The sequence below is a fragment of the Chanodichthys erythropterus genome, chromosome 10 (assembly GCF_024489055.1).
Source record: "Chanodichthys erythropterus isolate Z2021 chromosome 10, ASM2448905v1, whole genome shotgun sequence".
NCBI classification, from domain to species: Eukaryota; Metazoa; Chordata; class Actinopteri; order Cypriniformes; family Xenocyprididae; genus Chanodichthys; species Chanodichthys erythropterus.
The window spans coordinates 52952477-53218662 of NC_090230.1; the positions used below are offsets into that span (position 1 = coordinate 52952477).

The 266186-nt window shown below is 39.4% G+C and overlaps 7 protein-coding genes and 2 long non-coding RNA genes across 9 annotated transcripts; 4 read left to right on the forward strand and 5 right to left on the reverse strand.

Annotated features, from left to right (window-relative positions):
- The first annotated feature begins 52734 nt into the window (after window positions 1-52734).
- On the forward strand, window positions 52735-54845 carry LOC137027479 (fish-egg lectin-like). Its single transcript, XM_067395644.1, has 6 exons — window positions 52735-52797; window positions 52889-52950; window positions 53096-53323; window positions 53667-53878; window positions 54390-54517; window positions 54634-54845. The coding sequence occupies exons 2-6, from the start codon at window positions 52893-52895 to the stop codon at window positions 54776-54778; spliced, it is 771 nt and encodes a 256-aa protein (XP_067251745.1). The 5' UTR covers window positions 52735-52797; window positions 52889-52892; the 3' UTR covers window positions 54779-54845.
- A 39071-nt stretch (window positions 54846-93916) lies between these two features.
- Window positions 93917-235638, reverse strand: LOC137027485 (fish-egg lectin-like). Its single transcript, XM_067395649.1, has 6 exons — window positions 235590-235638; window positions 95807-95868; window positions 95397-95624; window positions 94836-95047; window positions 94192-94319; window positions 93917-94076 (listed from the first exon to the last, which is right to left on the reverse strand). The coding sequence occupies exons 1-6, from the start codon at window positions 235598-235600 to the stop codon at window positions 93932-93934; spliced, it is 786 nt and encodes a 261-aa protein (XP_067251750.1). The 5' UTR covers window positions 235601-235638; the 3' UTR covers window positions 93917-93931.
- Window positions 102313-104442, reverse strand: LOC137029487 (fish-egg lectin-like). Its single transcript, XM_067399100.1, has 4 exons — window positions 104268-104442; window positions 103709-103920; window positions 102598-102725; window positions 102313-102482 (listed from the first exon to the last, which is right to left on the reverse strand). Exons 1-4 carry the CDS (start codon window positions 104440-104442, stop codon window positions 102338-102340), a joined length of 660 nt encoding a protein of 219 aa, XP_067255201.1. The 3' UTR covers window positions 102313-102337.
- Window positions 139232-141398, forward strand: LOC137027480 (fish-egg lectin-like). The gene is made up of 6 exons (XM_067395645.1): window positions 139232-139293; window positions 139386-139447; window positions 139630-139857; window positions 140207-140418; window positions 140937-141064; window positions 141180-141398. Exons 2-6 carry the CDS (start codon window positions 139390-139392, stop codon window positions 141322-141324), a joined length of 771 nt encoding a protein of 256 aa, XP_067251746.1. The 5' UTR covers window positions 139232-139293; window positions 139386-139389; the 3' UTR covers window positions 141325-141398.
- On the forward strand, window positions 148420-151449 carry LOC137027481 (fish-egg lectin-like). The gene is made up of 6 exons (XM_067395646.1): window positions 148420-148480; window positions 148566-148627; window positions 149992-150219; window positions 150601-150812; window positions 151014-151141; window positions 151257-151449. The coding sequence occupies exons 2-6, from the start codon at window positions 148570-148572 to the stop codon at window positions 151399-151401; spliced, it is 771 nt and encodes a 256-aa protein (XP_067251747.1). The 5' UTR covers window positions 148420-148480; window positions 148566-148569; the 3' UTR covers window positions 151402-151449.
- Window positions 154590-156776, reverse strand: LOC137027482 (uncharacterized). The gene is made up of 3 exons (XR_010896043.1): window positions 156513-156776; window positions 155636-156257; window positions 154590-155012 (listed from the first exon to the last, which is right to left on the reverse strand). It is a non-coding gene; the product is annotated as an uncharacterized lncRNA (long non-coding RNA).
- Window positions 222182-235545, reverse strand: LOC137027483 (fish-egg lectin-like). Its single transcript, XM_067395647.1, has 5 exons — window positions 235450-235545; window positions 229434-229661; window positions 222762-222973; window positions 222442-222569; window positions 222182-222326 (listed from the first exon to the last, which is right to left on the reverse strand). Exons 1-5 carry the CDS (start codon window positions 235517-235519, stop codon window positions 222182-222184), a joined length of 783 nt encoding a protein of 260 aa, XP_067251748.1. The 5' UTR covers window positions 235520-235545.
- On the reverse strand, window positions 232077-235146 carry LOC137027484 (uncharacterized). Its single transcript, XR_010896044.1, has 3 exons — window positions 235027-235146; window positions 233841-233917; window positions 232077-232381 (listed from the first exon to the last, which is right to left on the reverse strand). It is a non-coding gene; the product is annotated as an uncharacterized lncRNA (long non-coding RNA).
- A 24904-nt stretch (window positions 235639-260542) lies between the features above and the next one.
- Window positions 260543-265515, forward strand: sub1a (SUB1 regulator of transcription a). Its single transcript, XM_067395650.1, has 5 exons — window positions 260543-260668; window positions 261141-261210; window positions 262136-262261; window positions 262416-262524; window positions 264846-265515. Exons 2-5 carry the CDS (start codon window positions 261142-261144, stop codon window positions 264923-264925), a joined length of 384 nt encoding a protein of 127 aa, XP_067251751.1. The 5' UTR covers window positions 260543-260668; window position 261141; the 3' UTR covers window positions 264926-265515.
- The last annotated feature ends 671 nt before the right edge of the window (window positions 265516-266186 follow it).

Consider the following 266186-nt stretch of genomic DNA (forward strand, 5'->3'; position numbering starts at 1 on the left):
AAAACTTTACTCCATTTAATTAAATGGATATGTGAACTCGTGAAATTATGTTTTATTAACAAAATTCGGGAGGAGCAAGTTCAGATAATTAACCTAATTAGCACAGGTGGAGAGCATTCAGTTAATCAACTCAACCAATGTCAAAGGTATAAATTCAGCAGACTGACTTCTGTTCATCTGAGAGTTTATCAGCATCCCTCCTCCACCCCATCCCCTCACTTATAGTTCTATCTACTTTTACCACACCGGGGGGAGTACTCTGGGTTCGGGCCAAAATTCCGAACTCGGAGCCCTCTCCCCGGACAGCACGCCAAATACGCAAAACTTTACTCCATTTAATTATATGGATATGTGAACTTGTGAACTACATATTCTATACAACATGGGGCGTGATCCAAGATCACGATATTATCATAAAAACTGTTATGAATTTTGGACCGCAATTCTGAAGAAATTAAAAAGTAATCTATTCGAGAAAATGTCTTGAATATGTTTGAGTAGCAAGAGGCTTTAGTAATCGGTTTCAATTCTCTCCAAATATCCAACAGACTAAATTCGTTAATAAAACGAAGAATAACTGCTCTGCACTTATTATGTGATTGGTCCACTCCTCAAAACATCTGGCTCTCAGTATAGCTAATGCCCGTTCCACACTTTGTGAGGATCAGTCAAACCACTCTTTGCTATCCACTAACTAAACACTTGCTGCCGTTATCTTGATAACAATTAACACTCATCTACAACATTTTAACTATTATGACCCATATCATACATAATCATAAAGTGTATATTTGACCGTTTGATTTAACTCCCCTCAGTATCGTCCTGGATTTTCTTGATAAACTCTCGTGCTTCGGTTGGTGTATTAAAGGTAATGGTTTGTTCTTTGTGTGTTACCAACAGTCTGGCAGGGTGAATTACTCCATGTCGGATCCCCAAGGTGCGGAGTTCCGGACGGATTGAGTCGAATTGTTTCCGCTGTTGGTGAATTCCCGTGGCCAAATCAGCATAAAACCTTATTTGCTGGTTCTTGTACCGAATGTCTTTTTTAGCTTGTGCAGCTGCAATGACAGCCTGTTTATCCTTGTAGTTTAGAAACCGCATTATCAGTGTTCTCGGCGGGGCCTTGGAGTCCCTCGTTGGTCCGATTCTGTGAGCTCGTTCGATAATACATGAGGATTGCAGTCTTACAGCATCCAGTACCTCTGGAATCCACTTCTCCAAAAAGGAGCATGGATCCCGTCCCTCGGCGCCCTCCGGCAGGCCCACCAGTCTCAAGTTATTTAAGCGGGATCTGGTCTCCAAGTCCAAGAGTTTATCTTCCAGAATCTTATTTTTTGACTCCAACTTGTTTACTTTGGTTTGCAATTGAGCTATGTCGTCCGCCGCGCTTGAAAGCTGCAATTCCGCCTGCGACACTCGTTCAGTGCAGTCGTTTATCTCCTTCCTCATGCTTTCTATCGCTGCCATAATCCCATCAAATCTTGAAGAAAACTCCGTTTTCATGGAGTTTATAGCAGCCAGTATTGCATCTGCCTTCACTCCTTCGAGTGTCCCCTCTCCGCTGGCCTCATCCTCCGTGACATCTTTGTTGCCTTTCTGCGTATCACCACAAACACGGTAATCAGTTAACTTCAGCTGCTTTGTCGATTTACTACTTTCTTTACTTAATTTGCCAGACTTCGACATTGTATTCACACCAACACTTATCTACCACAATTTGTTGCAAATACAAGTGTTTTAGTAGATATTGTAATAGTTAAGGCAGGGCAACGTGAGACACGTCTTCTCAGGTGGCCGCCATAACCGGAACCCCAATTTTGGCCTTTTATCATAGAATTTTCAGTGTCCCACATTAGGGACACAATTGTCCCATATTAGGAAGCACCAGACTGTTTTAGACGACTTGCACTAAGAGCACTAATATGTCTGTAATTTCTTTTATGAATGTGTTATCTCCATTTTCTCTTTTGATTTGATTAGGAGACATCCTGGGTTTTTTAAAATGGTATTGTGTGTGAATTTAATGTTTTGGCTACAAATCGCAATATGTCACAGAAGTCTGAAATGCAAAAAATGTCCCACATTAGGGCAATTCACCCTATATACGCATATCGATTCCTCCATTAACATTAATGTATTAACTAACATGAGCTAACAATGAACAAAATATTTGTTAGTTAATGTTAGTTCACATTGTATTAACTAATGACAAACACAACTTTTGATTTTAATAATGTATTAGTAAATGTTGAAATTAACATTAATTAGATTAATAAATGCTGTATTATTCATTCATGTTAACTGAAGGAAAGTTTATTATAATGAGAATCTAGAAGGATATTAAGATATCTTGAATACTTATAGAGATACAGGCATGACAACTTTAGAAAAAGAATATTTATGACACAATTGAACTGATAAAAAAATATAAAGTTAAAGGAGTTTTTATCAGTTTTGTTCCATCATTTATACAATTAGTAAATAAATTAAATTATTAAAAATTATAAACTTGAGGCTTCTGTCTTCTTTTAAATTAAAAATGGCTTTGTGTTTTTCATTAAAATACACCTTCACTGTAAAAAAAAAGTTGACTTAACTTAAAATTTCAAGGCAACTTCGGTGCACAGCTTTTTTGAGTTTACTCAACTTTCGACCAAATTGTTCAATCAACTCAAATCACTGAGTAAAGTCACAGGTCTATTTTTTGTTCAGCGAACACAGTATTGTTAGTTAAAAAGACTTTTCCAATGTGACTCAAAAAATTATATTGTGTGAACTTTTTTCTGTGAGTTTTATGGACAATGTTTTGTTCTAGTTGGCATTTACACAGTGTTATAAAATAAAACTATAACTGCAGGCTTTATTTATGAAAGTTTTATTATCTTGAATGTTGAAAGAAATACAAACAAGGTCAAATAATAGCCATACTTCCTAACAAAACAGAAAAAAAGTCAAAATAAAAATAAATAAAATACTGGAAAATATCAATAAAAAAAGATAAATGAAGATTCACTTTTAACCTTTTAACGTGTAAAGGCTTTGAACTAAAAACAAATAGTACAAATAAAAATGAAATTCAAATGGCACAATAAAGAAACTGAAAAGATAAAAAAAATAAAATAAAAAAATGACATTGTAAGACATTATATTCACATTTCATAAACTAAGTTTAACAATCTCTTTGATTAATAAACATTTAAACATTAAGATGCTAATATTTGTTTAATTCTAAAGATGATCACCAAAATTTCAACATTCCCAGCAAGAGTTTAGTTTTCAGGTACTGTACCCTTGCAGAGCAGAAAGTGTCCTTTTCCATAAAAAAAAAAAAAAAAAAAAAACCTGAAAGTAATAATGACATGAAACAGTCATGAAATGTCTGTTTAACTTCAAAGATGCTCACACAAGATTTCAACGTTCACAGCAAGAGTTTTCAGGGACTGTAATCTTTCAGAGCAGTGAGTGCCCATTTCCACAAACACCTTCTCAATTGCCTCAAAAGTATATCTGAGTTCTTTTGGGTATTCACAATCCAAGGCGAAGATAAGGCCTAACAGGTAAGAAACAGCAGATTGTAGGTCTGAAATGTCTATCAGAACAATTGCCTCCTCCAAAAGAACAGCAAAGTTTGTAAAGGTAGGCAGTGCACTAGGGTGGACATCCTCAGTTATAGCAAGAATTCCCATTTTCATCCCTCTGGTCTGTCGGTCTGCTTTAGATGTGTCCTAATGAAACAAATACATCATTATCAGCTGAATTTTATAAAAAAAAAATTTCTAAAAAAACAACTAATTATAAACAACCAAATACATTAGTTTTAGTGTGGATGGTTTATGATTATTATTATTATTATTTTTTTTTTTTTACAATTTCAGGGTACACATTTTGCTTATCATGCATGTGGATAAGATGTGGATACAAATGCAATGTACAAACTCAACTGTCCATTTATATGTTAAAAGGATTACTGTAGTTCACTTTAAAATGAAAATTAGCCCAAGCTTTACTCACCCTCAATCAATCTTAGGTGTATATGACTTTTTTTCTGATGAACATAATATTTCTCTGATTAATAAATACCATGACGCATCTGAGCTTAATGACAGTGAACAGGGTTCATGAGTATGAGCTGAAGAAAGTGTCGCAATCCACATCCCTATTATTAACCCCCTGGAGCTGTGTGGAGCACATTTATGATGGATGTGTCACGATTTTCGAATATTCGATTAGTCAATTTAATTATAGAAAATCGAATAGGTTGTGCGATTGTCGTCTTAAAAAAATCCTCATGTTTCCAATGGTGACACGTTCATGTAACCAGAGGGAGGCGCGCGCTCTGCCAATAACGCACCTAAAAAGCTGTCAACAGCAGAACATAGACAAGCGTGGCATATAACAGAGACGTTAAAATCAGTGTTCACACGACACACGTGCCGTCATTCAGGCTGTTCACAATGATATAACGAGTTTGGGCAGCCTAAAATCAATATGGCTTGAGGTAAGCTTGCTGCGATAGTCGGTGTTGCCGGTGTTCAGGAACAACATCGGTATCATAACTTGTCACCGCTCCCGAATTGGCGCTAATTTGAAAGTGAAAGTAAAATCCCCTCAGTCATTCATGGTGCGTGTCCACAAAAAGGTGCCGGACTGGACAAAAGCGAGGCGAACGCCGCGAGCGAGCGACACTGATGGTCCACACTGGCGGAGAGCGAGCGTTTTCAGTTTGTTCCTCCTGAAGCTCAACGTAGGAATTAATTGAAAGCGCTCGCTCTGCTTCACACTGTTATGAATGGCCATGCAGATTTTACTTTCACTTATATTAACGAACATATTAATATGTTTTAGCACACTGCAATCATTATATGGCTTGAGTACAAGCATATTCTCCAATGAATTAAACAGTTTATCAATATCATACAGATTGAAAGCATGAATGGTCTCTCTCCCACTGTTTGTGTGTTGATGCGTGGGTGCGGGGGAGGGGTGCGATTTTAGAATAATAATCTAATAATTCCCAGCGATTTTCGAATATTATTTTTGCTTGAAATGCCCATCCCTAGTTAATAAAGGCCTTCTGAAGCGAAGCGATGCATTTGTGTAAGAAAAGATCCATATTTAACAAGTTATGAAGTAAAATATCTAGCTTCTACACAGGCCGCCTTCCATATTCAGCATTTTTCTAACACAAACACATCGTTTCGCTTCGTACTCATTGAACCCCATCACTGCTATTATAAAGCTCGAATGCGTCAGGATATTTATTGATTTTTCTGCGATTATGTTCATCAGAAAGAAGAAAGTCATATACACTTAGGATGGCTTGAGGGTGAGTAAAGCTTGAGCTAATTTTCATTTCAAAGTGGAATAAATGTGAAGTGAAACCTTTAATAAATGTTTTGAATTAATGAAACATACTCACCAGATATTTTCTGAAAAATGCAGAAGGATCTTCATGGAGAAACAAAGGGAGACCTTCCAGAACTGCTTGCTTTCTGTGATTCACAATATTTGAGGTCTGAAAAATAGGTACCAAATAAAAACAATTGATAAAGATAGGTCATGTAGTATCACGTTGTGTTAAAGCACAGAGCTGTATGAGTTTACATTCATGCTTCATTTGTAAAATAATAAAACACCTACTAATGAGCCAATGAATTGACTCATACTTATTTATGACTTTAATTTCAAAACCAGGCCGAACAATAAAGATACTTACTTTAAAAGATGAAGTTTGTCGTGATCTCGTGCTTCATTTTTGACTGACAATCAAAATGGCGCTATCATTCCACGTGAGCTCCAACAGTGTTTTCTGTGATGTAATAAACAATAATATTTTGAGTCAAATCTATATGACAAATCGCACATAATTTCTGATAGCTGATAAAAATAGCCAGGACTGCAAAACAAAGTTAGATTTGTTAGATTGCATGTAGCAAACAATGCTTAATGATGAAACTGATGTTTTACAAACATTTTAACAATCCAATGAATATAAGAAAATGAATAAAGATACTTACTTTAAATGATGAAGTTTGTCATGATCTCGTACTGTATGGCGCTATCATTCCATGTGAGCTCCAACGGCGTTTTCTGTGATGTGGTAAACAACACAATTATATGTTGAATTAAATCTATATGACAAATCACACATTATTTCCGATAACTGATAAATATAGCCAGGATTGCAAAACATGAAGTTAGATGTGCAAGATATAAAAACCTTGATTACAACATATTTTCTTCTTAATGAGATTTATTTTTTTAAATAAGCATGCCCAGTGACAATACATTACTTATGACTTTAGTTTCAAAACCAGGACAAACAATAAAGATACTTACTTTAAACAATGAAGTTTGTCGTGATCTCGTGCAGCACGTTTGTCTGACAATCAAAATGGTGCTATCATTCCACGTGAGCTCCAACAGTGTTTTCTGTGATGTAATAAACAATAATATTTTGAGTCAAGTCTATATGACAAATTTACATATTTCCGATAACTGATAAAAATAGCCAGGACTGCAAAACATTAAGTTAGATTTCCTAGATTGCATGTTAGATTGCATGTGGCAAACAATGCTTGATGATCAAACTGATGTTTTACAAACATTTTAACAATCTAATGAATATAATAAAATGAATAAAGATACTGATAAACAACACAATTATATGTTGAATTGAATCATGACAAATCACACATTATTTCCAATAACCATGATAAATAGCTAGAATTGCAATATTAGATAAGATTTGCTAGATTGCATGTTAGATTACATGTCGCAAACAATAAATATGATTAAATTAAAATGAATAAAGATACTTACTTTAAAAGATGACTTTTTAAAAGATGAAGTTTGTCGTGATCTCGTACTGTATGGTGCTAACTTATCTGTCCATGTGAGCTCCAACGGCGTTTTCTGTGATGTAATAGGATTATATTTTATGTCAAGTCTTTGAAAAATTGCACGTTATTTCCGATAACTGATAAATATAGCCAGGATTGCAAAACATGAAGTTAGATGTGCAAGATATAAAACCGGGATTACAACATATTTTCTTCTTGATGAGCTCGTGCAAAATTGATTTACAATAAGTATGCCCAGTGACACTACATTACTTAATCATGTCTTTAGTTTCAAAACCAGGCCAAACAGTAAAGATACTTACTTTAAAGGATGAAGTTTGTCATGATCTCGTGCTGCTTGTTTGACTAACGATCAAAAATGGCGCTATCATTCCACGTGAGCTCCAACGGCGTTTTTCTGTGATGTAATAAACAACACGATTACATTCGGAGTCACGTCTTTATGACAAATCTACACATTTCTGATAACTGATAAAAATAGCCAGGATTGCAAAACATGAAATTAGATTTGCTAGATGTTAGATTACATGTCACAAACAAGGCTTAATAGTCAAACTGATGTTTTACAAACATTTTAACAATCTAATGAATATAATAAAATTAATAAACATAACGTTACTTACTTTAAAAGATTAATTTTAAAAAGATGAAGTTTGCCGTGATCTCGGCGCTATCTGTCCATGTGAGCTCCAACGGCGTTTTCTGTGACGTAATAGGATTAACGTTATATTTTATGTCAAGTCTTTGAAAAATCGCACATTATTACCGATAACTGATAAATATAGCCAGGATTGCAAAACATGAAGTTAGATGTGCAAGATATAAAAACCTTGATTACAACATTTTCTCCTTGATGAGCTTGTGCAAAATTGATTCAAAATAAGCATGCCCAGTGACACTACATTACTTACTTATGACTTTAGTTTCAAAACCAGGCCAAACAATAAAGATACTTACTTTAAAAGATGAAGTTTGTCGTGAGCTCCTGCTGCTTGTTTGACTGATGATCAAAATGGCGCTATTATTCCACGTGAGCTCCAACGTCTGCATGTTACAGCGTGCATGCTCCAACCACCAAACCAACAAGTGTGCTTGTAAACTTGTATGTTTATGTCCAGTCAACAATTCAAATTAAGTTGGTCAGACAATTTTTGAACCAACTTATTTCCACTTGTTAAGTCAACTTTTTTTTAGTTTTTTTGTCCAGTTAACTAATAGATGATAGTTATTACAACTTTTTGCAAGTTGGATTTTTTACAGTGTTGCTTTAATATAAAGTGATTTTTTTAGTCACAAATATCAATTATTTGAACATATAACACAACAAATCTCAGGATATGTTTCATTGCTAAAAGGTCGGAAATATAAAAATATAGCTCAATTATTTTTTTCACTATGTTAGGTTAGTTCATAACTTGCTTGAATATCAGGCAAATCTTAAACTGGTTTGACAGGATCTTGACAGATCAGCTGAAGGGACTGGAGCAAACATTCAACACCAAACATTCATCACCTGGCTTTTTTTTTTTTTTTTTTGGCAGCGAAATTAGATGCTATTTATATACACCTAAAAATGAAAATTCTCTCATCATCATCATTTTTTTTTTTCTCCACATTTTTCATAATTTCCCATTCTTTTTTCCCCTTATTGCTAGTCAAGCAGTGAAGACTTACATCGCTTCTCTTGCACATTGACTGGAAATTATGTGTGAGGATGATGAAGGATTGCCAGAGGGAGAGGAGGAAGGCTTCATCATCTGGCCGCTGCTCCAAGAAAGTATCCTTTGTGAAAAGAAAGCCTGCCAAAGCATTGACTTATAATAGGTTAGGTCAGCTTACAATTATGTACAGAAGTCAGCTCAGTTAAATGTTAGTATAGTTAGAATAGTTCCTGTTAGAATGGGTGTGGGTAGTGAATTGTTACAGTAATTGTTTAAATGTAGTATTCAGAGGGTGATAAGTACAAAGTGTGGGTCTGAATAAACTTAGAGTTAGAGATAAAGGGTTTCCTACCTTTTCAGTCTGGACACAGTTCCCGCATAGGTGCAGATATGTGCACGCAATCTGCTGCTGACTTATGGCATCAAATGGAGATATAAGCCATTTGTTACCCTGGATCAATACAGTGAATGTGTCTAGATAAAAGACTGACTCCAATCTAGAACTGTAATAATGTATCTGTTAAGGACATTGGGACTCATCAGGTGGTGCAAAATGTTGTGTCAACATTCAGATTTGTGGGGGAGAGTGTAGGATGGTAAAGAATATAGTGCATAATATGAGGGTTAAACAAATGTCATGGTATGGGGGCATCAGTACAAACAGCATGGGTGACTTGCATATGTGTGAAGGTACCATTGATGTGGATGTGTGTATTTGGATTGTACAAAGACATACTGCCATCAAGATGACAACATCCCTGGGAAGCAAGACAATGCCAGGCCTCAATCAGCACGTGATACATCAGAGTGGTTTCTAGACACTCTACCATAGAAGGGATGTGCTTGGCTGTCTGCAGTCCAGATCTGTCTCTTACTGAAAATGTATGGCCTATCATGAGAAAGAGAATCAGAAAATGATGACCACAGACTGTTGAGCAGCTGTCTTCCATCAGGCGCTGGGCAAAAATTTCTCTTGCAAAACTGCAACAATTAGTATCCTCAATTTCCAAACGATTAAAAAGTGTAATTTGTAAATTTGCAACAAAAAAAAAAGAAAAGTGTAATACAGTGGTAAACACCTCTGTCCCAACTTTTTTGGAGTGTGTTGCAGCCATCAATCAAAATTTGTTTATACAAAATACAATAAAGTTGTTTAATGAAAACATTGGAAATCTTTTCTTCTTTTATGTACTTTTGTCAGTTAAGTAAAGGTTCAGGATTAATTAACAAATCACAGATTCTGCATATAACTGCATTTTACAAAATGCCCCAACTTTTCTGGAAATGGGGTTTGTACATTGACTGCTAACAGCTATCACATTGGACAAAAAATAATTAAACTTTCTTTGTGAAAGTTATAAATGAAGCTGAAACGTGTGCTTGATGCACAAAAACAGTGATCACTGGTTCTCGCACTTTAAGCCTGCATGTTTGAGCTTCCATTTACCATATTTAATGTGCATGAGTACTTTTCAAGTTGAAATAAAATTTTAAAGGGGAAAAAGTTCTGTAAAAATGTAGTCAGTTTAAAATTGTACTTGAGTAAATGACAGCTCCTCAAAAATAATACTTATGTACAGTAATCAAGTAAAATTACTCAAGTATTTTATACTCCTGGTATTAACACCCTCTGAAAATGTGTGCTTTACATTTTTTATACATTTTATGCACTCTAATCAGGCCTAGGAAATAAAACAACTTGAATGAAATTGAATTTAATTTCCTTGGTTGAGCTGCATATCACCTGATGTTTACAGTTTGCAAACCACTAAACTAAATAATTACTGATAAAATAGATGCTGTCTTAATGCTTTATTGATTCAACAGCAAACACGAGAAGAGAGAGTACAGTCACGCTTTTAGATTTCTATTTACCATACTGGTAAATAGATATTCCTGTTTAATTTGTGACGTAACTTTTAAAATGTGTGTGTAAGTATCTTCCTTATTTTTAAACATACAATTTAATTTAACTTAATGATCACTTCATCATTATCATGATCGCTTGGTAGACTGAGAGAGCAGCCTGGGAAGCTCAGTCTGCTGGACAGGAATAGGGGAGACCAGAGACACGGCAACCAGGACTAGACAAGGCAGTTAGAAACAAGGCAGATCAAGACACAACTAGAATGACAAAAGGATATAATTAACTCCTACAAAAACACTACAGACTTTAATAACAAAAGACTAGAACACAGAGGCACAAGGTTTAATGAACTGGCAAAGACAAGAGGGAAAGAGGGCACAATATAAAGGGAGCAAATAACATGAGGAACAGGTGACAACACTCAGACTAACAAAGACTCAACAAGAAAGGGAGCAGAGAAGACAAGGAACAGGTGAGCACACTCATACAAATGAGGATAGAACAAGGACTAAACAAGGGGGCGTGGTAACAGCAAACAAGGAGGTGGGAAGAGAGGAGCACATGGCAAACACAAACAGAGACAAAGCCATGTGCTGACACACAACACAAACAGAGATGCATTAAACAAAGACAAGACTGATAAGGCTGCCAGGGCAGAACCCTGACAGTACCCACCCCCCCACCCCCCCACCCCCTCCAATGGATGCCTCCAGATGTCCACACTAGGTGAAGGAGTCCAAGGAGGTACCAACTGGGAGGATGGGCGGGGAACAAAACTGGGAGATCCAAACTGGCCAGGGAACACAGAGGAAGGGATGGGGCGGGTGGGAACAGAACCGGGCAAAAAGTTTGTTGCTGACCAGGGAGGTGCTGGCTTAGGGGGACCATAGCAACTAGTAAATACAGAGGGTGGGATGGGAGGGGTGAAAATTTGACTGGAGGCACCTTTAGAATCAGGGACTGGCCTCACTGATCTGGACTTCCAACTGGGCTTGGAGAAAGTGGCAGAATCAGGGGCAATGGCTGAACTGACAGGGAAGATGAATGCCTTGGAAACAGGATTGGAAACAGACCCGGGGGTGCCCTTTGAAGTTGCAGGATCAGACCTAAAAACAAACTGAAAATTGTCCTCAGGGGCTGGAGCCAAAACTGGACAGAATACAGGGGCTGAAGCCAACACTGGACCACGCTCAGGGGCTGGAGCCGACACTGGACTGTGCTCAAGGGGCCGGAGCTGACACTGGACCTTCTCTTTCTAGAGCTAGAGCGAGCTCTGCAACTACTCACTCAGGATCTGGAATGGTCTCTGTGAATGCTGTCTCTGTGAATGCTCTCTCTGGAGCTGGAGCGAGCTTTCTGCAGCGAGCTCAAAAACAACCTAATCTGAAGCAGGCTGGGGAACTGCTCTCAACAGAGTGGGCATTGGGACTGCTCTCTCTGGAGTAGACTCTGGAATTGTACTTCCAGGAATTTCATACTTTGTGGACACAACAGGAATCTTTGCTGTGGCAGGACTGACAGGAATCTTTGCTGTGGATATGACAGGACTCTTTACAGTGGAAATAAGACTTTTAAGACATTCACAAAAGGCCTCTGCAGCAATGAGAACAGGCAGCTTGGAAATGGCCTCCTTGGCCATAACAGCAGGCATTGACTGACAAGAAGAGGCCTCTGCGAACATGACAGGACTGGCAGAAACTGTCTCTGAGGGCATGACATGACCACCAGACTTGGAGCTTGAGATTGGAAGATAGTAGACTGCTCTACATGGGCCTTTCTCTTCTCCCGCTTGCGACTGGTCGATGGTGTGTGCCTGACTGCCTCTGTAGTATCTGCAGCTAACTTGGCCACCTCAGGCGGAACAGCAGTGATCTCCGTCAACTCAGCAGTGAATGAAGATGACTCAGCAAACACTGAAGTAACAAGAACAGACTTACAGAACAGACAAATGTTCCGGATCCGGTTGACTACAGTAAACCTCGGGATAAACAGAAAGACTAATATTAGCATAGATTCCATTCTTCTTCTGATGTAACGAGTACATCTGGTGTATAGGAAGTGTTCCCGGTTCCGGCTGACCTAATTTATGCAGCCTAATAATCCTTCAGCAGATTTGAAAAGATAAACTGATAATGTGTTATGTGTATGCCAGGTTAAAAAGATGCGTTTTTTGTCTAGATTTAAACTGACAGAGTGTGTCTGCTTCCCGAACAATGCTAGTTGTTGTAGCATTGTAGCGTGACAATGCTACTCTTGTTCCAAAGTTTAGGTGCTAAATAGGAGAAGGATCTACCACCTGCGGTTGATTTTGATATTCTAGGTATTATCAGCTGGCCTGAATTCTGAGATTGCAATAGACATGAAGGACTACAATGCATTAAGAGCTCGCTCAGGTACTGGGGAGCTAACCCATTTAGTGCTTTGTAAGTAATTAGCAAGATTTTAAAATCTATACGATGTTTAACAGGAAGCCAATGCAGTGTTGACAGAACTGGGCTAATATGGTCATACTTCCTAATTCTAGTAAGAACTCTAGCTGCTGCATTTTGTACGAGCTGTAGTTTATTTATCAGGCGAGCAGAACAACCACCCAGTAGAATGTTACAGTAATCTAGCCTTGAGGTCATGAACGCATGAACTAACTGTTCTGCATTTTTCATTGAGAGCATATGTTGTAGTTTAGATATATTTTTAAGATGGAAGAATGCAGTTTTACAGATGGTAGTAACATGGCCTTGAAATGAAAGATTGGTATCAAAGAGCACACCCAGGTTCCTAACTGATGACGAAGACTTAACAGAACAGCCATCAAGTGTTAGACAGTATTCTAGGTTGTTACATGAAGAAGTTTTTGGTCCAAAAATTAGAATCTCTGTTTTTTCTGAATTTAGTAGTAGGAAATTACTAGTCATCAATATTTTTATATCAGCTATGCATTCTGTTAATTTTGTGAATTGGTAAGTTTCATCAGGGTGTGAAGAAATATAGAGCTGAGTATCATCAGCGTAACAGTGAAAACTAATGCCATGCTTCCTAATAATATCTCCCAAGGGTAGCATGTACAGAGTGAAAAGCTATGGTCCTAGTACTGAGCCTTGCGGTATGCCATATTTAACTTGTGATCGATATGACCTCTCTCGTTTACTACTACAAACTGATAACGGTCAGATAAGTATGATTTGAACCATGACAATGCAATTCCACTAATGCCAACATAATCTATTTAAAAGAATATTGTGATCAATAGTGTCAAATGCAGCACTAAGATCCAGTAACACTAATAGAGAGATACAACCACAATCTGATGATAAGAGCAAATCATTACCCAGTCAACAATTTGATCTCACAATGATGTCACTATGAGCTCACAATATTCTCATGGTGCAGTCATAATGTGAGTGTCACAGTGAACTAAAAGTGTAACCACACAGAGCTCTCACTGTGTGCTCATACTTTGTTCACAACATGAGGTCACTGCACAATCACAGTGCACTCATACTGTGGTGGAAATATGAGATCACATCACACTCACTGTGTGCTCATACTGTGATCACTGTGTGCTCATACTGTGAACACTGTGTGCTCATACTGTGATCACTGTGTGCTCATACTGTGATCACTGTGTGCTCATACTGTGATCACTGTGTGCTCATACTGTGGTCACTGTGTGCTCATACTGTGGTCACTGTGTGCTCATACTGTGATCACTGTGTGCTCATACTGTGATCACTGTGTGCTCATACTGTGGTCACTGTGTGCTCATACTGTGATCACTGTGTGCTCATACTGTGGTCACTGTGTGCTCATACTCTGGTCACTGTGTGCTCATACTCTGGTCACTGTGTGCTCATACTGTGGTCACTGTGATGTCACTGCGCACTCACTGTGTGCTCATACTGTGATCACTGTGTGCTCATACTGTGAACACTGTGTGCTCATACTGTGATCACTGTGTGCTCATACTGTGATCACTGTGTGCTCATACTGTGATCACTGTGTGCTCATACTGTGGTCACTGTGTGCTCATACTGTGGTCACTGTGTGCTCATACTGTGATCACTGTGTGCTCATACTGTGATCACTGTGTGCTCATACTGTGGTCACTGTGTGCTCATACTGTGATCACTGTGTGCTCATACTGTGGTCACTGTGTGCTCATACTCTGGTCACTGTGTGCTCATACAGTGGTCACTGTGTGCTCATACCGTGATCACTGTGTGCTCATACCGTGATCACTGTGTGCTCATACCGTGATCACTGTGTGCTCATACTGTGGTCACTGTGTGCTCATACTCTGGTCACTGTGTGCTCATACTGTGATCACTGTGTGCTCATACTGTGATCACTGTGTGCTCATACTGTGGTCACTGTGTGCTCATACTGTGATCACTGTGTGCTCATACTGTGATCACTGTGTGCTCATACTGTGGTCACTGTGTGCTCATACTGTGATCACTGTGTGCTCATACTGTGATCACTGTGTGCTCATACTGTGATCACTGTGTGCTCATACTGTGATCAATGTGTGCTCATACTCTGGTCACTGTGTGCTCATACTCTGGTCACTGTGTGCTCATACCGTGATCACTGTGTGCTCATACCGTGATCACTGTGTGCTCATACTGTGGTCACTGTGTGCTCATACTCTGGTCACTGTGTGCTCATACTCTGGTCACTGTGTGCTCATACTGTGATCACTGTGTGCTCATACTGTGGTCACTGTGTGCTCATACTGTGATCACTGTGTGCTCATACTGTGGTCACTGTGTGCTCATACTGTGATCACTGTGTGCTCATACTGTGATCACTGTGTGCTCATACTGTGATCACTGTGTGCTCATACTCTGGTCACTGTGTGCTCATACTCTGGTCACTGTGTGCTCATACTCTGGTCACTGTGTGCTCATACTGTGATCACTGTGTGCTCATACTGTGGTCACTGTGTGCTCATACTGTGATCACTGTGTGCTCATACTCTGGTCACTGTGTGCTCATACTCTGGTCACTGTGTGCTCATACCGTGATCACTGTGTGCTCATACCGTGGTCACTGTGTGCTCATACCGTGATCACTGTGTGCTCATACCGTGATCACTGTGTGCTCATACCGTGATCACTGTGTGCTCATACTGTGATCACTGTGTGCTCATACTGTGATCACTGTGTGCTCATACCGTGATCACTGTGTGCTCATACTGTGGTCACTGTGTGCTCATACCGTGATCACTGTGTGCTCATACTGTGATCACTGTGTGCTCATACTGTGGTCACTGTGTGCTCATACTGTGATCACTGTGTGCTCATACTGTGGTCACTGTGTGCTCATACTCTGGTCACTGTGTGCTCATACTCTGGTCACTGTGTGCTCATACTCTGGTCACTGTGTGCTCATACTGTGATCACTGTGTGCTCATACTGTGGTCACTGTGTGCTCATACTGTGATCACTGTGTGCTCATACTGTGATCACTGTGTGCTCATACTGTGATCACTGTGTGCTCATACTGTGATCACTGTGTGCTCATACTGTGATCACTGTGTGCTCATACTCTGGTCACTGTGTGCTCATACTCTGGTCACTGTGTGCTCATACTGTGATCACTGTGTGCTCATACTGCGATCACTGTGTGCTCATACTGTGATCACTGTGTGCTCATACTCTGGTCACTGTGTGCTCATACTCTGGTCACTGTGTGCTCATACTGTGATCACTGTGTGCTCATACTGTGGTCACTGTGTGCTCATACTCTGGTCACTGTGTGCTCATACTGTGATCACTGTGTGCTCATACTGTGGTCACTGTGTGCTCATACTGTGATCACTGTGTGCTCATACTGTGGTCACTGTGTGCTCATACTGTGATCACTGTGTGCTCATACTCTGATCACTGTGTGCTCATACTGTGATCACTGTGTGCTCATACTGTGATCACTGTGTGCTCATACTCTGGTCACTGTGTGCTCATACTGTGATCACTGTGTGCTCATACTGTGATCACTGTGTGCTCATACTGTGATCACTGTGTGCTCATACTCTGGTCACTGTGTGCTCATACTGTGGTCACTGTGTGCTCATACTCTGGTCACTGTGTGCTCATACTGTGATCACTGTGTGCTCATACTGTGATCACTGTGTGCTCATACTCTGGTCACTGTGTGCTCATACTGTGATCACTGTGTGCTCATACTGTGATCACTGTGTGCTCATACTGTGATCACTGTGTGCTCATACTCTGATCACTGTGTGCTCATACTGTGGTCACTGTGTGCTCATACTGTGATCACTGTGTGCTCATACTGTGGTCACTGTGTGCTCATACTCTGGTCACTGTGTGCTCATACTCTGGTCACTGTGTGCTCATACTCTGATCACTGTGTGCTCATACTGTAAGATCACCATATAACACCACTATGCAATAATTGTGTTAGATTACTGTTATCTAAAATGATTCAGTTAACTCAAACTTTTACACCCACATTCTTTATTTCCATCAATAAAAACAATCAAACAAAAAGTCAGCTTTTTCCTTTATTTGGTTTCCTTTTCAGCCTGGTGCTGGCGTTGGCCAAAAAAATGTATACTTGGTGAATACATTCCGCGTCTGGTGTTGTTCTGGTGGTTACTTTTAGCTTCTTCACCTCTATTTCATTTTGTTTGTGAAAAGACCTGACACATTCTAAAAACACAAAGAGCAAGGTGTTAACATTACAATTTCTATAGCAGCATCCAGATGCACAAACCAAAACTTAAACACTTACTTTTCAAACATGTCAGGAGCACAGGTGGCAACACCTTCTTCCCATCTTTCCCCGTTCTGTTATACAGACAGAGAACATTGTCTGACGCTATGCTTTTTAAAGCCTGTCTCACCATCTCACCTATATTGGAGCTGCCGTGAGTATGGATGAGATAGTGTACCTGACAAAAACATACATAATATTGTCATGATTAAAATATACCAGGCTTCAACATTTCTTTTACATGGTATCTGCTGCAAAAAAATAAAACAAATAAAAAAATAAAACTGTGGCTTTGTTGTAAAAATAAACGCTAAATTTATATAGTGGTACTAACATAAAGCTCTCGATAATTTTTGTCTTCTTCAAGCCTCTGACAGAAGGCTTCAAACGTTTCAAAGCTGGAGCACTGTTGTTGTTTAAAAAGTTCCTCATGGGCATCTTCTTCTGCCCGCTTAATGAGAACAGACTTAACTTTTGCCAAGTCATTCATGATGACAGCTTGTCTCTGTTCCAGCATTTGAATTCTCCACAAACAATTTCTCCATGGTGACTTTGCATTTTGTTTCCTTTGGTTCCTTCCCTGTTATCAAAATTACATACATAAGGTCAGTGAAATTGCATTTATGTAAATCAGTTATATTGTTTCTATATTTATTTTAAACCGTTTTTTCCCTGATTGTTTTATCCACAATGCACATGTAGGTGGTTCACTTTAATTGTGGGGACATTTGGTACAATGTAAAAAAAAACACACGCACACACACACAATAAATAATATTAAATTATAACTCACCTGAAGAAGCAGAGCTTTTGGGATGATCATCCTCATGCATTGCCACATTTCCCTGAAGAGTATCTGTGAGAGTCATTACACAAAATTCTCTTATAAGGTACCTTGTGATGTGTTTGCATGTGTTAAAGGGAATATCTATTGTCTCACCTAAGAATACTGGGTTGGGCTGGCTTGAATTTAAAAAACTGTCATCAGGGCTTTCATTGTTATCATCCAGACAGTCACCTGAACAATGTGAATTAGAATGATCAAATTAGCTTAACCAGATTCAATTTAAGAGAAAAAGTGTTTCATACTCACCAGATGTTTTGACACACAAAGCTTTCTGAATAAGTGGACTCTTGACTACTTCCAAGAAAAGACATAAGACATTCAAAATCTGCAAATAAAATTATAAAGCTGATTCTGCTAAGTTCCTTAGATAAGTTAAAACACAAGCTTACCATGGTATCTGGGAGTTTTGGCTAGCTGAACATTCTTTGTCTTCAGACCAACTCGCTTCATTGCATTTCTTGACTTCTTTAAATGCACATCATCTGTTTATCACATTAAAATTAGTATGATCACCTAATCTTTTGCCATAACAAACCTTGTATACACAATGAATAAACAATGTATACACACCTGGTATCCTGGTTTGCCCTGTAATTTCTTTATAAGTCATGTGATGTTGTTGAAGATCATGAAATTCTGAGAGGAAGATATAGAAGTAAGTGGCTTAATGTACATCAATACATGAATGCATGGGTTTTCTAACCGGGGTCACGGGACCCACAACAGGCCTCCAGAGGGTTGTAAGGGTCTTCATAAAATTCATAAAAAACATAAATATTAATATATTCAAACATTGTTACAGTCACATTTTTAAGTTCTTGATAGAGACATTTAAGTGTTTATATTTGTTTTTTATCTGTAGTATGGGATTTGTATTTCTTTGTAAAACAGAATTCTTTGTAAAGCTTCTATAAAATGAATAAATTTGAACTAAAAATGTTTATCTTCAGGTTTACATGTCCAACATTACTCCTTAGCTAAAGGTTCATCATATATGGTGGGTTTTGGCAATATAAAGTGTAAAAACCTCTGCATAGTAACACATTATACACACCATTAATACATGAATTCATCTTTTGTTTATGTGTGTATATGTTTAAATCACCTGAGACATCAGAGCTTGTGGGCTTGGGATCATCCTCATCTTTTTTCCCACTTCTCTGAAGAGTATCTTTAAAGATAGATCATGCAGAAGAAAAATATTTTTTATTAAATAAAAGTTAAGTTAAAAAGTTAAAACATTGTCACACTGAACTTTCTGAATGAGCTGAATATTGACTAATGTTCAAAAGAAGAAAAAAACAAACTAATAAAAAATGGATTGAAAAAAAATAAAAGTGCTTTAGCAAGTTCAAAGTTCTACATCAAAGTTAAAACAGGCTAACCATGGTATATAGGAGGTTTGGGCAGTGGGACATTTCTTGACTTCAGACCAGATTGCTTCACTTCATTTCCTGACTGCTTCAAGTTCATATCATCTGTTTAGTACATACAAATAAAGAATGATCACAGAGTTATGGCTAAATTGTTTTCTGCATACCAATCATTTCAATATATACAGACCTTCGCAGGAAGATGTCTCTGAATTGATGTCACTTTCATCACAGAGCTTATTTTTCCTTTTTCTCTTCTCAGGTAATTCCACAACTGCAGGGTCTGTCATTGAATAAGTAATTGAGTCCTCTGCTGCTGAGACCCCCGTTGTGTAATCTGAGATGTATTGATTTGCTTGATCATAGTCTCCTGTAAGTTGTAAATTTATGTATACTATGTGTATAATGGAAATTCAGTCAACTATTCATTCATCATAGAATACATAAATATATTATGATTAGTAAATTTATAAGACCACCTATCATAATATTGAGAAAAAAATCTTCCAGAAATGTTAAATACTTATGTAAAACTAAAATTGTGATTGTCCTATATTAAGCACAACAACTTGAATTTGTGTTCTTATACCCACATTTCAGCATCACATTCATTTTCAATTCACAATTCAATTTCAATTCAAAATGCACAATTATTGCAATTTCTTACCAATTGATGGTCCAACGATCTTCACAATGTCATAAACCTTCCAGTTAGGGTTTGGTGGAGAATTGTTTTTAATGTTTGAGAGTGATGATGTCCATCGAAAAATCCAACTGATTGGTACAACAGATGTCTGTCCATCACCGAATAAACAAATTCGATACTGAAATACGCACGCACACGCACACACATTATTCATAGTCTTTGGATCAAAATCAGGATAACATGCAATCAAAAACCCTGCCTTACTGACTTACTTGACTAACTAATCAAACTGAATGCATGAGCGCTACCGCATTGTATTCATCTTTATCAATCAATGACAAAGGTATCATGATTGCTTTATGTCTCAGTTGAGTGGTGTCAGTATGTAACATTTTAGTGTGATTCCGAAATCCTTTGAATATGCCAATTATTCTGGAGTCACATGGCTTAGTGTACAAAGGTTCCATTCTGCAAAAAACCTCACAAAAAATCAGATTTTCTTGAACTCCATGTATAAGGCAGTAGCTATCCTTGGTCATTCTGTAACATTCTTTTGTCTTTGGCATTTGATTTCCTAGAACTTGATATTGCTTGCCTCTCTGCCAATCTGTTAGCTACTTGAATCAGTGGATCACTTGAACCACGGATAAACCTCTTGATTTGACCCATATTGTTCTCAAACTTGTACGCTGAACAATAGTGTAATGATCTGTTGTAATTTGCAACATCAGTGAGATGTAGCAAGCAATGCACATTATATGAGATGAAACTCATGCTATACAGGCTGCTACCTTTTTCAACAAAATATGTTAACAGCTCATCTGCATAATCACGATGCTCCATTAGGTTTTCACTGTACAAGATGCGCATTCCAATACTAAGTGAAAGGAAGTGAATATACTTCTCCTTATCGAGAACATATTTCAAAATCACTGGTCCAGTATAAAGCAAAAATGTTCGGAATTCAGTTGCTTTCCAGTGCTTCAGTTCATCTAACCCCCTGGGTTTCCTATTGAATTCAGGAGGTATGTGATGTCGGACAGCTTGATGAAAATAAGTAATGATGCTAAGATGTCCAGCTGATAATCTATGGGCCAAAGGTCCTTCTTTCCACAGCATCAACATTCGCTAAGTCACTCCTAGATCTACACAATGCATGGGATCTATTGGGAACTGCCTGATCATATCAATGTCCAGATTCAAAAGAATGCTATCTGTTTTGTGATGTTCAGGATTTGTCTTCTGTCTAAATGACTCATTGGTTCTGAGATTTCCTTTATACAAAAAAAGCATTTTGCTCTCATGAACTCCCTTTACATCACAAAAGTCACAGCCATAGCGGCCATTAAACTGAACTATCCCTTTGATGAGGGCTTGTGCTGGTGCATCACATATGATGTTTTTGAGGACAATTCTCTTCCCTTTAAAGCCTGTTTCCATCAGTTCTTGCAGCTCCTCCATAAAATCCCTCAAAAACTCCAAATCATTTGGTTTCTTTGCTCCAGAAAACAGAGCAACAACCAAAGGACTGTTTTTCACTTCATCAATGTTGATGACAGCACACTGAAGTGGCCACATTGTGAGGTTTTTGGACTTGAAAATGGGTAGGCCATCAATATTCAAAGAAATCTCAAAGTGGTCGTATTTTGAAGTGTCTTGCTCAGACAGAGTATGCGTAAGACCTTCCTTTAATCCAAAATATGTGTATTTGCCACCTATCCAAAACAAGATTTTACAGTTCAGTGAAATTTCTGAATAATATTGCCAAATGAGTGCACGGACATTTTCAAAGTTAAAATGTACCTGATTTTTCTGTTATTCTCAAACTGCCAGAACAAGGTGTTTTCAATAGTGTTCGTCCGTCTGCTGGAACATCAATGTCATGTTCCTTCAAAATCTTAAGCAAATGAGTGAGAGAGGTCATGGAGATGTTGAATTTCATTGCCCACTCAGACAGCTTTTTCTCCAGAGACAAAGATTTGAGTTACTTTCACTGGTAACATCCATGGAATCATTTAGTCTATCAATTTCATACCATAGCACTTGATCTTGCATATTAATTATGGTATTCTGTTGTGATTTTGAATTATACTGTTCTTGCAAGTCTCCATTTAGATGCTGCTCCACAACATTCAGCATATTTCCTGAGTCGTCTGATGAGTAGTCTGATTCAAGAGCCAAAATGATCTTTTTTGATTTTCTACGAGCTTTTTGTTGCTGTCTTTTCCTTAATTTTTGTTTCCAAATCCTAACAGGCCAAAAAGAACTTCTGTATTAGTAAAACATTATATGAAACACATAAATCTTTTACAATTTTTTTTTTTTTTTTTTGAGAGGACAACCTTAGCCACTCTCACCGATTACTGTATTTGATAATTGTTTAAGAAGTCTTCTTTGGACAATTGTTGTGTATCCTAAAGAAAGTGTGTATCATAAAGTACTTTAAACTACACTTTTGTAGGTCTACACTTTACATTCTTAATGATGTAGTGTTGCATCTGATGTCTGGGTAAAGTTGCTTGTTATGTTAATAAGAGGATGAATGTCAGTCACTTTGAGTTTTGGTAAATGGGAAGTGACGTTGAAGCTTTTAACATAAAATAGCTACAGTTCCGCAGATAGAAGTTGTTGTTAAAAAACTAGTCATATAGCGTGGTGAAATAAGGCTTTTTATCTTTAATATGATTGTCTAAGAGTAGGCGTACTTCATCTTTTTATCCAAAGAGCAATGATAGTTTACGCTATTCCACCAGTGCAGCATTCTTGCTTACTGTTGTTTTACAGCGCTTGTTAATTATTGAAATATAAGTATAAATAAAAAAAAATAATATATTGAAATATAAAGTTAGTAATGTTGTAATGATCTGACATAACAGGCCTAACAATTCACAAATATGCAAACTAGCTGCAGCTAGCAATTTTAGTGTGATTACTGAAGGTAAAATGGCTGGTGCACATGTAGCATGTGTGAGCAGTACTCTGCTAAAAAAAAAAAGACCAGACCACATTGCACATCTAAAAGTATGTAAATAGGCCACTCACCATTTCTGCGGTGTAACAATACCATGCACAACTTTTTCTTCTTCTTTACATGTTTTATGGTGGTTGGAAGACCAGCTTAGATGGTGCATTTACCACCGCCAACTGGACCGGAGTGTGAAGCATTCACGTTGAGCTCACGCTTTACACACATGCTGAGGATCACAGTATGAGGATTGTGTGATGTCACTGTGATCATCGCATGATCTCACGTGTTGACTGGGTAGTAACTATAATGAGAGCAGTCTCAGTACTATGGTATGGTCTAAATCCTGACCGGAAATCCTCACAGATACTATTTCTTTCTAAAAAGGAACATAGTTGTGATGATACTGCCTTTTTTAGTATTTTTGACAGAAGAGTGAGATTTGAGATCAACCTGTAATTGACTAATTCTCTAGGATCAAGTTGTGGTTTTTTAATAAGAGGTTTAATAATAGCCAGCTTAAAAGTTTTTGGTATGTATCTTAGTGATAAAGATGATTTGACGATATTAAGAGAAGGATCTTTGACCTCTGGAAGCATCTCTTTCAATAGTTTAGTTGGTATATGATCTAACATACATGTTGTTGATTTTGATGATTTAATAAGTTTAGACAATTCTTCCTCTCCTAAAGCAGTAAATGAATTGAATTTTTTCTGATGCGATACTATAGTAGACAGTTTCATGGTTATAATTTTTTTCTCTAATATTATCAATCTTGCAAGTAAAGACGTTCATAAAGTCATTACTGCTGTGCTCTTTGGAAACATCAGAAGCTGAAGCTTTATTTCTTGTTAATTTAGCCACTGTATCAAATAAATACCTAGGGTTGTTTATTTTCTTATAAAAGATTTGAAAAATAGGCAGATCTAGCAGTTTTTAAGGCCTTTCTGTACTCAATCATTTTCTGTCTCCACGAAATGTGAAATACTTCTAGTTTTGTTTTCTTCCAGCTGCGCTCCATTTTTCTGGCTGCTACCTTAACCCTTTGAGCGGTATGGTCCCACATATGGGATTTTTATTTCTGTGCCCCAGGGTGTACGGTACCACATATGGGATTACGAACGTTCAACGACGTCACATAACTGCCAGATTCAAACTGTGCTTTCGCGCTTTTGGCAGCTCTTGTCATATATCACAGCTATGCAGTGTTTTCAGCCACATAATGTTTCTTTTAAGGTTTCAGACATTTAAATACACATTAGCACCATTAAAACAATACATTTAAAATTTATAAAATACACACTGATGTCCGACATCAGTGGAAGCAGCAATAACAGTGAATTCAAATATAATTTGCCGACATTTATTCATATCTGACACGCATAATAGGCCTAAGTAACCATAAAGTTTACTCTATTATTCTTCCAGTTCACCAGCCACTTACTTGCATATATTTCGGGAGAAACTGATGAATTCACCTGCTGTAAATCCGATTTACAGGACTCTGTGAACTGCAGTGCAAATTAAGATGGCGGCGCCCATCTCGCATTATAGATCAAGATAAAGAACATTTATAAAGGTTTTTAAATGACAAAACACACTCAATTACACATATTTCAGAATCTGAATATCATATAGTTGATGACATGGTAAACAATTTTGCGAATATTTTAAATAAAAAAGCAAAGACTAAATAATAGTGATCCATCTGTCATACAGTGTTATTGTGGATGCGTTCAGTGCTCGTGACCCGCAAGACGCGTCGCCATGGAAACATTAAAGGCAAACGTTCTAAAATAACGGTTGCCTTAAAAAAAACTCACTCTGGAGGGACAGTTAGAATATTTTAAACTCACGCTCGAAAGGGTTAAGGGCCCAAGTGTGCTCATTGTACCATGGTGTTGGATTAATTTTCTTAAAGGGCACCTATTATGCTCCTTTTTACAAGATGTAATATTGGTCTTGGGTGTCCCCAGAATGTATTTGTGAAGTTTCAGCACAAAATACCCCACAGTTAATTTATTATAACCATTTGAAAATGTCATTTTTGGGGCCTGTTTTAAAAAGAGCTGTTTTGGTGTGTACCACCTTAAATATAAATGAGCTGCATATCCCCGCCCTGCTTGTGGATGAGGGCGTAACTTGCATACCTATGGCAATAAACAGTCGGTAGAAGCAGAATGGCTGAGAGTGAGAAACCCGCTGTTTTGTATGGCATTCAGCCGTACATGTTTGAACCGGAATCAGACCCAGATGATGAAGAGACTCCGGCAGAAGAAACACAATTGAGAATGGAGCAGGACGTCTCTGAATGGTTATTTGATATATTTATGTACTTACAGAGTTTTAATCGCGTCCCCTTTGCAATTATGGATGTGCAACACACACACACACACACACACACTGTGATAACGTTCGCGCAATTTTTTGAAACTACAAACTCAAATACTGTGATAACGTTTGCTAAGTACAAACGAAATTATATTTTTGCGAGGGAACGGTTGCGTCATGTTGACATTACTTGTCGTACAGGTGCTTATGTGGCAAATGTGAGAAGATGGCTACAGAACCAGAAAATATATGCTGCAGGGAGATAGAACAGTTTAATTTATTTAATTTATTTAATTTATTTATTAATTTATTAATTTATTTACATTTGTAATTGTTGCAAAAAATAATACATGACATAAAACTGTCTGACGCTATTTGTTGTATCAAAGGTTACAAGACGGATGAAACAACTTCAAATCACTCCATCATGTATGGTAGACCATCCCGGAATGGATGAAAACATACAGAAAACATACACAGTTTTTAATACAATATCTTTAAAAATATATATATATATATATATATATATATATATACGTGTGGATACACACTATACAAACAAGGTTTAAATTATATACACAGACATTCTACGACGACGACAACAACTTTAGACGCATTTGTTATTGAATTGGCTGACATCGACTGAAATGACTATTTGCTCAAAAAACATTAAATACACTTACTTCTTCTGGAGGTGACGTTGGATCGCGAACAGTAGGCAACGATCCACACTTGAGGATTAACTTTGAAGCAAGACCTGCTTTGAATTGACCCTCGTTCTCAAAACAGTCAGTCAAAAAATTATTCGCGCAAACATAAACGTATTTTGGAGTTTTGAGTGGCGCCTTTCCTTCCTTAATAAAATCCATCCACTGCGTTTTCAGTGGCTCTGATGTCGGAAGTAAGTGAAAACTACTATGTTCATTATTACATCCCACAACAGAACACTTATGTTTCTTAGGAGACATTACCGGCTGTCTTTGAAACAATGGAGGATGGTTGACAGATCACCGAGGGCGGGGTCTATGCCAAAACCAGATTGTCAATCAAACCACGTGGGTGGGGCTTAGCGCAATTCTACGTCACAGTGAGAGCAATCTTAGAACAGGGCGTTCTGAGACAGTGCTTATGAATTCTTGAGATTGTAAAAAAAACACTGGGTGGATTTTTCTCATTCTAGGGTGGTTTTGCTCACACACTGCCAACACACATTTATGGTCAAACACCATGTAAAAGTGAATTTTGCATAATAGGTGCCCTTTAATCTTTTTTAAACGCAAAGGAACAAATGAGTCTAATGTGCTGGAAAAGACAGAGGCAATAGTTTCTGTTGCAACATCAAGGTATTCTAAGCTGTCTGGTATGCTAAGGTGATGAAACTGATCAGGAAGATTATTTACCACCTTGACTAAATGTAGAAGATAGCCACCTTGACTAAATGTAGTATACACAAGGAGAAAAAATAAGTACATTTCTATAATATACTTAAAGTGCTCTATTTTCGTGCACTAATTTTGTACTTAATATACAAAAAATTCTTCTTTAGTACTTCTTAAGATCATCTTAAGAACATCTAAGTGTACTCAACTGTGCTATTTTGAGACAGCATGAAATCGATATGAACTAAAATGTGCTTTTAATATACTATCTCTGTAAAATTTATTTAGATACTGTCAGGGATCTATGAGGGAGGACTCAAACGCAGGATTAGTTTTACAGGTTTATTGACAAGACTTGGGATGTAGAGGGTGAGGAGGTGAACAGTTCATACAGTAGGAAGGGGGTGAGGCACAAAGACAAGCACGCTGAGGGAACAGCCACTGAGAACAGCCCAGGTAGTAGCAGGCCGGTGAACATTGGCAGGTGCGTAGAATGAGGCCCAAAGATGTAGCGGGAGCCAGACAGGATCAAACAGCATAAGTTGTTAGAACCATCAGATACGATTAGGCACTGAACCAGTCCTGCTGCATGGTGGGGAGAAATAGCAGCCACAGGGATCCTCAGTCAGTAGGACAGGACAGGGGGAGACCAGAGACACTACCAGGACTAGACAAGACAGGTGGTTAGATGGTCTGGAACAAGGAAGACAACAATGGAAAAATGGATACGAGAATCTCCTACACAAAAACGCTATGAGCTTAGGTGAACAAAAGACTATAATACAGGCACAAAGCTTAACGAACTGGCAAAGACATGAGGGAAAGAGCGCACAATATAAAGGAGGCAAAGAACACGAAGAACAGGTGACAACACTTAGACTAACGAGGACTCAACAAGAAAAGGGAGCAGGGAACAGGTGAGAACACTAATAACAAACAAGGACTGAACACTAGGCTTGTTTGAGATGCACCTAGCCTCGCCTGAAGTTCAGCCGAGAGTAGGCGGCTGCAGTGAGGGGAGGAGTGAAAAAAGTGCAGGCAAGACGGACAATTCTCCGTTCTCGTAGTGCATCAGATACCTGCGAGTTCAAAGGCGGATATCGCGGGATTCACACTTGTGCGCTGTGTTGCTGATAAACTGGATGTAATTTACGTTATGTTGCTTTTATATGAAAATATACATAATGAACAATACACCCAAAGTACTTGTTATTTATTTCCATTCGAAGGATGTGTGTACCAATCATTTTTATTTTAATTACAGACATGTTTTTGTATATTTTTATAAATATGATAACAATCACATAACCCATAGAGAGATCACACTGTCAGAGACTTTTGGAATATTCACACATAATTTATACGCGTAAAAGCATGGTGTTAGTGTTTTAAAATCAAACATTTTTAAAAGAGATCAATACAACACGGTTGTTTAAACCAATAAGCTTTAAGCTGTGTCGTCAGCAAGTCGTTTCCCATCGTGCTTTTGGTCAGCGCAGTCGGTGGAGAGCAACTGCGCTCGACTGCAGAATCCGATGAGGCCGCCTCGCCCTCGTGAGAGGTTTTTGACACACGTCAGCATGACATCAGAGCAAGGCGGACCACCCTCGGACACATTTCTAACCGGCATGCATCTCGCGGTGATCACCGTTGATCGGTTCTGCGCAGAATTTGCTCATCTCAAACAAGCCTAATGACTAGACCAGAGGGCGTGGTGACAACAAACAAGGAGGAGGGAACAGAGGAGCACATGGCAAACACAAACACAGACAAAGCCATGTGCTCAGACATAACATAAACAAGGACACATTAAACAAAGACAAAACAGACAAGGCTGTCAGGGCAGAACCCTGACAGATACCACTTATAGTACATTTGAACCTGTAGGGAACACACCCTAGGAAGTAAAATTCGCTCAAATCAAATAATTTATAGGGAATTATAAGGAGTTGTTTAGTTTATGACCGAGCAACTGAGTCATCCAGCCTTCATTTGCTTGAGCCGAAATAAGCTCTTGTAGCGGATATGAATATCCAACAATCGTGAAAACACTGATTAGAGCACGGTAACTTTAAGATCGACAGTTTAAGACATTACATTTTAGAAGCACATAATACAAGACACTTTCTTTTAAAATCTACAAGACTTTATTTATTCTAACACAAACTAATCTAACACAAACGCACACACATACACATACACACATTCATTCATACATACGTGTTGCAGTAAGAAAGGAAATGATAGAGAAAGATTTAAGAGAAGGAGTGATATGATGAACAGAATTCCGAGCAAAATTATGCACTTAAGAATATCTGACCTGAACGAACCATGAATCATTAATTTAAATGCACCAGTTCAGTTTTAATTTGGAGGTACTTGCTTGCGTTGACTTTAAATGTGAATTTCCGTCGTCAGTGTGCAGAGAAGGGTTTTCCAAGTCGATGATTTGTCGCAGAATCTTAAAGATCCGTGTTGTGTTTTGTAGAACCCAATCACGTTTGAGCTTCCTGGAACAATGAAAGGAAGTCTCTTTGTCGCTGGAGTTAAAGTTGAAGTGGAAAAAGTCGTTGGTTGAACTTTGTGGCAAAACTTAGAACACAAGTCTCTCAACATAAAAGAAAAGAAAAGAAAAGTGAGTGAAAGTTGGATGGCTTGAATGAGCTGCTTGTCTGTTCTTCTTGTTACTCCATGGTTCTTGGTACTTGTCTTCGTCTTTTGTTTTGACTAGTCCACTATCTTGCAATATGACTATTTAAACTTAGTTGTTTGTCACACCTCAGAGGAGTTTTGGCCAATCAGATATTGTCCTGTTTCAAAAGGGCTTTTCTCTGCCCCCAATCATGAATAGGTGTTACTTCCCGTCTCTGCTTTAGCAAAGAGTACCATTTTAACCATAATTTCTATTAAATGGAATATGATACATTTTAAACAGATTTCATTCAAGCCAGGATTTAGGAAAGAGGAAATGAATTAACCCTCTGGCCCTCTTTGTTTAGGTGTCACACTTGCCTTCTTTACGGTCAAAAGTGACCGAAGCCTTGGAAAGTAACTTTTTTGTTCCTCAGGAAAACCAATGTAATATATTCTTGTTCAATAATATTTTTTGATTATTATATAAAATTTTGAGGGTATTTTATGACACTATGCAATATTTATAACATTTTTATTAACTATTTTTCCCCATTGAATACCAGGTGTGTTTTATAACAGCACAGTGTCTGATTTGTAGTTTGTACCAACAAAAGATTCTCTGAGTTGTTGTATTTTTTCGTATTTCACATTCATTTCCTATGTTGGTCATTTTTGACTGAAAAGAAGGTAAGTGTGACTATTTTTGTACAACCCCTTAACATGTCCGAATCATGTCCTTGATTTTTTTTGTGTGTTCATATTGCTAATGCGACAAAAGTCACCAAGTGTCATCTCATTCCAACGAAGCTACGATTTTTAACATTTCAAAATATAAATTTTTCGGTCAAAAATGACCGAAGGGCCAGAGGGTTAAATCAAGTCCAAATAAGGCATACTTTCAGTCAGTCATTCAAGAGATATCACATTTACATGAATTGTGAGTGTTCTAAAGCAAAACTGGTTACAGGTAGTATTTGTGGACACATGATCTAAAATGTATGTAGTTAAAAGATGTTTGATAAGTCAATTTAAAATTGTTTGGAACAATTTTGACGCAGTTTTAGTTGCAGAACATTCTTCATTGGGTTTTCTGTAAAGTTTTAGGTCCCTTAGAGAAACCAAAAGGGCCTGCATTGTTTCTCTTTTCTCTTTTGATCTGGTGATCAAAGACTCTTTTTCTTCTTGGATGATCATTTGGTTTGTCACTTCTCCTGCTGTCAGGAGGCATGGGGGTTATAAAAGTAATTAACGTTGGTTTTCTCTGTAGACAAGCTGGAGTCGGAACCTTGATTCTGAATTAGAATTATGTTGGAAAGAATCATCTGAATGATTCATTTGTCTGGTTCGTCCACAATTCCTACAAATGTTTCTATCTGTATATGCTGACCCTAGATAAACAGTCTGTACACAAATAGCAATCTCATTTAGCAACAGCCTAATGCCAAGGACTTTGGGAAAAGTTTTGGTTAGCTTATATTTACGTTTCACTTGGTCGGGTGATCACTTGGTCAGGGGAAATGTTGTCCACTGGTATCCTTCCGTGTGCATTGGGAGACTGGATTGCTTTCCAACAGCTGCAGAGCTGCACTGAGTGCTGGAGGTCTTTGTGTAATCCAGAGAACTGTAGGTCATATGGTGGTCAGTCCGTAGGATCTTGTGTAGGTTGGCGGTACTTGAGTTATGCAGGTCGGGAGTCAAAGTCCTCTGCAGAAGCACTTGGGCTGCTTGAAGATCCGTGCAGTGAAAGGTTTACTTGCAAGAGCCTCACCTTGGTTGTGCTGTTGTTCTTCCTTCGTCAGGTCAGAAACTCAGAACAAGGATTTGTTCACGTGAAAGCTTTTATTCTTTCCCGTTGGGGAGGGGATTACTAATACCCACCTTTCCTGCTGTGGTGATGTGACCCGTGAGACAGTAGACCTAAACCTTGGTAAGCTGAATCCATATGTGAAGCCCTATGTAAAAAATTTGGGTGTTGTTATGGATTGTGATTTTAAATTGGATAAACAGATTAATTTAGTAGTTAAATCTTGTTTTTTCCAATTGTGACAACTCACCAAGGTGAAACCTTTCTTGTCCTCTAAAGACTTTCAAAGAGTTGTGCATATATTCATTTCAAGTCGCCTTGATTATTGTAATAGCCTTTATTTAGGTATTGTAAGGACCCCCCCATCGGCCCAAAAACGGCGTTGGGCGAAGGTTAACGCGTGTATGCCTTTTCAGCGTCTCTATGAAGTTCACTTAATTTCACTCGCTTAATCTGACTCCAATTTCAAATGATTCTTACACTTAGGTTGTGTTTCCAATTAGAAATTTATCATTAGTTATGCATTAATTTAGATATTTGATGATTCTGGATATTCCATTTTTCAATTGTTCAGTCATTAAGGACCCGATGCCGCACAGAGATACTCACCCCGGGATTTTGCGGTAAACTCATGGACATAAACTCACCAGTCTGATCTTCGTCAGAGGGTGTAATAAGTTGGCTAATACCTTTAGTCGGTTGCCTACTGCTCACTCGAACAAAAGTGTATTTTAATTTAGCCACTTCCATACAACTTGCTAAATCAGCGGTAGACAGAAATCAAAAGATCTTCAGATGAAGTGCCTACTGCTCCTTCATTCATGCGCCTCTCCAGATACGCTTTATTGCTTTATTGCAGGATGACTGATCTCAGTTTTCGTTTAGCAGGAAAATCAAGCCTTACAGAATTAGTCAGGCCTCTCTCTCCAGACTGCAAATGGTCCAGAATGCGGCAGCTTGCCTATTGACGGGCACATGAAAGCGAGAACATATCACTCCCATTCTTGCATCTCTTCACTGGCTACCTGTCCATTATAGGATTCATTTTAAAATTTTGGTGCTTGTTTTTAAAACTCTTAATGGTTCAGTGCCAAGTTATTTATCGGATTTGATTAATCTGTTTGCTCCATCAAAAGCACTAAGGTCTTGTTACGTCCAAGGACGTATGTTTTTGTTTTGTTTTTTATTTTTCTTCCTGTTCTCTCTCTTTCTCTCTATCTCTCCTTCCAAAAGCAGGAAGTAATGGCTGTCACCTGGCTCCACTGATCAATAATTGGTTATCCGATGTGATTGGAGGAGGAGAGGGAGCTGTGGGGATTTAAGCAGTACCAGTGCACAGAGCTGGGTGTGTGTGTGTGGAGGCTGCATCGTGAGGCTTCTTTTTCCAACCCAGAAAGCCTTGTTAGTTGTTTTTGGTTTATATCTCGTTGATTGAATTGTTTTTCTTTCCCTTTAGTGTCATTGTGTTGACACTTTTTGTTGTACTTTGGTGCTACTAGAAAACCCTTATGTTTTGTAAGTTCTTTTCTTTTGTATATACTTTTGTTATTGTTTTCCTCTACCTAAGTTTATCTTGTTAATTATTTGGGGAGGGGTTAGTAGAGAGGTAGGTGCCATTTTCTTTATATCTTGTTTTCTCTTGTTTAAGCTAGTTAGGGAGTTAGCGTATTATTGTATTTTGGTTTCTTTTCTTTTGTAGATTAGTTAGTTTCTTCCTAAATAGTTAGAGGGTTTATGTTTGTTATTTTGGCCTTGCCCCCTCTTGAAGCTTTAACCCTCCCACACTTGTATAATAAATGAACTTGTTTTTGATATTGAGTTGCCTTTGGTCTTTGTTAAAGCCCTTGGGTTGGGAATTGCACCTTGCTGCCTCCACACATCACACCATATTTATTCTGTTACTTGTTCCCTAAACCCAAGACTAGCTGGGGACGTAACAGGTCTGCTGACCATTAGCTGTTCCAAGGGTAAAACTGAAGAGCAGGGGGGACCGAGCCTTTGCAGGGGAGGCCCTGAAGCTCTGGAACAGTCTGTCTCTCTACATCAGACAGGCTCAAACACTTGAGGTCTTTAAATCTGGCCTAAAAACTTATTTTTACAGTCTTGCGTTCGACGCTATGTGAGAGCTGCTTTCTTTTACTGTTTTATTGTGTCTTAAGTGCTTTTCTTTTATGGTGCTGACTGTTTGTATTATTGAATATGTTTTCTTTTTGTATATACATGTCACATTCCCAGTCATTCCCGGACTACATTTCCCACAATCCTCCCTGGCAATCACCTGCAATCTCTCCACCAATCACCAAATGCCACATACTGCTGCAGCACATTATCTGGACTATTTAAGCCACACACAGTTTGAGCCGTGAGAGTGCGGAAAGTGAGAGCAAATTTGGCCGCGGTTTGTTTACCTACCGCCAGTAGTTGTTCTCCGGCCTCCTTGCCTCCCAGAAGCCACTGCAGGGGAGAATGGTCCGAACAGAGAGTGAATTCCCATCCCAGGAGATAATAGCGGAGGGTGAGGACAGCCCACCTGATGGCCAAACACTCCTTCTCCATGGTGCTGTACTTGGCTTCTCTCTTAGAGAGCTTACGGCTAATGTACAGCACCGGCCGTTCCTCCCCCTATATCTCCTGGGACAGGACAGCACCCAGCACCCTGTCCGACGCATCCGTCTGCAACACTAAAGGGTGAGAGAAATCAGGAGAGTGAAGCAATGGCCCACCACATAGAGCAGCCTTCACCTGGGTAAAGGCCTGCTGGCACAGCTCCGTCCACTGGACCGTATCTGGTGCATCCTGTTTAGTTAGATCAGTCAACGAGCTGGTGAGGTCCGAATAATTAGGTACAAACCTTCTATAATATTCCGCCAGCCCGAGGAACTGTTTAACCTCCTTTTCGGTCTTGGGGCGCGGACAGGTCGCAATCGCTGCTGTTTTATCAATTTGGGGACAAACCTGTCCATGCCCCAAGTGGAAGCCCAGATACCTTACTTCCATGCGCCCAATCGCACACTTCTTCGGGTTGGCCGTGAGCCCGGCTCCTCTCAGCGATCTCAGGACGGCCCTCAAATGCTGCATATGCTGCTGCCAGTCATTACTGAATATAATAAAATCGTCCAGATAGGCAGCAGCATATGCATAATAGGGCCGCAAAATTTTATCCATGAGATGCTAAAAGGTAGCCGGTGCCCTGAACAGCCCAAACGGAAGGGTAACGAATTGCTGTAATCCAAACGGCGTCGTGAAAGCTGTCTTTTCTTTGGATAATGGCGACAAGGGGATCTGGCAATATCCCTTCGTTAAGTCCAGTGTCGAATAAAATCGAGCCGTACCAAAACCGTACCAAATAGTTTTGGGAACCAAAACTATCGGGCTCGCCCAGTTACTGCTGGATTCCTCTATTACTCTCATTTCAAGCATTGCCCCTAATTCTGCCTGAACTACCTTTTTCTTGTGTTCAGGCAACCTATACGGCCGGCTGTGAATCACCACGCCCGGCTCCGTCTCGATGTGGTGCTGAATGAGGTCTGTACGACCCGGTAGGGGAGAAAACACGTCAGCAAACTCTGTTTGTAACTTAGTCAAATCAGTGAGCTGGGAGGGCGAGAGGTAATCTCCCCCTGGGGCCAGAGTGAGGGATTGTTTTTTGACATTCGCCTCTGGTCCGAGATCATCCTCTCCGCTAATCACCGTCGCCAGCATCACTGATTCTGCCTCATTCCATTTTTTAAGGAGATTGAAGTGATAAATTTGACGTGCTCCTCTCCTATCCGATCATATTACCTCATAATCGAGATCACCAACTTGCCGTGTAACCTCAAACGGTCCTTGCCACTTTGCAAGTAATTTTGAGCTTGAAGTGGGGAGCAATACAAGCACTTTATCTCCTGGTGAAAATTTGCACAGATTAGTTCCCCTGTCATAAAACCGGCTCTGTCTGTCTTGGGCTTGCAACAAATTCTCCATAGATAGCCGCCCCAAAGTGTGGAGTTTTGTTTTCAAGTCCAGCACATACTGAATTTCATTTTTAGTTTCAGACGGTCCGTCCTCCCAAGACTCTCTTAGGGCATCCAGCACCCCGCGGGGGTGGCGTCCAAAGAGAAGCTTGAAGGGGGAAAACCCTTGCGGGACCTCTCGCACAGCGAACAGGGGTTCCAACCATTTATCCCAATTTTTGGCATCTTCCTGAATGAATTTACAAATCATGGATTTAAGCGTGCAATTAAAATGTTCGACCAGCCCTGGTCAGAACCGATTTAATGCCCAACAATTCGTAAAGTTCGCATAACGTACGTGACATAAACGCCGTGCCCTGATCAGTGAGGATTTCTTTCGAAATCCCCACTCGGGAGATTAAACTGAACAGTGCATCCGCAACACTCTTAGCGGAAATGTTGCGGAGAGCGACTGCTTCCGGATATCGTGTTGCATAATCCACAATGACTAATGCAAAGTGATGCCCTCTCGCTGATCGCTCTAATGGCCCGATGAGGTCCATACCAATTCGTTCGAAGGGGACAAATTTTTATTCCAAGAGGCATCTGAGCACAAACATCCCACTAATTTATTAAATGCGGGCCAATTCGTTCCCAAAATTATCGGATGCCGGAGGTGCGGGTTAACTGCCACCTCCACACTATGCTTTTGTCCCCTAAATGGAATAACGGCTGGCACTATAGGATATTTCACCACGTCCCCGTGCACACACCGCACCCTAACCATGTGGCTTGTATCCAATGCCACAGATGAAATCAGGCTTTGATGAATGGAGGTTTGGTTACAACCTGAGTCCACCAAAGCCAGATAGGTACCCCCCTTGATACTCACAGGTATTTGGTACCGGCCAGCTTGACCAGGGGCAGCCTGCGGGTCGTCCGGGACCCGGATCATCGTCCCCACTTCCATAATCGGACACCTGTCCCCGCAATGCCAACAGGCCGGCCCAGACCTGCCCGCCACTCTTGTGGCAGAGAGCGGGCTGAATGGTTGGCAGGGAGAGAGGGGAGAAACAGAAGCGGGGTCTGGCACGGCAGCAGCCAGTCCCACCCCCCCTGGGCGGGGCTCTGGGCCTGAAAAACTGCCCCAGGGCGGAACACGAAGCGGGCCGGGTGGACGAGACCTGGGGAGAGGGACAGGTTTAGAGAGAGAGAGAGGGGAAGAGAAGGAGAGAGAGAGAGAGGGACAGATGGTAAGGGTTCGCCGACCCCTGGGCACGCCACCATGTCATCCTCCGCCAGTTGGATGGACGAGTCCAGCGACGTGGGCCAGTGGCACTGGACCCACTTAGCGGTCTTCTTAGGTAGCAGAGTGATAAATTGTTCCAGCACCACCCAATCGATCACTTGCTCCACGCTGCTTCCGTCAGCCAACAGCCATTTGCAGCACGAGTCCCGGAGCTGTTGGACCATCACGAAGTGCCGGCCAGACTCACCCAGCTCCGGAGACCGGAAGCGCTGACAATGTTGTTCTGGGGTCCGGCGACCCGCTGCAGGATGGCCCTCTTGAGGTCGTCGAAGACCAGGAGGTTCTGTATGGGTAGCTGCTGCGCCGTCACCTGCCACTCACCCGATGGCAGCGGGACGAGTCGAATGGGCCACTGATCCCGGGGCCAACCTGACACCTCCGCTGTCTCCTTAAATAGGTCCAGGAAGGCCTCCGGGTCACCTTGCGGGCCCATTTTGTTGAGGGGCAGTTGGAATGGTGCAGCAGCCGGTCCGGTGGTCTCCACAGGAACCTCCCGGTCAGTCCAGCTCCAGAACCTCTCACGGTCCTCCTGCTGGACCCGCATGATGGCCTCAAACCGGCGCTCCTGGTCTGCATGAAGATCCAGCAGGGCTCTGAGCTGGTCTTGATACAGGACCGCAAAGGATGCGATGATGTCCGCAAACGGCGTGGCGGGGGCGGGGGCCGGGGTTGCCTGCATGGAGGCGGCTTCCGTCTTCCTTCCCGGGTTTCGGCACCAGTGTAGTAATGATCAAGTTCATCAGGGAAGGAAGAGGACAAGGGTCGGCTTTGACTGCTGACTGAGCTTTTATTTCACCAAGAAAAATAAACAAACAAAAGTCTGTGCAATGCACAATCAAACAATCCACTTCTACAGACGGGCTTTACTCCAGCATTGATCTCCTGATCAGCTCCAGCAGTCTCAGTCAGCAGTCTCTCTCTCTCACACACACTCCTGCTTCTCCTGGTGTTTTATCCTGTCTCCATGCCAATTACTGGAATGAGAAATTTCTGATTTGCATTCAACCTGCTCGTTTACCACGTGTCTCCTGACGCTCTCTGCCGTTGCAGACTTCGCTGAACCATGCCCCCCTCGCCACAACAGCACTTTGGTAAACACTTGTTGTTTTAAAAAAGTGCTTTATAAATAAAATTTGACTTTGACTGGGTCATAGCATTCAAGGTGTAAGACTTGATTTTCCTGCTCAGACAAAAACTGAGATCAAGCACCCTGCAATAAAGCAATAAAACTCACCTGTAGAGAAGATCTCAAAGAAATAGCATAGGACAACGCCTTGCCTCACAACATCTACAGTATGCAACCCTGATATCATTTTTTCCAGTAAATTATGGGAGGCTAATGCTACCGTAAATCTGTGTCCAGGGTAGAACAAACTGAAGGCGTGGGAATGAAGGAGCAGTAGGCACTTAATCTGAAGATCTTTTGATTTCTGTTTACCACTGATATAGCAAGGTGTATGGAAGTGGCTAAATTAAAATGCACCTTTATTCGAGTGAGCAGTAGGCAACCGACTAGGTATTAGCTAACTTATTACACCCTCTGACAAAGATCAGACTGGCGAGTTTTTGTCTGTGATTGATACCCAGAATAATCAAATATCTAAATAAATACATAACCAATGATCAATTTCTAATTGGAAACACAACCTAAGACCAATAATCATTTGAAATTGGAGTCAGATTAAACGAGTGAAATTAAGTGAACTTCACAGGGGCGTTCACAGACGTTAACCTTCACCCAGGCCATCAGATTCTGATTTTGGGCCAATGGGGGGTTCCCTACAAAGGTGTCCGTCCATCACATCACCTTCCTGTCCTGTGGAACTTGTTGTATTGTCCCAAAATACACAGTTAAATAAGACAGTGTCTTTAGGACCTTGAAAAATGCTTTATTTCTTTTTCAAACCTTTCTCAAAGTCCTTGTGGCAGTGTTCTGAACTTGTAGAGTCCAAACTTGATGTGAATTGGTTGAGGTATCACACTTCTGTCTTAGTGGGTGCAGTTGCATTGGCTTTTATTCCAGGTGTGGTTTCCACTGTGTGTGCACAATTTCCTGGATGAGTAAAAGGACGTATAGGACATGTTCCTTACAGTATTCCTGTCCATTTTTGGTGATTTCAAGCCAATATGTTTAGAAAATGTCTTTCTTTCTGAGCATTTCTTTGTTCTTTCTGTGCACTAGCCAGAACCAGTTTGGCAGCCCTATGAGTCCATGGCCATTTACACCTTGAGCTCAGGCATGGAGGGCTAAGGTGAACAAATGAACTTTGAACTTTGGGGGGCAGCAACCGAACTGCAGTCTGTACCCCTTTACTACTGTATGCAGGATCCATGGAGATACATTCGGAAGACATTGCCATGCCCCGATATTATCTACTAAGGGAATCAGCCTCTCGAGGCTGACCTTGGGTGTTCTTCGAGTATCGTTCACGATCCCCTGAAGTGGAATACTGTTTGAAAGCTGCAGACTGCTTTTTCGCCTCCTGAAACCTGTCAACGACAGTATTAACTGTCGCCGAACAGGCCAGAAGGCGATATCGGAGCATCTAGGAGAAAGGCCCTGTCCTTCCCCTTCATCCCTGATAGGTTTAGCCACAGATGTCTCTCCGTGGCTACCATAGCTGCCATGGAGCGGCCGATGGCACGGGCCGTCTCCTTGGTAACACGGAGAGACAAAACTGCGGCTTTACGCAACTCTGCTACTTCTTCCGGAGTTGGTCCCTTGCCCTCATCTAAATCTTTCAATATATTGGCCTGATATGCTTGCATAAGCGCCATTGTATGCAGGCATGCACCAGCACGCCCAGCCGCCATATAAGCTCTGCCCACCAATAATGATGTATCACGACAGGGTTTGGTGGGCAGTACCGGGGCATTAAGGGACGACGCAGCATAAGGGGAGAGGTATCTGGCTAAAGCCTCTTCCACCTGAGGTATCGTCTCATAACCGTACTCACGCCCTCCTATAATGTTACTATAGTCCAGTGTTTCCCAACCCTGTTCCTGGAGGCACACAGTCTATAGTCTAACACAGGAGGGTTGTGTAAGTCAAGAAAAAATGCTAAACCCCGGCATTGTGGCTGAGATCTGTGCTGTTAAGTTTGGCCACAGCACATGTTAAAACATCAACAAGCTCCTCACATGCAGGTGAATGCAGTGGCGAGCTCTCTACAATTTTACCTGCCTCGATGCTGAGCATGTCTAATTCCTCAGAATCAGACGGCTCAAGCATCGGGTTCTCCTCCCATGCAGAAGAAGCCACCAGAGGGCAGGCTTCCGCATGGCGAGCGGGAACATCGGAACTGCCAGATGAGGACTGAGAATGTGCCGCAGCAGTCTCGATCCCTCCTGCCAGTTCCATCTGTGAGCCCCATGATCTAAGCCGGCGTGCCGCCTCCGTGGATGCGGGACCTGAACCAAGGGGCTCGCGAGCCCGGCCAGCCTCATCAAACACAGCCAAGCAGGAGCACAGCACTCTGATTGGCAGAGCTTCACAGTCCGCACAAGCAGCTTCCTCGAGAGCTGCGTGAGCGTGCTGCACTCCCAAACAGAGAGCGCTTGCTGAAGAGTGAAAGCTAACTCTGTTGTGTGCCAGCATCCCTTTGTAGCTTCTGTGTATGCCGTCACATGTTACGTCATGACGCAACACCAATTAGGGTTGGAATAGTTTAATTCATACTTCAAACGAGCTACGCTGAGGGGATTTCCAAAATACCCCTTTTCCACCAAGGCAGTTTGAGTGCTGATTCGGAGCCAGAGCCTATTTCAAATCAGTTCCTTGTCTTTCGACACCCAAAGCACCAGTGTATGAGACGTGTACAGTGATGTAAAACCTTGCTCTGTGCTGGCTCTCTAGCCTGTGGAAAGGCAAATCGGTTCTTAGAAGGCTCGTCAGTTGAACCAACTCTGTGCTGGTGGAAAGGGGGGTAAAAGTGTCGTTCTGATGCAGTGTGAGTTCCCTCCAAAAGGAAACATACATCACAGTATCATTTAAGAACACTTGACTTCACAAAAGACTGAAAAATGCACAAATCATAACTAAATATGTAATGATGATTCATGAACTCACTTACCAAGAATAAATCAATAACGATCAGAAATAATCTTGATTAGGGATGCTCACATTGACCGTTTAACCGTTAACCGAAAGTAAGAATTTTAACCGATAAATACTATCAGTTAAACGTGTTTTTTTTTTTTTTTTTTGCTGTTTGCTGCATGGTTAAAGAAAAATATGCTATATATACATATATGCTTATTTGTTAACTCGCGGGGCATTTCACACGTGCCAGGCATATTTCGCTAAGCAACAAGCAAAATGAAGCGAGCGAAAAGAAGTACTGACCATTTCGATAGAAAGGGTCAGGCGCGCCGTTGGCACGGGGGACAGGGGGATCAGGACCCCCGCAGTTTTGAAAAGACAGAATTCGACCCCCGCACTTTTGATAAGGGCTGCTTCAATCAGTCACAATATATCATCTTTTAGCTTAGGATATTTTCTTTCAAATGAGACCATTTTCACGTTGTGAGCTTTCGTTCATAAATAATCAACTGTTTTGTCGCATATGTGAAGAAGAGGAAATGCGCTCTCGAACAGAGAAACACGCGATCTCCAAGCAATCGATCACAGCGTGCTAACGTTTTAGGACAGGTCGATGCTATATAAATCGTGGCCGAACGTTAGCGTTTGTCAATCAAGCAAAACCGTCCATTCAGAAACCGAGAAATTTGACACTTTAAGGTAAGAGGCTGATCTCTCAGATTCACGCGAGAGCTGCCTTGACTGAAGTTTTCGTGAGGATTTGTAGTTTATGGACTGTTTTGAGTTCGGTAATTACATCTAGAAAGTTAAAAGCATTGATGGCATCTATAAAAGAGATATCTAAAAGCGAAACGAAAATTATTGCCTCGACCGGCGACACAGTGGGGAGGACGCACGAGGAGACCTGCGCGTATAATTGGTATGTGTATAGCTACTGTACTACTGCATTTACAAAGCTTATCAGTGGCATGCACTTTGGTCCGTGTACGTTTTGATAGTTTGTTTTCCAATTTGAAATGAAATACGCAGAAACGAGAAAACGGTCGTTTCCCGTTTTTTCATTTGTTAAAAAAAAACGGAAAAACGAGATTTTGACTCGATTTACGTTTTTTTGGGTCACGGATAGAAAACGGAAACACGACTTCAAAACTCGTTTTCCACATGTGGGCGGCCATTACACACCCCTTTCAGCCGATTGGTCAATCAAATCTGAGCCAGTGACGTCATCTTCAATTGGCTTTCTTCTGTGCAACCTAACGCGTATTTCACAGAAATATTTATTTCAGAAATGTTAATCAGCACACAGATTGTAATGCTGTTTGTAGTTTAATATGCATGGTGAAACTGCACTACCCACACAGAGGAGCGGATGAAAAGCACAGATTTAAAAAAAAATAATAATAATAATAAATAAAATAAAATACAGTTTTTATTTTATTCTATTTTGAATAAATAGAATAAATCACAATAAATAGCCTAAGTAGTGTAAGCAATTTTGAAAAACGAACAATAGCTCATCTCTCTTTATTTATTTATTTTATATACATTGCCTGCTGAATATAGGCTAATGTTAATAACCCTTTGGTTATATGATTGAGGGAATATGTAAAGATCAAACATTAAAGATCAAAATTACAGCTATATAGCTATTTTAGTTATGACAAAAATAATATAAATGTTAAGCCAAAACGAATTAATTTAAAGCTGAATTGAAACAGAATCCGGCGTTATAACTACCTCTCTAATTTGACACAAATCCAAATGTTTCAATATTCACAATTTGGAGGCTAAACTATTTTTATCATTTAAACGCTTTTATTGTAGGCTACACAGACTACTTAAAATGAGCAGTATAACTTTTTATGTATTTGGTTGAATGTATGTTATTTTGACAGTTACAGGCTGTGATGTCAAATTACTAAAACTGATGTTGCGCGTGAGGCGCCGACGCGTTCACTTGAATTTTCTTATCCTAAAAGCGGAAACAGCTTAAAATACTCTATATACCATACATTTATGGTCAAATATATGTAACACCATTCGAATCTGTGAAGGGTTAAATAGGCCTATTATTTTTGTACACTCACAATAAAAACCAGGGGCGGTTTCTTCATTAGGGAAGTGAGAAAGGGACGGATTTTTCAATCACATTCAACCACAGAGTTACCCTAGCTGTCACTGCTAGGCTGTATGTTCTGGCTCTGGATCATGCTCTGGATATAGTCCAATCAGCGTCGAGTCACGCTCTGTGGAGTACCGCCTCTTTTTGGGCGATTTCAGCCTGGTCGAGATTTGCCCCGAGTGCTCCCATAGACTTCCATTCAAAGAACTTTTTTTTCGAACTGCAGGCACTGCAATGCATTCTCTATGGGTTCCGGGAGGGCTAGCACTAACGTGCTTTCGTCATCATACGTAACCTTAACTTGCGCGGCGATTGGTGCAAACTAACATACCGCCATTAATAATATTTTTTTAAGCTGAAGTGACATCCAATAATTTCCTCAGTGCATGTTTACATTTCACAGGTATATTCTCCATCTGCAAATGTTAGAAAGTCGAGAAAATATTTCCATTTTGCAGCCAGGCGTGGACGAGCCTTCAGCAAGCACAAACTTCCGTGAACGAGCGCCGCCGCGAGTATGCACGCCAAACATACGGAGTTCAATCTGAGTCAAATACATTTTGCTAAAAATATTTGTTGTTGAAAATTTGTTTTTGTTGGCGAACATAATTATGCCATATGTAGAATTTCTAAAATACAACAGTGTATTTGTACAATAGCAGTAACTGTGTAAAGTGACTGTTAATAGGGTAATCAACATAATAATAATTAGTCTGTTCATTTTTAGTTTAGTGTAATTAACTTCTGCTTTAAAAAACATTTTGTTTTTAGATTGTAAAGTTAGAATATTAGAATATAGCCTAGGCCTAATGTGATTTGACCCCTTTTTTGCACATAATATATCATATAGTACACAGTTACATTCATGTTTGGTTTTTATAGCCTTTAATATGAACATTGTTTCTAGGACAATCTTGGGCAGAATGTGAATTAAAAAAAAAAAAAAAAAAAAAAATTAAATACAGATATATATTTTTAGATCCCAGCCCTGCTTTAAATATTGAATTTTCCACTTTTTAGATAATCAATAATGATACATGATTATATCACTTGTTAAATGATTATTTAACAATTAGCCTATTCATTCCTGCATTTATATAAAAAAAAAATAAAAACAAAACATTGCTCGTAAAATAAACAAAGAAATGTTCTGCCGTCTCGGTTTCCTTTCTGTGAACTTCTCAAAAATGAACCGACACTCATATTGTCGCATTTTTTTCCCCTTTCATTTTGGTAATATGTTACTTAAGTTAAATAAATTTCGCGCATAGGCATACGCTATTAATTCCTTTTATATAATTGAATCCTTTGTTCTCCATTCAAGCGCTGCAGGTGCATGATGATGATGAATCCTCATGTTCTGTTGTTTATTCTGCTATTTGTTCATGTAGGCTAAAACTAAACCCCTGGGATTTTTTAATGATTCACAGACATTTATCAAATTTCGTTTAATTCTAATTTAATATAGGCTAATCTTACAAAATAAAATAATTACAACGATGATAAAAGATAATAAAATAATTACAAAGATAATAAAAGTTCTATGTTTAATATACGAGAGTTTTTGTTTTGCTGTTGTCCACTAAAGCAATTGACGCAGAATCGCCAATAGCCGTTAAATCGAAATTGAAAGTCGAATGTTCAGGGCCATTTATAGCTAATTCATTCAAAAGCGAAGGAAAGACAGAAAAAGTGAGGATAGCAAGTAAACTGTGACATATAATAATGTTCACTGTGTTCATAAAAGTGTTTAATTTAAGAGATAAAATCAGCATTTATAAGCTAAGAAAAACTAAAAAGCCCACCGATGGTGATACCGTTATTAGGTGTTGCCACCTAGTGGATAGCCTATTATCTAATATGACTGCATAGTCTACTGCAAGGAATGCATCTGCTAAATGTTTGAATTTAAATGTATAAAATGTAAACAAAACATTCAAATAAGAAAAAAAAAAATAAAAAAAAAAAGAATAGAAATGAGTGCAGTAGCCACTGATCTATAATAGAAAATAGTCTATCATTATGTATAGCCTATTGATTGGTGGTATACCTATATAGTATATAGTATATAGTAGCCCAAAGGATGTCACGCGCTTGGTAACAGATGTAGAGGCATTTACATTTTACATTTTAAAAACACAATGACAGCTTAAAAACAGACTTAATTAAATTTACTGTAGGTTTTTTAAACTTTTTTTATCTGTGCAAACATATTTGCAAAACTTCGCGTTAGGTTGCACAGACGAAAGCCAATTTATGACATCTACCTACTGATATAGCGGCAGAGGACTTATTTTGTTGAACGAACTGAAGATGACGCCATTGGCTGAGATTTGATAGACCAATCGGCTGAAAGGGGCGTGTAATGACCGCCCACATGTGGAAAACGAGTTTTGAAGTCGTGTTTCCGTTTTCTATCCATGACCCGAAAAAACGAAAATCGAGTCAAAATCTCGTTTTTCCGTTTTTTTTTTTTGTTTTTTTTTTTTAACAAACGAAAAAACGGGAAACGACCGTTTTCTCGTTTCTGCGTATTTCATTTCAAATTGGAAAACAAACTATCAAAACGTACACGGACCCACTTTGATCACGAAAGTGAAAGTTCCTTTGGCGGTCGCATCGCGGTGCCCCCGCCCCATTTCTCTCGATGTGAACCGTGACCTCCAGTCCATTACAATTTAGGGCCATATCATTTCCCGCATTCCGCTCAGTCTCGTGCGCGAGCCTTTCAAAGAAACTCCTTTGCCCATGAGCGCGGAAAGACGGTCCGTGTACGTTTTGATAGTTTGTTTTCCAATTTGAAATGAAATACGCAGAAACGAGAAAACGGTCGTTTCCCGTTTTTTCGTTTGTTAAAAAAAACGGAAAAACGAGATTTTGACTCGATTTTCTTTTTTTTCGGGTCACGGATAGAAAACGGAAACACGACTTCAAAACTCGTTTTCCACATGTGGGCGGTCATTACACGCCCCTTTCAGCCGATTGGTCTATCAGATCTGAGCCAATGACGTCATCTTCAGTTCGTTCAACAAAATAATAGTCCTCAGTAGATGTCATAAATCGGCTTTCTTCTGTGCAACCTAACGTGTATTTCACAGAAATATGTTTGCACAGATAAAAAAAAAGTTTAAAAAACCTACAGTAAATTTAATTAAGTCTGTTTTTAAGCTGTCATTGTGCTTTTAAAATGTAAAATGTAAATGCCTCTACATCTGTTACCAAGCGCATGACATCCTTTGGGCTACTACCACCGATCAATAGGCTATACATAATGATAGACTATTCTCTATTATAGATCAGTGGCTACTGCACTCATTTTTCTTATTTTAATGTTTTGTTTACATTTTATACATTTAAATTCAATCATTTAGCAGACGCATTCCTTGCAGTAGACTATGCAGTCATATTAGAAAATAGGCACTAGGTGGCAACACCTAATAACGTTATCACCATCGGGGGCTTTTTAGTTTTCCTTAGCTTATAAATGGCCATACCATACAGATTTTATCTCTTAAATTAAACACTTTTATGAACACAGTGAACATTATTATATGTCACGGTTTACTTGCTATCCTCACTTTTTCTGTCTTTCCTTCGCTTTTGAATGAATTAGCTATAAATGGCCCTGAACATTTTACTTTCAATTTCGATTTAACGGCTATTGGCGATTCTGCGTCAATTGCTTTAGTGGACAACAGCAAAACAAAAACTCTCGTATATTAAACATAGAACTTTTATTATCTTTGTAATTATTTTACTATCTTTTATCATCTTTGTAATTATTTTATTTTGTAAATATTCGTGGCTTAAACAGCGGGAAAATGTATGCAGTTCTGTGGATGTTTTGAAAAACTTAAACTAAACGAAAATTATTGTTGCTTTGTCAATATAATTTCTGTTTCCCCCCCTGACTTTCAACTGATGCGATCATCGTTTCATTAACCGACAAGATTATATTAAATTAAAATTAAATGAAATTTGATAAATGTCTGTGAATCATTAAAAAAATCCCAGGGGTTTAGTTTTAGCCTACATGAACAAATAGCAGAATAAACAACAGAACATGAGGATCCATCATCATCACGCACCTGCAGCGCTTCTGTGAATGGAGAACAAAGGATTCAATTATATAAAAGGAATAAATAGCCTATGTCTATGCGCGAAATTTATTTCACTTAAGTAATTAACATATTACCAAAATGAAAGGGGAAAAAATGCGACAATATGAGTGTCGGTTCATTTTTGAGAAGTTCATAGAAAGGAAACCGAGACAGCAGAACATTTCTTTGTTTATTTTACGAGCAATGTTTTTTTTTTTATTGTGAGTGTACAAAAATAATAGGCCTATTTAACCCTTCACAGATTCGAATGGTGTTACATATATTTGACCATAAATGTCTGAGTATTTTAAGTTGTTTCCGCTTTTAGGATAAGAAAATTCAAGTGAACGCGTCGGCGCCTCACGCACACACAACATCAGTTTTAGTAACTTGACATCACAGCCTGTTAACTGTCAAAATAACATACATTCAACCAAATATATAAAAAGTTATACTGCTCATTTTAAGTAGTCTGTGTAGGCTACAATAAAAGCGTTTAAATAATAAATATAGTGAATCGTGAATATTGAAACATTTGGATTTGTGTCAAATTAGAGAGGTAGTTATAACGCCGGATTCTGTTTCAATTCAGCTTTAAATTAATTCGTTTTGGCTTAACATTTATATATTATTTTTGTCATAACTAAAATAGCTATGTAGCTGTAATTTTGATCTTTAATGTTTGATCTTTACATATTCCCTCAATCTTTTAACCAAAGGGTTATTAACATTAGCCTATATTCAGCAGGCAATGTATAAAATAAATAAATAAAGAGAGATGAGCTATTGTTCGTTTTTCAAAATTGCTTACACTACTTATTTATTGTGATTTATTCTATTTATTCAAAATAGAATAAAATAAAAACTGTAGTTTTTTTCTTTTGTTTTTCTGTGAAATACATTAGGTTGCACAGAAGAAAGCCGATTTATGACATCTACTGATAAAGCGGCAGAGGACTGTTATTTTGTTGAACGAACTGAAGACGACGTCACTGGCTCAGATTTGATTGACCAATCGGCTGAAAGGGGCGTGTAATGACCGCCCACATGTGGAAAACGAGTTTTGAAGTCGTGTTTCCGTTTTCTATCCGTGACCCGAAAAAAAAGAAAATCGAGTCAAAATCTCGTTTTTCCGTTTTTTTTAACAAACGAAAAAACGGGAAACGACCGTTTTCTCGTTTCTGCGTATTTCATTTCAAATTGGAAAACAAACTATCAAAACGTACACGGACCAAAGACGCTCGGTATGCACATGTGCACCGTCCGTGGTCATAAATAACAATCCTTGAGATAGGCCTGCTATTTTTATTTGACGGAAAAAATGTCTAAAATACCGGTTGTTCAAAGCTTCAATGGATTCACCGTGTTTTTGTTTTGTCATCTTAATTTGTTAAACATTTAAGTGAAAAATATTTAGTGTAGGCCTATTATTTTATGCCTTTTATTTAAATTATTTTTTTCTGTTGTCAGAAACAATTTGATATTGTGAATCCAGGTTCTGTTGTTTATCTGTTCTATGCTGCTGTTTACATGTTAAAATAAACCCGTGGAAGACACAGACACTCGTCAATTGTATTTTTTATTTAATGTCATATATATGTCATATTATCATCATATAGGCTATACAATATTATAATCTTATCAGTTAACGGTTAATAATCGGATAACGAGCGTCGGTTGTCGGTCGAGAAATTTAACCGAAATGAGCATCCCTAATCTTGATGTATCAAGGAAATCTGTTTTATGCAGTTTTTGTCAGACGAATCAGCTCAATTTCTCATTTAATCCTTGGAGTCAATACAAACGCAATTAGAACTATTTAAACAACACGTTCTTGTTAACGATGTTTCAAACTGCATTTCAATAATTAATCTAGTATTTCTCACTTACTTTCTTGACTTTAGAACTGTGATTGACATGCATCACTGCTCAAGTGGCCATTTCACGCAGCCCACTAAGGGTGGAGCTATTCCTAATTGTTTAATTTAATTATTTTTGTCAATTTGTGACATTGACATTTTCTGCATTTCCTCAACAATATTTAATTTTTTAAACATCAAAATAAATCAATAAAATTGTTTACATGTGCATTTTCATTTTCTTTCTCTTTTTTTCCTTTTATAGGTTTGACATGGAATATAGTAACTTTGTAGTAACTATAGTAACACTACCTTTAGCTTTTTACTTCTGGCAACTGCATTTATGCTTCAAATTTCATAAAAGTTGTGTCATTCTGTCAAAATTATAGTGATGGACAAAATGTATAAGTATCATAAAGCTTTGTTGATCACAGAGCTTGTTTTTTGCGAAAATCCTATTGGGATTGTTTTACCTGCACTACTCTATAAATAAATGTGAAAAAAAAATGTAGAAATTAATGTGGAAATAAATAAATGTAGACATATATATATATATATATATATATATATATATATATATATATATATATATATATATATATATATATATATATTAATATATATATATAATAAATGTGTTACAGATCCCTTGTTTCCCTGGACTCCATTTCCCAGAATCCTCCTGTTCTCCACACCTGCACTCACTTCCCTCGTCTGCTCCTCATCGTCACTCATCACCTGCACCTGGACTCTATTGTCAGCACTCCCCATATATTGCACTCACTCCCTTCACTCCTGGTCCGTTCTCTGTTTTGTTAAGGTGTCTGTCTGTTGTTCATTGCCATTGTTTGAAGTAAAGTCTCTATTATCGTGGAAATCCGTATCTGCCTCATCTCTCTACCAGCCACCCGTAACAGAAGAACGGACCTAAACCGACCGGATTTTCCACGAAAAAAAAATGGAGACTTTCCCCAGCTCCCTGGATCCAGCTCCTCCATCGCCTCTCACCCTAACAGCCAGCGAACGCATTATCGGGCTCCTGCAGGTAGGACGTTCGCTGGAGAGGTATGTGGAGGAGTTCGTTGAGCTTGCTTACTTGTCTAACTGGCCCGACGCTCAGTTGATCTCCCTGTTTTTGGATGGATTGGATGACGACACTATCCGTTTTGATGAACCTGTTTTTTGTTTCTCCTTAAGCGAAACTATCAATTTAATTTTGTGGTTGAATGGCTCCAATTTCTTAGTAGAAGAGGTTCAGGATCAGTGTTGTCGTCCGGTCCATCCAGAAACACGGTTGGCCGGGCCAGTCAGTCAACCTCCGGCTTCCTCCGCATACCGCTCCAGCGAACTCCCTGCCTGCCCCAGGCTGGACCCATATTCCGCTACTGGGCCCAGTAAGCGGAGGAGGAGGAAGAAAGCGGCCCCAATGTCTCCAGAGCCCGCTCCAGTATCTCCAGAGCCCGCTCCAGTATCTCCAGAGCCCGCTCCAGTATCTCCAGAGCCCGCTCCAGTATCTCCAGAGCCCGCTCCAGTATCTCCAGAGCCCGCTCCAGTATCTCCAGAGCCCGCTCCAGTATCTCCAGAGCTCGCTCCAGTATCTCCAGAGCCCGCTCCAGTATCTCCAGAGCCCGCTCCAGTATCTCCAGAGCCCGCTCCAGGATCTCCAGAGCCCGCTCCAGTATCTCCAGAGCCAGCTCCAGTATCTCCAGAGCCAGCTCCAGTCCCCACAGAGCCAGCTCCAGTGCCTGTGGGGATTTTAATTGTATTTGAGGGGATGAAATGGCCCTCAACCCCAGTCTCCGCCGAGCCAAGTTCTCCAGTCTCCTCCGAGCCAAGTTCTCCAGTCTCCTCCGAGCCAAGTTCTCCAGTCTCCTCCGAGCCAAGTTCTCCAGTCTCCTCCGAGCCAAGTTCTCCAGTCTCCTCCGAGCCAAGTTCTCCAGTCTCCGCCGCCGAGCAAAGTTCTCCAGTCTCCGCCGCCGAGCAAAGTTCTCCAGTCTCCGCCTCCGAGCCAAGTTCTCCAGTCTCCGCCGCCGAGCAAAGTTCTCCAGTCTCCGCCTCCGAGCCAAGTTCTCCAGTCTCCGCCGCCGAGCCAAGTTCTCCAGTCTCCGCCGCCGAGCCAAGTTCTCCAGTCTCCGCCGCCGAGCAAAGTTCTCCAGTCTCCGCCGCCGAGCAAAGTTCTCCAGTCTCCGCCGCCGAGCAAAGTTCTCCAGTCTCCGCCGCCGAGCAAAGTTCTCCAGTCTCCGACGCCGAGCAAAATTCTCCAGTCTCCGACGCCTACGAGCCCTCAGCTCCAGCCGCCGCCGCCGAGCCCTCAGCTCCAGCCGCCGCCGCCGAGCCAGCCGCTCCAGCCGCCGCCGCCGAGCCTGCCGCTCCAGCCGCCGCCGCCGAGCCAGCCGCTCCAGCCGCCGCCGCCGAGCCTGCCGCTCCAGCCGCCGCCGCCGAGCCAGCCGCTCCAGCCGCCGCCGCCGAGCCTGCCGCTCCAGCCGCCGCCGCCGAGCCAGCCGCTCCTAGTATGGTCTCTGTGATTGAACTCTCCAGCCCAAAGACTGTTTTCCCTCCCTGCCTCCCTCTCCCGCCTCCTCCAAGTCATGTCTATACTGCACCTCCACCTCAAGCCCCCTCGCCCAGATCTCCACCTCGGACCTCTGGGCGATTACCTTCACCCCGGCTCCAACCTCCCTCTGCTCCACCGTTGCCCATCAGTCCTCCAGCTTCACCAGTCTCCATCCTGCCTCCACTCACACCTTGGTCATTCATCAGCCTGCCCTCCCCTCTGGACTTCACTCCTCCGTCTCCGCTCCGTCACTCCGTCCCTCGGATTCAGTTGGCCTCCTCACTCCCCCCGGTGTTCGTTTTGTTGGCTGTCCTTCTGCTTTCACTGCGGCCTTCTGGAGCCCCGGCTGCGCTTCGGTCGGCGGAGCCTTCGGTTCCGCCATCACCCGCCAGTCCTTCAGCGACGCCAGGGCTCAACGCCTCGAAGGCTTCGGCTCCTGACCCGCCATGGCTGCCCGCTGCACCTGACCCGCCATGGCTGCCCGCTGCACCTGACCCGCCATGTATGCCCGCTGCATGTCTGCCCGCTGCACCTGACCCGCCATGGCTGTCCGCTGCACCTGACCCGCCATGGCTGCCCACGGCTCCTGACCCGCCATGGCTGCCTTCAACCCCTGACCCGCCATGGTTGCCCACGGCTCCTGACCCCCCATGGCTGCCCACGGCTCCTGACCCGCCATGGTTTTTGGACCTGCCCTGGAGACCTCCACTCCAGTTTACTCCTTCCCCTGCTCCGGTTTGAGGTCTCCAGGGCGCCCGCCCCCCTCCCGGTTGTTACATCTACGGCGCGAGGACGCGCCTACCGGGAGGGGGAGGTACTGTTACAGATCCCTTGTTTCCCTGGACTCCATTTCCCAGAATCCTCCTGTTCTCCACACCTGCACTCACTTCCCTCGTCTGCTCCTCATCGTCACTCATCACCTGCACCTGGACTCTATTGTCAGCACTCCCCATATATTGCACTCACTCCCTTCACTCCTGGTCCGTTCTCTGTTTTGTTAAGGTGTCTGTCTGTTGTTCATTGCCATTGTTTGAAGTAAAGTCTCTATTATCGTGGAAATCCGTATCTGCCTCATCTCTCTACCAGCCACCCGTAACAAAATGTGGAAAAAAATAAAAGTGTAAAATAAATAAATGCATAAATAAATTAATGAGAAATAATGAAATGTGAAAAAAATACAATTATAAATAAATGAGAAAATAAAAGCATAAATACTAATTAATTTATCCTTTTTTACCTTTCTTAATATATTTATTTATGTATTTATCTATTTATTGTTTTTGCAGGTTTGGCCCTCCATAAGCCAGTTATGTTTATGCATTTAGCAGACGCTTTTATCCAAAGGAGAACAATAGAAACAATCAAACCAACAATAGGGCAACAATATGTAAGTAACTAGTTCCAGTCTAGTACAGTACACGTAGCAAGATTTTTGTAACAGATAGATAAGTATATATATACATACTTCACCTTCATCTGATTAGACTAGGGGAAAATATGTTTAGGGAAAATATATTACAGGAAATTATCTGTGGACACAGATAATGATCTTCTATAGACACAGGGAAATACTGGTCTCTTGTTTTTTTTTTTCACTCCAAACAATTTGAATGTTTGAATGACATTCAAATTGTGTTTCCAACCCAGGACACACATTTTGGCTATATAAATGATCCCTCAACAGCATTTGAAAACATTGGATGCAAGTTTCTGTATCTCAGATAAGGAGAATCCACACTGACTGCTGAATTCTTATCAAGACAAGGTAATCTTCATTTAATTGCTATTTTAATATTGTTATTTTAATATTGATTATGTTTTACTCACTTATATAAATGATTTCTGGTTATGAACAGAACAATGAACCTGTATCATAGCGTCCTGCTACTCTTCAGCTGCCAGTTCATTCACACTATGGGTAAGCTACTACTGTACATATACATTGAAAAATACATATATTAAAATACATTTAAAAAAATTAGCTATTTCTTTTTTAATATAAAAGTACTTCAGTCATTTTTAAAAGTGTCTATTTGTACTTATTTTGCACCATGTTTTCACAGCTTTAAACTGTGAAATGATTTGTGGCACCCTGAAGCAGATAGACGCTGGGGCAGGCTCAGTGGTTGGAGTGAACAATCAAAATGAAGTCTTCGTCCTGAATAATAACGTCTTCACAAAGGTCTTTACGTCTCTAAAGCACTTCAGTGTTGGTCCTGCCGGTCAGTTTGGGGTGGATACAGCAAACAACATCTTCAAGGTGCGGGGTGGCAGCCTTGTGCAGATTGCAGGTGAAGATGCAGTGTTTAATCTGTTATTAATGTATGTGATTTTAGTCTGGAGTCATTGTTTTAAAATCACAATACCAATCACATCAGCTTATTGTCATTCTGGTAGCACTTTATTTTACAGTCCTGTTCTGCATGTAGATACTTTGTACTTATTATACTGATTACAATAACTGACTAGGTACTGACCCTGAACCTACCCCTAAACATAACCTTAACCCATGTACTTGTATTAGTAGTACTTTCTTTGGTAAGAACACTTTAAGTACACTTATGTGTAAAATAATGTGTAACTGTTATTCTTCCAGTTAAACTCTTTCATCCAAACTGTTGCTTGTACTGTTAGGCCTTCTCAAACAGGTGGATGCTGGAGGAGATCAGATCACTGCAGGTGTCAATATGAATGATGACATATATTGTTTAAACATGGATGCTAACAACAAATTGCCATCCAGCTCTGTTCCTTGGGCTCAACTTGGTGGAAAACTGAAGTATTACAGCTGTGGCCCGTACAGCTGTTGGGGAGTGAGTTATAATAACCAAATCTGGATCATGAAGGTAATGTCACATTGTTAAATACAGGGGCTTGAGTACAAGTTCAAATACACCAGGTTTTTAAAAGTACAACAATAAAGTAAACATCATGCAAACATTTTCTGACAACATTTTTGACAACTGGTGTGGAAGCAGCAAACAATTTCTTGATATGATGATAGCACGTCCTGATATTGCTGAGTTAGGTGCGTTCCTCGGTCAACATATTTTGTTGATCCTGGAACAACATTCTAGTCTGAATATTTAGTCTTAACCCTATTCCTACTCCTAAACCTAACCCTACCCATAAGTTATCCCAAAAATCAGAGGGAAATGATAGATGAATAACACTGATGTAGAAGCACCAATTCATGAATTTAAGCCTAAACTTTAATCTGTAAACTTGTCCCTCAAATCTGATTGGTTGATTTGAATGTTGTTCCAGGATCAACAAAAATGTTGACCCAGGAACATGTTGAACTCAGCAATATCAAGTTATGGCTGACTGGTTTGTGTTTCTTTCGGTCTTGTTCAGGGTGTGTCTGGTAATGCCTGTTCCGGGTCCGGCTCCTTTGTGAATATTCCTGGACTTCTGTCCATGATTGAAGTATCAACTGATGGCAGTGTCTTTGGTGTCAATGCTCAAGGGGCCTTATTCCAAAGGTGAACTGAACAGTCATCATTTAATAAAACTTTTTTATGTACAAAGTGATGAATTTTTCAAGAATAACTTTCACATATAAATCAAATACTGCATTCAAGAAACCATAATTTTGCAGAACTGGCGTATCTCAGTCCAACCCTGCTGGCACAGACTGGTTATCGATGGTTGCCTGTCCCAATGGCCACAAGCATGTGAGCTTTGACCTGGGATTGCTGTGGGTCGTCTGTGTTGATGGCTCCATCCGTAAATGTACTTTATAGTCTGTCATGCATCACTGAAGCAACAGAGGAGCTCAATCATTAACAGAAATCTCAAAGTCATCAGATATTAACAACAGAAAACTATTAAAGCTTGATTAATCTCTTTTCTTCTTTTTTTTTTTTTTTTTTGCTGTTGAATCAATAAAGCATTATGATAGCATCTTATCAGTGTTGTGTTTTTTGTATCATTTAGTTCAGTAGTTCTCAAACTGGAGGCCCAGCATTACAGTGGAATTTACACTGTTTACATTTTAATCAAATTGTTCATGCTTTATATCTAATGTTTGATTAGAATTTTAAACAAACACTGTTCCAACTTACAGTAAAATATTTCTTGTAAATACATCTTTCCAGTTTACAATAAAGACTTCAAATTAACAGAGTATCACTTTAAAAAAAAAAATTGCTGCAAAACATTTCACAATATAATTACACTAAATTACACTATTACAGTTACACTATTAAAGCTGCAAGCAGTGATGAAAGGGCCCTCGCACCCAGGCTCACCGGCACCCGTTGGCCTTAGGAAAACAGTGAACAGTGGGTGACATGCATGTAAGCGAGTAAATACTGGAGAAGTCATTTCAAAATGCCCCACTTCCTGCTGCCAACAGGTGCCGCTTTGACTGTAACTGAATTTTGCCACGTGGATGTCTTCAGGCCAGGACTATTATCAAACATGAAGTTTAGAGCAGACTGGACATTGCATGTCTGAGTTACAACAACTTCCTATTTCGTGGCGTTATTTGCATACATTAGCACTTAGCCAAGTGTTGCATGATTTAACATGTTTCTAGTATGTTTGGTAATTCGTGGCATATTGAAATGTGTTTCTGGGAATGACTTACAGTGTAAAGTATGACATATTCTGTTGCCAGTAGATGGTGCTATGACAAACTGAATATTGTCAAGTAGATGTCTTTAGTAGTGATGACCGTCTGACACCGATGCTCCGACACAAGCTTCGAACTCGGAGCAGCATTTTTCTTGAACTACTGCTTCGGAGCTTGCTTTGGTGCGGAAAAACACACGTGACCGATGACGTCCGAAGCAGCAACTGCTTCAGTTCTCTAAGTGAATCACGTGAGTGGTTCAGACCAGTCGATACTGCTTCGCATCGCGAGAGGCTTCATGACGCGAGACTTTGCTGCGCGCACGCTTCAGCAGCTTTTTAGGTGCGTAATAGGACTATATAGACACCCAAAATGATGCACAAGATGTGGGTTTGTTGTATTAGGAGTTTGCATAGTTGTTATTATCACGGCATTGTGTGATCATCATCATGGAGCCAGCTAGGAAGAGAACCTGTTCTCCAATGTGGGAACATTTTTATCTGATCAGTCCTAATAAGGTGCTTTATTATACCTTGGTTATCCTACTGCACCTGGCTTATTTATTTTGTGGCTGGTTTATTTACATCATTCACACAAACCCTAGTTATACTTATACAGACATTATATTGCTATCTACAATTTCGCCACTAGATGTCACTGAAACGAAGCTTTGAATGAATGAACCCATTTTCAAAACAATTGATGAAGTGGTTCAATACTGATTCGTTGCTTCATTTGGACATCACTAGTCTTTAGGCCAGGTCTCTTATCACACATGTGAAGTTTGGGGCATATAGGACACTGTATGCCTGAGTTACAACCAAGGGCGTATATTTGGATTCAACATTGGGGGGGTTGAGCGTTGGTATGCTGCCTGTTTTTTTTTTTTTTTTTAATTTAAAAAAAAATCTGTTTTATGTGTAGCGTTATTGGATAATTTATTTCTTCTCTATCTATCTATCTATCTATCTATCTATCTATCTATCTATCTATCTATCTATCTATCTATCTATCTATCTATCTATCTATCTATCTATCTATCATAACTTTATGGAATTTATGTATAACCATTCATCAAATTCTAACATAACGGAGTGATTCTAAAAAGAAATACATTATGTTATATATTGAAACCGCCAGTAGGTGGCAGCGATTCGACGTTTTAATGAGTGAGCTACTTAACACTAGAAGTCCCAGAGAGCAGCCATTTGGCTTTTCTACCTATAAAACCCGCAGGACAGCCGATGGGCTGGAAGTCTTTAGGCTAATATCCTTAATCAGCTGTGAACAGTTGCTTTTGTTATGTAAACAATGTGGGGCCATGCTGAGCCACTTCAAGGAAACTTGTGTTTCACTTTGCCATCTTAGGGAGAAATCAACACACATGTTTTTTTTACTTTGTTGCTGAGATCTATTGATAAAAATAGTACACAATAAAATAAAGAAACCAACCATTTGTACACATATTTACAAATAATATTAAAAAGTGAGTGAGTACATTCCAGCAATCACTCACAATCCTGGCACTGCCTGGCAATATATTATAAATACATTCATTATATATTAATCTTATATTTGAAATACATCATAAGTCCATTTTTAAAAGTGTTTGAAAGATGGGTTCAAGTGTACTACAAGTGGTAACTAAATACATTTTTCTATACAGAGATAGTATGTTAAAAGCACATTTTAGTTCAAATTCATGGTGTCTCAAAATAGCTTAGTTGAGTACACTTAGATGTTCTTAAGATTATCTTAAGAAGTACTAAAGAAGAGCTTTTAGTATATAAGTGCATGGAAATAGAGCACTGGACATTATGGAAGTATAAAAGTGTACTAAAATAAAGTGTATTTTACGGCACTTTTTTTTCACCTGGGTAGACACTCCAACACTTTCCGTTTGCATTAAGATTATTTTTATTACCACACTGGCAGATATTGATCATTTTACTTAAGTAAAATGCACTTAATTTAGATCCCCCAGGAAACAAGACTAAATATCATATATAATTTTCTCATATAGAAAATCCATCTTGATTTAAGATTTTTTTTTTTTTTATTTACTTAAAATAGGATAAAAAAAATACTTAGTATGAAAAGCATTTTTACAGTGTGAATGAGTGAGTTAACTTTTTAAACATCACTTGCACTCCCTCATTTCAGGGTTAACATACTCAGAGTTTTCACTTAACCTCCTTTCTGAAACCGGCCCATGGTCAATCAAGTTCTCTGCTTTTAGCAGCCCTCCCTCCCCCACACATACAAACAAGCCACCAGCAACCATTCACACACACACCCCCAACCCCCCTGCAGATTGCTCAGGTAATGACCATATTTACACATGAATTGATGCTAATGATAGCCAAAAGACTAGCCAGTTAGCATCCACTTGGCTAAAGGAGGGTTACAAATCTCTGGGACTTCTAGTGTTAAATCGTTCAAAAGTCAGATTAATTAAGGAAGAAAACAAACACCGATTTGAATACTTTTGTCATTGATGGCGGGGGTGGGGGGGTGATTTGGTTGTTATGACAACGAGCGGTGCACATATGCATGCGCGTCTATCCCATGGTCTTTCCGAGCTCATGGGCAAAGGAGTCCATAAACTATAAATCCTCACGAAAACTTTAGTCAAGCCAGCTCGCGCGTCAACCTGAGAGATCAGCCTCCTTACCTTAAGCCGAGTTCAGACTGCACGATTTTCAAAGCAGTCGGGTCACTGTTCTTTTCACACTGCATGACTATCTTGGCCTGCATTCAGTCGCTGTTGTGTTCAAACTGCACGATGGATCGGCGATAGAAGGTTTCACACTGCGTGACTTTACAATAGGAAGAATCGCCGACAACTCTGTCTGGCACGCTGCAACTACGTTTCACTATGGGGGCGGATTCGTGCCATTGATTACCAACCAAAGGAAACAGTCGTGTACTTTTTACGTGTGAGAAGGGGTACGTCGCAACACAGACGCGTATGAGGGGTGACTTCAACAAAATGTGATGATTGCTAAGCATATGGCGTTCGGACGAGCTCATTAATATGACGTTGCAACTTGCACTCGTCTCACTGAACGTCTCACTGACGTCTTAATTTTTTGCTATTAAATCCATTCATTTTAAGACGCAGACGAGGCGTAGACGTCACGCAGACGTCACGTAAATCACGTGTGACAGTGAAGTGTCGAGTCAGACGTTCACGCGTGATTCACGTGTAGCAGTGAAGTTATTTATTTATTTTTTCGCTAACACGTATCAGAACACGGTCCTCACACGGCTCAGTGCAGTGTGTGAGCCAATACAGTATTTACCTGCACTTCATTCACTGCTCTCAATGGACGTGACATCTCAGTCTGAATTGTAACGTGACGTCTGCGTCTGACTTTTTTTTTATTTTTTTTGTCAGTTTTTAGTGCAACTTTTCCCCGGCAAACTCAATATACATTAATTACGTGCATATTAAATATACATATATTAATATATAACAATTTAGACTTTTTTTTTTTTTTTTACTTTTTTAAATGGTAAAAGTATAAAGATAACATAAAAAGTATAAAGCCTAAAAGCGAAGTTTGTGTTGCTCTTAGGTATTCTCATGTCGTTTAGTTTAATGAAATCCGTTTTGAAATTTTTTACATTTGGGGGTTATTGTTTTTTTTATCTTTTTACATTTTTAATATAGCCTACATGCTTGATGGCCAACCCATCGATCTCAATCAGCTGCTAGATCTGAGACTGTTGCTGTAAATAATAATAAAATACATGGAAAAATGCATTATGCCTGATTAATGTTCAGTTTTTCAAGCACCTCTCTTCTTATATTTTACATTTAAAATATAAATTAGGATTCTAATATTATTTTATCATGTTTTCTTTTCTTTTTTAAAAAGAAAATGTTAGCTTTTATTCAGCAATAATGTTAAATTGATAAGATTTCTATATTTTGAATAATAATCTGCCAGTATTCATCAATCAATCCTGTAAAAATATCACAGAAAAATATTAAGCAGCACGATTTTTTCCGACGTTGACATTGAAGGATCATGCGTCAAAGACGACTGGAGTATGATGCTGAGAACTCAGCTTTGCATCTCAGAAATAAATATAAAGTATATTAAAATAGAAAACCATTATTTTAAATTGTAACAATATTATAATGACACTATAAACCAGACCCCGCCTCTTCAATATATAAATAAATAAAACCTTATATAAATGATTCACCAATTTTATTTGTTTGTTTATTTATTTATTTGTCGTGTCCTCGATCCTTATCGTTGCGTGAAATGAAAATAGAGCTAAACAACAACGCTGGCACTCGCTCACCAATAGATGGCGTCGTTGGCCCATGTTTAATTCATTTTATCCGACAACAGAAATAAATGATTGGGTGCTCATACAAGTATGTAAATAAATAAATAGTTTCAGTAGCCACAAGAAGAAAAGAAAACAGATAAGTTAACAAAGAAGTCATGAATAGAAGTAAAAACTACTGGAAAGAATTCTAGCAGCTGCATTATGGACTAACTTTAACTTGTTTATTGAAGATGCAGGACAACCAGATATCGTTGAGAAAAGATAAGTTTTTTTAAGCTTTATGATCAGTGGATTGTGTACCAAACAAGAAAAGATTAATTGAATAGGCTATATAAAGGTGTGCGATAGAGACAAAAATGATATCTCGATATTTTCTGGGATTTTTAGCCATAACCATAATCAGACTATATTTTAGCTGAGTCTGTCTTTCTCTCTCTCTTTCCCAAACACAGCTGATGTGCAGCCATTACAATATTTCAGTTTTGTTTTTAATGGCAAGGTGGTCAATTTCTTTTCGTTTCTTTAGTTAATTTAGAAATATTTTGGGAACATTCTATGTTTGTTAAAATCAAGTTTTTTTTTTTAAGGAACAACCGAGCGGCCAGCCGCAGGAAGCGCAATGAGCATATGTTTGATCAATTTAGCCTTCTTCACAAATCAACACGACTTGCATAAAATAATATTTATGGATGAGAAAAAAGAAAAAAGAAAAAAAAAAACATGTCATGCATTTTACCATACTAATTAAAAAAAAAATTACCCTAGATAAATGTGCACTACTGATTAAAATAAATAAATAAAAACAAAAAATAATAATAAAATGTGCTCGCTTTTGTCTTTTGAGGTGTAAATGTTTTATAGTATTCTAACAGATCGCCTGTCAATCACTTTGGCGAAACTATAAATCTAAATATTACAACTCCAAAATAAAAGATTGCAAATATTGTTTATTTTAGTAAAATTAGCCCATAATATAGCAGTGTTTAAACATTCGTTCTTTTGGTGTTGGTCTAGAGACTCCTAGTGGTGAATACATGCTAGAACAACTTTTTTATGATTTCTTCAAAACATCCGTGGATATACTTCGGTAAAGTTGGTTTTATATTCGCACATTCAGACTTCTGATAAATTCAGACTTTCCAATAAATGTGCAATAAATTAATGTTTGCAAATTTTAAGCAGCGACATGATATTGACAACCAACGATTGTCAACTTACAACATTTTTTTCACAGTCGATCAAAATAGGCAAGCATTGTTTTAAAGGCATATTTACTTGTGAACGTCCACTGAATGTCCAATATAGTGTGATTAACAAGGCTATTGAATACGGATGTGCGAATGTGCGAATATAAAACCAACTTTACCGAAGTCGTGGATATGTGGAAGAAGCAATTGCATACAGAATTGTTTATATCATTTGTATAAATGTTTACTTTTTGGAATAAAAAGCTATACATAAGAAAGGTAAAAAGCACTTAATTGCTAATTAAACATAATTGAGGATAAGTGTAAACAATAATAGAGAATGAATAGGTATAATAAAGCTCTAATTAGTGTATGGAATGTGCTGGAAACCCTTGCAGCAAAGCAGACGTCACGTAGACGTCACGTCCAGGCAGTCGAACTGTAATGTGGCAGACGCATATGAGGGGTGACTTCAACAAAATGTGATGATTGCTAAGCAAACTGAGAGGAGAACTAACGTGTATACGCACGCCAGCCGTCTGGCCAAAATCCCATAGTATTCAGGCGTCAGACGTCAGATATGAGACGTTAAACGTCACGGTCACGTGTTGGAGCTGCGCTCAAAGTGCGCGGCGGCGATAGCGGCGACGTAGTTGAGAAAGTATATTTTTTACTTTGCGTCTGGATAACGTACGTGTGGATAAACGTCTGGATAACGTACGTGTGGATAAACGCCTGGATAACGTACGTTTGGACTAGCGTCTGGATAACTGTAATGTAATGTGTGGATAACATTGATAATAATATTTTAGCTTTATTCTTATTTTGTCCAAAGGAAGCTTTAATTAAGGTGTAAATGTTCATAACTGTAGGAAGCATTACAAATCTGTCTCCCTGAATGAAGCTTGGCCATTCCTCCGGCCACCTCTGTTGCGCAAGCACCGCATTTGCTGACTTTTCTCCGTTTAAAGGACACACCGGCCATTCCAGCTGAACTAAAGCTTTCACCTCTTAATATGGAAATAATAATAATAATAATAGGCTAATAATAATAATAATAATAATAAAATAACAAGCCCAAAAACGCATATAAGTGGCCATGGTAACACTGCAAGTGCGCGCTTGGCTTGAAGCAGCTAAACAAATAAAACAGCAGAGACGAACTCAACGGTCAAACAGGTTTTTGTTTTTTTTGTTTTTTAAGAGCATGTTTACTTAGAAAAATAATGTAAAAGTGCTGCAATGGCATAAAAAAACATTAAGGTTAGCACAACGAAATAAACAAATATATTGCATGGTTATACACGCTCGTTTAAGATGTGTTGTATTAATTATTATTAGTAGGCCTAGACTTATTTATTTGTTCTCATGTGCTTGCATTCGATTTGTCTAATGCAATAAATTGAATTATTATATTTAAGCTTTAGTTATATTTTAGGTGATGTTGCTGGGTAAGTGAATTAAGAACAGTGCTCAGTCATAAAAAAATAAATAATGTTGTGTGTGCGTGAGGCGCCGACGCGATCACTTACATTTTCTTATAAAAGCGGGAAAAAAATAAAATACTCAGACATTTATGGTCACATTTATGTAACATTTCGAATCTGTGAAGGGTTAAATAAGCCTATTATTTCACAAGAAAAAAAATGCCTGTAAAATAAAGAAAGCAAAAAGAATTTCCTTTCTGTGGACTTCTCAAAAATTAACCGAAACTCAAATAACTTACTTGTCGCAGTTTGTTCCTTTCATTTTGTTAATATGTTTATTATTTAGGTGAAATAAATTTCGCGCAGAGGTTATTTATTCCTTTTATAGGATTTCTCCATTCAGAAGTGCTGCTGCCCGATGATGATGATGATGAATCCTCATGTTCTGTTGTTTATTCTGCTATTTGTTCATGTAGGCTAAAACTAATTAAACCCCTGGGCTTTTATTAATGGGTCACAGACACGTATTCATTGTAATTTCGTTTAATTCTAATTTTATTTTACCTTGTCGGTTAATGAAAAGATAATGATCTCGTCGGTTGAAAGTCAGGGGAGGAAACGAAATGACAAACGCAACATTTAGTTTTCGTTTTTAGCTAGTTTTATTTTTTCTTAGTTAACTATAATAACCCTGCCTGGGAAAAACATCCACAACTGCAGTACAGTCAATTTTCCAGCTGTTTAAGCCATAAATATTTACAAATTCACGAACTATTTATTGCCGTCTGGGACACAATCTCAGGCCGGGAGTCTCAGACTCATCGAAGCCAAATACAGTTATTGATGCTCGGGAAGCTAAGCAATTTCTTAACGATCAGCATTTCATCTGAAAGAGGTTCGCCTGAAAATGTTGTCCAATAGAGGGAGCCACAGGATAAGGAATATTTTAAGCTTATTTTCCTTATTTTTAAGCTTATCTGTTTCCATACTTATACTTTTGAACTATAACCATTACATTTCTTTAACCATGTTCTGACAATATAGTTTTACTGTACATTGACATATGAGAAATGCTTATCCCAAGAATAATTATTTTTATATGCTGTCTTAACTAATAGCCTATGACAGTTTGTTCTGCATGTGCATTTCTTTTTTCCGGTATATAGCTTACAATATTATAATGTCTATTAAAATACATGATTAAAGTGTTTGATAATAGGCCATAGCTTGCACTCTGAATTAATCTTTTAATTTCGAATTTGGTCTTTTAATTTAACTGTCTTTAATGCATCATGCATTTATTTTTATTTATTTATATATATATATATATATATATATATATATATATATATATATATATATATATATATATATATATATATAAGGATTTCTATGGGGGACAAAACTCTGTAACAATATGTTTTACTTGGATAATGCTGTCATTATCTCAGCAGTAGTGTTTATGACAGGAAAAATGTGTTGATTAGTTGTCTCTGGTTGTCACTGTAGGACATTAAGCCCAGGCATTTTCAAGTTAAGCAATAGCACATCTTTTAATGTCAGTTGATTGGCTAATAGTGTACTTTAGGTCATGTTTTCGTCAACATATTTAAACAAAATTAGGAATGGAGAAATATTCAGCGATTTTGAGGTGCGTTAAATGTGTTTTCTTTTTGCTCAAAACAAAGCAAAAACACTAATTTACAGAACTTCAGACAATTTACAAAATAACAACTGGCAAAACTTACTTCAGACGTCACGGCGCAGACGTCACGTAGCTTCTCACGTAGCTTCTCACACGGTTTCTCAGGCGAGAAGAGGGGCGACGAAAGTGTCACGCTTCTTATCACACGTCATTGGTCACGGCTTCTGCTCACGGCAAGGTACGCGACGATCGACACGACTGATTGCTTAGTTAGCATCGTAAATAGAGAAACGACACCTCATAGACGCAGACGTCACGTTCGGCAGACGCAGACGTCACGTTCGGCAGACGCAGACGTGACGTTCAGTGAGACGAGTGCATGTTGCAACGTCATATTAATTATGGCGTTCGGACTATGAGGGGTGACTTCAACAAAATGTGATGATTGCTAAGCAAACTGAGAGGAGAACTAACGTGTATACGCACGCCAGCCGTCTGGCCAAAATCCCATAGTATTCAGGCGTCAGACGTCAGATATGAGACGTTAGACGTCACGGTCACGTGTTAGAGCTGCGCTCAAAGTGCGCGGCGGCGATGGCGGCGACGTAGTTGAGAAAGTATATTTTTTACTTTGCGTCTGGATAACGTACGTGTGGATAAACGTCTGGATAACGTACGTGTGGATAAACGTCTGGATAACGTACGTGTGGACTAGCGTCTGGATAATGTATGTGTGGATAACATTGATAATAATATTTTAGCTTTATTCTTATTTTGTCAAAAGGAAGCTTTAATTAAGGTGTAAATGTTCATAAATGTAGGAAGCATTATAAATCTGTCTCTCTGAATGAAGCTTGGTCATTCCTCCGGCCACCTCTGTTGCGCAAGCACCGCATTTGTTGACTTTTCTCCGTTTAAAGGACACACCGCTATTCCAGCTGAACTAAGGCTTTCACCTCTTAATATGGAAAATAATAATAATAATAATAATAATAATAATAATAATAATAGGCTAATAATAATAATAATAATAATAACAAGCCCAAAAATGCATATAAGTGGCCATGGTAACACTGCAAGTGCGCGCTTGGCTTGAAGCAGCTAAACAAATAAAACAGCAGAGACGAACTCAACGGTCAAACAGGTTTTTGTTTTTTAAGCGCATGTTTACGTAGAAAAATAATGTAAAAGTGCTGCAATGGCATAAAAAACATTAAGGTTAGCACAACGAAATAAACAAATATATTTCATGGTTATACACGCTCGTTTGAGATGTGTTGCATTAATTATTATTAGTAGGCCTAGACTTATTTATTTGTTCATGTGCTTGCATTCGATTTGTCTAATGCAATAAATTGAATTATTATATTTAAGCTTTAGTTATATTTTAGGTGATGTCGCTGGGTAAGTGAATTAAGAACAGTGCTCAGTCATAAAAAAATAAATAATGTTGTGTGTGCGTGAGGCGCCGACGCGATCACTTACATTTTCTTATAAAAGCGTGAAAAAAATAAAATACTCAGACATTTATGGTCACATTTATGTAACATTTCGAATCTGTGAAGGGTTAAATAGGCCTATTATTTCACAAGAAAAAAAAATGCCTGTAACATAAAGAAAGCAAAAAGAATTTCCTTTCTGTGGACTTCTCAAAAATGAACCGAAACTCAAATAACTTACTTGTCGCAGTTTGTTCCTTTCATTTTGTTAATATGTTTATTATTTAGGTTAAATAAACTTCGCGCAGAGGTTATTTATTCCTTTTATAGGATTTCTCCATTCAGAAGTGCTGCTGCCCGATGATGATGATGAATCCTCATGTTCTGTTGTTTATTCTGCTATTTGTTCATGTAGGCTAAAACTAATTAAACCCCTGGGATTTTATTAATGGGTCACAGACACGTATTCATTGTAATTTCGTTTAATTCTAATTTTACCTTGTCGGTTAATGAAAAGATAATGATCTCGTCGGTTGAAAGTCAGGGGAGGAAACGAAATGACAAAGGCAACATTTAGTTTTCGTTTAGTTTAAGTTTTTTTTTTACTAATATTTTTTTCTTATATTCAGGTTTATTTCGATTAGCATAAATGTTTAATAGCTAGTTTTATTTTTCTTAGTTAACTATAATAACCTTGCCTGGGAAAAACATCCACAACTGCAGTGCAGTCAATTTTCCAGCTGTTTAAGCCATTTACAAATTCACGAACTATTTATTGCCGTCTGGGACACAATCTCAGGCCGGGAGTCTCAGACTCATCGAAGCCAAATACAGTTATTGATGCTCGGGAAGCTAAGCAATTTCTTAACGATCAGCATTTCATCTGAAAGAGGTTCGCCTGAAAATGTTGTCCAATAGAGGGAGCCACAGGATAAGGAATATTTTAAGCTTATTTTCCTTATTTTTAAGCTTATCTGTTTCCATACTTATACTTTTGAACTATAACCATTAAATTTCTTTAACCATGTTCTGACAATATAGTTTTACTGTACATTGACATATGAGAAATGCTTATCCCAAGAATAATTATTTTTATATGCTGTCTTAACTAATAGCCTATGACAGTTTGTTCTGCATGTGCATTTCTTTTTTCCGGTATATAGCTTACAATATTATAATTTCTATTAAAATACATGATTAAAGTGTTTGATAATAGGCCATAGCTTGCACTCTGAATTAATCTTTTAATTTCGAATTTGGTCTTTTAATTTAACTGTCTTTAATGCATCATGCATTTTTTTTTTTGTTTGTTTGTTTGATTTGTTTTATTTTATAAAGGATTTCTAAAAAACTCTGTAACAATATGTTTTACTTGGATAATGCTGTCATTATCTTAGCAGTAGTGTTTATGACAGGAGAAATGTGTTGATTAGTTGTCTCTGGTTGTCATTTTAGGACATTAAGCCCAGGCATTTTCAAGTTAAGCAATAGCACATCTTTTAATGTCAGTTGATTGGCTAATAGTGTACGTTAGGTCATGTTTTCGTCAACATATTTAAACAAAATTAGGAATGGAGAAATATTCAGCGATTTTGAGGTGCGTTAAATGTGTTTTCTTTTTGCTCAAAACAAAGCAAAAACACTCATTTACAGAACTTCAGACAATTTACAAAATAACAACTGGCAAAACTTACTTCAGACGTCACGGCGCAGACGTCACGTAGCTTCTCACGTAGCTTCTCACACGGTTTCTCAGGCGAGAAGAGGGGCGACGAAAGTGTCACGCTTCTTATCACACGTCATTGGTCACGGCTTCTGCTCACGGCAAGGTACGCGACGATCGACACGACTGATTGCTTAGTTAGCATCGTAAATAGAGAAACGACACCTCATAGACGCAGACGTCACGTTCGGCAGACGCAGACGTCACGTTCGGCAGACGCAGACGTGACGTTCAGTGAGACGAGTGCATGTTGCAACGTCATATTAATGAGCTCGTCCGATATGAGGTGTCGTTTCTCTATTTACGATGCTAACTAAGCAATCAGTCGTGTCGATCGTCGCGTACCTTGCCGTGAGCAGAAGCCGTGACCAAAACCGTGTGAGAAGCTACGTGAGAAGCTACGTGACGTCTGCGCCGTGACGTCTGAAGTAAGTTTTGCCAGTTGTTATTTTGTAAATTGTCTGAAGTTCTGTAAATTAGTGTTTTTGCTTTGTTTTGAGCAAAAAGAAAACACATTTAACGCACCTCAAAATCGCTGAATATTTCTCCATTCCTAATTTTGTTTAAATATGTTGACGAAAACATGACCTAACGTACACTATTAGCCAATCAACTGACATTAAAAGATGTGCTATTGCTTAACTTGAAAATGCCTGGGCTTAATGTCCTACAGTGACAACCAGAGACAACTAATCAACACATTTCTCCTGTCATAAACACTACTGCTAAGATAATGACAGCATTATCCAAGTAAAACATATTGTTACAGAGTTTTGTCCCCCATAGAAATCCTTTATAAAACAAAACAAATCAAACAAAAAAAAAAAAATGCATGATGCATTAAAGACAGTTAAATTAAAAGACCAAATTCGAAATTAAAAGATTAATTCACAGTGCAAGCTATGGCCTATTATCAAACACTTTAATCATGTATTTTAATAGAAATTATAATATTGTAAGCTATATACCGGAAAAAAGAAATGCACATGCAGAACAAACTGTCATAGGCTATTAGTTAAGACAGCATATAAAAATAATTATTCTTGGGATAAGCATTTCTCATATGTCAATGTACAGTAAAACTATATTGTCAGAACATGGTTAAAGAAATTTAATGGTTATAGTTCAAAAGTATAAGTATGGAAACAGATAAGCTTAAAAATAAGGAAAATAAGCTTAAAATATTCCTTATCCTGTGGCTCCCTCTATTGGACAACATTTTCAGGCGAACCTCTTTCAGATGAAATGCTGATCGTTAAGAAATTGCTTAGCTTCCCGAGCATCAATAACTGTATTTGGCTTCGATGAGTCTGAGACTCCCGGCCTGAGATTGTGTCCCAGACGGCAATAAATAGTTCGTGAATTTGTAAATATTCATGGCTTAAACAGCTGGAAAATTGACTGTACTGCAGTTGTGGATGTTTTTCCCAGGCAGGGTTATTATAGTTAACTAAGAAAAAATAAAACTAGCTATTAAACATTTATGCTAATCGAAATAAACCTGAATATAAGAAAAAAAATATATATTAGTTAAAAAAAAAACTTAAACTAAACGAAAACTAAATGTTGCCTTTGTCATTTCGTTTCCTCCCCTGACTTTCAACCGACGAGATCATTATCTTTTCATTAACCGACAATGTAAAATTAGAATTAAACGAAATTACAATGAATACGTGTCTGTGACCCATTAATAAAATCCCAGGGGTTTAATTAGTTTTAGCCTACATGAACAAATAGCAGAATAAACAACAGAACACGAGGATTCATCATCATCATCGGGCAGCAGCACTTCTGAATGGAGAAATCCTATAAAAGGAATAAATAACCTCTGCGCGAAGTTTATTTCACCTAAATAATAAACATATTAACAAAATGAAAGGAACAAACTGCGACAAGTAAGTTATTTGAGTTTCGGTTAATTTTTGAGAAGTCCACAGAAAGGAAATTCTTTTTGCTTTCTTTATTTTACAGGCATTTTTTTTTTCTTGTGAAATAATAGGCCTATTTAACCCTTCACAGATTCAAAATGTTACATAAATGTGACCATAAATGTCTGAGTATTTTATTTTTTTCCCGCTTTTATAAGAAAATGTAAGTGATCGCGTCGGCGCCTCACGCACACACAACATTATTTATTTTTTTATGACTGAGCACTGTTCTTAATTCACTTACCCAGCGACATCACCTAAAATATAACTAAAGCTTAAATATAATAATTCAATTTATTGCATTAGACAAATCGAATGCAAGCACATGAACAAATAAATAAGTCTAGGCCTACTAATAATAATTAATGCAACACATCTCAAACGAGCGTGTATAACCATGAAATATATTTGTTTATTTCGTTGTGCTAACCTTAATGTTTTTTATGCCATTGCAGCACTTTTACATTATTTTTCTACGTAAACATGCTCTTAAAAAACAAAAAAACAAAAACCTGTTTGACCATTGAGTTCGTCTCTGCTGTTTTATTTGTTTAGCTGCTTCAAGCCAAGCGCGCACTTGCAGTGTTACCATGGCCACTTATATGCATTTTTGGGCTTGTTATTATTATTATTATTATTATTATTAGCCTATTATTATTATTATTATTATTATTATTATTATTTTCCATATTAAGAGGTGAAAGCCTTAGTTCAGCTGGAATAGCGGTGTGTTCTTTAAACGGAGAAAAGTCAACAAATGCGGTGCTTGCGCAACAGAGGTGGCCGGAGGAATGGCCAAGCTTCATTCAGAGAGACAGATTTATAATGCTTCCTACATTTATGAACATTTACACCTTAATTAAAGCTTCCTTTGGACAAAATAAGAATAAAGCAAAAATATTATTATCAATGTTATCCACACATACATTATCCAGACGCTAGTCCACACGTACGTTATCCAGACGTTTATCCACACGTACGTTATCCAGGCGTTTATCCACACGTACGTTATCCAGACGCAAAGTAAAAAATATACTTTCTCAACTACGTCGCCGCCATCGCCGCCGCGCACTTTGAGCGCAGCTCCAACACGTGACCGTGACGTCTAACGTCTCATATCTGACGTCTGACGCCTGAATACTATGGAATTTTGGCCAGACGGCTGGCGTGCGTATACACGTTAGTTCTCCTCTCAGTTTGCTTAGCAATCATCACATTTTGTTGAAGTCACCCCTCATACTCGTCCGAACGCCATAGATCAACAGCTACACGTTATTGACGTGTCTACGTGACGTGATGTTTGCGTGTACGTGGCAAAACTTACTTCAGACGTCACGGCGCAGACGTCACGTAGCTTCTCACGTAGCTTCTCACACGGTTTCTCAGGCGAGAAGAGGGGCGACGAAAGTGTCACGCTTCTTATCACACGTCATTGGTCACGGCTTCTGCTCACGGCAAGGTACGCGACGATCGACATGACTGATTGCTTAGTTAGCATCGTAAATAGAGAAACGACACCTCATATGCGTCTGGATAATGTATGTGTGGATAAGCGTCTGGATAAGTATAGATAATGTGTGGATAAACGCCTGGATAACGTACGTGTGGATAAACGCCTGGATAACGTACGTGTGGACTAGCGTCTGGATAATGTATGTGTGGATAACATTGATAATAATATTTTAGCTTTATTCTTATTTTGTCCAAAGGAAGCTTTAATTAAGGTGTAAATGTTCATAATTGTAGGAAGCATTACAAATGTCTCTCTGAATGAAGCTTGGCCATTCCTCCGGCCACCTCTGTTGCGCAAGCACCGCATTTGCTGACTTTTCTCCGTTTAAAAGACACACCGGCCATTCCAGCTGAACTAAAGCTTCCCCCTCTTAATATGGAAAATAATAATAATAATAATAATAATAATAATAATAATAATAGGCGAATAATAATAATAATAATAAAATAACAAGCCCAAAAATGCATAAGTGGCCATGGTAACACTGTAAGTGCGCGCTTGGCTTGAAGCAAACAAATAAAACAGCAGAGACGAGCTTAACGGTCAAACATGTTTTTGTTTTTTTTGTTTTTTAAGCGCATGTTTACTTAGAAAAATAATGTAAAAGTGCTGCAATGGCATAAAAAACATTAAGTTTAGCACAACGAAATAAACAAATATATTGCATGGTTATACACTCTCGTTTGAGATGTGTTGCATTAATTATTATTAGTAGGCCTAGACTTATTTATTTGTTCTCATGTGCTTGCATTCGATTTGTCTAATGCAATAAATTGAATTATTATATTTAAGCTTTATTTATATTTTAGGTGATGTTGCTGGGTAAGTGAATTAAGAACAGTGCTCAGTCATAAAAAAATAAATAATGTGTGTGCGTGAGGCGCCGACGCGTTCACTTACATTTTCTTATAAAAGCGGGAAAAAAATAAAATACTTAGACATTTATGGTCACATTTATGTAACATTTCGAATCTGTGAAGGGTTAAATAGGCCTATTATTTCACAAGAAAAAAATGCCTGTAAAATAAAGAAAGCAAAAAGAATTTCCTTTCTGTGGACTTCTCAAAAATGAACCGAAACTCATATAACTACTTGTCGCAGTTTGTTCCTTTCATTTTGTTAATATGTTTATTATTTAGGTGAAATAAATTTCACGCATAGGTTATTTATTCCTTTTATAGGATTTCTCCATTCAGAAGTGCTGCTGCCCGATGATGATGATGATGAATCCTCATGTTCTGTTGTTTAGTCTGCTATTTGTTCATGTAGGCTAAAACTAATTAAACCCCTGGGATTTTATTAATGGCTCACAGACACGCATTCATTGTAATTTCGTTTAATTCTAATTTTATTTTACCTTGTCGGTTAATGAAAAGATAATGATCTCGTCGGTTGAAAGTCAGGGGAGGAAACGAAATGGCATCGACAAGGCAACATTTAGTTTTCGTTTAGTTTAAGTTTTTCTTTTTTTTTTTTCTTATATTCAGGTTTATTTCGATTAGCATAAATGTTTAATAGCTAGTTTTATTTTTTCTTAGTTAACTAATAACCCTGCCTGGGAAAAACATCCACAACTGCAGTACAGTCAATTTTCCAGCTGTTTAAGCCATGAATATTTACAAATTCACCAACTATTTATTGCCGTCTGGGACACAATCTCAGGCCGGGAGTCTCAGACTCATCGAAGCCAAATACAGTTATTGATGCTCGGGAAGCTAAGCAATTTCTTAACGATCAGCATTTCATCTGAAAGAGGTTCGCCTGAAAATGTTGTCCAATAGAGGGAGCCACAGGATAAGGAATATTTTAAGCTTATTTTCCTTATTTTTAAGCTTATCTGTTTCCATACTTATACTTTTGAACAACCATTAAATTTCTTTAACCATGTTCTGACAATATAGTTTTACTGTACATTGACATTATGCTTATCCCAAGAATAATTATTTTTATATGCTGTCTTAACTAATATGACAGTTTGTTCTGCATGTGCATTTCTTTTTTCCGGTATAGGCTATAGCTTACAATATTATAATTTCTATTAAAATACATGATTAAAGTGTTTGATAATAGGCCATAGCTTGCACTCTGAATTAATCTTTTAATTTCGAATTTGGTCTTTTAATTTAACTGTCATTAATGCATCATGCATTTTTTGTTTTGTTTTGTTTTATAAAGGATTTCTATGGGGGACAAAACTCTGTAACAATATGTTTTACTTGGATAATGCTGTCATTATCTTAGCAGTAGTGTTTATGACAGGAGAAATGTGTTGATTAGTTGTCTTTGGTTGTCATTTTAGGACATTAAGCCCAGGCATTTTCAAGTTAAGCAATAGAACATCTTTTAATGTCAGTTGATTGGCTAATAGTGTACATTAGGTCATGTTTTTGTCAACATATTTAAACAAAATTAGGAATGAAGAAATATTCAGCGATTTTTGAGGTGCGTTAAATGTGCTTTCTTTTTGCTCAAAACAAAGCAAAAACACTAATTTACAGAACTTCAGACAATTTACAAAATAACAACTGGCAAAACTTACTTCAGACGTCACTGCGCAGACGTCACGTAGCTTCTCACACGGTTTCTCTGGCGACGAAAGTGTCACGCTTCTTATCACACGTCATTGGTCACGGCTTCTGCTCACGGCAAGGTACGCGACGATCGACACGACTGATTGCTTAGTTAGCATCGTAAATAGCGAAACGACACATCATAGACGCATGAGACCAACGCCGGAGAAGGGGCACGTCGCCACCACAATAAATTAATATCTTACCCTCATGTTTTTTCCTATGTGTTCGTATTTTCTTTATCAATCACTTTTTTTTCTTTTACTTTTCTGTGTTCTGATGACACTGGATATATCCTAGATACAAATGGTGCATTGCATACAACGTTGTATAGCCTACTGTTTAAAAACCTAATAATAATAATACAAAAAATAATTCACTTTCTCTTTGAGATTAATGACTGTACAAATTACACACCACCAAAGTCGCAATTTTATGTTATGTTCACGACTATTACCAACTTCAAATTCAAGCATGTAAAATTTATAATTATAATCTAGAAACATAATATTCTGGGATATGTCATTCTGAGCTTTTACTTTTGATAGTGGTAAGAATTTTAATTAAAAAGCTGACCATACAATGTGTGAATAAATTAGCTCACAATATCAGATTATATGCGATATTGTTTTCAGGAGATTAAGTCATTTTAATAGCCTATTATTTTCAAGAAATTAAATATAACAAAATATAGGAAATTACTATTCTGATCACCAATTTCTTAAAAGTAATGTAAATGTAAATTATGTTTTCAACAATAGCTGTAGGTTTATTGGCCTCGATGAGCATGAGACTCCCGGCCTGAGATTGTGTCCCAGACGGAATTATAATTCGCGAATCTTTGTAAATATTCGTGGCTTATACAGCGGGAAAATTTACTGTAATGCAGTTCTGTGGTTTTGCCTAGGCAGGGTTATTATAGTTAATTAATAACAAAAACTATTAAAACATTTATGCTTATCGAAATAAACCTAAAATATAAGAAAATATAAATATTAGTTGAAAAACTTAAACTGAAAGAAAATGATTGTTGCCTTGTCAGTATCATTTCTGTCCCCCCCCCCCCCCCCCTGACTTTCAACTGACTGATCATCTTTTCATTAACCGACATGATTAAATTAAATTAATTAAACAAAATTAGAATTGAAGTGTCTGTGAATCATCAAAAAAAATCCCAGGGGTTTAGTTTTAGCCTAGGCCTACATGAACAAATAGCAAAATAAACAACAAAACATGAGGATTCATTATAATCACGCATCTGCAGCACTTCTGTGAACGAATAAAAGGATTGAATTATATAAAAATATAGCCTATGTCTATGCGCATAACATAGCCTATTAACAAAATGAAAGGGGGAAAATGTGACAACTAGAGTATATGAGTCTCGGTTCATTTGAGAAGTTCACAGAAAGGAAACCGAGCAAAGTTTTTTTATTGTGAGTGTACAAAACTAATAGGCATATTTAACCCTTCACAGATTCGAATGGTGTTGCATCTATATGACCATAAATGTCTGATTATTTTAAGTTGTTTCCGCTTTTATAAGAAAATTCAAGTGAACGCGTCGGCGCCTCATGAAAAACATAACAGTTTTAGTAACTTGACATCGCAGTTGTTAATTGTCAAAATAACATACATACAACCAAACATATAAAAGGTTATGTGTGTAAAAGCGTTTAAATAGTTTAGGGTCCAAATCGACAATTGGGTTTGTGCCAAATTAGAGAGGTAGGCAGGTTTCTGTTTCAGTTTAGATTTAAATGAATTCGTTTTGGCTTAGGGCCTAACGTTTTATATATATATATATATATATATATATATATATATATATATATATATATATATATATATATATATATATATATATATATATTCATAACTACAATAGCTATGTAGTGGTTAATGAAATAATACAAGAACCGTAAATGGTTCTGCCACAAACTCAACTGTTGAACTGGGCTGCGTTTCCCAAAAGCATCGTAAGCCTAAGTTGATCGTACGATCAACTTAGGCCAACGATGCTTTTGGGAAACGCTACCCGAACAGTCCCAGAGGGGACATTCTAAAACGCTTAACGTGAAAAAGGCTTAACGTGGCTTAATGTACTAAGACAGTGATTTTAACAGACCAAACTTACTAAATATCATTATAATAAAAGTATACTATGTGCAAAAAATCAGATGAGCCCAAAATATGATCTTAACACGTTTTATAACACGTTAAGCTTTTTTTCTCCCATAGAAAACCGTTATAAGAAAAGGCTTAACGTGGCTTAATGTACTAAGACAGTGATTTTAACAGACCAAACTCACTAAATATCATGCTAATGAAGTATACTATATGCAAAACGTGTTAAGATCATATTTTGGGCTCATATGATTTTTTTGCACATAGTATACTTTATTATAATGATATTTAGTAAGTTTGGTCTGTTAAAATCACTGTCTTAGTACATTAAGCCACGTTAATCCTTTTTCACATTAAGCGTTTTAGAATGTCCCTGCAGGGGGTTAAGGGATAGAGTATGTTGTCCCCTTTCTTTTACTGTCTATGGTTGTCCCAAACACGTATTTCTTTTTCTTTCTTTTCTGGAAAATAAAAATTAAAAGTAGACTTATGGAAGACTTTTCTATGTTCCTCAAAAATATGATTATGGTAACAGTTCTATTTAGAGCTGCATCGCTCTCATGAATAACCCCTTTATATTCCTTTTCTTTATTCCTGCTTTTTTGTTTTTCAAAGCTGTAATCGTCATAGCCACCCCATTAATGGTTTTCTGGAGCTCAACCATCAAACTACAGTTTTATAATTTAAAGATACGCTATCTCACGACCAATTCGTACTTATTCTACGAGGTGGCTATTTCGTATAAATTCATACGACATCACTCGTGCGAATTCGTACGATTTGTCTAAACCCCAGTGACGGTTAGGTTTAGGGGCGGGGTTTGGGGTAGGTCGTTCGTATGAATTCATACGAATTTGTCAACTCGTAAAATACATACGATTTAGCAAAAAAACGTATGAATTAGTAGGCTACGAGTGAGGTCGTATGAATTCATACGATTTAGCCACTTCGTAAAATACGTACGAATTGCCGTGAGATCGGGATAATAATATACTAATCGTACTGAAAATAAACTATTATTAAACACTATTTACAACACCAGCGTCCTTTATAGCACTTTCAAAGGATAAAAAATTAGAAGTTTATTTCTTTATGGATCCTTGGATCTATTTAGCACCAAAACGGGTTCTGCTATTGCCACAAGCTGAAGAACCATAATTTGGTACCGTTTAAAACCATTTTTCTTTAGAGTGAAGGGAGGAATGCATTTTCTTCAAGTGATGGACTTGATTTTGTTATTTTCAAAGCAATAGCCTACTTGCTACTACTAATATTTATTGAAATCACCGCCTGTTAAATAAAACTTTACTAAATTAATAATATTAGAATATATATTTTTCCACCATGAAATAGGCTATTACTGTTTCACATTTCACAAACTTACATGTAAATGAAATATACTGTGAATACACAAGTTACACAAATTATTTAGATAAATAAATGCATTTATTTCTATTCAAATGGATAGAAAACAAATTAATAATATAAGTCTAAAATGATTCCTTATCTTATAGTTCCATCTAGTGGACAAGGTTAATATCCAAGCCTTTGGGCTGCAGATGAAATTGCTGATGATTTAGAGCAGTGGTTATAATACCAAAAATAAAATTATAATAGTTCAGGGTGAGAACAGCAAATTCTAAACCAGGAGTTCTCAACTGAATAGGGTTGGAGCTAAACTCTGCAGTAAAATGGACCATAGCTGACAACCCCTGGTTTAGAATTTGCTGTTCTCCTGAGCATCAGAAATTCATACATCTATTATAACTGCTCCTCCTTTTGGTCAGAAGTTACCATGTTAGTATTCTTTCGTTGTAACAAATGTAATAATATTAATAATAATATAATAAGAAGAATCCTTTCTACCATCATCTTTTTACTGTTTATACTTTTTGTAACTTCTTATTTTCCCAAATAGACAAACTATATACATGAAACCAAGAATGTTTTCTAGGATAACTTGTTCTCTACCTCATGTTGAAGAAAATGTTACATGACAAAGAAAATTCAGGCAAGATCACGAAAGAACAAAAAGAGATATAGAAAAATTGAGCATAAGGTTTTAGGGCTATGTCATCCAAGTTAAGATAATGCCTTTACATTTTCAAAACATGTTTAATTTGTTCACTTCAACACTAACGTAACAGCCAATACACACAAAGACACACACACACACTCATAATACATTAAATAAATTTAGAATTCTTATGCACTGTTGCCACTAGTTCGTTAACTAATTATTGTAAAATCAATAGTCTATAACAAATGGCCTACTAATGGAAATTTTTAAATGCGTTTAAAGGCGTCATATGATGCGAAGTATGATGATCAGGCGTCATATGATGCGACGTATGATGATCAGGCGTCTATGGAATATGGAAAGCCGTTTTAACATTTAAAAGTTAAGTTCGACTATCCGGAATTAACGTTGAAGATATCACCGATGTCTTTCTGACTAGTCGTAATTACATTTTGGATAGTTGGAATTGTCATTTGAGATATCTGTAACGTAATTGTGACTAGTCGAAACGATAGATAGAGATATCTGTAATGCAGTTCTGACTAGGCAAAACTGAATTACGGATATTTGCAATGACGTCATTGAAAACGACATTCAACTTGTCACACAACTTAAATGACGATTGCAGATATCCGTAATTCAGTTTTGCCTAGGCAGAATGAAGGTTAAAGATATCTCAAACGTCATTATGACTAGTGATTATGGCATGGTGCCAATCAGTGCTAATTGCGAGTTAACAGGCGCGATTTGAATGATTAGAACAACAACACGCTCTGCTCCCGCCTAAAAGTGCCGGCCTGATTTGCATAAAGATATCTGCAACGTCATTTCGCCTAGTCAAAACTCTAATTCAAGATATCTGCAATTACATTTTGACTAGGAGGAATGAAAGTTACAGATATCTCAAATTTCAGATATCTCTAATCAAAATTAACTTCAAGATATCCATGTAACAGACACGTCAGGTTCCACCTCACTTCCTCACCCACGCACTCAATCACCGGAGTACTGATCACCGCCACCTGCCACTCATCAGCACCGTAATCAACACCAGTATAAAGACTCTTCACTCACACACACTCACCGTCCGGTCTCGTTTGCTATACTTCACATGTATGCTTACCTTAAGGACTCCCAACGCCATATCTACCTGCTTCAGACGTCTCCTCCAGCTCCCCTGTCTCCTGCTCCTCGTGTATACCTACCTGCTTGTGTGTGTGAGTGTCTCCGCCAGCTCCTTCCACCATCTGCATCTACAAGACATATTCAGGACAGTATTAGTTTCTCTTCACCTCTCAACTTCCAATTATCTGCTCAACTTCACCCCAGTGCTTTGCTGTTATCAATAAACTTGCCTGGATCGATCTTATCTCTGCCTCCGTGTCTCTGTACCATAACAATCCATAACTTGATCATAGATATGTACAATTAAATTATGACTATCCCTAACTCCAGTTTGAGATATCTACAACGTCATTTCGCCTAGTCAAAACTTAATTTGAGATATCTGAAAAGGAACATGTAGATATCTTGAATTGAGTTGAATTAAAGATATCCTGAACTGGAGTTGTGACTAGTCAGAATCAAATTGTAGATATCTCAAAATGGAATTACAGATATCCACAATCCAGTTACAGATATCCGTAATTCACATAGTGGATATCTGCAACTGAATTGTAGATCTCTGTAATGATAAACCCCATACAAATGAATGGCAAAAGTGATGTCATTTGTCCTAGGAAGAATGTCTTTGTGGATATCTGAAATGACAATTACGGATAGGAAGAATGCAGTTGCGGATATCCGAAATGTTCTTTTTGACGAGGCAAAACCGAAATGCAGATATCCGCAACACATATCCAGTCTACCTGTTAAATGTTAAAACGGCTTGCCATAGCCCTCCCTATCAATCCCATTCAAAATTTGACACGGTCTGATGGCCACGTAAGGGTAGACTGCGCCTTATCCTTCGCTTGCTTAGCCTAGAAGTGGCACGAATCCGCCCCCATAGTATACTGGCAGTATCAAGGCTTTCCACCTTCCGTTGTTTAATTAAAGGAGACTCGCTTGGAGTTTGGGGAATAGGAGGAAATATTACCTCAGCAGACTCAAGGTAATCATGCAAATTTTCACTCAGAAGTTTGTTCGGGCCTTGTTGCGTCACTGAAGTAGCTTTATTAGTCGGGTTAGCCTTAACCTGATACACGTTCTTGTTTTTACTCTTCTCAGATTTTCCCTTTCTCATCTAAATGTTACTACAATCACATATACACCAAAATATAACTGAATGGTCTTGCACTACAATTAAAATATCAGTTTGAATTTGCGGAGCTCTCTAATGCACGTCTTATCAGAGCGCCATCTTGGGGCCTTCCCTCTCGTGGTACTTTAAAGCCACACGTCACAGTCACATGACGTCAGCGCTGTCTGAAGTCGTACAACATTTCTTACCGGCATGCACTGCTTTAAGTCAGCTGCCGATCGGTCTTTGCGGCGCTGCATCAAGTCGAACAAGCCTATTGGTACGTTTTGTGTGTGATGTCAGCCTTATGTCATGATTTGTCATGCCCTTTTAAGTTGTCCTGCGTTCTTTCTCCGATATAAAATTGTAATAGAGGATTTTCTGAGGATCAACAGTTAATAAATGCAGTGGTTCACTTTATTTTATCACCCTGCACTGTGAATGATTTATAAATGGCTATTAATCATAAATGTGTGTTTGTCTGTAATTGTAGGCTAATTTAAATTGAGCTCACACCACATTTTATGAATTATCAATGCAGATTTTCAAGAGGTGGTTTCCTGGACAGGGTTTAAATTATGCCAAGAGTAGGCCTTAATGAATAGTTAATCGTGGGTTAAACAAATTGCTGTCTGGAACAAAGATTAAGCACAGATTACTAACACCTGGACTATGAGTCCTGAACTAAAATAAACAGGATTCATTTACAGTTTTATCTAATTGCGTACACAGAATTTCTGAAAATATGGCTCCATTTCTAATTTTACGGTTGAACTGAAATCAACTGAACTGAATCAACACTGAAGTCACTTGAGCTGAATATTGACACTATATTGGCTTGTTAGAGCCGCTTTGCAGCAGAATTTGTTTTGAATTTGTTACTGAAGCTACTATGAAACAATATATATATTGTAGCTTGTATGCATATTCTTTATCAAACCTGAGTTTTGATTTCTAAGTGATCAATTTATATAAGTGTTTTCACATATGATCATTGGCTGTATAGGTCATCAGTAAATGGCAATGCACCACCCCGACAAAAAAGTTTTGTTAGTTTTGAATGACATATCTAATGTAGTGAACTGTGTTTAGAGTTTTGCAAAAAGTTTTTTTTTTTTCAATTGCAAACTGTGTGTAAAGCATATAATGTGCTTGTAGTTTTGCAGACTTGGTCTTAAGATTCTGTACATCAGTGAATGGTTTCAGTGAGTGAGCCTCAAGTCACACTTTTAATGTCTAAGCAATTTGAAAAAACTGTAAAACAAACTGTGACAGAGGTCGCCTATATGGAATGAACCAAGAAAATCTTAAAATTGCATGGGACCGAGAAGCATAAATGGCAAAAGACAATTATTTTAATGCAAAAAAAAAAAAAATCTGTACTTAATCTGTGTTTCAGAAAGCCATTTTATTTTTAAAAACACGATTAAGCAGATTAAGGCCTACTCCTGTCTTAATTTAAACCCTGTCTGGGAAACTGCCCCCAAACGTTTCACAAAGTTATTCTTGTCTCTATAACTTATGGATTCCTAAAGACATGTTTATGGGTAAATAAAATATTAATAATACAAAAAAAATGAATATCAAAACATATTTTAAATATAATGAAGTCATTTTATTATAGAACTCATCAGCCTGCAGCAGCCAATATGATGTTCCTGGAAACAAAACAGAGACGAAAAGTATAAACAAACCATACAACCAGCTAAACACCAAATTACAAAAACATTATTAGGCTATGTGAAAGTGAAAAAAGTTCACTTTGTTCATTTTGTGTGTGTGTTCAGTTATAAATATGTGCTGTGTAAATTAGCCTTCATACACTTAGAAATTATATATAGCCTAACTTTAAAAAAGAAACAATAACCCATGAAGATAAATTATAATAATTGTATAATGTTGAGAATTTAGCCTACTTAATATACATTGTAACATAAGGCTACTTTACACTAGCACAGTAGTCAGTTAAGCAATTAATTAATATTTTATATTAATATGTATGTAGCCTAGGCTACATCTAAAGGTAAGTCTGCTTTAAAAAAAAAAAAATAAAAAAATAAATAAATAAATAACTGTGTACTATTTAAATATATTTGACAAAGTAATTTATTCCTGTGATGCAAAGCTGAATTTTCAGCATCGTTACTCCAGTCTTCAGTGTCACATGATCCTTCAGAAATCATTCTAATATGCTGATTTGCTGCTCAATAAACATGTATGATTATTTTCATTGTTGAAAACAGTTGTGTACTTTTTTTTTCAGGATTCCTTGATGAATAGAAATTTCAAAAGAACAGCATTTATCTGAAATACAAAGCTTCTGTAGCATTATACACTACCGTTCAAAAGTTTGGGGTCAGTAAGAATTTTTATTTTTATTTTTTTGAAAAGAAATTAAAAAAAATTAATATTCAGCAAGGATGCATTAAATCAATCAAAAGTGGCAGTAAAGACATTTATAATGTTACAAAAGATTAGATTTCAGATAAACACTGTTCTTTTGAACTTTCTATTCATCGAATAATCCTGAAAAAAAATATTGTACACAAATATTTTGTACAATTGTACACATTAAATGTTTCTTGAGCAGCAGATCAGCATATTAGAATGATTTCTGAAGGATCATGTAACACTGAAGACTGGAGTAATGATGCTGAAAATTCAGCTTTGCCATCACAGGAATAAATTACTTTGTGAAATATATTCAAATAGAAAACAGTTATTTTTAATTAAATAAATGTAGCCTTGGTGAGCAGACAAAACTTCTTTTAAAAACATAAAAAAAATCTTAGTGGTTTGGGGATAGTTAAACCTAAATGATAATTCTGTCATCATTGACTTACACTGTAGTTGTTCCAAACCTATATGAGTTTCTTTCTTCTGTTGAACTAAAAAGGATGATATTTTGAAGAATGTCAGTAACCAGACAGTTGATGGTAGCCAGTGACTTCCATTATTTTTTTTCCTACTATGAAAGTCACTCACTACAGTCAGCTGTTTTACTGACATTCAAAATATATTTTTAGTTCAGCAGAAGAAAGAAACTCATACAGGGCTGCGTTTCCCAAAAGCATCGTAAGCCTAAGTTGATCGTAAAAACGATCGTACGAGTGATCTTAATATTAAGGTCTGTTTCCCAAAAGCATCGTAACTTAAGTTGCACTTGAAAATGATCGTAGATCTACGAGTGCTCAGGAGTAATCGTTAAGCCCTAAGTGCAACGTAAGAAGACATATATATATATAATATATATATATATATATATATATAAACTATAATTAATTTAAGCTAAATATAGACACTATAGTTAATTTATGTAAGTGAGAATGACAAAATAAAGTAAACTGTGACATATTATGCCCAAAAATTCTTCATACAGTGGACTACCAGTAAAATTGATACAAATTTGGAACCAAAAATTATTCAGACACTTTGACCTGACCATGTTTTGCTAAAGTGTTATTTGAGATCTTGTCATATTTTACTACCATTAAAAAAAAAAAAAAAAAAAAAAAAAACTATAGTGAATAATCTGTAATAATGAATGAAATGTTCAAGGTGTCTGAATAAATTGTGGTTTGACTGTGTGTGTATATATATGAAAACTTCAGATGCAAAAGCCTCTAAGTGCCATCTGAAATTTTCTTATAAAATTAACAGTTTTATCAAGCTTGTAGGCCTATGTTTATGTTCAGTTATTTCACATTAATGGAAAAGAAAATGACCTATTAATTGCCATTAAAGTGAAATTACTGAACCTAAACATACAAGCTTGATAAAAATGCTAATTTTAGAAGAACATTTCAGACGGCACTTATAGGCTTTTGCATCTGAAGTCTTCACATATATATATATATATATATATATATATATATATATATATATATATATATATATATTAATGCTGGGCAACGATTAAATATTTTAATCGCGATTAATCGCATGATTTTTCTGCGATTAATCGCGATTAATCGCAGCATGCACAAAATTCAATAATGAAATCAAAAGTAGTGTATTGCGTAATTTTATTCTTTCAAATGGTGCGTTCAAGTCATGTCGGATATTTAAGAGCAGAACCGACATGAACGCCACCACAATGTCGTAAATACCAGTGGGAAGCTCATAATTTTCTTTAAGCTCCGATCTGTACGAGTTGGGGGCGTGTCAGTCAGAAACATGGCGAAATACCACAATACAGTGACATTGTCAGGCTTTTCTATTTACAACGAAGTAAGCTGATTCCCAGCAAAAAAATACGACAGCATTACAATATAAAAATGAAATATGTAACAATATTTTTTTTACAATGGCTTCATAAATTAATTAAAAACATAAAAAAGCAACATGCAACTAATGCACATTATTTGCTCTCCATTTTCTAGAAGCAGAAGTGTTGTTATTTTGTGTAATTAATTTAGAGAAGGCACACCGCCATCATACTCCGACGAAAGTGACTTGAACACACCTACCGTCGTATACACGACTTCCCACCTCGTAAATACGAACTTCCCAGGAGGACTTGAACGCACCATTACTGCTGTATGAAAAAAAAGTGCAATAGAGAATACGAACCGACGTCACACCTCGTTGCATGCCTGGGCGGCGCCGCCATTTTGACAGGGTCGCCCTGTATTACTCGTACTGAAATTAATACGGATTCTTGCTTACCTTTTGTTTTGTTTCTCCCATTAAGTGGAACGTTAACATTTTTAATGGTATCGTTTGCAGGGAATAGAAGCTATTTTATCGCATCGCATGATCATTTTATTTATTTTTTTCACTGAAGTTTTGTAGAATTTCGTTTACAGTGTTGATCTGTTTACCGTGTCGCATGCTTTACGCTCACTGCTGCTTCAGCCATCGTATGAATATCATCGTATGAATATCCAAATAAATCTATGTAATTAACACACTGAGAAAAGTCGATTCATTTATTTGTTGGAAACGTTTAAATGATGCTTAAACGAGCATGAGTAGGCCTACAACTGTTGTCATTGTAATTCCCCTTTTCCATGATCACAGATGAGGAGAATCAAGAGATTATGGGTCAAATTTAGCGGACAGATGGACACGAACACACTGTATTTTTATATTTAGCCTATTTTAACAAATGACAACCACAATAAGCTACCTTTATAAAACCGTTATGAAGAAAATGTATAAAATGATTACATTTTAAGTGATACTGAAAGTTTATATTTTGGTGTCATCCGTTTTTCTGCATGTGCTTTATTTGTAAACAGAATTTGGTATCTTTAATATCAGTCTAAGTGCATTAAGCGTTTTCTTGAGATGACATGAGAGGAAACCGTTTAAGATATAAACGTGTTGCATTTATATTTTGGGCTCATTTGCGTATCTCCACACAGTATGCTTTAATAATCATGTACAGAATTGTTGGTCACATGAAGCGTTTTGTTAAGCATTTGAATGTCCCCGTCAAGTTCTGCTCATTCACGAGTGCAGTGAGAGTCAGACTCGCAAAAGTAATGTTAATTATTAAACCAAACGAAATCAAAACGTTCAAAAACACTTAGCAATGTGATTCTTTTATTGAGTGATAAGCAGTGGGTACCTTTTTCCATTTTTCTGTCCGCACCAGATATTTTCTTTTTCGCGCTGTAGCTCTCTTAGGCACACAACAAATGCTTTCATTGGTTGAGACGCGTGATGACGCTCATCCCAAGCAGCCAGTAGCCTACTGATAAACATCCCGCCCCTCCTGTGACCCATGGTTTGTGTTCGGTTGTAGTCTATCTATGTGTATTCAAACCAAACGCAGTGAACAACGGACTTTCAAAATAAAAAGTACGTTAACGCGCGATAAACTAATTGTCGGCGTTAATTAATTAATGCGTTAACGCGATAAAAACGCGTTAACTTGCCCAGCCCTAATATATATATATATAATATATATTATATAAATATATAATATATATATATATATATATATATATATATATATCTTATATATATCGTCTGAAAATTACATCTTTGTTTAGCTCTACCTCCTCCAGAAGAACATTAATTTAATCTTTTTGAAAGGTATCTTTATTTATTTATTTATTTATTTTAAACCACATCAGGTGACGATTATTAGGTTAAACGTTAAAGGATACGATTTTATAAGGTAATATTCAGCACTTGAGAAACGGACAGCGACTCTTAAGTAGCACGTAGAGCGCGTTCTCGCGCGTTCATGTTAAGGGCATTTTTGGGAAACGCACGTGGAATTGCAGCGAGCGTTCGTAACCTCGCACTTAGAAAGCGCTCTTAAGAGCTAAGATACATCGTTATTGGGAAACCCAGCCCAGGTTCGGAACAACTAGAAATTTATAAAACTTTGCGTAGATTTCATCCTAAAAGTGCACGTACGCGCAAAAGCTAGATTCTGCGTACGCACAAAAAAAAAATCTGATTTATAAAACCATGCGTACGCCAGATCCTGCGCACAAATCCCTTTATAAATCCCAGTCAGCGGAAGATTGTGTGTACGTACATCTCCACCCCGTCTCCTCCCCGACATCACCATATATGGAGCTTACGACGCCTAGTTTTACTATGCATATTTAAAATGAAAAACTTCTAAATTATCCTATTACATCACCCAATAAATCAAATTGCATCAACCTGAATTATCATTATCAGCATGTGCAAATACTTTGAATTTACCTTTTTTTTTTTTTTTTTTTTTTTTTTTTTTGTAATGAATGGGCTATAAAAAGGTATGTGTGTATAACATCTCATCATAATGGATGCTCCCCCTCAGTGGAGACAAAAGTTATATGAATTGAGATAGTAGATGTGCTACTTTCGATCACTTTTCCAGTGACATGCTGTTTTAATGGCAGCGAGGAGCGCTGGAAGCACAATAATTCCTCTTTAAACTAAACTGCAGATGTTATGACAAAATATGTTTTCGAGAATGACGATCAGTGATGCACACTTAACTTAGATATTATGGAAGACACTGCTGCATTCGGTGGTCGAACGGTCCGTTGTCCAGTTTGAATAGGTCCAATAATATCTTACTGTACAACCACAGCTGCAGGAGGTGTTCGTGTGAAGGATCTTCAAACAATTACCATTTGAAGGATATCATTTGAGGAAAACGGTAAGATTTGCATGTTTTCTTTTTAAAATACTTTGTCAGTGACGCGCCGTTTCAGACAATTGTATTTACACTGCAAATAAATAAGTGCCTATAAATAATAGCCAATAAACTTTCTAAAAGATATGTTCACCTTATCAGCAAAACTGCATAAATTTGCATAAATACTATCTGGCCAGTGGAAATGAATGAATCATCTCTATTCTAAAACCTTTTCCTGAAGTATTTTATACAATTTTGTTTTATGGATATTTTGATATATTTATTCTAAAACAAAGAGGATATTGGATTATCTTTATCAACATAATGTGTGGCACAAATTGCATTTATAGTCCATATCTAATATTTTCCAATGTCTTGTACCTTTGACGGTGTTAACCGTGGATGTCACGTGGTTGGGAACGTGTATGGAAATGATATGCAGATGAGGTTATGCATAGTAAAACTAGGCGTCATAAGCTCCATATATGGTGATGTCGGGGAGGAGACAGGGTGGAGATATATGTACACACAATCTTCCGCTGACTGGGATTTATAAAGGGATTTGTGCGCAGGATGGTCTTATAAATCAGATTTTTTTTGTGCGTACGCAGAATCTATCTTTTGCGCGTACGTACACTTTTAGGATGAAATCTACGCAAAGTTTTATAAATGAGGCCCCTGATTATTTACAGTTTACATCTTAACAACAGTTTACAGAACACTGATGGGAATATTGCTTCAGAATAAATTACATTTACAACACAAAAATGATAAACTTTACTAGATGTAGTTAGTTATTGCACCATCACAGTATTTGAAAAGAAACGTGAGGAGAATTAATGCTGTGTGAGGAAAGTGAGTTGCAGGCTGCGGAAAGTGAGTCTCCGGCTGCGGAAAGTGAGTCACAGTCTGCGTGAGGAAAGTGAGTCGCCGGCTGCGGAAAGTGAGTCTCCGGCTGCGGAAAGTGAGTCTCCAGCTGCGGAAAGTGAGTCAACGGCTGCGTGAGGAAAGTGAGTCGCCGGCTGAGGAGAGTCAGTGGTCAGCTGCGTAAGGAAAGTGAGTCGCTGGCTGCGGAAAGTGAGTCACCGGCTGCGTGTGGAAAGTGAGTCGCCGGCTGCGTGAGGAAAATGAGTCGCCGGCTGCGTGAAGAAAGTGAGTCGCCAGCTGCGTGAGGAAAGTGATTCGTCCGCTGCAGAAAGTGAGTCACCGGCTGCGTGAGGAAAGTGATTCGTCCGCTGCAGAAAGTGAGTCGCCGGCTGCGTGAGGAAAGTGAGTCACCGGCTGCGTGAGGAAAGTGAGTCGCCGGCTGCGTGAAGAAAGTGAGTCGCCGGCTGCGTGAGGAAAGTGAGTCACCGGCTGCGTGAGGAAAGTGAGTTGCCGGCTGCAGAAAGTGAGTCGCCGGCTGCATGAGGAAAGTGAGTCGCCGGCTGCGTGAGGAAAGTGAGTCGCCGGCTGCATGAGGAAAATGAGTCGCCGGCTGCGTGAGGAAAGTGAGTCGCCGGCTGAGGAGAGTCAGTGGTCAGCTGCGTAAGGAAAGTGAGTCGCTGGCTGCGGAAAGTGAGTCGCCGGCTGCGTGAGGAAAGTGAGTTGCCGGCTGCGGAAAGTGAGTCACCGGCTGCGTGAGGAAAGTGAGTCGCCGGCTGCGTGAGGAAAGTGATTCGTCCGCTGCAGAAAGTGAGTCGTTGGCTGCGTGAAGAAAGTGAGTCGCCAGCTGCGGAAAGTGAGTCACCGGCTGCGTGAGGAAAGTGAGTCGCCGGCTGCGGAAAGTGAGTCACCGGCTTCGTGAGGAAAGTGAGTTGCCGGCTGCAGAAAGTGAGTCACCGGCTGCGTGAGGAAAGTGAGTCGCCAGCTGCGGAAAGTGAGTCACCGGCTGCGTGAGGAAAGTGAGTCGCCGGCTGCGGAATGTGAGTCACCGGCTGTGTGAGGAAAGTGAGTTGCTGGCTGCAGAAAGTGAGTCACCGGCTGCGTGAGGAAAGTGAGTCGCCGGCTGCGTGAGGAAAGTGAGTCGCCGGCTGCGTGAGGAAAGTGAGTCACCGGCTGCGTGAGGAAAGTGAGTCGCCGGGTGCGGAAAGTGAGTCACCGGCTGCGTGAGGAAAGTGAGTCGCCGGCTGCGTGAGGAAAGTGATTCGTCCGCTGTGGAAAGTGAGTCGCCGGCTGCGTGAGGAAAGTGATTCGTCCGCTGCGGAAAGTGAGTCGTCTGCTGCGTGAGGAAAGTGAGTCGCCGGCTGAGGAGAGTCAGTGGTCAGCTGCGTGAGGAAAGTGAGTCGTTCGCTGCGTGAGGAGAGTGTGTATACAGATGCACCGCCGGCCTATGAGTGGTAAACTCAGTGGCTACTGGCAACTGTATAGTGAATTCCCGCAACAAGTTGGTAGCCATATTTTTGGACCTTCCGGCCCGCCATACCTATTGAAGATTCGAATCGTCGACTATTCAGGGTCACCCCTAATTTATTTATTTATGCATTTATTTATTTCCACATTAATTTCTACATTTATTTATAGAGTGGTGCAGGTATGACATTACTTTGTAGGCCAACCGGCATCACACTGGTTCCCTCGACAAAATCCCAATAGGATTTTTCCATAGGTTTTGGATTTCCATAGGTTTTTGGGACCCACCCACTTTTTAAGACCAATGATATTGGACCCACCCACTCACTTTTACCGTCTCCCAGCATTTGTCTAATCCCCCTCAGGTGATGCTACTCCACAAACCACCAACAGAGCATAAAAAATACCAAAAATAAAAATATTTTTTTAAAACATCGCCAAGTAAAACGCTGCGTTTATATAGAACTCTTTACGACAAGAAACGGGACACTTTTCAGACGCGCATTCCGACTTTGCCTCAGCGCTAGGCGCAACTTAGTCAAACGAGCGCGGAAAAGGTAGCTTCAGTTGAACATCAGTGAACTGCGGTCAGATGAGAAGTTGTCAGGCTGTCAGTAAAACTCCAATCAGCCATTAGGCTATACCCAGCTAACACACGACGTAACAGTTACGTAATGTATTCGTACTTTTTGGTAATTTCATGACTTACTAACTGACAACGTAACTACGACGTTGCATGCCAGTAATTTCATTACCTTCAGATTACCATCTCACAACGTCGTCAGTATAAGAAATGAATGAATCAGCTCTATTCTAAAACCTTTATCTTAAGTATTTTATACAATTTTGTTTTTATGGATATTTTGATATATTTATTCTAAAACATAAAGAGGATATTGGATGATCTTTATCAATATGTGTGGCATAAATGGCATTTATAGTCCATTACTAATATTTTCCATTGTCTTCTACCTTTGATGGCGTTAACCATGGTGTCACGTGAATGGGAATATGTATGGAAATAATATGCAGTTATGCATAGTAAAACGAGGCATGTAAGCTCCATATATGGTGATTTCGGGGAGGAGACAGGGTTGAGATGCATATGCACAATCTTCCGCTGACTGGGATTTATAAAAGGATTTGTGCGCAGGATCTGGCGTGCACATGGTTTTATAAATCTGATTTTTTTTTTTTGTGCGTACGCAGAATTTAGCTTTTGCGCGTACGTACACTTTTAGGATGAAATCTACGCAAAGTTTTATAAATGAGGCCCCTGGTGATCAAAATAAAAGCTCAAGTGTGATTATGAAATCACAATGGCTGCAATTATTTTTTAATACGCAGCTTGTCAATGAAGTATGGCTCCAAATGCTACTCCATCTGAAAGCACGTGTGAGTTTGAGTCGCTTATAATCTACATTTGAAAAAGCAACATGCGTCAAACATCTTTCCAGACATGAGAAACATTTATTAACATCTTGTCCAACAAAAGACAACATTTAAAGGGGTTGTTCACTGTTTTTTTTCTAGGCTTGTTTGTGTTTATTTGGTGCAGTTTAACATGTCTAATGCTTCATTTTTAAAAACAACGCTGTATTTTTCATATATTTTATCCTACACCGCTGTCTTCATTGTCATTTGAACGGCTGGGTTTGACTTCCTGATTCTGATACCACTCCCTCTGAAATACGCAATGTGCTCAGCTGTATTGTGATTCGCTGAAGCATCCGGGAACGCCACGCCCCTTACCATTAGTTGTTGCATGTGCTTCAGTGGTAATGTAAATAATTGAGCCTGAATCAGACCCAGATAGCAGTAATGATGAAGAGGGTCAAGCAGAACCTCTGCAATCGCAGCTTTTAAAGGACGTTTATGAATGGTATTTCATTTTGTACTTGTGTCAAAGTGTTTAGATATGCTGTCACTAAATGTTGCTGCTGTTTATAGCTTTCAGTATACTGTTTTATCCTGATTAAAGCTTAACTATAGCTGAATACATGACTTAGTAGCATTTTTGTAAAGGTATCGTTAAAATTATAGCATGAACAACTGTTTGTCTATGAACATATAAGTTTCTTGCCGTTTGTTGGACAAGTATGCAAAAGAATTTAGCTAACTGACTAGCAAAGCCAAACCATGTTGGTCTTTGTTTACGTCCTTAATGCAACCAAAAATAGCAACAGAACTATACATTTAAAAGACATGTACAAAACATACTTACAGGTTCTGGCCCATAAACAGCAGCTTCTGCTTTTAAAGTGGGAACTGCTTCATCTTTCAGTAATAGCCTTTGTGTAAATCCAGCATTGATTGAACTCGTGTAGGTTCTGGAAGCTGTCTTCCACGCAGCATCCAGTGTAGAAAATATCACAGATTATAATGAGTTCTATTATCTTTTTGACGCGTCGCGCCGCGTGCATCTAGTGTGTTCCTCTTCCATGGCCTCACCCACTTTGTTGCGTGTTCCTGGGGGCAGTGTTTATGTTAATTGCAGGGATTATGATGTCACCAACCCAGGAAGAAGTTCGTTGTAGTCCAAACCAGTCATTTTTGTAGGTATTAAACTGCCATATAACTTTAAAAGACATATCCGTGTAAGGGTGGAACTCCTACAGCGGTTTAGACTGTAAGGTTTGCCGAGCGACTAAAGAAACTTTATCAGTAAGATGTTAGAAAACTGTAAATTTCTTGTCTATTACCACCCACTGCAACTTATACCAATGACAGAAATAAGCGCAGTTACAATAGCAAAATATGTGGGAGAGTGTTGCTATAGTGTGACAATATTGTATTGCAATAGGGAGCACATTAATGTTACTAAATCAAAACTAGTTAGCACATCATTTGTAATTGAAAGGGTTTAATGACAATATCTGATTATGGTTACACTTAAAATAATTACAAAATAGATGTATGAGATGATAAAATCATATACCATTAATCGTACCCAGCATGTATGTAAAAAGTTACCTGAGAGAGAAAGAGAGAGAGAGGGCCAGAGAGTGCCCAAGAAAAGCCAAGAATCAAAGAAAGAGCAGAGCATAAAAGACCCCCGAGCAACAGTTCCAATCTTCTTTTATCCCTTCCTTGACCATGTGACTGAAACCTAGATGTGAGACATTCAAACTGACCAATCAGAAGATTAAAACTTCCCCCACTGTACTAAAGGTGTGACCATTTGTAGACCCCCAATGTACATACATTTTGGCCTATAGGGCTTGATCGCTATCAGCACCTTTGTGCCTTCCAAATGGCCCTTGTAGGAAGAGAGAGGGGGTTGAAACATATTAAAATATCTTTAGATATTTTCAATTCTTACATCCGTTTGCATTGAACTTTCAGTGCTGTAACTTGCTCAAACAGCAACATTACACAATAACTAAAGAGTTTTTCGCTGAAAGGCGTGTCCGTGGCAGCCTGACAAAGTTCGATGTTTTGCCATGAAACAGGCAGTTGTTGTAACTTGGGTATACAGTGTCTGATCTGCCCCATACTTCACATGTATTATTAGAGTCCTGGCCTGAAGACATTTACATGCCAATATTCAGTTACAGTCATAGCGCCACCTGTGGGCAACAGGAAATGTCATGTTTTACACTGTGATTAACTCCTTAAAGAGATTTAACCAGAACTACATCATATTTGGGACAGTCTAAACTTTAGGCCTTAGCGATGTTAAATTTCAAAGATCTTGAATTTTCGTTGTGTCCGTGGAGACTGACAAAGTCTGATGTTTTGCCATGAAAGAGGAAGCTGTTGTAACTCAGGCATACAGTGTCCTATCTGCCCCAAACTTCACATGTGTGATAAGAGACCTGGCTTAAAGGCATCTACTTGACAATATTCAGTTTGTCATAGCACCATCTGCTGGCAACAGAATATGTCATACTTTACACTGTAATTCATTCCCAGAAACACATTTCAATATGCCACGAATTACCAAACATACTAGAAACATGTTAAATCATGCAACACTTGGCTAAGTGCTAATGTATGCAAATAACGCCACGAAATAGGAAGTTGTTGTAACTCAGACATGCAATGTCCAGTCTGCTCTAAACTTCATGTTTGATAATAGTCCTGGCCTGAAGACATCCACATGGCAAAATTCAGTTACAGTCAAAGCGGCACCTGTTGGCAGCAGGAAGTGGGGCATTTTGAAATGACTTCTCCTGTATTTACTAGCTTACATGCATGTCACCCACTGTTCACTGTTTTCCTAAGGCCAACAGGTGCCGGTGAGCCTGGGTGCGAGGGCCCTTTCATCACTGCTTGCAGCTTTAATAGTGTAATTGTAATAGTGTAATTTAGTGTAATTGTATTGTGAAATGTTTTGCAGCAATTTTTTTTTTTTTTTTTTTTTTTTTTAAGTGATACTCTGTTAATTTGAAGTCTTTATTGTAAACTGGAAAGATGTATTTAAAAGAAATATTTTACTGTAAGTTGGAACAGTGTTTGTTTAAAATTCTAATCAAACATTAGATATAAAGCATGAACAATTTGATTAAAATGTAAACAGTGTAAATTCCACTGTAATGCTGGGCCTCCAGTTTGAGAACTACTGAACTAAATGATACAAAAAACACAACACTGATAAGATGCTATCATAATGCTTTATTGATTCAACAGCAAAAAAAAAAAAAAAAAAAAGAAGAAAAGAGATTAATCAAGCTTTTATAGTTTTCTGTTAATAATATCTAATGACTTTGAGATTTCTGTTAATGATTGAGCTCCTCTGTTGCTTCAGTGATGCATGACAGACTATAAAGTACATTTACGGACGGAGCCATCAACACAGACGACCCACAGCAATCCCAGGTCAAAGCTCACATGCTTGTGGCCATTGGGACAGGCAACCATCGATAACCAGTCTGTGCCAGCGGGGTTGGACTGAGATACGCCAGTTCTGCAAAATTATGGTTTCTTGAATGCAGTATTTGATTTATATGTGAAAGTTATTCTTGAATAATTCATCACTTTGTACATAAAAAGTTTTATTAAATGATGACTGTTCATTTCACCTTTGGTATAAGACCCCTTGAGCATTGACACCAAAGACACTGCCATCAGTTGATACTTCAATCATGGACAGAAGTCCAGGAATATTCACAAAGGAGCCGGACCCGGAACAGGCATTACCAGACACACCCTGAACAAGACCGAAAGAAACACAAACCAGTCAGCCATAACCTGATATTGCTGAGTTCAACATGTTCCTGGGTCAACATTTTTGTTGATCCTGGAACAACATTCAAATCAACCAATCAGATTTGAGGGACAAGTTTACAGATTGTAAAGTTTAGGCTTAAAATCATGAATTGGTGCTTCTACATCAGTGTTATTCGTCTATCATTTCCCTCGGATTTTTGGGATAACTTATGGGTAGGGTTAGGTTTAGGGGTAGGAAATAGGGTTAAGACTAAATTTTCAGACTGGAATGTTGTTCCAGGATCAACAAAATATGTTGACCAAGGAACGCACCTAACTCAGCAATATCAGGACGTGCTATCATCATATCAAGAAATTGTTTGCTGCTTCCACACCAGTTGTCAGAAATGTTATGTCAGAAAATGCTTGCATGATGTTTACTTTATTGTTGTACTTTTAAAAACCTGGTGTATTTGAACTTGTACTCAAGCCCCTGTATTTAACACTTTGACATTACCTTCATGATCCAGATTAGTTTATCACTGCTCACTCCCCAACAGCTGTACGGGCCACAACTGTAATACTTCAGTTTTCCACCAAGTTGAGCCCAAGGAACAGAGCTGGATGGCAATTTGTTGTTAGCATCCATGTTTAAACAATATATGTCATCATTCATATTGACACCTGCAGTGATCTGATCTCCTCCAGCATCCACCTGTTTGAGAAGGCCTAAAAGTACAAGCAACAGTTTGGATGAAAGAGTTTAACTGGAAGAATAACAGTTACACATTATTTTACACATAAGTGTACTTACAGTGTACTTACCAAAAGAAAGTACTGGTAATACAAGGTAAGTACATGGGTTAAGGTTATGTTTAGGGGTAGCTTCAGGGTCAGTAGCTAATCATTTATTGTAATCAGTATAATAAGTACAAAGTATCTACATGCAGAACAGGACTGTAAAATAAAGTGCTACCAGAATGACAATAAGCTGATGTGATTGGTATTGTGATTTTAAAACAATGACTCCAAACTAAAATCACATACATTAATAACAGATTAAACACTGCATCTTCACCTGCAATCTGCACAAGGCTGCCACCCCGCACCTTGAAGATGTTGTTTGCTGTATCCACCCCAAACTGACCAGCAGGACCAACACTGAAGTGCTTTAGAGACGTAAAGACCTTTGTGAAGACGTTATTATTCAGGACGAAGACTTCATTTTGATCGTTCACTCCAACCACTGAGCCTGCCCCAGCGTCTATCTGCTTCAGGGTGCCACAAATCATTTCACAGTTTAAAGCTGTGAAAACATGGTGCAAAATAAGTACAAATAGACACTTTTAAAAATGAATTAAGTACTTTTATATTAAAAAAGAAATAGCTAATTTTTTTAAATGTATTTTAATTGTATTCTTTTATTTTATTATTTATTTCAATTTTATTTTATGTATTTTTCAATGTATATGTACAGTAGTAGCTTACCCATAGTGTGAATGAACTGGCAGCTGAAGAGTAGCAGGATGCTATGATACAGCTTCATTGTTCTGTTCATAACCAGAAATCATTTATATAAGTGAGTAAAACATAATCAATATTAAAATAACAATATTAAAATAGCAATTAAATGAAGATTACCTTGTCTTGATAAGAATTCAGCAGTTAGTGTGGATTCTCCTCTTCTGAGATACAGAAACTTGCATCCAATGTTTTCAAATGCTGTTGAGTGATCATTTATATAGCCAAAATGTGTTTCCTGGGGTGGGGGGGGGGGGGGGGGGGTGATGTATTTCCCTGTGTCTATAGAAGATCATTATCTGTGTCCACAGATAATTTCCTGTAGTATATTTTCCCTAAACATATTTTCCCCTACTCTAATCAGATGAAGGTGAAGTATGTATATATACTTATCTATCTGTTACAAAAACCTTGCTACGTGTACTGTGCTAGACTGGAACTAGTTATAGCACTTACATATTGTTGCCCTGTTGTTGGTTTGATTGTTTCTATTGTTCTCCTTTGGATAAAAGCGTCTGCTAAATGATTAAACATAACTCCTGGCTTATGAAGGGCCAAACCTGCGAAAACAATAAATAGATAAATACATAAATATATATATTAAGAAATGTAAAAAAGGATAAATAAATTAGTATTTATGCTTTTATTTTCTCATTTATTTATAATTGTATTTTTTCCATATTTCATTATTTCTCATTTATTTATTTATGCATTTATTAATTTATTTCCACTTTTATTTTTATTTTCCACATTTTTATATATATATATGTGTGTGTGTGTGTGTGTGTGTGTGTGTGTGTGTGTGTGTGTATTTATGTCTACATTTATTTATTTCCACATTAATTTCTACTTTTTTTTTTCAAATTTATTTATAGAGTAGTGCAGGTAAAAAAAATCCCTTATACATTTTGTCCATCACTATAATTTTGACAGAATGACAGACAACTTTTATGAAATTTGAAGCTTAAATGCAGTTGCCAGAAGTAAAAAGCTAAAGGTAGTGTTACTATAGTTACTACAAAGTTACTATATCCCCTGTCAAACCTATAAAAGGAAAAAAAGAGAAAGAAAATTAAAATGCACATGTAAACAATTTTATTGATTTATTTTAATATTAAAAATATATATATATTGTTGAAGAAATGCAAAAAATGTCAATGTCACAAATTGAAAAAAATAATTAAATTAAACAATTAGGAATAGCTCCAATAGCTTACAATATGTAAGTGCTATAACTAGTTCCAGTCTAGTACAGTACACGTAGCAAGGTTTTTGTAACAGATAGATAAGTATATATACATACTTCACCTTCATCTGATTAGAGTAGGGGAAAATATGTTTAGGGAAAATATACTACAGGAAATTATCTGTGGACACAGATAATGATCTTCTATAGACACAGGGAAATACTGGTCTCTTGTGTTGATGTCGTGTGAAGGATCTTCAAACAATTAGCCTACCACTGTATATGAAGGACATAATTTGAGGAAAACTGTAAGATTTGCATGTTTCTTTTAAAAATACTTTATCAGTGATGCGCCGAGACAGACGACTGCAATAAATAAGTATGCCTGTCTGTTTCCACTAAAAATAGCCTATAAACTAAAAGATATGTTCACCTTATCAGCAAAGCTGCATAAATTTGATTCGAATTGTTTAAAACAATTAAAATAGTATTTGGCCACTGGAAATGAATGAATCAGCTCTAATCTAAAACCTTTATCTTAAGTATTTTATACAATTTTGTTTTTATGGTTATTTTGATATATTTATTCTAAAACATAAAGAGGATATTGGATGATCTTTATCAATATGTGTGGCATAAATGGCATTTATAGTCCATTACTAATATTTTCCATTGTCTTCTACCTTTGATGGCGTTAACCATGGTGTCACGTGAATGGGAATATGTATGGAAATAATATGCAGTTATGCATAGTAAAACGAGGCATCGTAAGCTCCATATATGGTGATTTCGGGGAGGAGACAGGGTTGAGATGCATATGCACAATCTTCCACTGACTGGGATTTATAAAAGGATTTGTGCGCAGGATCTGGCGTGCACATGGTTTTATAAATCTGATTTTTTTTTTGTGCGTACGCAGAATTTAGCTTTTGCGCGTACGTACACTTTTAGGATGAAATCTACGCAAAGTTTTATAAATGAAGCCCCTGGTGATCAAAATAAAAGCTCAAGTGTGATTATGAAATCACAATGGCTGCAATTATTTTTTTAATACGCAGCTTGTCAATGAAGTATGGCTCCAAATGCTACTCCATCTGAAAGCACGTGTGAGTTTGAGTCGCTTATAATCTACATTTGAAAAAGCAACATGCGTCAAACATCTTTCCAGACATGAGAGACATTTATTAACATCTTGTCCAACAAAAGACAACATTTAAAGGGGTTGTTCACTGTTTTTTTCTAGGCTTGTTTGTGTTTATTTGGTGCAGTTTAACATGTCTAATGCTTCATTTTTTAAAACAACGCTGTATTTTTCATATATTTTATTCTACACCGCTGTCTTCATTGTCATTTGAACGGCTGGGTTTGACTTCCTGATTCTGATACCACTCCCTCTGAAATACGCAATGTGCTCAGCTGTATTGTGATTCGCTGAAGCGTCCGGGAACGCCACGCCCCTTACCATTAGTTGTTGCATGTGCTTCAGTGGAAATGTAAATAATTGAGCCTGAATCAGACCCAGATAGCAGTAATGATGAAGAGGGTCAAGCAGAACCTCTGCAATCGCAGCTTTTAAAGGACGTTTATGAATGGTATTTCATTTTGTACTTGTGTCAAAGTGTTTAGATATGCTGTCACTAAATGTTGCTGCTGTTTATAGCTTTCAGTTTACTGTTTTATCCTGATTAAAGCTTAACTATAGCTGAATACATGACTTAGTAGCATTTTTGTAAAGGTTTCGTTAAAATTATAGCATGAACTAGCCTCGTAATACCAGACTCTGCTACTTCACTTTGCTTCGTAGACAGAGTCTGGAATGGCATAATAGAGAAGTGTTTACTCTCTCGCTAGGGGGCGATTGTCTGAAGTTTAAAATCATTGGTTACCCGTAAGCCAATCAGATACGTTTAGTTATGACATATGGTATGCGCCTTTACAGCCTCATCGAAGCACAGGCATCATGCATCGAGCTCAAATCTATGATTGAACTTCCATTGTAAACCTGTTGTAAACACATGATGATGCGAGCGAAATACCAGAGTGAACATGGCTGTAAACGACTTTTGCAGATTATGCGAAGTTAATCTACGCATACACGGTACAATCACGGGCTCTAAACTTATTTTTGACAGAGTGAAACAAGAAAATATTTGTAGCCAACTCTCAAACTTAGGATTAGATCTTTTAAACACAGCTGGCTTCAGTTTGAGTTGAATGTTCTCCATAACCGAGCGAACTGCATCCCGTGTCTCAGCCATTTCCGCGTTCGGTTTTCGATTTCTCTAACCTACAATGTAAGACTCTGCGCTTAACATCTACGTCACGGCTCTCAGCCCGCCCTCTGTTCGTTGATTGGCCCGGCTGTTTCCAGACCGGTGGTAAACAGAAAGCTCTGACGCTGTCTCAGACTGAGTACAGAAGCGAAATGAAATTGAGCGGAAGTAGGAAGTCTGACGTAGTCAGGCTAAGCATGAACAACTGTTTGTCTATGAACATATAAGTTTCTTGCCGTTTGTTGGACAAGTATGCAAAAGAATTTAGCTAACTGACTAGCAAAGCCAAACCATGTTGGTCTTTGTTTACGTCCTTAATGCAACCAAAAATAGCAACAGAACTATACATTTAAAAGACATGTACAAAACATACTTATAGGTTCGGGCCCATAAACAGCAGCTTCTGCTTTTAAAGTGGGAACTGCTTCATCTTTCAGTAATAGCCTTTGTGTAAATCCAGCATTGATTGAACTCGTGTAGGTTCTGGAAGCTGTCTTCCACGCAGCATCCAGTGTAGAAAATATCACAGATTATAATGGGTTTGTGGCGACCAGGGCGGGCGAGAGCCGTGAGGGAACGGCGCAAGGCCGGTGGCGCGAGTTTTAATGAGCTTCACCTGGGAGGCGCACCGGCCTTGAGTCCCTCACGGAGGAGCTCCGGGAGCTATAATGTGACAATATTGTATTGCAATAGGGAGCACATTAATGTTACTAAATCAAAACTAGTTAGCACATCATTTGTAATTGAAAGGGTTTAATGACAATATCTGATTATGGTTAAACTTAAAATCAGTGGCGTAACTTTGTTTTAAAAAGTGGGTGGGACAGAAATGTGTATGTGTGTGTGTGTGGGGGGGGGGGGTATTGTAATTGTATTATTACAATAATAATGATATGATATTAAAACTAATATGATAGTTTCTTCCTTACATCTGCTATAATACAATATGTCTCGAGAGTATGTACATTAGTTAATAAATACGTGGATCCGCTGCTGAAAATAGATTGTCCTGATGGACTGGAGGCATTATTTTCGTTTAGCATGCAAGAGATTCTGGGTTCGAATCCAACCATGTATGATTTTTTATTTTTTATTTTTCTCATTAAAACCAAAGATGTTCGTCAGTGATTGTATATCAAGAGCAGGGACACGTTTATGTGTATTTTGTTTTGTGATTCAACGTAACGAATAGAGAGTCTCTGCAACAGTTACACATTAGATTGAAGCGCAGTGTGCACGAGCGCCAAGAGAACACTGTTGCGCCTCTGATAACAGCGACAACGAGCACTCAACATGATTTCAAAAACAACACATCCCAGCGCCAGATCGCCTATTAATAACACAAATTGATAATCAACTAGAGGTGTTTCTTTTGTATTAGATATCCGCGAGATGCCGCGATATGTTTCAAAAAGTGGTGGGGACAATATCGACCATTTCAAAAAGTGGTGGGGACATGTCCCACCCGTCCCACCCGCAAATTACGCCTATGCTTAAAATAATTACAAAATAGATGTATGAGATGATAAAATCATATACCATTAATAGTACCCAGCATGTATGTAAAAAGTTACCTGAGAGAGAAAGAGAGAGAGAGGGCCAGAGAGGGCCCAAGAAAAGCCAAGAATCAAAGAAAGAGCAGAGCATAAAAGACCCCCGAGCAACAGTTCCAATCTTCTTTTATGACTGAAACCTAGATGTGAGACATTCAAACTGACCAATCAGAAGATTAAAACTTCCCCCACTGTACTAAAGGTGTGACCATTTGTAGACCCCCAATGTACATACATTTTGGCCTATAGGGCTTGATCACTATCAGCACCTTTGTGCCTTCCAAATGGCCCTTGTAGGAAGAGAGAGGGGGTTGAAACAGTAAAGCAAATGTCTTTGTTCATTTTAAAATATCTTTAGATATTTTCAATTCTTACATCCGTTTGCATTGAACTTTCAGTGCTGTAACTTGCTCAAACAGCAACATTACACAATAACTAAAGAGTTTTTCGCTGAAAGGCGTGTCCGTGGCAGCCTGACAAAGTTCGATGTTTTGCCATGAAACAGGCAGTTGTTGTAACTTGGGTATACAGTGTCTGATCTGCCCCATACTTCACATGTATTATTAGAGTCCTGGCCTGAAGACATTTACATGCCAATATTCAGTTACAGTCATAGCGCCACCTGTGGGCAACAGGAAATGTCATGTTTTACACTGTGATTAACTCCTTAAAGAGATTTAACCAGAACTACATCATATTTGGGACAGTCTAAACTTTAGGCCTTAGCGATGTTAAATTTCAAAGATCTTGAATTTTCGTTGTGTCCGTGGAGACTGACAAAGTCTGATGTTTTGCCATGAAAGAGGAAGCTGTTGTAACTCAGGCATACAGTGTCCTATCTGCCCCAAACTTCACATGTGTGATAAGAGACCTGGCCTAAAGACATCTACTTGACAATATTCAGTTTGTCATAGCACCATCTGCTGGCAACAGAATATGTCATACTTTACACTGTAATTCATTCCCAGAAACACATTTCAATATGCCACGAATTACCAAACATACTAGAAACATGTTAAATCATGCAACACTTGGCTAAGTGCTAATGTATGCAAATAACGCCACGAAATAGGAAGTTGTTGTAACTCAGACATGCAATGTCCAGTCTGCTCTAAACTTCATGTTTGATAATAGTCCTGGCCAGAAGACATCCACATGGCAAAATTCAGTTACAGTCAAAGCGGCACCTGTTGGCAGCAGGAAGTGGGGCATTTTGAAATGACTTCTCCTGTATTTACTAGCTTACATGCATGTCACCCACTGTTCACTGTTTTCCTAAGGCCAACAGGTGCCGGTGAGCCTGGGTGCGAGGGCCCTTTCATCACTGCTTGCAGCTTTAATAGTGTAATTGAAATAGTGTAATTTAGTGTAATTGTATTGTGAAATGTTTTGCAGCAATTTATAGTTTTCTGTTAATAATATCTGATGACTTTGAGATTTCTGTTAATGATTGAGCTCCTCTGTTGCTTCAGTGATGCATGACAGACTATAAAGTACATTTACGGATGGAGCCATCAACACAGACGACCCACAGCAATCCCAAGTCAAAGTTCACATGCTTGTGGCCATTGGGACAGGCAACCATCGATAACCAGTCTGTGCCAGCGGGGTTGGAATGAGAGACGCCAGTTCTGCAAAGTTATGGTTTCTTGAATGCAGTATTTGATTTATAAGTGAAAGTTATTCTTGAAAAATTCTTCACTTTGTACATAAAAAGTTTTATTAAATGATGACTGTTCAGTTCACCTTTGGAATAAGGCCCCTTGAGCATTGACACCAAAGACACTGCCATCAGTTGATACTTCAATCATGGACAGAAGTCCAGGAATATTCACAAAGGAGCCGGACCCGGAACAGGCATTACCAGACACACCCTGAACAAGACCGAAAGAAACACAAACCAGTCAGCCATAACCTGATATTGCTGAGTTCAACATGTTCCTGGGTCAACATTTTTGTTGATCCTGGAACAACATTCAAATCAACCAATCAGATTTGAGGGACAAGTTTACAGATTATGTAAAGTTTAGGCTTAAAATCATGAATTGGTGCTTCTACATCAGTGTTATTCATCTATCATTTCCCTCAGATTTTTGGGATAACTTATGGGTAGGGTTAGGTTTAGGGGTAGGAAATAGGGTTAAGACTAAATTTTCAGACTGGAATGTTGTTCCAGGATCAACAAAATATGTTGACCAAGGAATGCACCTAACTCAGCAATATCAGGACGTGCTATCATCACATCAAGAAATTGTTTGCTGCTTCCACACCAGTTGTCAGAAATGTTATGTCAGAAAATGCTTGCGTTATGTTTACTTTATTGTTGTACTTTTAAAAACCTGGTGTATTTGAACTTGTACTCAAGCCCCTGTATTTAACACTGTGACTGTCATGATCACCGTCTGTTCCTGTCACTGTTCCTGGACTACATCTCCCATCATCCTCTCTGTCACTCACCTGCACACACTTCACACTAATCACTGATCACCACACCCAGCTGCAGCTCATTACCTGGACTATAAAGGACTTCCACACACACCACCTCACCGCGAAGTATTGTTAACTGTTGTTGCAATTTCTGAGCGTTTATTCCCTGTTTGCCTGTCTGTTCTCGACCTTGTTTGTTCCTGTTTTTGATCCGTTGCTGCCTGTCCTGATCCTTGCCTTGTATACTGTTCTGTGAGTGATATCTGCCTGCCTTTTTGACCTACCGCCTGTACCCTGACTACGACCCTGCCTGTCCTTTGCTACTCCTGTTTGTTCCTGATTGACCCTGCCTGTACGACCATTCTAACTTCAATAAAGACGCTGCACTTGGAGCTCCTGCCTGAGTCTCCATTCACAACAGTGACATTACCTTCATGATCCAGATTAGTTTATCACTGCTCACTCCCCAACAGCTGTACTGGCCACAACTGTAATACTTCAGCTTTCCACCAAGTTGAGCCCAAGGAACAGAGCTGGATGGCAATTTATTGTTAGCATCCATGTTTAAACAATATATGTCATCATTCATAGTGACACCTGCAGTGATCTGATCTCCTCCAGCATCCACCTGTTTGAGAAGGCCTAAAAGTACAAGCAACAGTTTGGATGAAAGAGTTTAACTGGAAGAATAACAGTTACACATTATTTTACACATAAGTGTACTTACAGTGCACTTACCAAAGAAAGTACTGTAATACAAGGTAAGTACATGGGTTAAGGTTATGTTTAGGGGTAGGTTCAGGGTCAGTACCTAGTCAGTTATTGTAATCAGTATAATAAGTACAAAGTGTGTACATGCAGAACAGGACTGTAAAATAAAGTGCTACCAGAATGACAATAAGCTGATGTGATTGGTATTGTGATTTTAAAACAATGACTCCAAACTAAAATCACATACATTAATAACAGATTAAACACTGCATCTTCACCTGCAATCTGCACAAGGCTGCCACCCCGCACCTTGAAGATGTTGTTTGCTGTATCCACCCCAAACTGACCAGCAGGACCAACACTGAAGTGCTTTAGAAACGTAAAGACCTTTGTGAAGACGTTATTATTCAGGACGAAGACTTCATTTTGATCGTTCACTTCAACCACTCTCATTCAAACATTCAACTTGTTTGGAGTGAAAAAGAGACAAGAGACCAGTATTTCCCTGTGTCTATAGAAGATCATTATCTGTGTCCACAGATAATTTCCTGTAGTATATTTTCCCTAAACATATTTTCCCCTACTCTAATCAGATGAAGGTGAAGTATGTATATATACTTGTCTATCTGTTACAAAAACCTTGCTACGTGTACTGTACTAGACTCGAACTAGTTATAGCACTTACATACTGTTGCCCTATTGTTGGTGAGATTGTTTCTATTGTTCTCCTTTGGATAAAAGCGTCTGCTAAATGATTAAACATAACTCCTGGATTATGGAGGGCCAAACCTGCAAAAACAATAAATCGATAAATACATAAATAGGCTTGTTTGAGATGGCCTAGCCTCGCCTGTCGTGTATCACGTGTGATGCGTGTGATGTCATGACGTTGTGAATGGGTATGAGTAAAGACAACAAGTTGAGTTCCCTTTCGATACTTCACTCGTACTGCGTATGGGGAAAGGTCTCCCTTTTTCCCCGCTGCTGAAGCCTTTTTCAATAACGCAGTGTAACTGCATCGTCATTGGTTCACTCATAGACAAGTTGTTAAACCAATGACGACGCGGCATAGCTGCGCGGCCTTTGGCGACAAAGCGCGCAAATATTCCCGCCGAAATGGGCCGGGTTACGGGCTATATAAGCAGTCGTTTCGCCATAGGATTTCAGTGTTTTCTCCTTCAGCGACGACCTCTACATCTCTTCGCTGATCTCCGCCTGAAGCCGAAGAAGCTCGCCGCTTTCTTGACAGCTCTCGCCACCGTCTGAAGAGGCTCCCGCAGCAGACTCGCCTGGACTCGCCGGTTGAGGACAGCGCCGGCGCCCTCACTGACTGCAGCTTCGGCGCCGTCGTTGAGCCGCCGCCTCCGGCTTCCCGCTCCCGGCCGCTTCCCGTCCCCTGCCGCCATCCGGCGCGCCACCTGAGAGCTTCAACCGCGGCTTTAACGCCGCTCTAAAAGAGCGATTTCAGCAGTTTTCACCGCTTCTCAAAGAGTGAAAGATTCGCATACGAGGGGGTGGCGTACCAATATACGGTCCTGCCCTTCGCGCTGTCTCTGGCTCCTCGCACTTTCACCAAGTGCATGGACGCGGCGCTTTCCCCTCTGAGGCAGATGGGAATCCGGGTCCTGAATTATCTCGACGACTGGCTCATCCTAGCCCGTTCGCGAGTTGAGCTGGAACACCACAGATCCGTGCTCCTCAGCCATTTACAATGTCTGGGTCTCAGGGTCAACCTAGCCAAGAGCTCGCTGTACCCCACCCAGCGAATTTCGTTTCTGGGGGCAGTTTTCGACTCAGTCCGTATGTCGGCAGTAGTCTCGCCGGAGCGTGCTCTAGCGATTCAGCAGCTCGCGACCTCAATCAAGAACAAAGCCTGTCTCCCTCTGAAGTTTTTCCAGAGGCTACTAGGGCTGATGGCTTCCGCCTCCCCGGTGCTGCAGCTCGGCCTTCTTCGGATGCGGCCTCTTCAGTACTGGTTGAAGTTCCGGGTTCCTCCCAGCGCCTGGCGGCACGGCCGCTTATGTCTCAAGGTCAATCAGGCCTGTCTTCTAGCCCTGAAACCTTGGATGGACCCCACGTGGTTCAAGTGCGGAGTGCCCTTACAGGCGGTCTCACGAAGGACGGTGCTCTCAACGGACGCTTCCAACTCGGGTTGGGGCGTTGTGTGCGAGGGCAGACTGGCCTTCGGCTCGTGGAGTCGCAAGGAAAGCCATCTTCAAATCAACTGCCTAGAGATGCTAGCAGTGATGAAGGCCCTTCAGTCTTTTCAGACTCACTTGACAGGACGTCATGTTCTAGTCCGGTCGGACAGTATGATGGTGGTGTCATACTTAAACCACCAGGGCGGTCTCTCGTCCAGCCGCTTATGCGCTCTGGCGAAACGTCTCCTGGAATGGGCTCTTCCGAGGCTTCAGTCGCTCAGAGCGACTCATGTTCCTGGCAGGAACAATCTGGGCGCATACATGTTGTCACGGAGCAACGTCCCCTCTGACGAGTGGATGCTCCACCCCCAAGTAGTCCTTGAGATTTGGGAGTTCTTCGGGAGGGCAGAGATAGACCTCTTCGCCTCAGAAGACAACTCTCATTGCCCAATATTCTTCTCGAAGGAAGTCGATGCTCTGGCCCATACATGGCCCAGCACACTCTTTTACGCCTTTCCTCCGATCGCACTGATCCCTCAGGTTATCAGGCGCATCAGAGAAGACCAACACAGAGTCCTTCTGGTAGCCTCGCTCTGGAGGAACCAGGTTTGGTCCTCGGAGCTGTTCAAGCTCTCCCTGAGAGCCCGTGGCCTATTCCCCTGAGACGGGACCTCCTCTCTCAGGCAAACAGAACGATCTGGCACCCACAGCCGGCTCTGCACCTTTGGTCCCTCGATGGGAGTCGTCCAGCCTCCCCGGGGACGTTCTAAATACCATTTCTCAGGCTAGAGCTCCGTCCACGAGACGCCTCTACGACCAGAAATGGGCGGTCTTTGTTGATTGGTGTTCCTCACGCAACATAGACCCCGTGGAGAGTTACGTATCCTCCATACTGTCCTTCCTCCAAGAACGCTTGGAAATGGAGCGCACCCCTTCTACTCTTAAGGTTTACGTAGCAGCCATTGCGGCTTTCCATGCTCCCATTGCTGGCCAATCAGTGGGACGTAACGGCCTTGTGATCCGTTTCCTGAGGGGCGCTAGGCGATTGAATCCTCCTCGCCCCCTCACCGTTCCCACTTGGGACCTCTCACTGGTCCTCAGAGCCTTAAAGGGACCCCCCTTTGAGCCAATGGGTTCAGCCGATCTCAGACCCTTAACGCTGAAGACCGCTCTGCTGTTAGCACTAGCATCGGTTAAGCGCGTTGGCGATTTGCAGGCCCTCTCTGTGAGCCCTCATGCCTTGAATTTGGGCCAGGAGACTCGAAGGTTGTTCTCAAACCTAAGCATGGCTATGTTCTTAAGGTGCTCTCAACCCCGTTTAGAGCTCAGGTCATCTCGCTTTCTGCTCTTCCTCCCTCGGTGGACGAACGAGAGCTGGAGCTACTCTGCCCAGTTAGGGCATTGAGGACCTATGTGCAGCGATCGCAGCCTTTCAGGCAGTTGGATCAGCTCTTTGTTTGTTTTGGTGGCCGCACCAAGGGGTCTCCGGTCTCAAAACAGCACCTCTCCCGTTGGATAGTGGACGCTATTAACCTGTGCTACTCCTCACTAGGTGCAGACTGCCCCATGGGAGTCAGGGCCCACTCCACTAGAGGAATGGCTTCCTCGTGGGCTTGGTCCAACCGAGTTACCATTCAAGACATCTGTGAGGCGGCCGGCTGGTCTTCGCCGTCCACTTTTGTCAGATTCTATCATCTTGATGTCCCGACCTGGCAAGCTCGGGTTCTTTCAGTGTGATTTAGCGGCCTTTAGTGAGTTCCACCTCACGCAACCCCAGGAATTATTTCCTTAGTGTAACCAAAGGGTTCGATTAAGGCTTTGCCTTCTCGCTTGTTTTCTTGGACCCCCTTCCATGTGTCCAAATTCAGGCTGTATCGTTCCCAGCTGTGGCATGGCGTGGTTGAATTCGTTCCCCATACGCAGTACGAGTGAAGTATCGAAAGGGAACGTACTCGGTTACTAACGTAACCTCGGTTCCCTGAGATACGGAACGAGTACTGCGTCACTTGCCGTGCCACGAGGCTGCGGCTTCAGGGTCGTCGCCTCAGTCGATTACACTGAAATCCTATGGCGAAACGCCTGCTTATATAGCCCGTAACCCCGCCCATTTCGGCGGGAATATTCGCGCGCTTTGTCGCCATAGGCCGCGCAGCTATGCCGCGTCGTCATTGGTTCAACAACTTGTCTATGAGTGAACCAATGACGATGCAGTTACACTGCATTATTGAAAAAGGCTTCAGCAGCGGGGAAAAAGGGAGACCTTTCCCCATACGCAGTACTCGTTCCGTATCTCAGGGAACCGAGGTTACGTTAGTAACCGAGTACGTTCACCATCGATCTGTCTCCATTTTTATTTAATTCGATGTCTTTAGCTGGTATGAGCAAAGATATAACAATGGCGACGAAGACAGAAAGTAGATGGCTACCAAGTTATATCTGATTGCGAGTTAATTTAAACCAGAAAATGGATTCTGCCGCATCTGTGCCGAAGTTCGATTGCTACAGTGAACCCGCGACACTGGGACCACGCTGGAAGAGTTGGCTGTCGGCATTTGAACTGTTTGCGGACGGAAAAGGATTGCTGTCAGGAGAAGACGCAAATGACGCGACAAAACAACAGAGAAGGGCACTGTTACTTCATCACGCAGGCACAGATTTGCAAGATATATTTTCAACATTGGAGGACACGGGAACCGCGACAGATTATGACGCTGCTGTGGCCGCGTACTTTGTGCCCCGAGTAAACACGGCATTGGCGAGACAGTCCTTCTATCAGATCACGCAAAAACAAGGTGAGACTGTGGAACAGTTCGTCACGAGACTCAGACAAGCTGCAAAAGACTGTGATTTTGGTGTAGACAGAGATAATCAGCTGCGCGATGCAGTTTTGAGCAAATGCAGTTCGGATTACATCCGGAGAAAACTGTTAGAAGAAGGGACGGAACTAACATTAATGCTTACACTCGAAATTGCACTGCGATGTGAACGTGTGGAGTTACAAATGTCTGCCATGCATGTCAGTCAGCCAGAAGGTGAAAAAGAATCAATACATCGGATTGTGAAAAAAGTGGGAAAATACCAAAAGAGAATTCCAAAACAAGGGGCAGAAAACAGAGATAGACAGTGTTATAGATGCGGTAGACTGGATCATTTTGCCAAAGACCCAATCTGTCCGGCAAGGGGCCAAGAATGCAGAAAATGCAAAGGCGTCAATCACTTTGCTAAAATGTGCAAAACCAAAAATGCAACTAAACAGACAGCAAAATATGTCAGTGGAGAAACTAACAAAATGGCTGATAACCAATATGCATTTGTGGTGAAAGACTGTGATTCAAACAGACATACATTTGCTGTGGGTGGAGTTGAGTTGGACATGTTGATTGATTCCAGGGCAACCAGCAATATCATAGATGAAGCTACATGGGAGGTGTTGAAAAACAGAAGAATTGAGTGCAACTCATACAAGTCTGATAAAAAGCTATATGCTTATGCGTCCTAAGACCCCCTACCCATAAAAGGAGCTTTCACATGTGAAATAAAATGTGGAAAACGGAGCACCAAGGCTGAATTCACAGTAATTGAAGGAAAGGGAGAGCCACTACTGGGTAAAGAGACCGTTACTAAACTAGGAGTACTGAAAATCGGGGTCAACGTAGCTACAATCAGTGATGTGGCAAGCCGAATTCGAGAACAGTATCCAGCTCTGTTTAAGGGAGTTGGAAAACTTAACACCAAACAGATAAGCTTACACATCGATAACACCGTGACACCAATAGCTCAACCATTACGCCGAACTCCATTTCACTTGAGAGAAGCAGTGGAACGTAAGATTCAGCAGCTTCTAGAGATGGACATTATTGAACCAGTTTCTGACGCCACCCCATGGGTAAATCCGGTGGTGATTGTACCTAAACCTGACAAAGACATTAGGCTATGCTTGGATATGAGGCAGGCAAATAAAGCCATAATTCGAGGCCGATACTCGATTCCAACCGTGGATGAGCTTCTTCAGAGTATGAACGGCTCCTCCATTTTTAGTAAGCTTGACCTCAAATGGGGTTACCACCAACTAGAGCTTACGCCACAGTCCAGAGGTATTAGCACGTTTGCCATTCATAATGGCACATATCGATACAAGAGACTTTTCTTCGGAGTGTCATCAGCCAGTGAGCAATATCAGCATGAAGTTGCATCAGCTCTCGCCGGTATAGAGGGAATGGAGAATATCTCTGACGACATTATTGTACATGCTCCAACCCAGCAGACACATGATCAGAGACTACATGCTGTCTTACAGAGGCATGTGAATTGTGGACTGACACTCAATGAGGAAAAGTGTCAGTACAATATGAATAAGCTTGTGTTCATGGGAATGCTTCTTTCGGAAAAAGGGATTGGCCCAACAGCTGAGAGGGTTCGTGCCGTGGTCGAGGCCAGAGAACCAGAGAATGCATCAGAAGTACGAAGCTTCTTAGGATTGGTGGGATATAGTAGTCGTTTCATCCCACAATTTGCATCCATCACTGAACCACTAAGGAGATTAACAAAAAAGGATACTCCATTCAAGTTTGGTGCTGAACAAAAACGGGCGTTTCAAGTCTTTAAGCAGAGGCTAGCTGAGGCCGGAACCCTGGCTTACTTCGATAAGAAAGCACCGACCAAGGTCTTTGCAGATGCCAGTCCGGTAGGCATTGGGGCGGTGTTGATTCAAGAACAAAACGGAGTAAGTGTCCCCATATGTTATGTCAGTCGCAGCTTAACTGAATGTGAACAAAGATACTCACAGACGGAACGTGAAGCGTTGTCCTTAGTATGAGCGTGTGAGAGACTCCATCCATACATATATGGGCAAACATTTGACCTGGTCACTGACCATAAGCCACTTGAAACTATCTATGGACTGCGGTCAAAACCATGTGCTCGCATCGAGAGATGGGTGTTAAGACTACAACCATATGACTTTCGTGTAGTCCACATCCCCGGCAAGCAAAACATAGCAGATTCACTTACGCGTTTGGTCTGTAGAAAAATAGGAAAACAGGCACATATGCATGGAGCTGAGGAGTATGTGCGATTCGTGGCCGTAAATGCTACTCCAAGTGCACTCACGACACAAACTGTGGAAAAAACATCAGGAGTTGATGAAGAGTTAAGAAAGGTCAGACATGCCATACGAACTGGTTGTTTTGATGAATGCAAATTGTATGCCCACATTGCCCATGAGTTAAGTGTGATTGGACAATTGGTTTTAAGAGGTACACGAATTGTACTACCACAGTCGCTCAGAGCAAGAGCTTTAAACTTAGCTCACGAAGGACATTTGGGTATAGTAGGCACCAAACAGAACCTTCGAAGCAAATTATGGTGGCCTGCCATGGATAAAGATGCAGAAAGGCATGTTAGGTCATGCCATGCATGCCAACTTGTGATGAGACCTGTTAATCCAGAGCCTCTGAGAATGACCTGTCTACCTGAAGGCCCTTGGCAGGACCTAGCCACAGACATATTAGGTCCTCTGCCAACAGGAGAGTCCATACTAGTGACAGTGGATTACTATAGCCGCTATTATGAGTATGCAATACTCAAGTCTACCACAGCTGATAAAATCATTGACTGTTTGGAGTAGGTGTTTAGCCGTCACGGTCTGCCGTGCACCCTCAGATCAGATTGTGGTCCACAATTTATGTCTAATCAATTTCAACAATTCTGTGAGACAAATGGCATTCAGCATGTGAAGACAACACCAAGGTGGGCACAAGCAAATGGTGAGGTGGAGAGACAGAATGCGTCTATTCTGAAACGCATACGGATTGCTCAGGCGGAAGGCCTAGACTGGAAAAAGGAGCTCCGCAGATATGTGGCCACCTACAGAGCTATTGAACATAACACTATGGGGAAGAGTCCTGCTGAATTGCTTTTCAAGAGGAAAATCAGGGGGAAACTTCCTGATTTTACCATGCCGCGAAATGATCAGGAAGTAAGGTATCATGATGCTGAGCAAAAAGGTAAAGCTAAACTTTATGCAGACCACCGCCGCGGGGCAAAGCACTCACAGCTGGATGTGGGAGATCATGTTCTGTTGAGACAAGAAAAGATAGACAAACTGACAACTGCATTCAGCCAAGTTCCTTACACCATCGCGTCCAGAAAGGGAAATTCCGTGACCATTGAAGATTCAAAGGGAGCACAATACAAAAGGAACACAACGTTCGTAAAAAACAATTCTTCAGCGAGAATGCAAAAGACAGTCCTGTTGAAATGGAAAACCAAGCAGAGTCAGAACCAAAAGTCAAATTAAGCCGAGTTCAGACTGCACGATTTTCAAAGTAGTCGGGTCACTGTTCTTTTCACACTGCATGACTATCTTGGCCAGCATTCAGTCGCTGATGCGTTCATACTGCACGATGGATCGGCGACAGAAGGTTTCACACTGCATGACTTTACAATAGGAAGAATCGCCGACAACTCTGTCTGGCACACAAACTACGTTTCACAACCAAACACACGCGAGACCTGACAAGGAAACAACGCGCGCAAGACCAGAGTTCTCACGTGAGACTGGCCCTGCGTCTCAATCAGCTCCCTAGCTCCCTAGGTAGTGAATCAGTACATAATGAAAGTGAATGTGGCTGATACCCTGATCAGTGCCCTGACTACTGAACTAGGAAGCTGATTGAGACACACGGTGGGATTATTATTAAAAATAGTAGCCCGCATGAAGCTTGAAATACGAATTGCCTGTGCGCTGATTTGCAGCGAAAACAATACAAAGAAAAGAAGAATATGGAGGAAATGTTTGGGGAGACGCAAAGTACAAGGATTGTGTGTTCTGCAATGACAGTTGGAGCTAAATACATAACTTTTCAATGTGCTGCTGTTGCGGATGGTCAAGCAAATGTTTGTGCTTTGTTTCTGTTTGATAGAATTGTAATGTTTATGTGAATGAAGCCATGCTTGCTGATATTGTGGTCTATAACTCCCCGCTGCTCTGTATGTTGCTCTCTCATTGGCTGTCGGTCATCGCCGATGTAGTTTTCAGTCAGAACACTTTTCACACTGCAGGATTTTGAATCGCCAACAGGTCCAGATATTTAGCATGCCAAATATCTCACGGGTGTCGGCAACTCGTCGGCAAGCCAAAATCGGGCCTAAAATCGTGCAGTCTGAACTCGGCTTAAGAGACAGAGAAAACTGGGCAAATGACTTCTAACAAAATGCATACCCAGAGTACGCCACTAGGTGGTGTAGTGACTCCTCGTGAGAGACCACAGAGTCTAATCAAACTGCCAGAGAAATTTAAAGACATTATTATTGAGTGATCCTGTTGAGGAAATAACACATACTCATTTGTAATGCATATATATTTCTTTCAGTTGTGTTCACGTTAGGTACATTAAGGGTACATTTAAAACATGTTTGAAATCAATATGTCCTCGGTTAAAAGAGAGATGTAAGAGGAAGTTTACCATTGAAAAAGAAGAGATTTATGTTTTAAGCTTGGCATTTTGATATGTCATATTGTTTATGACAGTTGAATAAGTTTACAATGTTTTCTATGTAATCTCCAAGGATATGTTTAATTCCAAGCAAAGGGGAGATGTCGTGTATCACGTGTGATGCGTGTGATGTCATGACGTTGTGAATGGGTATGAGTAAAGACAACAAGTTGAGTTCACCATCGATCTGTCTCCATTTTGATTTAATTCGATGTGTTTAGCTGGTATGAGCAAAGATATAACATCGCCTGAAGTTCAGCCGAGAGTAGGCGGCTGCAGTGAGGGGAGGAGTAAAAAAGTGCAGGCAAGACGGACAATTCTCTGTTCTCGTAGTGGATCAGAACCTACGAGATCAAAGGCGGATATCGCGGGATTCACACTCTTGCGCTGTGTTGCTGATAAACTGGATGTAATTTAAGTTCTGTTGCTTTTATATGAAAATAAATATAATGAACAATACACCCAAAGTACTTGTTATTTATTTCCATTCGAAAGATGTGTGTATCAATCATTTTTACTTTAATTATAGACATGTTTTTATAAATTTTTTTATAAATGACAACGTTCGCATAACCCATAGAGAGATCACTGTTTCAGAGAGCTTGGGAATATTCACACATTATTTTTACACATAAAAACGAGTTTTAAAATCAAACATTTTAAATCAGATCAATACATCACGGTTGTTTAAACCAATACGTTTTAAGCTGTGTCGTCAGCAAGTCGTTTCCCATCGTGCTTTTGGTCAGCGCAGTCGGTGGAGAGCAACTGCGTTGATTTTGCTCATCTCAAACAAGCCTAGTATATATATTAAGAAATGTAAAAAAGGATAAATAAATTAGTATTTATGCTTTTATTTTCTCATTTATTTATCATTGTATTTTTTCCACATTTCATTATTTCTCATTTATTTATTTATGCATTTATTTATTTATTTATTTTCCACTTTTTTTTTTACGCATTTATTTATATAAATATATATATAAATATATATATATATATATATATATATATATATATATATATATGTGTGTATTTATGTCTACATTTATTTATTTCCACATTAATTTCTACATTTTTTTTTACATTTATTTATAGAGTAGTGCAGGTAAAAAAAATCCCAATAGGATTTTTCCATAGGCTTTTGCATTATCGCAAAAAACAAGCTCTGTGATCGACAAAGGTTTATGATACTCGAGAGGCTGATTCCCTTAGTAGATTATATCGGGGCATGGCAATGTCTTCCGAATGTATCTCCATGGGTCCTGCGTACAGTATTAAAGGGGTACAGACTGCAGTTCGGTTGCTGCCCCCGAAAGTTCAAAGTTCATTTGTTCACCTCAACCCTCCATGCCTGAGCTCAAGGTGTAAATGGCCATTGACTCCTAGGGCTGCCAAACTGGTTCTGGCTAGTGCACAGCAAGAACAAAGAAATGCTCAGAAAGAAAGACATTTTCTAAACATATTGGCTTGAAATCACCAAAAATGGACAGGAATACTGTAAGGAACATGTCCTATATGTCCTTTTACTCATCCAGGAAATTGTGCACACACAGTGGAAACCACACCTGGAATAAAAGCCAATGCAACTGCACCCACTGAGACAGAAGTGTGATACCTCAACCAATTCACATCAAGTTTGGACTCTACACATTCAGAACACTGCCACAAGGACTTTGAGAAAGGTTTGAAAAAGAAATAAAGCATTTTTCAAGGTCCTAAAGACACTGTCTTATTTAACTGTGTATTTTGGGACAATACAAGTTCCACAGGACAGGAAGGTGATGTGATGGACGGACACCTTTGTAGGGAACCCCCCATTGGCCCAAAAACAGAATCCGATTGCCTGGGCGAAGGTTAACGCCTGTATGTCTTTTCAGCGCCCCTGTGAAGTTCACTTAATTTCACTCGTTTAATCTGACTCCAATTTCAAGTGATTATTAGTCTTAGGTTGTGTTTCCAATTAGAAATTGATCATTGGTTATGTATTAATTTAGAGATTTGATTATTCTGGGTATCCCAATGCCGCACAGAGATACACGCCCCAGGTTTGCGGTAAACTCACAGACAAAAACTCGCCAGTCTGATCTTTGTCAGAGGGTGTAATAAGTTAGCTAATACCTTTAGTCGGTTGCTTACTGCTCACTCGAATAAAGGTGCATTTTAATTTAGCCACTTCCATACACCTTGCTATATCAGTGGTAAACAGAAATCAAAAGGTCTTCAGATTAAGTGCCTACTGCTCCTTCATTCCCACGCCTTCAGTTTGTTCTACCCTGGACACAGATTTACGGTAGCATTAGCCTCCCATAATTTACTGGAAAAAATGATATCAGGGTTGCATACTGTAGATGTTGTGAGGCAAGGCGTTGTGCTATGCTATTTCTTTGAGATCTTCTCTCCAGGTGAGTTTTATTGCTTTATTGCAGGGTGCTTGATCTCAGTTTTTGTCTGAGCTTGAAAATCAAGTCTTACACCTTGAATGCTATGACCCAATCAAAGTCAAAGTCAAAGTTTATTTATAAAGCACTTTTTTAAAACAACAAGTGTTTACCAAAGTGCTGTTGTGGTGAGGGGGGCATGGTTCAGCGAAGTCTGCAATGGCAGAGAGCGTCAGGAGACGCAACCCCCACCCCCGCCACGCCGTTTGCGGACATCATCGCATCCCTCGCAGTCCTGTATCAAGACCAGCTCAGAGCCCTGCTGGATCTTCGTGCAGACCAGGAGCACCGGTTCGAGGCCATCATGCGGGTCCAGCAGGAGGACCATGAGAGGTTCTGGAGCTGGACTGACCGGGAGGTTCCTGTGGAGACCACTGGACCGGCTGCTGCGCCATTCCAACTGCCCCTCAACAAAATGGGCCCGCAAGATGACCCGGAGGCCTTCCTGGACCTATTTGAGAAGACAGCGGAGGTGTCAGGTTGGCCCCGGGATCAGTGGCCCATGCGACTCGTCCCGCTGCTATCGGGTGAGTCGCAGGTGGCGGCGCAGCAGCTACCCATACAGAACCTCCTGGTCTTCGACGACCTCAAGAGGGCCATCCTGCAGCGGGTTGGCCAGACCCCAGAGCAACATCGTCAGCGCTTCCGGTCTCTGGAGCTGGGTGAGTCTGGCCGGCACTTCGTGATGGCCCAACAGCTCCGCAAATGGCTGTTGGCCGACGGAAGCGGCGTGGAGCAAGTGATCGATCGGGTGGTGCTGGAGCAATTTATCACTCGGCTACCTAAGAAGACCGCCGAGTGGGTCCAGTGCCACCGGCCCACGTCGCTGGACTCGGCCATCCAACTGGCGGAGGATCACATGGTGGCGTGCCCAGGGGTTGGCGAACCCTTACCATCTGTCTCTCTCTTTCCTTCTCTTCCCCTCTCTCTCTAAACCTGTCCCTCTCCCCAGGTCTCGTCCACCTGGCCCGCTTCGTGTTCCGCCCCGGGGCAGTTTTTCGGGCCAGACCCTGCTCCTGTTTCTCCCCTCTCTCCACGCCAACCATTCAGCCCACTCTCTGCCAAAAGAGCGGCGGGCAGGTCTGGGCCGGCCTGATGGTGTTGCAGGGACCCGGACCATTTTGTGGACAGGTGTCCGGTTATGGAAGTGGGGATGATGATCAGGGTCCCGGACGACCCGCAGGCTGCCCCTGGTCAAGCTGGCCGGTACCAAATACCTGTGAGTATCAAGGGGGGTACCTATCAGGCTTTGGTGGACTCAGGTTGTAACCAAACCTCCATTCATCAAAGCCTGATTTAATCCGGGGCATTGGATACAAGCCGCATGGTTAGGGTGCGGTGTGTGCACGGGGACGTGGTAAAATATCCTATAGTGCCAGCCGTTATTCAATTTAGGGGACAAAAGCATAGTGTGGAGGTGGCAGTTAACCCGCACCTCCGGCATCCGATAATTTTGGGAACGAATTGGCCCGCATTTAATAAATTATTGGGATGTTTGTGCTCGGATGCCTCTTGGAATAAAAATTCGCTGGGTAAGGATGTGCGAGTGCAGGTGGGAGAGACTGACCAGGGACCAGTGAGTACTGCCTCAGGGGAACAGAGCGGAATCGGGAGACTGATTCTCTCGGACCGTGATGACTTTCCCCTGGAGCAGTCTCACGACGAGACGCTAAAACATGCTTTTGAAAAGGTCAGCACGATCGACGGTCAGCCTCTCCAGCCTGGACGACCATTGACTTATCCATATTTTGCGATTATAAAAGATAGGTTGTATCGAGTGACCCAAGACACTCAGTCAAAGGAGGATACAACCCAGTTATTAGTACCAAAGAGCCGCAGGGAAATGCTTTTTCATGCGGCTCATTCTAATCCAATGGCTGGACACTTAGGACAAACAGCAACACTAAATCGCCTCATGACCCGATTCTTCTGGCCGGGCATTCACGAGAACGTGCGCAGGTGGTGCGCGTCTTGTCGCGAATGTCAGTTGGTAAATCCACCGACCACTCCAAAAGCGCCTTTGCGCCCCCTTCCATTAATGCAGGTCCCCTTCGGACGAATTGGTATGGACCTCATCGGGCCATTAGAGCGATCAGCGAGAGGGCATTGCTTTGCATTAGTCGTTGTGGTTTATGCAACGCAATATCCAGAAGCAGTGGTTCTCCGCAACATTTCCGCTAAGAGTGTTATACTCATGGATGGAGTCTACTTGGCGTCCTCTGCTGCTGCGACAACACCGCTCCCACTCCAGTGGTCGAGGCGTCCACTTCAACGATGAACTGTTTCTCGGGATCTGGATGGACGAGTAAGGGAGCGGTGGTGAAGGCTTCTTTCAGACGTTGAAGGCGTTGGTGGCTGCTGGGTTCCAGGACAGAGACTTGGGCTTATTACGGAGCAGGCTGGTGAGTGGATGGGCAATGGAACTGTAACCTTTAATGAACCATCTGTAGAAATCGGAGAATCCGAGAAAGCGCTGTAATTCCTTGATGGTGGTGGGTTCTGGCCAGTTGGTGATGGACTCCACCTTCCTCACGTCCATCCGGATGCCACTGTGGTCAATGTTGTAAGTCAGGAACGAGACGGAAGGTTGATGGAAGGAGCCCTTCTCTGCCTTGAGGAACAGGTTGTACTGACGAAGACGGGTGAGGACCTCCGCAACGTGTTGGCGATGTTCGGCCTGGCTCCGGGAGTAGATGAGTATGTACACCAGGACGAAGCGATGGAGAAACTCCCGGAGCACCTCATGGATGAAATCCTGGAATACGGAGGGGGCGTTGACCAGACCATACGGCATTACAAGATATTCATAGTGGCCAGTAGGGGTGATGAAGGCGGTCTTCCACTCGTCCCCCTCAGGAATCCGGATGAGGTTGTACGTGCTGCGGAGGTCCAGCTTCGTAAACACAGTGGCACCACGGAGATGTTCCAGGGCGAGAGGAAGGGGATACCAGAAGAAGACATCGCTGAAGGGGGCGTAATACTTGGGGATGTCGATGGAGCGTTGTTCAACTGGACTTTCGATGGACGTGGCATAGAGAGAGAGGTCAGGCGAAGGAGATGGTGGAACCGGAAGTTCAGCCAGACAGCGAGAGAAGCATGTGTCGCCCCACTTCAGGATTTCGCCCGTTTTCCAGGAGATGGTTGGATTGTGCTGCTCCAACCAGGGGCGCCCTAGAACCACATCAGCGGTGGAATCCTACAGAACAAGCAGATGTATGTCCTCTTGATGCAGTAGACCAACTCGGAGTGTTACTGGGCCAGCCACGGTGCGGACGCGCTTACGACTCAGGGGTTTGCCGGTTATTGAGTTGATCTTGTAGATGGTCGGAGACGGAGAGGTCTTGAGACGTAGCTGCCGACAGATGGCGCCAGAGACGAAGTTGCCGGCTGACCCTGAGTCGAGGAGCGCGACCACTGAAAGGGAGACAGTATCGTGCACATTAAATATTTAAATTTTATACTCCTGGTATTAACACCCTCTAAAAATGTGTGCTTTACATTTTTTATACATTTTATGTATAAACATAAACACCAAGTGACGAGTGAGCTGCGTGAACAAGTGGAGTGTGTCGTGTCCAGGTGATGTACTGGAGACCTTGGGGACAACCCAGCGGAGCGTAGGGGGAGGCATTGGAGGAGGGTAAAGTTTCTTCTGACCACTGGACCACCTCATGAATGAAATCCTGGAATACGTAGGGGGCGTTGACCAGACCATAGGGCATGACCAGATATTCGTAATGGCCGGTGGGCGTGACGAAGGCGGTCTTCCACTCGTCCCCCTCGCGTAACCGGATGAGGTTGTATGCACTGCGGAGGTCCAGCTTCGTGAACACAGTGGCACCACGGAGATGTTCCGGGGCCGCTGGGACGAGGGGAAGTGGGTACCGGAACTTGACAGTTATCTTGTTTAGAGAGCGATAATCGATGCAGGGCCGCAAGCCTCCATCCTTTTTAGCCACGAAGAAGAAACTTGAAGCAGCAGGGGAAGTAGACGGGCGGATGTATCCTTGGTTAAGGGCCTCATCGATATATTCCTCCATGGCCTTCTCTTCCGGCACTGACAGGGGGTAAATCCTTCCCCTAGGCACTGGCTCACCGGGTAACAGATCGATGGCACAGTCCCATGGCCGGTGTGGAAGTAGCTTGGAGGCTTGTTGCGGGCAGAAGACGTCACTGAAGGGGGCGTAAGAGGATGGGATGTCCACGGAGCGTTTCTCTATGGGGCTTTCAATGGAGGTAGTGCAGATGGAGATCTTCTTGGAACATGGAGATTTAAGAATTGGAGACTCGGAGAAACAATTTGAGAAACATTGTTCGCCCCACTTCAGGATCTCACCCATGCGCCAGGAGATGGTGGTGCTGTGCTGTTCGAGCCACGGGTGCCCTAGAACCACGTCAGCGGTGGAATCCTCCAGAACCAGCAGATGGATGTCCTCGACGTGTAGAATACCCACATGGAGCTGAAGGGGTCCCACAAAGCGGCTGATCCTTTTACGGCTCAGGGGTTTGCCCGTGATGGAGTGGACTTGATAGATGGTCGGAGAGGGCGAGGTTTTGAGTTTGAGTTGTCGACAGAGGGAGCCTGAGATGAAGTTTCCTGCAGACCCTGAATCGAGGAGCGCCACCACTGGAACAGATACATTTACAGCAGTAAGGTTTACAACAGTAGTGAGTGGTTTCATCTTCTTAATGGAGGGAATGATGGCACTCACCATTGGTCGAGGGGGACGGATTGGGCATGCGGAGATTACATGCCCAGGAGAACCACAATATAGGCACAGATTCAGGGTCAGCCTTCTTCGACGTATGGAAGGTGAGAGACGTGAATTATCCACTTGCATGGGCTCGCTGGCTGGTTCTGGGGAGCTGACGGGTTCGGACCGACAGAGGAGGATGCTGGAAATTGGCTGGCCCTGGTGCTCTTCGAGACATGACTGCATACGAGTGCCTACGTGGATGGCGAGTTGGATGAAGCGTTCGAGGCCGATGGAATCCTCATATGCAGCGAGATGCAACCGCTCTCTGGGTTCCAACCCCTGACGAAACAAGGTGATGAGGGCTTGTTCATTCCATCCACTGCTAGCGGCTAGCTTTCGGAACTGCAAGGCATAGTCAGTCACAGATTTAGATCCTTGTTTTAAATTATAGAGTTTCTCACCGATGGATGAATCAGCTAGGGGTTTTCCAAAGACCTCACGGAAATGGGTGACGAAGGAGGAATCTGCCCAGTGAAGAGACTTTCCTTGCATTTGGGAAATGATAAACGCTATTTTAGCAGTATCAGAGGGGTAGAAATACAGTTGCATCTCCAGGACCAACTCCGCTGCAATCCTCCGCCAATCCTGAGTAGGGTGCTGGCTTGGCCATAGGACTGGCATGAATGGCAGGTGGAGGAGTGGAAGAAGTGGATGCGGAAGCGGCAGCAGGTGAGAGTGACGGTGACGGTATTTGTGGGGTGAGTGCTCAGCGCAAAGCATCCACAAGCTCTTGGAATGGGTCCACTTGACTCATGCTGATATCCTGTTGTTAAGATCCGGTCTTCTGTTACAGCAGAGACGGCGTGGAGGCAGATGTAAAAGCAAGTAATGTATCTTTATTGATATCAGCAGAGAAATGGGTGAGTATATGGCAATTACTGAAGTAGAAGAGATGATAGAATGGTAATACTATCCTTTTGTTGATTGTAGGAAGAATCAGGATGAACGCGCTGGAGACTGGAGACAGGGAACACTCACACACAGTTGGAGAAGCACACGAGGAATACTTGGAGACACTGGGGACAATGGAAGCAGGTCAGCAGCAAGTTTGGAGTCCTTGAGGTAAGTACACATGAAGCTGTGGTACTTATGAGACCGGACAGTGACTGTGTGTGAGTGTGGGATTTTTGAGGAGGTGGTGATTGCGGTGCTGACGAGGTGCAGGTGGCGATGATTAATAGTCTGGTGATTGAGTGCGTGGGTATTGGAGGGAGGTGGAACCTGACGTGTCTGTGACACATACATTAATTCTAATCAGGCCTAAGAAATAAAACAACTTGAATGAAATTTAATTTAATTTCCTTGGTTGAGCTACATATCACCTGATGTTTACAGTTTGCAAACCACTAAACCAAATAATTACTGATAAAATAGATGCTGTTTTAATGCTTTATTGATTCAACAGCAAACACGAGAAGAGAGAGTACAGTCACGCTTTTAGATTTCTATTTACCATACTAAATAAATAGTTAAGTTCCTCTGTTGCTGCAGTGACTCGTGGCAGACTATAAAGTACATTTACGTATAGAGCCATCAACACAGATGACCCATAGCATTCCCAGGTCGAGGTTACATGCTTGTGGCTATTGGGACAGACAATCAAATCCAGTCTGTTCATACAAAGCTTTGTTGCAGCTTTGTTGGCTTAAACAATGACTCAAAATTAGAATCATGTGCATTAACCCTCTATGGCACGACTTTATTTTTTAGGGAGCTTGGGGATCCCTGATAATATATCCATCATAAAATTTGTCAAAAGATCAAACCCCATTTTGCTGTCTTTTTTCACAGAGTTTGCCATCTTGTAAACGTGCATGCAAAGCTTACCTCATTCGTGAGCAGCAATGGATGACACAAGGCTTTTATTTATTTATTTTTTGTGTTTACATGCAAATGTTGTACACCTCCCCATGTTAACAAACCTTCAAGACTATCAAGTTTATAAATTACCAACTTATAAAAATAAATGTATAGTTGTTTTTGTAAAGAAATGCTCACTTTATATGCAGCTTGAAACAGCTGCTGTGACGTTGTAGAAACACTTCCAGTGCGAATATTCACATACAGTTAGACGTACAATTTCAGATAATTTAATGATCACTTCATTGATCATTAAGTTATCTGAATCATGATCGCTTGGTAGACCGAGAGAGCAGCCAGGGAAGTTCAGCCTGCTGGACAGGACTAGGGGAGACCAGAGACACAGCAACCAGGACTAGACAAGGCAGTTAGGAACAAGGCAGATCAAGACACAACTAGAATGACAAAAGGATTTAAGTAACTCCTACAAAAACACTACAGACTTTAGTAACAAAAGACTAGAACACAGAGGCACAAGGTTTAATGAAATGGCAAAGACAAGAGGGAAAGAGGGCACAATATAAAGGGAGCAAATAACATGAGGAACAGGTGACAACACTCAGACTAACAAAGACTCAACAAGAAAGGGAGCAGAGAAGACAAGGAACAGGTGAGCACACTCATACAAGCGAGGATAGAACAAGGACTAAACAAGGGGGCGTGGTAACAGCAAACAAGGAGGTGGGAAGAGAGGAGCACATGGCAAACACAAACAAAGACAAAGCCATATGCTGACACACAACACAAACAGAGATGCATTAAACAAAGACAAGACTGATAAGGCTGCCAGGGCAGAACCCTGACAGTACCCCCCTCCAATGGATGCCTCCAGATGTCCACACTAGGTGAAGGAGTCCAAGGAGGTACCAACTGGGAGGATGGGCGGGGAACAAAACTGGGAGATCCAAACTGGCCAGGGAACACAGAGGAAGGGATGGGGCAGGTGGGAACAGAACCGGGCAAAAAGTTTGTTGCTGACCAGGGAGGTGCTGGCTTAGGGGGACCATAGCAACTAGTAAATACAGAGGGTGGGATGGGAGGGGTGAAAATTTGACTGGAGGCACCTTTAGAATCAGGGACTGGCCTCACTGATCTGGACTTCCAACTGGGCTTGGAGAAAGTGGCAGAATCAGGGGCAATGGCTGAACTGACAGGGAAGATGAATTCCTTGGAAACAGGGCTGGAGACAGACCCGGGGGTGCCCTTTGAAGTTGCAGGATCAGACCTAAAAACAAACTGAAAATTGTCCTCAGGGGCTGGAGCCAAAACTGGACAGAATACAGGGGCTGGAGCCAACACTGGACCACGCTCAGGGGCTGGAGCCGACACTGGACTGTGCTCAAGGGGCCAGAGCTGACACTGGACCTTCTCTTTCTAGAGCTAGAGTGAGCTCTGCAACTACTCGCTCAGGAGCTGGAATGATCTCTGTGAATGCTGTCTCTGTGAATGCTCTCTCTGGAGCAGGCTCTGTGAACGCTCTCTCTGGAGCTGGAGTGGGCTCTGTGAATGCTCTCTCTGGAGCTGGAGCGAGCTTTCTGCAGCGAGCTCAGGAACAACCTCATCTGAAGCAGGCTGGGGAACTGCCCCAATAGAGTGGGCCTTGGGACTGCTCTCTCTGGAGTAGACTCTGGAATTGTACTTCCAGGAATTTCATACTTTGTGGACACAACAGGAATCTTTACTGTGGACATGACAGGACTGACAGGAATCTTTGCTGTGGATATGACAGGACTCTTTACAGTGGAAATAAGACTTTTAAGACATTCAGAAAAGGCTTCTGCAGCAATGAGAACAGGCAGCTTGGAAATGGCCTCCTTGGCCATAACAGTAGGCATTGACTGACAAGAAGAGGCCTCTGTGAACATGACAGGACTGGCAGAAACTGTCTCTGAGGGCATGACATGACCACCAGACTTGGAGCTTGAGATTGGAGGATAGTAGACTGCTCTACATGGGCCTTTCTCTTCTCCCGCTTGCGACTGGTCGATGGTGTGTGCCTGACTGCCTCTGTAGTATCTGCAGCTAACTTGGCCACCTCAGGCAGAACAGCAGTGATCTCCGTCAACTCAGCAGTGAATGAAGATGACTCAGCAAACACTAAAGTAACAAGAACAGACTTACAGAACAGACAAATGTTCCGGATCCGGTTGACTACGGTATACCTCGGGATAAACAGAAAGACTAATATTAGCATAGATTCCATTCTTCTTCTGATGTAACGAGTACATCTGGTGTATAGGAAGTGTTCCTGGTTCCGGCTGACCTAATTTATGCAGCCTAATAATCCTTCAACAGATTTGAAAAGATAAATTGATAATGTGTTACGGGTATGCCAGGTTAAAAGGATGCGTTTTTTGTCTAGATTTAAACTGACAGAGTGTGTCTGCTTCCCGAACAATGCTAGTTGTTGTAGCATTGTAGCGTGACAATGCTACTCTTGTTCCAGAGTTTAGGTGCTAAATAGGCGAAGGATCTACCACCTGCGGTTGATTTTGATATTCTAGGTATTATCAGCTGGCTTGAATTCTGAGATTGCAATAGACGTGAAGGACTATAATGCATTAAGAGCTTGCTCAGGTACTGGGGAGCTAAACCATTTAGTGCTTTGTAAGTAATTAGCAAGATTTTAAAATCTATACGATGTTTAACAGGAAGCCAATGCAGTGTTGACAGAACTGGGCTAATATGGTCATACTTCCTAATTCTAGTAAGAACTCTAGCTGCTGCATTTTGTACGAGCTGTAGTTTATTTATCAGGCGAGCAGAACAACCACCCAGTAGAATGTTATAGTAATCTAGCCTTGAGGTCATGAATGCATGAACTAACTGTTCTGCATTTTTCATTGAGAGCATATGTCGTAGTTTAGATATATTTTTAAGATGGAAGAATGCGGTTTTACAGATGCTAGTAACATGGCCTTGAAATGAAAGATTTTTGGTCTAAAAATTAGAATCTCTGTTTTTTCTGAATTTAGTAGTAGGAAATTACTGGTCATCAATATTTTTATATCAGCTATGCATTCCGTTAATTTTGTGAATTGGTAAGTTTCATCAGGGCGTGAAGAAATATAGAGCTGAGTATCATCAGCGTAACAGTGAAAACTAATGCCATGCTTCCTAATGATATCTCCCAAGGGTAGCATGTATAGAGTGAAAAGCTATGGTCCTAGTACTGAGCCTTGCGGTATGCCATATTCAACTTGTGATCGATATGACCTCTCTCGTTTACTACTACAAACTGATAACGGTCAGATAAGTATGATTTGAACCATGACAATGCAATTCCACTAATGCCAACATAATTTTCGTGTCTATTTAAAAGAATATTGTGATCAATAGTGTCAATTGCAGCACTAACATCCAGTAACACTAATAGAGAGATACAACCACAATCTGATGATAAGAGAAAATCATTAGTAACTATAATGAGAGCAGTCTCAGTACTATGGTATGGTCTAAATCCTGACTGGAAATCCTCACAGATACTATTTCTTTCTAAAAAGGAACATAGTTGTGATGATACTGCCTTTTTTAGTATTTTTGACAGAAAAGTGAGATTTGAGATCGACCTGTAATTGACTAATTCTCTAGGATCAAGTTGTGGTTTTTTAATAAGAGGTTTAATAATAGCCAGCTCAAAAGTTTTTGGTATGTATCTTAGTGATAAAGATGATTTGACGATATTAAGAGGAGGATCTATGACCTCTGGAAGCATCTCTTTCAATAGTTTAGTTGGTATATGGTCTAACATACATGTTGTTGATTTTGATTATTTAACAAGTTTAGACAATTCTTCCTCTCCTAAAGCAGTAAATGAATTGAATTTTTTTCTCAGGGACACTACAATGCACTGTCTGACACGATACTGTAGTAGACAGTTTCATGGTTATAATTTTTTCTCTAATATTATCAATCTTACAAGTAAAGACGTTCATAAAGTCATTACTGCTGTGCTCTTTGGAAACATCAGAAGCTGAAGCTTTAGTTCTTGTTAATTTAGCCACTGTATCAAATAAATACCTAGGGTTGTTTATTTTCTTATAAAAGTTTTAAAAGATCTAGCAGTTTTTAAGGCCTTTCTGTACTCAATCATTCTCTCTCTCCACGAAATGTGAAATAATTCTAGTTTTGTTTTCTTCCAGCTGCGCTCCATTTTTCTGGCTGCTACCTTAACCCTTTGAGCGGTACGGTCCCACATATGGGATTTTTATTTCTGTGCCCCAGGGCGTACGGTACCACATATGGGATTACGAACGTTCAACGACGTCACATAACTGCCAGATTCAAACTGTGCTTTCGCGCTTTGGCTGCGAGACGGACACGCGCAGCTCTTGTCATATATCACAGCTATGCAGTGTTTTCAGCCACATAATGTTTCTTTTAAGGTTTCAGACATTTAAATATGCATTAGCACCATTAAAACAATACATTTAAAATGTATAAAATACACACTGATGTCCGACATCAGTGGAAGCAGCAATAACAGTGAATTCAAATATAATTTGCCGACATTTATTCATATCTGACACGCATAATAGGCCTAAGTAACCATAAAGTTTACTCTATTATTCTTCCAGTTCACCAGCCACTTACTTGCATATATTTCGGGAGAAACTGATGAATTCACCTGCTGTAAATCCGACTGACAGGGGGCAAACTAAGATGGCGGCGCCCATCTCGCATTATAGATCAAGATGAAGAACATTTATAAAGGTTTTCAAACGACAAAACACATGCAATTACACATATTTGAGAATAGGAATATCATATAGTTGATGACATGGTAAGCAATTTTGCGAATATTTTAAATAAAAAAGGAAAGACTAAATAATAGCAATCCATCTGTTATACAGTGTTATTGTGGATGCGTTCAGTGCTCGTGACATGCAAGACGCGTCGCCATGGAAACATTAAAGGCAAACGTTCTAAAATAACGGTTGCCTTAAAAAAACTCACTCTGGGGGGACAGTTAGAATATTTTAAACTCACGCTCGAAAGGGTTAAGGGCCCAAGTGTGCTCATTGTACCATGGTGTTGGATTAATTTTCTTAATCTTTTTTAAATGCAAAGGAGCAACTGAGTCTAATGTGCTGGAAAAGAGAGAGGCAAAAGTTTCTGTTGCAACATCAAGGTCTTCTAAGCTGTCTGGTATGCTAAGGTGATGAAACTGATCAGGAAGATTATTTACCACCTTGACTAAATGTAGAAGATAGCCACCTTGACTAAATGTAGTATACACAAGGTGAAAAAAAAAGTACATTTCTATAATATACTTAAAATTCTCTATTTTCGTGCACTAATTTTGTACTTAATATACTAAAAATTCTTCTTTAGTACTTCTTAAGATCATCTTAAGAACATGTAAGTGTACTCAACTGTGCTATTTTGAGACAGCATGAAATCGATATGAACTAAAATGTGCTTTTAATATACTATCTCTGTATTTAAAAATGTATTTAGATACCACTTATAGTACATTTGAACCTGTAGGGAACACACCCTAGGAAGTCAAATTAGCTCAAATGAAATAATTTATAGGTAATTATAAAGAGTTGTTTAGTTTATGACCGAGCAACTGAGTCATCCAGCCTTCATTTGCTCGAGCCGTAATAAGCTCTTGTAGTGGATATGAATATCCAACAATCGTGAAAACACTGATTAGAGCATGGTAACTTTAAGATCGACAGTTTAAGACATTAAATTTTAGAAGCACATTGTCACGATCATCGCCTGCTCCTGTCAGTTCCAGGACTACACTTCCCACAATCCTCCCTGTCTGTCACATGTTCACATCACACCAATCACCTGTTGACACATCCACCCTAGCACACCACACTAATCACCACACCCAGCTGCAGCTCATAACCAGGACTATAAAGGACTGTCACACACACCACTTCACCGCGAAGTCTTGATTATTGCCCCGGCTGTCATTTCTGAGCGTTTATACCCTGTTTGTTTTCCCGTTGCTATTCCTGTCTGTTTAACGTTTCCTGACCCTTTGCTGCCTGCCCATCGACCCTGTGCCTGCTCTCTGGACTGTGAATCTTGCTTGTTGCCCTGATCCTCTGCCTGTCTCTGACCACGTTTCTGCCTGCTCTACATTGTTGTGTTTGCTGATGCTGACCCCTGCCTGTACTACTACGATTACTTTTAATAAAGCTTGCAAAATGGATCCCATGTCGAGTGTTGAACCGTTACACACATAATACAAGACACTTTCTTTTAAAATCTACAAGACTTTATTTATTCTAATACAAATTAATCTAACACAAAACACACACACATACACACATTCATTCATACATACGTGTTGCAGTAAGAAAGGAAATGAGAGAAAAATATTTAAGAGAAGGAGTGATATGATGAACAGAATTCCAAGCAAAATTATGCACTTAAGAAGATCTGACCTGAACAAACCATGAATCATTAATTTAAATGCACCAGTTCAGTTTTAATTTGGAGGTACTTGCTTGCGTCGACTTTAAATGTGAATTTCCGTCGACAAGTCGATGATTTGTCGCAGAATCTTAAAGATCCGTGTTGTGTTTGGTAGAACCCAATCACGTTTGAGCTTGCTGGAACAATGAAAGGAAGTCTCTTTGTCGCTGGAGTTAAAGTTGAAGCAGAAAAGGTCGTTGCTGAACTTTGTGGCAAAACTTAGAACACGAGACTCTCAACATAAAAGAAAAGAAAAGTGAGTGAAAGTTGGATGGCTTGAATGAGCTGCTTGTCTGTTCTTCTTGTTAATCCATGGTTCTTGGTACTTGTCTTCGTCTTTTGTTTTGACTAGTCCACTATCTTGCAATATGACTATTTAAACTTAGTTGTTTGTCACACCTCAGAGGAGTTTTGGCCAATCAGATATCGTCCTGTTTCAAAAGGGCTTTTCTCTGCCCCCAATCATGAATAGGTGTTACTTCCCGTCTCTGCTTTAGCAAAGAGTACCATTTTAACCACAATTTCTATTAAATGGAATATGATACATTTTAAACAGATTTCATTCAAGCCAGGATTTAGGAAAGAGGAAAAGAATTAACCCACTGTTAGTGTGTGTTTGAGTGGGTGTTTCTATTTTGTACTCTTGGTGTTTTAAGGGGCTCACACACCGGACGCGAAGCTCAGCGCCGCGCAGCGCCACGACACGTTTTTAAAATTCGAACACATTATTTTCTATGAGTGTACGCATACCGGTGGCGATATTCGGCACCTGTCCACGGAGCCCAGAAAACAATAGAAAACAATGTTAAGACATGTCACGGCGTTGCGCGGCGCTGAGCTTCGCGTCCGGTGTGCGAGCCCCTTTAGAGTGTAACCTCTTTCTTGCAGTTCATTTTTTACTGCTTTGTGGCTGAATTTTTGTTTTATTTCACACATTTGAATAAACTTGCTCTGTCTTATAGTCGTGATTGTTCATATATATGTGTGTGGGGGGTAGGGGGTTGGGTGTGTCTATTTTGCACTCTTGACATTTTAGTGTGTCCCCCCTTTCAGTGCTGTGCACTTTTTTCTGCACAGTGTCTGATTTGTAGTTTGTACCAACAAAAGATTCTCTGAGTTGTTGTATTTTTTCGTATTTCACATTAAATTCCTATGTTGGTCAATTTTGACTGAAAAGAAGGTAAGTGTGACTATTTTTTTACAACCCCTTAACATGTCCGAATCATGTCCTTGATTATTTTGTGTGTTCATATTGCTAATGCGACAAAAGTCACCAAGTGTCATCTCATTCCAACGAAGCTACGATTTTTAACATTTCAAAATATAAAATATAAAAGGGCCAGAGGGTTAAATCAAGTCCAAATAAGGCATACTTTCAGTCAGTCATTCAAGAGTTATCACATTTACATGAATTGTGAGTGTTCTAAAGCAAAACTGGTTACAGGTAATATTTGTGGATACATGATGTAAAATGTATGTAGTTAAAAGATGTTTGATAAGTCAATTTAAAATTGTTTGGAACAATTTTGATGCAGTTTTAGTTGCAGAACATTCTTCATTGGGTTTTCTGTAAAGTTTTAGGTCCCTAAATCAAAAGAAACCAAAAGGGTCTGCATTGTTTCACTTTTCTCTTTTGATCTGGTGATCAAAGACTCTTTATCTTCTTGGATGACCATTTGGTTTGTCACTTCTCCTGCTGTCAGGAGGCATGGGGGTTATAAAAGTAATTAACGTTGGTTTTCTCTGTAGACAAGCTGGAGTCGGAACCTTGATTCTGAATTAGAATTATGTTGGAAAGAATCATCTGAATGATTCATTTGTCTGGTTCGTCCACGGTTCCTACAAATGTGTCTATCTGTATATGCTGACCCTAGATAAACAGTCTCTACACAAATAGCAATCTCATTTAGCAACAACCTAATGCCAAGACCTTTGGGAAAAGTTTTGGTTAGCTTATATTTACGTTTCACTTGGTCAGGTGATCACTTGGTCGGGGAAATGTTGTCCACTGGTATCCTTCCGTGTGCATTGGGAAACTGGATTGCTTTCCAACAGCTGCAGAGCTGCACTGACTGCTGAAGGTCTTTGTGTAGTCCAGAGAACTGTAGGTCAGATGGTGGTCAGTCCGTAGGATCTTGCGTAGGTTGGAGGTACTTGAGTTATGTAGGTCGGGAGTCAAAGTCCTCTGCAGAAGCACTTGGGCTGCTTGAAGATCCGTGTGGTGAAAGGTTTACTCGCAAGAGCCTCACCTTGGTCGTGCTTTTGTTCTTCCTTCGTCAGGTCAGAAACTCAGAACAAGGATTTGTTCACTAGGGAAAGCTTTTATTCCTTCCCGTTGGGGAGGGGATTACTAATCCCCACCTTTCCTGCTGTGGTGATGTGACCCGTGAGGCAGCAGACCTAAACCTTGGTGAGCTGAATCCATATGTGAAGCCCTATGTTAAAAATTTGGGTGTTGTTATGGATTGTGATTTTAAATTGGATAAACAGATTAATTTAGTAGTTAAATCTTGTTTTTTCCAATTGTGACAACTCACCAAGGTAAAACCTTTCTTGTCCTCTAAAGACTTTCAAAGAGTTGTGCATATATTCATTTCAAGTCGCCTTGATTATTGTAATAGCCTTTATTTAGGTATTAGTCAGGCTTCTCTCTCCAGACTGCAAATGGTCCAGAATGCGGCAGCTCACCTATTGACGGGCACACGAAAGCGGGAACATATCACTCCCATTCTCGCATCTCTTCACTGGCTACCTGTCCATTATAGGATTCATTTTAAAATTTTGGTGCTTGTTTTTAAATCTCTTAATGGTTCAGTGCCAAGTTATTTATCGGATTTGATTAATCTGTATGCTCCATCAAAAGCACTAAGGTCTGCTGACCATTTGCTTTTAGCTGTTCCAATGAGCTCATCTCCAATGAGCAGGGGGGACCGAGGCTTTGCAGGGGCGGCCCTGAAGCTCTGGAAGAGTCTGCCTCTCTACATCAGACAGGCTCAAACACTTGAGGTCTTTAAATCTGGCCTAAAAACTTATTTTTACAGTCTGGCGTTCAATGCTATGTGAGAGCTGCTTTCTTTTACTGTTTTATTGTGTCTTAAGTGCTTTTCTTTTATGGTGCTGACTGTTTGTATTATTGAATATGTTTTCTTTTTGTATATACATGTCACGTTCCCAGTCATTCCCGGACTACATTTTCCACAATCCTCACTGGCAATCACCTGCAATCTCTACACCAATCACCAAATGCCACATACTGCTGCGGAACATTATCTGGACTATTTATGCCACACACACAGTTTGAGCAGCGAGAGTGCGGAAAGTGAGAGCAAAATTGATTACCTTGTCGCAGCGCCAGTAATTGTTCTCGGCCTCCTTGCCTCCAAGAAGACTTCGCCAGACCCCGACCCAGCGGCTATCTACTGGCTATCCACCGAGGTCTCTACCCAAGTGAGTATTCTGGCTACTCATCAACAGCAGCCCACTCAGCTAACGTCCATCACTGAGGAGCTGGTGAAGACTGCAGAGTTTGCGGGTCCGCCTGCACCCACACCTACAATTAATGCTGCACCGGTAATGGTGACTGCCAGCCCGCGGCTTGCATTCCCAGAAAAATATGACAGCTCACCCACAAAATGTAAGGGTTTCTTGCTGCAATGCTCAATATTTGTCTCTCAGCAACCCTCGCTATACCCCACGGAGGAGAGTCGTATTTCATTCGTTTGTTCTCTGCTGACGGGAAAAGCTTTAGAATGGGCTACGGTGGTATGGAGTGATGGACGGCCAACGTTTGCTACATTCAGTGACTTTCTACAAAGATTCCGGGAGATTTTCAAACATGCTGAGGGAGGCAAGGAGGCCGGAGAACAACTACTGGCGCTGCGCCAAGGTAAACAAACCACAGCCGAGTTTGCTCTCACTTTCCGCACTCTCACGGCTCATACTGTGTGTGTGGCTTAAATAGTCCAGATAACGTGCTGCAGCAGTATGTGGCATTTGGTGATTGGTGGAGAGAGTGCAGGTGATTGCCAGGGAGGATTGTGGGAAATGTAGTCCGGGAATGACTGGGAACGTGACAATACAGCTGTAGTAATGATCAAGTTCGTCAGGGGAGGAAGAGGACAAGGAGTTTTTATTTCACCAAGAAAAATAAACAAACAAAAGTCAAAATCAGACAATCCACATTTACAGACGGGCTTCACTCCAGCATTGATCTCCTGATCAGCTCCAGCAGTCTCAGTCAGCAGTCTCAGTCAGCAGTCTCAGTCAGCAGTCTCTCTCTCTCACACACTCCTGCTTCTCCTGGTGTTTTATCCTGTCTCCATGCCAATTACTGGAATGAGACACATGTGTTCGTGATTTGCATTCAACCTGCTCGTTTACCACGTGTGTCATGACACTCTCTGCCATTGCACACTTTGCTGAACCATGCCCCCCTCACCACAACAGCACTTTGGTAAACACTTGTTGTTTTAAAAAAGTGCTTTATAAATAAACTTTGACTTTGACTTTGATTGGGTCATAGCATTCAAGGTGTAAGACTTGATTTTCCTGCTCAGACAAAAACTAAGATCAAGCACCCTGCAATAAAGCAATAAAACTCACCTGGAGAGAAGATCTCAAAGAAATAGCATAGCACAATGCCTTGCCTCACAACATCTACAGTATGCAACCCTGATATCATTTTTAACAGTAAATTATGGGAGGCTAATGCTACCGTAAATCTGTGTCCAGGGTAGAACAAACTGAAGGCGTGGGAATGAAGGAGCAGTAGGCACTTAATCTGAAGACCTTTTGATTTCTGTTTACCACTGATATAGCAAGGTGTATGGAAGTGGCTAAATTAAAATGCACCTTTATTCGAGTGAGCAGTAGGCAACCGACTAAAGGTATTAGCTAACTTATTACACCCTCTGACAAAGATCAGACTGGCGAGTTTTTGTCTGTGAGTTTACCGCAAACCCGGGGCGAGTATCTCTGTGCGGCATTGGGTTCCTGATCAATGAATAATTGAAAATATGGGATACCCAGAATAATCAAATATCTAAATTAATACATAACCCATGATCAATTTCTAATTGGAAATACAACCTAAGACTAATAATCACTTGAAATTGGAGTCAGATTAAACGAGTGAAATTAAGTGAACTTCACAGGGGCGCTGAAAAGACATACAGGCGTTAACCTTCGCCCAGGCAATCGGATTCTGTTTTTGGGCCAATGGGGGGTTCCCTACAAAGGTGTCCGTCCATCACATCACATCACCTTCCTGTCCTGTGGAACTTGTTGTATTGGCCCAAAATACACAGTTAAATAAGACAGTGTCTTTAGGACCTTGAAAAATGCTTTATTTCTTTTTCAAACCTTTCTCAAAGTCCTTGTGGCAGTGTTCTGAACTTGTAGAGTCCAAACTTGATGTGAATTGGTTGAGGTATCACACTTCTGTCTCAGGGTGCTTTCACATTAGCACTTTTGGTGCGCACCCGGGTTCGATTGACGTCAGAGTTCGGTACGTTTGGATGATGTGAACACGGTCTTCTGAACTCGGGTGCGCACCCGCGAACTGTACCCGAGTCCACTTAAAAAGGGTGGTCTGGGGTGCGGTTCAAGTGAACTCCGGTACGGTTCGCTTGTGATATGAATGCAAACGTACCAAATTGCGGAAGTGAACCACTATTAATGCCGTATTATTTGATAAAAATGTGAGTTTGTGTGTGTTTCACTCACTTTCCCGATGAGCGTGAGTCACGTGCTGCAAACAGAGAGCTGTAGTGTAGCCTTTCTTATTTCTGCTCGCCTTCCGTAGTACAGTCGCGGCAGGTAGAGGCAAGTGTCATTATGAACAAAACCAACGGTTCAAAAACAAAAATATGAAAGTGAGGAGAGCAACGTTAAGCATTTTGCCGCCTTCTCCTGCGCCGTCGTTACTAAGCAACGGAGTAAACAGCTGCTGGTTTGATGACGCAAACGAACCGCGGGTCGGACCCAAATAATATAATGTGAACACAGTCCAGTGGGGGCAGGGGGAGGGGGGAGCAATCGAACTCGGGTTCGGTCCAGGCAATCGAACCAAGTGTGAAAGCACCCTCAGTAGGTGCAGTTGCATTGGCTTTTATTCCAGGTGTGGTTTCCACTGTGTGTGCACAATTTCCTGGATGAGTAAAAGGACATATAGGACATGTTCCTTACAGTATTCCTGTCCATTTTTGGTGATTACAAGCCAATATGTTTAGAAAATGTCTTTCTTTCTGAGCATTTCTTTGTTCTTGCTGTGCACTGGCCAGAACCAGTTTGGCAGCCCTAGGAGTCCATGGCCATTTACACCTTGAGCTCAGGCATGGAGGGCTGAGGTGAACAAATGAACTTTGAACTTTGGGGGGCAGCAACCGAACTGCAGTCTGTACCCCTTTAAAGGATTACTCCACTTTTAAATAAACTTTTGCTGATAATTTATTCACCCCTAGTTCATCCAAGATGTCCATGTCTTTCTTTCTTCAGTCGAAAAGAAATTAAGGTTTTTGATGAAAACATTCTAGGTTTTTTCTCCATATCATTCATTTTAATGGGCACCAAACGGTTGAAGGTCCAAATGGCAGTTTCAGTGCAGCTTCAAAGGGCTTTAAACGACACCAGACGATACCAGGCGATGAATAAGGGTCTTATCTAGGGAAACGATTGGTCATTTTTAAAAAACAAAAAAAAGTTTAGGTTTTATAAGCACAAATGCTGGCCTTGCTCTTTTCTCCGATGCGCGTTCTTGACGTCACGTAATACGCAATTACGTTGAAAAGCTCACGGTTGACGTAGGCGGAAGTATCAAGTCAGTGTTTACATTACAAATGTGCGGAAGGAGGATCGTATACACATATTCAAATGTCTTTGTGTCAGTTTATTGTTTAATCCATTGAGCGGTACGTTCCCACATATGGGATGTTTATTTCTGTGCCCCTGGGCGTACGGTTCCACATATGGGATTTCGAATGTTCAGCGACATCACATAACTGCTAGATTCAAACTGTGCTTTCGCGCTCTGGCTGCGAGACGGACGCGTGCTCTCTTGTCATCACAGCTATGCAGTGTTTTCAGCCACATAATGTTTCTTTTAAGGTTTCAGACATTTAAATACGCATAAGCACCAATAAACAATACATTTGGAGTTTATAAAATACACACAGATGTCAGACGTCAGTGGAAGCATCAATAAACAGTGAATTCAAATATAATTTGCCGACATTTATTCATATCAGACAGACATAATGGGTCTAAGTAACTATAAAGTTTACTCTCTTATTCTTCCAGTTCACCAGCCACTTACTTGCATATATTTCAGGAGAAACTGATGTATTTACCTGCTGTAAATCAGACTGACAGAACTCTGTGAACTGCAGTGCAAACTAAGATGGCGGCGCCCATCTCGCATTATAGATCAAGATAAAGATAATTTATAAAGGTTTTTAAACGACAAAACACACTCACTCACACATATTTGAGAATCGGAATATCATATAATTGAAGACATGTAAGCAAGTTTGTGAATATTTTAAATAAAAAAGGAAAAACAAAATAATAGTGATCCATCTCTCACAGTGTTATTGTGGCTACGTTCAGCGCTCCTGACACGCACAAGTCGCCATGGAAACAATAAGGGCAAACGTTCTAAAATAAGGGTCGCCTTAAAAAAAAAAATCAGGCGGTCAGTTAGAATATTTTAAACTATCCTGGGTGTTTTAATATTAGAAAGCCTAAAAGAAAATTTTTGTCAGGACAGAAATTTGTGAATTTTCAGTGATTTCCTATACACATTCCTGAGCAAATGAAACTGTGGTTGCTACGCCTACGTCAACCGTGACCTTTTCAACGTAATTGCGTATTTGCGTAATCAGCATTTGTGCTTATGAAACTTAAACTTTTTTTATTTATTTTTTTAAATGACCGATCGTTTCGCTAGATAAGACCCTTATTCGTCGTCTGGTGTCGTTTAAAGCCCTTTGAAGCTGCACTGAAGCTGCCATTTGGACCTTCAACCGTTTGGTGCCCATTGAAATGAATGATGTGGAGAAAAAACCTTGAATGTTTACATCAAAAACCTTAATTTCTTTTCGACTGAAGAAAGAAAGACATGGACATCTTTGATGACATGGGGGTGAGTAAATTATCAGCAAACGTTTATTAAAAAGTGAACTAATCCTTTAATACTGTACGCAGGACCTATGGAGATACATTCGGAAGACATTGCCATGCCCCGATATAATCTACTAAGGGAATCAGCCTCTCGAGGCTGACCTTGGGTGTTCTTCGAGTATCGTTCACGATCCCCTGAAGTGGAATACCGGCAGGAAAAGATCGAAAACGATTTTCTGTGTGCTGACACTGTCGCTGCCAGGTCGCAAGCCTTTGGGGCGGACACTGCAGCATGCGTTCGCCAGAAACTGATGTGGCCCGAAGCATACTGGACGGCGGGAATCCAACATCGATTTCCTGAGGGCGGGCTTCTGGCGAGAGCGTCACCTTTGTTGCCAAGATCCCTGAGGAGGGGCTCTAGAAGTGACACTCTCTTTTTGTACCTGCCGGTACGAGGAGCTTGAGGATGGCTGGGGCTGCACACTCGGAGCAGCCTTTGTAGATTTAGAACCGCGAGGGAGATACTGGTTGAAAGCCGCAGACTGCTTTTCCGCCTCCTGAAACCTGTCGACGACAGTATTAACTGCGTCGCCGAACAGGCCAGAAGGCGAAATGTCCTTTGACATTGACATTTTCTGCATTTCTTTAACAATATATATTTTTTTAACATTAAAATAAATCAATAAAATTGTTTACGTACATGTGCATTTTAATTTTCTTTCTCTTTTTTTCCTTTTATAGGTTTGACAGGGGATATAGTAACTTTGTAGTAACTATAGTAACACTACCTTTAGCTTTTTACTTCTGGCAACTGCATTTATGCTTCAAATTTCATAAAAGTTGTTGTCACTGGCACACAAGAACAAGATGTTGAGATCCAGTTGCAGCATAAGTATTTATTGGGGAATCCAGAAACGTAATCCAAAGGCAGGCAAGGGTCAAAATCCAAAATATCCAGTCCACATAACACAAAGCCAGAGAAACAAAACGGTGCACATAACAATACAATAAACCACAACCAAGGACAGAAACAACTCAGTATAAATAGACAGACACTAATAACATAATACAAAACAGGTGTGTGTAATGAAGTGATCATGAGACAATGAGTCCGGCAGTGCGTTATGGGTAATGTAGTGAATGCAATGGGTGGAAATGAGAGTCCGGAATGGAGTGCCCTCTAGTGGCTGATAGGGCACTCTCACTGGTGATCGTGACAGTTGTGTCATTCTGTCAAAATTATATTGATGGACAAAATGTATAAGTATCATAAACCTTTGTTGATCACAGAGCTTGTTTTTGCGATAATCCAAAAGCCTATGGAAAAATCCTATTGGGATTTATTTACCTGCACTACTCTATAAATAAATGTTAAAAAAATGTAGAAATTAATGTGGAAATAAATAAATGTAGACATAAATACATATATATAAATAAATGCGGAAAAAAATAAAAGTGGAAAATAAATAAATAAATGCATAAATAAATAAATGAGAAATAATGAAATGTGGAAAAAATACAATTATAAATAAATGAGAAAATAAAAGCATAAATACTAATTTATTTATCCTTTTTTACATTTCTTAATATATATATTTATGTATTTATCTATTTATTGTTTTTGCAGGTTTGGCCCTCCATAAGCCGGGAGTTATGTTTAATAATTTAGCAGACGCTTTTATCCAAAGGAGAACAATAGAAACAATCAAACCAACAACAGGGCAACAATATGTAAGTGCTATAACTAGTTCCAGTCTAGCACAGTACACGTAGCAAGGTTTTTGTAACAGATAGATAAGTATATATACATACTTCACCTTCATCTGATTAGAGTAGGGGAAAATATGTTTAGGGAAAATATACAGGAAATTATCTGTGGACACAGATAATGATCTTCTATAGACACAGGGAAATACACCCCCCCCCCCCCCAGAAACACATTTTGGCTATATAAATGATCACTCAACAGCATTTGCAAACACTGGATGCAAGTTTCTGTATCTCAGATAAGGAGAATCCACACTGACTGCTGAATTCTTATCAAGACAAGGTAATCTTCATTTAATTGCTATTTTAATATTGTTATTTTAATATTGATTATGTTTTACTCACTTGATACAAATGATTTCTGGTTATGAACAGAACAATGAAGCTGTATCATAGCATCCTGCTACTCTTCAGCTGCCAGTTCATTCACACTATGGGTAAGCTACTACTGTACATATACAATGAAAAATATATAAAATAAAATTGAAATAAATAATAAAATAAAAGAATACAATTAAAATACATTTAAAAAAATTAGCTATTTCTTTTTTAATATAAAAGTACTTAATTCATTTTTAAAAGTGTCTATTTGTACTTATTTTGCACCATGTTTTCACAGCTTTAAACTGTGAAATGATTTGTGGCACCCTGAAGCAGATAGACGCTGGGGCAGGCTCAGTGGTTGGAGTGAACGATCAAAATGAAGTCTTCGTCCTGAATAATAACGTCTTCACAAAGGTCTTTACGTCTCTAAAGCACTTCAGTGTTGGTCCTGCCGGTCAGTTTGGGGTGGATACAGCAAACAACATCTTCAAGGTGCGGGGTGGCAGCCTTGTGCAGATTGCAGGTGAAGATGCAGTGTTTAATCTGTTATTAATGTATGTGATTTTAGTTTGGAGTCATTGTTTTAAAATCACAATACCAATCACATCAGCTTATTGTCATTCTGGTAGCACTTTATTTTACAGTCCTGTTCTGCATGTAGATACTTTGTACTTATTATACTGATTACAATAAATGATTAGCTACTGACCCTGAAGCTACCCCTAAACATAACCTTAACCCATGTACTTACCTTGTATTACCAGTACTTTCTTTTGGTAAGTACACTGTAAGTACACTTATGTGTAAAATAATGTGTAACTGTTATTCTTCCAGTTAAACTCTTTCATCCAAACTGTTGCTTGTACTGTTAGGCCTTCTCAAACAGGTGGATGCTGGAGGAGATCAGATCACTGCAGGTGTCAATATGAATGATGACATATATTGTTTAAACATGGATGCTAACAACAAATTGCCATCCAGCACTGTTCCTTGGGCTCAACTTGGTGGAAAGCTGAAGTATTACAGTTGTGGCCCGTACAGCTGTTGGGGAGTGAACAGTGATAAACTAATCTGGATCATGAAGGTAATGTCAAAGTGTTAAATACAGGGGCTTGAGTACAAGTTCAAATACACCAGGTTTTTAAAAGTACAACAATAAAGTAAACATCATGCAAGCATTTTCTGACATAACATTTCTGACAACTGGTGTGGAAGCAGCAAACAAATTCTTGATATGATGATAGCACGTCCTGATATTGCTGAGTTAGGTGCGTTCCTTGGTCAACATATTTTGTTGATCCTGGAACAACATTCCAGTCTGAAAATTTAGTCTTAACCCTATTTCCTACCCCTAAACCTAACCCTACCCATAAGTTATCCCAAAAATCTGAGGGAAATGATAGACGAATAACACTAATGTAGAAGCACCAATTCATGATTTTAAGCCTAAACTTTACATAATCTGTAAACTTGTCCCTCAAATCTGATTGGTTGATTTGAATGTTGTTCCAGGATCAACAAAAATGTTGACCCAGGAACATGTTGAACTCAGCAATATCAGGTTATGGCTGACTGGTTTGTGTTTCTTTCGGTCTTGTTCAGGGTGTGTCTGGTAATGCCTGTTCCGGGTCCGGCTCCTTTGTGAATATTCCTGGACTTCTGTCCATGATTGAAGTATCAACTGATGGCAGTGTCTTTGGTGTCAATGCTCAAGGGGTCTTATACCAAAGGTGAAATGAACAGTCATCATTTAATAAAACTTTTTATGTACAAAGTGATGAATTATTCAAGAATAACTTTCACATATAAATCAAATACTGCATTCAAGAAACCATAATTTTGCAGAACTGGCGTATCTCAGTCCAACCCCGCTGGCACAGACTGGTTATCGATGGTTGCCTGTCCCAATGGCCACAAGCATGTGAGCTTTGACCTGGGATTGCTGTGGGTCGTCTGTGTTGATGGCTCCGTCCGTAAATGTACTTTATAGTCTGTCATGCATCACTGAAGCAACAGAGGAGCTCAATCATTAACAGAAATCTCAAAATCATTAGATATTATTAACAGAAACCTATAAAAGCTTGATTAATCTTTTTTTTTTTTTTTTTGCTGTTGAATCAATAAAGCATTATGATAGCATCTTATCAGTGTTGTGTTTTTTGTATCATTTAGTTCAGTAGTTCTCAAACTGGAGGCCCAGCATTACAGTGGAATTTACACTGTTTACATTTTAATCAAATTGTTCATGCTTTATATCTAATGTTTGATTAGAATTTTAAACAAACACTGTTCCAACTTACAGTAAAATATTTCTTGTAAATACATCTTTCCAGTTTACAATAAAGACTTCAAATTAACAGAGTATCACTTTAAAAAAAAAAAAAAATTGCTGCAAAACATTTCACAATACAATTACACTAAATTACACTATTTCAATTACACTATTAAAGCTGCAAGCAGTGATGAAAGGGCCTTCGCACCCAGGCTCACCGGCATCCATTGGCCTTAGGAAAACAGTGAACAGTGGGTGACATGCATGTAAGCGAGTAAATACAGGAGAAGTCATTTCAAAATGCCCCACTTCCTGCTGCCAACAGGTGCCGCTTTGACTGTAACTGAATTTTGCCATGTGGATGTCTTCAGGCCAGGACTATTATCAAACATGAAGTTTAGAGCAGACTGGACATTGCATGTCTGAGTTACAACAACTTCCTATTTCGTGGTGTTATTTGAATACATTAGCACTTAGCCAAGTGTTGCATGATTTAACATGTTTCTAGTATGTTTGGTAATTCGTGGCATATTGAAATGTGTTTCTGGGAATGAATTACAGTGTAAAGTATGACATATTCTGTTGCCAGCAGATGGTGCTATGACAAACTGAATATTGTCAAGTAGATGTCTGCTACACTGTATGCCTGAGTTACAACAGCTTCCTCTTTCATGGCAAAACATCAGACTTTGTCAGACTCCACGGACACAACGAAAATTCAAGATCTTTGAAATTTAACATCGCTAAGGCCTAAAGTTTAGACTGTCCCAAATATGATGTAGATCTGGTTAAATCTCTTTAAGGAGTTAATCACAGTGTAAAACATGACATTTCCTGTTGCCCACAGGTGGCGCTATGACTGTAACTGAATATTGGCATGTAAATGTCTTCAGGCCAGGACTCTAATAATACATGTGAAGTATGGGGCAGATCAGACACTGTATACCCAAGTTACAACAACTGCCTGTTTCATGGCAAAACATCGAACTTTGTCAGGCTGCCACGGACACGCCCTTCAGCGAAAAACTCTTTAGTTATTGTGTAATGTTGCTGTTTGAGCAAGTTACAGCACTGAAAGTTCAATGCAAACGGATGTAAGAATTGAAAATATCTAAAGATATTTTAAAATGAACAAAGACATTTGCTTTACTGTTTCAACCCCCTCTCTCTTCCTACAAGGGCCATTTGGAAGGCACAAAGGTGCTGATAGTGATCAAGCCCTATAGGCCAAAATGTTTGTACATTGGGGGTCTACAAATGGTCACACCTTTAGTACAGTGGGGGAAGTTTTAATCTTCTGATTGGTCAGTTTGAATGTCTCACATCTAGGTTTCAGTCACATGGTCAAGGAAGGGATAAAAGAAGATTGGAACTGTTGCTCGGGGGTCTTTTATGCTCTGCTCTTTCTTTGATTCTTGGCTTTTCTTGGGCACTCTCTGGCCCTCTCTCTCTCTTTCTCTCTCAGGTAACTTTTTACATACATGCTGTGTATGATTAATGGTATATGATTTTATCATCTCATACATCTATTTTGTAATTATTTTAAGTGTAACCATAATCAGATATTGTCATTAAACCTGTTCAATTACAAATGATGTGCTAACTAGTTTTGATTTAGTAACATTAATGTGCTCCCTATTGCAATACAATATTGTCACACTATAGCAACACTCTCCAACATATTTTGCTATTGTAACTGCGCTTATTTCTGTCATTGGTATAAGTTGCAGTGGGTGGTAATAGACAAGAAATTTACAGTTTTCTAACATCTTACTGATAAAGTTTCTTTAGTCGCTCGGCAAACCTTACAGTCTGAACCGCTGTAGGAGTTCCACCCTTACACGGATATGTCTTTTAAAGTTATATGGCAGTTTAATACCTACAAAAATGACTGGTTTGGACTACAACGAACTTCTTCCTGGGTTGGTGACATCATAATCCCTGCAATTAACATAAACACTGCCCCCAGGAACACGCAACAAAGTGGGTGAGGCCATGGAAGAGGAACACACTAGATACACGCGGCGCGACGCGTCAAAAAGATAATAGAACCCTGTAACACGGTTCGTAAATGTGGGAAGAAGGAGGCGGGAACCGGCGAACTTTCAACAAAACTTTATTCTCAAAATAAACAAACAAAACGAAAGTAATGCCACACAAACATAATAAACAATAAAATAAAGTCCAGGCCTGGTCCTCTCTCGTCCTTCACTTTAGTCGCTCCTCCTTTTATGCTCCCGGAGCTCCTCCGTGAGGGACTCAAGGCCGGTGCGCCTCCCAGGTGAAGCTCATTAACACTCGCGCCACCGGCCTTGCGCCGTTCCCTCACGGCTCTCGCCCGCCCTGGTCACCACAAACCCATTATAATCTGTGATATTTTCTACACTGGATGCTGCGTGGAAGACAGCTTCCAGAACCTACACGAGTTCAATCAATGCTGGATTTACACAAAGGCTATTACTGAAAGATGAAGCAGTTCCCACTTTAAAAGCAGAAGCTGCTGTTTATGGACCAGAACCTGTAAGTATGTTTTGTACATGTCTTTTAAATGTATAGTTCTGTTGCTATTTTTGGTTGCATTAAGGACGTAAACAAAGACCAACATGGTTTGGCTTTGCTAGTCAGTTAGCTAAATTCTTTTGCATACTTGTCCAACAAACGGCAACAAACGTATATGTTCATAGACAAACAGTTGTTCATGCTATAATTTTAACGATACCTTTACAAAAATGCTGAATGTTGTTTTATGAGGTTATTGCCCTTGACTTCCTCTAATTTTTGCTGAAATTAAGCTGATAATGGGTTTTATTGTGCTATTTATATTTGTGTATTGAAGGAAATGTGGTTATGTGATCTTTAGTACTTTCCATGTAAAATTATAGTTGAGAAATTGTTGTACCCATGTGTATAAATTCTCACACAATGAAGTGGTCCAAGAGTCTAGGATTGATATTTAGTGAGGGCAGTAGCTACTGTGGAGTACTTTGATTGTAGTAGTGTTATACCTGACTAAAGGGATTTTTTTTCCTTTTTTTTTCTTTTTTCCCCTTTTTGGGAAATTTGTTTTTGTTTGTTTTTGCATCTGTGAGCACTCTGCACTTTACTGGCTTGGGAATGTCCCCAAATATAAAGGGAAAAACTGGCATTTACCGTCCTCCAGTCATTCATTGAAGAACGTCTGATGGTATCCTAAGTTGATACTTTGACAATATCTAAACACTTTGACACAAGTACAAAATGAAATCCCATTCATAAACGTCCTTTAAAAGCTGCGATTGCAGAGGTTCTGCTTGACCCTCTTCATCATTACTGCTATCTGGGTCTGATTCAGGCTCAATTATTTACATTTCCACTGAAGCACATGCAACAACTGGTTGGTAAGGGGTAAGGGGTAATGGTAAGGGGCGTGGTGTTCCCGGATGCTTCAGCGAATCACAATACAGCTGAGCACATTGCGTATTTCAGAGGGAGTGGTATCAGAATCAGGAAGTCAAACCCAGCCGTTCAAATGACAATGAAGACAGCGGTGTAGAATAAAATATATGAAAAATACAACGTTGTTTTTAAAAATGAAGCATTAGACATGTTAAACTGCACCAAATAAACACAATCAAGCCTAGAAAAAAAACAGTGAACAACCCCTTTAAATGTTGTCGTTTGTTGGACAAGATGTTAATAAATGTTTCTCATGTCTGGAAAGATGTTTGACGCATGTTGCTTTTTCAAATGTACATTATAAGCGACTCAAACTCACACGTGCTTTCAGATGGAGTAGCATTTGGAGCCATACTTCATTGACAAGCTGCGTATTAAAAAATAATCGCAGCCATTGCGATTTCATAATCACACTTGAGCTTTTATTTTGATCACCAGGGGCCTCATTTATAAAACTTTGCGTAGATTTCATCCTAAAAGTGTAAATCCATAGTCGAGGACACCCCTAAAATAAATAATGACATGTAGAAGAAATACAATTATAAATTAATGAGAAATAAAAGTTGTCACAGTTCCCATCGTTTCTGGACTCCATCTCCCATCATCCTCCCTGGCCCTCATCTGCACTCATGCCGCGTTCTAGGCAACCCGTAACCCGTGTTTTTCCAACCTTCTACCCGTGAAAGTGCACTGGAACAACAGTCAAAGCCGTGACTTCCCACCCGTGAACTCGTACTAGATCGATGTACTCCCAGTTATGGGTTCTGACGTCACATAGCCCGTGAAACAACAATGACAGCCTGATGCCGTGTTTATGCAAGTACACGGTAAAATAAAAGGTATAACAGCTTCTCTTGCCTTATGCGCCGTTTTCCTCCTCTGTTTCCCTCAAATAAGCAAGGAGTAAGCACCTTTGGCGACAGAAATAATTAATGAGCATAAGCCCCGTACGGTCCGCCATGTTGGTTTGTTAACACTTTTGTGCAGTTTGGCGTGACTTTCCTGGAATGCTACAAAGTCGTGAGTCGTGATTTGAAATCGTGACTTACGGGCTCAAAAACCTGCCTGGAACGCAGCATCACTCCACCATCAGTTAAGCACACACACCTGTTCCCCCTCAGCACCTCATCACCCTGGACTATTTATGCACACCACTCACCTCCCAGTTGTCTGGTCTTGTTTATATAAAGAGGACTGTTCCCTGATGTTTCCAAGGACCAAGGACTATTATTCCACTCCAGTGTGTTTCCCCAATCTCTGTGTGTTATCTTCTGTGAGTTCACCTACAGTCTCCGTGTGTCCCTCCAGCCTACCAACCTTCAACCATCCATGACCCACGTACCTGTTATTCTTGTGTTTACCCTGCTGCTGGTCAATAAACATCCATCTACTTCCATTCTGTCACAAACTGCACAGGGGCACAAAGGCTGAGGATCTAAATGCAGGATTTATTAGGATGGGCATAGTCGTACAGGCAGAGGTCAAACACCAGCAAACAGATACAAGAGGGCAAGGCAAAAGAATAATCCAATAAACAGGCAGGGAATCAGGAAAACCAAGGAACAAGGAACAAGGAACAAGGATTAAGGAACAAGGAACAAGGAACAAGGAAACGCTCAGGAGTGCAGTAGTAACACTAGACAAAACTATGCACCAAATGAGAGAAACACAGGGACTATATATACACAGGCAAAAACAAGCTTAAAAAAGGGGCGTGGTCCAATGAGTGTCCATAGTAACAAACAAGGGGTGCAGCAGGGAAACATGAGGTGCACAAACAGAGGACATACTGGGAACACAGACAAGGAACATGACACATACCTGTTGTCTCCTACCCTTCTGTCCATAACAAAAGTATAAATACTCATTTATTTATCATTTTTCACATTTCCTTGTATATTTATTTATGTATTTATTTGTGTATTTGTTTTTTTTTTTTTTTTTTTTTTTACATTTCTTCATCTATTTATTGATTATTTATCTATTTATTGTTTTTGCAGGTTTGGCCCTCCATAGGCCAGGAGTTACATTTACATTTTATCCAAAGGAGAACAATAGAAGCAATCAAACCACAATAGGGCAACAATTAAGTGCTGTGACTAGTCCCAGATAGTCTATAGCATAGTACATGTAGCAAGGTTTTTGTAACAGATAGATAAATATATATACATACTTCACCTTGATCTGATTAGAATAGGGAAAAATATACTACAGGAAATTATCTGTGGACACAGATAATGAACTTCGGTAACCTTTTAGAATACTGATCCTTCATTAATGAATAACTACACAGGAACAAATGAATAATGCATTATTAACACTCTGGTAACTACTATTAACTAACAAACTCTGATTAATGAATAGTAAGTAATAGTGCTCAGTTGGGTAGTTCACTATTAACTAATCAGTAACTATTTTTTCATACCGCCCAGAGAACTACTAAGAACTACTATATACAGGTTCATAATTAACATGAATGATGCATAATGTATAATTAATTCTAAAGTAAAGGTCATGGTAACCCACTAGTAGTGACTGAAATATTACCAAGTACTTAAGAAGGAATTACTAATTATTTGGATCAGTATTCTAAAGTGAAAAGCATGATAACTCTCTAGTAACTACTTAAGTCATTGTAAACTTTTTAGGTTTTTGTATGTTTTTGTACAGTAATTGCTTATATATTTGGTAACACTTAAGTTACCAAAGGGGTTACTATGATCTTCACTTTAGAAAACTGATCCAAATAATTAGTAGTTCCTTTAGAAGGATGTAACACTTAAGTAATTACTAGTGGGTTACCATGATCTTCACTTTAGAATACTGATCAAAATAAGAAGTAGTTACTTTAGAGTTATATAGTAACTCTTGAGTTATTACTATCCAATACTTTACAAAAACCTCAAAAGTTTACAATGACTTCAGTAGTTACTAGAGAGTTATCATGTTATTCACTTTAGAATACTGGTCCAAATAATTAGTAATTCCTTCTGAAGTATTTGGTAATATTTCAGTCATTACATTGAGCACTAAGTATACTTACTAATTCATTCATTAGAGTTACTTGTTAGTTAATAGTAGTAACTAGAGTGTTAGTAATGCATTACTCATTTGTTCCTGTGTATTTATTCATTAATGAAGGATCAGTATTCCAAAGTGTTACCTGAACTTCGGGGAAATACAGGTTATCTTCTTTACTGGTGTAAAATGTCTCCATTTACTTTCCTCTTGTCTTTATTTCACGCCAAACAATGTTTGATAGAGAATATTACAGTGATAGTCTGTGTGCCGCCGCCCCCCCCCCCCCCCCCCACACACACACACACACAAACACACTTTTTGGGTATATAAATGATCCCTCAAACATTGGATGCAAGTTTCTGTATCTCAGAAGAGGAGAATCCACACTGACTGCCGAATTCTTATCTATCAAGACAAGGTAATCTTCATTTAATTACTGTTATTTTAATAGGCTACTGATTATGTTTTACTCACTTATATAAATGATTTCTGGTTATGAACAGAGCAATGAAGCTGTATCATAGCATCCTGCTACTCTTCAGCTGCCAGTTCATCCACACCCTGGGTAAGCTATACTGTACATAATATACATGGAAATATACTAGGGTTGTAACGATATACCGGTATGACTGTATATCACGATATGAACACGTACGATTATCATATAGTGTACATTTGCTTATTTACGGTATTGAAAAAATAAGACGCAGAATCTCACTTGCGCATATACAGCGACTTTCCACTTCACTACACTCTAAACTTGCTCCGACCCACACACATACAGTAGAGACAATGTCAGAGACAGAAGTTGCTATCTCTAATCTCTATCCCTCGTTGAAAAATAATTTACAATTTGTAGTATGGGAATACTTTCGATATGGAAAAATAAACGTGTAGTGTAGATATCCAGTTTGCAAAAAAAAAAAAAAAAAATGCGGACGCAAGTAGTCTACATGCAAAAGGAGGAAACACATCGAACATGTTCACCTACATTCGAGAACACCATCCGTGCAGATGCAGGTATCTTCCGTTTATAAATTTAGTCGTATGATGTGCGTGATGGAGAGCTCCCGGAATCCAGTCATGGAAATGGAATGCACAGTGCGCAACAATGTCACTTAAAACGCGCGATTTGATGGACTGGTGAATAAAATGAAAGCAGAGCTGTACAATAAATCAAATCGCGACATGCTCTAGCCGGTGTCTGTGAATAAAGCGCAAAAAGACTGCTGTATAAATATATCTGTTGTTTTGCGTGTCTAATACACTGAAACTCAAAGCTCTTCACTACATCCCGTCAAAATAAAAGACCGAGTTTTAACTCGAAGAAATTGACAGAAATATATTATGATTGTAAAGTAGAATGTACTTCTCAAAATAATAATAATAATAATAATGCAATTTATTTAAATATTATTTAAGGAATATAATTTTTGTCCATACTTTAATTTAGTAAATCTCTGTTGTGCAGCACTTTGCCAAAACTTAAAGGATAAAAAGTTAATTTATTAACATAATTTTTGATAATGTATTTGTATTAAATAATAAAAGCCAGAACTAAATCAAGCTAGAATTTCTGAATTTTTAAATAAAAGTTGTTAATCTAATCCATAATCATTTATTAAATTTACTTGATTGTTTTTGATTATTGAAATCTGAATAGACAAAACAAACACTTTCATTAATTTATTGGTCATTTTAACTGATGATAAAAATAATAATTGATTGTTTAATACCGTATACCATGATATTTGCTGAGACGATTATCATACCTTGGAAATCTTACCTTGGAAAGTTACAACCCTAAAATCTACATATATTAAAATACATTTAAAAAAATGTTGCTATTTTTTTGTTTTTTTAATATAAAAGTACTTAATTCATTTTAAAAGTGTCTATTTGTACTTATTTTGCACCATGTTTTCACAGCTTTAAACTGTGAAATGATTTGTGGCACCCTGAAGCAGATAGACGCTGGGGCAGGCTCAGTGGTTGGAGTGAATGATCAAAATGAAGTCTTCGTCCTGGATAATAACGTCTTCACAAAGGTCTTTACGTCTCTAAAGCACTTCAGTGTTGGTCCTGCTGGTCAGTTTGGGGTGGATACAGCAAACAACATCTTCAAGGTGCGGGGTGGCAGCCTTGTGCAGATTTCAGGTGAAGAGTTACAGAAATCATAAGATATGTTTAATCTGTTATTAATGTACATGATTTTAGTTTGGAGTCATTGTTTTAAAATCACAGTACCAATGACATCAGCTTATTGTCATTCTGGTAGTGTTTTATTTTACAGTCCTGTTCTGTATGTACATACTTTGTACTTATTATACTGTAGAAATTACAATAACTGGGTTATAACTAGTTATAACCCTGAACCTACTCCTAAACATAACCTTAACCCATGTACTTACCTTGTATTACCAGCACTTTCTTTGGTAAGTACACTGTAAGTACACTTATGTGTAAAATAATGTGTAACTGTTATTCTTCCAGTTAAACTGACTAATCTTTCATCCAAACTGTTGCTTGTACTGTTAGGCCTTCTCAAACAGGTGGATGCTGGAGGAGATCAGAATGTTGCAGGTGTCAATATGTATGATGACATATATTGTTTAAATATGGATGCTAACAACAAATTGCCATCCAGCTCTGTTCCTTGGGTTCAACTTGGTGGAAAGCTGAAGTATTACAGCTGTGGCCCGTACAGCTGTTGGGGAGTGAACAGCAATGACCACATCTTCATCATGAAGGTAATGTCACAGTGTTAAATACAGGGGCTTGGGTACAAGTTCAAATACACCAGGTTTTTAAAAGTACAACAATAAAGTAAACATCATGCAAACATTTTATGACATAACTAAAGAAATAAAGAAACTGGTGTGGAAGCAGCAAACAATTTCTTGATGTGACGATACAGCTGACTGGTTTGTGTTTCTTTCGGTCTTGTTCAGGGTGTGTCTGGTAATGCCTGTTCCGGGTCCGGCTCCTTTGTGAATATTCCTGGACTTCTGTCCATGATTGAAGTATCAACTGATGGCAGTGTCTTTGGTGTCAATGCTCAAGGGGCCTTATTCCAAAGGTGAACTGAACAGTCATCATTTAATAAAACTTTTTATGTACAAAGTGAAGAATTTTTCAAGAATAACTTTCACTTATAAATCAAATACTGCATTCAAGAAACCATAATTTTGCAGAACTGGCGTATCTCAGTCCAACCCCGCTGGCACAGACTGGTTATCGATGGTTGCCTGTCCCAATGGCCACAAGCATGTGAGCTTTGACCTGGGATTGCTGTGGGTCGTCTGTGTTGATGGCTCCGTCCGCAGGTGTACTTTATAGTCTGTCATGCATCACTGAAGCAACAGAGGAGCTCAATCATTAACAGAAATCTCAAAGTAATCAGATATTATTAACAGAAAATTATTTAAAAAAACTAATCTATAACTTGATTAATCTTAATCTTTCTTTTCTTCTCTTTTTCTTGCTGTTGAATCAATAAAGCAATATGATAGCATCTTATCAGCGTTGTGTTTCTTGTATCATTTAGTTCAGTAATTCTCAAACTGGAGGCCCAGCATTACAGTGGAATTTACATTTTAATCAAATTGTTCATGCTTTATATCTAATGTCTGATTAGAATTTTAATACAAGTGGTTGAAAAAACACTATTCCAACTTACAGTAAAATATTTCTTGTAAATACATCTTTCCAGTTTACAATAAAGTCTTAACAGAGTATCACTTTAAAAAAAAAAAAAAACTTTTTGCTGCAAAACATTTCACAACACAATTACACTAAATTACACTATTAAAATTACACTATTAAAGTTGCAAGCAGTGATGAAAGGGTATGGAAGTAAATTAATTACTTGTTAAATTGCACTAATTGAAAAAAAAATTGCATTACATTAGCTGTGTTTGCATTTAGATGCATTGTATTTTTAAGGCTTGCATTTTTATGGGCTGAAATTCAACATGGTCGTATATTTAAACTGTGAATATTTCAATTTAAAATATTTCACACACATTTTAATTATAAAAAATTAAATCATTTATATACACCTTTCAGATTTCACTTCCAAAATATTAATTCTAATATTAATATTAATAAAAATACAACATATAAAATTCGACTAGCAATTTTCAGTCCATTTTATTTCGCTTTACAAATTCGCTTCCACAAATTCAGTGGTTCAAATTCGGCAGAAAATTCAACATTTAACATACAGGAAACTGCAGGAAAAACAGTAGAGTGCCAATGCATGATCTCCATCTGCTGTTAGTCTTCCTCACCAGCAGGTGCCGCTAGCGGCTGTTTAAGACCAGAGCAACGCTAAGTCATCATTTATAAAAACAGATTTGGGTCATTCTACAGAAACGTCCACTTTTGGTATGACAAAATGTCTTAAAATGTATTTATTTTTCTAACATTTAAACTTAGACCACATTATTATATTACACTTTGACTTTATGAATACACATAAATGACAGCTTAATGATTTTTTAATTTTTTTGTACATTTATTTAAAGACTGCATGTCCCCTTTTTTGTCACTGGTGTTACCTTACTTCTCTGGCATTTTTAAACAATTTTATGAAATATTATTTCTCATTTTTTTTCAGCACATGCAGTCAGAGTTACAGAATAATAATGATAATGCAAAAAATAAGGAGATTATGTGTTTTTTATTTTAATCAGGTTAGTTTAAAGTGTGATTGAATGATAATAATTCAATTTCGCAACCATGTATTTGCTATAACAATGAAAATTTTGGAAAAACAGTTATGAAAAGTAATGATGCAATCCTTTAAATCTTAATTCTTGAGTGTAGCAGAATTCAATGGATGTAAAATTATTATCATGTCACATATGACACATTTTATTTAATGTGACAGACAAAAAACAGTAACACCAGTGACAAAATGAATCTCCAGTGACGTATACGTAGGACCAAAGATCCTTAATTTTTCAACTATAATTAAGTAGATTGGACTAAATTTTTACATTTGGTGTACAATAAAAGACTTATCTTTGACACTTAGTGAAAACAGTCAGAAAAAGATCATAAACAACATTTTAAAACTGTCTGTAAAATACACTGTCTGTAAAGTCGCTGCACTGAATTTAGCCAAATACCCTTAATTTAGCCATATCTGCCCAAAGGAGAATTAACAATGAGAAAGAAGAGTTATAATCATGTAATCTTAGTGCTATTTTATGCAAAAGAACTAAATGAATAGCTTTAAATAAAGTTTATCTATAAATGGGTAACACCAGTGACGGTAACACCAGTGACATTTTCATAAAAAGGTAACACCAGTGACAGTAACACCAGTGACAATTTTCATGAAAAATGCATTTTACAAAATGGCTGCTGCAAGGTGTCAACCCACATGTTGTCAATCATGATATATTCACTAAATCAAGTAGTTTAATCCATTTGTATTCTAGTTTTTTATAATTCCCTAGCAATAAAGTAGGTCACACCAGTGACTTCAACTAAAAGCTTCGTATGAAATTATGATTTTCTAATTAAAATTTCTGATAATTGAAAAGAGATAGTGGACTTTTCATTTGCCTTTCTTCATTGATCTTCAGGAAACAGGAAGAAGGAAGTCGAGTGATGCCATCAGTGTGACTTTTTCTTTCAAAATAAGAGATTTTTGTTAAAGGTAACACCAGTGACACAACACCAGGGGACAACTACATTCATTATATATTTTATAATATTTATTTGGCATTTGTTTTTTTTATGTTATTTACATTATATATTTGATAGTTATGGATACATTATTGAAATTAAAATGGTAGAAAAACCTGTTTCTGCGCTCAAAATAAAGCACTTTCCCTCTGTACATGACTGTGGGGACAAGCACTTCTGTGGTGCTTGGAATTTTTAGAATTAATTAAAAAACAAAAATTTGGCACATTGATGGCTCAAGAAGGTTTAATTGTTCAAATAACATATTGTTTCATATTAAAATATAAAAAAATTGTAATCCTAAAGTGTTTTTCAAGTGTAATATTTCTGTAAAGTCTAGGGACAGAAAAGTGGACGTTTCTGTAGAATGACCCATTTACAGAAATGGAGCAAACGTAAGTGAATGTGTGATGATGATCAGAGCCAATATGAATGCAGAACTACTTTCCCTGCGTAGGCTACAGCTTTCTCTACAGTGAACGAGATTATAACGTTATCGGTCTTTGTCAGACACGTGATTTTGTTGTGTGTGACGTCACCGCGGCGCATATTTGTGGTATCCCTGCTGACTGTGAGAATGAAAGAGATTACACGAGTTGAGATAACAAGCAAATAACTCGCAAATATGAAGAAGCACAAGAACAAAGTTAAAATTTCATATCGCGATAAACTCACCAAAGATGCCAGGGACCGTTATTTGGAGAAATTTTCATCCATTCATAACATAGATCTGTACGAAGATCAGTACGACTGCAGTAAGTTGGAGTGCTACTGACCCCGCATTGCTACCTAAATCATCATACTTAAATATTGTTAACTGTCTTGTTTATGGCATAAACGCATAGTGAACAATTTAAAAACTATAAATCCCTCGAAGCTCACAGATATTTCACTAATGGGTGCAGGATTTATTTATGTTCTGAAGGAAGGACTGCGATAACACAGTATAGTAACGATAATGATGTCGTGTTAACTATTTAACAAGTGCATGATTAAGGATGGTTTAGTATTATCAGGAAGAATTTTGAACTAATACTACCCTTTTTTTCATTATTGCATTAAGTACATAAACCAATGTATAACACAATAAACATTGTTCCAATAAACAAGGCATCATCAGAGATGTATGTAGAATTTAATAGTGTATTTTATTACAGTACATTCTGATATAGTATACCTTTTAGACCTACCTCTGTGTTGTCTGGGTCAATGACATTATGAGTCTTTTTTTGTCTTTTTTGTCCAAAGGCCTTAATAATAATAAAAAACAAAGATATGTCATGCAAGTTAAATATCTGATTTACAGATTGTGTATATTATTAATTATCCTGTTAATACTATAAGTGCATATAACATAAATCTACAAATCACCCTGAAAAATTTAATTATACATGCTTTATTGTTCATGCAAGACTGGATAAAGCATCAGCACATTTTTACACTACAATTCTACAAAAGATTCAAACATGCGCTGATTGGATGGTTTCTCTGTGAAAATCTCAAAACAGTCAATAATCTCTGCTACTCTGTATTTAAACAAAGGAGACATATTTCTGTGCAAATCATCTCTGTCTGCCCATACAGCTGAAAGCTTCAGGTTTGCATAGATATGACACAGTTTCATTGAATGTTCTGTATACCGTCTCAGGGGAAACATTAGAAGTGTTGTGCAGGCAGATCAAATCTGAGGTATATTAAGGTTCACAGAAGCATTTGAAATTTGTATTTGTTGCGTCTGGAATCAGAGGCACAAAAAAAAAAAAAAAATTTTAATAACGCCATAAAGGTTCCCAGGTTTGGCAGACCCGTATAGTACATTAACATCATCTCCAAAACAAACATCAGACATCCTGTACATATCAAGTCGGTTTACTTCTGCACATGCAGATCACCATCTCCTCCAGCCTCCTGCATCTTCTCAGTGTGAAGATGATCACTCTCTCCAGCCTGATGGACCATAGTGTTAGCTGACTGACTTGGGTAAAGTTGGTTTTATATTCGCACATCCGTATTCAATAGCCTTGTTAATCACACTACATTGGACATTCAGTGGACATTCACAAGTAAATATGCCATTAAACAATACTTGCCTATTTTGATCGACTGTGAAAAATGTTATAAGTTGACAATCGTTGGTCGTCAATATCATGTCGCTGCTTAAAATTCGCAAACATTAATTTATTGCATATTTATTGGAAAGTCTGAATTTATCAGAAGTCTGAATGTGCAAATATAAAACCAACTTTACCCAAGTAGATGACTGGATTGTTTTTCCTTACTTAGTGTCTGTGTGTGCATCTCAATCAGCTCTGAGCTCTTGAATCAGTATATTGTGTATACAAATTTTGTGACTGAGACCGTCCTGATCAGTGCCCTAACTAATGAACTAGGGAGCTGATTGAGACACAGCCTGTGTTTAATGCTGATGTGGCCTTAATGTAGGGAGGGATGGTGTCCAGTTGGGGTCAGTCTCCATAATCTTTAAGCAGGCTGATCTGCAATGAAATGAAAAGGTCCACAGACCACAGCTGTAAAAAGTAGTCAGAAAATTAGAATCAGTATATGGATACAGAGCAAAAATGTCGTACCTTAAGTATAAAAATGCTGTAGCAAAATTAAGAAAAATAAAATGTAGACATATTCAAGTAAAGGGATTCAGTTTAAATTGACTTGTTTCATAGCACATACAATCCAAAACAATGCGTTGCTATAACGTTTTCTACTTTAGAAAACAGAAACCTCTAACTTACCTTTGTGAAATGTAGAAAGCAAACATACTTGAATGGAGATATCTTGACGAAAGTGATGTTTTGCGTCTCACCGCGGCAACCCGTGCGATCCGGCGCCTCTGTTATTGCCTCTAACGTTACATACTCTCCGTACAGCCTTTTTTCAAGTAGGAAACCGACTAAATCTAATCTCGTAGTAAAGTTTTTGACATTTTCTATCGTGGGACATATTATTGCAGCTTTTCACACAACAAAAGTGTGCCATTTTACAATGAAAAGTAGCCAAAGAAGAAACAACTCTGCACTGATACAGAGATTGTTTGGATACCTCAGAAATGGCGACGACACCCATAATGCACTTCGGTTTTCACGAGTGTGACGTCACCTGACAAAGACCGATTGCCCGAAGCTGATGTACAGATCAAACGTTAAATCTGAGGAGACATATATTTCTCTCTGCTGTTTAGTTTCCTGAACTTTATGTCACAGCTGTGTCGTAATAGGGTTTCCCTGATCCGTCATAGGATTAATGGATATGGCGGGCCAGAAGGTCCAAAAATATGGCTACCGACTTGTCGCGGGAATTCACTATTCAATTGCCAGTAGCCACTGAATTTACCACTGATAGGCCGGCGGTGCATCTGTATACACACACTCCTCCTCACGCAGCGAACGACTCACTTTCCTCACGCAGCTGACCACTGACTCTCCTCAGCTGGCGACTCACTTTCCTCACGCAGCCGGCGACTCACTTTCCGCAGCCGGCGACTCACTTTCCTCACGCAGCAATTGACTCTCCTCACGTTTCTTTTCAAATGTGATGGTGCAATAATAACTAACTACATCAAAGTTTATCATTTTTTGTGTTGTAATTGTAATTTATTCTGAAGCAATTCCCATCAGTGTTCTGTAAACTGTGGGTTAAGATGTAAACTGTTAATCATCAGGGGCCAGATTCACAAAACATCTTAAGGCTAAAAGTAGCTCTTAACTTGCCGATTTAGGAGAAACTCTTAAAAATAATGGGCGCGTCAGTCCTAATTTTAGGAGTCCTAAATTTTTGCTCTAAGAGTATTTCACAAAGCATTTTAGTGCTAAAAGTAGCTCCTAAATCTGTGAAATGTTAGGAGTAGTCAAGAGGACTCCTAAATCACTAAGAGGAAATCACAAACAGTCCTAATCCACCCAAAGACACCCAAAGGCGATAGAGCCTTAGGTGCTGAACCTTTTCTTCATAAATGCAATACATTTTAATTTATAGATTTGAATCTACGATGAGACGCCAAAAAAAATCTTTAACAAATAAATAAAGATTGTCTGATTACCTGGGGCCATATTCACAAAACATCTTAAGGCTAAAAGTAGCTCCTAACTTGCCGATTTAGGAGAAACTCTTAAAAAAATGGGAGTGTCAGTCCTAATTTTAGGAGTCCTACATTTTTGCTCTAAGAGTATTTCACAAAGCATTTTAACGCTAAAAGTAGCTCCTAAATCTGTGAAACATTAGGAGTAGTCTATGGCAAGAGGACTCCTAAGTCACTAAGACCAAATCACAAACAGTCCTAATCCACCCAAAGACACTGTACACCATTGAGGCAATAGCGATAGAGCCTTAGTTGCTGAACTTTTTCTTCATAAATGCAATACATATATATAATAAGCGTATTTGGTGTGCTATCCAAGGGGATTGAGGGCTCTGAGCTTGGAATTTAGCCCAAACCCAAAGTTATCTCCATATCCCCAGCCAAGAGTGAGGAGCGGGGTGGCAGAGGGATGCAGAAAACTGTCAAAGTAACTATAGGTGAGTCGGCTTTCGTCTGTGTATATATTCCTCCTCTCGAGCTGATTAGAAAAACTGTTCGAATGTGTTTCTCCCAGACTTTGTTTATAAAACATAATTTGTAGCTTGAATTCTACAATCTCTTAAGATGCAGACATCCAAGAGGTGGACAATTAAGTGTATATACTAGTTTAATTAGTGACACTAACCTATTTTAAAACCTTTATGGCAACAATATGGCAACATTTTATTTTGACTATGGCAACATTTTTATTAAAAAATATTTATTTGAATAGGGCAACATTTGTATTTTAAAACCTTTATTTTAATATGGAAACATGACACCTCATTCTACAATATTTCTACACTGTAAAACCTAACTGTGGAATTCACTAAACGAAATAAGTTCATTTTACTTAAAACTTTAAAAAAGTTAATTCAACTTAATAAATTTTGTGATGTGAACTCAAAAACGTATCATATTAAGTAGAACTCAAACTAAATAAGTAACTATGTTATTTTAACTTTAATGATTTAAGTTACAGAAATTAATTTAATCTAGTATCTTACGTCGTCTATAAATAAATAACTAAAAGCTATCAAATAAACACACAAACAATAATAAATACATTGATCTGTTTAATACTAAGCCTACACACCTACATTAAGCCTTTTTAAAGTAATTACATTTATCCATGTCAAAGTATTATCCAAGTGCGTTTCTAGGCAACAAAAATCGCGCCGGCGCCATTTTCCCTCCTTCAGTCGCAGCACGGGCTGACGCAACGGTCAAGAAAAATAACAGGTAAGCATTTCTAACTACTTTATTCATATTTGTGGTACTTTTGAACGTTTTCGGTTTTATTATCATACCTATTTAACTGAAGATTACCAGCTCAGTAATACTAATTTGTTTAACGTTTGCTAGCAAACAGTCGAGGCGCCAGGCCGCCAGCCAACACACTATCCAAGTTATCGACGGCAGGTGAAATGCTGTGTTTTTGTACCCCACAGGTTGTCTGTGGTAAATTAAGAAATATTTTTTTATTATTTTTATTATTTTGTGCTTTCTCACAGTCGGACTCAGATAACGCGACTTTTATATTTTGAGACGGTTGGCAGACCTTCTTCCACATCCCTCGCGCGCGCGGCGCCACAGAAACTACAGAAGCAACAGGTAATGTAAACCCACCCATTCCATATATTACAACCTTTAAACTTATTGTTAATATTTATTTATGACCCGCTTCGTAAGTTTCATATAATATATCCTTGTAATGCTAATTCAGTTTACTAAAGCAAGCCGAAGCCCCGGTGAACAGAGGCTCGAGGGTCGTTTATGATGGCTGTTTTGCTAACGTTAGTTTACATTTAAAACTGTTATTTGCTCTTCACGTTCCCTTTCGATACTTCACTCGTACTGCGTATGGGGAAAGGTCTCCCTTTTTCCCCGCTGCTGAAGCCTTTTTCAATAACGCAGTGTAACTGCACCGTCATTGGTTCACTCATAGACAAGTTGTTGAACCAATGACGGCGCGGCATAGCTGCGCGGCCTATGGCGACAAAGCGCGCGAATATTCCCGCCGAAATGGGCGGGGTTAAGGGCTATATAAGCAGGCGTTTCGCCATAGGATTTCAGTGTTTTCTCCTTCAGCGACGACCTCATCATCTCCTCGCTGATCTCCGCCTGAAGCCGAGAAGCTCGCCGCCTTCCTGACTGCTCTCGCCGCCGTCTGAAGAGGCTCCCGCAGCGGACTCGCCTGGACTCGCCGGACTGAGGACAGCGCCGGCGCCCTCTCCGACTGCAGCGTCAGCGCCGTCGCCGAGTCGCCGCCTCCCGCTTCCCGCTCCCGGCCGCTTCCTGTGTGTCCCCTGCCGCCATCCGGCGCGCCGTCTTGAGAGCTTCACCGCGGCTTAACGCCGCTCGAAAAGAGCGTATTTCAGCGGTTTTCACCGCTTCTAGAGCTTCCGCGGCCCTCGCCGCTCTAAAAGAGCCACCCAAGTGCCGTTTTCACGGCAACGGCGTCTTCTCAGATGCCCCGCCACTCGTGTGGCACGTGCAGGGCCCCCCTGCACGACGGTGATGGTCACAGCGAGTGCGTCGCTTGCCTGGGCAAGCCCCATGCAGACGGCGCGCTCGCTGGGGACTCATGCCCGCACTGCGAGTGCATGAGTCTCAGTTCCCTGCGCTCGCGGGTCGCCTTCTTCACAGAGGGTGATCTCGCCGCTCGCGCCCTCCCGTCTCCTTCCTACCGCGAGCCGGCTAGGAAGAGACAGCGGGGCAGAGCGACCCTGCGCCAGGAGATAGGCGAGCTCACGCCGGCCCAGTTCCCGCGTGCCTCGCCCTCTCCCCCGAGGGAACCCTCTCCCGTCCTGTTCTCTCGGCCTGAGCAGCGTCCCTCTGCGGAAGCGAGTGACCTTGTCTCATTCGGTGGAACAGACGACGAGCAAGACGACTCCATGTCTCTTGCGGCTTCCGAAGCAGAAGTGTGGGCTGGCGAATCGGACGATCCCGCCCCCCCGCCTCCCTTGGAGCCCATTGAACATGGCCAGGGCATGGATGCCGAGCTCCTCCGCATCCTATCCAGAGCCGTAGAAGAGCTGGACCTCGACTGGGCCCCACCTGAGGAGCCGTCGCGCAGTCGCCTTGACGAGTGGTTCCTGCCTGGCCGCCGCCAAGCCCCTCGCCAGCGAGCAGCGCCCTTTTTTCCCGAGGTCCACGAGGAGCTGACGAAGTCGTGGCGCGCTCCGTACTCCGCCCGCCTTCATACCACGCACCGCTCCGCCCTCACTGCCGTCGACGGCGCCGAGGAAAAGGGATACGAGCACCTGCCACCCCTTGACGAAGCAGTGGCTGCTCACCTCTGCCCTCCCGCGGCTGTGGGATGGAAAGCTAAGAGGTCACTCCCTTCCAAGCCCTGCCGGACTACTTCCACCTTAGCTGGTCGAGCTTACACTTCGGCAGGACAGGCCGCTTCTGCGCTACACTCCATGGCCATATTCCAAGTCTTCCAGGCCAAACTCCTCCGCTCTCTGGACGAGTCTGGGATTGACGCGCCGGCTTTCAAGGACCTTCGCAGCGCTACTGACCTTGCCCTGCGAGCCACGAAGGCTACGGCTCAGGCCATCGGCCGTTCCATGGCCAGCCTGGTAGTGTTGGAGCGCCACCTGTGGCTTAACTTGACGGAGATCAAGGACAATGACAAGACGGCCTTCTTAGACGCCCCGGTCTCTCCCTCTGGTCTCTTCGGCCCTGCAGTGGATGGCTTCACTGAACGCTTCACAGCGGCACAGAAATCGTCTCAGGCCATGAGACATTTCCTGCCCAAGCGCTCCAGCTCTGCTTCCAGCCGCCCCAGGACTGCGTCGGCTCAGCAGCACAAGCCCGCTCCACCTGCAGCACCGCAGTCAGCGCCACCTAAGGAGCAACGCCAGCGCTCGCGCTCTGCCAAGCGCCATCCCTTCCCGAGACGCCAGGGACCCCGGCCCAAGATTGTGCTGGACCCGGTGCCTCCGAAGTCATCCTGATCTGCCAGGAAGGAAGAGGATGGGGAATCGTCCCGTCACGACTGGACCACCCCAAAAGCTCCCACGAAAACTTTCCCCTCCGCCTCGTTTAAATCCGGGCGTGGGAAACATGTTTCAAGTGACAACTGGGCCCACAACTGTTGCGCCCACTCCAAACGCCGTTTTCACGGCGAACAAATTTTTATATCATCTAAAAGAGAGCAAATTTCCTCTTCCGCTACTCTCGGTGTACAACCCCCTCAGCGGCGGTCTGTCACACGATATCATTCAACCCCTTGCCACTCGGGCCGAGGCTTGGCAGGCCATCCCCGATGTGTCAGATTGGGTCATGGGGATCGTAACTCAGGGTTACTCGCTCCAGTTTGCACGCCGGCCCCCTCGCTTCGGCGGGGTGCTTCAAACTTTGGTCAATCCGGACGACGCCCATGTCCTCCGAGCCGAAGTCATGACGTTGCAAAGAAAAGGAGCTGTGGAAATAGTTCCCCCCGCGGAAAGCGAGTCAGGCTTCTACAGCCGCTATTTTCTGGTCCCCAAGAAAGATGGTGGTCTCAGACCCATCCTGGATCTCAGACTTTTGAATCATTCCCTCATGAGACGGAAGTTCAAAATGCTGACACTGAAACAGATCCTCGCGCACATCTGCCCCGAGGACTGGTTCTGCTCGCTGGACCTGAAGGATGCGTATTTTCACATCCAGATAGCCCCTCGTCACAGACGATTCTTGAGATTCGCATACGAGGGAGTGACATACCAATATACGGTCCTGCCCTTCGGGCTGTCTCTGGCTCCTCGCACTTTCACCAAGTGCATGGACGCGGCACTTTCCCCTCTCAGACAGGCGGGAATCCGAGTCCTGAATTATCTCGACGACTGGCTCATTCTAGCCCGTTCGCGAGTCGAGCTGGAACACCACAGATCCGTGCTCCTCAGCCATTTACAATGCCTGGGTCTCAGGGTCAACGCAACCAAGAGCTTGCTGTGCCCCACTCAACGAATATCGTTTCTGGGAGCAGTTTTCGACTCAGTCCATATGACGGCAGTAGTCTCGCCAGAGCGCGCTCTGACGATTCAGCAGCTCACAGCCTCAGTCAAGAACAGAGCCTGCCTCCCTCTGAAGTTTTTTCAGAGGCTGCTAGGGCTAATGGCTTCCGCCTCTCCGGTACTACAGCTCGGCCTTCTTCGGATGCGGCCTCTTCAGTACTGGTTGAAGTTCCGGGTTCCTCCCAGCGCTTGGCGGCACGGCCGCCTTCGCCTCAAGGTCAATCAGGCCTGTCTTCTAGCCCTGAAACCTTGGACGAACCCTGTATGGTTCAAGCGCGGAGTGCCCTTACAGGCGGTCTCACGAAGGACGGTGCTAGCAACAGACGCCTCCAACTCGGGTTGGGGCGCTGTGTGCGACGGCAGACCGGCCTTCGGCTCATGGAGCCAAGAGGAAAGCCTTCTGCACATCAACTGTCTAGAGATGCTAGCAGTGATGAAGGCCCTTCAGTTCTTTCAGGCTCATTTGACAGGGCGTCACGTTCTAGTCCAATCGGACAGTATGACAGTGGTGTCATATTTAAACCACCAGGGCGGTCTCTCGTCCAGCCGCTTATGCGCTCTGGCGAAACGTCTACTGGAATGGGCTCTTCCGAGGCTTCAGTCGCTCAGAGCGACTCATGTTCCTGGCAGGAACAATCTGGGTGCAGATATGCTGTCACGGAGCAACGTCCCCTCCGACGAGTGGACGCTCCATCCCCAGGTTGTCCTCAGGATTTGGGAGCTCTTCGGGAAGGCAAAGATAGACCTCTTCGCCTCAGAAGACAACTCTCATTGCCCAACATTTTTCTCGAAGGAGGTCGACGCTCTGGCCCATTCATGGCCCAGCACGCTCCTTTACGCTTTTCCTCCGATCGCCCTGATCCCTCAGGTCATCAGGCGCATCAGAGAAGACCAACACAGAGTCCTTCTAGTGGCCCCGCTCTGGAGGAACCAGATTTGGTCCTCGGAGCTGTTCAAGCTCTCTCTGAGAGCCCCGTGGCCGATCCCCCTGAGACGGGACCTCCTCTCTCAGGCGAACAGGGCAATCTGGCACCCACAGCCGGAGCTCTGGGCTCTGCACCTCTGGTCCCTCGATGGGAGCCTACTAACCTCCCCAGGGACGTCCTAAATACCATTTCTCAGGCTAGAGCGCCGTCCACGAGACGCCTCTACGACCAGAAATGGTCGGTCTTTGCTGACTGGTGTTCGTCACGCAACATAGACCCAATGGAGAGTGACGTATCTTCTATACTGTCTTTCCTCCAAGAACGCTTGGAAATGGGGCGCACCCCTTCCACGCTCAAGGTTTACGTAGCAGCCATTGCAGCGTTCCATGCTCCTATTGCTGGCCAATCAGTGGGACGAAACGGACTTGTCATCCGTTTCCTGAGGGGCGCTAGGCGATTGAATCCCCCTCGCCCCCTCACCGTTCCCTCCTGGGACCTGTCTTTGGTCCTCAGGGCCTTAAAAGGAGCCCCATTTGAACCAATGGGCTCAGTCGACCTCAGGCCATTGACGCTAAAAACCGCCTTGCTGTTAGCACTGGCCTCGGTTAAGCGTGTTGGCGATTTGCAGGCCCTCTCTGTGAGCCCTGCATGCCTCGAATTCGGGCCTGGAGACTCTAAGGTCGTTCTGAAACCCAGGCATGGCTACGTCCCTAAGGTGCTCTCAACGCCGTTTAGAGCTCAGGTCATCTCGCTCTCTGCTCTGCCCCCTTCGACGGAAGAGCAAGGGCTGGAGTTACTCTGCCCTGTCAGGGCATTGAGGACCTACATAGAGCGATCGCAGTCTTTCAGACAGTCAGATCAGCTCTTTGTCTGTTTTGGAGGCCGCACCAAAGGATCTCCGGTCTCAAAACAGCGCATTTCTCGTTGGATAGTGGACGCTATTACGCTGTGCTACTCCTCACTGGGAGCCAAATGCCCCATAGGAGTCAGAGCCCACTCCACTAGAGGGATGGCCTCCTCATGGGCTTGGTCCAACGGAGTTTCCATCCAAGACATCTGTGTGGCGGCCGGCTGGTCTTCGCCGTCCACCTTTGTCAGGTTTTACCATCTCGATGTCCCGACCTTACAGGCTCGAGTCCTTTCAGTGTGATTAGCGGCCTCAGATGAGCTCCGCCTCACGCTATCATGGAAATAAATTTCCTCTAAGTGTAACGCAAGGGTTCGGTAAGGGCTTGCCCTCTCGCTTGTCTCTTGGGCCCCCTCTCAGGTGTCCAAGCTTCAAGCTATATCGTTCCCAGCCGTGGCACGGCGTGGTTGAATTCGTTCCCCATACGCAGTACGAGTGAAGTATCGAAAGGGAACGTACTCGGTTACTAACGTAACCTCGGTTCCCTGAGATACGGAACGAGTACTGCGATACTTGCCGTGCCACGAGGCTGCGGCTCAGGGTCGTCGCTTCAGTCGAATGACACTGAAATCCTATGGCGAAACGCCTGCTTATATAGCCCTTAACCCCGCCCATTTCGGCGGGAATATTCGCGCGCTTTGTCGCCATAGGCCGCGCAGCTATGCCGCGCCGTCATTGGTTCAACAACTTGTCTATGAGTGAACCAATGACGGTGCAGTTACACTGCGTTATTGAAAAAGGCTTCAGCAGCGGGGAAAAAGGGAGACCTTTCCCCATACGCAGTACTCGTTCCGTATCTCAGGGAACCGAGGTTACGTTAGTAACCGAGTACGTTTTCTAATGTGAAACTCATAATAACAATTTGTTGTCATGCTTTTGAAATTAATCTTTTCAGAGCAAAGACGTTGAAAGGTGGTGTGATATCAACATGGCTACAATAATATGAGTAAGTATAATTCACATTGAACAAATCGATGGGCTTTAGTATGGTACGAAATGCAAATTGTCACCTTATGAACATGTTAAATACACCTTTCTTCAATTTAAATTTTTAAATTTCCATTTTTGCAAATGTATGTAATGATGACCAGAAATTTATTGCAGCACAAACGGTAAGTATACTGAAGCAATACAATATTTGTTTTTGCAACTTATTATAATGAAATTTAAATCTAAACATATTGATCAATGCATACACAGCCCACACAAAAAATAATACAAACCTCAACTAACATCAAGCTATATTGGTTCTTGCACACCACATGAATGGCATCATGACCTCCAAGGACCAATGATGTTTGATAATGTATTGTCACCATTTTCTGTATTGGCAGAGTGAATAACAACTTAAATTTCAGTCTGTCTTGTCATGTTGTATTGCTTCAGAAGGATACGGATTATGACTTAAGTTCTGGTTATAGCTGACTTTATTAATATGGATAGAAAAATTATCTTTTGTGTTATTTTCCACTGGCACTTATCCTGAAGTTGACTTGGGTTTGTATAAAGGTGTCAATTGCTAACCCTAGGTTGCAGTGATTGAAAATTGTCTTATCATGAATCATAAAAATAAACTGACCATAAATGTTGTTTAATTGTGAGTTAAACTAATTTTTTGTTTTGTTTTCAAGGGCTGCATTTTTTGGCTTTGATGTCATTCGAACTACGATCTGGCGGGTCTTACTATCTGTAAAGAAGAGTCTGCCGATGTTTTTAAGACACAAGGTAGGTCAAAACAACATTTATTTAGCAACATTTTAAGCTTTTTGCTGACATAAATGCATGGTGTGGGTAACTGTGTTTTTATGTTCCTCTTGAAGCTGAACTATCCTTTTAAAGGGTTAGTTCACCCAAAAATGAAAATTCTATCATTAATTACTCTCCCTCATGTTGTTCCACACCCGTAAGACCTTCATTCATCTTCAGAACACAAATTAAGATGTTTTTGATGAAATCAGATGTTAGTAAGGCCTGCATCGCCAGCAAGATATTGAACACTTTTAATGCCCAGAGAGCTACTAAAAACATTTAAAACAGTTCATGTGACTACAGTGGTTCAACCTTAATATTATAAAGTGGCTAGAATACTTTGTGCACCAAAAAAACTAAATAACGACTTTTCAACAATATCTAATGATTGCCGATTTCAAAACACTGCTTCATGAATCTTCAAAGTTTTACGAATCTTTTGTTTCGAATCAGTGGTTCAGAGCGCCGAAGTCACTGATTTCAGTAAACGAGGCTTTGTTACATCAAGTGTTTTGAATGTCAATGGTTCATGTGACTTTGGCAGTTTGATAGCCGCTCCAAACCACTGATACGAAACAAGATTCGTAAAGCTTCATTAAGCAGTGTTTTGAAATCGACCATCAATAGATATTGTTGAATAAAGTCATTTTGTTTTTTGGCTTACAAAAAGTATTCTCATCGCTTTATAATATTAAGGTTGAACCACTGTAGTCATGAACTGTTTTAAATATGTTTTTAGTAGCTTTTTAGACATCTGAAAGTGTTCAATATCTTGCTGGCGATGCAGGCCTCACTGAGCCATCAGATTTTATGAAAAATACCTTAATTCTGAAGATGGAAGAAGGTCTTACTGGTGTGGAATGGCATGAGGGTGAGTAATAAATGACAGAATTTTCATTTTTGGGTGAACTAACCCTTTAAGCACCACTTTTCTTTAGTTAGTGTAATAAATTAATAACTTTAGGTTGATGCCAAATTAAATTTTTATTAATAAAAATGAACATTCAAACAACTCTGGAAGACATGTTGTGAAAATTAAAGTACTACAGGGTTTTAAATAAGCACACCCTATTGAGTAAACAATACTCCAAAACCTTCACAATGTTATTTTCATTTATGAAAATTTAAATATGGTGTCTGCTCTGACAAGGGTTGTTTTTTATGTGTGGTGACATACACTAACACAATTTTTTTTTTTTTTTTTCTTTTTAGAAAAAGGAGCTTGACCAGGTGCAGAAGGCAACACTCTCCATCATTGCTGTTGAGGAGGAAGAGGGAACTTTTTACCTTTTAACCCATTGGATATTTTGATTGTCTTTGAAGATGAGGTGATGTCTGCCAAGTCAGTGCACTGCCTTTGGAGTACACTTAGTTCGTACAGAAAGTACTGTTGAATTACCTTTCTTACATAAAAATTATCTATTCTGTTTCTGGTGGTGTTAGAACATAGTTATTTTATATTATTATTTTAATTTTACAAACTTTTACAATTTTAAAATAAATTTTTTTAAACAAACATATTTCCTTGTTTGTGCGGTCTTATACTTGGAGGGAAAAAAATCTAAGATTTTTTTAAAGTTATATTTTTGACTTGACAGCCCAATTATTTTATGCTTGAACATTTTGTGAAGTAACTGTTGTTTTTCAATAAATACTTAAGAATACCCTCTTGTTCTGTCATAATTTTGTGCCAATGTTAAGTTTTGCTTAGTCTTACGTAACTTTATTACTTTGAGTTGGATTAACTTAAACCATTTGACGCAATCTGTTTCCTAAAACCATTTAAGTAACGATATAGTCGTTAAGACTTTGTTAGATTTGTTACCTGAACTCAAACTGAATGAGTGGAATAAACTTAAAATCTTTAAGTTGACTTTACTCTTATGATTGACTAAACCAACTCTAAAATTTAAGTAAACTTAACTCAATGCATATGAGTTTAGAGTACTTATACATATTAGTTTTAAAACTTAAATGGTTTGAAGCAATTAGTTTCCTCAAATGGTTTGAGTTACCGCAACTTATCGGGTTTTGCAGTGTATGATTAAATCGCTGACTCCTCCCCATCAGCCAATCACTGTGTGTTTACTCCATAGCAACGAGGTCAACCACGCCCTTACTCTTAGCTTAAAGGAACACTCCACTTTTTTTGAAAATAGGCTAATTTTCCAACTCCCCTAGAGTTAAACAGTTGAGTTTTACCGTTTTAGAATCCATTCAGCCGATCTCCGGTTCTGGCGGTACCACTTTTAGCATAGCTTAGCATAGTTCATTGAATCTGATTAGACCGTTAGCATCGCGCTAACTCTAGGGGAATTGGAAAATGAGCCTATTTTCAAAAAAAGTGGAGTGTTCCTTTAAGACTTCTATCTATTCCTTAGTAAAAGTTTGTCTCAGCAGCTTTGTGAATAGGTTTTAAGAGAAAACTCTTAGCTAAGAACTTTTACTGCTATTTAGGAGAACTCTTAGTGGTAAGATAAAATGTTTTGTGAATACGGCCCCAGATATGTATATGCTCCCTTAAAGGGATAGGTCAATCAAAAATAAAAATTCTGTCATCCTTGACTTACCTTCTAGTTGTTCCTAACCTGTATGAGTTGCTTTCTTCTGCTGAAATAAAAATATATTTTGAATGTCAGTAAACAGACAGCTGACTGTCGTCAACGGTCTTCAAAATATCATCCTTTTTAGTTCAACAGAACAAAAAAAACTCATGGGTTTGGAACAACTAGAGTGTAAATCAATGATGACAGAATTATCATTTAGGTTTAACTATCCCTTGAAATTAATTGTCGTGGCATTTATTTATTTATTTTTTTCCTTTATAAAAAAGGTAATTTCCCCTAACCTTGGCTATCAATCTCATGTTAATTAGAATAACTCACTGTAGGGCTTTTACCATTATTTTCAACGCTATCTCACGACCAATTCGTACTTATTCTACGAGGTGGCTATGTTATTTTTAGATACAAGATACATTTTTGATTTGCAGTTGCAGATTTTTTCACAATTGCATTGTGCATCCTTATTTTTGTAACACATCAGTTTAATGTATCTTTAGTTAAAGTTATATATTTTATCAACATTTGAACTTTGCAAAAAGGGAAATGTCACTTTTTCAGAATATTGTATATTAAAGATAATTTGTAAAATCCACAAAAGCTTTTTAGATCTTTATTGTAAAATTGTTAAACAGTTGTTATTCATGCTTGTTTTGCACATTCATATTCAATTTTATACATGCATCTAAATGCCACTTCTGATGCATATTTCCTCTGCCGTGGAAAAAATAATGGTAAAAGCCCTACAGTGAGTTATTCTAATTAGCCTAACATGAAATTGATAGCCAAGGTTAGGGGAAAATTACCTTTTTTATAGAGGTAAAAAAAAAAAAAAAAAATGAAATGACAATCAATTTCAAGGGATAGTTAAACCTATAATTCTGTCATCATTGACTTAACTCTAGTTGTTCCAAACCTATATGAGTTTCTTTCTTCTGTTGAACTAAAAATGATAATATTTTGAAGAATGTCAGTAACCAGACAGTTGATGTTAACCAGTGACTTAGTATTTTTTTTTTCCTACTATGAAAGTCACTCGCTACAGTCAGCTGTCTGTTTACTGACATTCAAAATATATTTTTAGCTGAACAGAAAAAAGAAACTCATACAGGTTCGGAACAACTAGACTAGACTTTTTATTTTTGATTGACCTTCCCTTTAAGGGAGCGTATACAAATCTGATGATTTACAGTTTACATCTTAACAGTAGCCTAACAGTTTACAGAACACTGATGGGAATATTACTTCAGAATAAATTACAATTACAACACAAAAAATGATAAACTACTAGATGTAGTTAGTTATTATTGCACCATCACAGTATTTGAAAAGAAACGTGAGGAGAGTCAATTGCTGCGTGAGGAGTCGCCGGCTGCGGAAAGTGAGTCGTTCACTGCGTGAGGAAAGTGATCGTTCACTGCGTGAGGAAAACGAGTCGTTCACTGCGTGAGGAAAGTGAGTCGCCAGCTGAGGAGAGTCAGTGGCTGCATCCGAAACCGCATACTTCTCTACTATATAGTAGGGGAAAAGCAGTAGGCGAGCGAAAAAGTATGTCCGAATCCGAAGTATTCATAAAAGAGTAGGCGAGAACTACCTGGGTGATGTCTAATTCTCGCGAGATTCGGACGTGCGTCTACTTAAAGTGCGTCCGAATATGCCTACTTATCTACTATATAGTAGGGGGAAAACAGTACGTGAAAGGAGTAGTATGTCCGAAATCTTCATTAATCATAAATGAGTAGTCGAGAAGTTCCCGGATGGCCTACTCCTCCCGCCCAGATTCTGAAGTGTTCATCCGATGGAAACTCTTCTATCCCAGGAGGCCACGGGAGAGGATACGTCACACTCGAACACGGAGGAGAAAAGCGGCATGGATGTTTTCAAATGTGAGTATTAAAAACCAAAAACTTGGTTACTTGTGTTAAAATCGCATTTGTTGAACTACTGTAGAGGTGTAAAGACGCTAGTCAGTGTAGTATAGTTGTGATTTTGCAGTAAAAACACGTTTTATTGTGTACAGCTAAGAGGGGAGCTTCAATAAACACACGTTCGTCTCCAAAGTGGATTTACATTAATTCCAAACCATATACATCATAAAGTTGATTACTAAATGTTTATTTAACATCTGACAGGAAAATATTCAATAAGTAGCCTATTGCAGGTAATGAGTACATCACAATATGAAATATACATCTTGAGTGATGTGTGCTATTATGTAGAATTCACTGTCTGTTCCCAACACTTTACATGAATGGAAGTAAATGTACAGGAATGAATGTAAATAAACAAATGTACAAGTAACTAGATCTAAGTTATCTATTTTATTTGTCCGTTAGTACTGTTGGTAAATTATATACAGTTGGATAAGAAGTGAGTTAACACATCATAAACATGTAAATGTAGCACATAAATCTCAGAGGAAACATGAATCTTGTCTGGATGTTACAGGGACAGATGATCACACGTGTGTTTATCCAGTGGAGAGAGGCTGATGAAGGAATGATGGCGTCAATGGCTTTGAGTGAGTACACTACAGAAATTAATACAAATCTATTTAAATATTAACTTGTAGTTTATTTTAATTACTGCAATTTCAAACAGAGTTACTACAGCACTTCTGATTCTTGATGTCGGTATGTTTGCCTGCAAGGCAAGGTGATGGCAGCATTTGTGGGGGAAAGAAACCTGAATAATGACTGAATTTATATGTTTGGGTGAACTAACCCTTTAAGCCCCCAAATAGAAACTGTACGTATGCATTTATATTATGGTAGTACCTTGAAAAAGTAAACTTTAAGAAATAATCAGCTTTATTGAGTGTTTGTGCCCAAGACACTAACAAAAAAGGATTTACAAAAATCACATTTACATTTATTTACATGTTTGCTTTTGGCAGATGCTTTTATCAAAAGTGACATACAGTGCTCTTATTACAGGGATGATCCCCATGGAGTAACCTGGAGTAAAGTGTCTTGATTAAGGATGGTGACAGCTGCGGAGATCGAACCCGGAGATTTAGCCCACTACACCACTAAAATAATAAAGCTGAAACAAAAAAATAGCACGTAATTGTAAAAATATTGAATGAAATATGTCAGGAAACAGAATTCTGACATAAATTATTAAACGTTTCAATCAGTTTAAATGTTTTACATGTAGTCTTGTTCATGGAGAGCACATGAATGTTTGGAGCAGACACAGCAGCAGTCAGATTGTCCCACACATCTTCTCCCACTCCTGCTTCAAGGTTGTGGGGTTCAGGGGTCCATCATCATCTTCCTCATCCTCCGGATCAAAGATGTCCCCATTGAGAGGAGCAGCAGTGAGGGACATTATAGATGGCAAAGACAGGTGAAGGTGCAGAATTGGCACAGCTGTGTGAGATGGCAGATATGCTGAAATATGCGATTGTAAGAACAAGTTTGAATAAAGCTTTGATTCATGTGTTGTTGACTTGTATATGTATTTATTTATTGTGATGATTACTTTTATTCATTCTATAACTAATTTATGTTTCCTATTGTCCGTAAATAAAATATATTTATTTTATTCATGCATTAATTCATTGCTTGACTGTAAATTGAGATGTGTTCACCTTGGTTGTATTTGTCTAGTGTTTATTCATGCATAGCTATGTCATATGACAAAACATTACAATTTGCTTGTTTTAATAATACATTATTTTCTGTAAAAAATTAATATGATTAAGTATTGGTCAGCATTTATTATTAAGTGTTAGGGTGGTCTAGCAATTCTGTTCATTCTGGGGTAATCTTTAGTAGTAATACATTGGTCTTCTCCAAAGGTGAGATCTTCAAGCAGCTGTCCGACATCTCCTTTGTGCAGATATTGCAAATGCTGATGAAAACCGTACAAGGTATCATTGTCAAGTTACTGGTGCTGTGAGGTGTTAGTGCACCTGTCACTCATATCTTTTTTATTATATTATTATTGCAGAACTAACAATGAGCAATCATAATGACAAAAAAAAAAAATAGATTATATACACAGAAAAAAACACAATGACAAGGTTAAATATCAGAATAATTCAACATAAGGCTTCAATATATATATATGTATATATATATATATATATATATATATATATATATATATTATAAGCCTAAGGGATGAAACGACAGTTAAATTCAATGAGAAAAAGGAAAACAGGAGATTTAAGCCACTTTTGCTTGTGGATAAAATTGTATGCATATAAAATAAAGAAATTAACAACATATTCAAGAGATCGCGATTTTGGGTTTTCATCATATATATATATAGCCTATCTTTAAGGATAAAACTGTGGGTCAGATTAGTAGGGTTAAAAAATTCAAGATATTTACAGATATGAATTAAACCTGTTGTAAAGTTGTTGCGCTTGTGATAACGTCGTAGGTCACATGATAACGTCAACATGGCGGATTATATCCGGATCACATTCATACTCAACGAGATAATGGGGCCAAGATGGCGACTGAGTAACATGCATGTGCTGAAGCTCTGCATTCAACTTTAGTTAACAGAAGATTTAATATGTAAAAGGACACAAAATAACTTCTTTATTGGTTTGAGCAAGTCGTTTTTCATTTTTTCGTTTTTCTATCTTTTCAACGAGCGTGATGGATGTAGATAAACCTACTCGTGGTGCAATGCACTCGTACGCCAAGAAATCTCTGGATGCTGCGTTCAAAGTCAACGACGCTTCAAATGCCTCGGGGCTTAAAGTTCCCTTGCCTGAAACTCCTAAACCGCCTCCCAAAAAATCAAAAATGAGTGACAGAGCGGCATCGGATAATCAGACGGTTTCCAATTCGCATTTGATGGAAGTTTTGCAGAGAGTTGAAAATATGCAAACGGAAACTCTGAATCGTATGCAAACTCTGGAAGCAACAGTTAAAGACAATACAAGTTCGCTAAACAGCGTGACTGAGGCGCTTGAGTTTATGAGCAATCAAGTTGAAGAGGTATCAAGCAAGGTGAATGCATTACAGAACAGGGTGGAAACACTAGAAAAGGAGAATTGTGTGCTGCGTGACAAAAGCGAGGAACTAGACGCTTACAAAAGGAGGTGGAATCTGCGAGTGGCCGGTATTCCGGAGCAGAGAGGAGAAGATGTCCGGAAAATCCTACTCGACTTATTCGGCAAAGTGTCTCCAGAGATTACAGACCAGCTTGTTTACACTCTTGATGTCGCCCACAGACTGGGCCCACGTTCTGAAGGAGCGCACTCGAGCCGTCGCATCATCGTTCAGTTTCTGTCACGCAACGTCCGAGATAAAATCTGGAGGGATGCCAGAACCGCGGCCATTCTCAAAGAAAGGAAGATACGAGTTTTTGAAGACTTAACCCAAAGCACCAAAGACGCCAGGAACAAACTTTGGCCACTTGTCGAACGCGCACGAAAGGAAGGGAAGAGAGCAGGCTTCAGAGGCCCCTTCGCATATCGACGGTAAAAGGATCTCTGCAAGTGATCAGAAAGGCTGATTAAAGCTGTGGCATCTTCATTGAGATATCGTCGCACCAGTTGACTTTTGGCACTCACGGGTAGGCACGAACTGCTCCAGGTTTTTTGTTGTTGTTGTTGTTGTTGTTTTGTTTTTCTCAGACATGATGGATAGACTTTGATCTAGCATCACTGTTCTTTTTTACATGATGGATCTTATAATTTTATTTTTATTTTGGGACCAATGCATTAATGACAACGATCATAATGGAATATTTCCATTTGAAGTTACGTTTTCAGCCGACCATATACTCGTTCTGAAGAAGAATCCACAAACTGAATGTCTGATAGAGGAACGAAAGTGTAAATAAACAAACAAAATATAAATGGGAAGATAAGGGAGAAAGACTTGTGCATGACTTACTATTGTTCTTTTGTATTGCAGAGTCAGGCGATCTGTTGCTTTTTTTTCGTATTATTCTAGAGAAGTTTCTTCTGTTCTAATTGATATCCTGTTCTGTACCTTGTTCGTTAGGTATCAGATACTCTTGTTTTCTTTTTTATGTCTTTGTCTCTATTTTCTTTAAATGCCAGGGGTTTGAAAAACAACGTCAAAAGGAAGGCTTTATTTCTTTTTTCTAAGAGGCACAAAGTAGACTTCTGTTTTTTTCAGGAAAGTCACTCTACATCTAAAGATACCAAATTTTGGAGGTCACAGTGGGGCAATGAAATTTGGCTATCACATGGGTCAGAACATTCTGCCGGAGTAGGGATAATGAGGTATAATTTTAATGGTAATATTCTGGAAACCAGTATTGATCCTTCAGGACACTTCTTACTAATGATAATTGTCATCAATCAGTTTATTTTAATTATTGTCAACATCTATGGATACAATTCTGTTGCAGAAAACTGTGATTTCTTTAACACGCTAGATCAAAAACTCTCATATGCATTAGGTAAATATCCTACTGCCTTTCTGATTTTAGGAGGTGATTTTAACATAACAATGAATAACATGCTAGATAGGTACCCTCCAAGGAAAGCAGTTTCTCCAAATTCAAATCTTGTAGCATTTATGGATAAATTTGACTTGGTTGGCATCTGGAGAGAAATGTATCCGGATGTAATGCAGTATACCTGGAGTAACAAAGACCGTTCAAGGCGATCAAGAATTGATTATTGGTTGATTTCGAAAACATTAAGTATTAATAATATCTCTATTAATATTAGCAACAGCCCACTGACTGATCACAATGCTATTTATATGGTAGTTAATTTATCGCAAAAAACAATTCCTACCTCCAAACCGTTGCTCTGGAAATTAAATAACTCCCTTCTTAAATACGAAAAGGTCAAGCAACAGATTATTGAACTAATCCAAATTTACTGGGAAAGGGCTAAATCACAAAATAATTATGGACGTAATTGGGAGCTTTTAAAATATGAATTGGGTAAATTCTTAAGAAAATTTGGAAGTGAGATGGCAAAGCAAAAAAGATTAATAGAGGATGAAGTTCTTTCACAACTTTCTGCTTTATCATTTAAGGAACCACTGACAGACGTTCAAAGTGTTGAATATTCCAATCTACAAAATAAATTAGACGACATGTATAGATCCAAAGCTAAAGGAGCCTATGTTAGATCAAGGAAAAAATGGCTGGAAGAAGGAGAGCAGAATTCAGCCTATTTTTTTAGGTTGGAAAATCCAATGCTGTGAACGCTTCTATTGATCGTCTCCGTACAAATGACAAAGTTCTCGATAATCCTAAGGACATAGCTTCTTTTTGCTCTAAATTCTATAGTAATTTATATACATCAAGATATTGTGAAAATTCAGCCAAATCCTTTTTTGAATCTATTAATCAAAATAAAGTTATTTCTCTAGAGGACAAAGAAGCTTGTGATTACAATATATCCCTATCAGAAATTATGCAGGCTATTAAGAGTCTAAAAAATAATAAAAGTCCCGGCTGTGATGGTTTAACCTCTGAATTATATAAGATGTTTGCTGATAACTTATCTCCTTTTTTACTAAAAGTATTTGAAGAAAGTTTTGATTTAGAAGTACTTCCACCTACAATGACTCAAGGAGTTATCACCTTAATACCCAAACCCAATAAAGATAAAGAATGTCTAGAAAATTGGAGACCAATTACCCTCTTAAATAATGATTACAAAATTTTAGCCCTGATTTAAGCAAAAAGAATTAAAGACGTCCTTAACTGTATTATCGATGAATCACAGTCAGGTTTTATGGAAAAACGTCACATTACAAATAATATTAGATTAGTCCTAGATATCTTGGATTATGAAGATCTTATCCTTAATGACAGTTACATGCTTTTCTTAGACTTCTACAAAGCCTTTGATTCACTCGAGCACAACTTCATATTTCAAGCTCTTACCAAATTTGGGTTTGGAGATTCATTTTGTAAAGCCATCAGGACATTGTATAGAAATAATAATAGTGTTATTAAATTAAAATTCGGAACCTCACCTAGATTCAATCTGTCACGCGGCGTAAGACAAGGCTGTCCTATATCTCCATATTTATTCTTGCTTGCCTCTCAATTCTTAGCTCTGCATATTTCTAGTAGTGATTTACAAGGTATTACAATTGACGATAGACAAATTATTATTAGCCAGCTGGCTGATGACACCACTTTGTTTTTGAATGATGCCTCTCAAATTCCTTTAGCTTTAAGATTGATTGATTTCTTTTCCAGAGCTTCAGGTCTCTATTTAAATATTAACAAATGTGAGTTGATGTCTGTTAAAGGCTGTAATGCTCCCTCCATATGTAATATTCCTGTGAAAGACCAAGTTACATACTTAGGAACTGTAATTAATAAAGACCAAAAAATAAGATGTAAACTCAATTTCGATCCTCTAGTAATGAAAACCCAAAAGAAACTATATTCTTGGTTGCAGAGAGACTTGTCGATAAGAGGAAGAATTTTACTCTCTAAAGCCGAAGGATTGTCGAGACTAACGTATGCAGCTCTTTCCTTGGAGGTGAACAATAGAACATTAAAAAAGGTTGATAGCATGTTAAATAATTTTGTTTGGAAAAATAAAACCCATTTTATTAGAAAATCTGTACTGATGAATCCATTAAAACAAGGGGGGTTGGATGTTTTAGATTTTACTACTTTAAATAACACTTTTAAGATTAATTGGCTTAAAAATTTCCTTAATAATTCGTCCTCTCTTTGGAGTATTATCCCTAACTATATTTTTTCTAAAGTTGGTGGCCTGAATTTTCTCCTACTCTGTAACTATAATATTACAAAGATCCCTGTCAAACTTTCTAATTTCCATAAGCAGATGCTCTTGGCTTGGTCCCTGATATACAAACACAACTTCTCTCCGCACAGATATTACTTATGGAACAATAAGGATATTCTCTACAAAAATAAGTCACTTTTCTTTGACAACTGGTTCAAAAATGACCTTCTGTTAGTTGGACAGCTTTTTAATTCACAGGGCAGACTTTATAATTATTCAGATTTTTTACAGAAATATAAAATTCCTGTAACTCCTAGTGAATACGCTATTGTTTTCAATGCTATTCCTTCCGGTGTGTCTTTTCTGTTGCAAGGTTCTACATTTCCATGGCCATGTACTCACTCTTTGAACCTAACTGACACAATGATTGGAAATGTGTGCTTTTCTGTAGAGCTGTCACGGAATGAAGGAAGGATGCAGATGCAAGTTAAATCTCTTTAATAGCGCTTCACACCGAAGGTAGTCAGATTCAACATACACAAAGAACATATAACAGTCAGCAGGAGAGTGGTAACACAGGGACGTCGATGGGCGGTGAAGATCCGTGAAGAGTGATGACCGAAGAGCAGTGTCCGTGAAGTAATCCGTGCGTGAAGTCCAGAGAGTAATCCAACGAGAACACGAAAACCAGGAAGCAATGAATCAAAATCCAGTCCAGGGAAACACACAACAAGCAACACAGGAAACAACACGCGGACACCGTACAACGATCTGACAAACGAGACGAAAGACAAGGCGTTATATAGGCAGATGGTAATTGCTCACAGCTGCCGCTGATCAACAATCAGCGGCGACGCCCACACAAAACAATCAGGTGACACACCCACACCATCACACAGACACCAGAATGAGACAGCGGATTCATGAACCGTGACAGTACCCCCTCTCCTAGGAACGCCTCACGGCGTTCCCAGAACTCCTTACCTGCCGATTGTAATCATCGATAAGGGAGTGATCCAGAATGTCTCTAGCAGGAACCCAACTTCTCTCCTCCGGACCGTAACCTTCCCAGTCCACCAAGTACTGGAATCCGCGTCCCCTCCGCCTCGAGTCCAGAATGCGATTAACCGAATAGGTTGGTTCCCCGTCTACGAGCCGCGGCGGTGGGGGAACCGGAGTAGGCGGATTAAGATGCGAGTGAAAAACAGGCTTAATTTTGGAAACATGGAAGGCGGGATGAATCCTCCTGTACGCCGGAGGCAATTTGAGTCGGACTGCCACTGGGCTAATAATCTTAGTGACAGGAAACGGGCCAATGAATTTGGGAGCTAACTTATTGGCAACGGAACGGAGCGGAATGTTCTTGGTAGAAAGCCACACTTTTTGACCCACGACGTATACGGGAGGCTTTGACCGGTGGCGATCAGTCTTAGCCTTGGTGCGCGCCCTCACTTGCAACAGAGTCTCGCGGGCTCTGTTCCAAGTGCGGTGGCACCTCTGGACAAAGGCGTGAGCAGAGGGGACCGCGACTTCGGATTCCAGACTGGGAAACACAGGTGGCTGGTAACCTAAACTGCATTCGAACGGAGAGAGGCCCGTAGAAGACACTGGTAACGAATTGTGTGCGTACTCAATCATAGAGAGTTGTTGGCTCCAGGAGGAAGGATTCTTGGACGCCAAACATCGCAACATACGCTCTAAATCTTGGTTGGCTCTCTCGGTCTGTCCATTGGTCTGGGGATGGAACCCAGAGGAAAGACTAGCCGTTGCGCCCAGCAGTCTACAAAACTCCTGCCAAAATTTGGACACAAACTGGGGACCCCTGTCGGACACCACATCTACCGGGAGGCCATGTAACCGAAAGATGTGGTCTACGACCGTAACCGCTGTCTCCTTGGCAGAGGGCAATTTGGTCAAGGGAATGAAATGAGTCGCCTTCGAGAACCGGTCCACTACGGTCAAAACGACCGTGTACCCCTGGGAGGGTGGGAGGGCGGTGACAAAATCTAGAGCGATGTGGGACCAGGGTCTCAAAGGGACAGACAGCGGTTGGAGTAACCCATCTGGAGGGCGGTTGGACGTCTTACCAGTGGCACAAACCGAGCAAGCCAAAACAAAACTGCGGATGTCCCGAGCCATAGCAGGCCACCAGAATCGTTGCTTAACCAAAAATCTGGTTCGATTAACCCCTGGATGACAAGCCACGTTGGAACAATGCCCCCACTTGATGACGCAGGACCTTAACTCCTCCGGCACAAACAAACGGTTCGGTGGGCACCCGGGCGGAGGCATTACCCCTTCTAAGGCCGCCAGGACCTTCGATTCGACCTCCCATGTAAGAGTGGAGACTACTAATGTCTCAGGAAGAATACACTCGGGAGTAGACGGGCGCTCGGATGGATCAAAAATACGAGATAAAGAATCGGGCTTGATGTTTTTGGAGCCCGGGCGGTACGATAGAGCAAAGTCAAAACGTCCGAAAAAAAGTGCCCACCGAGCCTGCCTGGAGTTGAGTCTTTTGGCCGATCGAATATATTCTAGGTTCTTGTGATCAGTCCAAACGATGAAGGGCACCCCCGATCCCTCCAACCAATGACGCCACTCTTCCAACGCTAATTTGACTGCCAACAACTCTCTGTTACCAATGTCATAATTGCGTTCAGCGGGAGACAAACGATGAGAAAAATACGCGCAGGGATGCATCTTCTCGTCCGAGGGCGCCCGCTGGGAAAGAACTGCTCCTACCCCCACCTCTGACGCATCGACCTCCACCACGAACTGACGCGAAGGATCAGGGGCGATAAGAATGGGAGCCGAAACGAAGCGGCTCTTCAGTTTGGCAAATGCAACCTGAGCTGCATCTGACCACCTGAAGGTCGTTCGTGGTGAGGTCAAGGCGGTCAGAGGCGCGGCTAGCTGGCTGAAATTGCGAATAAAACGCCGGTAAAAATTGGCAAACCCCAGAAACCGCTGTAGGGCCTTACGGGAATCTGGACTTGGCCAATCCACCACAGCCTTAACCTTGTCAGGATCCATGCGAATTCCCTCGGACGAGACGATGTACCCTAGAAAGGAAACAGACTGTGCATGAAATTCGCATTTCTCCGCCTTGACAAAAAGCCCATTCTCTAGCAGACGCTGGAGCACTCGTCTGACGTGTTGAACATGTTCCTGGAGAGACGACGAAAATATCAATATGTCATCCAGGTAGACATAAATGAACTGATCAACCATGTCTCTCAACACGTCATTGACGAGTGCCTGGAAGACCGCGGGCGAGTTGGAAAGCCCGAAGGGCATAACCAAGTATTCAAAGTGCCCTCTAGGGGTGTTAAAAGCGGTCTTCCATTCATCCCCCTTCCTAATGCGGACCAAATGATAAGCGTTCCTCAAGTCCAATTTAGTGAAAACGGACGCTCCCTGCAACCTCTCAAAGGCTGAAGACATCAACGGCAAAGGGTAAGTATTCTTTACCGTGATGTTGTTCAACCCTCGGTAATCAATACAAGGTCGCAGAGAAAAGAACCCCGCCCCCGCTGGAGAAGAGGAAGGGCGGATGAACTTAGCTGCCAGAGAATCAGAAATGTATTTCTCCATGGCCTCCCTCTCGGGAACAGACAGAGTATAATTTGCCCTTAGGCGGAGACTTACCCGGAACTAAGTCTATGGCACAGTCATAGGGACGATGCGGAGGGAGAGAAGCAGCACGGGACTTACTGAACACTTCCTTCAGGTCCAGATACTCCGCGGGCACGTTAGACAAATCCGCAGCCTTTTCCTGTAACACAGAGACAGACACAGTGGGACAAGCAGACTTAAGACAAGACCTGTGACACAAAGTGCTCCACTCGGTGATGGTGTTGAGTTGCCAGTCGATCCGAGGATTGTGCTTGGTGAGCCAGGGGTGTCCGAGAACTACGGGTGCTTGCGGTGAGTCCAAAAGCATGAACTGAATCCTCTCGTTGTGGTTACCGGAGGTGGTGAGGGTGACGTAATCCGTGATCTGAGAGATGTTAGGAAGGCGTTGACCGTTGAGTGCGTTGACTGTAACCAGGTGAGTAAGTGAAGAGATGGGTAGTCCATGCTGTAGTGCGTAACTGGTGTCCATAAAGTTCCCCTCAGCCCCGGAGTCAATGAGTGCATTGCAGGTGATGTTGTGAGACGCCCATCTCAGTCTTACCGGGAGAAGAGGTGATGGTGAGGACTTCTCAGCGGAGATCCCGCCCGATAGTAGCCTCGAGTTTACTATCGGGCTTGGTCTTTTACTGGACAAGACCTGAGAAGATGTCCCGATGCTCCACAGTATAGGCATAAGCCCAGGGATCTCCGCCTTTCTCTCTCCTCCCGGGAAAGCCGAGCTCTCCCTACCTGCATGGGCTCAGGATCTGTGGCGGGACCGACCGTATTAGCAGCGCTGGCCGTCCGGCCCTCCGCTCCCTGTAGTCTGGTGCTGGGGACCTCCAAAAACTCCAGTTTCTGGAGGCGGGAATCCACCCGTAAAGCGAGATCAACCAGCCCGTTGAAAGTCTGAGGAAGGTCCAGGGTGTAAATCTCGCGGTGAATACGGCCGGCCAGCCCATGCAGGAACACATCCCACTGCGCCTCCTCGTTCCAACGGCACTCCGCCGCGAGGGTGCGGAACTGGATGGCATAATCCGCGACCGTGCGGCTGCCCTGCTTGAGTTCGGTAAGCTGTCGAGCGGCCTCCTTTCCTGCCACCGCACGGTCGAACACCCTCTTCATCTCGGCGGAGAGTGCCTGGAACGAGGAACAACATGGGTCTTTATTCTCCCACACCGCCGTTCCCCATAAAGCCGCCTTCCCAGTCAACAATGTAAGGACGAACGCCACCTTGGATTCCTCATGCTCGAATGTACGAGGCTGCAGAGAAAAATGCAGGGAACACTTATTCAGAAAAGCTCTGCAAAACTCTGGCTCACCGGCGTAACTCTGGGGCACAGGCAGGCGGGGCTCCGGTAGATCGCGTCGCTCCAGCGACGCGGGGGAACAGGCGGTGTGGGTGGCGCAGTGGGAGCGCGAAGTTGTTGAAGTTCCCGGGAGAGCTCGGACACCTGTGTTACCAGCGCTTGGACAGCGCGTCCGGTGGAAGTGATGCTCTCCTGCTGCTGGTCCATGCGGGAGATGCTGTGGTTGATGAACTCCGTTAAAGCTGCTGAACTCGCTGCATCCATATTGGTCAGATCGTTCTGTCACGGAATGAAGGAAGGATGCAGATGCAAGTTAAATCTCTTTAATAGCGCTTCACACCGAAGGTAGTCAGATTCAACATACACAAAGAACATATAACAGTCAGCAGGAGAGTGGTAACACAGGGACGTCGATGGGCGGTGAAGATCCGTGAAGAGTGATGACCGAAGAGCAGTGTCCGTGAAGTAATCCGTGCGTGAAGTCCAGAGAGTAATCCAACGAGAACACGAAAACCAGGAAGCAATGAATCAAAATCCAGTCCAGGGAAACACACAACAAGCAACACAGGAAACAACACGCGGACACCGTACAACGATCTGACAAACAAGAGACGAAAGACAAGGCGTTATATAGGCAGATGGTAATTGCTCACAGCTGCCGCTGATCAACAATCAGCGGCGACGCCCACACAAAACAATCAGGTGACACACCCACACCATCACACAGACACCAGAATGAGACAGCGGATTCATGAACCGTGACAAGAGCAACATAAAAATAATTCTAAAATCAGAGCCCTCTTCCAGAGAGAGTTGATGACTATTCCTTATATAACACCATATTGGAATAATATTGTAGAGAATTTACCGTGGGAGAAAGTGTGGTCCTTGCCGCATAAGTATCTGCTTACTAATAAAGTTAAAGAAATAACATTTAAATTAATTCACAAATGTTACCCGACCAAAGCCTTTCTTAAGAAATATAAGTCAGATATTGAAGTGAATTGTTCTTTCTGTCACTCTGCTGAGGAAGATTTCATTCACTTGTTTTGGCAATGTACCCACACAGAGAAATTTTGGTCAGATGTTTTATTGTTTATTCAGTCATATTTTATAAGTGACTTTTCCTTTTGTTTTAAAGATGTTTTCTTTGGATTATTTGACTACTCTAAAGAGAACATAGGGAAATATTACATAATTAATTTGTGTTTCCTACTGGCTAAGTTTCACATACATAAACAAAAATTTACTGGCTCTAAGCCTCTCTTTTCTCTATTCAGAGATGATCTTGACAGGTATATTGAAATTATCCAATGCTAATCCCAAAGCTATGAAAACTGTTTCTCTTTATTCATACTTTTTGTCCTCTTAAGGTTTACATAGCCTATATTGCATTGTTGTTGCTTTATTACCCTGGCAACTTATCTGTGTCTGTGTTGTTGTTTTTTTGTGTGTGTTTTACATGTATTAGTATTGTAATCTTGTATATTGTTTAATAAAAAAAAAAAAAAAAAAAAAAAAAAAAAAAAAAATTCATACTCAACGAGATTAGTACCTACTCTTTTAGGCTCGAAAAGTAAGTACTTACTGAAATTAAGTACCTACTCAGCGAGTAGGCGATTTCGGACGCAGCCACTGGTCAGCTGCTTGAGGAAAATGAGTCGTTCACTGCGTGAGGAAAATGAGTCGTTCACTTTGTGAGGAAAATGAGTCGTTCGCTGCGTGAGGAAAATGAGTCGTTCACTGCGTGAGGAAAGTGAGTCGTTCGCTGCGTGAGGAAAATGAGTCGTTCGCTGCGTGAGGAAAATGAGTCGTTCACTGCGTGAGGAAAGTGAGTCGTTGGCTGCGTGAGGAAAATGAGTCGTTCACTGCGTGAGGAAAATGAGTCGTTCGCTGCGTGAGGAAAATGAGTCGTTCGCTGCGTGAGGAAAATGAGTCGTTCACTGCGTGAGGAAAGTGAGTCGTTCACTGCGTGAGGAAAACGAGTCGTTCACTGCGTGAGGAAAACGAGTCGTTCACTGCGTGAGGAAAGTGAGTCGCCAGCTGAGGAGAGTCAGTGGTCAGCTGCGTGAGGAAAGTGAATCGTTCGCTGCGTGAGGAGAGTGTGTATACAGATGCACCGCCGGCCTATCAGTGGTAAATTCATTGGCTACTGGCAATTGTATAGTGAATTCCCGCGACAAGTCGGTAGCCATATTTTTGGACCTTCCGGCCCGCCATATCGGGGGACCTAAGACTGCAGCTTAACGACCAGCTTCACATCGTCGCTATCCTGACTTCTGAACGTCTTAAAGAACTGTGGTGACTAACACAGACTGTTGCACTCATTGTTTTCACTACATAATTGTGAGACCAGCCTCCATCTGTATCCTTGAAATCCAAATCTGTTACAAAAATTCAGCTTGTTTGTTTATTAATTTGCGTAGACCTACGCTCTTTATATGTATATTTTATTTTCTATTTTGTGATCTGCTTTGATGGTAAATATGTACACGGTCACGGTGTATCATATACGTTGGATCTCTGCAATTCACAGAAACGGCTGACCCCAGCAAAGAAAAATGGATTTGCAGTTATCATTTTGTGTCAAATTGTTGGATTTTGAGGTAAAATTATACCGTATATATTGTATTGTTATATATTATGTTGACAACTCATCAGTTTCGGCGGGAAAGTGACGTCGATGCATAACCTCTATTAGGTGTGTTCAACATCGACTGCGGCTGGATGTAGCCAATCGGCGACTGCGGTCAAGTGGGCCGCGCGTCGAAAATACATGGTCAAGCCAGCCGCACTTTTTTTAGGTCGCTCGTCTATTCCTGCACTTACGGTATGGGTGCTGGAAACGGTCTAAATGCATTTAAAGACGGCAGTTTCCTTTATACTCTTGCAGTTAACCGTAAAAAGGACAAGAACGTAAAGAGACATCAGATAAGTTATATATTGCTTTTTTCCCCATCTTATTATGTCTCTATATGTGCTATACATCATATGTTAATGTTAATATTAATGGTAATTATTATGAATCATTTATTAATTTGATTTTTTTTTATTATTGATTTTAATGTTTTATAAATATTATACATTAATTATTATACATTATGCATATTAATTAATGCTAATAGTTTTATACATAATTTATTAATTTTATTACATTTTTTGTTGTAATGTTTAATATTCGTTTATTGTTCTACATTATTAATGTTAACATTAATCTTAATAGTAATGTTAATTAATATTGATCATTAATTTTACTATTAAATTAAAATTTTTGATTTTAGTGTTTTTATATATACAATAATTATTTAAACATTATTTATTAATTTTAATGTTAATTATCATACATGCTTAATGTAAATTGTTTTATTTTTATATATAAAACATATATACATCAAAAATAAAAATTGTAAAAAGTACCTTCATAGGCTAGCTCATTCTGTCAACTGATATTTATTCAGCGTCACCCTGGCTATTACTGTACCAATTTTCATATCATTTTACTGTACAGTTTGCGAGAAAATTAAAGTCAAACTCACCCACAATATCCATTTTCAAACACTCATAAAAACTTTTTCTTTACATATTTGCTCATTCTGTCAACTGATAGTTATTCAGGGTCACACTGGCTATTACTGTACTCATTTTCATATCGTTTTACTGTACAGTTTGGGAGAAAATTAAAGTCAAACTCATCCACAATATCAAAGTGCATTTCAGCACTTGCACTGTGGCCCATATTCAAACCCTCATAAAAATCTTTTCTTTATAGGTTAGCTCATTCTGTCAACTGATATTTATTCAGGGTCACCGTGGCTATTACTGTACTCATTTTCATACCATTTTACTGTACAGTTTGGGAGAAAATTAAAGTCAAACTCACCTCCACTATTAAAGTGCATTTTAGCACTTGCACTGTGGCCCATTTTCAAACACTCATAAAAATCTTTTCTTTATAGGTTAGCTCATTCTGTCAACTGATATTTATTCAGGGTCACCCTGGCTATTACTGTAATCATTGTCATATCGTTTTACTGTACAATTTGGGAGAAAATTAAAGTCAAACTCATCCACAATATCAAAGTGCATTTCAGCACTTGCACTGTGGCCCATATTCAAACCCTCATAAAAATCTTTTCTTTATAGGTTAGCTCATTCTGTCAACTGATATTTATTCAGGGTCACCCTGGCTATTACTGTACTCATTGTCATATCATTCTACTGTACAGTTTGGGAGAAAATTAATGTTAAACTCACCCACAATATCAAAGTGCATTCAAGCACTTGCACTGTGGCCCATTTTCAAACACTCATAAAAATCTTTTCTTTATAGGTTAGCTCATTCTGTCAACTGATATTTATTCAGGGTCACGCTGACTATTACTGTACTTATTTTCATATCATTTTACTTTACAGTTTGGGAGAAAATTAATGTTAAAATGAACTTTGATATTGTGGGTGAGTTTATCACTTCCACCGTGGTCCATTTTCAAACACTCATATTTATTCAGGGTCACGCTGGCTATTACTGTACTCTTTTTCATATCATTTTACTGTACAGTTTGGGAGAAAATTAAAGTCAAACTCACCCACAATATCAAAATGCATTTTAGCACTTGCACCTTGGTCCATTTTCAAACACTCATAAAAATCTTTTCTTTATAGATTAGCTCATTCTGTCAACTGATATTTATTCAGGGTCACCCTAGATATTACTGTGCTCATTTTCATATATTTTTACTGTACAGTTTAGGCGAAAATTAAAGTCAAACTCACCTATAATATCAAAGTACATTCAAGCACTTGCACTGTGGCTCATTTTCAAACACTCATAAAAATCTTCCCTTTATAGGTTAGCTCATTCTGTCAACTGATATTTATTCAGGCTCACCCTGGCTATTACTGTACTTATTTTCATATAATTTTACTGTACAGTTTGGGAGAAAATTAAAGTCAAACTCACCTCCACTATCCACCTCCACTTGAATGCACTAAAAGTGCATTCAAGCCCTTGCACCGTGGCCCATTTTCCAACATTCATGAAAATCTTTCCTTTAAAGGTTTGCTCATTCTGTCAACTGATATTTATTAAGGGTTACTCTAGCTATTACTGTACTCATATTCGTATAATTTTACTGTACAGTTTGGGAGAAAATTAAAGTCAAACTCACCTATAATATCAAAGTGCATCCAAGCACTTGCACTGTAGCCTATATTCAAACACTCATAAAAATATTTTCTTTATAGGTTAGCTAATTCCTTCAATTGATTGTTATTCAGGGTCACCCTAGATCAGGGGTACTCAAGTTCAGAGGCCAAGAGGGCCGCATTTCAACCAAATGAAACGCGAAGGGCCACAAGCTATAACTTGGATCGGAAGACTTTTTAGGCCTACTTAAGACAATATTTGTAGTTTTACTGTTTATTTATTAAAAGTGCAGTTTATTATCTAGCTAAGTCTTAATAGTATGGTGTCCTTTTTAAAGTGTCACTTAACATGATAAATGGCATTTAAAAAAATTATTAATAGCTTGTCTTGCTGTATTCTTAATGTACAAATGCATAAAGAAAAACAAGAACTGATGAAAAGAAATCCTTATTCATTCCTTATTCATCCTTATTTCTTTTCACAAGAAATTTAAGGTCTGGCTGTTGTTCACTGGCTGATAAGAGTTTGTCCGTAAGACGAAAACATTGCACTTTTTTTATAGTCTTTTTATACTCCATTGCACCTTTTTAACACTTTTTATAGCACCTATTTATACTCAGAGAATAAAGGTTTTATTATTTATATTATTATTACCTTTTAATTTGGTAAGAATCCAAAAATCTTTTTTTTAATGTTCAATCACAATCTCATGAAACTAACTATAACCAACGTTGTAAACATGATAAATAAGATATTCTCCGTGAGCTCAATGATGTGATGACAGATCTTTAATGGGAGCGCTGCTTGCTTTCTGTTTATAACACATTGACATTAAGAATAAAAGGTTTGTTTTTCATGATGCTCGGCAACTTACACACTGCAGAGTTTGAGGAATGTCAACTGCATTTCATCATGGAAAAATAAGGTTACTTTGTTTTTTACTTGCGCGCACAGTCTCAAGCCTTTGATGGCGTTCACGAACAAAGTGCTCGACACATGCGCAGATTGCGCACTAGAGAGATTCATGCTTGTCTAGTCTTTTTCGCTCAAATAGTTACAATAAAATGTCTTTGTACTTAGTTGCTGGTATCTTTTAATCCCCTCAAACGAGCGCTCTTCAACACGGTCGGCTATTGTGTTTGTTGTTACTCTTGTTCCGTCTTCTCCGTTTCTTCTCAGACTGAAACAACAGCCCGTTTCAGTGCTGACACCTTGTGGACAAACTAAATTAGTGCAAAAACTGTGCTGCGCGCGTACACTATACGCGTTCTCTGCTGATGATTACAGCGTCACGCGCACTGTACGCCTACCCTTGTGTACGTGTAAAAAAAACGAAGTAATATTCACGCTAATTTTGGACGCAAATTATAATAAATATACATTTATATGTAGCATGATGCGGGCCACACATTTAATGCTGACGGGCCGGATGCGGCCCGCGGGCCGCCTGTTGAGTACCCCTGCCCTAGATATTACTGTACTCATTGTTGTATCATTTTACTGTACAGTATGGGAGAAACTTAAAGGCAAACTCACCTCCAATATCAAAGTGCATTCTAGCACATATGGCCCAAATTCGAACACTAATAGGTTTGCTCATTCTGGCATATCATTTTACTGTAGAGTTTGGGAGAAAATTAAAGGCAAACTCACCTTCAAACATCAAAAGTCATTCTAGCACTTACATCATGTCTTATTTTCAAACACTCATAAAAATCTTTTCTTGATAGGTTTGCTCATTCTGTCAACTGATGTTTATTCAGGGTCAACCTGACTATTACTGTACTTATTGTCATATATTTTTACTGTACAGTTTGGGAGAAAACTAAAGGTGAATTTACCCTAAATATCAAAGTGCCAACGTATCCCATCAGATGGTTGATGTGCCAATTCATCAAGGGAGTCGCCCATGAGCTGAAGGCTATTCTGCAGTCACACAGGGCCCCAAACCCATCTTGGAGATGTCTGTCATGACCACTTTCCTTCTGGAAACAGAGCCCAGCATTATCCTGTTCTAATAAAAATGGGACGATTTCAAGGGGACCAAGAACACAGTGGTGGCGAACTCTAAGAAGGTGCAGGCCTGTGTGCCACTCACGAGGTGGAACACGTCTTTCAACCAGTGCTGTAGTGGTTGCAAATAGCCTTGCCGCTTCTGAAATCTATTGAGGGGAAGAATAGACCCCAACTTGAAAAAGGCTGCCATGCTCCCGATTTTCTGTTCTGTTGCAAAAAAGTGAGGGCCGCGTCTACACACTTCATCAAGTTATGCGGAGCTCTAGAGAGTATGAATTGAAGGAATTTAGGAATTCGTATACCACTCCCTCAAAGGCAAATCTCAAGAATGGCCTTTTGTGGGGGGCTTTCTAGATATGAAAGTCAGAGTCTTTCAGATTGACCAATATAAATTAATCTCATGAGGATCCGGTTCAGACGTCACAGATCAAGAATGGGCCTGAGACCGCCATCATTCTTTGGAACAAGGAAGTAGCAGCTGTAAAAGCCTGACTCTCTGCATTCTGAGGGAACTATCTCCACATCACCTTTTTCTAGCAGAAACTGCACTTTGGCTTGGAGGACATGAGTCCTGTTGCTTGAGACTGAGGAGTAAATCATGCCCAAGAAGCGTGGTGGTCTGCGAGCGAAATGGAGCTAGTAGACTCGTTCTGTTATTTCTGATATCCAGCTCGACAGCATGGCCTGCCATGCCCAGAGTTGAGTGGCGAATTATTAAAGTGCTACTGGCTGTGTTTCGCACTGAAGCAAGTAAGAGGCACCTGTCACAGCATTGAGAGGAGGGGAATGCTATTTTCATGAGAATGCCAAAATTTTGCTTGATGTGTTACAGGCTGCATCACATGCTGGAGTGGGAGAGCGGCACCTGTTATAGCATTGAGAGGAGGAGGAATGTTCTTTTCAATGACATTTGTCTTTTTGATGAACACAATCAGAGTTATATTAAAGGGTTAGTTCACCCAAAAATCACATTTGTTTCATGTCAAATTATGATATTTATGCAAAATCCAAGAGGTTTTTTCATCCTCCATTGAAAGCAACAAAGTTGCAACAGTCAAGGTCCAGAGTAGTAGTAATCTATTACTATTAAGTAGTAATAGCATCAATAAAATTGTCAACATGACTACAGTGTCACATGTCTGCTGTGTTGTGTTTCTTAGTTTGAACAGTCTGTTAATTATGTAATTAGTTTCCTCCAGTGTTCATTTACTCCCTTATTAGTTCCTTTGTTTGACTTCACCACCAGTCCCACTCCAGTGCCAGAGGCCAGCCAACCACCACCAACGATGAACGATGTGACGGAGATGCTGTTTGAGCCCACCGCAGACAGTGGAGACCAGCCACCATGAGAGACAAGCCCATACCAATGATAAGGACAGAGTGTTTTGTAGCTCAGACCACCTACAGAGTCTTACCAGGTGTGCAAGCTGGCAACACCATTCATCACTGAGTTAGTGATTGTGGAGTTTGAGGGCTGGGAAAAAAACTCTGCCCACAACACCACTGCTGTGGAAATGTGTATGTAAAACTCTGGCAAATATTTTGATGAACTGAAGGATTTGTTGAAGTGATCTTGATAGACTTTTTTGGAGAGGTGATTCTACCCTGTATTTCCAATAGGGCGCTATTCTGCCTCCCACCTGCGACTCCACCCTGGGGCCTCTTCCTGTCTAGTCTCTGGTGTACCATCTGTATCTCCAGCACCTGTATCTGTAGTGTCCCTTGTATTTCCTGAATTCCCACCCAGCCTCCCTCTCACACCTCTTCATTCAGCCAGTTCCTCAGCCCCACCATCACCTTCTACATCCTCCACATGCCAGCAAGAGATGCCAAGTGTCTTCAGGCCAACAGCTCCTTCTCGCACAGAAGATCCCGTTTCCACCTCCAGCCTCTGTGCCCACTGCTCCACTTCAGCCCTTCGACACTTCAGATCCACCATCGGCCATATAGCTTATCTGGGTTCCCTCATCCCTCAGGCTCCCCCTTGGTCAAGCATTGACCTGCCTACACCTATAGCTCCATCTGGCTCTACCTTCCCCCCTAGCTCTGCCTCCATCCTCAGTCCCACCTACTCAGCCTCTGTCCTCAGGATTCCCGGCTCCACCTCGGTCACCGGGACCATCGGCTGCACGTGAGCTCATCAGCTCCATCTGGGTCTCCATCTTCGGTTGCTTCTCTGTTGGTTGTCCTCAGGGTGTTGTCTGCCACCAAGTCGACTGGGTGCTGCAAGAGTTAGAATGCACTTATATAGTGGAGTTTTGCCTTTAATTTGATTCAAAAATGTACAGTAAAATGACATGAAAATAATTACAGTAATAGCCATTGCCATTCTGAGCAAATATCTATTGACAGAATGAGAAAACCTCTAAAGAAAAGATTTTTATGAGTGTTTGAAATCGGGACATTATATGTGCTAGAATGAACTTTGATGTTTGGGGGTGTGTTTAACTTTAAATTTTTCCCAAACTGTACAGCAAATTGATAAAACAATGAGTACAGTAATAGTCAGGTTAACCCTTGTAGTGAACAGCACATTCTAGGGCCCAGTTTATGGCCGGGCCCCTCTCTATCTGTAACAGTGGACAAAGGTTTGCTACATTTTTATTGGATCTTGGTGGCCTAACACATACAAACTGTCCAACGCCATCAGATAAAGATGTAAGGACAACATCCAGACCTCTCTTAGAGGGCAAGAAGAAGACCTCTTGTACCAAGCCTGGGAAGGACAGGACTTCTCATTGGTCCATAGGCAGTTTCAGCCCTTCACCCATCTAGAGACTACTTCCTAAGGTTGGCCACAGGCCTGCCATAAAAATTCCTCGGGACCTTAGCAGTAATGGGTGAAACAAAGAGAGATCACAAAGATCCATCCAAATCCATTCAAAACTATGTTTGAAAACCTTAGAACTGATGCAAACTACACATCCATTTCACCGAAATAAGTATTCTCAGTGACAGCTATTTGTAGTGCAACCTCTGATACAAATCCAGCTGTTAATGTACAATTGAATGTTTTTCTATCTGTTTAGAATATTGCCAAATGTATTCTGGTGGTGGTTTGGAAAGTGAGAAATGCATTGGTAAACTTTAAAGACACTGTAAAGACTTCCAACTTTGTGCTTTATGCAAATGAGTTCCACAGGAGAAAGAAGGTAGGGCCACATTCTGTGTGTCCCCTCTGATGCCAACAGCCAATCACAGCACTCGAATGAAGAAGCGCCAAAATGCAATTTCCTCCTCATCAGAAAGGGATAAAGGGTACCCTCTCAACAGACACTCCCATCGGGTGAGACACAACAGATATGCCGTTCTGAGTCTGTCCTGCACGGAGACAGACATTAACAGACACAACACCGTTCTGAGCCTCTGGTCCATCCAGAAGAGACAACAACAGATCCTGTGATCTGAGTCTACAGCTTGTGAGGCAGCAACAGAGACGACCACATTCTAAGCCTCCAGCTTGTGAGGAAAGAAACAATGACAAACACTACGTTCAGAGTTTCCGTCCATCGAGTAACGACATCTGCAACAAGGTTAAGCTCAGGAGAGCAAACCTTCACTACAAGGTACCTTCGTCTGTGTGTTCCATATTGTTAAGGACCTTCTGCACCTACACCAGGGCCTCATCTGCATGTTCCAGATTTTAGGACCCTTTGGTGCTTCAGGAGATCAGCATCCCACAGAGCTTCGTGTTCAAGACTGTTGAAACAGATTCTGGCTCCTCTCCCCACTGCATCGTCCCCCAGCACAACCAGTGGAGGACGTCAACGTCGTCGGACTCAACCAAGTGGCACGTAAATATCACTTAACCAAACCTCTTTCCAGACACCTTGGCATTGTTGTATATTATCAGTATATAATTTCCTAATTTCCATTAGATGTAATATAGCTGATGTTAGTTAATAACAAATAATCTTTTGTTTATTTGTTTGGTGCATAATAAGGTTCTCCACCTTATTATTTTCAGAGAAACACTTTATCTTTCCATAAGATAACGTAACTCTTCCATAGCCACACCCAACTTAATCACTTGTATTCTATGTATCTTATGCACTTTATTCCTTTATCATTCATAGTATTCATTTAGTTGTTGTGTTAGTTATTCTTGTTTATCTTTTTGTTAATAAAATGTATTTTATTACACTTGTGTCTTGTGCTGATAATACAGAAAAGGTTCTACAAGTTAGCAATATCACCAATCTTTCAGATAAACCAGCTGACCACTTTACATTAATTCTAAATGAATGAAAGCCCCTGCTGGGAGTGTTCTCATACTGCCACGGTAAAACACTTTGACTGGTGCCCTGAACTACGTAAAAAGGGGAAGTGGTCATCTGATGTACTCATAATCACCTCTTAAGTGACGTGTGGTCCTAAAATCACAACGTCAGCGGTGACGTGAATACCAATCCCTACTTTACTTTGTGTCCTTTGATGGACAAAGTAAAAATCACTAAACCCTGAATAAAAATCAATTGAAGGAATGAGCTAACCTATAAATAAAATATTTTTATGAGTGTTTGAAAATGGACCACGGTGCAAGTGCTAAAATGCACTTTGATAGTGGAGGTGAGTTTAACTTTAATTTTCTCCCAAACTGTACAGTAAAATGATATGAAAATGAGTACAGTAATAGCCAGTATGACTCTGAATAAATATCAGTTGACAGAATGAGCTAACCTATAAAGAAAAGATTTTTATTAGTGTTTGAAAATGGACCAAGGTGCAAGTGCTAAAATGCATTTTGATATTTTGGGTGAGTTTGACTTTAATTTTCTCCCAAACTGTACAGTAAAATGGTATGAAAATAAGTACATTAATAGTCAGCGTGACCCTGAATAAATATCAGTTGACAGAATGAGCTAACCTATAAAGAAAAGATTTTTATGAGTGTTTGAATATGGGCCACAGTGCAAGTGCTAAAACGCACTTTGATATTGTGGGTGAGTTTGACTTTAATTTCCTCCCAAACTGTACAGTAAAATGGTATGAAAATAAGTACAGTAATAGCCAGTGTGACCCTGAATAAATATCAGTTGACAGAATGAGCTAACCTATAAAGAAAAGATTTTTATGAGTGTTTGAATATGGGCCACAGTGCAAGTGCTAAAACGCACTTTGATATTGTGGGTGTTTGACTTTAATTTTCTCCCAAATTGTACAGTAAAAATATATGAAAATGAGCACAGTAATATTTAGGGTGACCATGAATAAATATCAGTTGACAGAATGAGCTAACCTATAAAGAAAATATTTTTATGAGTGTTTGAATATGGGCCACAGTGCAAGTGCTGAAATGCACTTTGATATTGTGGATGAGTTTGACTATAATTTTCTCCCAAACTGTACAGTAAAACGATATGAAAATAAGTACAGTAATAGCCAGTGTGACCCTGAATAAATATCAGTTGACAGAATGAGCTAACCTATAAAGAAAAGATTTTTATGAGTGTTTGAATATGGGCCACAGTGCAAGTGCTAAAACGCACTTTGATATTGTGGGTGTTTGACTTTAATTTTCTCCCAAACTGTACAGTAAAATGGTATGAAAATAAGTACAGTAATAGCCAGTGTGACCCTGAATAAATATCAGTTGACAGAATGAGCTAACCTATAAAGAAAAGATTTTTATGAGTGTTTGAATATGGGCCACAGTGCAAGTGCTAAAACGCACTTTGATATTGTGGGTGAGTTTGACTTTAATTTTCTCCCAAATTGTACAGTAAAAATATATGAAAATGAGCACAGTAATATTTAGGGTGACCCTGAATAAATATCAGTTGACAGAATGAGCTAACCTATAAAGAAAAGATTTTTATGAGTGTTTGAATATGGGCCACAGTGCAAGTGCTGAAATGCACTTTGATATTGTGGATGAGTTTGACTATAATTTTCTCCCAAATTGTACAGTAAAAATATATGAAAATGAGCACAGTAATATTTAGGGTGACCCTGAATAAATATCAGTTGACAGAATGAGCTAACCTATAAAGAAAATATTTTTATGAGTGTTTGAATATGGGCCACAGTGCAAGTGCTGAAATGCACTTTGATATTGTGGATGAGTTTGACTATAATTTTCTCCCAAACTGTACAGTAAAACGATAAATCTTTGAATATGGGCCACAGTGCAAGTGCTGAAATGCACTTTGATATTGTGGATGAGTTTGACTTTAATTTTCTCCCAAACTGTACAGTAAAATGATATGAAAATGAGTACAGTAATAGCCAATGTGACCCTGAATAACTATCAGTTGACAGAATGAGCTAACCTATAAAGAAAAGATTTTTATGAGGGTTTGAATATGGGCTACAGTGCAAGTGCTTGAATGCACTTTGACATTATAGGTGAGTTTGACTTTAATTTTCTCCCATACTGTACAATAAAATGATACAAAAATGAGTACAGTAATAGAAAAGGTAACACTTAATAAATATCAGCTGACAGAATCAGCAAATATGTAAAGAAAAAGTTTTTATGAGTGTTTGAAAATGGATATTGTGGGTGAGTTTGACTAATTTTCTCGCAAACTGTACAGTAAAATGATATGAAAATTGGTACAGTAATAGCCAGGGTGACCCTGAATAAATATCAGTTGACAGAATGAGCTAACCTATGAAGGTACTTTTTACAATTTTTATTTTTGATGTATATATGTTTTATATATAAAAATAAAACAATTTACATTAAGCATGTATGATAATTAACATTAAAATTAATAATGTTTAAATAATTATTGTATATATAAAAACACTAAAATCAAAATTTTTAATTTAATAGTAAAATTAATGATCAATATTAATTAACATTACTATTAAGATTAATGTTAACATTAATAATGTAGAACAATAAACGAATATTAAACATTACAACAAAAAAAATAATAAAATTAATAAATTATGTATAAAACTCATATTAGCATTAATTAATATGCATAATGTATAATAATTAATGTATAATATTTATAAAACATTAAAATCAATAATAAAAAAATAATAAAAAAAATCAAATTAATAAATGATTCATAATAATTACCATTAATATTAACATTAACATATGATGTATAGCACATAAAGAGACATAATAAGATGGGGAAAAAAGCAATATATAACTTATCTGATGTCTCTTTACGTTCTTGTCCTTTTTACGGTTAACTGCAAGAGTATAAAGGAAACTGCCGTCTTTAAATGCATTTAGACCGTTTCCAGCACCCATACCGTAAGTGCAGGAATAGACGAGCGACCTAAAAAAAAGTGCGGCTGGCTTCAGGGGCGGGTCTACGGGGTGGCCAGGGGGGGCACCGGCCCCCCCTGAAATTCGATTGGCCACCCCAGGTGCCCCCCCCCTATCCGCTTGTTAAGTCGTGACGTAAGGAACGCAGTTTCCGGGTCCAAGCCTCGACTCATTTCACTTGAGAATGCCATCGACGGCCGTTTTTGAGCACTATTTATTCATATTAAACATCAATAATTTTAAAAAGTTAAACATTTTAAATACTTACAGTCTACACAACAATCTCCGTGCTCACAGCATCACAGACATTAATATTTTAAATATTTATAAAAGATGAGTCATTGTCTGGCCATCTGGGATTTTGGTATGGAGATAAAAGTTATGATTATATATTTTTTTTAGTATTACACCACATCGTGTGTGTATTAGCACCATTTGTTGTTTTCTTATGGTATGAAATACAGCGTTAGGACCCGGAAGCGCTGCCGTGTGATGTCAGACTTAACAACCGAATAAGATGTCTTGATTGGTTCATTTTACGGCCAATCAGTTTATAGACTCTACTGAAGTTCGCGATTCAAAGAAGTGCAGCGTCACAACGGTCGTCGCGGACTTGGACTTTATCAAGTGTTGGAAGACACCAAGCAAAGAAAGAGCTGGTAGGTAACCTTTATGGATGGTTTAATATGTCTGTATGGTTTTCTCAGATCAGTGTTTTTACCCCGTCAGGCTCTGCTCGCGTTGGTTGTGGTTGATTTCAATCGAATGTTTAGTCAACGTTTAATAAAACACAATAAAAGTAAAATACGCTGGGGGCTATCAAACAGTAAACACTGTCATGGTGATTTGCATATTTTGTATGTTTATTTTGTGACAGTGACCACATAGCAAGATTGCACCAAATGACAATATGCACAGAATGTTCCAAAATAATAATAATAATTGTCTGTTGACACGTTACATGTTAATGCATGAGAGTAAGTTAGATAGTCAGTTAAATTGTCAGGCCTAACTTAATGTTAGTCATTTACACGTGAAATGACATGGATGCATTCTGTGCATTTCATTCACAATTTGAACAATTTTTGAAACATAAGTGTTTCTTTTGAAGGCAGGGAAGAGAGCAGTGCCAAGCCATGAAAAGAAGGAAAGATATAGGGAGTTTCTTTCAAAGAAAAAACCCAAAACAAGTGTAGAGGCAGAAGCAACTGAAGAAAATGTTACTCGCCAAGAAGAAAATGTCAGGCAGCAAGAAAAAATTGTCACTGGGACTGAATCAGCCAGCAAGGAATCAACAGGCCAGACAGACAGTGATGCCAGTGGACCCAGCAGACAGCAGTGGCCTTCATTTTCCTCTGTGCTTCCTGCAACTTCAAGTATGTGAAGTGTAGAGGGAATTGTAGGGATATTTGAGAAATATTACATTTAATTTGTATGAAGCAAACTAAAACGGTAGTAATCATTGCATGTACATGAATTTGCCCTAAAAATACCATGAGCGTATTTATTCTGCTATAGTACTCACTGAGCTTGTTTTGTTTTCTCATTGATGCAATATTTACTTGTGACATTTCATAATTTCTCAGGATCAACGTTTGGTGGGGATAAACGAGCACCTTCATCCCCAACAGAATGCAAAGGTATGTATAGTTGTAGTTGAGACCTGAAAGTTCTTTTGTTTGCACATGTTCTGCAATTGATGTTAAATGATGTTTGATGTCTACTCTGTTGATTATTATTTTACTGTATCTGCAGATAATTCAGCTGTAAGTGACCTGTCTGAATTTGAAGACCACAAGGAAACTTTGTGTCAGCATAGGTCAGGGGGTAATGGTGACAGACCTCAGGCACTACATGCCAACATCTCCACAGATTGCATTCTGCCAGGACCACATGGTATGCTCCAGTTTTTTTTTTTTTTTTTACTGACATATTTCTAGAAGGTATTGTCTAAATGGGTGTTAATGATGAGCCTGTGTATTTTAATTAGATTCCTAAAACCTTAAAAATTACAGATTGCCTTCATATTGATGGACTATAACTATAGTTATGTAACTAACTTTCATTCAAACTTAATTTGCAGAATCAATTGTATGTATTCTAGTTTGATTTAATTGACAAACTACACCTTCTGCACTGATAATTATTTTAATTATTACTCATTGTTTAAATTGATTGAGGACCCCTGGTAGGCTAGTCATCGCTATAAGAAGACCATTCTCTTTATTTGCAGACATTTCACAGTCTCGGGCAGCAGGACCAACACAGCCGCACTTGAAGGTGTTCCCTCGAATCATGAAGGGCGACCGGAAAAGAGCTTTCAACAAAATGTGGTACACGCAACACCAATGGCTGGAGTATTCTGTAAGCCGAGACTCTGCATATTGTTTTCCGTGTCGACACTTTTCTCTCCCTGGTATTCAAGAGACTTCATTCACATCATCACTGGGCTATTCTAACTGGAAGAAGGCAATGTATAAAGATGGAGGTTTCAGGGGACATGAAAAATCTGAAAATCATGTTAATGCCATGATGGCATGGAATGAACACAAAAAAAGAATCTTGACAGACACTTCAATGTTAAATGCCCTCGATAAGAAACACCAAGAAGTAGTCGAACAAAATCGTACCTACATTAAAACAGTTGCTGAGGTACTTTTGTTTACTGCAACGCAAAACATTTCACAAAGGGGGACACCTTGAGACCGATGCATCTACAAAAAAAGGAAACTTTTTAGGCATTATGGATTTGATTGCTAAGCATAGTCCACTAATTGACAAGAAATTAAAAGCTGTGGGGAATGCAAAGTACACAAGTAACACCATACAAAATGAAATTCTTGAATGTCTGTCAGATATGGTACGGGAAAGCATCATCAGTGAAGTCAAGGAAAACAAATATTTTTCCATCATTGTAGATGAAACAAAGGATTTAAAAAAGAAAGAGCAACTGTCTTTAGTACTTAGGTACTATTATAATGGTGCAGTCCATGAAAGCTTCCTTGATTTCAAGCAAGCTACTGAGCTTGATGCAGAGGGACTCACTCAAAAAATAATACAATGCCTGGAGACGTATGGACTTGAGTACAGGTCAAATCTAGTGGGGCAAGGTTATGATGGGGCCTCAGTCATGTCAGGTAGACACTCTGGAGTTGCAGCAAGGATTAAAGCTAAAACAAATCACGCTTTTTATGTGCACTGCAACGCACATTGTCTTAACCTTGTTCTCGTTGACTCAACAAAATCAGTGCCTGAGTCTGAAACATTCTTTTCTTTGCTACAGAAATTGTATGTGTACATGTCAGGCTCCTATGTGCACCAGAAATGGCTCTCTGTGCAAAAGGAAATGTATCAAGGTGCCCCAAGAGAGCTACAAAGGCTCAGTGACACCAGGTGGGCATGTCGGTACCAGGCTTGCAAAAACATTAAGGACAGACTGCCTGCTGTATTGCGTGTGCTACATGATATTGATGTGGAGAACAGAGGAGAACGCTCTGTGGAGGCACGGGGTTTACTTGCCCAGCTAGATCTTACCTTTATCGGAACACTTGTCATCTTTTCAAAAGTCCTTGGAGAGGCAAAATTCCTTGCAGACATGCTTCAGTCAACGTCTCTTGATTTAGCGAAGGCCGTGGACTTAGTTGAAGCATTTCAAGACACCCTCCAAGACCTAAGAAGTGATTCATCTTTTGATGAAATCTGGAAAGACACTGTAGACACTGGAAAGCAGTGTAATGTTGCAGTAGAAACTGTGGTGAAAAGACCACAAAAAATTAGTTCTAGATTGAGCGGGTCAATTGTTGAATCCACTGTTGGACAGCGGAGGTGTAAGGAAGGAGACATGGAACTGTTCAGAAGTGGTATATTCTTCCCCATTCTGGACTGTCTGAGTGGGGAGATGCAGAGGCGTTTCAGTAAGTCAAGCTGCAGTATAATGCAAAGTATACAAGCACTGAACCCTAAAAGCAGAAACTTTCTGGATGAAGAGACCATTTTTAGCTTTGCTAGGATTTATGAATGTGATACTGATGACATAAAACATGAACTGCATCAAGTGAGGAGGGTGTTAGAAAGGAAATTCCAGACTGGAATTGAATTGTCTAGTCTCCTAGAGTTTACCATCTTCCTTGAGCCATTCAAAGAAGTGTTTTATCAGCTTTTTCGTTTGTGCTGCATAGCTGTGGCCTTACCAGTCAGCAGCGCAAGTTGTGAGCGCAGCTTCTCTGCACTTAAACTCATAAAAACACACTTACGCACTACCATGACTGATGACAGACTCAGTAATCTTGGAGTCTTAAGCATTGAGGTGAGAAGAGCCAAATGTCTTGACTTAGATGACTTTGTTAGACGGTTTGCCAGTCACCACCGAAACAGAAGAATCCAGCTGTTTTAGTTGAGGTCTGCCTTCTTTCTTTTTTGACTATCTTTCTCTCTTTCTGCTACTGTTTTTATTGTTTCTAAACTAAAGACTGTTCTTTAATATGTTAGCTGAGCACAATGTAATGGTTCCATATTTTATTTTTAAACTGTGGTGTTTTCATTTGAACTGTTACAATGCTAAAACTTTAACTCTGTGTTACTCAGCTTTTTTGTAAATTAATCTGAAAGAAATGTTGAATGAAACACGTGATGTTTGGGCCATACCATTTGATTTATTAAAGTGGAGGGATTTTTTTATTTATTTATTTATCATTATTTGAAAGAGATGGTGAATAAAACTACTGTATATTGTAATGGCCAAACTACTTATTAAAAGCAAAGAGTTGACATCGTTTCTGCTTCTGGGTTTTTAAAATTGCTCATTATTAAAATTGCTTTTATTTTATAAACTTGTTAGTTTTATTAAAACACTAAAAATAATAAACACTGGCTCTCAAATTTAACTTAATGGATATATACAGGGATGACAAAAAACTAAATTAATCAAAAATGTGCTTTATTACTACATTTGTTTACAAGTAACTTTATTCAAGTTAAAAAAATAAAATAAAATCAATAGGATTATGTAATATACTGTAGAATTTAGCTTTTTTTTTTTTTTTGGTCACTGTCTGGCGGCCACCCCATTTGGAGGCAGTGCCCCAGCATGGCCCCCCCACTGAAAATGCTCTAGACACGCCCCTGGCTGGCTTGACCGTGTATTTTCGACGCGCGGCCCACTTGACCGCAGTAATCGGCGAGAGTAGCCGCGTGCAGGCGGTGAGTGTCACTACTCGATCCGTACCGGCAACACGATTTGTTCTGCGCATGCGCGAATTTACTGCTACTTCCTGTCACCGCTAACGTTTTTACGACAACGACGTCACTGTCACGATTTGTACTGTGTGTGTGCGCATATGATCAACAGAGACGTTCTGGAGAGTGACATATGATAGCAATATGGATTCTTTTGCGTTTTATGTACATATTAAAGAATTTCTCTTAAAAGGAGAAATTCCTGACAATTTCACAGAGCGTCGGAAGGTGAAACGGGCGTCTACGAATTTTACTATCAAAGGTAAGTATGGCCTAATTTCATAGACACGGCTTGGATTAAGCCAGGATAAGGCCAAAAATCAATTATGGCATTTAAGTAGCTTTTATAAACGTGCCTTAAATAAATAAATAAATAAATAAAATTGCTGGTGTGCATTTTAAGACAAAACAATGGCAGTCATATATTTTAGGATAAGTTAGCGCAAGTTACTTTCAGTTAAAACAGCTCAATATGCATTTGAGTCTGGGACTAGCTTAAGCCTTATCTGTGAAGCCAGGGGTATGAGTACCAAGAGATTTTATAATGAAAAATAGAACTGCCTGTCTGGAACAACCTGGGTCATGTGCTTAATTTACAAATTTTGTATAAAATACTAAGCTTTGTTAAAGGGATAGTTCACCCAAAAATGAAACTCCTGCCATCATTTACTCCCCCTCATGTTGTTTCAAACCTGTATGTGTTTTTTTCTTCTGTTGAACACAAAACAATATATTTTGATGAATAGTTGGTAATCAATGAAGAATAGTTGGTAATCAAACAGTTGACAGTAGTCATCGAATTCCATAGTAGAAAAAAAACAAAAAAACAAATACGATGGAAGTCAGTGGTTTCCGTCAACTATTTGATGATTACCAACATTCTTCAAAATATCTTCTTTTGTGTTCAAATGAAGAAAGACATATAACTTTTTCTGACATTTTCTTTTTTCTTCTTAAAACAGACGACAGACTCTTCTACATCGGCCCCAGTAGGCAATACATGCGGCTAGTTGTCCTGTCAGAGGAAGAGAAGAGGTCTGTTCTTACAGAATGCCACAATAACCCTGGGACTGGCAATCACAGTGGTGTCAGAGGCACTCAAAACAGGGTTATTGCTGGCTACTATTGGTCTACAATTATCCAGGATGTGAAAGACTGGGTAATGTACAGTAGAGATGTTACTTTTTCTTTTACTTTTGCCAGTTTTTGTTATACATCTATACTTTAGAATGTCTCTTTTTTTTACCACCTCTGATTGTTAGATACGTCCTTGATTTAGAAGTTATATTTATTGTCATCACCAACTTGTCAACTGGCTGTTTTTATAGACATTTTGTTCAAAAAATGTTCTGTTGCTTTTTTAGGTCAGATCTTGTCACCGCTGCCAGTTAAATGACCCAATAAAGACTGTTGTGCCAGTCTTGCATTCCATTAAGGTACTGCTTACAATGTTTTAGCATACAAGCTTGTGTACAGTTTTACTAGCATTTGGCTGATGTAAATTTTGTGCCATGCAAGTAAACGAAGCTTGGGAGGTGCTTGGTTTGGATTTGATTGGACCACTGCCAGAAACAGCACGCAACAACAAGTATGTCCTTACCATGACAGACCTGTACACCAAGTGGGTGATTGCAGAACCCATGCAATCTAAGACGGCAACTGAGGTGTCTGCAATAATAACCGCAAAGTTGTACTTGTTCGGCATGGTTAGGAAAATCATTACAGACCAAGGGAAGGAGTTTGTTAACAAGGTGAGGTTTTGTAAAGGTTTAATTATGTTTTTTCCCCATTTACTCGTCTCAACATATATTGTTATCTACAATTACTCCACTCGTGCAAATTTAACTGATGATCTCCCTGCAGCTAAACAACAGCATTTTCAGCATGCTGAAAATCAAACATGCTGTCTCCAGTGCTTACCATCCCCAGACCAACGGACAGGTAACTCTTTGGATATCTGTCCGGTAAGATCTCTTGTTGTCTTATGGTTATTTATCAACTTTATAAATGCATTGATATGTACAGGATGAAAGAACCAATCAGAATATCAAGCGTACTCTCAGGAAGTATGTGAATGACAACCACAATGATTGGGACCTCCACCTTCCTGCTGTGGTACATGGAATCAACACTGCAAAGCAGGTTGTCTTAACACGCTTACTTATTATATCTGTAATATGTATGGTTAGTTGTCAATGGTATAACTGAATTAATGTATTTATGTAATGTTGAGGGTGGAGGTTTTCGTGATAATACAAATTTAATAGTTAATGGGAATCTTCCTATGTGATTAGTACTCCACTAGATACAGTCCCTACTTCCTCCTCTTCCATCGACACCCACGTCTGCCTGAGGTCATGAATGCCTGTCCCATGGGAGATGATTTTGAAGTTGCTGACCCAGAAGATGACATTGACACCAGAGTCAATAAGATGAAACTTCTCAATGAAACGGTTTGTATTTGATATAAAGGTAAATTAAGTTATGTATAACTATTGGAATTAGACCTAGATCTATGCATGTTCTTTGCTGTGATTCTGCTTTAAATGTAACTCTAAACTCTTATGTCACTGTTACACTGATATATATATATAATATAATATTTTAGAGATGTGGAAAATGTAATGTTTCTGGGACTGTGTGTGCGCATGCTGAGAGTGTCATTATCACTTTAGCATTATTTGCTTCAGTAGATAGCATCACCAGGAAAAGAATTGATGATGGAGGCCCAGTGATTGTAATTAATAAAATTTGTTCCTTATTCTGCCTTAGCCTGACTGAGACTCCATTGATATGTTGGTTTAAAAAAAAAAATCCCATCAAGAGAAGAGATGAGAATTCTGTATTTGTTTTCAATAAGTTTTCATTTTTTGGTACTGTTTTTTTTTTTTTTTTTTTTTTTTGTAGGTTCTTGGCAACATAGAGAGAGCACAGAAACAGCAGCAGAAATCATTCCAAAATCGCAAACGCAAATTTGTGAGGGTATGTTCCGTTCAGGCCGGAGATGACGTTCTGATCTCAGGGGACCCCAAGAAACGACGAACAGACACATTTAAAAGTCGGCACCAAGGACCGTATAATGTAGCCAGCATTTCTTCCAAAGGGGTGGCTACCATTGTTAAAGGGTCAAGTGTCCAGAGGGTCAATGTGTCAAGATTGAGGACATACTACCGATTAAAAAGTAAGAGTGTTTGATAAACTCTGATTGAAACAATTTACAAAAAAGTGTTAAATTTTAGAAATATAGGATATTTGTATGTAATTATCATTAGATGGACCAACTGAGAGAAAGTTTCTCCAGGACCACGGTTACACCACTGCAACATTTGAAAGGCAGATAGAGCATCCATATGCTTGTTCCGGTGCAAAGTGGGAGAAGGACTTGGGCCCTATTCAAGATGAACTGGTAAGCATTCTGTCTATTTAGTGACACTTTGCATATTTAAATGATAACCATTACTTGTTCATGTCAAACTTTCTTTATTTTTAGTTGAAGTATGTGTTGGACAAAAATAGGCCATCACAAGAACTCATCGTGAAGGAAGGCAAAATTTGCCTCACACGAGAAGACTTCTGGAGCCTGGGTTTAAACCAGTGCATGGAATCTAATGTGCGTATGTTTAGTGTCTTATTTACTGCACAAAAAAACAAATTCCCAGATAATGCATAATGTTCCACATGGCAGCGTTCGCAGGGATGTAATCGTTCTGCAATTAATTTCAGATTGGAAATGCTTGCCTCAAGATTGTGGAAGAAGCTGCACGAAGACATGTACTTTATACTATTATATCTTCTTTTAAAAGTATTTATTTTGATGCATGCGTGTTTAATAACTTATGTTCTTTCCCTAAGGGAAAAAATGTTCACATCGTGGACCTCTATGTTGTTCCCACCTGGAAAGACAAAATTGTGGACCCAGTGCATTGTTTGCCTGTAAGTTCTCATTTGCTATCATATACTCATCAACTGAAAAAGAACTCTATTCGAAACAGGCACAGAAGTATATGCATGCATATTATTTTGTCCAAATACTGTTAGGAAAACGTGAGGTCCAAGGATGTTGTACTATTTCCAGCTTGGAGCAGGCAGCAGGGTGAACCTGACCACTATCTGCTCTGTGTTGAGTTTCTTTTTATAATCTTTCTAGCTGTAATATTTTCAAATTTAACAGGTAGGGTTGGAGAGATATTAACAAAGTACCCATTGCAGGTTATGTTGGTGGCTAAGAGGGAAATACTTTTTCTTGATTCTCTCCGCCCTGACGGTTTTGGAGATGAGGCTTACAGAACCATATTTAGGTTGAGACTAAAGATATATAATTTACTGGCCTTGTTCCAGGCATGTTATTTGGTTATGATTTCAAAAAGGAGCCACGTTCTCAGGCTTCAAGGTTATATAAGGGCCTCGTTCTCAGGCTTCAAGTTCTTATAAGGGCCTCGTTCTCAGGCTTAAAGTTCATTTAAGGGCCTCATTATCAGGCTGCAGAACTGATCATTTAATTACACATGATGTATTTTGTGTTTTCTTTGGAATGCCAGACACATTGCAGCCTTCATTGCCCCGGGATCCTGGACGGAAAAAACAGGAAGAGACCTTGGGGTATGTTTTAAATGATTTAAAGGATTAGTTTACCCAAATTCTGTAATTAATTACTTACCACCATGTCGTTCCAAACATACAAACATACAGTATAAGCGTTTCATCCAAGATGTTCATGCCTTTCTTTCTTCAGTCGAAAAAAATTAAGGTTTTTGATGAAAACATTCTAGGATTATTCTCCATATTGTGGACTTCAATGGGCACCAAACAGTTGAAGGTCAAAATTACAGTTTCAATGCAGCTTCAAAGGGATTTAAATGATACCAGACGAGGAATAAGGGTCTTATCTAGTGAAACGATTGGTCATTTTCGAAAAATACAACTGTGTATGCTTTATAAACACAAAATATCGTCTTGAACGTACTTCCGCTTTCAGTGTTCTTCAAAACGCTTACACTGTATGTCCTACGCCTTCCCTATTCTACTTACGGAACGAACGTGGCGCCAGTTTAGTTTTTCTGTAATTAGAATAGTGACAGATGACAGATTGTTTTGCTAGATAAGACTCTTATTCCTCATCTGGTATCGTTTAAAGCCCTTTGAAGCTGCACTGAAATTGTCATTTTGACCTTCAACCGTTTGGAGGCCATTGAAGTCCACTATAAGGAGAAAAATCCTGGAATGTTTTCATCAAAATCCTGGATGACATGGGGGTGAGTAAATTATAAGGAAAAGTTTATTTAAAAGTGGACTAATTCTATAAACCAAACCTGATTGATGCACGAGAAAACAAACCTCTTACGGATGCTGTGTTCTAAAGATAAATGAAAGTCTTATGGGTGTGGAACGGCATGAGAGAGTATTAATGACAGATTTTTGGGTGAACTAACCATTTAAGTATGTATGTATACAGTGGGGATCGAAAGTTTTTGGATCCCCTTTCAGAATCTGTGAAAATGTGAAAATTTTTAACAAAACAAGAGAGATCACACAAAAATGCATGTTATTTTTTGTTTAGTACTGTCCTGAGTAAGATATTTTACATAAAAGATGTTTACATATAGTCCACAAGACAAAAATAGCTGAATTTATTAAAATAACCCCATTCAAAAGTTTGGGAACCCTTGCATCTTAATACTGTGTGTGGTTACCTGATGATCCACGACTGTTTTTATGTTTTGTGATGGTTATTCACGAGTCCCTTGTTTGTTCTGAGCAGTTAAACTGAGCTCTGTTCTTCAGAAAAATCCTCCAGCTCCTGCAGATTCATAAGTTTTCAAGCATTTTATTTGAACCCTTTCCAGCAGTGACTGTATGATTTTGAGATCTGTGTTTTCATACTGAGGACAACTGAGGGACTCAAACTCAACTATTACAAAAGGTTCAAACACTCACTGATGCTCCAGAAGGAAACACAATGCATTAAGATCTGGGGGGGTGAAAACTTTTGAACAGGATGAAGATGTCCACATTTTTCTTATTTTGTTGAAATATAATTTTTTTTCATTTAGTACTGCCCTTTGGAAGCAACAGAAGATAGTTGCATGTTTCCCAGAAGAAAATTAAATACAATTTACCTTGATATTTGAATTCAAAAGTTTTCACTCCCTGACTCTTAATGCATTGTGTTTCCTTCTGGAGCATCAGTCAATGTTTGAACCTTTTTTAATAGTTGTGTTTGAGTCCCTCAGTTGTCCTCAGTGTGAAAAGACGAATCTCAAAATCGTTCAGTCACTGCTGGAAAGGGTTCAAATATGCAGAAGATGCTTGAAAACTGAAGAATCTGCAGGACCTGGAGGATTTTTCTGAAGAACAGAGCTCAGTTTAACTGCTCAGGACAAACAAGAGACTCATGAACAACCATCACAAAACATAAAAACAGTCGTGGATCATCAGGTAACCACACACAGTATTAAGATGCAAGGGTTCCCAAACTTTTGAACGGGGTTATTTTAATAAATTCAGCTATTGTTTTGTCTTGTGGACTATATGTAAACATCTTTTATGTAAAATATCTTACTCAGGACAGTACTAAACAAAAAAAAATAACATGCATTTTGTATGATCTCTTTTGTTAAAAATTTTCAGATTCTGAAAGGGGTTCCCAAACTTTCGATCCCCACTGTACATGTTTAAACAAGCTAGCAGTTGTTTTTAAATTAAATGTGGATGCACTTCTCCTTTTTCCAGTTTTTTCCTCAACAGCGTTCAGGGATTTCCTGTGCTGTCTACATGCTGATGGTAAGAATGTTTAATTTGTCAAAGATGTTAGATTATCAAATCAAAGTCTTACTGTGTTTTTGTATTTCACAGTATGCTCTCAGTACCTGTACCTCGTGCCCATTAACATTCACTGAGGTAAGATGGATTTTTACACAAGTATACCATCAAAATACTGGTATGTGTCATTTTTTTTATTTTTATTTGTTTGTTTTTAGGAGGAGGTGCCAATGATTCGTCAGTGGTGGTGCCTTCAGCTGATGGAGAGGTTTTGCTTAGAAGGGTATGACAGACTCTACAGATAAAATTTCAATATCTTGGCTGTATTTAATCTAGGACTGGACCTGAATATTCGATTATTAGCAAAGAATATGTTTAGCCTCCTCCCTCCACAGCTTTGAATATTCTGTGTTGATTGCTACCAAATGCTTCAAAGCTCAAAAAATGGTATTTGGACCAGCCCTAATTTAGTCACTGTTAGCAAAGTGATACTAGAAAGGTGTTAACAAAAAGAGTGCATATACATTTTCATGTTTTCCAAAGACATGGACAGAGATTTGCATTCTGGACAGAAGAGGCATCCCAGCTCCTTCAGGGAACCCTTGAACCTGTCTATAGGGTGTCTAAATCCACCACCAAACTGTTGCCCAGCAGAACAGCTGTGGTTAAAGAGGACACTGATATGGTAAATTATTATTATTTCTTTTCTTTTTTTTCCATGCTGGAAAAATAGTTCAATTAGTTTATGTGCCATTATTGTCTTATCCAGGTGCAACAACCAAAAAGTGTCAGAGACCTATATACAGCATTGTACTGGGTGCAAAATCACAGTGACGTGTTTCGTGGGGAGGTGACAGAGCCTGCTTTTCTGAGGATGAACCATGATGACCAACAAAATGCCCTCAGGAAGGTCCAAGAGGGTGCATCCTCTGAAGCAAAGGATGACTTTTTATTTATATTTCAGTTGCAAGAGGACATGGAAACATTTTTGTCTCACTGTGCTGATAAAGAAGGCCTAAGTGTTAATGCCATGTTCCCCATTGAGCAATTCCAGTAGAGAAAGGAAGGAAGGAGGTGAGGGAGGGAGGAAGGAAGGAAGGAAGGAAGGAAGGAAGGAGGTGAGGGAGGAAGGAAGGAAGGAAGGAAGGAAGGAGAGAGAGGGAAGGAAGGAAGGAAGGAGAGAGAGGGAAGGAAGGAAGGGAGGGAGGAAGGAAGGAAGGAGAGGGAAGGGAGAGAGGGAAGGGAGAGGGGAGAGGGAGGGAGAGGGGAGGGAGAGGGGAGAGGGAGGGAGAGGGGAGGGAGAGGGGAGAGGAGAGGGAAGGGAGGGAGAGGGGAGAGGAGAGGGAAGGGAGGGAGAGGGGAGGGGAGAGAGGAGAGGGAAGGGAGGGAGAGGGGAGGGGAGAGAGGAGAGGGAAGGGAGAAAGGAGAGGGAGGGAGGGGAGAGAGGGAAGGGAAGGAGAGGGAGGGAAGGGAAGGAGAGGGAGGGAAGGGAAGGAGAGGGAGGGAGGGGAGAGAGGGAAGGGAAGGGAAGGGAAGGGAAGGGAAGGAGAGGGAAGGAAGGGATGGAGATGGGAAGGGAGGGAGGGAAGGAGACGGGAAGGGAGGGAAGGAAGGGAGGAGAGGGAAGGAAGGAGACGGGGAGGGAGGGAGAAAGAGAGAGAGAGACGGACGAGAGTGAAGTGAGGCGAGAGAAGGGAGTGGGTTTACTTTTGTGAGGGAGGGAGAGATCAAGGGAGTGAGTGAATGAATAACTTGGGGGGGGTGAATGAATGAAAGATGGAAGGAACGAGTTAATTTATGAATAAATTGAATAAGTAATTTTTTTTTTAAATGCAGACATTTGTTAAAGTATGCTGAAATAAGTAGAACATATCTTTAAAAAATGTATATTAAATATAAACAAACACACACTTATATATACATGTGTATCTGTATTCCACAAATTGGATCAAGCAAATGTAAACTATTTTAATTGTATTTCATTTTTTTCTATTTTATTTAATCAATTTAATTCATGCCATGCATTAGCATTGATATATTTTACCAAAAAAAAAAGGTGTATTCATGTCAAAAGAATCACAAGATGGAAGGAATGAGTTCATTTATGAATAAATTGAATGAATAAGTCAATTTTATCCTGTTTTTTTAAATGCAGACATTTGTTAAAGTATGCTAAAATAAGTAGAACATATCTTTAGAAAATGAATATTAAATATAAACAAGCACGTATATATACGTGTATCTGTATTTCACAAATTGGATCAAGCAAATGTAAACTATTTTGTTTAATTGTATTTCATTTTTTCTATTTTATTTAATCAATTTAATTTATGCCATGCATTAGCATTAATATATTTTACAAAAAAAGTGTATTCATTTCAAAAGAATCACTAGTAAAGAACTATTTCCGGTACGGATCGGGTAGTGTGGGTAGTGTCAACTGCCGTAAATTGTTTCGACATACTTCAGACAGGAAGTAGACGCATTTTGCACATGCGCAGAACAAATCGTGTTTCCGGTACGGATCGAGTAGTGACACCGAGGAGCTGAAAACGGAGACGTGAAGTCAGACACTTTCTGCTTCCCGTAGTGACGCTCGTGTTGCATTTGTTCTTTTTTTTATCACAGTTAAATAAATGCCATATTTGACTAATACACCGATGTCTCAGAGACATTTTCATTCAATACTTGATGTACTGCTTACAGCATCTGTTTGTACAAGAATAAAGTTCAGCATCACTATATAAAAACTAATGTAGTGGGGTCTAAGTTTTTTTATCAGTTTTATTTTGATAAACATGACACAATGTCGAATCGTTCTCGTGGTACTTTGAAGCCATACGTCACAGTCACATGGCGTCGGCGCTGTCTCAAGTCGAACAAAATTTCATACCGGCATGCACTGCTTCAAGTCAGCCGCTGATCGGTCTGTGCAGCGCTGCATCAAGTTGAACAAGCTTAGTGTCTTCCCCCTGTTCCTTTGTAGTGTATTGTATATGTAACCTGTTGTTGGTGAATCATTTAGTCAAGTCTGTTCAATGTCAAGTCTGCTCATGTTAAGTGGTTACGTTGTTTGTTTGTTCACTTTCATTCAATAAACTGCACTTGGGTTCTCACTGCGCTCGCTTTCAGTGGATAACCTTCTAGCGTCCAGCAAACCACTAGCTTGCTTCAAGCAGTTCCCTATTTACTTCTTGCATGTTTATGGTGGATTGTGTTACTTATTTATGGAACATAATTACTGTTACCATCTGCCGCTGGTTCTGTCGACAAGGACAGCTCCCGTAAACTCATGACCGGAAAAGCGGAAGCGGCGCCGGCGACTGTGTCAAAATAAAAGTCCCGCTGCTCGTGAGGCGCGTGTTGATCAATCGCTCCAGCTCCTCGTTCAGCTCCCGCAACACTCGGTCCTGCTCTGCTTCATACTACAGTAACGTTAATAATCACATCCACGAACATGAGTTCTCCCAGACTCCAATCCCTATTCTTTTGCACAGTCCGTTGAGATGGAGACCACATGTCCCAAGTTTCCGCTCTAAAACTTGGCGTCATCAAACTACGCCTTTGTTTTGAATAGGCTTCTAGCGACCTCTAGTGGAAAAAAATATCACAAATTGTACCTTTTAAATGAAATATAGCAAGAAACTAAATGCTGACATGAATGAATTGTAAAATGTTTAAATCTGCAGAGGTGGGTAGAGTATCCAAAAACTGTACTCAAGTAAAAGTACAAGTACTTATAGAAATATTTACTCAAAGTAAAAGTTAAAGTAATAATCCTAATAGTTACCTGAGTAAGAGTAAAAAAGTATTCAAAATCTTACTCAAGTAGCTCGTTACTAGTTACTTATATATATATATATATATATATATATATATATATATATATATATATATATATATATAATAGCATGATATTAATATTAATGTTTATTATTTAAATAGGTATTTAATTTATTATCATAATTAGATATCTTTGCAACAAACATAGAAGAGACAAGCATTATTTCTAGCATCTTTTAGTATCGTTACTATATTAATAACGTAAACAGCTAACCTTACATTTTAAAGAAGAAAGAAAACTCTTTACATGTGCTCGCGCGCATATCTGAACTTGACACAAACAATAATGATCAAATACACATTGACGGATCTTCTTCGGTCTGTTCTCCAAAATGTAATCAAATGTATATTTCAGCAGGCGCGTGTAACTGCTGTGTCAACGCAAAGCGTTCATTTTCAAGACGAACAGGTCGCTGGCGCCGCCACTCAAGGGCGGTTCTAGGGGGGGGCCAGGGGGGGCCAGTGCCCCTGTGACAACAAGCTTGGACCCCCTTGTGGCCCCCCTAAATCTGGAGTGTGAAATAATTTTTACAAAACTGCTTTTTTTTTTGTTTTTTTGTTTTTGTTTTTTTGCGATCGTTGTTTTTTACATCCGTTATTAGACACAGTCTATGATTAGACAGTAGCAACGCGGAACAGAAATGTAACCCACACATTTTCTAGAGGGAGGGACTGATTAAAGCGGAACACAACAGTATCGTAGAACATGCATCTGCAAGTTTTTTTCTACTCAGAAGTTGGTGGAAGATTTGCGCGAATATTATAGTTGAATACTTCAAGCAAAGAAGGAAATATAGAGGTGAGTAAAGTTGTTTATATTTTTTATTTGTATTAAATGCAATACAGAAGTAATGCATATGTAAATGCATAAAGTTAGATCAGCTAATTTTTTGCCGTTTGTTAGCTTGTGGCAGTTTGAAAAGGGATAAAATATATGATCAACAAACTCATGGTTCTGAGTGTTTTTACTCGGTAAACGAGTTGTAACATTAAATGTTTAGACATAGTTACCTGGCAAGTCAGTTATTTTCAGTAAATTAATTCATAAGTTTCTTGGTCCCCATTGCTTTTGCTCTATAGTTCTCACCAAAATGAAGAGAAAGAAAGACATCATGTCGTTCTTCCAAAGAAAAGATAAGGTAGGCAGTGAGACAGAGCCAGATGGTTCAGGTGTGGAGAGAGCAAGAGAGAGCAGAGAGTCTGCAGAGAGAGAGCAGGAGGAGTTGTCCATTGGAGAGACTGAGAGTGAAGGAATAGTAGAGGAGGAAAGTGAGACAGATGGAGAGACTGAGGCTGAGAGTGATACACCAACAGAGGAGCCTTGTGTGTCCACTAGCAGTGGACCATCAGGTTTGTGCTGTTAAATACATCTGTAAAGCAGTGCAATAAGTCAGTTTATATGGTGTATAGAAATTAATCAGTTTGTGATTGAAATTAAATCTTATTTAACATGCTATGAGCTTGTGATATCAGATGGATTTCAGAAGTTGCCTGATGGTAATTATATATCTAAAACTAACCAAATACATACTTTTTATGATTTATGATTTTATCATACATTCAAGGTAAAAAAAAAAAAAGAAAAAAGAAAAGAGAAGAAAAAACAGTAAACAAACAAATAAACAGGCATAAGTAATCACAACAGTAGTAAAAACAACAAAAAGACATGACAAAGAGTAAAAATGAAGGTGGTAAAATATATAAATACATTCTCATCAGCAAATAATGGAAAACTAAAAAATACCAAGATAGACAGATGAAGTAGTAAGTGCACTTAAAACTGAATTTTCAACATTTATGAATATAAAAACTATTTGCTGTAACGAAACGGGTATACTTTTATTATTTATATATATATTTTCTTTGGCAGATATCAGCAAATCCCGGGAAGAACCACCTGTGCAGCCAATGATGAATATATACCCAAGAACTCTGATGGGGGACCGGAGGAGGAGCTTCAAGGCAGCCTGGTACCATATCCACCCCTGGCTTGAATATTCCAAACAATCAGACTCTGTGTTTTGTTATGCCTGCAGGCATTTTAGCCCTCCCAAAGTCTCAGAGACAGTATTTGATTCAAAATTGGGTTTTAACAATTGGAAGAAGGCAACTTACAAACAGGGGGATTTGCAATTCATGCAAGGTCTGAGCGGCACAAACAAGCAATGATTACATGGAGAGACTATCAGAAAGCTGTAAAAAGTAATGCAACACTGGTAAATGCCCTAAACAAGGAACACAACAAACAGGTTCAAGAAAATCGGGACTATATTAAAACAATAGGAGAAATACTACTACTTACAGCCACACAAAACATTGCACAAAGAGGACACGGTGAGTCTACAGAGTCAGATAATAAAGGGAACTTCATGGCAATCTTAGAAACAATAGCTAAGCATGACAAAACTGTGCAAAAAAGGCTGACTTCCATTCATAATGCAAAATATACCAGCAAAGGGATTCAGAATGAGGTTCTGAGTTGTTTGGCAGACATGGTTCGAACAAAAATTATAGAAGAAGTGAAAGACAGTGAGGTCTATAGCATAATGGCAGATGAAACAAAAGATGTAAAAAAAGGAGCAGATATCTCTAGTACTCAGGTACTATTTCAGTGGAGCTGTCCATGAGAGCTTTCTCCACTTTGAATCGGCTGATCGACTAGATGCAGCGGGGCTTACTGACAGAATCATACACATATTAGAAAGTCATGGTCTTGAATACAAAAACAACCTAGTAGGTCAAGCATATGACGGTGCTTCAGTTATGAGTGGGAAGCATTCAGGTGTCCAGGCACGCATTAAAGAACAAGCAAAGCATGCCTTTTACATCCACTGCAATGCACACTGTCTGAATTTAGTTTTAGTGGACACAGTCAAAGCTATCCCTGAGGTAGGAGAGTTCTTCTCCTTACTAGAAAGACTGTATGTCTTCACATCTGGGTCATATGTGCATCAAAAATGGCTGAGCATACAGAAAGAGATGTACCCAGGTGCACCAGCTAGAGAGCTTCAGAGACTAAGTGACACTCGCTGGGCATGTCGTTATATGGCTCTACATACTATTATGGATAGATATCCTGCCATTAAGCGAGTCCTGCAAGATATAGTCCAAGAACACAGTGGTGACAGATCTGTTGAGGCTAGAGGTCTGCTTGCACAGATAGATTTACAGTTCATTGTGTGCCTTGTTACCCTCCATAAAGTGTTTGGAGAAGCAAAATTTCTGTCAGATATGCTACAGTCTTCATCACTTGATCTGTCAAAGGCTGTTGATTTAGTTGAAGCCTTAGTTCAGACTTTGAATGACTACAGGGATGAGTCATTTTTTGATGACCTATGGAGTGAAGTGTTGAACACAGCTGAGCAATGTGATACTGCAGTACAGCCCCCTGCAAAACGACCAAAAAAGCTAAGCTCTCAATTTAATGCAGACTGTGTACTCAGTACAGTGGGTCAGAGGTCAGATTCAGAACGAGAAAAAGATAGTTTTCGTACAACCCTTTTCTACCCTGTTTTAGATCAGATGCTTAATGAGCTTAACAGAAGGTTTTCTAGCAAAAACTGTGAAATAATGACTGGCATCCAAACTCTAAACCCCACAAGTGATGTGTTTCTCAAAGAAAAGTCCCTGTTTCCATTTGCTAGAATGTATGAATCAAATATTGAGGACTTGGGGTATGAACTACATCAGTTCAGAAGAATTTTAGAAAGGAAAATACAGAGTGGCATGCAGAAACCCTCCAGTGTAGTAGAGCTGGCATTATTCATTGAACCTTATAAAGAAGTTTTCTTTGAGCTTTTTAAACTATGCAAGATAGCTGTTTCAATCCCTGTTAGTACCGCTTCTTGTGAACGGAGTTTTTCTGCACTAAAGCTGGTGAAAACCTATCTCAGGTCCACAATGTCAGATGACAGATTAAGCAATTTAGGTGTTCTAAGTATTGAGTCAAGGAGGGCAAAGGCCTTAAATCTAGATGAATTTGCTGATCTTTTTGCAAAAAAACACAAAAATCGTAGAATACAGTTACTGTGAATGATACTGAATCTGTAATGCAAATGTAAAAATATAATAGAAATGCAATTACAGTTAATGTGAATGATACTGAATATGTAATGCAAATGTAAAAATATAATTAAATCAAATAGTTACTGTGACTAATACTGAATATGTAATGCAAATGTAAAAATATAATTAAAATCAAATCGTTACTGTGACTAATACTGAATCTGTAATGCAAATGTAAAAATATAATAGAAATGCAATTACAGTTAATGTGAATGATACTGAATCTGTAATGCAAATGTAAAAATATAATAGAAATGCAATTACAGTTAATGTGAATGATACTGAATATGTAATGCAAATGTAAAAATATAATTAAAATCAAATCGTTACTGTGACTAATACTGAATATGTAATGCAAATGTAAAAAATAAAATTGAAATGCAAATACATTTTTGAATGATTATAAACATTGTATTTTGCCTGTTAATGCCTGCAGTGCAGTGAAGAAAATGATATGACAACAATAAGGTTTAAATATAACTGGCCCCTCTAACAGTACAACTGGCCCCAGCTTGGCCCCCCCAGTTGAAATGGTCTAGAACCGGCGCCACTGCGCAATAGCTAGGCCTATATGTATACATTAATGTATAAATTAAGATATATGCCCATAAAAATGGTAAATGAATATACTTTTGTTAAAGTGAAGTAATAATCTGTTTGGTTGTAAAATGTCGGCCTGTATCATTAAGTAAAATCAAATGCAATCGATAACGTTAGGCCTACCTGTGGAATTGTTCACAGACAGCATACGCAGCTCAACTAATAAAGGTCTTCATTGCTGGCAAACAATTGGATGCATTTGCAGATTTGCTTTTAATTGACTGTAAGTCCACTGTCACTTCATCCGCTCCGAGTGAGAAACCGCTTCATACGATTCAGCTCGTGCAGGAACTGAACAAATCATTCAAACTGATTCGCGAATCAATTTAGACAGCTTTACCAACTTGTTTGATCAAGTCTTTGAACAGAATCGACTCAAAAGAGTGATTTATTTGTGAATGGGGCATCGTTCATGAAAAAAGAGACAGCGCGCATGGAATAAACTACGCATTTCTTAACATTTACAGTATTGAATTAAAATAAAGTAACGAGAGGAACGTTGCCCATTGTAGCGAAGTAAAAGTACAGATTTTTCATTACAAATGTACTCAAGTTAAAGTAAAAGTACCCACAGTTTAATCTACTCTAAAAAGTACAAATTTTCCAAAAAACTACTCAAGTACATGTAACGAAGTAAATGTACTTCGTTACTACCCACCTCTGTAAATCTGTTTATTTAGTCATGCTCATGGAGAGCACATGAATGTTTGCAGCAGAGGTCAGATTGTCCCACCATTGTCCCACCTAAATTCCACTGTAATGCTGGGCCTCCAGATTGAGAACTACTAAACTAAATGATGCAAGAAACACAACACTGATAAGATGCTATCATCCCAGCTAACACTGCACGTCTGAACGTCTGCCCGCCTAATTTTCCTTATTTTCTCATACATTTACTGTTATAGACATTAACATAATCTTATTTTGGCAGTTTACTCAGGGTCATATCATTATTTGTTTGTTTAAGATTTGTTAAAGCCCTGCAGCAGCCGGTCTGCATGCCTCAAGTTCATTTATAGATACTGCATTTATTATTAATTAACCATTCAGAAACCACTTTAAAGCTTATTAGATTTTAAACTAAAATAATTAGCATACTTCTGATTGCCGGTTACTCCTATTCTTATAATAAAAATTGTTTAACATAAACGTTCCATTTAATAGAGCTACACTAAAGTTTTTATAAAGCCGGGCACTCTATGAAATGTAGCCCATGCAGTCATAGCCTATACTCCATGATCAAAATGGATGTTGATTCAAACAAGATTCAAAATGATTAGTCATGCTGTCAATATAACAGTGTTCAGTATTTTCAGATTTAAACTATGGCTACAATTTATATTTATATTCCTTGTATCACAATGACATATATATATATATATATATATATATATATATATATATATATATATATATATATATATATATATATATATATATATATATATATACACAGGGTAAGATTTGTAGGGGGGGGGGGACGGGGGGGATTTCCCCCTTCTGGTCTATGTATCCCTGCCTCTGCTAAATTATTTTTTCTGAATTATATAAAAAAATATCCCCCCTGGGTGATGCTACTCCACAAACCACCAACAGAGCATATAAAATACCAAAAATATAAATCTTTTTTTTTTTTAAATAAAACGCTGCGTTTATATAGAACTGTCTCTTTACGACCACAACAAACGGGACACTTTTTAGACGCGCATTATCCGACTTCGCCTCAGCGCCAGGCGCAAGTCAAACAAGCGCAGAAAAGGTGCAGGTGACAACGAGTGAGCTTCAGTTGAACAACAGTAAACTGCGGTCAGATGTTGTTAGTAAAACTCAGAAAAATGAACATGACTGTCCAATCAGCCGTTATACTGTGCTCGTGGCGCGCACTCAAGAACTGCATGCGCAAATGCGCCGGCGCGCGCTGCATGATTACTTTATTATAGCTTAAACAAAGCGCAAAAGAAACTACGAGCAATAGCCGTCGGTGTTCTGTTAAGTCATGAAATTACCAAACATGCGATTAAAGCTGCCTCAAAACTGTGCATGCATGTATTTGTTGACATGGTTTTAAAGCTATTGTTATCCAATTTGTTGGCCGTAAAACGTCCTAAAAATGCACATAAGTACACCAGGGAAATCTAAATTTTCTCGGGGGAATGCCCCCGTTCCCCCCTAGTAAACTACATTGTCTGATCCTGGTAATTATGAAACCCTGTGTACAGCACAGTTTATATTCTATCTAATGAAATCTGAGGTAAACGTGTATAAATAAATGGGACCAAACGCGATTGATTTTGTATTTCTATCAAAAATTAAGAATTATTAGTGTCATTGTAGTGCTGCAAATATCTAAGCTATATCTAATACTTGAAATCTCAAAGTTAAATCAGATTTTTTTTGTAAAAATGTTTCTGTAACAGCTGCCAAAAATAGTATATAGCTCTCTCTAGGCAATTGGTTTCATCAACCAATTGCCTGGATGTAATAAATAAGAAGCAACTATAGTAGACAATATAATCATGACATGGAGGCGCGGGCGCGATCACTGGCGCGTGAACTGGAACCGAAACTCAGCGGCTGCTTGCCTCAGAGACATGAGAAATATCTCTATAGAAAGCATGAAATATCTACTTTAACGAAAACGAAATGATTCAAAACGAAAAGAAATAGGCTACTCTGTTTATGTAGAATCAACCGAATGAAATGTGCATTCTCTCTCTAAGCGCATCCACTATGAGGAAATGATGAGAGTCAATGTCAGCTTCATCTTTGCAGTCGACACTGATTCAGAAAACATTACTTTATTAATAAACAATTAAAATGTCTCCTTGCTGTTTTGGTCACATTCATAAGACCAATATCGATTCCCCGGCTATAATCTTAACTCTTCCACTCTTTTGCCTCCGTACCCTTCCACCACACATTATTACTCATCTTCTTCACGGCTGTTGACACTGTTGGTTTCTGTGTTGTTCTTCTATTATCTAAATGTGTGACACTGAGTTGTGCTCTGTCAATATATGCTTGTCAAATGAAGCTTCATGAGATGCACCTCTGAGCTATTTCAGAGACCTGGGGTGCGTTTCCCGAAAGCATCGTTGGTGAACTATGGTCGTAAGTCCCATTGAACTCTAATGGTAACGACGGAACTTGCGACCATAGTTCGCTTCGGGAAACGCACCCCTGGTTGATTCAATGCTTTACATTCTCCTTTATTAGTGAAATGAAAAATTAAAACGTTAAAATAGCATGTCATAGGAACCAACATCAGCACATACATTTAGGCTATACCCATTTTCTATTTGTATCGCAGCCACTTTAAATTCACATGTTTCACTTCTGAGTAACAGAAATATGTGTGTGTATATTATATATATATATATATATATATATATATATATATATATATATATATATATATATATATATATATATTTAAATATAATGAAAATAAATTGCCAACTGAGACAAGTTGAGGAAAAATACCAAGTAAAACACAAATTTATACATATGTGTTTGAATGTTTCTGTAATGAACAGTTTTTAGAAAACCAGAATGCCTGTAAATAAACAATATATTAATGACTGGCATTTCACACAATAGTCAATGAAAATACAGTTCCAAACAGCGCCACAGCAGAACAATTGCAATTGTCTGAAAGAAGTAGTTGTGTGGGTGTTAAATATATATTTGTGTTTTTGAAAGAATAGGTTGAACATCAACCAGTATTCTCAATAGAACAGGGCCTTGGCGCCATCTACTGGCAATTTTATATTGATATTTAGTATAATATTTATTTAGCCTCCTTTCATTTCAGCATTTACAACTCGGTTTAAATGAGGTTACTAGAAGTTCATAGAACGATTTTTATAACATATAAATTCAGAATATAATTAAGTAATGCATCCACTCTACTAGCTTTTTTTAAATTATTATTGGAGCCTATATAGCCTATTTCCTATTCCCATGCAAGCTCGTGCATAATTGATATTTCAAAATACATTCAAAGCTTTTTACCTTTGTGATTTCCTTGATCGTCTGAAATATATGTTATGCAAAATGTTACGTTAGCATAGCATATGTTTTTAATGATACTGAGAGCAAAACGTCTTGAATGGTTTTATTTTATGTTTCGCTGTAGGCTATATGTTTTTATTTATAGTTTGAGTGTATTTCATTATTTTTATTTGGAGTTTTATTCATGTTCTGTGTGTTTTTCAAAATAAATGAATTGAATTCATTTCGAGTCTGCATTCATCGTTCACAGCTGTTGGAATAGCCTTTACATTAGTTTGGGCAAATGAGGACATAAATTAGGTTAAACTACTGCATGTCCGCCCATAGAAAAATAAATAAATATAAGAATTACCAACTGATGACCAACACACAACTATTGATACACAACGTTGCCACGACGTCGCAGTTACTAACTGGCAACGTCACAAAGTTACGTTGTGGCGACGTATAGGCACCTTTCACTTTTCCGGTTGCCACGACGAAAGTTTGGTCACCAAATTACGTTGCAGTTACGTAACAGTCACGTATTTTGGTTAGCTGGGATAATGTTTTATTGATTCAACAGCAAGAAAAAAGGAAAAGAAAGATTCAGATTAATAAAGCTTTCATTGTTTTCTGATAATAATATCTGATTGAGATTTCTGTTAATGATTGAGCTCCTCTGTTGCAGTGATGCATGACAGACTATAAAGTACATTTACGGACGGAGCCATCAACACAGACGACCCACAGCAATCCCAGGTCAAAGCTCACATGCTTGTGGCCATTGGGACAGGCAACCATCGAGATCCAGTCTGTGCCAGCGGGGTTGGACTGAGAGACGCCAGTTCTGCAAAATGATGGTTTCTTGAATGCAGTATTTGATTTATATCAGAAAATTATTCTTGAAAAATTCATCACTTTGTACATAAAAAGTTTTATTAAATGATGACAGTTCATTTCACCTTTGGAATAAGAGCCCTTGAGCATTGACACCAAAGACATTGCCATCAGTTGCTACTTCAATCATGGACAGAAGTCCAGGAATATTCACAAAGGAGCCGGACCCGGAACAGGCATTATCAGACACACCCTGAACAAGACCGAAAGAAACACAAACCAGTCAGCCGTAAGAAGAAATTGTTTGCTGCTTCCACACAAGTTTCTTTATTTCTTTAGTTATGTCAGAAAATTAAATGCTGGTGTGATGTTTACTTTATTGCTGTACTTTTAAAAACCTGGTGTATTTGTACTCAAGCCCCTGTATTTAACATTGTGACATTACCTTCATGATGAAGATTTGGTCAACGAGGTTCACTCCCCAACAGCTGTACGGGCCACAGCTGTAATACTTCAGCTTTCCATTAACTTGAACCCAAGGAACAGAGCTGGATGGTAATTTGTTGTTAGCATCCATGTTTAAACAAAATATGTCATCATACATATTCACACCTGCAACATTCTGATCTCCTCCAGCATCCACCTGTTTGAGAAGGCCTAACAGTACAAGCAACAGGTTGGATGAAATATTAGTCAGTTTAACTGGAAGAATAACGGTTATGCTCTATTTATATTTTTTCATTTTGCAGATGCTTTTATCCAAAGCGACTTACAAGTTAGGAATACAACAAATGAGTCATTGTGAAGAGGCAAATAGACACAAGAAGTGCTCACAACACAAGTTTCAGTTACATTGCTTAGAGTAGCATAACCCAGCAAGCAATAGCCGTCATTTCACCATGTCAGTTAACTATAGACCCAATATTGTCCGGCTATGAGTAACCCACTTTTAGCCAAAATAATCTTTTATTTGGTTACATGTCGTTTTTGCCCAAAATAACTTGCGAGATGTATGATATTCCATCATGTAAGCGATGTCAACAGTGATTACTAGGTGTTTGGTTTCATATACGTAGGCTGTGCATAGACAAGATTTATAGCTCGTAGTCAGACTGTCATGATCACCAGTTAGCCACTAGAGGGCACTCCAACACGGACTATTGTCTCACCTTTTGAACTTCATTTCCCATAACCCACTTCCCACACTCATTATCACTTCATTGCACCCAGCTGTCTTGTATTATGTTATTAGTGTTCTGTCTATTTAAACTGAGTTTGTTTCCTCTTTTGTTATGGAAGTTTTGTTTATTGTCACTGGAGTCTCTGTTTGTTTTATGGCCTGTATGGACTGCTTCTGTGGATTTTGACACTTGCATGTATGGACTATGTTTCTGGATTACCTCATTAAAGCTGCACATGGATCTAACCTTCTTCCGTGCCTTCCGTGACACAGACCGGCTATTTGTAGCCCACCTATACTTAGTGATGGGCAGAGCGAGGCTTCGTGAAACACTGAAGCAGTTGAATCAAATGTGCCGTGATGATTCGGGGCTTCGAAACAATCTGACACTTGACTCCACGGTGACCCCTAGTGGTCAAAAGAGTGTAAATGCAACAAAACTCAAACTAAACATGCAGTAAAAACACCTTTTACAAATATATTGCAAATGTTTTATTGAAAGTAAAATCTATTAAATGCAATTAACTAATTCTCTAATAAGATTAGGCTACATATAGAGTGACTGCATATCTGTTCTTTTATCAATTTTCAAGGCTTGTTTCTCTGTTCCATGGCTCAAGCTAAACAGGCCAATAAGGGATTAATAACTACCATTATTCATTTTAATTATTCTAATGTCTAATTAAAACATCAACAAATTTTTAAAACTGATCAGAGATCAGGTAAAACCCATAGACACTTGTTCAATGCTTCTCAGTGAATCTGCATGATTCATGGGTTAACTTTATCATCGCCCTCTACCGGTGAACCACTGAAATTTCGAACTGTTTTGAAATGTTTCGAAACAGTGAGGACGTAATGAAGCCTCGTTCACTAAAATCACGTGACTTTGGCAGTTTGATACACGCTCCGAATCACTGATTCGAAACAAATGATTCATGAAGCTTCGGAGCTTCATGAAGCATGTGTTTCGAAATCGGCCATCACTACCTATAGTCAATCCTGATTTATTGTATTGGTTGGACAGGAAGTGCATGAGATGGTTGATATCCCATCATGTTTGCAATGTCATGATATCTACAAGATTTAAGTGGCATTTCATGACATGGTCTATCTGTTTTCACGATTTAGCTCTGAATTGGATAGGCTATGTGCAGACCTCCGTGAAGTTGGCACCCCATAAAGCGAAATAATCCCCAAAAATATGTCATTCGTTTGTGCTACGTTTGTGCTGATTTGTGCCGCAAAAACGAACGTTTGTGCTGGTTTGGTGTTTGAGATATTAAGCATTATTTTTTTGGTCGTGTGACGTCATTCTCCACCCCATGTCGTTCAAATCGCTTCAAACCGGTGCCATTCGTTTGTTCTCGATTTGTGCTGGTTTGTGCCGCTAAAACAAACACTGTAACTGTTTTCCTTCCACAGATATAACAAATATAATTCGGGAGCTGTGACGTCATTCTCCACCCCACTTCGTCTAAATCGCACGAAACTGGTGTCGTTCGTTTGTGCTCGATTTGTGCTGGTTTGTGCCGTTAAAACAAACACTGTATCTGTTTTCCTTCCACAGATATAACAAATATAATTTGGGAGCTGTGACGTCCACCCCATGTCGGTCAAATCGCTTCAAACTGGTACCATTCGTTCGATTTGTGCTGGTTTGTGCCGTTAAAACAAACACCGTATCAAAGACCTCTTCTTAAATATAACGAAAAAATGTTTTATTAACAGTTATGTAGCCTAACTCTCCACACCCCATGCCATCCATATTGCTCCAACACGGTATTGTTCGTTTGTGCCGGTTTGTGCCGTTAAAAGAATCCCTGTAATTGATTACCCCTTTTTTTTTTTTATATATATATATATATATATAGGCCTAATAATAAAAAAAAAATCTCCTCCCCGTCATCTTAAATCGTTCCAAAATGGTGCTGTTCGTTTGTCCAGGTTTGTGCCGTTGAAAAGTACGAAGACCCCTTCTTAAATGGACTAAATTTGTGCCAGATATTGTCACAACCACTTAGGCCTACATGTTACCTGACTACTTCTGGAACCAGGCGTGTTCTATGCTGTGCTATAGCACTGGGACAGATATTTGAATAAATAATTATAATAAAATACAATACCATTGCATGGTAAATTTTCAAATACATGTTTAACGTCTTTCTGCGCCCTTCAAAAACATTAAACAATGCATAAAGGTCTGCATACGGAAAAGATGTATGCACTGAGACTAAAAAAGTCATGTGTGCAGGGTAATTTACAGGTTAATTTAAAATTTGTTTGGCACGTCAGAGAAGGGAATTCTTTTATTAATTATTGTGCAATCAAGAAACCCAGAGGAACGCGTGTATAACATTTGAACACATCGATTCGCATCTTCCGCGGACAAAGATAAAACGCTGCAACTAACAGGCCTCTTGTGGAACTGCTTATGCTCAGATTATTTCATCATCTAACTGCAATTCACCTTTCAAACAAACACAGACTTTAATCACTGTCCATGTAAAGTAGCCTATAGGCGAAGGCAATTTTCTTTAAATAAAACAATAATAATGAAGAAAAAAAACAAATACACTGTATAAAGTGAATTGCAATTGTTACATTAAATAGAACGAGTTAACGGATAAAATTAGTGTTGTTTATAAATTAATTCATATGATTTTGAGTCCTTGTTTTTCCCTTCTTGGCTGGAACCAGTTAATTAGGCCAAGGTGTTTAGATTAGACTACTTTATGTTTAGATGTTTAGATTGACTGTTAGACTATATTTCGATAATAATCAGGCTGCAAATCAAATTGTATGTCATTTATAGCTCATTCACCAAACAGTCGCAATTGTTTGTGCCGATAAAAGTTTTATTTGCTGCTTCGGTTTATAAATATTAGACATTGATTGAATTGAATGACACTGAAATCACTTAGGAGCAATGTGATTTCAAATTAAGTCTCTGCTTTCCTCCTTTTCAGTGACAAGCGCGTGTCAGAAACGGAAAGTTGTGCAGCATCTGTACGTGTAATTCGTTCAATTAATTAGCCTACGTCGAAAAAAAAAATGCTTTATTTAAATTTGTTTCGAATGTGTGGGCGGCCCCTAAAATACTCATTTTGGCTATATGTGGTCTAAAACAACATTGAGGAAATTTTTATTTAAAATAATTGGTTTTAAAACCTCCATGATGCAACATGTTTCACTCACTATTACAAGAAGATTTTTTATTTTTTATAAATAACAATTTGTGTTTCATTGGAAAAACCCAAAATATCAGAAAACAATGGAAGGGATCGCGCCGGCGCCTCCGCGGACAGATAAGTGTGTTGTTGTGCTCTGCACGAGACAGCTACAGTAGCAAGAAATATATGAAACAACCAAATAGAAAAATTGTAACTAATATACAGAGCTGTAGCCTACATCAGATGAACTGCGTGATGGGACATGCAAGACATGCTGAGTTTGATTTGTGTATGATGATTTGTGTACCGGGAGTAGTATTTTCTATGATGATTCCATATTTCTTTGAAATATGAAACTGTTATTCTTGTTTTTGTTTGTTTCTTTGTTTGTTTTTACATATTATGAGAGAAAAGAGTCCGATGTTTTTTATTCAATCTTTTTTCGTTTTTGGCTAAATATTTTACAAGTGTAAAGTTAGGCTAAAAGTAAACATTTATTTAACCTTTTACTTGAAGACTTAAAATAGATTATTTAGGCTATTAAGCTTTTCTGATTCTTCATTCAGGCTAGTGAGTTAATGCCTGTAATTCAATGTCTTACATTTTAAAAACCGAAGCAGCACAAACGAAAATTTCGCCGGCACAAACCAGCACAAACAAATGAGACAGTTTTGGCCAAATTTGGAGCATGTGGGGGGGCTGAGTGACCTGAAAATGACCTATACATTTTTTTTTATATATATTTTAAAAACCAAAGCAGCACAAACGAAACCTGTTACCGACACAAACGATTTCGAGCAAATTTGGAGCATGTGGGGGGCACCGGTTTTAAGCAAACTGAATGTAAAAAACATTTTTCGTTAGGCCAACTTTATATTTAAGATTGTCATTGTTGCTTTTTTTTTTTTTTTTTTAACGGCACAAACTGAGCACAAACGAACAGCACCATTTTGTAAAGATTTAAGAAGACATGGGGTGGAAATGATTTGGTTTTTATTTTATTTTTTATTTTTAAGTCAAAAAGTCATCATTTAGGGATTCTTTTAACGGCACAAATCGAGCACAAACGAACAATACCGGGTTGGAGCAATTTGGATGGCATGGGGTGTGGAGAGTTAGGCTACATAGCCTAACTGTTCATAAAACATTTTTTCGTTATATTTAAGAAGAGGTCTTAGATACGGTGTTTGTTTTAACGGCACAAACCAGAACAAATCGAGCACAAACGAACGTCACCAGTTTTGTGCGATTTAGACGAAGTGGGGTGGAGAATGACGTCACTGCTCCCGAATTAAATTTGTTATATCTGTGGAAGGAGAACAGATAGTGTTTGTTTTAACGGCACAAACCAGCACAAATCGAGCACAAACGAACGACACCAGTTTCGTGCGATTTAGACGAAGTGGGGTGGAGAATGACGTCACAGCTCGCGAATTATATCCGTTATATCTGTGGAAGGAAAACAGTTACAGTGTTTGTTTTAACGGCACAAACCAGCACAAATCGAGCACAAACGAACGACACCAGTTTCGTGCGATTTAGACGAAGTGGGGTGGAGAATGACGTCACAGCTCCCGAATTAAATTAGTTATATCTGTGGAAGGAGAACAGATACAGTGTTTGTTTTAACGGCACAAACCAGCACAAATCGAGCACAAACGAATGGCACCGGTTTGAAGCGATTTGAACGACATGGGGTGGAGAATGACGTCACACGACCAAAAAAATAATGCTTAATATCTCAAACACCAAACCAGCACAAACGTTCGTTTTTGCGGCACAAATCAGCACAAACGTAGCACAAACGAATGACATATTTTTGGGGATTATTTCGCTTTATGGGGTGCCAACTTCACGGAGTTTATGTGCAGTCTGCTTTTAGTCCACCTGGCGAAATCAAGGCAATCTATAGTCTAATTTTACGGCTTGGCTATTGCCCTAATTCATACCAGCAATGAGCGTAACCAAAATAGTATGCAAGTGTACATTTAAAACAGCACATTTTTGCTGTCACACAATCATACACATTCTACTATACTATTTCACTATGCAACTGTGGGTTTGTCGCGTTTTGGAAAGAAAGGGAGAAAAAATGACAGAATAACACGACGGATATCGCATTTTGCGCAAAATCAATAAATGTCTTTTCAATACCGACCAGATACAATACTGATTTTGGCGGAAACTCTTTTTTTTTTTTTTTTTAAATGGCGTCTATAGCGTTTAGGAACCACACTCTTCATTTGATGACTACTCTTGGGTTATGGTTAGACGTCTATTAGATTTTCACTAACAGCCCAAATGTAGCCTTATTTTAACTTTGACCCATATTCACTGCGTAATAGATTAAAAAATGCAGTCGTCTAATAGCCGTCTAATTGATGACTATAGTCTATTCTTGGGTTATGTTAGACGTCTATTAGATTTTCACTGACAGCCCAAATTTTGCCTCGTTTTAGCCTAGACGGCCGGACTGTGTTTTGATGGCTATTCATAAAATTGCTTGCTGGGAAGGTAGAATAGGGAGGGATTAAAGGAAGTGAAATCATTCAAGAAAGCATATTTATAACCCAGTTATTGTAATTTCTACTGTATAATAAGTACAAAGTATCTACATGCAGAACAGGACTGTAAAATAAAGTGCTACAAGAATGACAGTAAGCTGATGTCATTGGTACTGTGATTTTAAAACAATGACTCCAAACTAAAATCACGTACATTAATAACAGATTAAACATATCTTATGATTTCTGTAACTCTTTACCTGTAATCTGCACAAGGCTGCCACCCCGCACCTTAAAGATGTTGTTTGCTGTATCCACCCCAAACTGACCAGCAGGACCAACACTGAAGTGCTTTACAGACGTAAAGACCTTTGTGAAGACGTTATTAATCAGGTAGAAAACTTCATTTTGATCGTTCACTCCAACCACTGAGCCTGCCCCAGCGTCTATCTGCTTCAGGGTGCCACAAATCATTTCACAGTTTAAAGCTGTGAAAACATGGTGCACAATAAGTACAAATAGACACTTTTAAAAATGTACGGAAGAGGATTAGGGCCAAGCAATATTAAAAAAATAAAACCATCTCGAGATTAAAGTTGTTAAATTCCGAGAAAAAAAAAGTTAAATTTTGAGAAAGGTTGAGATAAAATGTTGCCGGTTAAAGACCGCAGTAAAGATAGTTTGCGGTTTGATATTCAGATTTCTTTTGGCTATAAATACGCAGTGCGCTGTCATAGACATGCAAATAATACCGAATATCGTTCTCCATGATTTGTGAATTAAGGTGACGCTGTCCTTTGGGCTGAAATCAGGGTTTTTTTTTTCGTAGCGACTCTTAATTTTATAATGGCTATAGCTCCAAATGTTGGACACTTAGAGGAATGAAACTGGTGTCATCTTCACCAGCTTGATCTGTGAATTTTTTCACAGCAAAGCTCTTGTCCGTAAACCCCTTGGTAAGACCGCCAGTAAGGAATGTGAAATAAAGGCGTTCTTCATGTTTAACGTCTATTACCAATGAACAGGCAGACTGCTGGAATAAAATAACATTGTTTTAGGTCGAGCTCGATTTGTGAAAACTTTCACAATAGCATTTTATCTCGTGGTCGTGTTTCTCTTTGCTCTGCCCCCCATTTTTTGAATAATATGAATAATATATATATATATATATATATATATATATATATATATATATATATATATATATATTATATAAATGACCTTGTACAGATAATGTACATCACTATTCTCATTTTTGAAACTTTCACAGTTCAGTACGGGTCAGCTGACCATTCCCTGGGTCACTAATATCGTTATTCTGATCTGTGAAAACTTTCACAGTTGAGTTTTGGTCAGCTGACCCTTCCCTGGGTCACTAGCGTCACTTTTCTGAACTGTGAAAGTTTTCACAGATCAGAATAGTGATGTACATGACCCAGGGAAGGGTCAGCTGACCAAAACTCAACTGTGAAAGTTTTCACAGATCAGAATAACGATATTAGTGACCCAGGGAATGGTCAGCTGACCCGTACTGAACTGTGAAAGTTTTCACAGATCAGAATAGCGATGTTAGTGACCCGGGGAAGGGTCAGCTGACCAAAACTCAATTGTGAAAGTTTTCACAGATCAGAATAGCGATGTTAGTGACCCTGGGATGGGTCAGCTGACCCGTACTGAACTGTGAAAGTTTTCACAGATGAGAATAGTGATGTACATTATCTGTACAAGGTCAATTATATATATATATATATATATATATATATATATATATATATATATATATATATATATATATATCAAATTATACAAAAAACGGGGGGCAGAGCAAAGAGAAACATGACCACGAGACAAAATGCTCTTGTGAAAGTTTTCACAAATCGAGCTCGACCTAAAACAATGTTATTTTATTCCAGCAGTCTGCCTGTTCATTGGTAATAGACGTTAAACATGAAGAACGCCTTTATTTCACATTCCTTACTGGCGGTCTTACCAAGGGGTTTACGGACAAGAGCTTTGCTGTGAAAAAATTCACAGATCAAGCTGGTGAAGATGACACCAGTTTCATTCCTCTAAGTGTCCAACATTTGGAGCTATAGCCATTATAAAATTAAGAGTCGCTACGAAAAAAAAACCTGATTTCGGCCCAAAGGACAGCGTCACCTTAATTCACAAATCATGGAGAACGATATTTGGTATTATTTGCATGTCTATGACAGCGCACTGCGTATTTATAGCCAAAAGAAATCTGAATATCAAACCGCAAACTATCTTTACTGCGGTAGAATAACCGTCATTAAATTATGAGAAAAAAATAGTTTAATTTCAAGAAAAAAGTCTAGATAAAATGTTGAGAATAAACTCGTTAAATTACAAGAAAAAACTTGTTACATTTCGAGAAAAAAAGTCGAGATAAATTTGTTACGAATTTTTTCTCATAATTTAACGACTTTTTTCTCATAATTTAATGACTTTATTCTCAACATTTTATCTCGACTTTTTTCTCGAAATTTAACGATTTTTTTCTCGAAATTTAACAACTTTAATCTCGAGATGGTTTTATTTTTTTTATTATTATTGCTTGGCCCTAATCCTCTTCCATACGCTTCCTTCACACTAAAAACTCCTGGGTCAAAAATAACCCATTATGGGTTATTTTTGACCCAAATCCTGGGTTAAAAAGGGACCAACTAATTTCTGGGTTATTTCAACCCAGAAAAATGGGTTATTCTTTTTGACCCAAATTCTGGGTCAAATACCTGACCCAAATTTTGGGTTAAAATAACCCAAAATTGTAGTTAATATAACCCAACTTCTGGGTCAAAAGAACAACCCCAATATCTGGGTTGAAATAACCCAGAAATGAGTAGGTCCCTTTTTAACCAAAGGTCAAAAATAACCTAACTTGGGTTACTATGCCAGTATGCCTTATTTCAGAAAATAAAACTTCAGGCACTTACACACTTCAAGCACTTTTACATTTTTATTGCATTAAAATTAAATTAAACTCTACATAAACTCTACACACTTGGACCTATTTATCTTAGGTCACACTGTAATAACATTAGACATTAGAAAAAATAGAAAAATAAACAACTCATTCTCTTTCAAACATTTGACAACATTCAATAACTGGATTGAACTTGAGGGACAAGAGTTTTGATAGTGTCCTCATCTAAGAGAAGAAATGCCTCCTCATCTCTGTCTTCACCTGAAGGACAGAAAACAAGACAACATGAGTATTGTTAATAAGTCGAGACAATTGTGAACCACTCACCGGACACTCTGATTATCAAGCTAACAAATAATCACTTTTATGGGAATGCTGTTTTTTTTTGTTTTTTTGTTAAAAACAACAACAACAACAAACAAAAAAACCTGGCCCAATTTGCTAGTTAACTAATGTGGTTCTTTTGCAGCACTACCCATTTTGTGTGAATGACAGTCTATACTGTCCATCTTTTCTTTCATTAACAAGTGTAATAATGACATTAATGCGAAGGTAAATATCTGGCCCATTATTATGAATAACAGCTTAAAGACAAGGCACAAGTATCTTTTAACTATAAGGGTTATTATAGAGATGCATTCCCCACTGTCGAAGAAGTTGTGACTGTCACAAAATCTTGCACTGACACATTTAAGCCATATTAAAGAAAAATATTTAGGTATAGAGAGATGATATGAGGGCAGTTAAAGGGATAGTTCACCCAAAAATGAAAATGTGATGTTTATCTGCTTACCCCCAGGGCATCCAAGATGTAGGTGACTTTGTTTCTTCAGTCGAACACAAATGATGATTTTTAACTCCAAACGTTGCCGTCTGTCAGTCTTATAATGCGAATGAATGGTAACACAATTTATAAGAGTCAAAAAATATGCTTAGACAAGTCCAAATTAAACCCTGCGGATCGTGACGACACATTGATGTCCTAACCGTGCGTTCACACCGCCGCCGGCGAGAGCGTCAACAGTCACCTTGGCCGCCCTGCCAACAACGCTGTACTGTTCGTTCAAACCGATGGGAGGGTCAAAGTAAATGACAAGTTGCGTTAACCAATCGGAAGCCTGTCAAGCGAGGACATCTACATTCCGATTGGTTGCCGCCGAACCGCGTCATAGCTCATTACCATAAAGTTAACCTGATTTCAACTCTCCTCGCCGCTCTCATCGCCCAAAACGCGCCGCGCCGCACCGCTCTCGCCGGAGCTCGCCGCCGTGCTCTTATTGAAAATTAATGACTTCCTGTCACTTTGACGTTCTCGCCGCCGGCGGTGTGAACACACAGTTAGACACAAAACGATCGGTTTGTGCAAGAAACCGAAAATGATTTATATCATTTTTTACCTCTAAAACACCACTATGTCCAACTGACATAGTGGTTTCTCAGACAAACCGATCGTTTCGTGTCTTAGGACATCAATGTGTCGTCACGTGCCGCATGGTTCAGTTTGGATTTGTCTAAGTATATTTTTTGACTCTTATAAATTGTGTGACCATTCACTCGCATTATAAGACTGACAGACGGCAACGGTTGGAGTTAAAAATCATCATTTGTGTTCGACTGAAGAAACAAAGTCACCTACATCTTGGATGCCCTGGGGGTAAGCAAATAAACATCACATTTTCATTATTGGGTGAACTATCCCTTTAAAGAGTAAAACGCTCACCTCTAAAATTCTCTATCAGCTCAGACATCCGCCACTCAGTTAGCTTATCAGCGACAAAGCTGTACATTTAAAATGACCTGGAGAAAACAATAGAGGTTAGCAACAATTTGAAGACTTGACACGCTTCTTTAACTCTCACTACTCAGCACTGTATAATATGATAAGCACAGCGCAGCTGGTTATTCTGTAGCCTCGTCGCTCTAGCCACGGCTAAAGGGGGTCGCACACCGGAAGAGAAGCGTAACGTTATATTCAAACACATTATTCTCTATGAGTGTACACACACCGGCGGCGCCCAGCAACGGTTCAGGACCTTGTTCAAAATCCTGCAGCGCCACAGCGCGCTATGTAATGTTACATAGATTTATATTAAATTTACACTTATTTGTCTCAAATCGTCGTTAATGTATATACTGACTTCACCATGTGCTGCAATATAAAGTTAGTTTTACATTAATTTACAGAAATCAGCTGCATGAATACAAATTGCTGATGTTATTGGATTTTCAGGTGATATTCTCCATTCAGTTAACGGACGCTCTGAGGTAACTTAAAGTGTTCAGACTGCAGACTCAGCAACGGTTGTATTTAATTATACAGTACACTCATAACATACTGACATTATCTTAATTCCACAATGTCCTAAAACATAACAATATTGCTGGCCATAAACTGAGAAAGTACACGATACCTCGAGTTGTTCTAGACGCGGCGCTTCTCGTCCGGTGTTCAACCCCCTTAACGCGGCATGAAGTCGCCACTAGCTGCACGTACCTATCGTATTATTACCAGTATTATAACAATGAGATAAGTACAGCACAGTTGTCATTTCCTTCTAAACACATTAAATAGGTCACACGTTTCTCAACTATGTGTAAAAAGCATTTCAACCATTTTGACACCTAATTTCATGAACTTATCGTTATTTTTAATCATTCAAATTTGGCTGGGTGGTTAATAACACTTTCTTATTTAGTCTGACAAATTCAAAACACACATTTATTTTGACTTTACACGGACTTTAAACTAGTTAGATGTTGTTGCGATATCCGCAGGCGGCTACATGCTCACCACAGAATTACCACGGTAAGCCATGGTCATTTTTTTACAAATGGTGCTAAACTAGCAACGGGGACATGGACACAGAAAACTTTACGTTACATTGACACTGAAAATACTTGCTTACCTTGAATACGCGACGAAGTTGCACCGAAGAAGCCCAGACCAAAACGGATCGAGTGCGTTCAAGTTCAAGTGACGGTTATTCCAAACGACTGTTGTGAGAAAATTCCAGAACAACAGCGGGGGGCAGGGAGAGGGGCGTTACTCTTTGAAAAATAACCCAGAAAACTAAACAACCCAGGAATTGGGTCAAAATATTAGCCCTATAACCCAGAAAATGGTTACTCTCTGAAAAAATAACCCATAATTTTAACCCAACACAAATAACCCAGAAAATGGGTTAAAGAAATAACCCAGGAGTTTTTAGAGTGTTAATAAAATTAATTAAATACTTTTATATTAAAATATAGCAAAAAAAAAATATTATTTTAAAATGGATTTTAATATATGTATATTTTTATGTTACCAAATCACATTAGTAGCTTACCCAGGGTGTGGATGAACTGGCAGCTGAAGAGTAGCAGGACGCTATGATACAGCTTCATTGTTCTGTTCATAACCAGAAATAATTTATATAAGTGAGTAAAACAATCAATATTAAAATAACAGTAATTAAAAGAAAATAACCTTCTCTTCATAGATCAGAATTCAGCAGTCAGTGTCCTCTTCTGAGATACAGGTACTAGAAACTTGCATCCAGTGTTTGCAAATGCTGTTGACAGATCATTTATATAGCCAAAATTTGTTTCCTGAAAAGGGGGGAGGGGCATGGGGTGATTCTACTTGGAACAATCATGTCATGGTCATGAAGACCGTTTGAACTCACTGTGCACATGCAACTCTCTACACCCAGGTGAAAAAAAAATACACTTCTATAATGTACTAAAAGTGCTCTATTTTTGCACACTAATTTTGTAATTAATATACTAGAAAAATAAAATTCTAGAAACTTCCAGGATTCTTTAGTACTTCTTAAGATAATCTTAAGAACATCTGTGTACAAGTGTACAAGTGTACTCAGCTGTGCAATTTTGAGACACAATGAGGTTCTAGTCCAGTCTAATTGGTAAAAATTATTTATATTTTATTTAATCATTATAAAAGTAACTAATTACCAGGAAAAGTAACTATTGCGTTACTTTAAAAAAAAAAAAAAAACGTGTCAATTAACTTGGATGCCCCCAATATTAAACATAAGACTAAAAATAAATTATTATTTGTTTAAGTAGACCTATGTTATGTTTTAAATTCATCTATTTGATTATGAAAACTGAACAACATGAGTAAGATAGGATACATCATAAGATGCACAATATATCGGGAGACATGGAGTGGGTCAGACATGATTTTGACCACTTCATTAAGTTTTGTTTTGTAGAAAGCCTTTCTTTAAAGTAAATTTCATTTTGTTAAAATTGTATCTTAATTTTAATCAACCAGTTTTCTGGATTTAATAAATAAGAAGCAAATATAGCAGACAATATAACTATGAGATGGAGAGTAAGCATGTTGGAGAGTAAACATGTTGAAGGAGGGATGAGTGTTATCCAGGTTGGAAAATCGCTATTACTGGGTAAAAACAAGAAATGATTTAATGATAATGGACTTATTTAAACCAATAAAGAAAATCATATAACAATAAAATTAAATTATGATATTGTCAGATCAGGGAATATCATGGGTTTAAGCCCTGAACTGCCCTGGATAACCCTCAAACCACATGAAATTTCACAGGTTGTGTTATCCCAAGGAGGACTGGGCTGTGTAAATATATGTTGTCTCTAACAAAAGCATTTCAAGGTTTTCCTGTACAGGCCAAAGCCATGCTGTCTGTCTGTCTGTCTATCTATCTATCATATCTACAGTACGAGTAGATGCAATCAGAGGATTATGTGTGGTATGTTCATCGAACCAGTTCGCTTTTCTGTGTGACGCCTGATTGTGACCACTGGAAAGGAAGAGTCCCTTAGGGGGACCAACGAGGAGAATGAGCAGACTCTACTGTGGCTTTTTTTGCTCCCATTGATCAAGAGCATCCCAGGACCAAGGAAGAATCGACGAGCACCTCAGTGCTTGGCAGCACAAGGGAGAATGTGACAGAGAGACTGATTACATCGTCCCACTGATGAAGCACAGAAGGAAGAGATTGAGACTTTGAAGGATTGTGTTGTTTAGATTTATTTAAGGATTTACTTTGTCTATTTGTGTGACATCTGATTATGTTATTTTACTTAGTTCAAGTAATGGGGTCTAGTGTTGATATTCACAATTCAGTTTGCTAGATTAATTAGACTCTTAATCTTGGTACATTAGCATCACAGGCTAAAATTAAAGATGAGTGGAAGAAATTTGACCACACCTTTATCCACCTGACAGTTGCGGTAAGTCCTCAACCCAGCAAAAGTCCAGTGGACGTTCAGGGTCGGGTTCTTTTAGTGGCCCTCGTTGAACCAGCCTGGTGAAGGCTTCCAGTCAATATTCTACGCAGTTAGCTGGGGTTAGAGAGGTACCCGTAGCTTCATTTATATTTGATGATATTTATAACTCATTTGTTCTGTATCCATTTTGTATCTTGAAAATTTTGTAATGAGTCTATCAAGACTCAAGTGGGGGATTGGTGGATCCAAAATGGTCGATATTCATATTCATGTATTTTATTCATATTTCATGTTAATCATTTATGGCTTATGTTTTATCAATATTACTTTTGATTTCATATGTTCATGTACTCCTATTCCATATATTAATATCATATTTTCAAGTATTTACTCTTTATTGTACCATTTATGGTTATTCTTCTTTTATATTTAAGAGTATGTATGCTTGTTATTATTAAATTGTTCTTCAAAGTATTTCAATGTGACAGGTCACGTTGATACGTTTGTGGTTAGATATTGGACGCCTGCCAAGTACTGCAGAAGCAATGATGTTTTCAGAATTAGTTGCTCATTTGATCTTGTACTTTTATATCAAAATATGTCTGTTTCCATTTCTTCAGACATGTGATGCAATATCCCCTTAAGGGTGTCAAAACAACCCCTTTTGTATCTGTTTTATCTATCTTTGACTTTTGAACAGTCACTCTGACCTAGCTGTTACAACAACTAATAGATAAATCTGTTTGACCTTTTCTTATTAGACCAAAACAAGTTTGAGTGGGATGTAAGTTTTCCTATGCTTATGGTATAAAACGGACTGGGTCTTTGATAGTTTTGATAGCTTTCCTTTGCTTTTCTTTTGCCCTTTTATTTTTTTGATTCTCGCATCTCTTCTGTCTTTTGCTTCTGCTTCTTCTTTTCTACCTCTCATTTCATTCTGCAAATGTCTTAATTTTGTTCCTTCTTTCTCTATATTCTGATCTTTATACGTTAGATTTTATTATTAACTATTAATTAATTAATATGTTTGTCTCTATAATTTTTAATTAATAAATTTGTTATTCCTTATTCAAATTTAATCTCTGACATAATCAGTACTGGACTTCCTGGATCTCATTTTCTCAAGTTTTTGCATTAGTATTAAAAGGACATGGATAATGAAACTTCTCTTATCTTATTAGTAATTAAGTATCTATTTGAAATCAGCAAAACTTTCCTCCAGGCAATATCAAAAACAATGGTATTCCAATAAACTGTGACATTTTGAAATGACACATTTTCCTTGAGAAATAATAAATGTATTGATCTATTAGAAGAAGTGGAAGAAAAGCAATATTTCCCCATCATTGTAACAGTAGGGTCTAAAGAAGGTAAAATAGAGGGATAGGGGAAATGTTGAAATAGTCTAATAACTCCAGATGGTATGGCATCGAAATGATTGAATACAATAGCAAATTCCTTAGGGGTAATGGGAATGTTAAAACAACTAAGAAATTCCTCATTGTTTAGTAAAAGGCCATTTGCATTACATAATTGACTTACATGGAAAATATTTGCCTCAAACCAGCGCTGGAAGAAAAGAGATCTGTTTTTATATAGAATATCTCTGTTATTCCATATAAAATATTTATGAGGAGAAAAGTTGTGCTTGTATAGAAGAGACCAGACGAGTAGGACCTACTTATGGAATTTAGATAATTTAGCTGGTATTTTTTCAACATTATAAATACAAAGCAATAAAAATTAAATCCAACAAATTTGGAGAAAATATAATGTGGAATAAAGTTCCAGACTGAGGTTGGATTTTTGAGAAAGTGTTTGGTCCAATTAATTTTAAGAGTATTATTAAATGTATAAAAATCTAAGACCACCATTTCATATAAGTACTCAAAACAACAGTTTTCTTTGTGTTCTCTCAATAATTGGGGAAAAATTAAATATCTATCATTTTGATTTTTTTTACATATACAGAAAATAAGATACCTAAATAAGACCTAAAAGACAAAAAAAATTCAACAGTGCTGATTGCAATAGGGATCCATTTGGCATCTCTTAAAAAAAGAGCAGTGTCATCTGATAATTGGCTGATCTTTATTTCTCTTTCTAAAATGAGAATTCTTTTCAAGGTACTTTTATTAATATAATGTGAGAAAATCTGTGTGGCAAGGAGGAAAAGATAGGGTGAGATAGGGCATCCTTGCCTGAAAGCCCTCCGAAGGTTGAATCTGGGACACATGCCAAAACTAAATTTCAGTGAGCAATTACTGTTAGCATAAATTGATCATAAAAAAAAATCACCAAAACCAAACTTTCGAAGGCAACGTAAAATAAAAGCATTGTAAAAGTAAATAAATAAAAAAACTTTCCTCTGAAATCAAATCAGAATAGTCAAGGATGTCTAAAATTAACTGGATGATTATTTATGATTATTTATGATTATTTTCAATGTTGAAAACAGTTGTGTACTTTTTTTTTTTCAGGATTCCTTGATGAATAGAAAGTTCAAAAGAACAGCATTTATCTGAAATACAAAGCTTCTGTAGCATTATACACTACCGTTCAAAAGTTTGGGGTCAGTAAGAATTTTTATTTTTATTTTTTTAAAAGAAATTAAAGAAATGAATAATTTTATTCAGCAAGGGTGCATTAAATCAATCAAAAGTGGCAGTAAAGACATTCATAATGTTACAAAAGATTAGATTTCAGATAAACTGTTCTTTTGAACTTTCTATTCATCAAATAATCCTGAAAAAAATATTGTACACAAATATTTTGTACAATTGTACACATTAAATGTTTCTTGAGCAGCAGATCAGCATATTAGAATGATTTCTGAAGGATCATGTGACACTGAAGACTGGAGTAATGGATGCTGAAAATTCAGCTTTGCCATCACAAAATTACTTTGTGAAATATATTCAAATAGAAAACAGTTATTTTAAATTGTAATAATATTTCACAATATTACTGTTTTTACTGTATTTTTAATTAAATAAATGTAGCCTTGGTGAGCAGACGAAACTTCTTTTAAAAACATTAAAAATCTTAGTGGTTCCAAACTTTTGGACTGTACTATATATATATATCGCAATGTTATATATATATATAAATATGACATTGTAGAATGTAGGATTGTGTGACAGCAAAAATATGCTGTTTCAAATATATACTTGCATATAAATGTATAAATTCTAGTATATCAAGAATCCCACAAGCTTTGTGGTCGAAAATGATCATTGATCATTGCTGGTATGAATTAGGGCTATAGCCAAGCCGTAAAAACTAGACTATAAATTGCCTCGATTTCGCCGGGTGGACTAAAAGCAGACTGCACATAGCCTATCCAATTCAGAGCTAAATCGTGACTACTTATAGACCATGTCATGAAATGCCACTTAAATCGTGTAGAAATCATTGACATTGCGAACATGATGAGATATCAACCATCTCAAGCACTTCCTGTCCAAAAACTACAATAAATCAGGATTGACTATAGGTGGGCTACAAATAGCCGGTCTGACTATAGCTAAATTGTGGCTACGCACAGCCTACACAATATAACATGTCAAAGATGTGAAACCAAACACCTTGTAATCACTGTTGACTTCACTTACATGATGCAATATCATACAACTCGCAAGTTATTTTGGCAAAAACGACATGTAACCAAATGAAAGATTATTTTGGCTAAAAGTGGGTTACACATAGCCGGACTACATCGGGTCTATAGTTAAACGAGATGGTGAAATGACGGCTCTTGCTTGCTGGGTGATAGCCTAAATGGGCAACTAATTTCACGGTGCGAGAGACTGATTGCTCACGACACTATGAGATTATGACTGTGTCGTTTCGACCTCATTATTTACCTTGTGAGTTCACTCAAGTGACTGTGATTCTTGCCTATGTTCCTGGCCCTGATAATGCCCTTGCAGCTGAACGTATTGAGGACAGTTAACAACGCTGTGTCCAGAGCAGCAGATCAGCCTATCTTTTTGCTGGGAGATTTTAATAGCTGTGATGTTGGATAATTTCTTCCACAGCTAGAACAATATGTTACAGTTGCAACACGCTTGAACAGAATGCTGGATTTGTGTTTTGGTACTATACCTGGTGCATATGTTAATCCCTCCCTCCCCTTGGCTTCTCAGATCATAATGTAATATTACTGTTGCCAAAATACAGACAGCGATTGAAATCACATAAGATTCAAACAAAGACCATTCAGGTTTAAAATAATGACTTTGAAAACTTTGAAGGGGGTGTTTTGAAGCAACTGACTGGGAGAAGTTTTTCCGGAGCAGCGAGGGGAATTTGGACTTACTTAATGACTCAGTTTGCTCATATATGTCTTTTTGTGCTGGTAATGTTATCCCGACTAAGGAGGTCAAACTTTATCCAAACAATAAGCCATGGGTTAGTAAAGAAATTAAACACTATCAATTAAAAAAAAAGGCATTTATTGAAGTTGACAAAAGGCGTGTAAATGAACTGAGGAAGGAACTGAAGATTAAAACAAGGGTAGCCAAGCTCCGATATAAAGATAGAACGGAGGAGAGATTTACAAGAGGGCATACAAAAATCTTGAAAGAGTCTTGTAGTATGTGCTTCTAAAATTTAATGTCTTAAACTGTCGATCTTAAGTTACCATGCTCTAATCAGTGTTTTCGCGATTGTTGGATATTCATATCCGCTGCAAGAGCTTTTTACGGCTCGAGCAAATGAACGCTGGACAACTCAGTTGCTCAGTCGTAAACTAAACAACTCTTTATAATAAATTATTTCATTTGAGCTAATTTTACTTCCTAAGGTGTGTTTTCCCTACAGTAATGGTGGAGAATACGGGTAGTTTAATCTACATTTGGAGCAGATATCAAGTCATTTTTTGAAGTTTAAAACAAGGGTAGCCAAGCTCCGATATAAAGATAGAACGGAGGAGAGATTTACAAGAGGGCATACAAAAACTGCATGGCAGAATCTTAATATGATGATGGGAAAGCAGCTTTCAGCTCGAGTGCAGTGATTAGATCCTACTTCCTTTGTGGAACAGTTGAACAATTTTTATGCAAGGTTCAATGTGATCAGTGAAGGTCTGGGACCTGATTAATGATAGTAATGCTCCCACTCCTGTCAGTGCGGATGAGCAAAGTGTCATTTCCATTCTTTCTAGGTTAAAGCCATCGAAAGCTCCAGGCTCAGATGGTCTTGGAAGCCGTTGTGGGAACCATGGACGAACCAGACAAATGAATCATTCAGATGATTCTCTTTTGGTTTCTCTAAGAAACCTAAAACTTTACAGAAAAACCAATGAAGACTGCTCTGCAACTAAAACTGCATCAAAATTGTTCCAAACAATTTTAAATGGACTTATAAAGCATCTTTTAACTACATTAATTTTACATTGTGTTTCCACAAATGCTACCTGTAACCTTTAGTTTGCTTTAGAACACTCACGATTTATGTAAATGTGATAACTCTTGAATGACTGACTGAAAGTGCCTTATTTGGACTTGATTTAATTCTTTTCCTCTTTCCTAAATCCTGGCTTGAATGAAATCTGTTTAAAAGGTATCATATTCCATTTAATAGAAATTATGTTTAAATGGTACTCTCTGCTAAAGCAGAGACGGGAAGTAACGCCTATTCATGATTGGGGGCAGAGAAAAGCCCTTTTGAAACGGGACAATATCTGATTGACCAAAACTCCTCTGAGGTGTGACAAACAACTAAGTTTAAATAGTCATATCGCAAGACTAGAGACAAAGACAAGACAAATGTAACGAGTCTTCTTCTTCTTGAACACCAAGACGACACCAAGAGCTGCTTTCCACTATTTTATTTGATCCTGAAGAAGACAATTAAACACATATATATTGTCTTCAGACTGCAGTGCACATCTGACCCCCTCATCAATACACAGCAGCATTGTGTGGGGGGATTAATTATTTTCATGAATATGCATGTAAGGGCATTTCACAAATTTTACAATTTATCCACATTTACATGCTAAGGATACATTAAAATTTACAGGAAAACACTTTTTTTTCCAGTTGCAACAAAATGAACACATTTTTCACTTATAACTTCAAACTACATACAAGAATGTATATGTAAAAAAAAAAGAAATACACCAGAGCCACCCGGTGGACAAATGAAAATGTGCGTTTAGCTAGTAAATATGAAAACAGCATGATGGACAATAGACGTACCTGAAGAAGACAATTAAACACATATATATTGTCTTCAGACTGCAGTGCACATCTGACCCCTATATATACAAAAATAAGGTTTTCAGTGAAAAATAAAAGTAACACAAATACAAAATGGCGACTTGTAATGTGCGTTCAGCACTTATGTTAAACTCCATAAAATTGCCACAACTTGACTTAGCGATAAAAACCAATCAAAAATACCATAATAATATAACATAGTTTTCGTGAGATGAAAAACATTTGCATTACAACAAGAGAAATTGAAATATTCTCAGGAGCAACTCTCTGTACAACCTACCCTCATCAATACACAGCAGCATTGTGAGGGGGGAAGGGGGAACGCGAACTACGGGAACAAAGGAGGTACAAAAAGGGGCGATGTGCAGGTTTATGATTGAAACAGAAAATGAATAAAAATGACTGCAAAATGTGTTCTCAAAATGATAAAATTCACAATACAATAAGAAAATATGATAATTTTAACAAAGTACAATTCCAACTCTGTTACATTCACCTGCACTGAATTTTATCAAATTTGAGCTACATCTACATAGTACATATTGGACACAACTTCACCAATTACATTTACAATGAAAGGGTCATTAACACAAATCCAACATCTACAGTATTCCATAAGAATGAAGTGGTATGAGAGCAGCGCTATCTCCCAATCCAGCTACTGGAAAACAGGGTGCCTTGTACACCCCACAAGACCCAAATTTTCAGTGTAGAATAAACTCATGAAAGAGAACAAAACATTCTATTTAATTACACAATGCAGTCATGCACTCCTCCACAAAAAAAAAAAAAAAAAAAAAAAAAAACCTGGGGCCACAGATCTGGAATTTACTCAACAAGAGACTGAAAAATAGACTTGCAAACAGATTTAACACTGAAATTATCCTGAACAACATCCTGTCTTGACATAGATTGTATAAGTCTATTAACAGGCTTGACTAGTCGACCAAATCTAGACCTGACCTGTGGTTGTGCATTGGAAAAATTACTGAGCTGAAGTGAGGCCTGATCAGCAGTGTGTAGAGTGTGAGGTGCATTGCGTGTTTGTGTTATATTCTCAGGTGTGACTTCTGATTGTCTTATGTCAACAGCAATATCAGTCATGGTTACAGAGTCACAGGTCACAGACAGCCAGGTGAGGTAAAAACCTCTTGCAGTCTAGAGGTCTCGCTCGCTACATCATTGACATCCACTTGAGACAAACTTGGTGTAGAAAACTGTGTAATCCATTCTATGGTTCTCCTCTCAGAATCCACAAACTCTGCATCAGGCATGAGGCTCACATCATCTCTCGAGCATGCAGGTGAGTTGTGTAGACTGTCAACATCATAGTTTTTACCAGATCTACATCCAGTCCCACTCTCTCTCTCAAGAAGAGTTTCAGATACATCGCCCGCATCAGCAGTACCTGGAGGTGAAGATTCAGGGGCAGACATTGATGGAGGTAAGTCAGACATATCGATTTCATTGTCCACAGGAAGGAAGTTAACAAGCATGAGCAAGTTCCTATGAACCACTTTCTCCCGGCCAGTGGCTGTGTCACAGATCCTGTACGTGTGTGTATCAGCGTTCATGTCCACAACCGTGTAAATGGTCGATTCCCACTTATCAGCGAGTTTCTTTTTACCTCTCTCTGTTTTGTTGGCCAAAAGCACTCTATCCCCGACTTCAATACTGGATCCCTTCACTTTCCTGTTGTACAGTCGAGCATGTCTTCTCTGCTCCTTCACAGCATGTTCCTGAGCGATTACCAATGCTTCCTTTAGGTCGTCGGCAAGAGACGCCACATACTTGTCATAGCTCGTCACATTAGAATCATGCAGGACAGTACGAAACAAGACATCAACAGGCAGGCGGGGAACACGGCCGAACATGAGGTAAAAGGGTGGGTAGCCCGTTGTCTCATGGGTTGTGCAGTTGTACATGAATGTCAATGTTTGTAAACGTCGTGGCCAGTCAACCTTAGCTTCAGGAGACAGTGCGCGGATCATGCAGCCTAAGGTTATATTAAATCGTTCCACACTACCGTTCCCCATCGGATGATAGGGGGTAGTGTGTGATTTCCTGACACCCGAGATCTTGAGAAGCTCACTTATCAGCCGACTCTCAAAATTAGTCCCTTGATCACTGTGGATCCTTTCCGGGAATCCAAAGACACAAAAATATTTGTCCCAGAGAACTTTTGCTACCTGCTTGGCTGTCTGATCTTTACAGGGAAATGCCTGAGCCATTCTCGTAAAGTGGTCCGTTATTACTAGGACATCTATGGACTTGTTACAGGAGTTTTCAGCTGACCAAAAATCAATACAAACGAGCTCCAGTGGTCTAGTGGTTGTTATGCTTTCCAGAGGAGCTCTCCCTTCAGGTTCAGCTGTCTTACTGACAATGCATCGCTGGCAATGGCGAACATAGTCTCTCACATCTCTGTCAATGTTTGTCCAAAAGAACCTCTCCCTAACTAAACTAAGGGTCCTGGACTGGGCCTGATGACCGGCTTCATCGTGAACTCCTTTCAGGGCTTTACCTTTGAGAGAGTCAGGAACAACATATTGGGAACGTTTTGCTCTAGTCTTAGGGTCCTTTGAAACTCTGTACAGGACACCATTGCTCACAGCGAGTTTGTCCCAGTGTTTCAGGTATCTTGTGACAGAGACAGACTCCTTAGCTCTTGTTCTCCTAGAAGGCCTCCATTGTCTCTCAACATAATACAGGACACGAGAGAGAGTTCTATCATCCAGCTGCTTGTCACGAAGGTCTTTTTCGGTATATGCAGGCAAGGTGTTAATTCCAGGTGGTATCAACTGAGGGAGGAGCTGCAATGTTTGAACTGCACGGACCCTGGGACCAGCTTCCCAAACCATATGTGATTGCAGTACCGCAGACACGTCGTCCGTTCCAATAGACTGAGGCCATACATGAGGTGAGTCACATGCGGGCTGAACATCATTACTCACTGTGACGAGTTTCACTTGACCACTGGATGACCTGAAGGCATTTTTAACAGAATCACATGACACATCTTTAACATCACTCAGAAGGTTTGCATAAGGCTCAGTAAGAAGTCTTTGGCCAACACTCTCCTTGACAAAAGGCACACGGCTCAAGGCATCGGCTACAATGTTCTGCCGTCCTGAGATATACTTGATGTCAAAGTCGTAACTTGCCAACTTGGCAACCCAGCGTTGCTCACAACAATCCAGCTTTGGCTTTGTAAGTATATGAGTCAACGGGTTGTTGTCAGTCCAGACTGTGAATTTGTGACCTTTGAGCCAGTGACTGAACTTGTCACAAATTGACCATTTCAAAGCCAGAAACTCCAAGCGGTGAGCTGGGTAGTTCCTCTGGGCTTGATTTAGTGACTTGCTGGCAAACGCAATCGGTCTGGCTTGCGTGTCTCCATCCTGTAATTGGGACAGGACAGCACCTATGCCTTCCAAGGATGCATCCGTTGACAACATAAAGGGACGAGTGAAGTCGGGATGGGCCAGAATCATAGAGTTGACCAGCGAAGCCTTAAGGTGGTCAAAGGCCTGTTCCTGTTGTGGTGTCCAGTCTGCTGCACACAACTTTCTGCCCATTGTCCTGTCTTTCTGACCTGTCCTTTTTCTCTTCCCACCCTTCAACAGGTCAAAGAGTGGCTTGGCCATGGCAGAGTATCCAGGCACAAAGTGCTGATAATAATTTATCATCCCAAGAAAGGACCTAATCCTCTTCTGTGATGGGGTCACACCATCAGGATCCATGAGGTCAGTACTGGTCAAATTAGTGATGTTCTCTACTTTACTGTGGTCTGTTGAAACACCCTTTTCATCAACTATGTGGCCAAGAAACCTCACTGACCTTCTGAGGAAGAAACATTTTTTTGGAGCCAACTTCAGATTGTGGCTACGCAATCTCTCAAACACCATCTTCAGGCGTAACAAGGCACTCTCCTCATCTGGGACGAACACCAACAAGTCATCTAAATAGCACAGCAAACTCAGATAGTTCTGGTCTCCAAAAATGCTCATCATCATCCGCATGAAACTCCCTGGACTATTACATAGGCCCTGAGGGAGACGGTTGTACTCATAAAGGCCCATTGGAGTTGTAAAAGCTGAGTACTTCCTGTCTTCCTCATGAAGTGGCAAATTGTAAAATCCAGACGTTAAATCCATTGTGCTGAATAGACTGTTGCCTCCTAACGCAGCTAGGCAGTCTGCCTGATGGGGAAGAGGGTGAGCATCCTTCAGAGTCCTTTTATTTAGCCAGCGAAAATCTGTACATATACGGAGATCCCCATTCTTCTTCCACACAAGAACGAGAGGTGATGCATATTCGCTGGTTGATTTCCTGATTATTTCTTTTTCCTCCATCTCACTTAACACCTGGCGCAGTTTCAGATAATGTCCAGGGGGCACTCTCCTATAAGGTAGTCTGAACGGTCTTTTATCTGAAAGATGAATGCGGTGTACAAAACCCTCTGCCTCTCCACAGTCAAGATGATGACGTGAAAATATATCCTCATACTGCAAAACAAGGTCAGTTATCTTCCCCTTATATACCTCAGACACCTCGCATGACTCAATGTCAATGTTACTTAGACCAACTGACCTGAGCTTTTCTTCGGTGGACTTCAAACCAGCGAGAGGTTGAGGCATCAGCGAATGTGAAAAGCTTGCCCAAGGACCCTCTGGAAACTCAGTTATGTCCATATCCTCAATCACCATGCAGGAGTAAACATCTGCCAACTTTGCATTACGTCTCAACAACACAGGCCTGTCAGAACCATTGACGACTTTTAGTGGGACCCACTTGTCTCCCCACAATGGAGTCACTACTCTAGACACCATAATACCTCTGGGAGCTGAGCGGGATGATGTTGGCTCTGTCATCACAGTGCTGCCTGGAGAAATGACCGTATTTTGAGGTAGTTTCCCCCAAATAAGGTATTCACGGCCAGACTGAAGGCAGACAGCAGAGTTGCACCTGACAGTACCGACCTTCTGAGGAGCTTCATCTCCCTTCCAGGGCTTGAGACCTGATAGCATAGACAAGAACTGTTCCATCTCATGATCCTTTTCTGGGCAAGGACTTGACACTGTTCTCCAGTAAGACTCACACAGCTTAGACTGCTTCAGGATATGTTTTATAACATTGGTTCCCAATATTAGTTCATCCCGCTGGCCCTGGACAACGAGCGTGGGAACTACAATCTTACAGCCATACACCTCCATCTCCACATCAAAAGCATACTTGGGTTTAACGTAAAGCCCACCACATCCAACGAGGACCACATTCACATCAACCTTGTGCAGGTCATTTATTACTCCAGCCTCTTTCATTTTCATCTCGGCCTCTTCACTCATACTGCAAGCCATAGAGCCAGTGTCCAACATGCCACCAATTTTCATCGTCCCACCCAGTAACACAGGTGTGTAGAAAAGGCTCTCACTACTGCAGACTCTGTGAATATTTTGATAAACAATTTCAGAATCATGGGATGAGTCTCTTGCAGATATGTAAACTGATTCAGCATCAGAAGTGTCATCAGTGTGGGAGTAATTGTTGAGACCTGTACTGCCTCCCTCCAAATACAGGTCATCTAGTTTCCCCCAGACTGGGATGGAGAGGAGCTACTGATTGGACAATTTAGTCTGGTGTGACCCGCTCTAAAACAGGCAAAACACAACCTTTCAGACATGCAGTGAGAAATGGAGTTGTGGCTTGCGTCATTACAGACCTTACAAACTGCCTGATTGGGGTGTCTTTCACAAGGGGTGCGTCGAAATCTGCCACCGCCAGATAGATGGCGGGTGTTACGCTGTTGCAATTTATCCATCATGTCCTGAAAGATGTCAACCATACGGGTCAGAAGTCTCTCATCTGATTGTGACTGGAGATTTTGTGCCACAGCTGGTGCAGAAGGGTGGCTCAGACTGTGAATGGGCTCACCCTGAGTAGGAACACAGATAGGAAGAGGGCAATTGGAAGGGCACACTGAGTACTGGGCTTGGAGAGAGGGATTCTGAGTGTGAACTTGGGAAGGCACTGCCACATTCACTGGAGGAACATTGGGCTGCTTAGGAGTCACTGAAATGACGTGGTTTTTAAGCTGTGCAGTCCCAATGGCTCTGCCACTATCTCTTAGCTCTCTCTGATAATCATCAATCCTCAGTTGGACATCTCGCGAGGTCCATTCATGAATCGGCTTACACTTTAGGGTGCAAGAGAGCTCAGGATCAGGGCAGTGCTTGACAAACATGAGTGCGACTTCATTATTTATGTTCTCCGTTTTCTTCCCCTGTCTGCGTAGACCCTCAAGAGCCAAGTCAGCCACCTTATTCAGTCTTATCCAGTAGTCAACTGGATTTTCTTTGTGTTTGGGCAGTGTAGCATAAAAGTCGGCGAGTGGGAGACACGAGGAAGCTTCACTGAAATAATGGAGGAGAACATCATAGATTTTATCAGGTGTCTCTTTAAGATCAATCGCTGGATCACTACGCAAGGCAATCTTGACTACATCTCTGGCTCTGCCCAGCAAATGGCTCATAATTTCCTCTGCCTGGTCATTCACAGGAATCACATGTTTTCTGAGATGAGTTTTAGTCAAATCAATCCAGTCCTGGACTGAATGTTTGTCAGTGCCATCACCTTTAAATGTCGGGAATTCACCATCTGATTTAACATGGACTGTCACATGAGATGAGTCATATCTGGTAGGTTCACTGTGAGTAGTTTGGGTAGTGGGAGTAGACTGACGGTCACCAGCTATGTTCACTACACCAGCTGACATTAGCTTTTCAACAATGGATTCACCAATCTGAGCTCCTAACCGTCCTACCATGTCTGTGAGATGGTGCATAACGTCAACATCAGTAGCTGGTGTGGAGGTGCGAAGATATTCCCTCTTAAACCCACTAACAGGTGTACAACTCGGGCTATGACCCAAACCTGTGTCTGTGTCATCATCAGCTATGGGCTTAGAATGTCTCACATCCCTACTGTCAACAACACAATTTAACCAAGTTCCCCTTCCTTTTGGTAATTGATGATCTTAATAGGTATCCATTGCTTTTATTTTTTTTTTTTGGTTTTGGTGTGAAACTGTACTTGCGTTGTGTATATTAATTCTAAGACCTTAATAAAACAAAACAATAAATCACTTTGAAAAACAAAAGAATATTACCAACTGAATTTAAAAGCGTTCAACTAAACGTCATAAAATTTTCAGCAATATACACCAAATAACTATGTTTTTGTATTGCCCTTTTTTTTTTTTTCTCTGACCCCACTTTGATCTTGAAGTGTAGACTAGAACGGCAGCACAGTATCCACGGCGACCGGCATCAAGCTGATCTGAAAATCCAAGGAGTCACGGCACCAGTGTAACGAGTCTTCTTCTTCTTGAACACCAAGACGACACCAAGAGCTGCTTTCCACTATTTTATTTGATCCTGAAGAAGACAATTAAACACATATATATTGTCTTCAGACTGCAGTGCACATCTGACCCCCTCATCAATACACAGCAGCATTGTGTGGGGGGATTAATTATTTTCATGAATATGCATGTAAGGGCATTTCACAAATTTTACAATTTATCCACATTTACATGCTAAGGATACATTAAAATTTACAGGAAAACACTTTTTTTTTCCAGTTGCAACAAAATGAACACATTTTTCACTTATAACTTCAAACTACATACAAGAATGTATATGTAAAAAAAAGAAATACACCAGTGCCACCCGGTGGACAAATGAAAATGTGCGTTTAGCTAGTAAATATGAAAACAGCATGATGGACAATAGACGTACCTGAAGAAGACAATTAAACACATATATATTGTCTTCAGACTGCAGTGCACATCTGACCCCTATATATACAAAAATAACAAGGTTTTCAGTGAAAAATAAAAGTAACACAAATACAAAATGGCGACTTGTAATGTGCGTTCAGCACTTATGTTAAACTCCATAAAATTGCCACAACTTGACTTAGCGATAAAAACCAATCAAAAATACCATAATAATATAACATAGTTTTCGTGAGATGAAAAACATTTGCATTACAACAAGAGAAATTGAAATATTCTCAGGAGCAACTCTCTGTACAACCTACCCTCATCAATACACAGCAGCATTGTGAGGGGGGAAGGGGGAACGCGAACTACGGGAACAAAGGAGGTACAAAAAGGGGCGATGTGCAGGTTTATGATTGAAACAGAAAATGAATAAAAATGACTGCAAAATGCGTTCTCAAAATGATAAAATTCACAATACAATAAGAAAATATGATAATTTTAACAAAGTACAATTCCAACTCTGTTACACAAACAGAAGAAAGAACCGGTCAGCCGTGACCAAAGTAAGCAGAACAACAAGTAACCATGGAGTAACAAGAAGAACAGACAAGCAGCTCATTCAAGCCATCCAACTTTCACTCACTTTTCTTTTCTTTTACTAAATTTTCTTTTCCGCTGAAAGTCTTGTGTTTCTAAGTTTCGCTGCAAAGTTCAACCGACTTCTGCCTCTTCAGCTTTAACTCCAGCCACAACAAAGAGACTTCCTTCCATTTTTCAGCAAGCTCAAACATGATTGGTTTTGACCTAACCACTATCTGGACCTCGACTTGGAAAACCCTTCACTGAACGCCGACGAGGGAAATTCACATTTAAAGTCGACTAAAGCAAGTACCCCAGATTAAAACTGAACTGGTGCATTTAAATGAATGATCCATGGTTTGTTCAGGTCTTTGAAGTGCATTGCTAGGAATTATGTTCATCATATCACACTCTCTCTTAAAACTCTTTCTCTCTCATTTCCTTTCTTACTGCAACGCATATGAATGAATGTATGTATATGTGTGTGTTTGTGTTAGATTAGTTTGTGTTAAAATAAATAAAGTCACTTGTAGATTTTTAAAAGAAAGAGTCTTGTAGTATGTGCTTCTAAAATGTAATGTCTTAAACTGTCGATCTTAAGTTACCGTGCTCTAATCAGTGTTTTCACGGTTGTTGGATATTCATATCCGCTACAAGAGCTTTTTACGGCTCGAGCAAATGAACGCTGGACAACGCAGTTGCTCAGTCGTAAACTAAACAACTCTTTATAATAAATTATTTCATTTGAGCTAATTTTACTTCCTAAGGTGTGTTTTCCCTACAGTAATGGTGGAGAATACGGGTAGTTTAATCTAAATTTGGAGCAGATATCAAGTCATTTTTCTTTTTATTGATCAGATTATTAAACCCCACAGTGTTATGCAGCGCGTGCGGCGCGGCCCGGCCCGTTTGAACAAGTGCATGAATGAGTGAGAGCTGTAATCCGAGTCTGCTGTCTTGTCTCTAAACTTCAGTCTGCAGTAAATTTCAGGTCTATGATATCACACTATAAGGTAGGAATTAAGTGTGTTCCTTAAATTCTAGAATGCCTCGTTTATAGCTGTCCTGATGTCTGCGTGTTCCAGCCATTCTAATAGCTATAACATTATGTGTGGATCCTTTTTGGGTTTTGGAATCAGAGTAATTACACCCTGTGTCAAGCTAGGAACAGATGTTCTCTGCATAAGCTTCAACAAGAAATGGAGCTAAGGGTTCAGAGAATGCCTTAAATTCTCCAGTAATACATTCCCTGGAGATTTGTCAATTTTAAGATGATCAGTAGAATCAATGGTATCTTTAAGGGAAACAGGCCATCATCACACCATCATCTACCTCTATGATATTCAGGCCAACTATTGAGTCTAAAAATATATTCCCTTTAAATGCATTCCTTAGAGTAGTAACTCCAGCACGTTCAGTTCCATGGGAAAACCAAAGGTCATTTCCCCATTGTGATCTCCAGAATTTTACATCATAAACAGACGAATGGGATTCTTGGAAAAAACAAAAATCCAGCTTCAGTTGTTTCGCAAATAAAAATAAAGCTTTCCTCTTCACAGTATGGTATTGTTACAACTGCTGGTGTGTTGGAGAGATGATAGTCACACGGATATCCACAGTAACACGAGGATCATGGGAAATGGAGTTCTGGGGACAAGGGATCCGTGACAGGTATATACCCCTGACATTTAATAAAAAACAAAGACAACAACATCAAAAAACAACTTATCATATAACATTTTGACAAGTTCCAGACAAAAGGTTTTGAACTATACTTAAAAGGATATTAAGGCACAAAATCCAAAGTAGGCTACATGGACCGATCTGCAACAAAAGATCCTGGACTAGACAGCCGCAGGACGACAAACTTCAAAGATAAGGTGGTAGAATGATTTCTTTGCCTTCAACAAATGCTCTGGCTCTGACATAGTATGCCTTTTTTCCTGAATCCCTCGCACTTTTAACTGCAGGCCACAGCTTTTTCTCTCCTCTTTGTTCCTCACAGAAATCTTCAGCTAAAGCCGAGTTCAGACTGCACGATTTTCAAAGTAGTCGGGTCACTGTTCTTTTCACACTGCATGACCATCTTGGCCAGCATTCAGTCGCTGCTGTGTTCAAACTGCACGATGAATCGGCGACAGAAGGTTTCACACTGCATGACTTTACAATAGAAAGAATCGCCGACAACTCTGTCTGGCACGCAAACTACGTTTCACAACCAAACACACGCGAGATGTGACAAAGAAACAACGCGATATCACGCGTGCAGGACCGGAGTTATTAGGCTTGTTTGAGATGCACCTAGCCTCGCCTGAAGTTCAGCCGAGAGTAGGCGGCTGCAGTGAGGGGAGGAGTGAAAAAAGTGCAGGCAAGACGGACAATTCTCCTTTCTCGTAGTGCATCAGACACCTGCAAGATTAAGGAGGATATCACGGGATTCACACTTGTGCGCTGTGTTGCTGATAAACTGGATGTAAAGATAGAACATACTGTAATGTAATTTACATTCTGTTGCTTTTATATGAAAATAAACATAATGAACAAGACACCCAAAGTACTTGTTATTTATTTCCATTCGAAGGATGTGTGTATCAATCATTTTTATTTTAATTACAGACATGTTTTTATATATTTTTTATAAATATGATAACAATCACATAACCCATAGAGAGATCGCACTGTCAGAGACTTTTGGCATATTCACACATAATTTATACGCATAAAATCATGGCATTAGAGTTTTAAAATCAAACATTTTAAATCAGATCAATACATCACGGTTGTTTAAACCAATAAGCTTTAAGCTGTGTCGTCAGCAAGTCGTTTCCCATCGTGCTTTTGGTCAGCGCAGTCGGTGGAGAGCAACTGCGCTTGACTGCAGAATCCGACACGTCCGCCTCGCCCTCGCGAGAGGTTTTTGACACACGTCAGCATGACATCAGAGCAAGGCGGACCACCCTCAGACACATTTCTAACCGGCATGCATCTCGCGGTGATCACCGTTGATCGGTTCGGTTCTGCGCAGAATTTGCTCATCTCAAACAAGCCTGTTATTATTATTAAAAACGGTAGCCCGCAAGAAGCTTGCAATACGAGTTGCCTGTGCGCTGATTTGCAGCGAATATAAGAAAAAGAAAAGAAAAATATGGAGGAGGAAATGGTTGGAGACCAGGGCCGGGTCTAGGGGGGGAGCTAGGAGGGGCAATGCCCCCCCCAAATTTCTCTTGTGCCCCTCCAACATCCCCAGGATACAAATTTTTTTGTGATAGCACACAAAATGTAAAAAATATATAAACACTAAATTAGTTACATACGCAAATTACTAGAAACATTGTGCTTTTTTCTGGCGCGCCTCACGGCGTGCATCCTTTTACAGTTCTCCCTCACAGACACGCTCAGCACTTCAGGTGCTCACACCATGCTAGAATTGCCATAATTACAAGATTTCAACGTGTAAAAACATTCATGTCCTCATCCACATCCTTTCTCTAAGCAGTTTTCCAAGACCTTTGCACACCTTATCTGATCACTTCTCAAGACGGCCATTGACGATCACATGAGCAGATGACATACAGCTCCTTCAAATCCACTCTGTATTTAAACGTGCACACACTGTTAATACATTGCTACACGATCATGGAACACTTGGAAATTTAGCTTGGAATTTTAAAAATGTGATTTCAAAGTCATGAAAAATCTTGAAAATGAATAAATTAAAAACTAAAAAAAATATAGATGTGACTATTCTAGTAAAATATAAAATAGTTTTGCTCAGTTATGTTCAGCTCTAAAATATTCTATCAGCATATTGCGCTGTTTGTTGAATAGTAGCCTATTATTTGATGTAATAACACCTTTGAGAATCTGCAAAATATCAATCATTTAAAAAATAAATAAATAAGTGAGATAAATTTTTTTTGGCACTGCAACAAAAATGTATTATTATGAAATGTTTACATATAGCCCACAATATGTAATATCTGCCTTTACACAAATTAAGCCGTTCAAAAGTATTTCCCAAAATGAAAATATTGTATGTGAAATTGAATGTGTACATCTTCCATTAGTTATGTAATATTTAGAAAATTAAGTAATCAAATTAATTGTAATTTTATGCCATTTGTATGTTAGACAAAAAGTCTCTAAACAGTCTAATTAAACAGTTGTAATAACTAAACAGTCAAAAAACAAATGTACTGTTGTTTCAATTTCAGAATCACAGAAAGTACTTTTGTGATTAATATTAAATTTTAAGCTGTTGTTAATCTGAAAAATCTGAAAAATGGAGGAAACTTTAGTAGTTAAAAGGGGGTAGAGGGGATCATAAACCTCTGAATCATAAATCATATTATGCTGCCCCACCAAGTTTTCGAAATGCCCCCCCAATCACGCAATCCTAGAACCGGGCCTGTTGGAGACTGTGGATTGTGTGTTCTGCAACCAGAGTTGGAGGTTAATACATAACTTTTCAATGTGCTACTGTTGCGGATGGTCAAGAAAATGTTTGTGTTTTGTTTCCGTTTGATAGAATTGTAATGTTTATGTGAATGAAGCCATGCTTGCTGATATTGTGGTCTATAACTCCTCCCCGAACTCCCCGCTGCTCTGTATCAATTCAATTCAATTCAATTCAATTCAAATCAATTCAAGTGTGCTTTATTGGCATGACAAAAACTATACATTTGTATTGCCAAAGCAATTGCAGCTGGGCTGCTTACAAATAGTGCATATATGTATTAACAGAAAAAATAATAATAATAATAGTAATAATAATAATATATAAAAGTATTAAGCATGTAGTGCAAAATGAATTACTAATGTATGTAGCATATAAACTAGAAATGAGAGAGAAAAAAAGTTGAGGGATTAGACATATTTACAGAAGCAACATGTGCTGGAAACATCAGATCAGGGCAGATTGAGTGTTTTCTCTTCTATTGTGACAGGCAGACACATATTGAGCAGCAAACACAGCAGTTCTTGCGTTCTCCTAACAGATATGGCAGTTTCTCCTGGTTTGAAAGAGTTTTAAATGTCGGATGGATCTGCTGTATTTTATCATAGAACACTGTCTGTATGTCACCTTCATTTTATAGCGCTTTTTACAATGCAGATTGTGTCAAAGCAGCTTTACATTGATAATTGGTATCTAATTTTTCCTTTTAAAGAATAGTGTCAATGCAGGCAGATCAAAAGCACTGTTGAATAAATGTCAAGGATACTGTTGAATATCAAATGTCAAGTCAAATTAAATTAAATTAGGGCTGTACGATTAATCGTATTTTATCACGATAACGATATCTGCTTCTCTCGATTGATTTTAAATAATCGTCACGATATTGGCCCGCTCTATGAAAATGAACATAATTTGGAAATATTGGAAGTAATATTAGGAATTTCGCTGTTTTATCTTTTGAAGTTCCTAAAGGTTTTACCAGTTTTCATAATGTTGATAAGCTAGAAATGATTTTTCTTTGCTTTACGAATTTGCCGGGCAATTTGAATCTGGTTTGTCTTATTGCAAACGAATTGTGTTGCTTTAAGATCTAATGTGAATACATCTTACAAAGCGCTCACCAAAACCGTTTTGTATTGATTTCCCATCTAACGAAGTTATCATAGTTGGTTAAATTGAAGTCTTGGTGCCACCTACAGGCCTTTTGGGTAAAGTGTAGGTTGGTAAAGAACTTGCAAAATAGCCATAGTTACATTACTCTTTTGATAGAATAAACATGATTAATAATCGAGATTATAATTTTGAGGAAACTGTGGCACTGGCTGTCGTGTTGATGATGTCTTCACAACGGATGATCTAGTCGACTAGATCTCTGCTGATACAGGGCTGCGTTGTGGTCGTGTCAAGGCACCGGTCCTCTGTCTCATCTGGAAAGGCCCCGAATCCGGTTGACTACGGTAAACCTCGGGATAAACAGAAAGACTCATATTAGCGTAGATGCCATTCTTTTTGTCCGTGTATTTGTATGTCCGTGTATTTAATGCATTCTATCAGGAAGTGCAGTTCTGTTTCCATCTGATTCAGATCACAGTGTGAACACAATCTCTGATCCGGGGGCAGCCTTGTTTTTCTGTGTCTGCCCGTCTCTATCATCAGTATCTTGCTCTCTATTGCCTGTCAGTCATTGCTGATGTAGTTTTCAGTCAGAACACTTTTCACACAGCAGGATTTTGAATCGCCGACAGGTCCAGATATTTAGCATGCCAAATATCTCACGGGCGTCTGCGACTCGTCGACGATTCTCTCAGATCACATCTTTGCTCATTCACACTGCGTGATTGTCACTCGCGTGAACGAGCACCGATTTTCCTGTGATTTGGGGCATTTGTCGGCGATTTCTCAAAACCTGTCGGCGAGCCAAAATCGGGGCTAAAATCGTGCAGTCTGAACTCGGCATAAGTGTCGTTTATTATCACGCAGGTACGAGTTATTTCTAGCAGCCTTCCAAACTGCGTCCCGGTACTGCCTGGTGAACTGAGAATTACCTTCCTCGGCTTGTCAGTGTGCATTCTTGATGTAGAATTAACGATTTACAAGAGACTTTAATGAAACGGAGAATATACATGAGTAACTCTATGTATTATTAATTATTAATGTATTATTTAAAAAAACAACAACCAAGAACTTAGAAAACTAAGCTTATATAAACAGCAATAATCAACAGAACAAGGAACGTGCTAAACTAATTAGAAACCATAGAAACAAATGATCGAGAACTCAGGCAGACAGAAGCACAACATGACAATGAAACTAGAGGACATAATTGTGACATTATACACAACAAAGGGGGGAGGGGTTCCGGAGGTGGACGTAGATCCAAATAGAGTGCCCCAGGGATGATGCGTTTTTGTAGGCAAAACCCAGAAGCGAATTAGCATTTTAGGAGTTCCGGTTTCAACGCCGTCAAGTCTATAGGTTTTTTGAATGGGTTTTTGCTCAGTCGCCTGAAATAAGGTCTGTGGTTAACAAAGCCTCTAAATACATTCACGTTTTGATCTATGACATAAAACACACCAGTTATAACCCACTTGTGATTTTTAAACTTTTACTGTGTCTTAAAATTGGCGGTTGCTAACAAATTGCTAAAAGGGACTACTTCCTTTGCCGGGGACTTTACACATCATCATTAAAAACGGGACATTTGGACAGCATTTCTCATGAAAAAGTGGATAAGTATTCATACACAGCGCAGATCATAATCAGTGAGCATGTTTATAAATAAAGTTGTTTTTTAAAATACAGTTTGAGGAAGCTTGGTGGTGGCGACGTTGATCCGTGACCATGGTGTGCTGTAGTTCGTTTATAGCCTACTGTTAGCCTTTTATATCTGACGACTTTATTTAGGCTTCATAGTCTATAAATGTTGTTAACTTGTAAAGATTATCTTGATAGACAAAACGTGTAAGTGTCATAACCCTTTGTTAAACACAGAGCTTATTTTCTGTGATTTTCCAAAAGTCTATGGGAAAAATGCATAGGCTATCGATCGAGGGAACCCGTGCGCCGCTAACTTCCGGGTTGGCCTACAAAAATGCGTCATCCCTGAGGCACTCTATACAGACAAGACTGTGAAGGGGCTGCAGAAGGAAACACCACAGAGGAGACATTAAGGGAGGGAGGGAGAGAATATTAAATGTCCTCATTATGATTTTCATTAAGCCAATGCAGATGGTTCTTGTCATTTCTTATCTGGTGTCTTTCCTCAGTCAAGTTAATGATGTGGGTTCATTTTCTTTCATAGAACAACACACAGTGACACAAACACACTTCAATAATCTGTACTTTTCTGTTCTTCACTGCAGACCTTCATGAAGATTACGGACACAAGCTTATATTCCTATGAACTTTATTTTATTCTTAAGAGATAAAACACTTCTCTCTGACAGTTATAATTTGTATCAGATGAATAACATTACCTGTATGTTGAAGTGGCTGATGTCGCTTGTGCGTTTGTCCTCAGATCAAGTAGCCTATAGGCTATCTAAACTGTAATGGATGTCTGGCAAATAAATAACTTCAGTTATCTCTGAACTCTTTCTGTCAAACATTATAACGCTGCTGTGTTTATATTGTAGGTTTGTTTAGGCTGCATTTCTCTGCTCTTTAGTTTTTAAACATAAGACAAGATTAAATATTAAAATGATCACATGACATTGTTTTGGTATTTGATTCTGTTTCTTTGAGTTTGTTGCTTATTACTCATAGCCTATTCATTTAGTTTCATTTGAAGGATGGTAGCAACACCAGTTGGTGTCATTTGCACACTCTTTATGCTGAGGGTTCCTTTGAGTAATTTTGAGTCAGAAACACATTTTGAATAAATTTATATAAAACCAAACAATATGGTAAACAGCATGGACATAATGCCACATTAATGTCAAAATATTGTTCATAGGCCTAAATCATGTTGCTGGAAGTCCTATCAGAGAAGTCTGTTCTGTTTGAATGTCTGTTTGAATTCAAGGAGGAAAAATAATACTAATCATTGTGTAAAGAATTATAATGAAAGTTTTGGGTAAATTGTTGTTTTAACTTGGCACCGGTAATGGATAGGTAAAACTACACTTCCCATAATCCACTTCTTCAAGAGCGCTTCCTGGTACAGCCTGTAACCGCGCGCTCAGCAGCACAGCACGGGTTTCGAAGAAACGGACGATCGCGCGCATTGAATGTGTCTGTGTTTCAACTCAGTTTACTCTACATTTATCTTACAACATCAGGTAAGTCATTTGATACGTGCACATGAGTATAATATTCGAGCACGACTATAATATCAGCTGACATGTTGCAATAGCAGATTATTTCATTGAAAGGAAACTGTTGGAAATGGCCATTTTGCTGCGCGTTCGTATGTTCGGCCTTGTTGTTTCTTATAATAGTTGTAAACGACTGAAGCCCATGAACATTTTCATTCCTCTCATTTAATACCTGCAAAACACAACAAGCGAAAATGCAAGCATTGCTTCTCCGGATAACAAATGGATGTTTTTAGCATTGCAAATACTTTAGAGCATCATTGCAAAGCACTAGGATGCAACCTTGATGAAGTTTTTACTTACCTGCACGTAGATTATGAATATTTTGATTCCGAATTTAGTTTCAAGCAACATAGCACTGAATGTTTTAGTGTAATATAAGCTTATCACCACTGTGGTTTGGTTTTTCATTTAAATTGTATTGTTTTCTTTTCAGAATGCCTAAGTCAAAGGAAGTGTTGTCTTCTTCCTCAGACAGTGACTCTGACAGTGAAGTTGATACGAAGGTATGGAAACGAATAACTCTACATTACACTTTCAGCTAACTGAAAGAAATGCTCATCACATCTATAAGTATTTGGATCCGCACATTTGTATATTTCTTGAGAATATCCACTAGTTTTATTTTGCCAGAACATTAGAAGCATGTCAGGGTTTTAGAAATACAGAGGTCCACAAACTGAGCTTGTTCAGGGCCCTTGGGATAGTTTTTATTCACTTGATATACATATGTGCATTTTAATTTTGGATAGCAAAGATTGGATAACAACAGCTTTAGTACCATCAGTGGGGGAAAAAAAAATAGCATTTGGGTTTGGCTAATTGGATAAATATTTGTTGGTCCTGAGACTTCCAAAGAAGATATATCTACATTTTTTTTAAATATTTAGACCACTTCTGTTATTGCAGGGTGTAAAAAAAAGCTTTAAAGAAGTAGAATTTATTGTAAATCAATGCATTTGATCTATTTGAATTTTTTCATTTTATTTTAATAGGCTAAATGACTTTCCTAATCATAACCTATAAACACACTTGTCAAAGCCATGTTCTAGTGTAGGTTTGAATTTAAGAATTAAGTAAATTTACTGAGAGACTATCAGGAAGTTTAACCGAGTAACTAATTCACAATATTCACACATTCGTTCTAAATTGTATGCCTGATATGCTGAAAATAGCTTAGATTGAGCTGTTTGCATCCCTGAATATTAACATTTCTATTGTAACACATTTGTCAAATATGAAATGTTTAGCTACTTACTTCTTGCATCTCAGTTTTTGACTGTTAAAACTGAAGCGCAATGCTGAAATTCATGTTGGCATCTGGACCTCCGTTACCTCTATGGGTAGGGCCATGATTAGAAGTACCATCTGGATGTGAAATCCAAAGTTCCTGTTATCGTTTTAAATACAATGTAAAGTTCTGTATTTCAGGCAAAGAGAAAGAAGCAGACAACACCAGAAAAGCCATCAAAGAAACAAAAAAGTGGAGAAACTTCAAAAGTGTCATCTGCCTCAAAAAGCAGCAGCAGCAGCAGTAAAAATGATAATATGTTCCAGGTGAATGATCTAACAGAGATATAATGACATAAGTGTTCAAGCTTTACTTGATACAGCATTACCACACTGTATATATTGTATGTTATATTGTTTTTTTTTTGTTGTTTGTACTTTTTTTTTTTCCCTTTTTTTTTTTTCTTTTTTTTTTTTTAAGATAGGAAAGATGAGGTATGTGAGTGTCCGGGACTTCAAGGGGAAAGTGCTGATTGATATCCGGGAATACTGGATGGACCAGGAAGGTGAAATGAAACCTGGCAGGAAAGGTAGGTGTCTATTCTTCTTGGATTTAAATGTGACCGTAGAAATGGTCTATTTGCTTTTTATTCTGCTACAGTGGTCTCTGGATACCTTTGTCCATATAGGGGATTTCCTGAAAAGTCATAAGCTTTATGACTTCTATGGCCTTGTCCCAAATGGCACCCTAAACCCTCATGCACTCTGAGTCCACACTTACACGCAATACAGTAATGCTGCTTTGATTGCCGGGTAGAAGAACTCGTGGATCGTGGACCTAACGGACACGTGCACACAGCGGCCATTATAAGTCCACAAGACTAAAAAGTGCAAATGAATATCTCTGTGTGCCCTGCACTCGCAAGTACATAATAAAATTCATAAATAGTACACCATTTTAACATTATTAAAAACGCATGCTGAAATAATCTTTAAAGGTGCCCTAGAATTAAAAATTGAATTTACCTCGGCATAGTTAAATAACAAGAGTTCAGTACATGGAAATGACATACAGTGAGTCTCAAACACCGTTGTATCCTCCTCCTTATATAAATCTCATTTGTTTAAAAGACCTCCGAAGAATAGGCGAATCTCAACATAACACTGACTGTTACGTAACAGTCGGGGTGTACACCCCCAATATTTGCATATGCCAGCTCTGTTCAAGCATTAGACAAAGGAAGAACGTCTGTATGTGCACAGCTGAATCATCAGATTAGGTAAGCAAGCAAGGACAACAGCGAAAAATGGCAGATGGAGCGATAATAACTGACATGATCCATGATAACATGATATTTTTAGTGATATTTGTGAATTGCCTTTCTAAATGTTTCGTTAGCATGTTGCTAATGTTCTGTTAAATGTTGTTAAAGTTACCACCGTTTCTTACTGTATTTGCGGAGACATTTCATTTTTTAAACACTTGCAGTCTTTATAATGCACAAACACATCTTCATTCTTTATAAATCTCTCCAACAGTGTGTAATGTTTAGCCACGGCGCACTATCAAACTCATTCAGAATCAAATGTAAACATCCAAATAAATACCATACTTACGCAATTAGACATGCTGCATGACAAACACTTTGTAAAGAACAATTTTGAGGGTTATATTAGCTGTGCGAACTTTGTTTATGCTGTTTAAGGCAAGTGCGAGCTCCGTGGGCGGGGAGCAGGAGCGTGAGCATTTAAAGGGGCCGCAGCCTAAATCGGCTCATATTTAATGATGCCCCGAAATAGGCAGTTAAAACAATTAATAAAAAAAAATCTATGGGGTATTTTGAGCTGAAACTTCAGACACATTCAGGGGACACCTTAGACTTATATTACATCTTTAAAAAAAAAACGTTCTATGGCACATTTAATAATTTCATATGCACCAATATAATGCATTGTAATAAACATTTTCATACATTTATTTACTAAAGCATTGTATCTGTATCTGTATCTAGTTAATATGGAATAAATCAAACTTCTAATGCTCAAAAAACAAAACATGTATTCAGAATAGGGCTGTATGATATTGGAAAAAACTGACATTGCAATATTGTTTTTCTGCAGTATATATTCCAATATGAAAACAATTTCACTCAATGACTTGAATGGCTCTATTTAGAAAGAATTATTGTAGAATGATTGCGGTGATATTGTAGGGAAGTGAATCTACACAGAAAACGGTAAACAATTTACAAACATACATAAATACAACAGAACAAAGATGATAAAATTGTTTTTCAGGTAAGTCTAACAGTGTATGGAAATTGAATAATCAAATGTAAAATAACACTGCATGGTCTTTACTGTGTAAATTAAATATAGTTAAATCTTTGATAAAGCTACAAAAGTGTTGTTTGATTAAAATTAATCACATGTACAGCAGCAGGAATATTAAGCTGCTGTCACTTTAAGACTGAACGCATGGATCCAAAATAATAATCTGTTTTCGTTCCCAATTATTTATGATCACGTGAACCATAAGCGACATTTTGACATAATTTTACTTATGTGTTCATTCAAGCACAAATAGATGCAGAATTCGGTGTTCGCGTGCTGTCTATGCTGCTCTGTGTGCGCCTCTTTTCACGTCTTATTGCGCTCGAAGATTAATATTGCTTGAATGTGTAAACTGACAGGACCTAAAACTTCGCAATTAATCTGAGAATCATGTGCGTTTTAAACCGTGGGGCCTGGTCCGTACAGATCATACGAACCTTATACTTGACAGCACATCCTGCAGTGTGACTATCGCGATATCGATCGAACATATTGTGAAGCTCTAATTCATGCATTTTTTGTGTCTAAGTTAGCTGAGTTGTTTATGTCCTGAGTTCTGTTTGATGTGCTTTTACAGGTATTTCACTGAACCCAGAGCAGTGGAACCAACTGAAGGAGCAGATAAGTGAGATTGACGACGCTGTGAAGAGAGTATAAGACATGCCTGCAGTTCACTGTCAATCTGGATGCTTTTTTTTTTTTTTTTTTTTTTTATATAAAGATTCTCACTCTACAGTTCTTCTGATGCCCTCCAAAGCCCAAACACAGTTTCTACACTTTCTTTGAATCAGTTAAGGGACAGGTCAAAGAGACCTGATTTCAGACACACTTTATTTATTTTGTCCTCCTTGTTACACATTCCATGTTCTGTAGTAATATCGGTAAATTATGCATAATTACATGTAGGGCTGCCCCCTAATAGTCGACTAACTGTTAGTCGTTTAGAAGAGGCTTGGTCGAGCAAGATTTTATTAGTTAGTCAATTGCAAAATTTGCATTTGTAAAATAATGAAAACAATCAGGATGTGCTTTCTGTCGTCTCGGTCTCAGTGAACTAGAGACCAAAATGAACTGAAACTCAGCAAATACTTGTCACAGACACAAGAAATTTATCTATAGAAAGCTTGAAGCAAAGAAAGTTGTAGCGCTCACAGTTGCAAAATTCTTGTTTCCTTCAGGTGCGTGGAACCAAAAAAGATGAACTTAAGCAAAACAGAGAAGAGTGGCTGGTTGCACACTGAATCAAAAAAAAAGACTAAGGTCTAGAAAAATAAAAAAATTATTATGTAAATTGCATGGTGCAATAAAGTGCAAAGTGCTGCTCCTCTGTTTTTAATTCACTTGCACTTTGCACCATGCAATTTATATAATAAATTTTGTATATTTCTAGACCTTAGTCTTTTTTTGGATTCAGTGTGCGACCAGCCACTCTTCTCTGTTTTGCTATAGAAAGCTTAAAGGTGCTCTAAGTGATATCACACGTTTTTAGGCCAAAACATTTTTTGTCACATACAGCAAACATGTCCTCACTATCCGCTAGCTGCCCGTCCCCTGAATACACTGTAAAAAAAACACGGTCTCTGTAGTCGCCACAAGCTCCAAAAACGGCAACAAAAACAAACTGGTGCAGCCTGGACCACAAAACATAATAAACATGCTCCAGCCAATAACCGACAAGAATGATTTTAAATGCATCATGACTGTTTCAGGAAGCACGGAGGGGAGGGGAGGAGGAGGAGGAGGGAGGGAGGGTCTAGCTAGCCTCTGTTTTGTTTGACAACACTTCGAACGTCAACAGGAAGTTACTCCACCCAGGATCGCTTAGAGAACCTTTAAAATGTCTACTTTTAAACTAACCAATTCAAATGGAAATTAACTATTCTCAGATTATGTAATCCTTATAAAACATGCATATAGG

Excerpts from the sequence above, each read along its gene's own strand:
- LOC137027485 (XM_067395649.1), bottom strand. Across the intron at positions 95,625-95,806 it reads CCAGTTCATTCACACTATGG|CTTTAAACTGTGAAATGATT; the intron begins GTAAGCTACTAC and ends ATGTTTTCACAG. Across the intron at positions 95,048-95,396 it reads CAGCCTTGTGCAGATTGCAG|GCCTTCTCAAACAGGTGGAT; the intron begins GTGAAGATGCAG and ends TTGTACTTTTAG.
- LOC137027480 (XM_067395645.1), top strand. The coding sequence starts at position 139,390 with ATGAAGCTGTATCATAGCATCCTGCTACTCTTCAGCTGCCAGTTCATT. Across the intron at positions 139,448-139,629 it reads CCAGTTCATTCACACTATGG|CTTTAAACTGTGAAATGATT; the intron begins GTAAGCTACTAC and ends ATGTTTTCACAG. Across the intron at positions 141,065-141,179 it reads CAAGGGGTCTTATACCAAAG|AACTGGCGTATCTCAGTCCA; the intron begins GTGAAATGAACA and ends ATAATTTTGCAG.
- LOC137029487 (XM_067399100.1), bottom strand. The coding sequence starts at position 104,442 with ATGAGAGTGGTTGAAGTGAACGATCAAAATGAAGTCTTCGTCCTGAAT. Across the intron at positions 103,921-104,267 it reads CAGCCTTGTGCAGATTGCAG|GCCTTCTCAAACAGGTGGAT; the intron begins GTGAAGATGCAG and ends TTGTACTTTTAG. Across the intron at positions 102,483-102,597 it reads CAAGGGGCCTTATTCCAAAG|AACTGGCGTCTCTCATTCCA; the intron begins GTGAACTGAACA and ends ATAACTTTGCAG.
- sub1a (XM_067395650.1), top strand. The coding sequence starts at position 261,142 with ATGCCTAAGTCAAAGGAAGTGTTGTCTTCTTCCTCAGACAGTGACTCT. Across the intron at positions 261,211-262,135 it reads ACAGTGAAGTTGATACGAAG|GCAAAGAGAAAGAAGCAGAC; the intron begins GTATGGAAACGA and ends TCTGTATTTCAG. Across the intron at positions 262,262-262,415 it reads AAAATGATAATATGTTCCAG|ATAGGAAAGATGAGGTATGT; the intron begins GTGAATGATCTA and ends TTTTTTTTTAAG.
- LOC137027483 (XM_067395647.1), bottom strand. The coding sequence starts at position 235,519 with ATGAACAGAACAATGAAGCTGTATCATAGCGTCCTGCTACTCTTCAGC. Across the intron at positions 229,662-235,449 it reads CCAGTTCATCCACACCCTGG|CTTTAAACTGTGAAATGATT; the intron begins GTAAGCTACTAA and ends ATGTTTTCACAG. Across the intron at positions 222,974-229,433 it reads CAGCCTTGTGCAGATTACAG|GCCTTCTCAAACAGGTGGAT; the intron begins GTAAAGAGTTAC and ends TTGTACTGTTAG.
- LOC137027481 (XM_067395646.1), top strand. The coding sequence starts at position 148,570 with ATGAAGCTGTATCATAGCATCCTGCTACTCTTCAGCTGCCAGTTCATC. Across the intron at positions 150,220-150,600 it reads CAGCCTTGTGCAGATTTCAG|GCCTTCTCAAACAGGTGGAT; the intron begins GTGAAGAGTTAC and ends TTGTACTGTTAG. Across the intron at positions 150,813-151,013 it reads ACCACATCTTCATCATGAAG|GGTGTGTCTGGTAATGCCTG; the intron begins GTAATGTCACAG and ends GGTCTTGTTCAG.
- LOC137027479 (XM_067395644.1), top strand. The coding sequence starts at position 52,893 with ATGAACCTGTATCATAGCGTCCTGCTACTCTTCAGCTGCCAGTTCATT. Across the intron at positions 52,951-53,095 it reads CCAGTTCATTCACACTATGG|CTTTAAACTGTGAAATGATT; the intron begins GTAAGCTACTAC and ends ATGTTTTCACAG. Across the intron at positions 54,518-54,633 it reads CAAGGGGCCTTATTCCAAAG|AACTGGCGTATCTCAGTCCA; the intron begins GTGAACTGAACA and ends ATAATTTTGCAG.